The 215,040-nt window shown below is 38.0% G+C and overlaps 6 protein-coding genes and 1 long non-coding RNA gene across 26 annotated transcripts; 3 read left to right on the forward strand and 4 right to left on the reverse strand.

Moving 5' to 3' along the window:
* The first annotated feature begins 718 nt into the window (after positions 1–718).
* Positions 719–10,024, forward strand: CREB3L4 (cAMP responsive element binding protein 3 like 4). Its single transcript, XM_003768044.4, has 10 exons — positions 719–1,356; positions 1,460–1,633; positions 1,896–2,145; positions 2,749–2,870; positions 7,164–7,256; positions 7,429–7,535; positions 9,024–9,092; positions 9,189–9,273; positions 9,385–9,481; positions 9,581–10,024. The coding sequence occupies exons 2-10, from the start codon at positions 1,463–1,465 to the stop codon at positions 9,754–9,756; spliced, it is 1,170 nt and encodes a 389-aa protein (XP_003768092.1). The 5' UTR covers positions 719–1,356; positions 1,460–1,462; the 3' UTR covers positions 9,757–10,024.
* A 161-nt stretch (positions 10,025–10,185) lies between these two features.
* Positions 10,186–11,787, reverse strand: JTB (jumping translocation breakpoint). The gene is made up of 5 exons (XM_031966617.1): positions 11,258–11,787; positions 11,092–11,126; positions 10,878–10,963; positions 10,667–10,746; positions 10,186–10,556 (listed from the first exon to the last, which is right to left on the reverse strand). Exons 1-5 carry the CDS (start codon positions 11,380–11,382, stop codon positions 10,400–10,402), a joined length of 483 nt encoding a protein of 160 aa, XP_031822477.1. The 5' UTR covers positions 11,383–11,787; the 3' UTR covers positions 10,186–10,399.
* Positions 11,788–19,989: 8,202 nt separating this feature from the next.
* RAB13 (RAB13, member RAS oncogene family) lies at positions 19,990–27,745 on the reverse strand. Of its 2 annotated transcripts, none has more exons than XM_012548115.3 (8): positions 27,385–27,745; positions 26,171–26,231; positions 22,010–22,070; positions 21,204–21,281; positions 20,948–21,037; positions 20,698–20,763; positions 20,543–20,593; positions 19,990–20,374 (listed from the first exon to the last, which is right to left on the reverse strand). In XM_012548115.3, the coding sequence occupies exons 1-8, from the start codon at positions 27,506–27,508 to the stop codon at positions 20,294–20,296; spliced, it is 612 nt and encodes a 203-aa protein (XP_012403569.1). In that variant the 5' UTR covers positions 27,509–27,745; the 3' UTR covers positions 19,990–20,293. The 2 variants fall into 2 exon arrangements, with proteins under 2 accessions (XP_012403569.1, XP_031822476.1); XM_031966616.1 differs by lacking the exon at positions 27,385–27,745 and adding an exon at positions 25,839–26,005.
* A 10,301-nt stretch (positions 27,746–38,046) lies between these two features.
* RPS27 (ribosomal protein S27) lies at positions 38,047–39,672 on the forward strand. The gene is made up of 4 exons (XM_003768020.4): positions 38,047–38,157; positions 38,358–38,466; positions 38,925–39,035; positions 39,582–39,672. The coding sequence occupies exons 1-4, from the start codon at positions 38,152–38,154 to the stop codon at positions 39,608–39,610; spliced, it is 255 nt and encodes an 84-aa protein (XP_003768068.1). The 5' UTR covers positions 38,047–38,151; the 3' UTR covers positions 39,611–39,672.
* A 315-nt stretch (positions 39,673–39,987) lies between these two features.
* On the reverse strand, positions 39,988–180,751 carry NUP210L (nucleoporin 210 like). 6 transcript variants are annotated; one of them, XM_031966622.1, is made up of 40 exons: positions 180,484–180,747; positions 179,391–179,527; positions 168,857–168,988; positions 167,859–167,952; positions 166,180–166,330; positions 165,703–165,835; positions 164,767–164,925; positions 158,708–158,776; positions 157,935–158,041; positions 157,005–157,145; positions 154,107–154,244; positions 153,490–153,645; positions 108,388–108,586; positions 107,807–107,952; positions 105,638–105,859; positions 103,707–103,880; positions 98,754–98,946; positions 97,036–97,124; positions 96,603–96,707; positions 96,194–96,295; positions 81,422–81,550; positions 80,707–80,834; positions 74,348–74,480; positions 74,093–74,155; positions 73,581–73,760; positions 72,423–72,503; positions 72,203–72,334; positions 69,281–69,439; positions 63,941–64,032; positions 63,476–63,650; positions 62,463–62,638; positions 60,427–60,644; positions 58,497–58,633; positions 55,568–55,694; positions 54,997–55,146; positions 46,847–47,097; positions 43,388–43,595; positions 42,129–42,230; positions 40,309–40,380; positions 39,988–40,257 (listed from the first exon to the last, which is right to left on the reverse strand). In XM_031966622.1, exons 1-40 carry the CDS (start codon positions 180,684–180,686, stop codon positions 40,106–40,108), a joined length of 5,715 nt encoding a protein of 1,904 aa, XP_031822482.1. In that variant the 5' UTR covers positions 180,687–180,747; the 3' UTR covers positions 39,988–40,105. The 6 variants fall into 6 exon arrangements, with proteins under 6 accessions (XP_031822482.1, XP_012403574.1, XP_031822478.1 ...); XM_012548120.3 differs by having other exon boundaries at positions 39,988–40,235; positions 180,484–180,745; XM_031966618.1 differs by lacking the exon at positions 96,194–96,295 and having other exon boundaries at positions 39,988–40,235; positions 180,484–180,745.
* Positions 59,753–111,022, forward strand: LOC116423337. Its single transcript, XR_004233906.1, has 3 exons — positions 59,753–59,997; positions 98,502–98,638; positions 110,924–111,022. It is a non-coding gene; the product is annotated as an uncharacterized LOC116423337 (long non-coding RNA).
* Positions 180,752–182,638: 1,887 nt separating the features above from the next.
* Positions 182,639–209,168, reverse strand: TPM3 (tropomyosin 3). 14 transcript variants are annotated; one of them, XM_031966627.1, is made up of 10 exons: positions 208,955–209,168; positions 208,143–208,268; positions 195,970–196,103; positions 195,399–195,516; positions 195,211–195,281; positions 193,883–193,958; positions 193,247–193,309; positions 192,910–192,979; positions 191,750–191,828; positions 188,628–191,020 (listed from the first exon to the last, which is right to left on the reverse strand). In XM_031966627.1, exons 1-10 carry the CDS (start codon positions 209,069–209,071, stop codon positions 191,017–191,019), a joined length of 858 nt encoding a protein of 285 aa, XP_031822487.1. In that variant the 5' UTR covers positions 209,072–209,168; the 3' UTR covers positions 188,628–191,016. The 14 variants fall into 14 exon arrangements, with proteins under 14 accessions (XP_031822486.1, XP_031822483.1, XP_031822493.1 ...); XM_031966624.1 differs by lacking the exon at positions 193,883–193,958 and adding an exon at positions 194,497–194,572 and having other exon boundaries at positions 208,955–209,165; XM_031966626.1 differs by lacking the exons at positions 188,628–191,020; positions 191,750–191,828 and adding an exon at positions 182,639–184,118 and having other exon boundaries at positions 208,955–209,163.
* Between the last annotated feature and the right edge of the window lie 5,872 nt (positions 209,169–215,040).

A 215,040-nucleotide genomic window follows, 5' to 3' on the forward strand; every position in this document is an offset into this window, starting at 1 on the left:
GGAACTGAATGTGGACCACAACATAACATTTTTACGCTTTCTGTTATATGCTTCCTTTTTGTTTTATCATTTTTTCCCCTTTTTGATGTGATTTTTGTGCAGCAAGCTAATTGTATAAATACGTATATGTATATTGGATTTAACATATTTTAAACATGTTCAACATATATTGGATTACTTGCCATAGGGAAGGAGTATGGGGAAGGAGGAAAAAATTTGGAACACAAAGTTTTGCAAGGGTCAGTGTTGAAAAATTATCCATGTATATGTTTTGAAAATAAAAAGCTGTAATAAATGTACAAATAAATTTTGATCATGTTGGATTTCCCAAATCTACATTCACCTCCATCAGTCTCAGCGATGGAATTTATCTTCAAGGTTCTTGTTTATTATGCAGCATAAAACCTGATTCCACAGGAGGAGGAGTCAGTCCGTTAACATGTGGCTTTCTGCCAGATTATTATAAGCATGTCCCGTGGCTCAAGACAGAAGTCATTTCTCTGCCCCAGTGATAGCTGAAACTAGGTCACGTGGAAGAGATTCTTCTCCTTCCCTCCTCCCTCCCAGGAACTTTTCCTCGGCTTCATTCCAACTTCTCTGGCCCCGCCTGCTCTCTATCCAAGGCACCCAATTCCTTCCTGACAAATAAGTGTTCCCACCTCAACGGTCTGAGTTTTCCCTCCAGAAGCCTATTGAAATCTATTGGGGGCGTGGCTGTTTACCTATTGTCACCCTCCAGAACAGAGGAGGGTGAATAAAAGTAAGAGCAGGACTACACGATTGGATGGAAAAGACGTTCCTCAAAATCCTAGGCGTTTTTGATTTATTTGTTTTAAACAGCAGAATCCCTAGAAAAGGCGAAAAGTAAGGGCTGAAGGCTATGGACTTTCGAGCCCGTTTCAACCCCCACTCCGGACCTCTTTTAATAAGGCTCAAGATCCCAGAATAAATACCTAGGGATACTAAAGCATATTCTTCCCTCCCGGTGGTGGGCAGGCAATTCCCGGGCTTTGGGATCAGGAGAACACGCTTCCCCACCGCCACCCCCATTTTATCTCCTAGCGAGATAGGTCCTGATTGGGAGGCAGAGAAGGAAACTGAGGCATAAAAGACATGCCTGCAGAACCCTCTGAGCGCCCAGTCCCGATCCTGAGAATTTCTTTCCCGGCCACCACTCCCTTCCCAATGCTCCTGAGGGGGGCGGGGCTGGGTGTTGGCTGGTCCAGGATGTGAGATCCTGGATGAAAGAAAAAGCTAGTGTAAGTGTTTGAGGCCTTCCAGGGAGCAGGACAGGACAGGTAATGCGTAGGGGTCCTGTTTCACCGAACTGGCAAACCAGCCAAGGGGAGAGAACAGGTAAGGAGAGGTGGGGGAGAAGTTGAGTGGGTGCAGGGGAGAAATCACTTAGGGCCGGGGCTTGACAGGATTTTCACCCTCCCTCCTACTACCCCCCATTAAGAGGATGGAGCTTGGCGACCCAGAACTGCTGGATATCTTGTTGGAACCTTCAGAAGACATAACCATAAGGGCCTTCCCAGAGCTGGCAGCACCCTCCTCGTTCCAAGAGCCAGTTGGAAGTGGACTGCAAGATCCAGTGCTGGGAGGATGGGAACCCCGTGGGAACAGCAGCTGTGTGAGTGTGAGGGCTGGACAGAAATAGTGTGGGAAGGGAATCAGAAAATGAGGGTGGGTGATAAAGAGAAAGGCTGAGTAAGGAATAATGGAGTTTGTGGCTCAAAAACGACTTCTAGGTAGATTTTCCAGAACAGGGATGAATTACCCTATTGCTTACTTCCACTGAAGAAAGCAGCTGAAACCATAGCTTTAGGTGTCGTGGGCAGTCTTTAGAAAGATTTCCTAATTCTATACAATAAGCTTCCCTTTCACCGTCTCAGGGCCTTCAGGAGAATGAGCCGGATGATTTCCTGAACCTACTCATTGACCCCAATGAGGTCTATCAGTCCAGAGTTTCTCCAGGAAGTGACAGTGGTATTTCTGAGGAACCTGGTCTTCCAGACAACTCCCCAGCCCCCATGGCTCTCAGTCCTCCTGCCCTTTATGAGGTTGTCTATGAGACTGGGGCCCTAGAAGGGCTGCAAGGAAAAGCTGACCACACCAGCTCTGGACTAATCTCTATCCAGCTAGGTTGGTATTTTCTCCCCTTGTTTCCCAGTCAAACCTTAACCTTAACCCTCTCTGTGCAGCACATTCTGAACATCTCAAATCTCCTTACACTGACTATCTCACATGTCTTGGAACGTTTTCCTTCCTCTCTTCTGTCTTGGAATTCTTCTTTCTTCAAGTTGAAGCTCAAGGAACACCTATTAAGAAGCTTTCCCTACATCTTCTTAATGGCTACTGGACTCTCCCTTTCATTACTTGATAGCTACTATTAGAGCTACATATTCATGTATACATTGGCTCCCCCATCGGACTGTAAGCTCTTTGGACAGATATTGTTTCATTCTTTCTATTTTTATCCCCAGCACCTTTCACAGTGCCTGACAAGAAAAAAGCACTTTATAAAACTTGTTGATTAATTAATTGGTAGGTGGAGGTACAATGAAGCGTTCTAGGTCTCCAGCTTGGAGCCTCCCTCCCCATCTCTAATCAACACTTCAGAGAGTGCTGACTTTGCACTATCCCCAGTCCCCAGCTCTAATTCTGGTAGTTTACCTGGACTGCTTCCAACCTTGCCTCCTTGAATTTCGATCTGCTCTTAAGCCTTCTATCTGTCCATGTGCCCAGGTCAGTGGAGCCCTCCACTGCTGATCCCTGATGGCTGCATCATCAGTGAGCCTCCCACTGACCCTCCTGTCCACCCAGAGCCCAGAATAGGTACAGGAGTCTTGGTGCCTCCTGAGACACTGGTAAGTTCTTTTTGAGGTTTTCCTTTTTCTCTCCTATATCAAATACAAAAAGTTCCAACACTGGGTACCTGCAAAAAGAAATGACACCGGCGGTAGAAAATAAGTATTTGGGGTGCAAGGATGAGGTTAAGGATGTACACCAAGGACCAACTCTGCCCATAAAAATGCAAGATAATGGAAATGATTGATTTAAGACAAGAAAGAGCATAGGCTGAGATATAGGTTAGGAGATAAAAACTCCTTCCCAGTCATTCTTCCCATACTTGTTAGAACAAGACAGACCTGTGTAGGGAAGTGACTTAGCATAACGGGGTTAGGAAAGGCAAGGAGAAAGGCATGATAGTCTTTCTCAGGCAGGAGTCAGAGGCTTACTGCCTTCCCAAAGGACAGGCAGACTGAGAATCCATATAAAAGTACAGGCTCTCCTTTCCCTAACGTAGATAAGATAATCCCAGGGCAAAGGGAGCAATATTTAACATTGAATCCACTCCACCAGTGAGTGGCATATGGAATAGGGCCAGTTATGACATTTTTATAAATGGATAGTATTTTATTTTTATACATTACAAAACTACTTAACATGAATAAAGTTTGAGTTCTATAACAATGCTCTCAGAGGAGCAGAGCAAATACAATTATCTCTAATTTTACGATAAGGAAAGAGTTTAAGTGACTTGCCCATGATTCCACAGAAAGTCAATTTGTGAACATGTTACTGACTGTTCTGGGGAGTTCTCAGGAACACACCTCCCCACTGGGAAGATTCAGTGCCTGCTTTAGGGGAATTCCCATTTTAAATGTATTGTCAAGGGCCTTGAACTTGCAGTCAGGAGAGAACTGAATTTGAATTCTGATTTTGATTTTTTAACTGTAGGATTCTCATCAATAAAAAGGGGATAATTACTTTATTTTCATCACAGTGCTACTTTGAGGAAAGTGTTTCTGTAAATCTTAAAGCAAATTAGAAATCTCTACTACTATAGCTAGAAGACTGGTCTTGGTTTCAGGAAGGTTTGACTTCAAATCATGCCCCAGACACTTGTTGAATAACCTCAGTTGTAGTTTTCTCATCTGTTAAATGAGGATCATAAGAACACTTAACTTACCAGGTTGTGAATGAGAAAATGTATATAAAGTGCTTTTGGATCTTAAAATGCCATTTAAATGTTGGTTGTTATAATTAATGAGGAACTAAATTCTGAACTATAGCCCAAAATGATTTATGAGACCAAAGCAAATCACAAGATAAATGTGAGATGAAGAAAAAATCCCACATGGACAGGAAGATGCCATCAAAGGATTTCCTGGGAGAAACTGAGGTGTTCAGCCTTCTCCTCTGCTCGGAGTTCTCCCATCACAGCCTATAGGTGCTGAAGCCTTTATGTGAAAAGACACTACCCACATAATATTTGAGATGTGCTATAAAGTCCTTGCTGAAAATCCCAGTTGGCAGGGAGGCCTTTGCCCCAGGAATAGCTGAAGCTGGAAACTAGAACTATACTATACAACTTTCCTGGGCCCAATACTCTTATTTGAATGGAAGCTGTCACCATTTTTAAGTCTCTGCATCCCAGTTTTACAAGGTAAAAAACAATGTCAATATCCTTTTTGTTGATGAGAAAACAAAGTATCAGAAAAGTTAAGGGACTTTCCTGGCGCCATACAGTTAATAAGTCAAAACTAGGATTGCACGCCAGTTCTCTCCTGACTACAAATTCAGGGCCCTTGCAAATCCCTCTGGTTTTGGAGTTCCCTAAAAGAGGCATCATGCTTTCTCATTGGAAGGCAGGAAGTGTTCCTGGGGTCTGTCTCAGTCATTACCATTTTCTTATTCCTTTCCCCTATAATTTCAGTAGCTAAGCCTTTCTCAGATGGCTTTCCTTCCTCAGTATCTGGAGTAGTTGTTGGAAAGTTATGTCTTTAAAGTGATATTATAAGCAAATTAGAAGAACATAGGATAGTTTACCCTTTCAGATCTGTGGAGAAGGAAGAAATTTGTGTCCAAAACAAAACTGAAACCCATAATTAAGCATCAAATAGATGATTTTGATTATATTAAATTTAAAAGTTTTTTTTTTTTTTTTTTTTTTTTTTTTTTTACAAACAAAACTAATGTAGACAAAATTAGAAGGAAAGCAATAAATTGGGAAAATGTTTTTACATTTAAGGGTTCTGATAAAGGCCTCATTTTTAAAATATATAAAGAATTGACTCAAATTTATAAGAATTCCAGCCATTCTCCAATTGATAAATGGTCAAAAAATATGAACAGACAATTTTTAGATGAAGAAATTGAAACCATTTCTAGTCATATTGATGAGACTCTTTTAATTGGCTGCAGGTTTAAAGTGAAAGAATTCACTTATTCCTGAATTATTAATTGCAAAATGAAAGTTTATTGTTGGATAGAAACCAGTTTGTTAAGGGACTGCCTTCTATAGTGGCAGAGTCCTATTGGGGAAATGGAATTTTACACTGAGAATGCGGGCAGGGTCCTAGTAAAATTACCTGGCCTCTGCAAAGAATTGAGCTGAAGGAAGCTTGTTATATGGGTATCTTGGTGGGGGCTGGGATAGCCTGAGCTGATCAAACCAGGATTTCTCAATTGAATGAGAATTTAGAATTTCAAAAAGATCAATGGGTTCCTGGGAAGATGGGCCTTCTCTCTAGACTCCTTGGAGCCTGGGAGATCCTAATCTCTGAGATCAGAAAGGGGACATAATTTAAAGGGAACACAGCTTCAGAGTGATAATCTTAAAGGGAACACAGCTTTAGTAAAGGGAACAGTTTCCCTCCCCCTTCAATATGAAAAGGTGCTCCAAATCACTATTTGAAAAGCTGCTCCAAATCACTATTGATCAGAGAACTCTGAGATACCACTACACACCTCTTAGATTGGCTAAGATAACAGGAAAAGATAACGACCAATGTTGGAGGGAATGTGGGAAAACTGGGACGCTAAACATTGCCGGAGGAACTGTGAACAAATCCAACCATTCTGGAGAGCAATTTGCTCAAAAAGTTATCAAAGGGTGATCCAGCAGTGTTTCTACTGGGATTATATCCCAGAGATCTTAAAGGAGAGAAAGGGACCCACATGTGCAAAAAAGTTTGTGGCAGCCCTTTTTTTAGTGGCAAGACTGGAAACTGAGTGGATGCCATCAGTTGGAGAATGGTTGAATAAATTATGGTATGTGAGTGTTATGGAATATTATTGTTCTGTAAGAAACGACCAACGGGATGATTTTAGAGAAGCCTGGAGAGACTTGCATGAACTGATGCTGAGTGAAATGAGCAGCACCAGGAGATCATTATACAAGGAAACAACAAGCCTATGGGACAGTTAATTCTGATGGACGTGGCTCTCTTCAACAATGAGATGATTGATGCCAGTTCCAATGATCTTGTGATGAAGAGAGCCATCTATACCCAGAGAGAAGAATGTAAATTCTCAACCTAACAATCTCATTCTTTTTGTTGTTGTTCATTTGCATTTTGTTTTCTTACTCATTTACTTTACTTTTTGATCTGATTTTTCTTGTGCAGCAAGAGAATTGTATAAATATGTTTAAACATATTGGATTTGACATATATTTTAACAACTATAACATATATTGGACTGCTTGCCATCTAGGGGAGGGAGTAGAAAGGAGGAGAAAATCTGAAACACAAGGCTATGCAAGAGTCAGTGTTGAAAAATTATCTGTGCATATTTTTCCCCCTGAGTTAATTGGGGTGAAGTGACTTGCCTAAGGTCACACAGCTTGGAAATGTTAAGTGTCTGAGGTCAGATTTGAACTCAGGTCCTCCTGACTTCAGGGCTGGTACTCTATCCACTGCACTATCTAGCTGCCCCTGTGCATACATTCTGAAAATAAATTAATAAAATATAATTTTATATTATAATATAATAATTAATTTATTACTATATATAAATATATATTTATAAATATTTATAAAATAAATATATTATTAGTTATTTATAATAATTAATATATTATAATAATAAATAATTATTAATTTTTTTTTAAAAAAGGAAAGTTTTGTCTTGAGAACTCCCTTAGGTAATTCTCAGTTCTTGAAATGTTTGTTTGTTTGTTTACCATGAATTGAAAGACAAAAAGAAAGGTCTCAGTTCCTATCAGATTGTTCTAAGCCCTTCAGCTGAACTCTGAATTTTCTGTTTCCCTTACCTTTGGTTTGGAATTTCCAAATGGGAAAAGGCAAGAGTTCTAGATCCTAATAGAGTGAATTCTCTTTCCTATCTCCTCCTTCTTCTCTGTTGCTCACCAGCTACACTGCCCAGCATTGTATCTGACAGATGAAGAGAAGCGACTATTGGGACAAGAAGGGGTAACTCTGCCCTATCACCTACCCCTCACCAAGGTAACTCCTTTTTTGAACATATTAATAATGAGATCCTCATCATGTACTCTGGGGATTTAGAACCTCAGGGAATAGTGGGATAAGGGTTCAATTCAAATGCCAAGTCAATTATTAATGATCTAAGCACTGTGGAGTTAAGATCTCAATACTAAACCTTGCTCTGGGTTCCCAGGCAGAGGAAAGAGTCCTTAAGAAGGTTCGGAGGAAAATCAGAAACAAGCAGTCTGCTCAGGACAGCCGGAGACGCAAGAAAGAATACATAGATGGTCTGGAGACTAGGTATGTACTTCATCATACAGCAATGTGAACCCTTAGCCTCTTTTCCAACCCATTCCAAGGTACAGATCACCTACATGACAGTCATACTTTGTTCTTTTTCCAAGTTACCAATGATCTGTCATTTGCTAGATCTGAAATCTCTTCTTAAACCTCATCTTCTTCATCTCTTCTCTCTAGTGTTTGATACCAATGGCCACTCTCTTCTCCTAAACAATCTTCTCTGGATTTCTATGACTGTCCTGCCTCATACTCCTATCTGACTGCTTCTCAGTCCCCTTTGATAATCCATATCACATCCTCTAATCACGTGTATCCCAAGACAGTTCCCAAAGCCCTCTTTTCTTATCTCTCACTTGGTGACATGATGACTATCCATGGGTTTTCATCTCTATGCAGATGATTCCTTGATCTATATATCCTGCCCTAGAGCTCTCCTGAGATCACCAGCTGCCTACCAGACATTTAAAAAGAGATGTTCCACAAACATTTCAAACTCAGTACATCTAAAATAGAACTCCCCCAATCAACTTCTCTTCTAAACTGTCCTATTTCTGTTAAAATCACAACCATTCACCTGGATTGATAATCCCAGCAGTATGCATTTTGGCTCCTCACTCTTCTCCCTCTCCTACATCTAATCAGTTGCCAGATCTTATTTCCACATCTCTTTCTTCCAACCTTTTCTCCCGCCCACATAGCCATCACTTCATGGCAAGGCTTCACCTCTCACCTCAACAATTGGAATAACCTTCTAAGTTGTTTCCCAGCTCCAAGTCTCTCCCCACTTTGATCTAATCTCCACACTGCTGAAAGTGACTCTCCCAGTGACCCGAGGATTGAAAACAACCCTGCCAGCACTTACAATTTTTCATAACCTGGTATTTATCTTTTCTACCTCATACTATACTATTTTCCTTCCTACACTACATAGGACAAATTGACCTTTATTCTTACAGACTATATTTGACCCAAACAAAGCTGCTTTGAAAGAATACTGGCGATTCTGACAAAAATAGGCAAGTTCAGAGAGGATTTAGGAGAAAAGTTGTTTTGATGCAGTTCAAGAAATCTATGGAACACTTAGTTTGAAAAATCCATTAGGCATTTAATAATATCGGGGTGGAGCTCAACAGACTGGGGCTATCTCCAGTAGCTTCTAAATTCCCTTCTTAGAATTCCTGGTTTCCTTCAAAACTCAGCTTAAGCACTTTTTACAGTCCTTCTTGGTTCCCCCAGCAACTGTGCTCTTCTTTCCAAACCATCTTTTTTTTGTTTTGTTTTGTTTTAATATGAGATCTTTTTTCTCCTCGTAGAAGATTAAGCTCCTTAAAGGCAGGGACTGTTTCAATTTTGTTTTTTTCACTGCCTAGCAAGTGGAAGGAACTTAAGTGCTTTGCTGATTATGTAGGTAAACAAATGTGCACTGACTTGCTCTCCTGGTTTGGGTACCATGTGATCCCCATCTCTAAGTCTCTTTCCCTCCATCAGGGTGGCTGCCTGCTCAGTACAGAATCAGCAGCTACAAAAGAAGCTGCAGGAGCTGGAGAGACACAACATGTGAGTAGAACAGAGGTGATGGAGAGGACATGGGCATGCAGGTGATTCAGCTGGAAACCAGAAACACACTGCCTCTTTTTTTTCCTCCCCTACTAGCTCCTTAGTGGCTCAACTTCGACAGTTACAGGCACTCATTGCTCAGACCTCTAACAAGGCTGCCCAGACCAGCACTTGTGTCCTGGTAATAATCCCTCCCCCGGCCCATCTAAAATTTGTCATTCCTTCTCCTTCCTTCTATTCCCTCATTGTGGCCCCAGATTTCTGCTTACCAAATTTCTCTCCTTTTCTCTAGATCCTCATACTTTCTTTAACCCTCATCATTCTTCCCAGCTTCAACCCCTTTCACAGGGAACAGCCAACTGGGCCTGACACTTATAAGCCTAGTGGAGGTGAGGTGCTGTGGGAACTATTAGTGTGGGTGCCAAGCAAAGGGCAACAGGTTGGGGCCTAGAAAAATCCTCACCCTAACCTTTTTGTTCACTCTTCAGTTATCTCCAGAAACATCTTGACTCACAGGGATGTGCCTGATATCCTGAGGACCCTGGTATCACAGCCTGGAGGCAAGGATATCGATGGTTCCTCAGAGGCAGTGCTTACGGAGGGTGGGAAGCAGCCAGGCCGCAGGAAGAGGGACCCAGCTGTGCAGCATGCTGATGAGATGTAAGGCAGATTTGGAAAAAGGGTAGAAGGCCTGCAAATCCTGGGATTGAAATACAGGGCACTTCCCCACCCACAAGTCTTCACACCCTAAGGCAGCAGGCTGGAGAGAACCTGGAGGTAGTACCCTTTCCCTGTTCCCTAACATGACCAGCAGCTTCTGCTCTCAACGTGAATAGTAACATACAACCAAGGGAAGCTCTAAGTGGAGCTTTTTAGGGGGGAGGGGAAAGGAAGAAAGATGCTGCTCTAAAATAAAGTTATAATTTCTACCTGATCTATTTGGTCTCACAGATCTCTTATTAGTTTGTGCTCAGATGGACTCACTTAAGCTCTAACCATGATAAAGAAAGGAACAAAGTTGAGGAGATTGTGGACCCCAATCTATTTTTTCTGTTCTGACCCCATCCCCCAAACAAACAAAACGTAACCGTTATAATAGTTGTGGGATTGTTTTTATTTTATTCTTTGATTATCGAGGAGACAAAAGGTGAAGGGCAAAGGGAAGAAGATGAAGGAATAGGGTTCCAGGGGCCAGGCTTACCCCTTACAACCTTCTCCCCTGTCAGGCCAGCTGTTACCCTTCTCCACCAGGCCCCTTTGGGGCAAAAGGCTTCAAGCTCCACTGTCAGGAGAGCGGGGCCAGGGACTTATATGGACTCAATCTGTTTCCGGACCTTTTCCAGGGCCTTTCGGTCCAGTGATCTCTGACGAAGGATCACAAGGCAGGCAAAGACCGCAGCCACTCCCACCACAGCCCCCTCAAACTTCCAAAACAGGTGTCGCTCCATCATTGCTGAGCGGCAGCTGAGACAGCAGGGAAACAGTCCATCACAACTTCAAAACCCGATCAAGCCCCTCTCAACAAACCCATCCAAGGAGAGGGGGAGGGAGGAGGGGAGGGAGGGAATACTGACCTCTTGAACTCATCTTTCTTGGACTCGGAACAACTGATTTTCTCCACGAAGCCGGTGGTCCCGCACTCCGGAGTAGTTTTCTGTGCAGGAGGAAGGAGCGGAGGGGGTGAGGCTCCGAGATCCCCGGGAAGGAGCAGGGAAGACCTGCTCCTGCACCAAAAACGCGTGGGGGAGGGGCGGGGGGGTTGGATAAGGGGCGCGCGGCACTCACAGCCTGGAAGGTGGTACAAGGGGCACACTCCTCGGCCACCACGAAGTCCTCCACCAGCCAACAGGGCATGGACGCCGAGGTGCTTACTGGAAGAAGGGAAAAATGCCCAGCAACCATCCCAGATCCCGGAGGAGGGCCCGGGGTTCCGCCCCGGGGGTCCCTCGCCCCTTCGGCTCCCCCCACCCTGTCCCGGGAAGGCCCCCTCGACACGTACCTGACTGCTTTTCCCTGGCGGCGGCCTCGGCCAAGCTGCGGAGGGAGGCGGCACGGGTCAGGCAGAAGACTCCACACCCCCGCTTCTCCCCACCCCTGACCCCTGACCTGGGGGGGGGCGCACCGCTCCCCTCCCCCTCCCGCTCCCCTCCCCTCCCCCCTCTCACCCAAACTCCAGGATGAAGGCGAAGAGCACCCCGCAGACGAAGACGAGGCTCCGCGGGGGGCAGGGCGACGTCTCGGGCGCATCGGTCCAACACGGCTCCCGGTGCTTCGCGAGCAAGGGGCGCATGGCGCCGCGCCTGCCGAGACAAAGACGCCTGGGGCCGGAGTGACAGGCGCGAAGTGCGCGCCCTCCTGAGCCCCTCCGCCGCCGGGCAGAGACGCGCGGCCGGGCAGAGACGCGCCGCCGCAGCACTCCCAGCAGCCCCCGCGAAAGCGGGGGAAAGAAAGCGGCGGGGCACCGTCGCGACAGCGCGCTCAATCGCCGGGCGGCCTGGCCTGTCGCGGAGACTCGGAGCAATCAGCAAGTATCTTTCCTCTCATCAAACTGTAAACCGCCCGGCCCGGTCTGGGAGGGCTGGCGGAGGAGAATCCCTCCGAGCAGACGCGACTCGGGAACGAGGCCGATTCCCGGGCGGGCTTCCGCTCCCGGCACCGCCATGTTGTCGCGCGAGAAACGCTGGGCCACGCCCCTTCCTCCTCTCCCCAGAAACGGAAACGATGAGTTCCGCCAGGCAGGCTAAGGCCTATCCTTATGTATCTCAGCCGGCGTGTGCGCGTGGCATTGTGGTACTTGTAGTTCTTTCCGGATGGGGGGGGCGGTGATACTGCCTTCCGGGAACTGCCGATCCCAGGCCGGGGGGGGGTGTCGGCTTTCACGTATAAAACCCGTGCCTCCGCGCTCTTGGGTTCCTTGGCAGGGACCCCCTCTCGTTTTGGACCAACGGGCCGGGAGGAAGGCGGGGGTTGTTGATTAGAGTGCTTTGTTTTCTCAGCGTTAGACCCCAGTTCACGCACTTCATGGCTAGAGCTGTAATCCAGTAGCTTCTGATCTTCCTACTTCATGAGTCAGCTCCATTCCTCGTGTAATTCAGAGTGCAAAATCAGAATTCTGAGGTCATGCAGGTCAGGCTTAATGCTGAGGCCTTTTCGCTGAGGGATTTTGGGGGGGTTTGCCTCAAACAGCGATTGTATGAGCCTGGGCTAGCCCCTTGGCTCCCTCAGTCTCCTCAAATGTAAAATGGAATAGCAGCACCTTCCTTTGAGGGGCAAATGAAACAATACTTGTAAAACACTGGACTTGGCATAAAGTAGGCGCAATAAATTCATTTCCCTCTTTTCAGTTTTCCTGGAATTATAATAATCTGGCATCTCTAGATCCATTTGGGAAAGGGAAGAACCCTCAGCTCCCACGGAATTATAATAATCTGGCATTTCTAGATCCATTTGGGAAAAGGGAAGAACCCCAGCTCCCATGGAATTATAATAATCTGGCATTTCTAGATCCATTTGGGAAAAGGGAAGAACCCCAGCTCCCATGGAATTATAATAATCTGGCATTTCTAGATCCATTTGGGAAAAGGGAAGAACCCCAGCTCCCATGGAATTATAATAATCTGGCATTTCTAGATCCATTTGGGAAAAGGAAGAACCCCAGCTCCCACGGAATTATAATAATCTGGCATTTCTAGATCCATTTGGGAAAAGGGAAGAATCCCCAGCTCCCACGGAATTATAATAATCTGGCATTTCTAGATCCATTTGGGAAAAGGGAAGAATCCCCAGCTCCCATGGAATTATAATAATCTGGCATTTCTAGATCCATTTGGGAAAGGGAAGAACCCTCAGCTCCCACGGAATTATAATAATCTGGCATTTCTAGATCCATTTGGGAAAAGGGAAGAACCCCAGCTCCCATGGAATTATAATAATCTGGCATTTCTAGATCCATTTGGGAAAAGGGAAGAACCCCAGCTCCCATGGAATTATAATAATCTGGCATTTCTAGATCCATTTGGGAAAAGGGAAGAACCCCCAGCTCCCACGGAATTATAATAATCTGGCATTTCTAGATCCATTTGGGAAAAGGGAAGAATCCCCAGCTCCCACGGAATTATAATAATCTGGCATTTCTAGATCCATTTGGAAAAAGGGAAGAACCCCTCAGCTCCCACGGAATTATAATAATCTGGCATTTCTAGATCCATTTGGGAAAAGGGAAGAACCCTCAGCTCCCACAGAATTATAATAATCTGGCATTTCTAATAAAATATCAAATGTAGCACAAATTTTGTTTAATCCAATAAAAAGATAGTGAAGGAATCAAACCAAACAGTCAAAACAGTTCTCCTCTCTATTATAGGTCTCTTCCCCTTCCCCAGGGCCAATGTGGTCTTGTAGATTTAGAAGACTAGATTAAGACTGAATTCCCTCCGTCCCAATCCCCTAAAGGAACAGATACTTGGAATTCCTTCCCACCTGCATTGTCCACATAAGGCAATACAGAGAAGATCAGAATCCAGCTTTGTTCCCCTTACATCCCTTGCTGTTCCTTCTAAGTCTCCAAATTCTACTGTGCTGCTCTCTTAGGCTAAGGAACCCTCACAAATATTCAATCTTCCTCTCCAGAAAAGAGTCCAGAGTGTAGTCTGTCCTCTTTGCCCCCCTTTCTCCTCTCTATTAACTGGCTTTTTCTCTTTGGCCTCCGTTCTAATTTCTGCCCTCATACTGTAGCCCTCTGGCTATTCTTTAAATGAACCAGTGCAAGAGTGTAGCCCAGGTGTACAAGAAATCATCCTTCTGGTGCTATTAAAAGAGGAAAGGCAAATACTCAGGGAAAGAGTACACACTTTATCCAATATTTAACCTTGTTGAAGAGACACTCAGGATTCAGGGAGTCATACTGGGTAGGTTCTTCCTGGACATGAGCCTCAATTCTTTGACCACTCACTGACTGCTTGGAATAATTGGTCTGTAGTTGCTGGAATATAATATTCAATTTGATTTTTTTTCCATCTCCAAAAAAAAAAAAAAAAAAAATACATTTCCCTTTGTTCCAGACCCTTTTAGATGAAGGATACCTATTACCTAGTTTCTCACCGAAAGTTGGATGGAGACAACTGGTATCTCAATATACAACGTAGATGGATAATGGTGGACAATTGAAGGCCTAGGTTGCATTTGGGAAACTGCAGTGCTTTTGAAGACCTCCCTCCCCACCCCACCCCCAAGTATCTCTTGAAGTTTAATCTCATCATTTTAATATGTAAATGTAAAGAGGTCTTGTGGAAGAACATATGTGTGTGTGTGTAAATTTTTATACATACCCACACATTAAATTTACACAAATGCACATATATACATATATCCATGTGTGTTTATGCATACATACATGTATGTGTGTGCATAGTATACCTCTCCTGATAGACTGTAAATTTTGTTGTTCTATGCTCTATGTTGCTCTGACCTTCATACCAGACCACCAGTGACCATGCCTGAGAGGAGCTAAGCCACTTAGATCCCTACAACTAGGTAGCCCATCTTCACCTAGCTATTTTCCTTCCATTCACCGCTTGCTTGTGACCACATCATACTCCCTCCCCCCCTCCCCCATTCTCCAATTCCTTTTGGAAAGGATAGGTGAGTTGACTGTCCTATTGTTCTATAAACCACCTTTGTTACTTCTCAGCTTGTGAGTCTTCCCTGAGCACTATTCTCTCACCTCAGTGCTATTAGAATATGAGTTTCTTGAAGGGAAGGATTGTTTTGCTTTTATACTTGTTTCCCCAATTGTTTTAAGCACAATGCTTGACACATAGTAAAAGCTTAATAAATACTTTTTGTTTAATTTATTCCTTGAGAATGAGGACAGGACTGTTTTATTTTTGTTTCATATCACAGTGTCTGGCACTTAGCTCTTAATAGATATTTACTGACTGATTTATCAAAGATTTTAAAGTATCTGACCAATTTGACCTTCTTATTCCCTACCACTTCTTCTCTAAAGGCTTAGATCTAAACTATCCCAATCTCCCCAGATCTTGTACACTTGTTTAGCCTCTGGTAATCAGACTGCTTTCCAAAGCTCCTAACTTCCTGAATGAGAGGATCAATACTTCTCTATTATAGATCAGTAAACATCTGTAGCTCACATGAGTGCTCTTCTTTGTTCCTCAACTGGGCCCTGGATGCTGCTAGCCGATCCTACTATACTTGCCTTATCAACTCACTAACCTCTCCACATTGATGCTTCCTAATTTTTTCACCTCTCCCCAGAGACCTCCTAGGGCTTCCCCCCTCTCCATTGACTCAGCTAAGAACCTTGCCTCCTTCTTCTCCTTTTTCTTTATCTCATATCATTCCAATTTCTTCTGTCACCATTTCCTTTTCACCCCTCTCTCACATGCTGAAATGGTCTTGTCCCTCACCTAGACTGATCCCTCTGTTGTTCAGGTAAGCTATTCCACCAATATCCTCTGTCATCTCACCTCTTTCACTTATTTTCAATCTCTCACTCTTTCCTAGCTTATTCTCTATTGCTTACAGACCTGTCCATTTCTCCTCCCTCCCATAAAAACCCTTGATTCTTTCATCCCCGCTATCAAACTATATCTCTTCTACCCTTTGTAAATTCCTAAAAAAGATGTTCTACAATAAATGCCTCCACCTTCTCTTTTCTCACTCTCAACCCCTAAAAATTAAGCTTCAGGGACAGCTAGGTGGTGCAGTGGATAGAGCATCAGCCTTGGAGTCAGGAGGGCCTGAGTTCAAATGTGGCCTCAGACACTTAATACTTCATAGCTGTGTGACCCTGGGCAAGTCACTTAACCCCAATTTCCTCAACAACAACAATAACAAAAATAATAAATTAAATTAAAATTAAGCTTTGGACATCATTCACCAAAACTACTCTTTTCCAAAGTTACTAATAATATCTTAGATGCAGAATCCAATGGCTTTTTCTCAATTCTCATTCTTCTTGACCTTTGGTGCTATTAATCACTCTCTTCTCTCTAGATTTTTGGTACACCACCCCCCTTCTTGGTTTTCTTCCTACCTATTCAAGTGCTCCTTCTCTGTCTTCTTTACTAAGTCCTCTTCCAGATCACACCCTTTGACCATAGGTGTCCCTAGGGATTCTGTCCTGGACCCTCTTCTCTGATCCTTCTATAAGAGGCCACCACTTGGTGATCTCATCAGCTCCCACAGATTTAATTACCATCTCTGTGTTGATGATTCTCAAATCTATCTATCCTGCCCTGTCTCTCTGCTGACTTCCAGTCTCCTATGTCCCACTGCCTTTCATATTTTCTCAAATGGATGTCCAGGAGATATCTTAAACTCAATATGTTCAAAACAAAACGCATTATCTTCCCCTGTCCCTTACCTTCCCTATTATTGTAAAAGGCAACACTATATTCTCAGTCCCTCAGACTTGAAGTTTAGAAGTCATTCTGTATTCCTCACTATTGCTGCTCATGTCCAAGCTGTTGCCAAGGCCTATTGATGTCACTTTCGCAACATCTCTCCAATATGCCCCCTTCTTTCTGGCGCTGCCACCGCTCTAGTGAAGACTCTCATCCCCAATTCTTCCTTCATTCAGCCACTGAAGTAATTTTCCTAAAATGTAGATCTGAACATATTTACCCTCCCCTACTCAATAGCTCCCTGTTGCCTACAGGAGCGAATACAAAAATGTTGTTTAGCACTCAAAGCCCTTTGTAATTTAGCCCCTTTCTACCTTCCCAGTCTTCTCACATCTCGTTCCCTGACACCTTTTCTTCAATCTGATGAAACTCGAATCCTTTCTCTTCCATGGACAAGATTTGAAAATTTGACTGATTCTGAGTATTCTGGCTCTCCCCCATGGCTGGAATGCTTCGCCTCCTTCACTCTGACTTAAGCCTTCCTGGCTTAAGTCCCAACCAAAATCTTTCCCTAACTCCTAATTCTAGTGCCTTCCCTTTGTTAATTATTTCCTATTTATCCTGCATATAGATTCCTTGTATATATTTGCACATCATCTTCTCCATTAGGCTATCAGCTCCTTGAAGGCAAAGACCAGTCTTTGGCGTTTTTTGTTTTGTTTTCTTTTGTTGTTAGCATAGCACCTAGCACATAGTAAACACTGAATATTTGATTGATTGACTCACCCAGTGATGATTACCTGTCCTGAGCAACCTTCAAAGGGCCATCAAACTATAAATACCCTTTGACCCAGCACTGTCACTACCGGGTCTGTATCCCAGAGAAATCATAAAGGAGGGAAAAGGACCTACATGTGCAAAAATGTTTGTGTAGCAGCTCTTTTTGTGGTGGCAAAAAATTGGAAAATGAAAAGATGCTTGTGACGACTGCGCTAGCACCCAGGACACCCCAGAATCAGTCATAGTCAGGATAAGCAAAAGTCCTTAATCTTTATTCTTGGTCCCCAGACACGGGATTGAACAGGATGGAAGCAGAATCTCTGCGAATACCTTTCCTCGTCTACAGCAGAGAGTGTGTGTCTGGCTAGCTTTACTCCACCCCCTAGTCCCTCCTACAGTCCTCTATACACCAATCATTGAGCCAGCAGGGACAGAGAAAAGGACCATTTTCCAAGCATATGCCCATAGAGTATCGTCCAATCAGAAGTTAGCCTCAAGTGCTAGGCAGTCCTGCTCTCAGAGCATAGTACCAGTCCTCTACAGATGCCCATCAATTGGGGAATGGCTGAATAAATTGTATTATATGAAGGTACTGGAATATTATTGTTCTATAAAAAATGACAAACAGACTGATTTTAGAAAGGTCTGAAAAGATTTACATGAACTGATGCTGAGCAAAACAAACAGAACCAGGAAAAGGTAACAAGAAGAATGTGCGATGATCCCCTATGAATGAATTGGCTCTTCTCATGGTTCAGTGATCCAAGGCAATCTCAATACACTTTGGACAGAAAATGCCATCTGCATCCAGAAAAAGAACTATGAAGTTTGAATGTAAATCAACATATGCTAGTTCACTTCTTTTTTCTTTTTCTCTGCCTTGGTTTTTCTCCTTTGTTCTTATTTCTCTCTCCCAACATGATTCATAAAGCAATGTACATTAAAATAAATTAAATTTTTAAAAAAACTGAACATAGGCTTTATATAACATCAAGGTTAGCTTTTTGACTCCTTGGTCCCATGTAAGTAACCATTTTAACTATCAGATATTGGTTCTTTGTTAATTGCTTGAGTTTTGAACACCATATTATGAAAAAAGACATTGATGAACTGGAGTATGTTTAGAGGAAAACCGTGAGGATGTTTGGGGGCCATGACATATGAGAAATGGGTTAAAGAAATGATTTGGAAGAAATTTATGTTAGAGATGGGGGTAAAAAAAGGGGACAACATAGTTACATCTGAAGGGCTGTCTTACATAAGTATTAGACTTGTTCTGCTTGCTACCAGAGGGACAGATTTAGCGATTTAGAAGCTATGAGTGAAAGTTACACAGAGGCTAGGTATGAAGAAAAACCTCCTAATACTGAGGACCATCCAACAGTGGAAAAGACTGCCTCCTCACAGTAGGTCTTTGGGAGAGACACTGAATGACTAATGGGAATTTTGCACACAAGATTCACATTTAGTTAGGGATTGTCTCCCTTCCAACCTAAAATACTATGAGTCTTATTTATTTTTGATGAGTGGATCAGTAGCCAGGTCTATTCTGTTTCCTTTGTTGCCGATACAACATCATGCACAAGGAAGTAATTAATAAAAGCTTCTGGATAAATGTGGGGGCTAAATCTGATTCTCAGTTATCAGGATCTGGGCCTACTTTTATTTTTTTCTTACCAACACTTTCATTTTCCTTTCTTCCAGAAAGTCTCCTTAAGCTAAGGTTTCAATACTGTAGTTGGAAAGGATCTCAACAGCGGCTAGATGGCTCATTCCTGATCAAGGCTGCCCTTGATACTCAACTTTTCCTCAAGACCTCCTCATTATTCAGAAGTTAAATATCATTATGCCCATTTTATAATGGAGGGACACAGTCACAAAGACAGTAAATGTTAGCATTTGAACCTCTCTTTTGATGTCTCATGATTTCATTACTGCCTCTTTTGTTTTATTTTTGTGCCCATATTCAGAAAGACCTGAGTGTAAATCCTGCTTTAGACACTTAGTAGTTGTGTGACTTTGGAGAAGTCACTTCACTTCTCTGTGCCTCAGTTTTCTCAGGTGTAAAATGGATGTGATATTAGTACTTACTTTCCTGGGTTGTTGGGAGAATTGAATGAGATCATATTTACAGAGTGCTTAAATAAGCACTACATAAGTGCTAGCTATTATTAGTAATTATGTTTTGATGTTTATCTGGTAAGATTCTCAGTTCTAGTGGTGTTTTGTTTCCTTTCTGTGCTACAAGTTTGGTAGTCCCTAAGGGTGCTGAGGGCAAGGGAGAAATGGGGAGATGGGGAGGACAGACAACAATCATCTGCATCTACTCCTTCCCAGCCTCCATTTTCCCACCTGTGAAATTGCTGAATGATAAATTAGGTTGTAGTGTTCAGTAGGCTGGAAGGCGCAGAGGAAATGAGGACCAGGAAGGGGAGAAGGAAGTATCCAAAACAAAGAACATTTGTGCAAATATTGGTCTTTAATACTAAGAAAGACCTTTCAGGCTTAGAGTGATAAGACAGAGGTCCCCACTCTCCCATTTGGGGGGAGGGAGTGCGGAGGGAGAGGACTGAGCTAAGCCAGCTAAGCTCCCTACCCCTACCCAGACCCCAGGGGATGACCCAGTAACTGAAGGAAGTCTATGTATATACACTTAGTGTTTGTGCTGGAGAGTTGGAAGAGAGGAAGGGGAAGAGGTCAAGGAGGCTACCTCTACCCCAGGGACATCCCTCTGCATTTCACTTTGTCCATTCCCTTTTCTCACCTCCTTGCTCCCTCCTCTCATAATCTCACTTCTCCATCTGCTTCCCCTTTTTCTCAGTTACCTTTCTAATTTCCTTTTTTTCCCTTTTCTTTTCTTTCATTTCTCCCTCTCTCTTTCTCTGTCTCTTTCTCTCCTTTTTCTCTTTCTCTTTTTTCTCCTGCCTTCCCAACTCTCTTAAGTCCCTAGACAACTCCTCTTCCCTTTCCCTCCTTTTCTCTCCCTCTCCCTGAAATCCAGCAGGCCCAGCCTCTGGGCCAGGGACGGGGAGGTCTTGGGGTGGTCAGCAGCTATTAACCCAAGGAGCACTTGGTGCTGCTCTTCTTCTCACAACTCTTCAGATCAGTAGTTGGGGTTGCCTTATTGCTGTTGCCCTGGGGGAAAGAACAGTTTAAGTGAGAGGGTGGCAGACAGGGCTGGAGAGGGAAGGGGGGATGATGACTGTGAGCTGAGAAGGGATAGGCTAGTGGAATACTTGGAGGGGTGTCTGGGCCGCTACCTTCCCAGGGCAGGATCCCCCCATTCCCAGAATATCAACTTACAGATCTCCGACTTGACTTGAGCAATATGTCCCGGGCCAGAGAACTGAAGGCCTAAAGGAAATCAAGAAGGAAAGGGGTCATTATGGATGACATTAGGGTACCCTGAGGTGGGAAGTACAGTTGACCTTCCAATTCCCTCACCTCCCAGTCCTCACCTCATCCACATTCAGGCTTGACTTAGCACTTGTCTCAAAGAATCGGATTCCATGTTCCCGGGCCAGCTTTGGAGTGGATGAAAAAGAAAAAAGGATGGTTTATTCCTCACTTTGGTCTCCCCTTATTCCTTTCATTCTCACCCAGCTCTTCTCTCCCACCAACCTGCATTCAGCCAGCCTCAGCCCTGGTCATCCCCCTACAATCTCCAAGTATCTTCCCCCCAGCCTTCCCTTATCCCAGGCCTCCTACCTTCTCTGCCTGTTCCCTCTGCACCTTCCTCTTCACTTCCATGTCACACTTATTTCCCAGTAGAAGGCGTTCCACCCCTGCAGAGGCATTCTAGAAGTAGAAGGGTCATGGTGAGAACTAAGGTGCTCTAAGACCTTGAGGACCTTCCCTTGGCCCAGCTTCTCTATGTGCCAGCTCTCCATCTTAGGCCCCTTTCTCAGGCATTCCCAGGCTCCTTCCCAACACCCTTAAGAGTTCCCTGTAGTCAAACACAAACCTCTTTGATGCTTTTCATCCAGTTCTGAATGTTCTCAAAAGATTTCTCATCTGTAATGTCATAGACAAGGATAATACCCTGGGAGGGGGAAGAGAGAGAGAGAGACACACACACATACACACACACACAGAGACAGAGAGAAGGAAAGAGAGAGACACACAGAGATGGAGACAAAGAGACAGAGGGAGGGAAAGAGACGAGATAGAAACACAGAGAGATAAAGGCAAAGACAGACAGAAGGAGGGAGAGAGACACAGAAAGATAGAGACAAAGGGAGGGAAAGAGAAAGACAGAGATAGAAACACACAAAGAAAAAGAGACAGAGACAAAGAGACAGAGGGAGGGAGAGAGACACAGATAGAAATACACAGAGAAATAGACAAAGACAGAGACAGAAGTACACACACACACAAAGACACACAAACAGGGAAACAGAGAGATAGAAAAAGATACACAGAGACAGACACATATACACAGAGAGATAGATACACACAAAGAAACAGAGGGAAAGAAAGATAAGACAAAGAGATACACACAAAGAGAGAGAAATTATGGGTGAGAGGAACTTTTCATTCTTATATAGCACAAACCAACTTGGGGCCACTTCCACAAACCTATATAACATCCTTGGAAGCTCTAAACTAAATCCCAGTCCACACAGCTCCTCCCTCCCTTTCACCTCTCCTCTAAGCCATAACTTGCCCTTTTTCCTGACTGTCACCTATTTTGCCCAAGATGCCCCCATTCTTACCACCTCCCACCCGTCATTCCTTGCCCATATCATGCCCCATCTCCCCATTTCATACCATGGCCCCCCGGTAGTAGGCAGTAGTTATAGTCTTGAATCTCTCTTGTCCTGCTGTATCCCTGGATGAGGGGTCAGAGAGAAAATGATTTCAGGTCATATGTTTCCAGCTACATGCTTCCTCCATCAAATGGAAGCTAATACCTCAAGAAGCTTGAGTGGAGGGATAAGATGAGAGGGATGAAAGAGAATATTCAAGAAAATCATGAGAGAAAATGGAGGAAGATAGAAGAAAGAAAAAGGAAAGAGGCCTCCCTGACTCTTCTCACCTTCCCTGATTGATCCTGCTGCCTGATTATTCTTCCTAAAACTCTGTTTTATCATGTCACTCCCCCAGAAGTCTTCAGTGGCTCCCAATTTCCTTCCACTCAAATATACAAATGGGCATGTGATCTGATCAGTTGGCATATTGTCTCCTATGATGGCACACTCAACAGACCAAGGGCTATCGTCTCCCATAATTATGTCATGGGATTCCATCCAATGCCCAGAGTACACTTGCCTGCCTGCCTTCCTTAAGTAGGTTCTTACTAAGGATAAGGGATGTCCAGTGGTCATCCTTTGTTCCTACCACATGACCCAGCTATCATCATCTTCATCATCTCTTCCTCCTCCTCTCCACACCCTCCCCTCACCCCACAAAGATCTCTTTAATGAGATCCTTTATTCTGGCTTTACTTTGGAGTTCCTGGCTTGTTATATGCTGAAGCCTGCTAATACCTACCATGTGCCTCTTTATTATCTTCTGGATGATACTCATTCTTAATTTCATGGAGGCTGTTGTGTTCTAAGACTTCTGGCTATAAAACACTGGTTGAATATTAGTATTAGAAAGATAGGTCTTTGTTTCTGGAAGAAGTTTCAAATAATTAAAGGATCTTCTGGGTTTCCTGAAGGCAATCAATCAATTAACCTTTTATCTTCCTTTTGTTTAATTCTGGGCCTAACTTCTTTGTTATCTATTTGCATTACCTTTCCATGGTATGTATTAATAATAAGAACAACAAGAACAATAATAAGTATTTATATAGTACTTAATTTTACTTACTTAATTTTATCCTCATAACAATCCTATGAGGTAGGTGCTATTCTTATTTTACAGATGAGGAAATTGAGGCTGAGAGATTATTTTTATTCTGTCTTTCAAAGAATTCTGAATAAGGTTAATATGTGTGTTGGAGACACACACACATACACACATATGAGAAATAGCCTTTAAGGTGGCAGTCTGCTCTTCTGAAAAATAATACAACAAGCCTAGGAGATCATGTCCTAGATCTAGGCGGTACCATGATTTAGGGCAATAGGCCTGGAGTCAGGAAAACCTAAATTCAAATCCACCAATATTAGCTGTGTGGAACTTGGGCAAATCACTTAATCTCTGCCTTAGTTTCCTCAAGTGTAATAATAATAGCTGAAGGTAATATTACCCACCTCACAGGATTGTTGAGGATAGAATGAGATATTTGCAAAGCTGTCAGCACAGTGCCTGATTCACAGTAAGCACTCTATAAATGCTATTATGATTATTTTAATCAATTGTGCAATGACACAAATGTGCTCTATGATGGACTATTTTGACTTATGAAACCCCACCTGTTTTCACTATATTAATTCCCTCACTGAGAATGTTCTGGTTACATGTTAGATGATTCTCACAAAAATTTTTAAATAGATGAGAAACTAAGCATACAGGTTGGGGGGGGGGGAAAGGGGGGTTCCCATTAATATAGTCCCTGATTTTTTCCCTCATTTTTTTGTATTTTCCTTTTTTGAGGTACTTCCTGGGTCAGTCTCTCAATGACCCCACAACTTTGTCATCTCTAGCACAGACTTTCTTTATATAGCCTTAGTCTAGCTCAGCTGCTTCTCCTATCTTTAGTGCCATTTCCCCTCTTCCTTTATAGTTACATCCAAGACTATGATGTTAAAGTCTAAGGTAGTATCTATTCTCTTTAAGGATGAAAAATGTTCTTAGTAAAAATCTTTATAGATCTTTTTTATTTTTCTTTTATTTATCATTCTCCTTGCAGCTTTCATTTTTTAAAGTCCCTTGGATGACTTTTCTTAATTGGGTCCCTCATCAACTTTTATTTAGACTGATTTTACCCTCTACTACTTCTCTGTTTTGTGAGATGTTCATTACCTTTTATCATCATTTTACAAACAAGTTTTTATTATAAATGGATGTTGCCTTTGGCTGCCAAATCTCTCCTCTTAGCAATTAAGTCCAATCAAGTGTTTACTAAGATGCTTTTGTCTTATTATAGTGATTGATTTATGTAAGTTAAAAATTTTTAATGAAATTATTGTAGTTTATGTATGTACCCTTTTTTATATCCATATCCCAGTAGATCTACCTAATGTGTGTGGAGATCTTCCTTATGTCTCCCAGTATCCAGAAGATACCAAAATACAAGTGCTCTCCATCGATTATTCTTCACTTTTGCCATATGACTAACTTATTTTTCTCCATAATTTGTTTATACACTTTTCAGCTGCTCTTTTGCAATTCTCTGTTTTTAATGTGTTGTAGCCTAATGCCCATTGTTCTTTTCATTTTTGTTTATTTGGGATTCTTCTGAGGCAGTTAAGTGACTTGCCCAGGATCCCATAGCTAATAAGTGCCATGCTTTATCCATTGTACTACCTAGCTGCTTCTCACTATGTTCTTTTCTACTACCTTCTAGGTGGTATTTTTAGTTCTTCAAGGACTGTAGTGTTAGCATGTCTCACAGGCATGTAGGAAAAATATTATAGTTAAAAGATGGGCCTTTTGTTTCAGGAAGTTTGGGGTTATCAAAATTCAGTTTCCTAAAATAAATCTAGCCCACTCCCTTCCTCTTGTTCAATAATGGGTCCCGCTTCCAATGCTTTTGCAGTATCTACCCCAAATTAAATACGAAACTGCATATGTGGTCTGACTAGGGAAGAGTATAATGGAATTATCAGAGCTTTATTTGTGGATAATTACCCTCTCTTAATGCAGTATCAATCTCATTAGTTTTTTTAACTACCATTCTACATTGAACTAGTGGTCCTCAAATACTCCCAGAGCTTTTTCAGACAAATTGTTATTTAATCATGCTTCTCCTATCTTGTACTTGTGAACGTAATTTCACAAAGCCAAATGTAAAACTTTATATTTGTCCTTATTTTCAAAATTCAATTTTATTTTATTTTCATTTCTTAATTCTTTTTCTTACCTTTATCCATGTCCCAAAAAGAACGTGTACACATATGTACATATATATGTGTACATATGTATACATATAGATGTTTTAATATTCACTTGGAAGCCCTTATTTCCTAGATAAATAGCATATTTCATCATAAGTCCCCTGGAATTATGATTCCATTGTGTGAATCAGAGTTAGTAAAAGACTTTAAAAAGTTGTTGTCTTTATAGTATTGTTTTTAGTGAACAATTCTTCACTTTAATTGTTAATTGTTTAACAAGGATTAAATTGTTCTGCTGATTTTGTTCACTTTATTTTACATCAGTTTATACAAATCTTCTCAAGTTTTTCTAAAACAGCATAATAGTATTATGTCATTTACATATACATTTATTCATTTAAATTTCTTTTAATCTTAGTCACATCTCAAGGTCAAAGCTTGTCAAGACCTCTTTTGAATTATGATTCAAATTCGGCTTATTAACAATCCTTTTTTGACTTGTGTCACCTGGAAATTTGATAAGGATGATAGACACGTCTGTATATGAAGCAGTGATAAAAATATGAAATAACAAAAAGCCCAGCGTAAATACCTGGGACATTTTACCAAAGACTTTCCGAGTTGACATGGAATCACTAATAAATACTTACTTATTAATGTGTGTTCCCTAAACATACACTATCTTCTCTTGCATACTAATAGTTTCCTATGGGTTGAGTCTTGTCTCCTCAACTGGACTGTGAACACCTTGAAAGCAGGGGTCTACCTCACATTTTCTCTGTTCTTCAGTGTTGATGATCAGTAAACACTTGATTGCCTGAGAGATGGAGATGTGGGAGACAGAAGGAAAGAGACAGGGAGAGAATGAGGACAGAGAGGAGAAATGAGAGACAAATGGAGGGAATGATTAAGGGAGAGGCAAAATGAGGGTTTTTTGATGGGGACCTGGAAAGGAAAGCCAGGATTTCTGGAATTTACTCACCAGACTTGAAGTTTTATTTTCTTTCCCTCAATCTCCACAGTTCTGATCTTGAAGTCAATTCCTAGAGATGGAACAGGTATGTTAGAGTCAAGGGGGTGGGCTGGAAGATTGGGAGAATCCTCTCCCTTATCTGTAGGCCAGAAGGGGAGCAGAGAATCTGGGTTCCAGGATTCCTTATATTATTGAACAAGGGGGGTTAACATGGGGTACTCTTTCCTTTCCCTTCTTTCTTCTCCTTAATACAATTATCTCTCTCCCTGGTTTGTGTGTTTGTCTTAGAAAGGACAAACTATTATTCTCATGCCCTCAGTGGAAACTTGGGTGCATACCTCGGTATGCTAGGGGACAGAATGAGTCACCAGGCTGAGTCAGAGACCCCAGGAGCCCTTCCCCCACTTTCAGCCTCCCCACAAGACTCCTTGAGGACTCAGGATGACAAATCAAGTATCCTAACCTCTAGGATGGCCTCCTCCCCTAGAGAACCCTCCCCTCGGCCCCTCCTATTGGACTGGGGTGCAAGGACCCCAGGGGGCACAGAGGTTGGGATAAGGGATAAGGAATAAAGGCTCTGGGTATTTCTGGGAAGATGGCATATAGAGACTGTCCCTCGGGGGAATTAGGGACTTGGAGTCGGGAGTTTGGGATTGGAAGTTTAGAAGATTTGAACTGAATTAAAATGGTGTAATGAGAGGAAAGCTGGTGGGGGGGGAGGGAGAAGGGGAAGAAGAGTGGGGGATGGGAGGTTGAGAGAATGAGAAACTGAGGATAAGGAGGAAATGGGCATAAGAAAATAGGGGTTAGGAGGAACTTGAAGCGATGTTTAGGGACCTCGGGGAAGTTGGGGCTTAGAAATGCGGGTAATGCCTGGGGAGAATGGGGTGGAGTGATTGGGTACAAAGACAGGAGAAAGGAGCTGAAAGACTTCCTTCCCTCCAGAGAGGCTGAATAGTTGGGATAGTGGGGAGGGGTATTAACCAGTGATCTGAGGGATTGAAAAGTTGGGAAAAAAGGGGGGGTGTTAACTAGTAATCTGGGGGGACTCCGAAAAGTTGGGATAATGGGGAGGGGTGTTAACTAGTGATCTGGGGGACTCCGAAAAGTTGGGATAATGGGGAGGGGTGTTAACTAGTGATCTGGGGGACTGAAAAGTTGAGGGCCGGGAGGAGGGGGCTCGGGGGTCACGTGGGACCTGGTGTCTGGGCCAGTGGGCTCACCAATGGTGGAGATGTAAGTGCTGTTGAAGTTGTCCTCGGCAAATCGAATGATCAGACAAGTCTTGCCCACCCCCGAGTCCCCAATCAGCAGCAATTTGAAGAGGTGGTCGTAGGCTTTAGCCATGGCGGGCACCGGGGCGGGGGTGGGGGAAGGGAGCCTGGCACCCAGACACGGCCCGGGTGCAGTGGGCAGACAGCAGAAGAAGCCCAGGGGCCCGGGGCAGGAAGAAGTTTTCCTCCCTCTTTCCTCTGGCTCCGGGAAAGAGGAGAGGCGGCACCCTCCCCAGCCCCACCTCCTGCCCGCCCAGTCTCGGCAGGCTCCCCCGCCCCATCCTCCTCCTCGGAGCTCGGCTCCCTCCTCCCACTCTGGGGCGGGGGCGGGGGCGGGGCGCGATCTGGAGGGGGGGAGGAGGAATGGATGGGGCTCGGGGGGCAGGGTGGGAAACTGAGGAAAGCCAGCGGGGGAGGGGCGGAGGAGCGGGCCGGCGGGGTCTGGAGGCCGGGAGCGGCAGCTGAGGAAACACGCCCGGGAGGCGGCCCGGGGCTGGGGAAGGGCCAGGACGGAGGTGGAGAGCCCGGGCTCCCGACTCGTGGGGGGGAAGGACACGTCGGCTGGGAAAGCTCGCCCTCTCGCGGCCGGAGGCGCTCAGCCCCGGCGCCGGGCGCGGGACGCCGCCCCTCGGGGCCGGCATCTGGCGCTGGGACGCCTCCCCGGCCTCAGGTCGGGGAGCTGGGCCAGTCCGCCGCCCCCCCGCGCGAGCGAAGGCGTTATGAGAAGCGCCACGTGGGGAGCAGTTCTTTAATTACGAGACCGGGCTGAGGCTCGGCGCTAACGAGAGCGCCCTAATTGGTTGGTTCTTTCCTCAAGGTTGCGCCGAGCGCTCGGCCCGGCTACGCTCCACGGCCGCGAGGGGGCGGTCCTGGCCCTCACCAGCCATTTTGTAAAAGTGGGCTCTTTGGCGCCTACGAAAATGGGGTGACAGACTGCCGTGGGCTGCAGGTGCGATGTGGAGATAGATGCGCATCAGCGACGCTCGGCCGCGGCACCGTGTTCTGCGACAAAGAACTCTGCTAGGGGCAAAAAGTCTGGCTTGTTGTCGCTGTCAACTACCCCCCCTTTTCCCTGCGTCCCCTCCGCATCCCTTTGCAGCACAATTCCTGCCACGCGTTAGGCGCTCATTTTGTGCCCTGTTTATGTGGCGATTTAAGCTCTGCAAAGCGATTTCCATGTTTTTCATGCATAATCTCATGCATAATGTCAGTACGTGAGCTCCATTCCTTTTGAGCTTCGTAGCAATCGGGTGAGGTGCCCGTTTTTCAGGTTAGCAAACATCCAAAAAGGTTGAGTGCGACACACTGTGGAAGCGAGTCCCTGGGTCAGGATCTAAGTCTGGGTTTCACAAATCCGAGAACAGGTTTCTAAGCACTGTGACATGCAGGTGCCGTTCCATTTAAACAAATCAAGGAAACATCCATAGGGGACTCCGCAGACATCTGCTCCACAACTCAATTCAGTTCGATAAGCGCTGATTTCTAGGGAATGGGGAAGATTCAGAACTGAGATGAAATAACATTCCTTCCTACGTGGATACATTAATTTAAAACATTTTATCTGTTCTAGTCAGCCAAGATCTACCTTCTTAAATCTCCCCCTTAATCCCAATTGAGAAATTTGAGAAAAACAAACTCCATTACAGACATGTATGGTCAAAACGAATTTCCATATTGACTATGTAAACAAATTGTCTTATTTTACATTTTTAGATCTTTGCCTTTTTGATAGGAGGCGGGTAATATGTTTCGTCGTTAGTCCTCTGGAACCCTGCTTGGTTATTATGTTGGGGGAATCCCCAAAATACACTGGGGATACTGTGTCATAACTGCCTCAAAAGAATTTTAAAGCTTAGATAATTTCTAAGTCAAGGCAAATTTTTATTATAATTATAACTCTAATTAAAGTCATCTAAATTCCAAGCGAGGAAGACAACAAAAGAATAGTAAGTAAGCAGGTGAATTTATAGGAAAAATTATTAGAAGTAGAATTGGGGAGTAGAAAACAAAGAACAGAGCATGATAAATAACATTGTGGGGTTGGGGATCCCATGATTGGTGGGAAGTTTGAGAATGGGGGCTGATGACTCCCCCCCTTTTTTTTTCATGGAATTAAGAAGTGCTCAATGCCTGAGTCCAGGTGTGAGATAACAGCCCAGACTTTTGGATGACAAAGAGACATCCTTGAAGGATAGCTTAGTGGAATAAAGATAATCAAGCTCAACTCCCTTTTTCTCACACCCATTCTCCAAGGTTGTGCCATATCACTCCAATTGCTACATTCCTAAAGAGATTACATTATTCCCAAGGCACAGTGGCTTGGGGTTTCTGAAAAATTACTGGGATTTCTGCTATTATTGGGGCTCCTAATACTTCAGTTATGCTGATGAGTTCATTCAGCACAATAATATTCTATCACATTTATATTGCTTATTTATTGACCAGTTGATTGCCACCCTCACAGAATCTTACTTTGCCACCTCAAAAACAACTACAAATCTTTTTGTACATTTTAAAAGTTTGCTTTGTTTCTCAATGATCCCTCCCTTAATTTACCTTCCCTCAAATTCCTCCTCTCCTTTTTTTCTTCTATTTTTGTTGAATGAAATATATTTCTATATCCAACTTTACATATTTACATTATTTCCTCTATTGATCAGTTCAGATGAGAGTTAAGTCCAAGTGCTCATGCTTTCTCCACTCTTTCTCCTTATTTGTATAGATTTATGTTGTGTATTTCAGTTATGTGAGATAATTTCCCCTCATCTTCATTTCCCTCCTTTCCATCCCCAAGTGTATTATTCCTCTTTATCTCTTTCTTTAAATTTTTCCTTTAAAGTCATCAAGACATAATAGATTCACTCCCAACTTTTCTTCTAATTAAAATCTATGATCCCTGAAAATAGTAGAGTTCAGAAGAGATTTGTACCATCTGTCCATATTCGGATGTAAGTTTATCCTTGTTTAGACCATTATGATTGTTTCTTTATGTTTACCTTTTTATGTCTCTCTCTCTCAATTGGGGTTAAGTGACTTGCCCAGGGTCACACAGCTAAGATTTGAGGCCAGATTTGAACTCAGGTATGTTAAGGGACAGGTCAATTCTCTGAGAGCCTCCACAGCTGTGGATCATAACATCTGAAGGAATTGCAGGGCAGCCTTTGCTGACACAGGTGTTGTCACCTGGAGGTAGAGGGAAGAGGAGAGAGGCCAGACAATGCCACGGCCTCTCAGTCAGAGAGGACAGAGAACAGTAATGGCCTCTCAGTCTCCTTGTATCATCCTTTCACAAGATGAGATCCATTCTGCAGGTCTGGGTTGGATCTCCAGCAGCCACTGTCAGGTGGCTCCTGTGTATTCCAACAGCTCGTGTATTAATTACAACACAGGTAATCCTGACTTCAGGGCTGATGCTCTATCCATTGCACTACCTAGTTGCCCCCCTTTTTATGTTTCTCTTTAGTCCTATTTTTAAAATTTAAATTTTATATATATATATATATATATATATATATATATATATATATATATATATATATTTAGGTTATACACATACATTCATTTTCTTACATATTTCCATATGGGTCATATTGGGAAAGAAAAATCAGAACAAAAGGGAAAACAAGAAAAAAAAAGATGAAAACAGTATGCTGTGAAATATATTCAATTCGTATAAGTCTTTCTTTGAATGTGGATGGCAAAGTTTATTGAAACTGCAACTTTAAAGTTTCTATAGAGCTGTTGTCCTTTCATAAGGAATGCTTGGAATCAAGCCCTCTATTTCATTAAAGATATATTGTCTTTCTCCTGTAGGATCATACTCAGTTTTGCTAGAGATAGGGAGTTATTCTTGACTATAAGTCTATATCTTTTGCCTTCTTGGATATTACATTCCATACTTTCTATTCCTTCATAGTAATGGCTGCTAAATCATGTGCAATCTTAATGTAGTTCCTTTCTTTCTTATTGGTTACTTGTGATATATTCAGGAAGTGACTGGTGCATTCTTTCTACTTTGCTTTCTATTTCTAAGAGAGCTAAACAGTTTTCCTTTAGGATGTCTAGAATATATTTCTAGATATATGATGTCTAAGCTTTTTTTGGGGGGGCGGAGAGGGAGCTGGCTTTCAGATATTCTAATAATTCTTAAATTTTTTCTTCTTAATCTGTTTTCCAGGTCAGTTGTTTTTGCAGTAAGACATCTATGTTCTTCTCCTCCTTCTCCTCCTTCTCCTTACTCAGTACAGAGCATAGTGCCTGCCACTATTACTGCCCAGTCCTCCTGGACACAAATTCTCTCCTTACCCTCCTGTGGATCTATGATGCAGAACTGGGTAGGGAGGGATGAAGCTTCTAGTTGGTATTTGTTACCAGTCCTTGTGTGAGATCATGGTGCACTATTATATATGTGGGGCCTCTTTTGCCCTGGTGCCCAGACTTTCCTTCTGTTGGAATGTTCTGCTTATGTTCCTGGTCAGAAGCTATTCCAGTATCCACAGATCTCTTTATCTGACTCCATATGCCAATGTGGGCTGTAATTTTTTTTTCTTGGATTTCCCCATCAAATGAGTTTTCTAGATTTTTTTTGGAGAAATTTGGGCAAGTTCTAGCTTCTTCCTGCTACTCTGCCATCTTGGCTATCCCTCTGTAGGTAGTATAGCAATGTGTAATATATCCTATGGGTTTTTCCTGCAACTGCAGTTTAGGGATGAGTCTCTGGAAATCAGATTTTGCCTAGGGTTCCAAAATCTAATCTAATTTAATCTAAGAATGTAAGGTCTCAAGTTCTAATATTGTAACTCATAAATTCCTACCAAGGTGCTTTTTATAAGTAGCCAGTTAAAACACACAATCCATTTACTAAGATGATGTTGTAACAAATCCATTTACTAAGATGATGTTGTAAAAGAAACAAACAAACAAAAAAAAAAACTACAGATCATTCCTCCAATAAGTCTTGCACAATATCCATAATATCCATGGGAAGAGTGAGTACAAATTCATAATAGAATGGTAGAGAAGCACATACATATTAGAAATACTTATGGCCAAGGCACCTAACTCACAACTCTGGTAATTGCAAGCTCTTGAACTCCTTTCCCTTTTAAAAAAAATTTTTATTAAAGCTTTTTATTTTCAAAACATATGCATAGATAATTTTTTTCAACATTGATCCTTGCAAAACCTTGTGTTCCAAATTTCCCTTCTTCCCCCATTCCCTCCCCTAGATGACAAGTAATCCAATTTATGTTAAACATGAGTAATTCTTCTATACACATTTCTACAATTATCGTGCTAACAAGAAAAATCAGATCAAAAAGGGAAAAAAATGAGAAAGAAAACAAAATGCAATTAAACAACAAAAAGAGTGAAAATATTATGTTAAGGAAAGGAAATAAACATTTATTAAGGAACTAGCACTCTGCTAAGTGCCTTATAAATATTTTATTAATCCTCACAATTCTGAGAAATAGATGCTATTAAAATTCTCCTTTCACAGTTAAGGAAACTGAGGCAGGTGTGATATGCCATTCATTTAATTAACACTTATCAAGAGTGTATTATATGCCAAAAACTGTGCTAAATACTATATGACTGAATGAGAAGAGATATGTCTGAGCTTAAATGTTGGTTTGGAGTTCATAGCATCTTCCTCCAGTCCGAAAGGCAAGGGTAGTGATAAAGTAAGAATACCAAAGCTGGTGAGATTTTACAGAATGATGAAATTATCCCAATAGTATACCTCTTGGGGTCTGGTCTATTAGAAGTATGTCAGAGAAGTCCCATAATAGGGTAGCCAGGTGAGAAATTAGTTCATAAAGGTAGTAAGTATCTAAAACCAATCAGAACCAGGAGATCATTATATACAGCAACAACAAGATTATACTATGATCATTTCTGATGAACGTGGCTCTCTTCAACAATGAGATTCAAACCAATTCCAATTCTTCAGTGATGGAGAAAGCCATCTACACCCAAAGAGATGACCATGGGAATTGAATGTGGATTCACAACATAGCATTTTCACTCTATTCGTTGTTGCTTACTTGCATTTTATTCTGCTTCTTTATTTTACTGGTTTGATTTGATTTTTCTTGTGCAGCACAATAAGTGTATAAATATGTATGCATATATTGGATTTAACATATATTTCTACCGTGTTTAACATGTATTGGATTACTTTCTACTTGGGGGAGAGCATGGAGGAAGGAAGGGAAAATTGGAAAACAAGATTTTTCGAGGGCTAACATTAAAGAATTGTCCATGCATATGTACGGAAAAAAAAAAAAAAGAAACTGTCTCATCCTGGATCAGTCATCTCAAATGTCTTAGCCTCAGTTTTCTTATCTGGAGTTTAATGTAAATTCACCTGTCTCACTATGATCCATTGAAAAATGTCTTTTAAAATGCTAGAAAAGTATGTCCAGTAATAAATGTTGAATAACCTCTAAAAAAAAATTTGATACTCAAAAATTCTCTTTACTCATTTGTTTTATAAATTCCATTTTGGATTATCATCTTCCTCTATTTTAACCTATATCTGAAGATTACCTTCTGCATTGTCATCTAGCCTCCATTTGAAGACTTCCAGGCACCCCATTCTACTTTTGGACAACTTTGTGAAGTACTTTTTTCAATGTCTACAATGTATGTTTCCCTTCTCTACTAGTTCAAGATACTTTTCTACTGTCAAGCAGTTTGGGAAATTCCTTCCCTATATCTTATGGATTCATGATCTAGAAAGTCTCTGGAGTTAACTTTTTAATAAACACTTGGAGTTGAAATCCCTTCCACAGTATTACTTTGAAAAGCTTTTTCAATTATAGGATTATAATTGCCTAAAGGGTAGGGACTGTGTTTTATAGATTTTTGTAATCCCTCCTGCACTTTGCACATTATAGGTGTACAATACATTTTTTTCTGAATTGTTGGAATGAATAAATTTGTAATTTCCACATCAATAAAGTATTTATCCCCATTCACCAAATCAAATTGCTCTTAATCTTGGTGTGTTCTTGTAATGGGCTGAGGCTTGAGTTGATGCACTTAAGTCCCAAGCAGGTGAGCCTAAATAGTAATTGGAGCATACTCTATTAATATATATGCTTGGAGAAAGAATGGCCCCACCCACTCTCTTTGCAAGTCCTGATGTGTTGTATAGGAAATGACGATTTTGGTGGGTGGAGGCAGAGGGGCAGGAAGAGAGGCGGGGAAAGAAGGCTGGCTGGCTTCTGGTCTGGGGGCTTCTGGTCTCGTGGCTTCTGGTCTAGCTGGCTTCTTGACGCAGCTGCTGCCATTGCCAATCTCCCTTTACCTCTGATTCCCCCTTTACCTCCGATCCTTCTTCACCTCTACTGAGAATAAAGATTGAAGATTTTCCCTTAACCTGAATTCTTGACTCCAGCTGATGTTAAATACGCGGTCATCACATGTTCTTGGTATTGGTAATTGCTTTTTTTCCTGTTTGTAACTTTTAAAATACCAAGTAAAACAAGCATTGTAGAACAGGAAAGGATTATATATGGAAATGTAAATCTATTATATTATGTTGACTTTGCTTTAAAAAATTGGAATTAATTCCACATTTAACATTCAAAGCTATCTTGCTAATTTATGACTCCTTACCTATTTTTACTTTTTTCCTCCTCTTCCTTTTCCCCTATTCCTACCTTCCCAGTCTCTTTCTCCTCCTCATCCCAAGTGGGGGGAAAACCTTTAAAACAAATTGGCATATTCTCCAATTGATAAATGGTCAAAGGATATGAACAGACAATTCTCAGATGATGAAATTGAAACTATTACTACTCATATGAAAGAGTGTTCCAAATCACTATTGATCAGAGAAATGCAAATTAAGACAACTCTAAGATACCACTACACACCTGTCAGATTGGCTAAGATGACAGGAAAAAATAATGATGATTGTTGGAGGGGATGCGGGAAAACTGGGACATTGATGCATTGTTGGTGGAGTTGTGAACGAATCCAACCATTTTGGAGAGCAATCTGGAATTATGCCTCAAAAGTTATCAAACTGTGCATACCCTTTGATCCACCAGTGTTTCTACTGGGCTTATATCTCAAAGAAATACTAAAGAAGAGAAAGGGACCTGTATGTGCCAAAATGTTTGTGGCAGCCCTGTTTGTAGTGGCTAAAAACTGGAAAATGAATGGATGCCCATCAATTGGAAAATGGTTGGGTAAATTGTGGTATATGAATGTTATGGAATATTTTTGTTCTGTAAGAAATGACCAGCAGGATGAATACAGAGAGGCTTGGAGAGACTTACATGAACTGATGCTGAGTGAAATGAGCAGAACCAGGAGATCATTATATACTTCAACAACGATATGAGGATGTATGAGGATGTATTCTGATAGAAGTGGATATCTTCGACAGAGAAGATCTAACTCAGTTCCAGTTGATCAGTGATGGACAGAAGCAGTTACACCCAAAGAAAGAACACTGGGAAATGAATGTAAATTGTTTGCATTTTTGTTTTTCTTCCCGGGTTATTTTTACCTTCTGAATCCAATTCTTCCTGTGCAACAAGAAAACTGTTTGGTTCTGCACACATATATTGTATCTAGGATATACTGTGACATATTTAACATGTATAGGACTGCTTGCCATCTGGGGGAGGGGATGGAGGGAGGGAGGAGAAAAGTCAGAACAGAAGTGAGTGCAAGGGATAATGTTGTAAAAAATAACCCAGGCATATGTTCTGTCAATAAAAAGTTATAATAAAAAAAAAAACAAAACCAAATTGGCATGATAAAGCAAAACAAATTCCCATACTGCTAATGTAGCAAAATGTATAGCTCATTCTACATCTTGAATCCAAAACCTCAGAAACCAAGGTAATATGAAAACTCATTGGTGCCATGGAAATGTGGTTGATAATTTCAATGATGACAATTCTTTCAAGTTGTTTTTCTTTACATTTTTAATTTTAAAACTTGTTTTGGTTCTGCTCATTTCACTCAACATCAGTTCTTATAAGTCTTCTCAGATCTATGTCCTTTGTGCTCTTTCTTATGGTGATACAATAATATTCTATAGCAATCATATAACTAATATTTGATCAGCTGTTCTCCAATTGATGGATGTCACCTTAGTTCCTAGTACTTTGTCACTACAAAAAGAGCTACTTTATTTTTGGATCACAAAATAGGTGATCACAAAATCTCTTTTCAATTGGAGATCTCATATTGTTCCCTACTGAGTGGCTCAAACTCCCAGTTAAGTAATCTCATTCAATTGGAGATCTCCGCCTGAGGCTCAAACTGCTCCCCAGCCTCCTGACCAGGATTTACCTGATAGAATCAAGGGTTTGTCAAAGTATGTTTGCAGACCTAAACAGCCCACTGGTGAAGATGTCTTCTTTTCAGTGTAACACACCTTTGCTTATTCCCTGCCCACTGAGAAGGCTGACTTCCTAGCAAAGCTGGCTTCTTAGGGGAAATAAATTTTTTTTTTTTTTTTTTTTTTTTTTTTTTCCGCCCCGGATTTCTGGTTTGGGAATTGTTTTGCACAGGACCTGCAGCTCTGACTTAGAGATCTCCCACCCCAATTCTTCCACCTCATTATATTCACTTCACTCAGCATCAGTTCGTGTAAGTCTCTCCAGGCCTTTCTGAAATCATCCTGTCGGTCATTTCTTACAGAACAGTAATATTCCATAATATTCATATACCACAATTTATTCAGCCATTCTCCAACTGATGGACATCCACTCAGTTTCCAGTTTTTAGCCACTACAAACTGGGCTGCCACAAACATTTTGGCACATACCGGTCCCTTTCCCTTCTTTAGCATCTCCTTGGGACATAAGCCCAGTAGGAGCACTGCTGGGTCACAGGGTATATGCAGAGTTGGATGTTCCTTCGGACCTAGCTCCAAATCGCTCTGCAGAGTGGTTGGATCCATTCCATGACACAGTTTAATTAGCCGATGCTCTGGAACAGCCAGAGATAACTGGGGAACCCCCAAATGATGGAAACACAAATTCTTTATGATCTCCCTTACATATCGTGGCTCTTTGTGGCACAACGAGCTGACCCTGCAGCCGATACAAACTACTTGAGTTGCCACAAGACGCTGAAACCCTTTCTCAGACAACTCCGAACTAGACTGTTATCAACCCGCCATCAGAAGAGATTATGCTTCTTTGGCTTAAAAACAGAAATCTCCAAGAAACGCCAGGACACGCACAAATCCTCAGGTCCCCAGGTCCCCGCTTAAGCTCCACCTCCTGCAAGCAGCCTTTCCCAGGGCTCCTCAAGCGTGCTCCAGAAACTTTACAGAATTCACCGTCGCCGGGCGTTCTGGCGCTGCCGCCCCCTAGGGGCACTGAGTAGGCGCCGATGTGCTCATCGCCTTACGTCTGGGCAGCCACGTGGGGGGGGCGTTCTGCGCGGGAGGCTCCTTCGGGAGGCAGACTCGTTAGCTACTACCTGGAGCACCAGCCAGGACTTTTAAGAAGTCACAGGACCACCCTTCGTGGAAGGCCCCGTAGAGACGCCCTGACTTCTCTGGGACCTTCCTCATATGGTCGCCACCTTTCATTAGATAGGCAGGCCCCGTTACTGATGACCTCCTCAAGATGGTGGCCCAGCCAGGCCTCTGCGTCACTTCCGGCCCGACTGACGTATAAAAGGAGCAGAATTTCCGCTTTCGCTCTTTTCCGGCGGTGAAGCTGTCCACGCGCCAATATGCCTGTGAGTTTCCGTGTTCTGCCTGCCCCAGATGGTTTCCCGGCTGCGGAGGGTCCCCGGTTTCAGCCCTTCCCGGGACCTTAGCTTCGGGGGGAGCGGCGGGTCCCCGCGCATGGAGGAGACGGCGGGGCTCTGACATGGCGGCCGCTGCCTTTCTCCTCCCTCCCGGTGATCTCTAATTTGTCCCTCTCCGCCCCTCACAGCTCGCGAAAGACCTCTTGCACCCCTCTCCCGAGGAGGAGAAGCGCAAACACAAGAAGAAGCGCCTGGTGCAGAGTCCCAACTCGTACTTCATGGACGTAAAGTGCCCGGGTGAGGTCACGTGCGGGCTCCGGCCAGGCTCCCTCCCCCTCCCTCTCCCCCTCCCCCAGCGTGTGTAGCTTTGTTGTGGTTCCGGGGGGGGGGGGGAGGGGGGCTGCAGATGCTAACCCGCGGGGAGAACCGCGCTCAGTCTGGGGGTTGGCCGTGAGGGGCGGGGGAAGGACCGCGGAGGGATGATGGGGTTTTTAAAGGGCTGAGGCCAGAAGTGAGGTCCGCCTGATAGTTTCGGGGAGGGCTGGTGGGCGAGGCTGGGGCTGCGGGCTCCAGACTTTTTTCCTAATTGACGTTTGTTGGCAGGATTGAGGTGGGGCTTGTGTCTGCCTCAAAACTCGCCAAACTTAATTTTAAGGGCCTTGCCGTGCGGGGCGTGGCCTTGAGTAGCCTGCGTGCTTTTAAGAAGTGTCCATCTACTTTGGGCAGAATCTCAAGTCCTGAATTGTGCTTTGCAGGATGCTATAAAATCACCACCGTCTTCAGCCACGCACAAACAGTGGTTCTCTGTGTCGGATGCTCCACTGTCCTCTGTCAGCCTACTGGAGGAAAGGCCAGACTCACAGAAGGTACGCACTGAGCCCGCCTGCTCTGGCGGTTTCCCCAGTAGCTGGGTTTTGAGAAACATGGTGATAGTGAGCTAAATGACTGATAACTACAAAGCTTTCTTGATGTTAAAAATAGAATTATCCCTTGTGTCTTTTGTGAGAACCTTAAGTTGTCTAATGAAAGGGAATCAAACTTCAATGAGTGGGGAGGCTAGGTCAAAGCTGGAAAAAGAGGTTGAGTTGGGGTTTAAAAAGCTGGATAAAAGGGGCTTGCTGTTTAGTCTGGTGTTTTTTTTTGGGGGGGGGGAAGGTGCCCTCATTTGGCATACTAGAGTGGTTTGCCATTTTCTTCATTTTAATGAACTGGAGCTGAAGGTGAAGTTCTAAACTAAGCTCACATAGGTAGTTAAATATCTGAAGCTGATTTGAACTCAGGAAGATGAGTCTGATGTCAGGTCCAGTACTTCATCTACTGCCCCAACTGGTGGAGCTGCCCCTGAAAGGACTTGTAATGGGTAAATATCTTTTTGCTTAGGGTAAACTAACAGTGTACTATTTCTCTCCCAGGATGCTCCTTCAGACGGAAGCAGCACTAATGACCGATTCAGGATGAATGAGAAATTGTAAAAAATAAAACAATTTTGATAAGTTTTGTTCACTGTCTTGTCTTGCTTTTTAATGTTGTGAGGGTGGACCCATCAAGAATAAATGTTATGGGCCAGCTAGGTGGCTCAGTGGATAGAATTACCAGCTTTGAAGTCAGGAGAACCAGAGTTCAAATCTGGCCCCAGACACTCAACACTTCCTAGCAGTTGTGACCCTGAGCAAGTCACTTAACCCCAATTGCCTCAGGGGAAAAAAAGGTAAATGTTAAGGACTTGGAAGTTTTAGAATCTTTTTAACACTCTTACCTGGATTCATAAAGCTATTAATAAAATAGAAATGAAAGTAGATTTGAGGGAAGCAGGAGATTAAGCCAACAGGAGAAAGCATTAATAGCAGTTTTGATCTCTTTATTTGGAGCTTTTACTATTGCCTCTGGATGAGAGGCAGGCAGATGATTCTTGGGCTGAGTTGTAATGCTCCCAACTCTAAATGTAGCCAGGCCTTTTCCAGATATAAATTAATGTCTCACACTCCATAACCAGTACTGCAGCCTGCTTGGAGCAAGTGGAGGTGGTGGATTCACAAACGGAGAATTGGCACAAGGATAAGAATAACCTAGAAAGAGAAAAGATGACAACTGAAGAGCATGATTTTTCAAGAAGTTAGTTATTCTAGAAATTATTTTTACCTGATTGTGTTCCTGCGGTTGGAACATACACAACCGGAACAGTCTGTACCCTGCTGAGGAAGGCATTGTATGCTAGAAGAATGAAAAAGTAGAAGTGAGTAAATTTTAGTAAGTTCATTTTAACACACATTATGCATCATGTGGGAAAAACCATGGGAGAGAGGAAAAAAAAAAAAACCCAGCATGTATTGATTTACATTCAGCCTCCTTAGTTCTAGTCAATAGGTTTTAAATGATAGTTGGGTGTTGGAAGGAGGGGTGGCAGTCTATGATTTTAGGCAAACAATCTCAAATTAAAATTTTACATTTTAGTGGGTTTTTGGTGTTAACATGTAAATAAGGGTTTTTATAGTTTTATTTCGGATATTCACTGATGGGAATTCTTTTAATATGCTCTGGGAATTCTTTTAATATGCTCTGCATTAGGTAACCAAAAATACTAAGTACATCAAATTTTTGGTCTAAAAAGTAGTCTGGGATTTTCCAACTATGCCTAGGGATCCACCTAAGATAAATGAAAACATTTATGAAGTGTACTTGCTATGTGCCAGGGAGCTTCAAAGAAGAGGCACTTATATCCTGTTGCTTATTACCTTGGGGAGGTGGGAGAGGGGAAAAAAATTTGGAACACGAGATTTTGTGAAAATGAAATGCTGTAAACTATCTTTGGATGTATCTGGAAAAAGACTTAAAAATTTAAAAAGTCAATCTATCATCAAAAGTGCTTATTGTCAGACGCTGTGCTGACATAAGGATGCAAAAAAAAGCAAAAAACCCTGGCTTCCAGGGGCTGGAAGTAAAGTAGTTTAGCCCAGAGTAAGGGTTTAAAAGCCTCTAGAAGCTCAAGGCATGTGGGAAGACCTGAGGGATGAGAGGTACTGAAGCACAGGAGTTCTAGGTGGAGGTGGGGCATAACCCTAAGAGGTGATACCTCCCTCCTTAGTGCTCTCAAAGCCTAGCATGCCTCTCTCCCTCTTCTCGGGCCAATCCTATTATGCCAGGTTCCTAGAGGACCTCTCCCTTCCCCCAGATCCTCGGGGGGGTATAGAATAAAGATCTCTTCACTTCACCCCTACCTCCTGGTCAGTCTGTCTCTGTAGGATCCGCGTTGGTGCCTGAAGATGGGTAAATGTGGCCTAGTTGTGCCGTCGACAGAAGGGCATTAAGAGTAGCTCAAAAGGCTAGAAGGTTGGGGTAAGTGTTAAGAGATGCTACACTCAGGATCTGGAAGACCTGAATCTGGGTTTTCTGGACTCAAAAGGTAGTCACTGCTATTCTGCCTCTGTTCCTGTATAGGTACTTAAAAAATGCTTGAACATATTCTTAGGAAGTTGTTTTAATATACAGGTCTAAAGTAGATAATCTTAATTCCAGTTTTTGAGTATAACAAAGCTATTCCACAAAAGATCCACTCTCGGTAAGCAGGGACAGTGGGTAGAGGATAGTAGAGGAAAGCAAAAATCGTCTAGTTCCATGTCCCCCAGAAGACAGCCAGTGCTTTATGTGCAGTATTTGTCCCTAAGCTAGTTGAACTAAACATGTTCTAGGAAACAGCATTATCTCTGCCCTCCCCTCTACCAGTAGGGATATATCTCTCTTCCACAAACTTGACATAATTTTCTTTTCAAGGCAATTGGGATTAAGTGACTTGCCCAGGGTCATACAGCTAGTACATGTTAAGTGTCTGAGGCTGGATTTCCTCCTGATTTCAGGGCCCATGCTCTTTTCATGTACAATCTAGCTGCCCCCAAATTTGACTGTTTTCAAACAATCTGAATGAGGAATAAAAGAGTAAGGTTTAATCCACTGATTTCACTCACCTAGGAAGATGACAGCTGTTGATGCAAGAACAGCAAACATGGTAAAGAGAAGCATTTGATAAGACTCGATCAGTTGTACAACACCTGAATCTTCACATTGATCTAAATGTTTTGAAGGAATAAACATCAGATTTTTAAAAACAGAAGAATTGGGATATATAATCTTTATGAAGCCTGTTACCTAGTAAATGGTGTTTGTGTTTAAGGTGTACAAAAACATTGTTGAACTTAAGCTTAGCTTTCACTAGTTTCAGATCTGGTTTGAAAACCAGATAGGTGAAAAGAGTGGATCTCCCTCAGCACATTAATGCACAGTAACTTCTGTAAGTTAACCTAATTGATCCATTCTAAAAGACAAAATAAATGTCCATTCCTTAAACTAGGGTAAGGTAGCATGGGGATGTGTGTGAGTGTAATTCTAGAAACATTGAATCTAATGTGGGAAACACTGTTAGATATTTAGGGGAGAATACAAAAATAAGTAAAATGGACTCTGACTTCCCTGGTTATTTGCCCTCCCTGTCCCTTTTTTCTATCTGAACCTATTCCTTACTAATGAGGCCATAACTCAATTAGGTTAACTCCCTGGCCGTGGGAAGCTGGGCTTTGGTTCTGAACCATCCCAATCAAACTCCTGAGCTGGTACTATAAGGGACAGAGAAAGTTTCCTCTGGGTGCTTTGTTCAGTTGTTTAAGTTGTGGGATCTTTGTAACCCAATTTGGGTTTTTGTTTGTTTTGTTTTGTTTGGCAAAGATATTGAGGTCCTTTGCTATTTCTGCTCATTTTAAAGATGAGGAATGGAAACAAACAGGATTAAGGGACTTGTGTGGGGGTCACACAACTATTAAGCATTGAAAGCCAAATTGAACTCAGGTTTTACTGATTTTAGGCCCAGCACTCCATTTTACATTAAATAGTAAATAATAACATAGAAAAAGACAAGGATTTATATCAGGCAAATAAATATCAAGTAGGATAACAAAGTGAAGACAGGTGCTGATCTGGTTGGGGCTAGAGGAGGCAGCCAATAAAATCATTTATAAGTGAAGGAAGCCTTATTACTTATATAGGGTTTGAAGGCAGGGTGACATTTCATGAAGTGCTGGGTTATCACTTTTGCCTCTGAATAGCTTTCCTTTTACTTGAAGTGGTAAAAACTGTTCCCACCTGCAGTGGGATCACTTTTGCTGAACCATATGGAAATGTTGGCCTCAGCTGCTTTGGAAAGAGGAGTTTCATGAAAAGTGTGGGAAATTACCACCCATGCTGGACTTCTCTATCACTGCCCTCACTGGCACAGCCTCTCTCTGGCCTGTCAGCACACAGGAGATGTTGATGAAGACCAGAGCTGCCATCTGCTGGAGTGATGTAAAGTTGACAACCTGAACTGGGTAGATGGCCAAGCCGGGAATGAGTGATGATCTCTTATGGGGAGACACGACCAGGACTGGGGAGCTTGGGAAGACCTGGAAGAGAAAATAAAGTAGCTCTTGTTTGAAGGGGAAATATCTTATGTTCCAATCTTCTTCACACCCCATCAGTGCGGGGAGGAAGATCCTAAGCAGCCCCAGGAGCTAGCTCTGGCTCAATAACAGACTAAAAACTTAGTTTTCTAGCACGTAAAAGGGGAACACTTATACTGAGTTTGTTCTCAATTATTCACTGTACTGAGGAGAGTAACAAATCACATTTGCAATATGAAAAATACTTTTACACCAAGCCTGGGAGGATGAGGTATTAACCCAGTTTTACTTGAAAGGAAACTGAGGCCCAGAATATAGGTAACTCAGCAATGGTCAGAAAACTAGGAACTAGTGATGTTAAAATCCTGGTCACTAATCCTCCTTTGGATTGAACACTTGATGAATACAGAATGAACATGTCTTTTTTCCCCAACAGAGCAGGAGCTGAAGAAAAGGCCTTCAATTTCCCATGAACAGGCAGATAAAAAGAATAAGTTTTGAAAAGCTTTGACTCCTGATACCTCACACTCCAAAACAAAACAAAATCCCCTCACCCAAACCCAAAGTCCAAAAGGATGAAGAACAAAGATGAAGTCCAGCACTACTTATAAGACACCAGGATATAGCTATGGAAAGGACTACAGAAATAAACTAATAAAGGCAACAAATAAGATTACCTTATAAAGGTGGAGTTCTTAACCTGAGGTCCATGGACCCTTTGGGTTTCATTTCAGAGGGTCTGTTAACTTGGGTGGGAAAAAATGACATCTTTATTTTGATTAACTTTTAGCATTTCCTTCAGTTATGAATGTAGGTTGCAAACCATTACTCTAATCAGAGGCTTCATGAAACTGACAAAAGGGATCTATGACAGGTTAAAAAAAAAAAAAAGAAGAATCCCTGTTCTAGACATATCATATCACTAAAATTTAACCTTTCTTAGGGAACTGATACAAATTTATATGATAAAGAGCCAAATGGCTATGAAAATACAGTTTTCAGAGGAAGAAATCCAAGCTATTAATTATAAAGAATGATCTAAATCACTAAAAATTGGAGAAAGGCAAATTAAAACAATGTTGAGATTTTACTTTATACCCTTTAAATATCAAAACTATCAAAAAAGGAAAATGACAAATATTCTAGAGGAGCCATGATCTAGAGTCTGATCACTCTGGAAGGCAACTTGGAAGTACACTCTTGGATCCAGTGATACTATTTACTATAGGTATACCCCAAAGAGATCAAAGAAAGGAGGATCCACTTGTACAAAAAATTTTTATAGTGGTCCTTTTTTGAGATGGCAGAAGATTTATAAACTGGGGAGGGGTACCCATCAACTGGGGAGTAGCTGAATAAATTGTGATGTATGTGGTATATGGTATATGGAATGTGATGTAATACTTATGTGCCACAGAAAATGGAAGGGAATAGCATTCCAAAGAAACTAGCAAATAATTACAAGACCTGATGCAGAATTAAATGAGTAGAACCAAGAGGACAATTTATTCAACAACATTACAATAAAGATAAATGACTTTTAAAGTCTTAAGGACTCTTATCAATACAACAATCAGCCATAATATGTTACCACTATGCTATTCATTCAAGAGTGAATATAGCTCAATGTGGAAATTTTTTTGTTTGATTATATATGTCTGTCCCCGGGTTTTGTTTTGTTTTGTTTTGCTTTCTGAAGAGGGAGGCAGGGGAAGTCAAGGAAGTAGGAGAGAGAAGGCTGACCTTCATTTGAAAAAAGTAATTAAAAATTTTATCAACTAGAGAATGAATTGATTCTTATAAATTTGACTTAGGTTTTGTACATATTTGAGAAAAAAGGCCTTTATCAGAGATACTTGCTATAAAAGTTATTTCTCAGATTTTTGCTTTCCTTCTACTCTTGATTACATGTGTTTTGTTTCTGCAAACCCTTTTAATATAATGAACTTCATTCTTTTCAAATTCTTTCCATTATGGTTAGCTGAAGGGAATCAACGTGTAACAAAGGATAGTGGAAGTGATAAAAAAGGAGCAAGGACATGCTGGGGGATGTAAAAGAGAAGTAAGTGGAAGAAGTGGGGTGGATATTAGACTAAGCATGGCATCTGAATATTTAATAGAAGGAGCTTTATATTTACTACTGATACAAATAGGTCACCTAATCTACTTTTCTCTCCTTTTGTAAAATGGAAAGAATAATTCCTGTCTTCGTTTATGTGGTGAAAAATTGAAGAAGGAAAATCCAGCCTATCAGAATGTTTGCAAGACTGAAAAGAAACAGATTTTTTTTTAATTAAAAAATTTTAAATGGCTCCAAAGTGCTGATTGTAATATATTGTTGAGGCTTGTGATTATTAGAAGTATCATGTGCTATTGCTCAGAGAATGAAAGCTAAAGAATATTTAATGCAGTGTTTAAAATGAACTTCAAAAATCTTAGCAAAAATTCTGGTAAATTCTGAGCTTCAAGTACCAGTGATGAGCCGGCAATGAAAAAACTCTCTAAAGTCCATCTCATTCATGCTTTCCTTTGCCTTCAGGTATTATTCTGCCTAAAAAACTATAGGATGGTACAGGGCTAACCCACTCAAAGATCAAAGATCAAAGAGGAATAGACAATTTCTCTTCAGTAAATACAAGGAAGGGAACTCTTTCTGTTTAATCTTAACTACTCTAATTCAATTTTGTTTTGATTTCTGTGAAAATGAAGAACAATCAGTTCACTACCGTTTTCAGCTTAAGAACCTTAATTTCCTCAGGTTTCTCATCTTTGGGAAGAAATGTATTTTAGCATTTCTTTCCAACCCTTTAAAATCATTTATATATGACTATGGTAGAATATGTGGGTAGATATGTAATATGGAGGAGAGAATACTGGTCTGAAGACAGGGAGACCCAACTTCTCAAGTTCAAATCTGTTCATTTACTTACTAGCTATGTGCCCCTGGGCAAGTCATTCAACCTTGTTTACCTCAGTTTCCTCATCTGTAAAATGATCCAGAGAAAAAAATGGCTAACTGCTCTAGTATCTCTACCAAGCAAACCCCAAATAGGGTCATAAAGTCAGACATAAGTGAAAACAATGACACAATATAGTTCACACTTCCAATTTTCACATCCTTCATATCCTTAAATTGCAGGATTCCAAAATGGAAGGTTATGATTTTCATGAATCCCTTTTGCCATTTGACTAAGAATATAGGCTTTATTTTTTAAACTTAGGTTTCCTTCTTTTCAGTTCATCCTAAAACGTACCTCCAGTTTCTCTAATACTCTGTCCACTCCAAGAACCCTTATCTCTCCGATGTCTTGTTTGCTGCTAAGAATCAGTTCTGTCTGGTTGATGTAAAATGCAGGGATGAAGGGAATGAGGATCCTTTGCATGCCACTCTTGCTACGCTCGCTGATGAGTGTGGCCCACCCATAGACAGAGGTGTCAGCCACACTCAGGGCCTGAAGAAGCTCCTCAGACTGGGGCCGAACCGTGATTAGGCAGACATAAACCCCTACAGAGAGAGGGAAACACTTAGCAGGAAGATCCAGAAGCTTATACATGTAGGGAAAAGAGGGGTAACTGGAGGGAATGAAAACTAAATCAGTGTTGAGCACCTATTTCCTAGGCCAGACACAGAATACAGACGTGAAAAAAAACACATCAACAAGTACAGACTAATACAAATTGAGAATGTTGGGGGCTAATGGAAGAGAAGAGTCAGGTACTAAATTGGCTTAAGGAAGGTAATCAACTTGAAAGGGAGTTTAATGGACTATTTTTTTCTCTCTAGCTCATCCTATTAACTTCTGTCCATTGATAGAACTATCACACTTGAGTGAGGCAGGTTTCAAACTTCAGTAATTTTGACTCATTACTTTGCTTTGCCCTGATACTCAATCAGTTATGAAGTGCTATCCATGGTTTCTTCCAAAGTGGTGTATTTCATAATTCAACAGTGGTGTATTTCTTGACTTATTGATTCCTTTCATTACTGTAGACCATTATCCACTGACACCTGATTTTGTGAGATTTTTTCCCCCCATATTCTAGGAAATACCATCCCTATATTACTCCCCCCATCTGCCTTTTTTGCTCTTGCTTACTAGCTACCAAATAGAGGTTAGAGAAAGTGAATACATTGTGATGAATCTAGTGAAAATTTATATAATCTAATTTTAACTGGGTTTTTACAGCCTATCATATCAACAGTATCCATTCCAAATCTTCATCAGATCCTAGAGCGCTTCTCTTTTTGAAGGCCACTTCTTTTGCCTGCAAAATCTTTGATCTTATCTTCCCATCTTCATTAGCAGATTGTTCCCAGTGTCATTCTCTCTTTTTTTTTCAAACTCTTATCAGTTCATTCCCTTTTCAGTAGCAAATCTCCCAAGCCTCTCCTCTCTTTAAGAAAGAAATCCTCAATAACTTTTTTTCTATTGTTTTCTATTTTTCATCTCTATCTTTAAGCAGAACTTTTTAAAAGGCTAAAAAAAAGGGTTCTGCTTCATTTCCTTTAGTTCACTTCTAAACCTTGCAATCTGGCCTCTTACCTCATTCATTGTATAGTTTTCTCACTGCCCTTTGGGTTACTGAAATTTTTATTCAAAATGAGATTCTGATAGTTTGGGGTTCATAGCTATATACGGAAAAATGACAATATTGATACTTTAATTTTTTTTGGTGTATAAAAGAGATCACTGAAAATGCTGCACATTTTCCAAAAATCTCTTCCTCCTATTCAATTCTGGACTGAGTACAGTATTCATCTGCAACACCTTTTCAAGAAAAACTTACAGGTGAATTAATTTAATTGGTTGTCAGTCCAAATCTGGGCAACATTTTTTAATTTGAAAGACACCAACAGAGAATTTTTTTTCTTTAAAAAAAGTTTATTTATTTTCTGATATTTAACTCTCCCCTTGTCCCTGTTACTAAACTCCTTCTTATAACAAAGAAAAACAGTTGGGGCAGCTAGATGGTACAGTGAATACAGCTCTAGCCCTAGAGTCAGGAGAATCTGAGTTCAAATCTGGCCTCAGTGTGATCTTGGGCAAGTCACTTAATCCCAATTGCCTCTCATAAAAGAAAAAAAGAAAAATAAGTTAAATCAAACTCATGGTAGCATACATACACAATATTCATTTCTTCTTGTTCCCTGTTGCTGGGCAGCTGGATGGTGCACAGCAAATAATTTATTGCACATTTACTATGAACCAGGCACTGTGTAGTAAGTGATGGGGTTACAAATATTGTGTAAACATTCTGAGAGGAAAAAGACAACTATACAGTGGGATTCAGGGAAAGATACTTTGGCCCAGAAAGTTACACAGATGGTGCATGAGATCACAAAGTAGTAGACTGACAGCCTTGGATTGTGTGCCAGGGAAAAAGGCACTTTTGATTTTAATGTTTCCAGAACTGTGGATACAGTGTGGTTAGCCTATACACCTACAGAGTTGGATAGAGTGAAAGACGTATTCCAAATGTGAGGTAGGATGAGTCAAATTGAGAGTTCCATCATTTTAATAATCTATTTTCATTCCCCTAAAGCAATAATGAATTGGGGAGAGGGCAACTGCACTGCCCACAAGCCTGGAAGAGCAGTGGGAAGGGGAGCAGTCTAAGAACTTGCAGGAGAGCAACATTTGGTGAGGAATAGGGGATATTGTATCTGTTGGGAAAGCTTGAACATATGCAACAAATATTCTGATAAAGCCATCAGACTGGCGACCTGTGGATTTAGCAGCACTTGGTTATCAGAATGCATGGTGTATGCTCCCAGTCAAGATGTTTGCACGAAGTGTATCAGATTGCCCAAGCCCTGCCACAGGTACTTTAGCAAAAATCTGAGCTTTGCATCAGACAGAATAGTGATTAAGAAACACAATAAATAACTTCTACTTCACAACTGCACAAAAAGTCAGAAGGGGCTTTTAGCAAAGCTAGGTTCAACTCAGGTAAACAAACCAATAGCCTTACCTATAACCAGAGATGGTGAGTCTCTTTGTCTAGAGGTAGCAAGTGGAAATTCCTTCCCTACCCCTATTAGAAAGTTCCAGGGATCAATCAGCTGGATGAATGAAGGGCAAAGTGAAGAAAAAAATCTACCAATAACCTTCCAAAATAAAACCCAAAAGGAAAAATTCCAGGAATATGACAGCAAAAATCTGGGTCAAATCTACATCAAAGAAAAAAAATATTGCAAATATCCAGAAAAGAAACAATTCAAGTACCAAGAAACTAGTTAGGATCACACAAGATCTCACAGTTTCTACTATCGATGCAAGAGGTGATCAAGGAATATAATATTCTAAAAGGCAAAAGATAGAGACTTAAAATCAAGAATAATTTACCCTGTAAAGCCATGTATAATCTTACTAAGGGAAAAATAGGTCTTAAATGTAATGGGGAACTTATATATTTCTGATGAAAAGATCAGAATTGAGCAAGAACTTTAAAATGCAAACACAAATCAAAAGAAATCTAGAAAGATCAATTCACTGGAATAACTGCAAGGGCTGCATGATGATGTGGTGCTGACCTTCTGTTGAGGGAGAAGAAACAAGTATCTCTTTAGAATCTCACTGTCTTCAAAGGATTACTAATGGAAGTAAATAAGAAAAGCACAGGATGAAAAGATGACTGATGTGGTATTATAGGGTTAGAGAGGGGTTAAGATTAGGAAGGGGGCCAAAAAGGAATACACTAATTTATAGAAAAGGTAGAAGAGGATAAAACATGCTCTTTCTTAATTTTTTTTTTAAAGCTTTTTATTTTAAAAACACATACACAGGTAATTTTCAACATTACTACTGGAAAAGTTCCAATTTTTTTTCTTCCTCCCTTCCTCCTGTTCCCTTCTCCTAGAGAGTAAGCAATTCTATATATGTTAAACATATAAAATTTCTCTGTATGTATTTCCACAATTATCATGCTGCACAAGAAAAATCAGATCAAAAAGGGGGAAACGAGAAAGAAAACAAAATCATGCTTTTTCTTATAACTGGGGTATATGAGCAGAATACATAAACATAGAAGAAGGAGTAAAGGAATGAATGTCAGAAGAACCTCAGTTCTATTTGAAATGAACAAAGAAGAGTTGACCCTCTCCTTTCATACCTTATTACAGACAGGCTCTCCTTGGGCATGAGGACTTTCTTATGTCTGCCTCTCAGAAAATTGAGTTTCCTTCTAAGCCCAGCTCATCTGAGGCCTTTTCTGATTTTCCAGATGCTAGGATCACTCCATCAGATGCCTACCCATATATGTATTGTTTCTCCTGATAGAACTGAAGGAGCTTGAGGACAGGGATTGTTTCATTTTTGCCTTTGTTTCCCCAGTATTTAGCACAGAAATTGACAAAAAGTAGGTACTTAAAATGCTTTTTGATTGATCCTTTAAAATTCCAATTTAAATACCATTTCCTTCATGAAAACTTCCCTGGATTCTCCTCAGACATCATTTATTACTTTATTTTGTACTTCTCTGATTAATTTAGTATATGTTACTTATTATAGTTATTTTAAACTCAAGTCAGTTTCTTATTTGAGTTTTGGATTTCTGCTCAGAAGCTAGCAAAATACTTTTGCCCACAGTTACTATTTAATAAATATTTGTTGCAATATTTATTTGTTGAATCTTTTTTTGAAATGTTTGTTAAAACTTAATGAAAAAATTAGTTTTGACAAATAAAATAATTTGTAGGGAACTGAATAAAAAGCCTCTCTGGACAAAAAAAAAAAATCAATATCCAATGGACAAATAATCAAAGGATACAAAAATCTCTTAATTCCTGAAGTTAAGCCTCTGTTATTGCAAGTCAAGATCATATTAATTTTTCTGGCTCCCACATCATACTCCTGATTTGTTTGTAAACCATAACTCTCCATCTCCTGATTCTGCCTTCACTCAGGCCTGCAAACCTTTCCTTTCTGATCTCTGCCTCCTGGCTTCTCTGGGTTCCTTTGTTTACTTAAATCCCATCTTATACAGAGGGTTTTCCTGGTTGCCCTAATTGTTAGTGCCTTGCTTCAAAAATTCCTATTTATACTATATCTTGAAACTATATAAGTGTGTGCACATTGTCTCTCCCATTAGAATGTGAGTTCATTAAGGACAAACATCCTATTGCCTTTCTTTGCATCCCCAGGAGTTAGCACAGTGTTTGATAAATGTTAACTGTTTAGGGATGTTTATTACTGACATTTATGACTGACTCAGATCTTTATTACAAAAACTTCTAACCATCCTTGTTCCATCTTGAACATAGGAATCAATTTTTATTCTTATTAAATTTATTTTATTGGATTCAATTCAATGCTCTGTTATGTCAAAATGGGAAGTTACCTGAAGCCTAACTATTTAACTCAATGTATTAGCTATCGTTCCCAGCTAACATATCTATATCTTTATCTAAGTCATCAAAAACAATTAAACAGAACAGGGCCAAGAATGGATCCATGTGACATTTCACTGGAGTCATCATTCAAAGGTAAGACTGAACACTAACTATCTGAGGCTAATCATTCAATTAGTTCCTGAATTTATCAAATTGTCCTCCCACATCTCTCCATTTTCCCCATTAGAATAGCATGAGATAATGTAACAAACATTTTGCTAAAAATCTAGCCAAATGGTATCTATAGTATGCCTTGATCTAGCAGTCTGAAAATGGAAAATAGGTTAATCTAGAATGTCTTGTTCTTGATAAAGCCATAATGTTTCTTTGGGATCATCACTGTTTTTTCTAAATGTTTGATAGTTGTCTTCTTGATGATCTGGTCTAGAATTTCCTAGTAACTGAAGTCGCCTTCCAGATTATAGTTTTTAGACTCTCTTGTTCTCTCTTCTGAAGAGGAAGGGACATTTGGTCATCTAGAGTCCTGAAGTACTTCTATTGTTTTACATGATCTTTCTAATATCACTAATACTGACTTAGCATTCACATCTGCCAGTTTTTTTGTGTGACTAAGGTTGGAGTTAATCTGAGCCAGGTGACTCAAACTTATAAATGGTAGCTTAATGCAAAAAGAAGCAAAATAAATAAGCTACTCTATTGTGACTTATCTATCATTCCACCTCAAGCAACAAGTTTTTCCTCCCTTTTCCCCCTTTAAAGATTTTTTTTTGTTTTTCTTCATTTTCCTCATTAGCTTGAGGTGCTTATGAATTTCAGCACTCAACATTATTTTTACAAGAGAATGTCTTACTCTCACGTTACTCTTCTCTTATTGTTAGCCTCCTGTTTTTCCTTGTCAATTAAAAGGTTTATTTTTGTGACTTCATAATTTCATTCTTTTAGATTTTCCCATCTCACCTGGGTTTATTTCCCCTGTAGAATTTTAGTTCAAAGAAATCTATCTCTTTTTTTCCTCTGAATCCTTTGAAATCTACCATCCTAAAATCTAGGGTCCATGTCAGGTTATTCCTGGATTTCCTCTTCTCCTCTAGCACAAACTCTAAGAGGAGTGGTTACTTCCTCTTAGGTTTGCATTGTTTCCATTCTTCTTACTGAGAATCAGCTATAGAACAGAATTTTCCCTTGTTGGCTGCTCCAACTGCTCCATCTTTTGAAGGATAAAATTACGATTTAGGGCAATTAAGAAGTTGCTAGCTTTTTGGAAGAAAGAGTGTTCCAACAGATATCCAGAGTGATGAAGTCTCCACCACTACTAAATCAGGTCTTCATTTCAAGATCCCAAGATCCTTATTTTTATTTCTTCTTTTTGTCTAGGTGATCTGTAATATGCTATGATAAAATTGCTTCTGTTTCTTTCTCTACTGATATTGACACAAATATTATCCATTGTTTTTAATTGATAATGTTGCTCAATTACCCTTATCCTATTTCTATTTCTTTTGGACAAGGCGTACCCCCTCCCAGAGCCATATATGGTCATGGGTTTCTTCCCATTTAGTCTCAGTGACATCTCTTAGGTCAAATTGGGCTCCGTGCATTGAGATTTCTGGCTCAGAGATTTTGCTTGTTGTTTAAACTTTGATCATCTGTATATGGATATTTGAAGCCACAGGTTTCATTATGCAGGATACTTTCTTGAGTTTTGTTTCTTATGAAATTCTGGATGTCCTGACTACTAATCTTACTTTTTCTTAAAATATATATATATATATATATATATTATATTTTTATATATAATATATATATTACATATGATATTTATTACATATAAAATATATGTTATATATTATATATATTATTTATTTAAAACATTCTTTTTTTTTGAATTTTGAGTTCCAAATTCTCTCCTTGCCCCCACTTCCATACCCACTGGGAAGGCAAGCAATAAACCAATTCTACATGTGAAAATATGCAAAACTTATTTCCATATTAGCCACATTTCCAAAAATAAGCAAGAAAAATAAAGAGAAAAATTATATTTTAATTTGTACTCAGCGTTCTCTTTATTTTTACTATTCTGTCTTTATCTTACCTATTCTATAGTATCTAGCTTGGTGGAAAGTACATAGGCATTTTTCTTCCGAAAGCCAATTAAAAATTTTGAAAGTCCTTCCAATGAGATTGAAAAATTCGAAGTAATATATTCTTTATATGCCCTCCATTCCTACCCAGGAACTAGTTTGGTACTCCTGTATTTTAAGGCATGTTAAGAAATGCAAATTTCATTTTCAGACATCTTCTTAGCCAATTTCAATATGATTTTTTTTCCCTGTTCCAGTTCCTCAAGTACTTACTAGCTATATCACTCATTTTGGCACTTAATCATATATTGCTTTTCAATAGTATTATGGGTATCATATATATCCATATATCTTTATATGTATATGTATGTATGTATATACATACATACTATAGTACATGAGGAATAGGAGAAGGAAATAAGCATTTATATAGCACCTATTTTGTGCCAGGGGCATTGTGCTGGTGAGGCAGGGTCATACAGCATGCGTCTGAGGCTGGGTTTGAGAATTTCATGATTCTAGGCATAGCCCTATATTCATTTTGCTATCCAGCTATCTTTAATTCCTGTGTTTCTCCTTCAATGCTTATGTGTGCTTAGCAAACACTTGTTAAAATGAATTCATTTTTGAAGAAAATGAGTGCTATGGATTAATGGAAAGGAGCAAAACCAGACAAGAACAGCATGTACAAAGGCAAGAACATTAGAACCAGTAATTGTTTTTGAAGGTTAGTGGGACAGAGGTGGAAATAAGCACAAGGACCTTGGATGACAGACTTCAGAGTTTAAATATGAATAATATGTATTAAGGTTCCAAAGTAGGCTCTTGATGAAAATGTTAGTTGAATGTTATGCTAGCTGCTATATCTCAGATGATACTGGGGAACACTGTAGTTTCTATTCGATGAGGAAGGGTTAACTATGAAGTACTGAACAGAAGAGGAAAATTTACTATAACTGGCAAAGCTTACCTTTATCAATGCTAAAATTTGAATGAACATGGAAAACTTTGCTGGCTGGAATGTCTAGCATTGTATTACTAAACTGTACATGACAGAGCATGAGGGTCTCAGGAAGCAGCATTTTTGTGATGGCAAAGGCCTGAGTTGAGGTACAGGAACCTAATGAGCAAAAAAAGATGAATAAACTTACAATCCTATTTTTAATAGGAAAAAATAGATAAGAATCATATTCCTTTGGTTCTCAATCACTGAAATAAACACAGCCAAGGAAAGATGACAAAATGTAATTTTCCAAACGTCATCTACTTTGCTTTTTGCCTTCAGAGAGGTTGCAACTAATCAAAATAGACAACTGGATGTCACCACATCTTGAGGGAGAAAGTTTTCATAGCTTTCCTCTTTTACCTATTTTGATGACAAAAAACTGTTCTAACTTGTTTATTCATCTGTTTACTCACCCTAGGTAAAGGGGAGAAAACAAAAGAATAAAAAGATTTTGGGTTATCTGTTCAAAGGGGAGAACTAGAATGAGATGGGAACGAGCAGGGCACTCACCCAAACCCAGGGACACCTTCCTGACCTTTGAGGTTGACACCATTCCTGCCCGCAGTGATGAAGAGTCTGAACACAGTTGAATTAGGGGTATTGGTGAGATAAGTCCGGGGATCATAGCTGAGAGTTAATCTTGAAGAAACATTAATAACCACCTGTCGCAAACCAAAGTAGAAGTCAGGGATTTCATAAACTTCTATTGCACTACAGACAGAATAGCATGTGAAAGAAGTATTCAGACTCAGGACAGGCATGGGTTTGAATTTTGCCTGGATAGTTAGTTATTAGCAGCTATGTGAGCATCTGTAAATCATGTAACTCCTCTGAGCCTCAGTTTCCACATCTGAAAAATGAGAATAATGATAACTACTACCTACCAAGGTTGTTGTGAGGATCAAATAAGATAATGTATATAAAGTAAATTTTTGTAATCCTTTAATTGTCATATCAGTATCAGTACATCATGGGCTGTGGTTGTAGCTCTGAATTTGTCCAGTAATTCTTGAAAGCAATTTGGAAATATTTTGCAAAAATGACTAAATTGTGCATATACTTTGACCCAACTATATCACTGCTAGGATAACACCCCAAAAACATCAAAGAAAGAAGAAGAAATCCTTATATTAAAAAATATTTGAAGTAGTTCTATGTGTAATAGCAAAGGACTAAAAACTAAAGGGGTGTCCATCTCTTGAGGAATGGCTAAACAAACAATGAATGTAGTGGAATATTATTGTGACATAAGAAATGACAGATGGTTTTAGAGAATTAGGGAACATTATATGAACTGATTCATAGTTAAGCAAACAAACCATAAATTTATTCAACAATAATGCTATAAAGATAAACAACTTGTAAAGACTTGAGAACTTTGGTCAATTCAAGAACTAACTACAATTCCAGAGAATTAATGGTGAAGCATATTACCTCCCTTTTGAGAAAGATGAGAGTCAACATGTAGAAGACATACATTTTTGGATACAGATAATATGGGATTTATTTGGGGAGATAGCATTAGGATGGTGAAAAAAAGGAAGGTGGAAGTAAAGAAAAGCAAGTCGATGAGAATTTCTTTTTTTAATGCAGAAAAGAGATCAGAAGGAAGGTCAGGAAAAAGTACAATTAATGTAGCTTTTAAAACTACAAACTGAATTTATTATATACCTAAAAAGAGAAGAAAACTATATATAATTGAGATCTGTGGTTCCGAAGTGTGCAATCATTTTTTTTTTATTCTACTATGTATATAAACATGCCTGTTTTAGTGGATGTTTAAGTTCAGAATAAAAACTAGTATAAAAAGTCAATTTTATTTAGTATCTCCCTTAACCTTAAGAAAAAATTCATTTCCTTTATGTACAAATTACCTTTATAAGAACCAAAAAACTGGCCACTACAAAGTCTGTTCACCTTTGCCAAGAGAACACAACCAACACTCTTTCTGGAGGCAAGTCTTGCTCATGCTGTTTACTCTGCAAGGTTCTCCCCCACCCACCATTCCAACTTGTTAAAATTCTCTCCATCCTTCAAATTCTAATTTAAATGCTACTTTCTTCATCTTCCCCTTAACAAAATCTCTCTCTCCTCTAAACCTCAATAATGCTTTGTGATTTCCTCATATCACATTTTGCCTTATATTCTCATTCTCTGAGTATTTATCTTGTTCCACCTCCCCCTGCCTCAACCCCACTGGACTTTAAGCTCCTTATGAGTAAGAACTGTATCTTATTTTATTTTATTTTTTTTGCATTACATTCCTCAGTCTAGTATTATCTTATACTATGGGCATTCAGATATTTTTCTAACGAATGAAAGAACTGAATGGATGATAATGACAATAATAATGTCAATAATCCACCTAACTTACCTGGCAGTTTTGTACAAGAAGCCTAAAGTCCTTCCTTTTTCTTACCTCCAAGGATATTATGACCTTCTAATAGTAATAACCACTCCTCAGATTTCTATGGCATTTTTTTCCCTTTTTTGCTGAGGCAGTTGGGGTTAAGTGTTGTCCGGGGTCATACAGCTAGGAAGTGTTAAGTATCTAAGGTTAGATTTGAACTCAGGTCCTCCTGACTTCAGGGCTAGTGCTCACTCACTGCACCACCTAGCTGCCCCAGATTTCTATAGCATTACAAAGCTTACATAATGCTTTCCTCATAACAACAGACATCAAGGATAGCTGGGAATTGAACTAGAAGACCTGTAAGGTCTCTTCAAGCTCCTAGGATTCCACCTGATGATACACTTTATAGATAAACTAGGGCTCAGGGAAGTTAACCCACATGCCCAAATATATCAAACTCATCAGTAACAGGAAGACTAGTATAAGGATTCCTTGATTCTTTCTAATTTTTTTTTTTTTTTTTTTTTTTTTTTTACTGACTGTCAATGCTGCCTACAAAATGAAGAGCTAAACCACTGGCCTAAGCACAAAAGCTAAAAAGGACTCAAATTAATCTGTAAGAATACTACTAATAATAACAGCAGGCTAACAAATGTCTAATTGTCATAATAAAAATGGTCCGCTCATATTTCTACTGCATCTCAAAGGTCAGATTCTTAATTCCTATAAATAAAGATTTCTGGCTTTAAGCATCTTCTCTTTTAAAACTTCTCTTTCTTTGTTTCATTCCATTTTCCTTGCCAGGGATCTCAATTCTGGCCACTATGCTAATTCTGCTTTTTAAAGTTTCTGTAGAGTATTATTTTCTCTGGAACAAACAGTTCTTAGATAATATTAACTGGGTTTATTCTGGATAGGATGTTATCAATGGGATACATTACTTTGGTGCGGCCATTCCCAGTCATGGCTTTTGTCTTGCCACTGGACACCAAGACATCACCTTCATGATGTCATTGCTTCTCTTTGAGAGCAAAGGATGAACAAGAACAATTATTCTGTTACATGGTGATGATAATTTTGGTCTCTTAATCCCTGGTGTTTAAAGATTTACCTCTCGATAGGTCTTCACTACTCCTGGAATGTCATAAAAGATTGTTGCTGTTCCCGGACTTCTAGCCACTACTGCCCCAGAAATGGCATCTGTTTGCAGAATATTATCAGCTGAAATCATCCATATACCAGGTTCACCTAGCAAACATAATCAAAAAGAGAATGCTTTTCAGGTTTAACTCTGCATATACCTCTAAGAGAGAAAACCCTTTCTGGTCACCTTGATCCCAGTATACAGGAGGTTCCAGATTCAAACAACTCTCAGTCACAGAACATAACTCCCTTCTCAAAAGACATACTCTACTTTGTTGAAAGCCTCATTCTTGTGACTAGATTATCTACCTCTCTTTCCCCAATAAAACAAGACTTGGGCCTTTAGGATAAGAAGGCAGATTAATAAGCTGGAGAATGCTCTTTCCCTCTTCTTTCCTACCCAAAACAAAAGATAAGGAAGAGTATTTATGCATTCCAGAAAGAATTCTCTAGTTATACTTTTTCAGACACTATCAAGGGCTAACTTGCTTTAAGTCTTTGCATTAAACTACTGGGAAAACTGGAAAAAGGGAGACTGGCAGAAAATCTGGTTCACATATTCTGCCTTAAATCTCTACAAGTTGAAGGAATATGGAAGACTGCTTTAGATGACATAAACTGGTGTGAGGCCACTTTGGTGTGAGGCCCACTACCCATTGAGGGTAGTGGGAGTTAGTGTGAACATAAGGAAAACTCCAGACTGTGCACAAGCAAAGATAAAAAAGGCCTCTTGTCCATTAACAAGAGACACTGACTTCTAGATTCCATGATTGTCTTTTTACAGAAGTATCTTAATTACAGTCTCTCTAATTTAGAAGCAGACTTGTGACCAATAGTTCTAAGTAGTTGTCAAGGGCATTTCAGCTCTCAAGAGGGCCTGAGGTTTGATCTGGATCCAAAAGAGCTCTCTTTGCACTAAATGTCAGAAATGGAAATGGAGTGAGTCTTTGCTAAGCCAAGTTCATTATCACACTGCTTTTCTCAAATGTATATATGGACATACAGAGTTCTCGCAGGCAGCTGCCAGGTCAAAACTACATCCCCTTCCAGTCTTTTTTGAAAGCCTTCATAGACACACTCTCCTCCCATCCAAGGTCTGAGAGCTGAGCAAGGTCAGATAGACTCTTCTGTTGGCATGAACAATGCTTTGTTGTGATTTCATCTACAACAAAGCCTGGAAAAAAAAAGCCTGTTGTAGCCTGGAAACTCTTTGCTGAACATAAGTAATCTGCCCCCATTAGAACCCAAACCTTATCAAAATGAAGACTGATTGAAGTTGAGCCTTCAATTTTATTCCATAACATCCAATACATGCAAAGTCAAGTTTTCAAATTAGGATCATAGCGTTCTTGGCCTGCAGAATGTATTCTCTACTATACATTCTTAGTTACTACTCTTAGAATATGCTCACTGCCTGGGACTTCTAGCTACTACTGCCATGAACACACAGGGCATGTTAGAGATGACAGGTAAGTACATTTGCTTAAAGTAGTTAGGCAATGGCAAAAACAGTGACTGCAGCTTATAGTGAAATTCAATACAGGGTTATGTACAGTCATTCCTTTACTCAATCACTAAACATTTATTAAACAACCATTATGTGCTAGCCCATTATGCACCTGGTAATGATTATTTAATAAATGCCATAGGCTGAGTATTTATAAAAAGAAATGACAAGTACCAGTTGACATGAAATTCCCAAACATATAGAAAAGGGCTATTCTGTTTATGCCCACTTACTCCCATCCTCAGAAATACTAGGACTTTTAGTTCTAGAAGACAAAGTACCTTGCATGTAGCGGGAGCTTAATATATGGTTGCTGGATGTATTAGATAGGTAAAAGCCTTTGGAGTGAGGCAGCTTTCGAATTCTCAGGGTATGGGAAGAAGATACAAACCATCCTGGTTGACAAGGTAAGTACTGAAGCAGATGACATCTCCAACAAAGATAAGTCTGGTGTCTGGCTCAATAGCATGCTCCACTGTGACAGGGATATAATCAGCCATGCCAGGGTGTCTCTGGTCCCAGAGCCCAACAAGTGTCACTCCCCGGTTAACAGCCTGTGCCATGTAAGTATAATTCTTATTTCCTGGTCCAATCAGCAACAAATCATCTCTGAAAGTAGATACAGAAGGTAGGGACAAGCACTTATTAAGGGCCTGCTGTGGGTCTTGTTCTAAGGGCTTTATAAATATATCATTTGATTCTCACAATAGTGGGAAGCAGGTGCTATTTATATCTCTCATCTTAGAGCTAAGGAGGCTGACGGAGGTCACCTAGCTTGTCTGTGTCTGAGGTTAGAGATGAACTCAGCTTTTCCTGTCTCTAGGCTCAAGGTTCTATCAACAGCACAAGCTGGGAAGAAGTCTTTTAAAATGGATAAACAGAATTCTGGAAGCAGAATAGATATTATTACATGGCATTTAGTAGCTCTGGGCTTCAGAGGTAATTTTGACATCTTAGGGTATAAATAAGTAGATGTTAAGAAACAGATAAATTTTCTTTATACAACATCCAGTATTGCAGTACTCCTAAGAGGCCAAAAAAGGCTTTTTGATGAAGACACTATGGAGTTTACTAAGTAAAAATTTAAAAAGGATCTGTGCGCCATCCTCAGCAACAAGATCAACCAAATCATTTCTAATGGAGCAGTAATGAACTGAACTAACTATACCCAGAAAAAGAACTCTGGGAGATGACTAAAAACCATTACATTGAATTCCCAGTCCCTATATTTATGCACACCTGCATCTTTGATTTCCTTCACAAGCTAATTGTACAATAATTCAGAGTCTGATTCTTTTTGTACAGCAAAATAATGTTTTGGTCATGTATACTTATTGTGTATCTAAGTTATATTTTAATATATTTAACATCTACTGGTCATCCTGCCATTTAGGGGAGGGGGTGGGGGGGGTAAGAGGTGAAAAATTGGAACAAGAGGTTTGGCAATTGTTAATGCTGTAAAGTTACCCATGTATATATCCTGTAAATTAAAGGCTATTAAATAAAAAAAAAAAATAAAATAAAATTTTAATTTCAGGGAAAAAAAAATAAAATAAAAATAAAAAGGATCTGTGCAAACCACCTCATTCTCTAAATTTTCTACTTAAAATACCATGCTAAAACCCTTGTCTTTTCAGTCCTGTTCCTAGCTTCCCATAAGAGTTCAGGTGAGTCCCATAAACAGTAAGTCAGCTGGGTTGCTATATAACATGGAATATACTATAAGAATTTGATCATAAGAATTCCCTACCTAGAAAGGGACCCACATATGCAAAAATGTTTGTGGCAGCCCTTTTTATAGTGGGAAGAAACTGGAAACTGAGTAGATGCCCATCAGCTGGAGAATGGCTGAACATTTTATGGTATATGAATGTTATGGAATATTATTGTTCTGTAAGAAATGATCAGCAGGATGATTTCAGAAAGTCCTGGAGAGACTTACATGAACTGATGCTGAGTGAAATGAGCAGAACCAGGAGATCATTGTATACGGCAACAGCAAAATTATATGATAATTAATTATGATGGACGTGGTTCTCTTCAATAATGAGATGATTCAGACAAGTTCCAATGGTTTTGTGATCAAAAGAGCCATCTACCCCCAGAGAGAGGACTGTGGGAATTGGATGTGGTTCATAACATAGCATTCTCAATCTTTTTGTTGTTTGCTTGCATTTTATTTTCTTCATTTTCTTTTCTGGATTGATTTGATTTTTCTTGTATATCAAGATAATTGTATAACTATGAATGCATATGTTGGAATTAACATATTTCTACCGTGTTTAACATATATTAGACTACTTGCCATCTAAGGGAGGGGGAATGGACAAGGTGGGGGAGAAACCAGACCACCAGGTTTTGCAAAGGCTAATATTGCAGAATTATTTATTGATAAGTTTTGGAAAAAAAAACAACAGAATTCCCTACCTGTTCAGGGCCAAGTAGAGCTGTGTATTATGTGTATGGAATTTCTCCCCAATGCTATCATAGAACTGGACAGTGAAGGTGAGAGACATGCCCAATGGAAATGCGGACAGGATCCTTCCTGGAGCAGTGTAGAGTTTGGGGTGAGTACTCATCCGTAGGTATGTCACTGGTGCTACCTGTGCAAGAGCAGCAGGGAACAGAATGGAGAAGGGAAGGCATATGTTATCAAAAAAGAGACACATAAAGAGGAAGGAGTAGTATTGCTCTTCCAAGAAAAATACCATTACTTTTCAATCTAAATGGGAAAGGAGCAAGGTTAGCTGAAGCATCAATACCCTACAAATGGAGACAATAAAGACTGGTTCCAACTAAGAAAAAAGTATGTAACAATTAGAGTCTGGGAATAAAGGCTGATGCTCTCTGAGGACTCTGGAGGGCTATAGGTCATTTATATTTTTGTTTCCTCCATACTACAAGGCTTTTCACAGTAAATAGTTATTGAATGAGAATATATCAAGCTATTTTCTGAACTGTGTAATAAGTAGGACTGGATGATCTTCCAGATCTAAATTCTGTTATTCTAATGACAAAAGTGTATTTTAAGAAGTTGCTTCATTTTTTCAGTTCAATTAAAAATATTTATTAAGTGCATATTATGTGCTAGATATTGTGTGCCATAATGGAGTTATAGAGACAAAAAAAAAGTCAAAAGGATGTTTTTCACTAAAGTTGTTCATAATGAAACTAATGGATCTTGTGGCTTGCTATGGCACTTCATAACTACCTTCATCTGTCAACATCTCTCAACATCAACCTCAACATCTCTCAACAATACTTGTCAATTGATAACATCTGCCAGAATTGGTATCTTGTCAGACACAGTCAGATGGATCAGTCAGAACTGTTTAACTAAGCTCTTTAAGGAAGACACTGAATAATAAGAAAGCTCACAGTCCTAAAAAGATATGATCAGCTATTATGTGTAGCATTTTAACAAACGTTCCTGAACACACCTGGACTCCAGTTATAGCTGTCTGATTGACTCCAAAAGGCTCCAGGGAAGTGACTTCTAATACAGCAGTACCTGCGATAGCACCAGCTTTCAGGAGCCCTTGACCATCCTCCTCGATGACAGATGAATTGGGGAAACACCTGAGAACTCTGGAACTTACGAAGGCAGCTCCTTCCCTAGAGTGGAAGCAGATTAAATGGTGGCCTTCAGTTAGGTTCTGTTTTGATAAATGCAAAATAAGAAAAGTTTTTTTAGGATTATTTATAAGTTTGCACACCTAGAAGGTTATCCCATTTCCAGGATGTCTGGTGGACCAGCCTTACACTGTGCTAAAGTTTTCAATATTCCTTTATGGAGTATGTTTAAAAAGTTGTACCCAGCGATTGTCTGTCTTAGAGTCAAATGTCTTGTAGAAAGTATTTAAAGTAAAATTCACCATGTAGTGCTCTCCCCAACTCTCATCTACCTGTTAGTATGCAGTTTGAGCTGAGAATTCATAGACATCAGAATTTGCTCTGCTGGGCATTCTGGACAGAAAAGCTGGAGCTTTTCAAATACCTGTGATAAGAAAGCATTGTTTTTTAAAAATGAAAATTCTAGACTGAAACACATTCAGCACAATGCTATCTATTCATGTAGATCTGGAAAACCTTTTAATCCTAGATAGGTATAAGGAAGAGTGCCTCATTGTTCTCAAATGGTTTCTCATGGTAATAATGACAGTTACAAAGTGATTCATCTTCTCTTTTCCTTTCACATGAGTGAGAACCCTGGCAAGTCTTTTAAAGTCTCTTAGTCTCAGTTTCTTCATCTATATTATCTAGGATAATGAGAATACCTGCCTCATAGGTCATTATGAATGTCAAATGAGAGCACATTTAACAAATATATAAGGTTTATGCTTTGCAAAATGTAAGGTGCCATAGAAAGCTAGCAAGCTGTCATTATTTTTATTGTTTTGTTGATTCCAGTGTAGCACATGGACTGTCCATCTATTTTCCTCACTTACATCACATTACTGGCCCCCTTTCTTTTCCAGTCATACATACCCTTGAAGTCTCTTACATGATTTTTCATGTTCAGCTATTGCTGTTGACTCACACTCACTATGCCTTTCCCCACTGCTATTTGGGTCATTTGTAATTTTGATTCTTTTGACAACATAATACTGTATGATTTATAGCCATAGACTATCACTATTAGGAAAAAAAATATATGATTTTGCCACAAAAAGCAGCTTGAAATCACTTAAAGTATACAACTTTCCCAGTATGATGAAACCTGTTCTTTATTTCCTATTTAGTTCTAGGACAAGCTCACTGGCCACCTCTGAGAGTTGTGTCCCCTTATCCCCCTTCTTCCTCCCTCTGTTCTTTCCCCCCTCAATTCCTCTCCTTCCCTTTCTATCTCCTCTTTCTCTTCTCTTCATTCCCTCTCCCCCTCCCTTTCTCCTCACTGTCTCTTTTCCTCCCCACACTTTACTCTTCCTCCTCCCCCTAATCTGTGAAAATCCAACTATTATACTCTAATATGAATAACCATTTTTCATAGTATTTTCCTAGAGTAATGGCTAGGTTGATGATCTCATTGGAGGAGATTTCTGCTGTATTCTATAGACTAATGTGTGTGAATATATTATATGTGTACACACACACACATGCACACACATATATTTGTGATGTCGACAGACATCAAAATGGACAATGCCTTGAGTAAGATTTAGCTTTGACAGTCTTGGGAAATTTGCAAAGTTTTTTTTTTTTTTTTTTTTTTTTTTAATCATAGCTTTTTATTTACAAGTTATATGCATGGGTAATTTTATAGCTTTGGCAATGTCAGTTTTTTCCCTTCTTCCCTTCACTTCCACCTCCCAATGGCAGATTGACCAATACATGTTAAATATGTTAAAGTATAAATTAAATACAATATAAGTATATATGTCCAAACCGTTGTTTTGCTGTACAAAAAGAATTAGACTTTGAAATAGGGTACAATTAGCTAGTGAAGGAAATAAAAAAATGCAGGTGAACAAAAATAGAGGGATTGGGAATTCTATGTAGTGATTCATAGTCATCTCCCAGAGTTCTTTTGCTGGGTGTAGCTGGTTCAGTTCATTACTTGTGTAAAGTTTTTTTTTTTTAAGACTCCAGGCTTCCTCCTGAAATGAAGGCCCATTCCAATATTCTTCTGATATTACTAGATGGTTACTAAGCACAGAACACTAAAATTTTTGAAGAACTAATAATAAGGCTCACCAGAGGGCAATGGATAAGCATATGGTTGTGTGAATAAGCTTAAGAAATCATAAAGAATTAGAGAGAATATCAATAAAAATGGATGAGGAGAGAAGATGGCTTGTTCATTTGCTTAGACTTAGGGGTAATCAATGAAAAGCACATTCATTCCCCTATGGTAGCTTCTTAATATACAAAAAAAGGAGAAATAAGAGTATTTCTCCTGAAGTGAGTTTGTATAAAGACATAAATAAGAGCCAATATATACTTGGAGCTGGTAGAGGACTTAGAGGTTACTGGGTCCAGTAATCTCAGTTTACAGAAATGGAATGGAGGCCCAGAGAGTTTCAGAGCCTGTTCAAAAGCACAGTTCTCCTGGAACTTATGATTTTTTCATCTGGATATTGTCATTACCACCCACTAATTATCAATATAAGTAAGCTTCTTGAGATTGAAAAAAAATTTTTTTTGCCACCCTATGTAATACTTTGCAAAAAGCATTATATTCTAAGCCATCCTTGTTGGCAGTTTCCATTTGGCAAGGAAATCAAGTATTTGCTGAGAGGTAGTTTGTGGGATCTTTTGGGCTTCTTATTTTAGTGACTGTTTTGCAATGTTAAAACTTCTTTAAGAAATCATGGTGGCAATACTTTTTAATTTTGTCTAATTCCCATTTTCCAGTCCATGCCTTCTTCCATCTTCCATCTTTTTTTTTTTTTTTAATAGAGCAGACTACAGTGACTCATGCATAGCATCTTCTTCCTATCTTTATTCTTTCTTCTAATTTAATGTACACCTTTTTGTGGCAACGATCTGTGGCCACGGGTGCTCTGCTTTTCAGTGTTTTCTTTCCCTATCACCTCAAAGTACCAAAGGGAAGAAGAAAGGTGAAGATGAATTGCCAAGGGCATTTAACATATAGGCATTTACCAGAGGTAGCTTGAATATTGCACTATGAAGAGGACATTCGGAGACAGAGTCATCTGCTTTGTAAGAAAGATATCAGAGGAAGACATATGAGTCTAGCAACAAGGGAAAGATAGTACTTAACTAGACCATGGGAAGATAAAAAGACTCTAGGACCAGACTGCTGACATATCAGACCTCCGGTTTTGCTTGACCAGTGACTAGGAATAAATACAAGTAAGAGAGGGAGGGGCCATACAGGAAAAAATGGTAAGATGAAGATGGTGCTAAGTGTAATTTTTTTCTCTTACTTTGTGACTCTGAGACAAAAAATAACAAGCAATAATGGACCATTGTGGGGAATGCCACTCTCTCTCTTCTATTCCAACGAAGGTGCCTGACATAGAAGAAAGTTGAAATTTCACACTTATCAGAAGTGAAAGATTGTCACATCTGAGGAATGTTAAAGTCAACAATGCTTATTTTATTTTCACTATATTAAAGAGTCTGAGAAGATGGGATTTCAGACCTGACTAGGAGGGTGTCAGCAGTTCCGATTTTTAATGCTGTTCTCTCCTTTTTTTATTTAATTCAGTAAAAAACATTCTATATGTGAATACGTACTACTGAGTCATGCTTAGTGGGAAAGAGATAAGAAGCTCAAAAGAGATGGAGGCTGAGCCAATGTGATGAACTATGAATTGTCAAGGAAAGCAGTCAAAATTAAGACAAGACTGAACTCAGGCTAAGCCACAGGGAATCAGACGTCCCTGCTAAATTGTGTTTGTGCATGTGCAAGAGAGCTGCACTGAGACCTGGAACAGCTTGAACTTAGAGCACCACCTGGTGATTTGAAGGGGTAGTGCATTGTGAATAGCCATCCTTGCAGGGCTTCTCTGGGATGAACAAGGACTGGTTGCCTGATTACCTGTCCTTTACAAACCTGCCTTGCCATTTCTCAGTACCAATGTAAAGCAAATGTTCTTGTGGGAAAAAAAAACTCTTTACCCCTGTTACATTGATACTGATTTTACCTGGGTTTTAATTGTTGCTTTAACTGGTTGATGATCTCACTGAACATGAACAGCTGATTCAAAAACATCTCAGTATTGAGTCTGTTAAGATAGAATCAATTCAGGTTTTTGTGATGTATTTCATCTAGCAGCTTCTGACTCTCTTGACCTGGACAAGGTGTTCATGACAAATAAGTCTAAGGAGTTTCTGAATAATCTACAAGCTTAAAAAAAATTTTTTTTGATCCTGAACTATATTTTCCTATCTAGTTTGAACCATCTTCCTCATGTCAATCTTCACACTGAAGTCACTACTAAGTATCATACTATATGCTAATTTTGTGTGGAGAACTTTAAGTTCATTATAAATGTTTATTTCTTTATCATCTGAAACATATTTTGGCATTAAAGCTGAAAAGATTTTCAAAGGAATACCATCTTTGCCCACTGACTTTTTTCAAATTTGAGTTAAAATATAATAAATGCTTCACGTGAACTATCTGATAGAAGGACAGATGAAAGGGAAGGCAAATATCTTTTGTTTTCCATCAGTCATTTTCTATTTTTCAGACTTTATTCTTCCTGGTGAAAAAGAAAAGCAATTATGTGATAATATATTTGTTTTTCCTTTAAATGACCTTTTATTTACATTGCATAAATTCCATTGTAAATTGTTCTCCTTATTTCACTGTCTGAATTCATATAAATCTTTCCAAATTTCTCTTAATTTTTTATACTAATCATTTAATGCAAAATAATATTTTAGAAATCTTAATTTGATTAGGCATAACCCCTTCCCCATTGTGTAACAATCTCTTTTTAATAAATGAAGACAATATAATTTAGGACTCAAGCACCAGGAAAAGTCATAGGCCAACCAGTTTTTTTTAGCACTTGTGAAAACCTCCTCATTAATAATTATAACAATTCTGTGATATAGGCAAGAAAGATAAATTTATGCTTTTTTTAAAATGGACAAACAAATTGGGACTTAGCGAGATTAAATGACTTGCCATGTAAGGTTACAAGCCTGGAAAGAGGTAGAATCACATTTAAGAAACTAGGTCTTTTGACTTGTATGCCAGTATATTTTCCATTAACAGAGAACCAAAAAAAATGAAACAGAGAACCACCCCTCATTACTGCCTCCTTCCCCCCACTTAGTTCCAAGTCCTAAGGCACAGGAAGTGGCTTTCTATCCTAAAATGAGGCATTCTTCTTTTGAGTTTTAAAAATAAGGGCATTTGGGTTCATTATAAGAATTTTTTTATGTATTATAATTATCTACACAGAATGCTAGGGTATTTTGTGGTTAATTGTGTATTGGAACACATAAACGTCAAGATAGTTGTTGTGAGGCACAGATCCATATCATCTCAGGAACTTGGTTCCCCTTCACTCTACCTTCCCTGATCTCCCCAGGACCACCATGGGATTTGTTTATGTTCTTATGGTGAACTAAATTGTAGAAGTGAGACTCAGAAATGGAACAGCCTATAAGGAGTAAAAATCTTAGAAGCCTATTTTGGAGACCTTTCTGTCAATTCCTTCTTTCTAGATTGCTATTTCAGAACAAATTTCTAAGGATGATGACAGTGAGCTCTTCTGCCTCTTTACTTAGAAAAAATAAATGCCTTGGGTTTGGGCACTTACCAAAATCTGGACTTCATCTGATAGTTCTGATAAACTCCCCTCAAATTGTCCAGAAGACATGTTCATACAACGCACAGTAACTTTGATGCTGGTCCGCCCTGCTGCTTTTGTATGGACTGCCATAGCAAAATTATTCTCTTCTGGGAGCTGTAGGGAAACCTGGTAGAGATGGGACAAGAGATGCTCAAGGGCAACGAAATCCTCTCTGCCATAATGAAAAGAAGAGGAGAATGCAGGTTGGAAATAAGTACCTCTTAAGTGTTAGAGTACAAAAACTCATTATTGTCCTTGTTTCTTTGTCATAGTTATATTGTCCCTTGTGATTACAAGTCCCTCTAGAGTTTGCCCAAGAGTTGCCTCATTCCATAAAGCATCCTAATATCTATCTATCTATCTATCTATCTATCTATCTATATCTATATATCTATATATATATCTATATCTATATCTATATCTATCTATATATATATATATATATATAGTTTCTGCATTTGGTTCATAGTAATTTTTGAGATGTCTACTCCACATTCATAAGAGTCAGTTTACTGGCAGATGAAGATGGTAATGAGGAATTTTTCCAATGGTGTCAGGGAAGAGAGGGAAATAATAAGCTACTAAGGTTGAAGAGAGAGCCAATTTAGAATTAATTTAGAATTACAGAAATTAGATTCCCTTTTTCCCTTTCTGCATACACCCTTCTAGTATTCTGGTAGGAAGGCAATGCAACGGTTAGAGTGGTGAGATTGTGATAGACTATGAGAGGAATCTAAGCTGTACTTGTTTGGGGGAAGGACTTTTACTCCTAGTTGGTCTCTTGAAAGAAGAAATTATAGGGCAGTGTAAATAAGCCATAGGCAAAATTCTGAAGTATGTATTTTCTACCTTGTCCTTCCCTTTCCTCTTGGTGCCCTCTCTCCCCTCTATCCCAGGAACACAGAGCCCTAATACTACACAAACTTAAGCCCTAAGGATAGACAAAGAAGAAAGGCATATTTGGGTACCTGCTCTCAAAGAGCTTACAACAATACACAACTATTACAAAAGTGACAATAGAGAAATAAATATGTACACTTACAAGATGTGTCAAGGGGATATAAACTTAGAGGGAAAGCTCTAGCAGAGAAGGTAGGGTAGGATAGGCTTCTTCCAGAAGAGAGGATTTTAGTTTAGTTTCGTAAGAAGACTGGGAATCTAGGAGGCAGCAGCGGAGATAATCCCAGGTATTGGAACATTCAATGAAAAGGCAGAGAGTCAGGAGATGGAGAATCTGTAGTGTGTGAGGGATGGCTAAAGGACACACAAGGGAGTAAAATTCCAAAAGAATGGAAATAGATTGCAAAATACTTTAAAAACCAAATAGAAGATGGAGAAAGTATTCATCAAATGAATATATATATATTCTAATACTAATGTTGGAATAGTGTCACGGCTCCCTGTCCTTTCTTCTCCTGGTAGGAGGAATAGACCATAGTAATTGGTCTATTCCTTCTGTTACTTCTTATTCAGAACTTAAGGCCTGGACCCCCCATGTCATTTCTGCTCCTCAATGAAAGGAGAAGAATAATGACTCCTGGAGAGGAAGATGGTTTCCTGTCCAAGAAGCATAGAGGCCTGACCATCAGGTTCTACTGTTCATCTCCTCTCCCTGCCGTGGTCTGCCCAATTCCTTTCTTTTTTCCTTGATCATCCAAGCAATGTTCTCACAATTCTAGTTTCTACAGCTTTTCACATTTGCAGGAATGCCCCTGACTTGGATTCAGTCCTGAAAGTTAAGCCTAGACCCTTGAAAGCAGTGGTCAGAATGTCATTGGAGGAAAGGTCAGGAATGAGATAAAATTGTGATCATAGTCTATGAACTCTTCTATCTTGCTAACAATGCCAGACTATTGTTTGGCACAAGTTTGATTAAAATTTATTATCAAATATATCCTATTAACTTTATTGCATTTTATTTGATTATACTATTATAACACTATATGCATATTTGGTGTTCGTATTTTGCTGCTTTTGTAACAGTTATCTGTTTGTAAAAAAATTAAAAGACATAATGCTCTTGAGAGCTATTTTCAGGGGACAGCTAGATGGCTCAGTGGATAGAGCACCAACCCTGAAGTAAGGAGGACCTAAGTTCAAATCTGGCCTCAGAAACTTAATACTTCCTAGCTGTGTGACCCTGGGCAAGTCACTTAACTCCAATTGCCTCAGGGGTAAAAAAGAGAGCTCTATTTTCAGTAAGATATGCTCAATGCTACTTACCAAGTTACAAGTCAACTTTCTGCCTTTTTTTAACCTTCGAATTTTATTTTAAAAATTTTGGTTTCACAAATAATAAATAAATAAACATAAATCAAAACAGATATATTTAACTTAAAACTATAGCTCTGTTTTAAATGACTCCAACATAGCAGAAGACAGATAACCAAGGATCATATGATTAGTCTGACAAAAAAATTAACTCCATTAAAATATGATGGTAAGAGGTCAGTTAAGCTAGATAGAATTGGGCTAGTGTAGCTCATTTACTTTTGGCTGGAAAAGCATATTTAACACAAGGGGACTTTAGTGTACTTTGAGTAAAAAGAATAGTGAATAAGTTCCCAAAATGGAAAAGAAATCAGCATATTTCTCTCAAAGCCAAACACAGGAAAGACAATATCATTTTGACTCATAAACTCACAGTTTTTCTAGGGAAGATTTTGATCTTGGGGCTGGAGGCAGTTGGCATGAAAACAATGACAAACTTCTCTGACTATGCAATAGAAATTTTTATATCACAAAACTCTTAACAATAAGCTCTTTTAGATAACATGTCCCTCCTACCTAACTTCTTTCTTCTTTACATCATTTGCTTCTTTGCCAACAAGGTTTAAATAAGTTCCTAATGTTTTAATGACAAGAATAGTTAACAAGATTTTGACATACCTCTGAGTGTCTGGGTACCAAATCCAGGACATCTCGTTTGCTCATTGACCAATGGAATGTGAGTCCAGGCTTTGCATTGCTGAAGGAGAAAGGGGTCTGGGTACTGCTTACCCCCATGACATAGACGGGCATCTGATGGGGAAAAAACATCATAGAACTAATCAGTCACCCAGATGCCACTGAATGACAGTTTTAGGGAGAAGTGAGGCCTAGTCCTGACCTCTGTGGCTGTGATGAGACGTGTTGCAGCTGCAAGGATCCTTACAGCCCTAAGCTGGACAACTTCTACTTGCACTTCATCCTGTCCAATAAAGTGAAAAGAAAATTTAGATACCAAAGGAGTCTCTACAACATGGACAGAGGAGCTTGCGTGAGGGCTCTAAAGACAATGTTAATTTTGGGAGTAAGACCAATTAGGGCTGAGAATGTGACTTTTCTCTTCAAGAAATTCCTTGAGGAGAAATTGGATGACAAATGGAAAGATTGAAGTATGACAGTATCGTGGACAGACAAAAATGAAAAATTCCCTTCCCTCAAAGACCTGGCATTCTATTGCAGGGAAAATATGTACATAAATAATTATTTAAAATACACTGAAAGGTGGTGCTTTAGTTGAGTTTTAAAGGAAATGAGAGATTCTCTGAAGGAGAAGTAAGGAAACATTACAGACATGGGTAATGGTTTGTGCAAAGGTATGGGGAGGGAACATGGAATGACATCTGTGAATTGGTTTCTATAGAGGAAGGGAATAATAAATAATAAATTTGGGAAGTTAAGTTGGGGCCAGGTTATAAAAGACTTCATTGGTCAAAGAATGGTGTACATATGTGTTCTGGAGTATTATTTTACTGAAAGAAATTATTAATATGATTATGATGCAAAGTAGAACTAATGACTGCAATAATACAAAAAAAAAGTTCACAAAAAAGTTTTTGCTAAACTCAGACAAAATGAAGTGGACAACTTTTGTTAAAGAAAAAAAAGGAAAGAAAAATACCCCTCTTTTCTTGGAAAAGGGATGATTACAGACATGGAATGATTCCCAAACTATATAAGATTACTTAAATGAGTTTAAATTTGTCTTTTACAAAGGAGATTTCAATAGGGGAGTATATTGGAAATTATTATTATGTTTTTTAAAAAAGTATATGTTACTATCTGGGAAGGAAAAGCAAGAAATTCTTTGAGGGCTTGTGCCCATGTTATGCAATATTAAGAATGATACCACATATGCTGTAGGCTTTCAAATAAAAACTGCCCATTACCTAAGCCCACTTGAGGAATCCCAGGTAAGGGGGAAAAGAAAAGGTCTTTCTGTGATGTCAATATTGGTAGAAAGTAAAGGAAGAGGGAAAAATGGAGAGCACCAAAAGCATACCTGAGAAAAGACAATGACTTTGCCAGTATCTTCATTTACTGTCTGAATGGTTCCATGGACCACAGCTGTGCCAACCACCTGCCCTGTCACTTGCCCTCGCCTATTAACAACAGCCACAGTCTGATTACTGATGGAGAAGTGAATGATAGACTGAGGTTGTGGACCACCTTCTGACATTACCTGCAATTCATTTAAATATAACAATGAACAATTGGGGGATGAAAAGAATTCACATCCTACTCCCCAAGTTTTTCTCTCTTTGTCTCCCCTATCAGCTATTTCCCCATGTATATCAGTGTATCTCACATCAAACTAGTTGGTAATTAAATAGATGTGCTGGAAATAGCTCAGTGGTTTTCAAATGCCTGTTTATACCATGCACATCAGGGTTAGGAGAAAATGTTCTTTTTTCTCTTAGTCAGATCCTGTTAGAATTAGACTTGGAACAGATTAGCGGAAGCCCACAAGAAGTGGGAGGAGTGAATTCAATTCCCCTCTGCCTTTATTATTACCTGCATCATGTTGGTTGGAATCAGTGTCATTTTCTCTGGAACAAGTCTGAATGGAGGAAACACCTTTGAAGAAAGAACCAAAACAAAAAAAATTATTCTTTGCCAGTTTTTTAAAACTGCCCTGGCTTCAAATACCATTTTTTTAAAGGACGTTTTAGGGTTTTCTTTCCAAAAAGAGCAAAGAAAGATGGGCAGCTTAGACCACAGCCCAGAAGGAAAATAAAATATGAACTTTAAGCCAGATGGCTTCCTTACTTCAATCTGTCGAGGGGTTGATGTGAACTTTCTTCCCATCTTATCTTTGGCAATAGCAACCAACGTGGTTTGCCCAATGGTGACAGCTCGAAGAATATAGCTTTCAGAGTATTCATCTTGTTCCTCCATGAACCTATAGAGATCCATGAGTTGTCAAGAGTGTTGCACAAGGTGATAAAAGGGACCTTATCTTCATAGTGCCCAAGCTATGGGCTTTTCTGATGTGGTAGGCAAATTGCCAGGGACTTCATATCCTGCTCATTAAGCTTCAGAATGCTTTGGGTGTTTATGATGCCAAAGATTAATGACCAGAAGTAAATATTCAAAGCCAAGACACATTTCTGGGCAATGACAGGAAGTTCTAGAGAGGTAATAGTTTGTCCTGGAGCTCTAAGAGAATAACAGTAACTTAAGCAAATACATAATATGTGTTAAGGCCCCATCTCAAATTGACAGGAAGAGTAAATCACCCAATTGTCCTGTATTTCCTGTTAGCTATAAGGGGATTACCAGCAAGACTACCTATAAACATAAATTGCTTTAGCCCAAAGTACCTCTACAGAAAAGAAAAATCTACTGAAGGTTTTCTCTATCACTAATAATTTCCTTATCACAAATTCTAAAGACTTTTTTCTGTCAAATTCCTTGACTCTTTATATAGGTTTAATATTACTAGTCTGACTTCTTTACTTAACTGCCAATAGCTTCCTTTCAAGAATACCTTCTATCTACTCTGTATATGTATATTCAAGGTATACATGACTATTCACAATGCTGTTTCATTAGAATGTGAGCTTCTTGAGGGCAGGATTTAACTTTATTTGTATCCTCACTATTTAGCACAGTGCTTGGAACATAACAGGCATTTAATTTTTTTTTTTTAAGATTCTAACTGATATAAAGTATAGATAATGAAAAGGTCCAGAGTCTGGAGATGGAAGGATTATGTGTGAGGAAAAGCAAGGAGGCCAGCAGAATTGGATCAAAGATGTACAGAAGAAGCTTGGAAAATTGAGACTTGAGGCAAGAGACCAATAGGAAAGTTGTTGCAGGAATACAAAGAAGGGGTGGAAAAGGACCAGAACTAGGGTGGTATTTTGTGAGTAGAGATATAGGGAGATATAAGAGATTCCAGGGAGAAAGAAAGGACAAGGAAGCTGACTGGAGATGTAGGGTGAGTATGAGTGAAGAGTCAGGGAAGACAACAATGTCACCATCCTGGGTATCTGGGAAGACAATGATGTTCAATGGTAATGTGTGAAATGAAGAGAGGAGGATTTTTGGGGGAAAAAAATTCTGTTTTGAACATGCTGAATTTGAGTTGCCTCAAATGGGAATACTATTTAGGATATCTAAAAGATAGTTACTGTTGTGGGACTGGAGTTCCAGTTCGAAATTTGGGATTGATATATAACTATAGGAATTATCTGAAAAGAAATACAAATTGAACCCATGGGAACTAATGAAAGCAAAAAGAAAAAAAGAAAAGAAAAAGAAAAGGAACCAGGAGGTTGACCCGGATAGAGATCCAAGAAATGAGTCATTTCTTCATTTGAGATAGGAATGAAGGAGAAAATAGTGTGGAATGATGTCAGAGGAATATGGAATGTCCTCAATTTTTTTTGGTAAAACACGAGTTGAAATCCAGTGTGGACATACTATATGGTGAGAATGTTATGGGAGATATAAGGAAGGACAGAAAACTTGGAACAGCTGCTGTGGTGCATAAAAGAGGGAATAGATTAGGAAGGTGCTAGAGGACCCTTGCGACTCTATTAGTTGCCTTCATATGTTGGATATAAAACCCTTATTAGAGATGTTTGTAATAAGGGGGCTGATCAATGTGAATTCAGTCCTTCAAACACATATTATTTTTCCTGATGCATAACCATGTTGAAGCCAAGTAAGCCTGCTTTCAGCCTGTTCCCCATAGGCAAGCAATTTCTTATTTGATATTAATCAAATAAACTTTAAGCTAAAACTGGGAAAAATACAAAGGACCCCTGCAGGAATAACTTGATCTTTTTCCTTTTCTAATGCCCAGCAAGGATGGCTAGTTTCTGTGGGCCTCTGCAGGGAAAATACTTGGGCCCCCTCTTCTACCCAGAGTTGGCATGAAATTATGGTGAGCACACAGTCCTGTTGTTGCTTCAGTTCCTGTGTCTATCATTTCCTGTCTTAGGTGAAAGAATACTGGAGATGGAAGGAACCAGACTGTGGTACACAGTTACAAGGACCAAAAGAGATGCCAAAGGTCTGGGAGCTGGAGTTCATGCCAGAGTTTAGGGACAACTAAGTTTGCTCTGCTATAATATACCAGAAGTGGACTGACTCCTCAGCTAGGATTCTTCATTTTTTAAGAGGGAGTGAATGCCACATTTAGAAGTGAACTTAGTTTGCAGAACTGTTTTATAGCAAATGCTTTTAAGTTTGAATCTACTCTCTCTAAAGAGGTGTTATAGGGAAAAATGTGTCCAGTTTGAGAGGATATGTGGGTACTTCTGTTCTTATTACACTTTCTCAGCAAATATTCCTTTGAAAATGTTAATTGATGTTGATTGGTTAAAATGATACCGAGAAACTAATCACTGAAATGTATTGATAATACAAAGGAAAACACATTGGAATGTGGGCTTCTATCCATATTGCATTAGAGACAGATGCTCCAATCCCTCAGGGATACCTCTAGAACCCTGAGAAGACCCAATTTGTTAGTTTAACAACTGTGATAAGAACTTTAGAGTTTATAAAAGGCTGAATGTGATGCAATCATGTAATCATCCATTTCTGTTGTTATCCTAGTTATATTATGTCCATGTACTCAGATCACTGTAATATCCTATGTGCACCTAGACCCATTCTAAACCATGATGCACAAGTAATTTTCATAATGCATAATCTGATCATGTCACTCCAATATTAAAAAAAATTTTCAGTGGCTCTACATTGCCAATAGAACAAACTCTTGATCCTGGCATTCAAGGCCTTAAAAATGGCTCTAATCTGGCTCTAATCCCCTTTAAATTGGATTATTATTATTTAAATTGGACAATTTGTCCTCAATTAAATTGGCAAGTTTATCAAAAAACTTTCTTATATTTTATTTTCATTCATAGCAATTTCTATGATTGAAATGAATTGTACCCTTCCTTGGGATATATTTAACAATCAGCTCTCTAAAAAAAAGTAGCATCCCTCTCCCACAAACAACTGTAAGCACTATATACATTCTTTTTTTATTTGTTTTTATTTTAATTATTATTATTATTTTTTTTTTTGCTGAGGCAATTGGGGTTAAGTGACTTGCCCAGGGTCACACAGCTAGGAAGTGGTAAGTGTCTGAAGTCACATTTGACTTAACTCAGGTCCTCTTGACTTCAGGGCTGGTGCTCTAACCCCTATGCCATCTAGTTGTCCCCATGATATACTTTTTTTTTTTTTTTTTTTTTTTTTAATTTAATAGCCTTTAATTTACAGGATATATATACATGGGTAACTTTACAGCATTAACAATTGCCAAACCTCTTGTTCCAATTTTTCACCTCTTACCCCCCCCACCCCCTCCCCTAAATGGCAGGATGACCAGTAGATGTTAAATATATTAAAATATAACTTAGATACACAATAAGTATACCATGATATACTTTTAAGTTTAATCTTCATTATTAACATTTCCCATCATTTTCTTAGTCTAGATAATAGGCAAAACAAAGTCCTAATGTGTAGCATGTGTCCATTTTTGAAGTGTAAATGCTCATCCTTCTGCATCCAGTCCTTGCTGCACTCAGTCCTTCCTACATTCCATCTTTCCCTAGTATTTAGGTACTACTTCCCCAAAGAAGGTTTTCCTGAGTTTCTCAGATGAAAGTAAGATCTCTGCCTCCTTAAATTATTCCTAATAGTCTGGACTTCTCCTTTGCACTTACATATTCTTTCTTATATTACAGTTATTTGTCTATGTCTTCTTGAGAGTAAGGTCAATACATACCTTTGCATTATCACAACAAAGCAGTGTCTTACACAGAATTTATCTTTAATATATGTTTTCTGAATTAAAGAAATGGAACTTTAAGACTTAGCTTCAACAAAGGCATATTAGATTGATGATTTGAGAGGGGATAAGCTAAAAATATTTTATAGACATAGTAAGGAGGTGTCTAAAGAGGTTTTCTACAATTCTACAAGGTTTGAAGAAATCCCTTAATCAAATTGAGAATATTATAGAGACATGACTATTGAATGAAGGCAATTAACACCAAATAGGAAGCATCAAATTATTATTAGGTGAAAGAATTAGTCATGCCCCCTGTCATATATACAAAAGAAAACCAGTATGGCAGTTTGGAGGAGTGCTTCCTACAAGCTTCCTGTGAAGGGATTTCCAGCAGGAGTGGTGAACGATTTCATTCTTGCCCCTTCACTGGCTATTTAGGAGGCACCCAATCTAGAACTTAGAATCTGAAGGCACAATTTAAGGAGCAGAGATACTTAGGGAGCACAGTAGAAACATGGCCATAGAGAGACTGAACATTGGAAAAAGCTCCCAGCATTGGGATATCACCATCCCTTCCCCCTCATTTCAGGGAAGAGAACTGGCTATGGACTCAAGAGGTAGTTTCTGAAAACTGAGAACTGCGCTATAGAGAGGGTCAAACCTCCGGGCAAAAAAGCCTTCTAGGTCCTTAAGTGGTACCAGTATTGTGGTTGCCTTGGCACACATGTATTCCCTATATGTAATATGTACCTTACTACAACTGAAATTTTTTGCCCATTTTTCCCCTTGACATAATGTGCATTTGTTGGAGAATGTATCACAGGTATATGAGAGGAGGGGATATTTTATAGTTATCATTTTTATATCATCTTAATAAATACCTTTGCTTAAAAAATAATGTGCAAGGTTCTGATAAAGGCCTCATTTCCAAAATATATAGAGAATTAACTCTAATTTATAAAAAATCAAGCCATTCTCCAATTGAAAAATGGTCAAAGGATATGAACAGACAATTCTCAGATGAAGAAATTGAAACTATTTCTAGTCATATGAAAAGATGCTCCAAGTCATTATTAATCAGAGAAATGCAAATTAAGACAACTCTAAGATACCACTACACACCTGTCAGATTGGCTAAGATGACAGGAAAAAATAATGATGATTGTTGGAGGGGATGTGGGAAAACTGGGACATTGATTCATTGTTGGTGGAGCTGTGAACGAATCCAACCATTTTGGAGAGTAGTTTGGAACTATGCTCAAAAAGTTATCAAACTGTGCATACCCTTTGATCCAGCAGTGTTACTACTGGGATTATATCCCAAAGAGATTATAAAGAAGGGAAAGGGACCTGTATGTGCACGAATGTTTGTGGCAGCCCTTTTTGTAGTGGCTAGAAACTGGAAACTGAATGGATGTCCATCAGTTGGAGAATGGCTGAATAAATTGTGGTATATGAAAATTATGGAATATTACTGTTCTGTAAGAAATGACCAACAGGATGATTTCAGAAAGGCCTGGAGAGACTTACACAAACTGATGCTGAGTGAAATGAGCAGGACCAGGAGATCATTATATACTTCAACAACAATACTAGATGATGACCAGTTCTGATGGATCAGGCCATCCTCAGCAACGAGATCAATCAAATCATTTCTAATGGAGCAGTAATGAACTGAACTAGCCATACCCAGAAAAAGAACTCTGGGAGATGACTAAAAACCATTACATTGAATTCCCAATCCCTATATTTATGCACACCTGCATTTTTGATTTCCTTCACAAGCTAATCGTACAATAATTCAGAGTCTGATTCTTTTTGTACAGCAAAATAATGTTTTGGTCATGTATACTTATTGTGTATCTAAGTTATATTTTAATATATTTAACATCTACTGGTCATCCTGCCATTTAGGGGAGGGGGTGGGGGGGGTAAGAGGTGAAAAATTGGAACAAGAGGTTTGGCAATTGTTAATGCTGTAAAGTTACCCATGTATATATCCTGTAAATAAAAGGCTATTAAATTAAAAAAAATAATAATAATGTGCAACTGGATGATTGTTAATGGAAGTATACTCATAGGGTCTCAGAAGCTATACTTTAAGAAGTTTCCTTCAAGGTCAACCCAAGAGTAACAGCTATCCTCTGGGGACCCATCCTGTGACTGTGAATGCAAGTTTGGCGAGTGATCTAGATGGATGCTAGAGTCAGATGAATGTTTTTTTTAACAAGGAAAATTATCAATTGAAAAGTTTTATGACAAAACAGAAATGGGAAGACAAAAATAACTTTAAGGAGTTAGGAAATCTCTTGGTAGGAGGAAAGACCTAAAACAGGGAGAAAGAACTAATAATAATGATACTCACGTTAGGGTGACAATGGCAGAGGCCAATTGAAGTTTCAGATCCATATTTCTGAAGTACTTATTTCGGAATGGGCGTTTGGAATAGCCTAGCACTCTCACTGTCACTAATACAGATTTCCCAATCTCGACCTGAGAGTCCAGAGAAAATGGAAGATTTAAGTATTTTTTGGTAATAGATAGTGGTAGTCTTGGAGTCAGGACAAACTGGATTCAGATTCTACCTTTAACACTTGCTTATTCATCATGGGTGAATTACTGAGTCTCAATTTCCTCAGATGTATAAGAACACCAGTGATTCTTACCATTACAGGGTTGTTGTAAAGCATAAATCAGATAATATATGTATTTTTAAACTTTAAAGCAGCTATGATTATTATTATTATTACATACTCAAAGCACAGAAGAACCCCTCATCCCTGTGGGAACCCAAGCTACTGAAAGATAAGCTCTCAATGCTTTACATTTTGCTTGCCTGCTTCCTTTAACCAAAGCAACCTAATCTTTGCATACTATTATTAGTATTTTGCTCATGGATTTAGATATCCACGCATATCTTCAATACAATTTTGTTTTCACACCTCATCTGTATAAAAAGCAGAGGCTGTGGTGCATTTTTAAAAATTAACTTCTCCTGCTCAATATGTAAGCCCAAAAGAAAACTACTGGTGTGAGAATGATGACCACTCTACTTGTGATGTTGAACAAACGCCTCTCACTTTGTCAATCAGGTCCACTTCCAGTTCCTGCATGTCTGACACTCGCAGGTGGGCCAGTGCTGGGCCCAAGAAAGCCAGGCACAGATCATAAATCTCCAAGGTGAGAAATCCGGGATGTAATGGGACCACCTGGAACAAATGAGATGGTAGAAAGATATGAATAGATGTGGTCCAAACATAAAATGAACATTTTGTCTTAGCATTGTACCTGGAATATAATAGATATTTAATAAATGCAAGTTAATTAATTAATTGATCTTGTCCCATTCACAAAAGAACTATACCTGAATTTACAAAGAAACTTCTCAATAATTGTATGTAAATTTCTTTGTAATGTAAATTGGGGAGAGGTAAACATCTCTAGAAAGTTATTAATAATACCACATTTAACATTTAGATAATAATGAATAAAGTTGATTTTAGGGTGGGATAATAGTTATACATTCAAAATAGATCAGCATCCTTAATAAAGATGAAAGAAAGAAGAGTATTTGACTAATTGAGGTTTGTCTCCTCTTCTAGACCTCTGCTAAGAACAAAAAGTAATTCATTTTTTTCTTACATGCCATATCCCCAGGCTGGATATTTTTCCCAAATGGAAACAGACTCTCCACTTCATCTCAGTGGCCATCCAGTCCCACCTGCACTCTTGGCCACATACATGGTGATCTTGTCTTTCTTTGAAGGTGAAGGGGACACTGCCTCCTGAGGTCACTCATTGCACTTTTAGAGCCTATCTTCCCCTCCCCCCCAAAAAAAACCACAACAACAATAAACAACCAACCAAACAAACAAACTTTGAAGAATCTCTGATGATTTTGCCTGTTGGAGCTAATTAGCAATGTGGCATATTAAAAAGAACAACATATTTGGAGTCATGGCTCTGCTAATGATTTGACCTTGGCTTTAGATTTATAGCATCTATGGGCTTTATTCACTTTCTTCATGTGTAAAACGAAGAAGGAAAAACTGATTAGATATTTCAGATCGCTTCCAACTCCAAATCAATAATTTAAAATCATTTCTTGTTGTTCAGCTGTTGCATTCATTTCCAACTCTTCCTGACCCCATTTGAGGTTTTCTTGGCAAATATACTAGAGTGATTTGCCATTTTCTCCTCTATTTTACAGTTGAGGAAACTGAGATAAACAGGGTCACACAGCCAGTAAGTGTCTGAGGCCAGATTTGAATTCATGATGAGTCTTCCTGATTTCAAGCCATGTTCTATCCACTTAGCCACATAGCTTCCCTAAAGACATGCAATAATCTCTTAAATCCCAAATCCAATGGCTTTTTCTCAATCCTCATTCTCCTTGAAATTCCTGTAGCCTCTCAGCCCTCTCTTTCCCTTGATGCTCTCTCTTCATTCTCACTGTGATCCAGTCACAGTGGCCTCCTTGCTGTTCCTTGCACTGAACACACTATATCCAGACTGCGTTTTCATTGGCTGACCTCCATATCTGAAATGCTTTTTCTTCCTCATCTTGCCTCCTGCTTTCCTGGCTAAGTTGAAGTATCAACTAATTCCTCATCTTTTACATCTTCTAATTTCTTTTTAATGCCAGTGCCTTCCTTCCCTTGATTATGTCAAATTTGGTTTGTTCATGGTTGTTTTCAGGTTTTCTCCATTAGACTCTAAACTCTTTGAGGGCAGGGACTGCCTTTTGCTTTTTAGCAAAACAAATTTTCACATTGATCACATCCAAAAATTTATATCCTCTGGAAGTAAGTAGGTAGTTAGATTCATTTTTGATACTCTGGATTAGGTACATAATTATATTAACCAGAATTGTAAAGTCTATATGAAAGTTGTTTTTCCACATAATGTTGTCATTATTGTGTATTATTGTTTTGGTTTTCACTTTACTCTGTATCAGGTCAGAGAAATCTTCCCAGTTTCTTCTGATACTATCCATTTTGTCATTTTTATAGAACAGTAACATTCATTACTTTCATATATCACAATTTATTTATCTATTCCCCAACAGGTAGATATACTCTTAGTCCCCAGTTTCTGAGTACAAGGAGATTAGTTATGAATATTTTTGTAAACATGGGTCCTTTCCTTCTTTCTCTGATTTCTTTGGATTATAAATCCAGTAGTGGAATAGTTGAGTCAAAGGGTAACATAGTTTAGTAATTTTTGGAGCATAATTCCAAATTGCTTTCCCAAATGGATGGACCACAGCTCTACCAGCAACATATTATTAGTGTGCTTATTTTCCCAAAGTCTTTCCAATATTTATCATCTTCCTCTTGCCATTTTTGCCAATCTATTAGATGAGTCAGAAGAGAGTTGCTTTAATTTGTATTTACCTAATTATTAGTGAATAGGAACAATTTTTTTACAGGGTTACTGAAAATTAAGATTTGTTCCTTTAAAAATTGCTTGTTCAGAAAAAGTCAGGAACTATATGAACTCAATTACAAAACACTTTTCACACAAATAAAATCAGATCTAAACAAATAGAAAAATATCAAGTGCTCCTTGTATAGATAGCTAATACAATACAAATGATAATTCTATCAAATTAATCTATTTATTCAGTGCCATACCAAACTGCCAAGAAATTACAGAGCTAAAAAAATAATAATAAAGTTCATTTGGAAAAACAAAAGATCAAGAATTTCAAGGAATTTAATGAAAAAAAAATGCAAATGAAGATGGCCTAACTGTACCAGATCTAAAACTATATTCTAAAACAGCAGTCATCAAAACATTTGGTACTGGCTAAGAAATTGAATAGTTGATCAGTGGAACAGGTTAGGTTCACAAGACACAGTGATATAGTATCACAGACTATAGTAATTTAATGTTTGATAAACCCAAAGACCCCAGCTTCTCAGATAAGAATTCACTATTTGACAAAAATTGCTGGAAAAAATTGGAAAATAGTATAACAGAAACTAAACATTGACCAAGACCAATACCCTATTACCAAGATAAGGTTGAAATGGGCTTATGATTTAGACAAGAAGAGTGATACTATAAACAAATTAGAACAACAAAGGATTGTCTACCTCTCAGATCTGTAGAGAAGGAAGGAATTTGTGCCCAAAGATACATTAAGAAATGCAAAATGGATAATTTTGGTTATATTAAGTTAAAAAGTTTTTGTACAAACAAAACCAATGCAGCCAAGATTAGGAGAGAAGCAGAAAACTGGGGGGAAATGTTATATACAAGGGTTCTCTTAAAGGCCTTATTTCTAAAGTATATAAAGAATTGATTCAAATTTATAATTATATAACCCATTCCGCAAGTGATAAATAGTCAAAGAATATGAACAGACAATTCTGAGACAATAAAATTAAAGTCATTTCTAGTCATATGAAAAAATGCTCTAAATCACTATTGATCAGAGATATGCAAATTAAGACAACTGAGGTACCACTACACACCTCTCAGATTGGGTAAGATAGCAAGAAAAGATACTGATAAATGTTGAAGAGGATGTGGGAAAACTGGGACCCTAATACATTGTTGGTGGAGTTGTAAACTGATTCAACCATTCTGGAGAGCAATTTGTAACTATCCCAAAGGATTATAAAACCTTTGATCCAGCAATGTTTCTACTGGGCTTATATCCCAAAGAGATCATAAAGGAGGGAAAGGGACCCACATGTGCAAAAATGTTTGCAGCAGTAATTTGTATAGTAGGAAGGAACTGGAAACTGAGTGTATGTCCCTCAATTGGAGAATGGCTGAATAAATTATGGTATATGAATGTTATGAATATTATTTTTCTAAAAGAAATGATCAGCAGGAGGATTTCAGAGAGGCCTAGAGAGAACACGAACTGAAGCTAAGTGAAGTGAGTAGAAAGAAGAGAACACTACACAGTAACAAGATTATGTGATGATCAATTCTGATGGACATGGCTCTTTTTTTTTTTTTTGATCAAATTATTTTGATAAAAATTTGCTTTTTATTTTCAAAATATCGGAATCAGATAGTTTTCAACATCCACCCTTGCAAAACCCTGTGTTCCAAATTTTTTTCCTTCCTTTCTCCCCACTCCCTCCCTTAGACAAGCAATCCAATATGTTAAACGTGTGTAATTCTTCAATGTATATTTCCACATTTATCATGCTATACAAGAGAAATCAAATCAAAAAGTGAGAGAGAAAATAAAATATAAGCAAACTACTACAAAAAAGGTGAAAATACTATGTTATGATCCATACTCGGTCCCCATAATCCTTTCTCTGGATGTAGATGGCTTTTCAACAATGAGGAAATTCAGGCCAATTCCAATAGACTTGCTTTGTTTTTGTTTTTGTTTTTATTATTATTATTATGGCTTTTTATTGACAGAACATATGCAAAATGAATTTTTCAATTCAGCAAACACTTCTGTTCCAATTTTTCTCTTCCTTCCCTCCATCCCCTCCCCTAGATGGCAGGCAGTCTCATCAAGTTAAACATGTTGAAGTATATCTTAAATATAATATATGTGTACATATTTATACGGTTCTCTTGTTGCACAAGAAAATCGAATTTAGAAAGGTAAAAATAACTTAAGAAGAAAAAAAAAATGGAAGCAGTCCACACTCATTTCCCAATGTTCTTTCGCTGGGTGCAGCTGGTTCTATTTATCACTGATTAATTGGAACTGAATTGGATCCTCTCATTGCCGAAGATAATCACTTCCATCAGAATTGATCCTCATGTAGTATTGTTGTTGCTGTCTATAAATAATGATCTCCTGGTTCTGCTCATTTCATCTAGCATCAGCTCATGTAAGTCTCTCCAAGCCTTTCTGTATTCATCCTGCTGGTCATTTCTTACAGAACAATAATATTCCATAACATTCACATACCATAATTTACTCAGTCAATCTCCAATTGATGAGCATCCATTCAATTTTCAGTTTCTAGCCACTATGAAAAGGGCTGCCGCAAACATTAGGTTTTGCACATACAGGTCCCTTTCCCTTCTTTAATATCTCTTTGGGATATAAGTCCACTAGTAACACTGCTGGATCAAAGGGTATGCACAGTTTGATAACTTTTTGAAGATAGTTCCAAATTGCTCTCCAGAATGATTGGATCTATTCACAACTCCACCAACAATGCATCAGTGTCGCAATTTTCTCACATCCCCTCCAACATTTGTCATTATCTTTTCCTGTCCTCTTAGCCAATCTGATAGGTGTGTAGTTGTATCTCAGAGTTGTCTTAATTTGCATTTCTCTGATGAATAATGATTTGGAACACCTTTTCATATGAGTAGAAATAGTTTCAATTTCATCATCTGAAAATTGTCTGTTCATATCCTTTGACTAATTATTTATCAATTGGAGAATGGCTTGGTTTCTTATAAATTAGAGTCAATTCTCTATATATTTTGGAAATGAGGCCTTTATCAAAATCTTTAACTGTAAAAATGTTTTTCCAGTTCATTGCTTCCCTTCTCATCTGGTCTGCATTAGTTTTGTTTGTACAAAAGCTTTTTAACTTAATATAATCAAAATTTTCTATTTTGTGATCAATAATGATCTCTAGTTCTTCTTTGGTCACAAATTCCTTCCTCCTCCACAATTCTGAGAGGTAAACTATCCTATGTTCTAATTTATTTATAATTTTGTTCTTTATGCCTAAATCATGAACTCATTTTGATCTTATCTTGGTATACGTTGTTAAGTGTGGATCCATGCCTAGTTGCTACCATACTAATTTCCAATTTTCCCAGCAGTTTTTGTTAAATTGTGAATTCTTATCCCAAAAGTTGGAGTCTAGGTTCGTCAAACACTAGATTGCTATAGTTTGAACCTGTGAATATCCACTGATCAATTAGTCTATTTCTTAGCCAATACCAAATGGTTTTGGTGACCACTGCTTTATAATATAGTTTTAAGTCAGGTACAGCGAAGCTACCTTCATTTGATTTTTTTTTCATTAATTCCCTTGAAATTTTTGACCTTTTGTTCTTCCATGTGAATTTTGTTGTTATTTTTTCTAGGTCATTAAAATAGTTTCTTGGGACTCTGATTGGTATAGCACTAAATAGATTAGTTTAGGTAGTATCGTCATTTTTATTATATTCATATGGCTTACCCAAGAGAACTCAATATTTTTCCAATTGTTTAGATCTGACTTTATTTGTGTGGAAAGTGTTTTGTAGTTTTGCTCATATAGTTCCTGATTTTCCTTTGACAGGTAAGATTCCCAAATATTTTATACTAGGGACAATTATTTTAAATGGAATTTCTCTTTATATCTCTTGCTGTTAGATTTTGTTAGTGATATATAAAAATGCTGAGGATTTATGTGGATTCATTTGGTATCCTGCAACTTTGCTAAAGTTGTGGATTATTTCTAATAGCTTTTTAGTAGGATCTTTGGGGTTCTCTAAATATACCATCATATCAACTGCAAAAAATGATAATTTGGTTTCCTCATTACCTGTTCTAATTCCTTTAATTTCTTTTTCATCTCTTATTGCCGAAGCTAGCATTTCTAATACAATATTGAATAGTAATGGTGATAGTGGGCAACCTTATTTCACTTCACATTTTATTGGGAATGGTTCCAGTTTATCACCATTACATATGATGCTTACGATGGTTTTAAATAGATGCTACTGACTATTTTAAGGAAAAATCCATTTATTCCTATACTGTCTAGTGTTTTTAATTGGAATGGGTGTTGGATTTTATCAAATGCTTTTTCTGCATCTATTGAGATGATCATATGATTTTTGTTAATTTAGTTATTAATATAGTCAATTATGTTAACAGTTTTCCTAATATTGAGCCAGCCCTACACTCCTGGCATAAATCCTATTTGGTCATGATGTATTATCCTGGGGATGATTTTCTATAATCTTTTTGCTAGTGTTTTATTTAAGATTTTTGCATCAATGTTCATTAGGGAGATTGGTCTATAGTTTTCTTTCTCTGTTATTCTTTCTTATCTGGTTTAGGTATCAGTACCATGTCTGTGTCAGAAAAGGAATTTGGTAAGACTCCTTCAACCCCTATTTTTTCAAATAGTTTATATAGCATTGGAATTAATTGTTCTTTAAATGTTTGGTAGAATTCACATGTAAATCCATCTGGTTCTGGGGATTTTTTCTTAGGGAGTTGATTAATAGCTTGTTCTATTTCTTTTTATAAAATGGGACTATTTAGCCAATTTACTTCTTACTCTGTTAATCTGGGCAAGCTATTTTGAAGGTATTCACCCATTTCACTTAAGTTATCAAATTTATTGGCATCAAGTTGGACAAAGTAACTCCTAATTATTGCTCTAATTTCTTCTTCATTAGTGCAAGTTCTCCCTTTTCATTTTTAAAATTAACAATTTGATTTTCCTCTTTCCTTTTTTAAAATCAAATTTACCAAAGGTTTATCTATTTTGTTAGTTTTTTCATAGACCCAACTCTTAGTTTTATTTATTAATTCAATATTTCTTTTTACTTTCAATTTTATTAATCTCTTCTTTTATTTTTAGAATTTCAAGTTTAGTGTTTGACTAGGGGGTTTTAATTTGCCCTTTTTCTAGCTTTTTTTAGTTGCAAGCCTAATTCATTGATTTTCTCTTTCTCTATTTTATTCAAGTAGGCCTCTAGAGATATAAAATTTCCCCTTATTACCACTTTGGCTGCATCCCACACATTTTGGTATGACATCTCATTATTGTCATTCTTTTGGGTGAAATTATTGTGTCTATGATTTGCTGTTTCACCCAATCATTATTTAGGATGAGATTATTTAGTTTCCAATTACTTTTTGGTCTATTTTTCCCTGGTTTTTTATTGAATATAATTTTTATTACATTGTAATCTGAAAATGTACCATTTCTGCCTTTCTGCATTTGAATTTGAGGTCTTTATGTCCTAATACAGGGGTCCTCAAACTTTTTAAATAGGGGGCCAGTTCACTGTCTGGACTGTTGGAGGGCCGGACTATAGTAAAAACAAAAATTTTGTTTTGTGGGCCTTTAAATAAAGAAACTTCATAGCCCTGGGTGAGGGGGATAAACATCCTCAGTTGCTGCATCTGGCCCATGGGCCGTAGTTTGAGGACCCCTGTCCTAATATATGGTCAATTTTTGTATAGGTTCCATGAACTGCTGAAAAGAAATTGTACTCCTTTCTGTCTCCACTTAGTTTTCTCCAAAGATCTATCATACCTAACTTTTCTAGTGTTCTAGTTACCTCTTTAACTTCTTTCTTATTTATTTTGTGGTTTTGATTTATCTAGTTCTGAGAGTGCAAGGTTGAGATCTCCCACTATTATAGTTTTGCTGTCTTTCTTCTTGCAGCTCTCTTAACTTCTCCTTTAAGAATTTAGATGCTACACCACTTGGTGCATATATGTTTAATATTGATATTGCTTCATTATCTATGCTACTTTAGCAAGATATAGTGCCCTTCCTGATCTCTTTTAATTAATTTTTGCTTTTGCTTGATCTGAGATAAGGATGGCAACTCCTGCTTCACCTGAAGCATAGTAAATTCTGCTCCAGCCTTTTATCTTTACTTTGTATGTATTGCCCTGTAAACAACATATTTTAGGATTCTGACTTTTAATCCAGTCTGCTATACGCCTCTGCTTTATGGGGGACTTTACCCCATTCACATTTATGGTTAAAATGATTAATTCTGTATTTCCTGCCATCTTGTTCACTCCAGATTATGCTTTTCTCTTTCCTTTCCCCCTTAGACCCCTCTTCCCAGTATTAAACTTGTGAGCACCACTTGCCTCACATAGCCTTTCCTCTTTAGGATCCTTTCCCCCCATTAGAGTTCCTCCCCTTTCCTTAAACCTTTCCCCACAATTTCTGTATTCCCTTCTATTTAGTTTACTCCTTCCCTTTTTGCTTTTCTCCTCTCACTTTTCAATAAGGTGGGAGAAGTTTCTCTGTAAATAGAATATGTGTAATATTTTCTTTTTGAGCCAATTCTGATGAGACTAAGTGTCACATTATGTTCATCCCTCTCCCTTCTTTCCCTCAGATATAATAGGTTTCCTTTGCCTCTTCGTGAGATGTAGTACCTACACTTTTCCCTTTTTCTGGTACAATTTCCTTTCCACCTCTAGCTTCTTTTTTATATTATAACAGTAAAACCAAATTATACATGTATTCTTTACATATACTCATAACAGAAATATAGTTTCCAAGATTTCTTTTTACTTTTTTATATTTCTCTTGAGTCCTATATTTGAAGGTCAAACTTTTTGTTTAGTTCCATTTTTTTTCATTAGAAATAGATGGAATTCACCTATTTCATTGAATGCCCATCTTCTTCCCTAGAAGAAAATGCTCATTTTGGCTGGGTAAGTCATTCTTGGTTGCATACCAAATTCCTTGGCCTTTGGGAATATTAGATTCCAGGCCCTTTGATCCTTTAATGTGGATGCTGCTAGATCCTGAGTAATCCTTATTGTGGCTTTTCTGTATTTGAATTTTTTTCTAGCTATTTGTAGTATTTTATCCTTGGTCTAATAAAAGTTCTGGAATTTAGCCACAATATTTCTTTGAGTTTTGATTTTGGGATCTCTTTCAGTAGGTAATAAATGAATTCTTTTAATGTATATTTTACCTTCTGTTTCTATAACACCTGGGCAGTTCTCTGAGATGATTTCCTAAAAAATAGTGTTTAGGCTCTTTTTTTCATCATGATTTTCAGGAAGTCAATAATCCTTAGATTCTCTCTTAGATCTATTTTCCAGGTTTGTTGTTTTCCCAAGTGGGTATTGAACGTTTTTTTCTATTTTTTCATTTTTTTGGTTTTGCTTGACTGATTCTTGATGTCTCCTTGAGTCATTCATTTCCATTTGTTCAATTCTGATTTTTAATGAATTATTTTCTTCATTTACTTTTTTATTTATTTTTGTAACTGTCCAATTGAGTTTTTAAATGAGCTGATTGTTCTATGAAATTTTTTTTCCATTTTTCCATTTTTATTTTTTAGTGAACTATTTTCTTTTTCCAATTCACTAATTCTGTTTTTCAGGGAGTTGATTTCTTTATCCACTCTATCTTTTAGTGAGTAACATGACTTATCTACATCCTCTTGCAAAGCTTCTTTTTCCTTTCTCCATTTTTCTTCTAGCTCTTTTTAAAGAGCTTTTAAAATTTCTTCTATGAGAGTTTTATGTGATAGGGACTAGGTTATATCACCATTTGGGGCTTCATCTGGAGACCATCTGCTTATCTTCTCCTCAGGATTTGAAGTCTGCTCTCTTCCAGTATAGAAGTTATCTATAGTTAGAGTATGCTTTGCCTTTTTACTCATTTTGACAAAAGAAAAAAAAAAAAAAACCCAAAAACCAAAAAGCAAAAAACAAACAAAAAACTGCATTCTGCTTTTGGGGCACTTTCGTGTTACCAAGCTTCCTCGACAGACAACAGGAAGTAGCAGTGAAGCAGCAGTGGGACAGCAAAAGCTATGCTGGGATTAGTGTCTACGCTGTGGTCAGTGTCTGAGCTGTGCTCAGCGGTTGCATGCTGAGATGGTGCTGAGTCTCTTCCGGTGCTGAGTGGGTATGGCTAGGTCCTGAGAGAGTCTAGTATTTTGGGGTTATAATCTTTACCCTCTGTGTTTATAGCTTCTCTGCTGACTTACTGGCTTGCTGCCAGAGCAGAGTAGCCACACTGTGGTAAAGTTCTCCTTGCAAATTTTCTGCTGGCTGAGACCATACCCTGCCCCGCTCTGGTCTGCTCAGTGTGAGCTGCATTCCATGCTCTCACTGCCAACTTGCCTGATGCTGCACCTGGCCTAACCATCCTTGCCCGCAAGCAAAAACAGACCTTTTCTGGAGAATTTCAAGATCATTTTCTATTGGTAATGTGTTGTACTCCCAACATTCATTGGTTTTTTCAGTCAAGCACTAATTCCAAGGCTGTTCCATAAAAAAAGTAGTCTGAGGGTAAGGGAGAGCTTAGACAGATGCATGTGTCTTCTCCATTTTCTTGGCTCCGCCCCTCCCCCCTCAATAGACTTGTGATGGAGCGAGCCATATGCCCTCAGGGAGAGGACTGTGTAGTTGTTTGCTTGCATTTTGTTTTCTCATTTTTTCCTTTTTTGATCAGATTTTTCTTGTGCAGCATGAAATTATGGAAAAATGTATACAAGAATTACACATGTTTAACATATATTGGATTACATGCTGTCTAAGGGAAAGGGTAGGGGAAAGAAAGGGAGAAAAAATTTGAAACACAAGGTTTTGCAAGGGTAAATGTTGAAAACTAGGCATATATTTTGAAAACAAGGAGATAAAAAAAATAACTAAGAATAAAAATTGCTTGTTCATACCCACATCAATTATTTATTGGGGAATGGCTCTTAATCTTAAGTGAGTCAATTCCTTTTATATTTGGGACAAGACCTTTACCTTTAAATTTATATTGCAAAAATTCTTTAACAGTTGGTTTCCCTTTTAATTTTTTAAAATTTTGCTGTATTATATTTGTTTATGCAAAACTTTTCAATTTTATTAATTAAAATTTTTCATCTTGTTTTCTGCAACACTTTTTCCTAGCCACTGAACTGAAAGATCATTTTCTCCCCTTTGTTTTCTTAAATTCCTAATGTCACTTTACATGTCTAAGTTATATGTCCATTTGGAATTTATTCTGGTGTGAAATGATGGTATATACCTAATTTTATCAAACTGTCTTTTCCATTTTTCCCATCAGTTTTTGTCAGACAGTGAATCCTTACCCCTACCATAATTACGATGTTTTGATGTACTGAACACTATGCTATTATGCTCGTTTGCTCACTTTCTTATGTAGTATATATAATCTCTTCCACTGACCAACCTTTCTATTTTTAAAATACTAAATCATTTTTAATAATTATTAATTTGTAGTATAGTTTGCAGTTTTTAATGTTCCCCTTTTTTCTTGCCTTTTTCATTATTACTATCAAAAATTAATGATCTATTTTTCTTTCATATGAATTGTTTTTTTTCCTAACATAATCATAATTCAAATTTCTAACATAAACATATCTTTCGGTAGTCTGGTTTGTAAAGTGCTAAATAAGTAATTTAGTATTGCTATCTATTGTATTGCTTTGACCTACAAGTACAATGTTATTTCTTCAATTATTTATGTCTTAATTTCTGCAAAGAATATTTTCATAGCTGAATTCATCTTTTCTTGTATCTTGGTAGATACACTCCAAAATATTTTATATCTTTTGCTGTATTTTAAATGGAAGTTGTCTTTCTAGCTTCTTCTTCTGGGCTTTATTGATAACATGTAGGAATGTTGATGATTTATAAGAACTGACTATATCCTACAACTTTATAGCAGTTAATATTTGTTTCAATTCATTTTTTGACTGGCACCTTAGAATTTTTAAAATAAATCATTGTATCATCTTCAGAAAGCAGTAATTTTTTTTTCCTCTTTGTCTATGCTTATTCCCTTAATCTTTCAAACAACAGTTAATATAATCTTCCTAAACTAGAGAGAAAACCAAAGCATAACTCTGCTCAAAAATATTTTTCTCCAGGATAAGATACAACTTCCTCAATCTGGGTTTTTTTTTTTTTGTGGTAACCTACTATCTGGCTCCAGCTACCTTTCCAGATGTATTTCATTTTACTTCCCTTCATGCAATCTCATTCCAACCAAATTAAAGCACCATTCCATCGTTTATATCATGGCCTTTCTATGCTCGTTCCCTAAGGTAGGTGTGCCACTCCTTTTCATCACCACAACTTCTTAGAATCCTTCATTTCCTTTTAAGTTAAGCTTAGATGCTACTTCCCACAAGTAATCTTTCCTTATCTTCCTTTCTCCTCATTGCATTTCCTCTCTCCTCAAATTATCTTTATTTATTTATCTATGTATATGTTTTAACAGGTTTAACAGCTTAACAATTTAACAATATGTTTTAACAGTTTGCCATGGAAGGTAAACTCCTTGAAGAGAAAGACTATTTCTGTTTTTGAATTCCTAGTGCCTTGGATATAACGGGCACTTAATAACTGTTGGGTTAAAAAGATTTAAATCTCTGTCCAATTATTTGTGATATGCAAGAAATATAACTTGTGGTCAGAGGATATGAATAGGCAGTTCTCAAAAGAAGAAATTCAAGCTACATCTTTTGAAAAAATCCTCCAAATCAATTATAAAAAAATGGAAATTAAAATTAAAATTCTCAGTTTCTACAATATGCCCATCAACATGGTAAAAATGACAAAAAAGGAGAATGACAACTGTTGGAGAGGAAATGCTACCGCACTATTGCTGGAATTGTGAATTGGTTCAACTACAGTGGGTAGCAATTTGGAGTTATGTTCAGAAAGTCACTAGACTTTGTAAACCCTTTGACCTTCAGTATTACTACAAGGCACATATCTCCAAAGACAAAGACAGAAGAAAAAAACCCCATATGTACAAAAATATTCATACCAGTTCTTTTTGTTGTAGTAATTAATTGGAAACAAAGTGACTGTTCATAAATAGGTAAATGGCTGAACAAGTTATGGGATATGAACAAAATGAATATTATTATTCTATAAAAAAAGGATGAAAAAAGGACAAATTCATCTGAACCTCAATAGATTTGTATGAACAGATTTCAGAGTGAAGTAAGCAAAATCAGAATACAATATGTAAAGGAAAACAACTTTGAAATCTCTAAGATCTCTGAACCGATTTAATGACTCCAGAAGACTGACAATGAAGCATGTTTTTTATTTTTCGGAAGCCGGGATAATGGACTGTAGGTACACACATATTTTCAGCTATATGTCTTCAGACATGAATAATATGTTTATTTTGCTTGATTATACTTATTTGTTACAAAGGAAGGCTTTAATTTCATATGTGTGTGTATGGATAAAGTGGGAGGGAAACTGTTCCCTTTACTGAAGCTGTGTTCCCTTTAAGATTATCACTAAACTGTGTTCCCTTTAAAATTAAAGTGTGTCCCCTTTTTGATCTGAGAGAACAGGATCTCCCAGGCTCCAAGGAGTCTAAAGAGAGCCCATCTTCTCAGGATGAGAGAAGAAATACTATTTAAGGGCAAATCAACTCCCATTCATCTTTTTGAGATTCTAAATTCTCATTCAATTGAGAAATCCTAGTCTGATCAGCTCAGGCTGTCCCAACCCCCGACCAAGATACCTATATAACAGGTTCCCTTAAACTCACTCCTTGCAGAAGATCTAAAGTAGCTTACCCAGCTGCTAGGACTCTGCCCACTGATTCTCTCAGCACCAAATTCCATTTCCCCAATAGGACTCTGCCATTATAGAAGTCAGTCTCTTAGCAAACTGGTTTCTATCCAATAATAAACTTTCATTTTGCAATTAATAATTCGGGAATAAGTGAATTCTTTCACTTTAAACCTGAGGCCAATTAAAAGGGGATTTTTTTTTTTTAACAACTCTCCTATTGCCACTAACCTCATCACCACTGGAAATTGAGGGGATACTAACCTCATCATCACCAGGAATTGAGAAGATACTAACTTCATCATGGGGAAGTACAGGGGAGTTATAAAGGGATAGTGATAATAATACAAGAAAGAAAAGTTATCAATGAGCATGTTGGACATAGAAGAAATTCATGGTTTAATATACAATTCTCTTTTTCTGTTTTTTGTATACAAAAATGCTCATATTGATTGATGTTTGTCAAAATCATATAAAAAACTTTTTAAAAGCTTAAAAAAGAAAATAATTCCAATTAATCAGAAATAATATTTTGGAAGAAACTTGCCCAAAATGTCTTCTAGGAGAACAAAGCTTAAGAATGATACGATAAAAGTCTGGACCGTCTATTACATTCACTCACCTGAATTGAACTCTCAGATTCCATATAGGTAATAGTGACAATGTCTTGTTCACTGCTGTTGACCAAAAAATAACCAGATCCCTCCACAAGACTAAATATTTCCTATAGAGGAAAAATATTGGTTTATAAGGTATTAACAGGGGAAAAAAATCTATATGCCATTCTAAAGAGGCTATTGCTTAAATTATTAGGGTAACAGTACTCCAGACAGAGAATGATCACCACAATAAATTTTAAAAATAATTACATTAGTTATTATCTATATACCAAATGTTTTATTGATGTTTTGATATCACTACTTTGGAAGCTATGCTAATAACTTTAACCAAGATTTTAGATTTAAGAACAAATTTGTACTACTTTCCTATCCAACATGATTAAAGTCAGTTTACACCTGGGAAACTCTTACCTTCACATCAGGGTGATTATATATTATGGCATTTTCTGGCACTACAGTCACATCTTCCACTAGGAGCAATTCCACAGCAGCAGATCTGGGCAAGTTGGAGAGTTCCTGAAAATGTAATAAGAACCACAGAAAGTTAAAAATAAACCTTTCCTTTTAACTTCCTCTACCTACCTCTCCCAGAGTCAAAGAAATTAGCCCTTAAAGGTGCTAAAAACACATAGTTCTTGGATGTTTTTCTTTAATTGGGAAATCCTTAAAGTAAAAAGTCTCAATCATCAAACTTATTTAATATATATATATATATATATATATATATATATATATATATATATATATATATATATATTTGATACTAATAATAAGGAAGTTTGCTAACTAACTAAGCAAACTCCATTTAGAAGTGTTAAGAAATCTTTCTCTCATTCTTACTTACTTTTGGGCTATGTTTTGCTGAATAGCCCACAAAATTGACTCCAATGAGTACAGTCCCTTTGGTCTGGTGTACCTTCAGGATCTTATGCCCTGGAACATACAATTAACTTCATTAAAAAAACAAGCTGAATAATGGAGAAAGGTTAGAAGGAAGACTTAATTCTACTGATTTTTTCAAAGATTAAATAAATGACATTGTTTCTGTACAAGATTTGTTGGGAAAGAAAAACAAATGGCTATTTCCTTGAGATATCCTTCTCCCATTCATGCTGCTTAAGTTTGCCAAAATAAATTTCCTAAGACAGTACTTTCCATTATTTTACTCCCCTACACAAAAACTATGATTACCAATTCCCCACTGAATCTCTCTCACAGATGTCATAGAATGACCATCTAGTACAAACCTCCACCCAAACTCTTTAACCTAGCATTCAAAGTCCTACAAAATTTGGATCCATTTTACTATTCTAAGCAACCTCCTCTTTTATTCCACAATAACAACACTGTAGATTCAAGTTAGACCAATTTTCTTGTTGGCTTTCCACAGCACCATTAGCCAATGTGAGGCATTTGCACAGATTCTTTTAGAAACTCTATGCCCCATTTCATTTCTCTTTCCATAGCCTTCCCATTCTTTAAACCCTATTTAAAAGCATACCTTTTCTTCAGGAATTTTTTCCAGATGACTATAGCCTCTACTAATTTTCTAACTTCTTTTGTACTTACTCTTACTAAAAGTTACATTGTTAACTTTACATTTATAGATATATTTATACCAAAATATTTAATAACATTACTTTGCTAGTTACTAAGGAATTATAAAGTTTAGAGAAAACTGTCTACCCTCATGGAGTTATCTATAATATTCTGTTGGAGATACCTATAATACACAATTTGACAATTAAGTAGCAAAAAAAATAGTGTTACAAAGGGGGAAGTCATTACCAACTGGACAAGCTCAAAGAAAATTTCATAGAAGAGGTGACATTTAAGTGACTCTTTAAAGAGTCAGTAAGTGCGAAAAGGGGTATAAAGCAATATAAGCAGAGGCAAAGTGATAGAGAAAGGAGTAGTGTTGATCAGTTTTCACTATGAGGTTGTAAAATAAGGGCAATATCAATTGTGGGGACTCAATACCAGGCAACTTGTATTGTCTTCTTGTCTTGTTTTTAAACAAGACAATATATGTCTTATACTTGTTACTAGATCATATGCTCTTTGCAAGAACATTGTCTAATGTCTCTTTTAAAAAATATTTCTCATTAAGCCTGGAATAGACATTCAACCAATATTTGTAAATTTAATTCAATATACATTTATTACAATTGATTCAATTTTATTTTCATAAGAAATATGCTAGAAATGAAATTACTTGTGTCTTGCAGAAGGAGGTATGACTTTTAAATTAAAAGATAACAAGAGATACAGTTTTGATTATCAAATTTCAAATGAAATCTTTTTCTACAGGTACAAAGACATGGCAGGCATGTCGGAACATTTTATAAATTCCCACAGGAAGAACTGTATGTGAAGCAGGAAAAGCTGAATGTTGAGTTCCAGTTCTGCTTACTTGCAAAGTCATCTAACCTATGAGTTTCAGAAAGGTAACTGTAAAATGACAATGATATTTACACTTAGCTACTTTATGATATTGTGAGAATTAAATGAGATAATACATTGAAATCACTATTAAAATTATAAAGTGTTAATAAAAATTACCATGTAGTCTAGTTTGTCCACTTCCATCATCCTTGGCTACCATTAGCATTAGTTTATAATCCTCAAAATGGGCAAGGGTTTCATTGGAGGATTTCCATTCCAGCATCAAGGAGCTGAAATTATCAAACTTTCTTCGGTGCTGGTCAAACATTGCTAGTTCAAGGACAGTATTCCTCAGGCTTGACACAGGAATCTGAGTTCAAACACAACAGGCCCTGGTATTATGGTAGGGACCAAATTTTTTTATAAATTATTTTATACTGTGGTCATGTTGTCCAAATTAAATCATTATATTATTAATCTCTCTAGACACTCAGGTCTCTCAGAGAGAAGGGACTGACCACTGTATCACCATACTTTAAAAATATCTTCTTTTTATTCTTAGCTTTTGTTTTTATACTAACTACATTTTCAAATGTATTCTTTCTTATCTCTCTCCCTAATGAGCATATTTTGACATAAAACATCAAAAAGAAAAAAACTGCAGTTTGGCAAAACCAACCAAAACACTAATTGTGTCTGAAAGAATATGCATAATATTTAAGTCACCCACATCTGCAAAGGGGAATTTTCTCAAAATTTCCCCTCAAATTATTTGTTATTATAATTAATGACACAGTGTTCCATTTAATTTCTTTTCTTTCCATGTATATAAAGTTGTAGTCATTATGCATATTATTTTCCTGGCTCTGATTACTTCACTCTATATAAGCTGAGTAAATCTTCTCATGCTTCTTGGAATTAATCAGATTCATTATTTCTTACAGCACATGACTTTTTTATTACGTTCATGTAGCATAATTTTGCTTTCAAACTGCACGGTACATTATACAACAAAAATCTTTCATTGTGGTTCTGCACACATGATGAGTTCCTCCAGATCTCCTGCCCATAGGCTGAGCCATCTTCCTACTCCACTATACCTAGTCAGCCCCAGACTAGATAGCATACTTCACATCTCATAGAGGCAATTTTATTGTTCTGATACTGTGCATGTATAGTCCATTCTTATGCCTTTTTCATCTCCTATTTTAAGCAGAATATTCAAACAAAAAACTGCCACTGCTTTTAGAGAGTATCAAAAGAATATCCTTTGGATCAACTCAATATCTATGATTTCTCAGACCCAAACTCTCTTCCTTATGTCATTCTCTTCATCTGTGTTTTTTTTTCTCCATTATAACATAAGCACTTTGAGAATAGGGACTGCTATTTTTACTTTTTTAATGGTTAGCATAGTACCTGGTACATAGTAAGCACTTAATAAGTACTAATTTATTAATTTTTAGCATGCAATCTTTTGTGTACTCTAAAATACAGAATTAATTTTTTTTCAATTAATAAATATGTACTTTTTTCATTCTACCTCTTCCTTTTCCCTATTCTGCCTCCCTGGGAAGAAAAATAAAAACAAAACCTTTTTAACAAAGTGCATAGTCAAGCAAAACAACTACCACACATCTTCTATTGAGTCCATTACTTAATAAATGGGTAATGTTATTTATCATGAGTTTTCTGGAATCATGTTGGTAATTGCAATGATCAGAATTCTTAAGTCTTTCAAAGTTATTTATTTTTACAATGTTGTTGTTATTGTATAATCTGTTCTGTATAGCCTTTCACTAAGGGCAGAATTACAATTAGGAATCAATTATTATGAATGAGCCAATGATCTAATGTTTGAATTTATTCTCCTCCTTCCCACTCTAATCACTACTAGTTATCTCACTACTTAACTTGCTAAGTACTTTTCATAAGGAAGCATAGAACGGAGTTTATTAATTTTATTACTCTTATATAGAGGGCAGGAACTCTGAAAAGGTATACTTAAGGCTCAGTGTGATTGATTTAATCCTACAACAAGATGTTAACTCAGTATAATTGAGACAATGATTCTCTAGTTTACATGTACTTAGTAGTTCTACAAGTTGACACCTATTCTACAAGATTGACACTTATGATGATGTACTTAGTGTATATAAGAGCTAAGAGATCTGGGAGGGAAAACAGACTCAGAGATAGACAGAGAAGACAGAGGACTGGAGGACAGATTCAAAGATAAAAACCCTCTTGGTGGGTGTCCTGTCTCCTTCACTTCTCCATTAAGATCAAGGCCCATCTGAAGGTCCCCCAGAAAGCTAGCCCAGCCCCAGGCAAAGGAGACAGTTTGTGAAGGAGATAATAAAGACTTTGGACTTTATTCCTGACTATTCTTGTAGTAATTATTTTGCTGAGACCAAGGTTCATCCGAAGGCCCTCCAGAAAGCTAGTCAGAGCATTACATTCTTAATATTTTACTTAATATTATGTTACTAATTTTTATTTAATACTTACTACTAAAACTATTAGAGGCAAAATAAGGCTTTGATAGGGATGAATGTTAAAATTAAGTTTCTACATTCTTTATAATTTTTGATTATGCAAGTTCTCCTTTATACTTTATTAATAAAATATTTTATATTAATATAATTGTAGAATTCTCTCTAGTCTACTCCCTAGATCTGCACTCCAAGGTTAGGTGCCCACAATGTGGCTATTACCTTATTTTCCAGGGGTGTGGTGTTTTTCTTCTTTAAAATATAATATAATGGTTCTCTCTGGGAGCATGTTTCTCAAGGAGGTTTTCTGGTGGCAGCCTTAGTTTCAGTTAAGAGTAATAATCACCCCAAACGCAGCCAGGTGATAAAAGTTCAGATCTTTTATTTCTTATTTCTTTCCTTGGGCCCAGTTAGCTCAGAGGCCTATCTCTCTGCTTGGTTCCAAGAGCTCTTGCAGATTGTCCCTTGCTTCTGCCTCTGCTTTCTTCAGCCTCCAGCCAGCATCTCCTTGCCTGGGGGTGCCAGCTTGGTCTCAGTGGAGGAAGTGCAGGAGCCCAGCCACACAGCTGTGTGAGATGAAGTGAATTTGGTTGCGCCTCCGAGAGAGGGCTTCTGCTGAACTGACTTGACACTCCCCTCTCAATGTTTTCAGCTCAACTCTCCGAGAGAGCCTCTGTCTGTTTCTTATATAGGATCTCTTCTGAGAGAATGGGATTATGGGTTTCTCCCAGAGTGCTCTCTGGCCCTGAGAGCTTCAAGGGACGTGTGAATTCAGATATCTTATACTAAACCCTGAAATCTCCCAAACATGTGAACACCAATGAGTACTTAAATACTTCTTGCTTATATGAGGTTTCTAAAGGTGTGAACACAAGCATTATTTCTATCAGTTGTACTTAGTACCTTGTTTCAAGTTCTGGCCCATAACATCTCCTCGTAGGATCAGATCAATCATACTAAACCATGCTAAATTAGATAATTATTGTCTCTATCAACTCTAATGACTTAACACTCTGTAAAGATTCCAACACAGGGGTAACCCTGTGAGGTTTGTACTTTCAATACTATGTAGTTCACAAACCCCAACCTGTGTACTTCTGAACAATCTGCCAGTAGACACAATTTTAGTAAAGGCATTTACTAAGATGGTAGGTAAAAATAGTAGTTTTAAAACAATCTCCCCATCTTCCTATAAACCTTCCATAAATATATCCAACGTACATGGGAAGAGTGGGCTCAAACTTGAAGTACAGTGGTAGAAGTACAATAGTAATGACAGAACATGTACTTATACATGTGTGGGATACATGAGTTATACAAGCAATTCACAAGTCTACACAGCTCCCAAGATCTTTGTGAGGTAGACTGATCAAGTAGATTCTCAGATTCTATTCTTTTCCACAGCTAGCTTGCTTTTCTACTGCCAACTGGACCATTCCTAAAGGTTGTTGGGCCCTCAAGTAATGGTCTCTCTGTAGCCATGTCTGCCTGGAGTATGTTTTTCTATTTCTTCTCTCTTCACTCTGTATCAGTTCATATATATCTTCACATGTTTTTCTAAAATTATCCATTTTAACGTTTCTTCCCATACAATATAAACCATTTGTTAAGCTATTCTCTGGATCATAGGTACCTTATTAGTTTACAATTCTTTTTCACGACACAATTTATTTTGTATATATGGCTGTTTCCCTTTCTTTTTAAAAATCTTTTTGGGGTAAAGGTCATATAGTATGAATTTTCTCTTGCACTAAAGAACTCTTCTGCTTTGTTTCTACATGCTGTGACTTAAAAGAAATAAAAAGAAAAGAGAATTTTTTTCTTCCTCTTTGCAGGAGTTAGGGGAGGGAAGGAAGACTAATCTTACCACACAAGTAGCAATCTGCTTGCAATCTTTTCCACTCTCCATATGCTGAAATTCATCTAAGGTATAGGTATTTAGATTCCTTAGGGGTTCTGCTAATTTGTTCAGTCAATTCTAATATGTTCCCTGCATGATTAAATCAGAGTGGTGTTCACACCTCTGTTCACTATCACATTAAAATGTTATCAGGTATGAATGACTATATCACTATATCAACTAAATTGAGGGGAGGAAGCATCACTTGTATAATCAAAAGTTGGATGACAATGCAATGATAGAGTGAACACAAACATGTCACTGGTATAGTTTGTTATTGTAATACTAACCAGTCATGCAGGTGCATATCACCAGTGAGCTTTTCACAACATGAAAGAAGGAGGGAGTGTTGCTAGTAGCTTTCCAGATTTCCAACCAATCATACTGTCATTCCTTCCCCCATCTACAGATGTTTCTAACTTCGTAAACAATCATACTGGTTTCACCATTTAGCATACTGCCTTCTAATTTTCGGATGGTTCTCCTTTTGTCTATAAAAATGATATGTCTGTCCTCATTTATTGTTTTTTGAGGAGCTAAAGATCCCTTTTATTGGTGACTGATAGCCTTACCAATAAACTAACATACTCAGAACTCTGTGCCTCAGTTTGTTTTAATTTTAATCATTACATGGTTTTCATAGTTCAAATAAAGTAAAAGCTATATCTTGGGTCTATTAACCCATATATACTAAAAGACAGTATACTGACAATCTTAAATATAATTTGCACTCACCAGTTGTTTGTTGTGTTGTGGCAGTGGGCATGGCTGGGCACCTGTGGGTACTTTGTATACTGGAGTTACAGACATACTGGCAGGGTGAGCACAAATAAAACGTACTTGTACCCTCTCCACAGCAGGGCTGGGATTTAGGACACCTGGATGATTTCCAATTCGGAATGTCAGTACCTTTGAAGACAATAAAAAGAGACAAGCAGTAATGGGGGAGCATTTTATGCCAGATATACACCAGATAGAATATAGTAAGTCAAATATCAACTTAATAATCAAAGGATGTAACAACAACTTAGACATTATATACAGATAGTTTTTTTGGAAATGTTATAATTCTTAAATATTTGCATTAATGGAGGGTAGGGACAAAATTAATAGAAAAAATAAAAAAATATTTATTATAGATATGTGTGCATATACACACATACATACACACAAAATACATTATTTTTGCCAAGTGTTTCAATCTATGTTCTACTAAAACTTTTATCACAGCTACTTGCAAAGAATAAAATTAATTTGTATTTCATTTTCTCCTGGTGAAAGTGCTAACAAATTGTAGAAAGTGAAGAGAGCAAAGGAGAAGCTAAAGGGTTTTACATTAGATTATTAACCCCTGCATCACTGAATATATAGTCAAGTTAATTACAGATATTATGGACTCAAGAATATTACCTCAGCTGGGTACAGCATGATACTAATGAGGCCAAAATCTTGGGTGTAATCCCCAGTGCAATTACTTATGTTATTTATGTTCTATTTCAGAGTCACAGACTAAATCCTTAACTGTGGGCAGCTCTGTTGAAACATCTATATTATTAAATAAGGTAGGAAAGGGGATGGATTAATGAAAACCCATAACTGACTACTAGAAAAGTAATTCAAAGCATGTTCTCATTGATGATGGATAGTAATATCATTTTTGCATATAACTGCCAGTGTTATTATCATAGTTAACCTAAACTCTTTGATAGGATTTCTATAATGTAAATTAAGGGCTGTTCTTTAGAATTGTCCATTCTTAATGAAGTCTGAAGAAAGTCTTGAGCAGCATAAGGGGTCTGCCAAAAGATAAGAATTAATTAAGCAAAGGCACTTTTATTAAAAGTTTTCATATAAAAAGTTAAATCTATGGAAAAGGAATAATATATATGTAATTTAGAAGCAACCTAAATTCCCAGATTATGGTTAAATAAATTTTCCTTATTTTTTCTTTCATTTTAAGTGCTTGTACTAGAAAGGAAGCAACACCTAGTACAGTCCTTTGCATACAGTAAATACACAATAAATGTTTCTTTAATAAAAAAAAAAAAACTCTTGTAGAAGCAGAACATCTAGAAGACTGGATTGGATCAGTAGTATCAAATTCAAATAAAAATAGGGCTACACAACTACACATAAAGATGCTTGTGGGTTGCATGTAGACTTTAAAAAATGTTAAAATATTGTCAATGCTTTATTTTAGTTTAGTTTTATTAAATAATTCCCAAGTATATTTTTATCAGGTTTGGCCACACTTGGGATTGTTATGGGCACATATGGCCTACAGGGTGTGGGTCTAATCCCTCTGGACTAGGTCATGTCTAAGGTTCTTCTAACTCAAATACCATGACAATAAAAATCATGAAGGATGAATCTGCTAACTACAAAAAAGGGCTTGATTTTTATTTGGGGAACTATCAGAATCCTCAGATTGATAAACTGAAACCTTCAGGTGCATAAAAGGCAAGTCAGTTTTTAAAAACCTTCCACTGGGCAGCTAGGTGGCACAATGAATAGAGCACCAGCCCTGAAGTCAATAATTCTCCTTCCATCCATTGGCTGGACAGAAGGAAAAGTTCTCTTATGAAATTTTGGAAAAGAAAACTGAGAATATAAAGTATTATGTGACTTTTTCTCTAAGAAATATAAAGAAAGTGCCATTTTCCTACTTGTTCTCCTAATTCCCGACACAATATCCGGTAGATATATTGGTTCTGTTTTCTCTTTGCTGGTAACCGGACTTGTGATACACTGATCTTCAATTCATTTTCCACACTCAGCTCCAAAAAGAATCGTGAAGGTTCCAGAATCCACGGCCCGGGCCCTCCTTCAAACACCATTTCCTTCACAGACTGCCAGGTCACCAGTGCTACCTCGACAGGATTCACAGCCTGAAGATATGGAAAGAAGTTAATCTTGACTGGCTGGGAAAGCTGGTGCCAGCCCTAGTCTCTAGGCCAACAGGAACAAGAAATAACTTCTGCTCTTCCCATCTTGGGACAATTGTCAAGAAGACAATCAATCAACCTGCCCTTCCCCCCTTTTAATGAATGGTTTCCTTCATTCTATGCAGATTCTCAGCATAACTTTATTATTCACTCACAAGTTTTTATAGTATCAACCAGTGGGCCTTTTTCTGTTTGTACCAGAAGAATGGGACCACAAGGAAGTAGAAATAACTTTTCAGCAAGATCAGAAAAAATTTCAGCATTTTTTACATAAGGTTATTATTTATTCTGTCTATCCTATCATTTTCATAGGAAATGATCCTGGACTTAAAACATTTTCCTAAAAGATCCTTATGTATATCCTTATATACTAGACCCCTTACCTGGAATTCACATTTTGATCTTTCTGATTTACCAAGTCTTACCCTATCATTTAAGGTCTACCTCAAGTTCCATCTTCTTTATGAAGGGACCCCCCTTTAATTTAACCCACAACCATTCTTCCTTCCTTTGAATTCTCTATCACCATTCATTTTGGCACTTAGTCATTTCATGTTACATAATCACATCAAATGCAAATAATCTTATGTCCCCGACTTGATTTGAGAGTTCAAGGGCAGGAACTATATTATTTCCTTTGTAGCTCCACATGGCATAGTGTTCTATGAATACAGTAAATGCTCAATAAAAACCTACTGGATATTACTTGGCATGCTATTTCTTTTCAAAGAACAGCTACCCCTCCCTTTCTCCCCACTAAAAATATAATAATAATACCACTTTGTATTTATAAAGTGATTCAGACTAGAGTATTATGTTTTTCACATATATTTGCTCATTTAAATCTCATAGCTAATCTGTAATAGGCAGGGAAGATATTATCCCACCCCCCCTTTTAATACCTAAGAAAACTAAGAAAGATTAAGTTATTTGCCCAACAAGGCAGAGCTGGGAAAGAATTCAGATCTTCTGACTCATAATCCAGTGCTTTTCCTGGAGCTGTCTCTGCAAAACAAACAACCAAAACTTGCCCTCTAGGAGGCATGAACTGAGAATATATATTGCCTATTAAATTAAAAGGCACATAAAAGGAGCAAGAGCCAAAAAAAGAAAAATGATTAAAATATTTACCATTTAGTGTATATGTCTTCCTTCTAAGAGCATATTAATTTATTATATATAATAAGCAAATTATTTTGCTATGGGCAGGTTCCAAAACAGGGAAGGTTGAAATAATTATATGGATCATCATAACCATCCAATAATTTTACTACAGCTTACATGATAATGTGTTGACATTACACATGCAAATGAAGAAATTATCATCTACAATAGGACACATATAGAAAGACATATAGAAAACTATACAATAAACTTAGAAATGTTAGAACAGTGAGAAGAGGTTTAGGTTTGAACCTCTAAATAAATATTTACATTAGGCAAAGAGTTTAATGTGAACTGCTCATGAAAACCAAATTCTGCAATTTCATTTCTCAACAATGCTCTATCAAAATGGAATAGGAATGCTGACCAATAAAAAGGATCCAATTCTCATTTCCCAGAAGATCTGTGAATATGATGCAGAAGAAAATAAAATTCTCACCCTTGTGAAGGAAGGTCTCATTTTCCAGAATTAAGAATGTATGTATCTCATACATATATTTGTAATGTAGCTCAAAGGTACTCCTAAGTAAACTCCCTAACTTATTTAAATGTTTGATGAAATAACTGTGACTCCAAGTAGATGCTATTCAAAGAGGACCCAGGTGTGAGAAACTCATAGGACAAAGAAATGACAGATCTGAAAGCAGAGACCATTAATCAAAGTAATGACTCTTTTTGAGTCCCATGGAAAGAATTGCTGGTCCCTTCCTTATTAGAACATCTCACCTTAAGTGGTTCATAAGCAGCAAATGTGGCACTGCTCTCAAAGTATTCTTCATGTACAATCACACTCACTGTCACCAGGGTGTGGCCCAAAGACTTGGCTGCTATGTGGGTACTAGAACAGAACACTGGTCCTGATTTTTGGGTACCTGTGGATCAAAAGGTATCATATGAATGAAGCAAATAAGCATCAGCATATAGGTCCAAGGACTGGGAAAATCAATAAAATGAAAATTTTATACACATTAAAAATAACTCATCCTAGATTCAGGTTCAATACTATCTAATGTCTCATACTTCTGACAGTGATCAGTGTAGAAAGGGATAACAAATAAAATATGTAACGAGATAAATTGTATCCATGTAACTTAAGGAAAAAAGAAATTAGATTGAGAACTGGAAGGACAGGGTTTTTTTTTGTTTTTGTTTTTGTTTTTTTTTGTTTTTCCAGTGGCTCAGTAGGAAATCCAGGACAAGTCACTTAATCTCTGTTTCCCTATTAATAAAAGAACATTAAAAAAATTATCATAATTTCTTCCTTCTGACCTCCTCCTGGTCAAGATTAGAAAATCTTGTTTCCTTACCTTCTTTGAGAAGAGTAAAGACCCCTTGTTTATCCATGTTTACATCCAGAGATAAAAGAGAGCAATCTGTAAATGCCATGGCACCCCCAGTCTCCTTATTTATGTGGTACATGGCAATAGGAATCTCTATGACTTGACCAATCTCCACATCGGCATGAAAGGGCAAGAGTTTTATCTTGTTCAGCTTCAGAACATATACCTGGAAGGAAAAATGGTCATGAATCTTCTCTGAAAGCCAAGTAAAGAGTCTTGAAATGACAACAGAATAACCCTTTTTAGACCTGTAAGATTTGATGGAAGGTCAGACTTTTTAAAAAAATTAATTTATCTAAATGAAATACAAAATGAGAAAAAACAAAATAGAAAAAGACAGAAAAAGGAAAAAACAAACAAACAAAATCAAAAGTACTGTAATGTGCCCAGAAGAACACCAGGGAGGATTCGAAATATGTAATAGTAAATTTCCATTTTAAGAAAGCATATATAATAAAAGATGAGATTATATTCATGACTGATCAGCTTTTCTTTGCTTCCTTATAAAGTTATTCTTTTGTTCTCTGCTATGCATTTTTTCTTTTTTCCTACTTCCCTCCCATTACTAAGCAGACCACATGTATATATATTTTGAATGCATATATAGGCATACATAAAAATACATATTCATACCCCCACACCAGCACCCATATATGTATCTATATATACACATACATACATCTATAGGCAAACATGCAGACATATATATATAAATACCCCTACACATTTACATTATAGACAAGCATCTAAAACAAATATGACTGATATATAATGTAGATTTCTCTCTTGATTTAATCTTTTAAGTTTGACTGAGATCAGAAATCACTTGTCTTTTTTTTAAAATAAATTCTACTCCTGAACCTTATAATTATGTTTCTGTGTATCTCTTATTTCCTATCCCTGCTAACTCTTCTACTTTAGTTCAACTCCTTAACTTGCTTTGCAAGTTAACTTAATCTTTCCTCACCCATGGATCCCTTTTCTTCCCCTACCCTTTTCCTCCCTCTTTATCCCAGTCCCATTAATCTCCATACCTTGTCCTACCACCATAAATTTATACATCCTTCTATACCCCAACTTATCAATTATTCCCTCCTCCCCTATTTCTTCATAGATTTTAGAGGGTGGTACACCCTTCATGGTGTGTGTGTGTGTGTGTGTGTGTGTGTGTGTGTATATATATATATATATATATGTATTGTTTCCTATTTAACCCATTCTAGATGTAAGTTTTCAGAACTACCAGCCCTTTTCCCCCATCTAATGTTTCTGTGTCGATTCTTGTTCTTGCACCTCATTAGTATGGCATAATTATTATTTTTACCTTTTCCTAGATGATTTTGCTTTTTGAAGTCAAATCATATTTAGTTCTGCCTCCATTCTTTCCCGATATCAATCTTAGACATATGGTTTATATTTCCACGTATAAAACAATGTCTTCATTGAATCCCTTGAAATTTTAGTCTTTGATATTCTTATATGTTAAATTTTTATTAAAATTTCATCTTATATGTTAAATTTTTATTAAATTCAGTTTAGTTTGAGACAAAATCCTCAACATCTGGCAATTTATGAATGTCCATTTTTTCCATTCGATAGTCTGTTTAATTTTGTTGGATATAATATTTTTGGCTGCAGGCCTAGTTGTTTTGATTGTCAATATATGTATTCCAGGACCTGTGGTCTTTTATTGTAGTTGCTGCTAAATCCTATACAATTCTAATTGTAGCTCCAACATATTTGATTTTTTTTTCTTGTAAAATTTTCTCTTTAATCTGGGGATTTTAAAATTTAGCTTTCCTGGTAGGTCCTTTTGAGGTGATAATTGGTAGTTTTTTCCATTTCTACTTTTTCCTCATTCTCACTTCAGAAAAATTTTTCTTTATTTTTTGTATTATTAGGTCAAGGTTCTTTTTTTGGTCACAGCTTTCGATTAGTCCAATTATTCTAGTGTGTTCTCCAGATGTGTTGTTTTCTTATGTTTCACCTTCTCTTCAGTGTTTTCATTCTTTATATTTTGTTTTGTTCTTTCTTGATCTCTTATAGCTTCACTGGCTTTCCTTGCCCAGTTCTAATTTTCAAAAAACCATTTATTTTTAAGAATCTGGATCTGCTTTTCTAGTTGGTTGACTTTTTTTTTTCCTTCACAATTTTCTTGTTTTTCTTGGATTTTTTAAAAAAAGTTTTTCCTCAATCTTTCTCGGTAAGTCAGACTTTTAAAAAAGGACAAGCAGCTCTGTTCCCAAGAATCTGGAAAAGTCAATTCCCTAGATTTCTTCACCCTTCTAACTGCAGAAGTCATTCAGTTGATAACACAAACTGTTTAGTATTATGTGACTATTTCTCATAAACTAAGCTTACTTCCAGTGGTTAGACAGATTAGGCGACGAGGAGACATTTTGTATGAGAGGGGGAATAGAGCAGGACTGCAAAGTGGGAAGAAAGGAGTCTTGGAGGACAAGCATGTGATCTGGGACCTGATGGATGGTTAAAATTTTGACAGGTGAGATGTAAGGAGAAGATATTCCAAATAAAATGAACAAAGGAAAGAAGATAAGATTAGTATGTACAAAGAAAGCTGAAGAACTCAGTTCAGTTAAAGCAAAAGGTAAGGAAAATAGAAAGAGAAAGCTATGGGGAGGGGGGGCTGAATGTGAAATTTATTTGGTAGGGTAAGGGGAATTAAGAAAGGTTTATTGTGTAAAGAGTGTAAATTGTGTAAATGCGCAAAATCAGTCTTAAGTGGTGATCAGAACAGGCTGGGGACATGAATGGAAAAATGATTATAATTTTAGATTAATGAAGAAAAAAGAGGGAGGAGACTCCAGCAACCACTCTAGCACTCTTACAAAAGATGACCACCAACAAAATGAATGAACCCAAGACTGGCCCCTTTAATAGAATTCAGGGCTTTGAGGGACACAATGCAGGGCTAAGGTATAAAGTAAAATTCTTGCAGTCCAGCAAACTGCTTCATGTTAATTTCAAGTATTAACTTCTAGACAAACTACAGCAGTAGTCAGTATTGCCACTTATTCATATTTGTTTCTGTCAAATATGAGCTTGTATTAAATTTCTTCTGTATATAGGAAATAATAAATACCTATTCTATAACTATAAGTATTCCATAAGTACCTTTTAGTTTCTCCTTCTTGGGGAGATACACACAAACATCTAATCCTTTTTTATTTTTAGGGGGGAAGAAACTATATTTTATTTTACTTTTTTTTAATTAAAGCTTTTTATTTTCAAAATACATACATGTATAATTTTAACATTCACCCTTACAAAATCTTGTATTCTAAAATTTTTCCCTCCCTCCCCCAACTCCCTCCCCCAAATGGCAAGTAATTCAATATATGTTAAACATAAGCAATTCTTCTATACATATTTTTACAATGATCATGCTGCACAAGAAAAATCAGATCAAAATGGAAAAAATGAGAAAGAAAACAAAATGCAAGCAAACAACAACAAAAAGAATGAAAATACTATGTTGTGATCCACACTCAGTTGCCACGGTCCTCTCTCTGGGTGTAGATAGCTCTTTTCATTATTGAACAACTGGAAGTGGTCTGAATCATCTCATTGTTGAAGAGAGACACATCCATCAGAATTGATCATTGCATAATTTTGTTGTGTAAAAAGATCTCCTGTCTTTGCTCATTTCACTTAGTGTCAGTTCATGTGATAATTTCTTATAGAACAATAATATTCTATAACATTCATACACCATAACATATTCAGCCACTCTCCAACTGATGATAGTCATTCAGTTTCTATCCACTACAGAAAAGACTGCCAAAAACATTTTTGCACATGTGGGTCCCTTTCCCTCCTTTATGATTTCTTTGGGATACAACCAGTAAAAACACTGCTGTTTGATCGATCAAAGAGTATGCACAGTTTCAATGTATTAGTGCCCCAGTTTTCCCACATCCCCTCCAACATTTGTCATTATCTTTTCCTGTCATTTTAGCCAATATGATAGGTGTATAATGGTACCTCAGAGTTGTTTTAATTTGCATTTCTCTAATCAATAGTGATTTACAGCACCTTTTCATATGACTAGAAATAGTCTTATTCATTTGAAAATTGTTCATATCCTTTGACAATTTATCGATTGGAGAATGTCTTGAATTCTTAAAAATTTGAGTTAATTCTCTATTTTATTTTTTTGTTTTTGCTGAGGCAGTTGGAGCTAAGTGACTTGCCCAGGGTTACATAGCCAGGAAGTGTTAAGTGTCTGAGGCCAGAATTGAATGAACTCAGGTTCTCCTGACTTCAGGGCTGATGCTCTATCCACTACACCAATTAGCTGCCCCTCAATTCTCTATTTTAGAAATGAGACCTTTTTCTGAACCTTTGAATATAAATTTGTTTTTTCTCAGTTTATTGCTTCCCTTCTAATTTTGTCTGCATTGGTTTTGTTTGTACATAAACTTAATATAATCAAAATTATCTATTTTATGTTCAATAATGAACTCCAGTTCTTTGGACACAAGTTCCTTCCTTTTCCACAGATTTGAGGGATAAACTATCTTTTGTTCTTCTAATTAGCTTATAATATCACTCTTTATCTGAATCAAGAACCCATTTCGACCTCATCTTGGTATACAGTGTCAGGTGTGGGTCAACACCTACTCCTTAGGTAAGTTTTCCCAAGTTTTCTAGGGTAGGGCAACATAACAAATCACAAGACATAAGAAAAGAAGCCTGACATTTCTTACATGGCCAAAATTCTCTAGGAATAAACCTGGTCCAGAAAACATACATGAGTCTAGAGCAAATAGTTCCTTATTGAGAAGTAGGCACAATGCCTCAACCTCTTTACCCAATAGCAATTCCTTAATGTTGTCTTTTATTCATCTAGAAAAGGCAGTTATTTTTATCCACTTGTAAAAAGTATAAAACATTAAGTAATAATAGGAGAGTGATTTCTTTCAGGAACAATTCTATCTAACTCACTGAAAAATATGAAAATAAGATGATAATAATATAACTTGGAACAAATGCAAAATAAAGTTTGTGCACCAAAATCTAATGAAAGGCAGATATTTACATCAAGGGAAGTGGCAAAAATGGCTTGTTTGCAAAACTAGAAAGTAAAAAGGCAGGATAGATATTGACTCAAACAGTTCAAATTAGAACATGGATTACTTAGCAGAGTATTTTACTAGCTTCCTCATTAATGAAAGCCTGATTCCACCTTTCTTTTCTTTTTTAAAAAAAAATAGTATTTTTTCCAATTATGTGTAGGCAATTTTTAATATTCATTTTTTATAAAATTTTGAGTTCCAAATTTTCTCCCTCTCCCAATCAAGGCAGTAAACAATTTGGTATCAGTAATATATATGATCAGCAATCATGGAAAACATATCTCCATATTAGTCATGTTGCAAAAGAAGAAAAAGGACAAAAGAAAAAGAAACACAAAAAAGTCAAAATAGCATGCTTTGATCTGTCTTCAGACTCAGTTCTTTCTCTGAATGTGGATAGAATTTTCTCCTCTTTTTCTCTTCTTTTGGAACTGTCTTGGATCATTGCATTGCTAAGAAGAACTAAGTGAAACATAGCACAATGTTGTTGATACTATGTACAATGTTCTCTTGGTTTTGCTTACTTCACTTTGCATCCATTCATGTAAGTCTTTCCAGGTTTTTTCCGAAATATGCCTGCTCATCCTTTCTTACAGTACAATGGTATTCTATTATATTCATATAACACAACTTGGTCAGTCATTCCCAATGCCTCAATGCCCAGGAGTGTACTGCTGCATCAAAAGGTATGCACAGTTTGATTGTCATGTAGGCATAGTTCCAAATTGCTTTCCAAAACAGTTGAATCAGTTCATATTAGCCCATTTGAGAGGTATGAGCTGGTACCTCAGAATTATTTTAATTTTCATTTCTCTAATTAATAGTGATTTACAGCATTTTTTCATATGAGTAGAAATAGCTTTGACATCTTCATCTGTAAACTGGCTATTCAAATCCTTTTTCCATGTACTGGAAGAAAGGAAAAGGTAGAAGTGGAATGGTGCAAATTATCTGCCATAAAAAAGGGGTAAGAAAAAGCTTTTAGACTGAAAGAGAAGAGGAAGAGGAGAGGATGAGTGAGTGAACCTTACTCTCATCAGAACTGACTCAAAGAGGAAATAACATATACTCAATATCAATAAGATAGAAATCTATCTTACTCTATAGGAAAAAAGGATGTGAATGGGATACAGGAAGAGGGGGAAGGTGATAAAAGAAAGAGTTTATCTGGGGGGACAAATGATCAGTAGCAAAATACTTTTGAGGAGAGACAGAGTAAAAGGAGAGAGAGAATAAATGGGGGAAATAGAGTTAGCAATAGTAATTATAAAGAGAATTTTGAAGCAAATTTTTCTGATAAGGCCTCATTTCTCAAATATAGAGGGAACTGAGTCAAATTTATAAAAAAAAAAGATCCATGACTCAGTTGATAAATGATCAAAAGATATGATCTGTGCCCAAAGGGCTATAAATTCATGCATATCCTTTGACTTAACAATACCATGAATACCAAAAGAGATTTAAAAAAAAAAAAAAGGAAAATGGCCTATGGTCTATATGTACAAAAAATATTCAGAGCAGTTTTCTTCTCATGACAAAAAAAAGTGGAAATTAAGGAGATGCCCATCAATTGAAGAATGGATAAATAAACTGTGCTGTATGTTTGTGATGAAATATTATTTTTCCATGGGAAATGATGAGAAGGATGCTCTCAGGAAAAAAAAATAAAAACACCTGTAAAGTCATCCAAGAACTTAAGCAAAGGGAAATGCACCATATACAAAGTAACAGCAATACTTTGGAATGACCATCTGTAAATGACTTTGTTATTCTTAGCAGTATAATACTCCACAACTAAGATGAAGTACTTAAGATGAAAAATCCTATCCATATCCAGAGCAGGAACTGTTATGTCTGAATATAAACTGACTTTCTCTTTTTTTAACTTAATTTTTTTTGAGAGTTTTTATTTTCATTAAGGTGGGAGATCTATGTTTTCTTTCACAATTTGACTTTTATGGAAATGTTTTCCATAACTTCACATGTGGTTTCTTTCTTTTTTTTTTTTTTACTAAAGCTTTTTATTTTCAAAACATATGCACAGATAATTTTTCAATATTGATCCTTGCATAGCCTTGTGTTTCAGATTTTCCCCTCCTTCCCTTCACTCCCTTCCCTAGATGGTAAGTAATCCAATATTTGTTATACATGTTAAAATATATTTCATATGGTTTCTTAATTTTGGTTGGAGATAAGGGAGAAAACCAGAACTCACAATTTTCTTTTTTTTAATTAATAGCTTTTTATTTACAAGTTATATGCATGGGTAATTTTACAGCATTGACAATTGCCAAACCTTTTGTTGCAATTTTTTCCCTTTCCCCTCACCCCCTCCCCTAGATGGCAGGATGACCAATACATGTTAAATATGTTAAAGTATACATTAAATACAAAATAAGTATACATGTCCAAACCGTTATTTTGCTGTACAAAAAGGATCAGATTCTGAAATAGTGTACAATTAGCCTGTGAAGGAAATAAAAAATGCAGGCAGACAAAAATATAAGGATTGGGAATTCTATGTAATAGTTCTTAGTTATCTCCCAGAGTTCTTTTGCTGGGTGTGTAGCTGGTTCAGTTCATTACTGCTCCATTGGAACTGATTTGGTTCATCTCATTGCTGAAGATGGCCAGGTCCATCAGAACTGATCATTATATAGTATTGTTGTAGAACTCACAATTTTAAAAACAAATGTAAAAAAATTGTTTTAAATGTAACTGGGGAAATATTAAATAAATAAATCAAATACAAATTCTTTTTCCATTTATCAACTGGAGAATGATTTGTATTCTTATAAATTTGACTCAGTTCTCTAAATATTTTAGAAATGAGGCCTATTTCAGAGACATTAGCTATAAAGGTTTTCAACTTTCAATTTCGATTGCTTTAGTTTTGTACAAAACCTTTGTAACCAAATATAATCCACATTATTCATTTTACATCTCATAATGCTGGCTATCTTTTGTTTGGTCATAAATACTTCCCTTTTCCATATATCTAACAGATAAACTCTTCCTTGCTCTCCTAAATTGTTTTATGTTATTATCCTTTGTATCTAAATCATATATCCATTTTGCCCTTGTCTTGGCATATGATGTAAATATGTTTGTCTACAAACAAGTTCAATCATACAGTTTTCCAGTTTTCTCCATAATTTTATTCAAATTAAGCCTTCTTATCCCAGAAGCTGGGATTTGGGGGTTTATCAAACACTAGATTATTAAGGCCATTTACTATGCTGTTTTGTGTACCTAATCAATTCCACTAATCACTACACTTTTTAGCCAGTACAAGGTGGTTTTAATGATCATCACTTTATAATATAGTTTGAGATCTGATACAGCCAGACTATCTTCCTTTTCTTTTTCTATTAATTCCCTTATATTATTGATCTTTTGTAATTTCAGATAAATTTTATGAATTTTTCCAAATTCTACAAAATAATTTTTGGTAGTTTGATTGGTGTGTGGCACTGGGATACATAAATTAGTTTAGGTAGAATTGTGATTTTTATTACATTGGCAATTGATATTTTCCCAACTATTTAGATTTGACTTTATTTGCATAAAAATATTTTCTAATTGTGTTCATATAATTCCCGGGTTTGTCTTGGTAGGAAAACTTCCCAAGTATTTTATATTATGTACAGTTATTTTATTTTATTTTATTTTTTGTTGAGGCAACTGGAGTTAAGTGACTTGCCCAGGATCACACAGCTGGGAAGTGTTAAAGTGTCTGAAACCAAATTTAAACTCAATCCTCTTGATTTCAGGGCTAGAGCTTTATCCACCACACCACCAATTTGCCCCTCCCTATAGTTATTTTAAATGAAATTTTCTCTATCTCTTGCTACTGCTATTATTGATAGTACATAGAAATGGTGATGATTTATGTGGGTTTATTTTACAATCTATCACTTTGCTAAAGTTGTTATTTAAACTCGTTTTTTAGTTGATTCTTATTTTTGTTTTGTTTTTTTCTTGGTAAATTTATTTATTTTTTAATATATGTTACTTTATGAATCATGTTAGGAGAGAAAAATCAAAGCAAAAGGAAAAACCATGGGAAGAGATTAAAAAAAAAAAAGGCAAAAAAAAAAAAAAAAAAAAGAAGTGACTATAGCACAGGCTGATTTACAATCAGTCTCCTTAGTTCTTTTCTGAATGCAGATGGCATTTTTCTGTCCAAAGTTTATTGGCATTGTTTTGTATATCTGAACCACTGAGAAGAACTAAGTCTTTCATAATTGATCATCACATGTTCTTGCTGTTATCGTACACAATGTATTCCTGGATCTGCTTGTTCCACTCAGAATAGTTGATTCTTTAGGATTCTCTTAAGTATGTCATCATATCATCTGCAAAGAGTGATTGTTTTGTTTCTTCATCAGATAGTCTAATTCCTTCAATTTCTTTTTCTTCTCTTAGTATTAAAGCTAACAGTTCTAATACAATATTGAATAATAGTAGTGATAATGGGGATCCTTTTTTCACCTCTGGCATTACTGGGAAGACTTCTAGTTGATGCCAATTACAGATAATGCTTTAAATCATCTTAAGGAATGCTCCATTTATTCCTAATTTTTAATAGTTTTTGGTGCTGGATTTTGTCAAAAGCTTTTTCTGCATCAATTGAGATAATTGTACAATTTCTGATGGTTTTGTTATTGATATGGTCAATTATGTTAATTTTTTTTTTTTAATATTGAACTAGCTCTGAATTCGTAGTATAAATCCCACCTGGGTCATAATATATAATTCTGGTGACATATTGCTGTAATTTCCTTGCTAGTTTTTGCATCAATAATCATTAGGAAAATGCATCTATAGTTTTCTTTCTCTGTTTTGACTCTTTCTGGTTTAGGTACCAGCACTATATTTGTAACCTACAAGGAATTTGGTAGGATTCCTTCATCTATTTTGCTAAATAATTTATATAGTAGTAGTAGAATGAGTTGTTCTTTAAATAATTGACAGAATTCATCTATAAGTCCATCAGACCTTGGAGATTTTTTCTTAGGTAGCTTATTGATGGCTTTGTTAATTTCTTTTTCTAAAATGGGATTATTTAAGTATTTCTTTCTGTAAATTTGGTCAATTTATATTTCACTTAAGTTGTCAGATTTGCTGGCACACAATTGGGCAAAACAGCTCCTAATTACTCTATTAATTTCCTCTTCATTAGTGGTGCCTCTGAATTTTCATTTTTATAATAAGTAATTTTTGATGTTACTAATTTTTTAATCAAATTAGACAATGGTTTATTTTATTGGTTTTTCATCAGCTCTTAAAATTTTATTAGTTCCATGGTTTTCTTACTTTCAATTTTATTAATTTCTCCTTTGATTTAAAGGATTTCTAATTTGGTTTAATTGCAGGTTTTAAATTTGTTCTTTTTCTAGTTTTTTTTTTAGTTGTATGCCCAATTTATTGACATGCTCTTTATTTTACTGATATAAGCATTTAAAGACAAAAAATTTCCCCTAAGTAATGCTTTGAATGCATCTCATAAATTTTGATATATTGTGTCATTATTATTGTTATCTTTAATAAACTGCTGATTGTTTGACTCACTCATTTTTTAGAATTAGATAATTTAGTTTTCAATTAATTTTAATCTATCCTCTCACTGCCCTTTATGGAATATAATTTTTACTGCATCATGATCTGAAAAGGATGCATTTAATATTTTTGCATTTCAGCATTTGACTGGGAGGTTTTTATGCCCTTGTCTCTTTTAATTAGATCTATTTTTGCTTTTCCTTTGTCTGAGATGATTGCCACTCCTTTTTTAAAATTTCAGCTAAATAATAATATATTCTGCTCCAGCGTTTTACCTTTACTCTATGTTACAGGACTAATGTAGTGATATAAACAATTTAACTTTACTAAATAACTTGATTTCTTTCCTATTTATGTTTTAATGCTTGTCTTCAGTTTTATATTTAAAATCGAATTTTCTATTCAGCACTGAAATCTTTTCATCAAGAATGTATTTAAAGAAAAAAAAGTCTCATATTTTATTGAAAATCCATTTTCCTCTCTGAATCATTATGTTCTTTCTTATTCTAAGATACCTGGGCAGTTTTTTTCTTTTAATTTCTTGAAAGATGACTGTCTAATCTAGGTTCTTTCTTTCTTTTTTTTTATCATGGCTTTCAGGCAGTCCAATACTTCTTAAATTATCTCTCCTGAATTTGTTTTCCAAATCAGTTATTTTTCCAATTAAGTATTTTATCCTCTTTTTTCTTCTATTTTTTCATTCTTTTAATTTTGTTTGATTGATTCCTGATGTCTCATAGACATTAGTTTCCATTTGCCCAATTCTAATTTTTAAGGAATTATTTTCTTCAATTAGATTTGTACCTCCTTTTCCATTTAGCCAATTTTTCTTTTTTAAGAAACAAATTTTCTTCAGTAAATTTTTGTACATTTTTTCCATTTTTTTGTGCTTCCTTTACTAAGTTATTGATTCCTATTTTTAATTCTTTTCCCAGTTTTTCTTTTATCTCTTTTGTTTGATTTTTGAGCTTTTCCAGAAAGACTTTTTGGGTCTGAGATCAATTCATATTTCTCTTTGAGTCTTTGCAAGTAGACACTTTGACACTGTTGTCCTCTTGTGAGCTTGTGTTTTGATCTTCCCCAGTAGCAAAAATAATTTTCTATGATCTGTGTTTTTTGTTTTTGTTTTTTGCTTAGCCTATTTCCATAATTTTTTAAATCATGCCCCCCAGGGCATAGGGGGCACTGCTTCACTCTTCTTGCACTGGCACCCAAGGTTGGTAGATAGCCTGCTTCGCTAGAGTCTTCTGCCCTACCTGTGCCTATTCCAGGCTTGTAGGCTAGTGTCCTCAGAGCTGGCTGAGCCATTACAAGGCCTCTATTATTGAGCTATGCTGGGGATCTTATATTCTAGCCAAGTGAGAAAGACCTTTCTTGCAATCTATGTTATCTATGTTTTTGTGGGTTCTGGAGCCCCAGAATTCATTTTGAGATGATTTAAAATTGTATTGAGGGAAACTGAGGAGAGCTAAAGCAAATTCCTGGCTTTTCTCCACTTTTTTTTTTGCTTAGGCAATTGGGGTTAAGTGACTTGCCCAGGGTCACACAGCCAGGAAGTGTTAGGTGTCTGAGATAAGATTTGAACTCAGGTCCTTCTGACTTCAGGGCTGATGCTCTATCCAATGTGCCACAATTTCATCTTTCTTGACAGAACGCACCATGCACCTATTATGAAAAGATTAGCATCCCAATGACTATTCCCGATATGTCATATGTACATATGTGTAGTATAATGTATTCTATACAAAGCATTCAAATCTAACATCACCCAAGAAATCCAAAAATACTTTCAAGAAAATTGTATGTTGACCAACTAACAAAAAAGATGTGCCAAAAAATTCCATGTAAATGTGATAATTACTGAAGAAATTATCTGAAAGCATGATAAAACTTATTCTCCCCTTATTAACATTAAACTTCTGACCCAGTTCTACATTCATGCTTATTGAACTGCAAATACATCAAATAGATGCCAAATATTATGAAACATTATATCATTTAAAGTCTATATAGTCTCCATTTAGCATGACACCAATACAATAACGTAAATAACAATGAATAAAATATAAACCATGCTGTAAAAGTATACTGACTCACCCATATTTCTCCTTTAGACTACATGCAACAAAATATTAGGATAATACTTTTATGTTACTGGTTTCATCTGAATGAGAAACTCAATCAATAAAGTTATTAAGTTTCTGCTGCATGCCACATCCTGTGTTGTGCCACAATTTCCTTTTATTGCCCTGCCTCAGTTTCCCTAAATTATTCTGCCTCAGTTTCCCTAATTGTTCTACCTCAGTTTCCCTGAACTATTCTGCCTCAGTTCCTTGAACTGTTTTGCCTCAATTCCCCTGATTGCAGCTCCCCTTTTTCTGTTCATTAAAGCTGAGATAATGAGGGCTGTAGAGATCTGGCCATTCTAAAAGATAAGATTCTAACTAATATGGCAGAAACTAGGCATTGATCCACACTTAACATCGTACACCAAGATAAGGTCAAAATGGGTTCATGACCTAGGCATAAAGAATGAAATTATTAATAAATTAGAGGAACACAGGATAGTTTACCTCTCAGACCTGTGGAAGGGGAAGGACTTTATGACCAAAGAAGACCTAGAGATCATTACTGATCACAAAATAGAAAATTTTGACTATACCAAACTGAAAAGTTTTTGTACAAACAAAATTAATGCAGAAAAGATTAGAAGGGAAGCAATAAACTGGGAAAATATTTTTACAGTCAAAGGTTCTGATAAAGGCCTCATTTCCAAAATATATAGAGAATTAACTCTAATTTATAAAAAATCAAGCCATTCTCCAATTGAAAAATGGTCAAAGGATATGAACAGACAATTCTCAGATGAAGAAATTGAAACCATTTCTAGTCATATGAAAAGACGCTCCAAGTCATTATTAATCAGAGAAATGCAAATTAAGACAACTCTAAGATACCACTACACACCTGTCAGATTGGCTAAGATGACAGGAAAAAATAATGATGATTGTTGGAGGGGATGCGGGAAAACTGGGACATTGATGCATTGTTGGTGGAGTTGTGAACGAATCCAACCATTCTGGAGAGCAATTTGGAACTATGCTCAAAAAGTTATCAAACTGTGCATACCCTTTGATCCAGCAGTGTTTCTACTGGGATTATATCCCAAAGAGATCATAAAGAAGGGAAAGGGACCTGTATGTGCACGAATGTTTGTGGCAGCCCTCTTTGTAGTAGCTAGAAACTGGAAACTGAGTGGATGTCCATCAGTTGGAGAATGGCTGAATAAATTGTGGTATATGAATATTATGGAATATTATTGTTCTGTTAGAAATGACCAACAGGATGATTTCAGAAAGGCCTGGAGAGACTTACACGAACTGATGCTGAGTGAAATGAGCAGGACCAGGAGATCATTATATACTTCAACAACAATACTATATGATGACCAGTTCTGATGGACCAGGCCATCCTCAGCAATGAAATCAACCAAATCATTTCTAATGGAGCAGTAATGAACTGAATCAGCTACACCCAGAGAAAGAACTCTGGGAGATGACTAAAAACCATTACATTGAATTCCCAATCCCTATATTTATGCCCACCTGCATTTTTGATTTCCTTCACAAGCTAATTGTACAATATTTCAGAGTCTGATTCTTTTTGTACAGCAAAATAACAGTTTGGTCATGTATACTTATTGTGTATCTAATTTATATTTTAATATATTTAACATCTACTGGACATCCTGCCATCTGGGGAGGGGGGGGGGTAAGAGGTGAAAAATTGGAACAAGAGGTTTGGCAATTGTTTTTTTTTTTTTAATTTAATAGCCTTTTATTTACAGGATATATACATGGGTAACTTTACAGCATTAACAATTGCCAGAGGTTTGGCAATTGTTAATGCTGTAAAGTTACTCATACATATAACCTGTAAATAAAAGGCTATTAAATAAAAAAAAATAAAATAAAAGATAAGATTCTAGATGTCCTATCTTAGATATCTAATTGACATCCTCTACCCCTATCTCTCCAGACTTCCTGGCTCTAGTTGGACACCTCCTTAACTCCCAATTTGTAAGAATTTATGGTCCTACCGCCCAACCTGTCAGAAACTGATTGATGGTCCCTTATTGGAAATTCCCCCCTCACCAGAGTTTGGCCACATATATATTTCACCGGAATCTCACATTCCATGCTGCTGCTGCTGCTGAATGTTTTGAAACATCGGCCCTGGGGCCAAAATGGATCCTTTGGTCCCAAAAAATCTCTCCCTCTCAGAAATCCAAATAAAATATTAAAAAACTCTCTAATCTCTATCTTGCCTCAGTTTCTCTGGCATTACAACTGTGCCAGACAAATAAAGGTAAAAGACAGTCCCTGACCTCAAGAAGCTCATAATTCAAAGGAGGAAAACGATACATAAAAAGAAATTGGGATGGTGGTAGTTGGGTGTGAGACTTTAACTTTAATAAGTTATCCTAGCTACTTCTTCTTTAACTACAAAAATCTGAAATAGTGCCCTATACTAAACTACTTTTCCAAATATCAAAGGCTATCTACTTTCCAAGTTTAAGAAAAAAATTCTAAATTCCCAGAAAACGGGATACAGTGACAACCAGGCTAAATTAGGAATAGCAAAATCTGTGATTATCTGTCTTCACCCTAGACTAGACAAAGGTTTAGGAAAATTTTTCTCCCATTATTCATTGATCTGTTAAAAATTTATTGTTTTGTCTGATGAATCAAAACAGTTAAATCAACTTTCACATGAGCTCTCTCTGTTTTTATTATACTGTGGAATTGTCTTGGGGAATACTATAAGCTATAACTATTGAATTAGCTGTGTCAAAGAGATTTACAAAGGCATTAGGAAACTGCCCTTTTTATATTTATGCTTTTCTCTTTCTTTAAGCAGATAGACTAAGAATTAGAGTAATTTAGTTATAACAAGTTTGTCTCCAGCAGGCTTGTATCCAAATGAACAGTGCAATTTTTTGTTTCACATTGGTTTTTTCCAGGATTTATTTAGCGGTGAAATCCATTACATTTCTGATTAGTTTTAAATCCATTATCAATATCTTTCATTAAGAGTAGTGAGCACAACTTCTTAGTAAAAGAGAGAATCACACTAAAACATTACATTAATCACATAATGTACACATGGTTACCATCATTTATATAGCCCCACCAAAAACACATTAAACCACCTTTTTCATTACATGAAAATTTTTTCCCAATGATATAAAAATGTCATTTGGATTGGATAAAATTCTTAACATATGCCTAAAGCTTGAATCTAGAAGCCAAAAAGAACCAACGGACTAAGGAAATACAAATTATCTTACTTTTCTTGGTATTCTCTAGGCAAGACACAATGAACATAAAGTCATTAAAGTTAATCAAGAAACTCAATGATGTTTCAAAGTGCTAGTTAGATTTTTAGAACAAATTACATATCTTCAAATTACCAGTCAAGATATACATTTTTGGAAAGGAAAAATGGATTATGACCCTTTTGGAAAATATCCAAACAAAAACTCATACAGTATAAATGAAACATCATACCTATCACCCCAAAATAATACAAAAAGATATATCCCTTTATCAAAAGGAAGGAAAAGTGATGGATATTCTTAGATCATATGGAAAGTAGGAAATTTACAAATATTTCTGAAGTAGGAAATTTACAAATATTTCTGGAACAGATGCCATTCTGCAGAGCAATATAAAGGCTGACAATAGTTATATGTTACTGGACCACTGATTACATTTACTGAATGTAATCAATTCTAGTTTACCAACTCATGGAGTCTTTGAAACAGATAAGATCTAAAAATAGAGTCAAAAGACAGGTGGGGAAACATTCACTTGAACTCAAATAACAATATAATTACAAAAAAGCTTCAAACAGAAATGATATTGTTATACTTATTGTTTACAGCTTCAAAACTAAATAGAACTTTTAAACTTTTAAAAGGAAGAATACATTAGACGATTAAGAAAACATTAGTAACTTTGGAGAGATCAATTAGATTACATGATGATTCAGATTAAAGAGCTGAAAAAAGAGTAAAGAAAATAAAAGAAAATGAAAATATTATAGACTGTATTCCCAAAGAGTTTTATTCCAAAACAGAGGTGTAACATGGAATGATGATGAAGATAGATGGATCAAATGAAGGTTTTTTTGAGGATAGGAGAGATGAGGGCAAATTTGTAGGAAAGTGGGAATCAGTCCAGCAATCTGTTGGAGAAGAGATGAGGATCATTTGTGCCTGTAGTGGGGTTAGTCTTAGTAAGAAGGGACATCTCTTTATGTGTAATGGATTAAGGAAGAGACAAAGGAGGAAGATGTCTTAAGTGATGTGAAATGAAGAGGAAGGGTGAAGGAGCTCTTAGAGAATATATAACTTTTGGAACAGATTAGATACATATAACACAATAATCAAGGCTTATAGTAATCTCGTATTTCATAAACTCCCAAACTCCAGCTTCCAGTGAGAATAAGAACTCATTATATGACAAAAAATTGCTGGAAAAACTGGAAAATAATGTCAGAAACTCAGCATAGACCTACACCTCATACCTCATACCAAAATAGGGTCAAAATGGATACATGATTTGTGCATAAAAAATGATTCCATAAACAAATTAGCAGGGCAAGGAATAATTTATCTATCAGATCTTTGGAGAAGGGAGGCATTTATGACCAAAGAAGAATGAAAGGCAAAATGGACAACTTTGATTACATTAAATTAAAAAGCTCAAGATTAAAAGGGAAGTACAAAGCTGGGAAAAAAAATCTTGATAGCCAGTGTTTCTGATCAAGATCTCATTTCTAAAATATATAAGGAACTGTGTCAAAATTTTAAGAATACAAATCATTCCTCAATTTATAAATGGTTCAAAGGATATGATGAAATTAAAGCCATCTTCAGTCATATGAAAAAATGCTCTAAATCACTATTGATTAGAGAAATGCAAATTAAAACAATTCTGAGCTACCATATCACACCTTTCAGATTGTCTAAAATGACAGGAAAAGATAGTGATAAATGTTAGAGAGAATATGGGAATGTTGAGGGGTTTTCTTGGAAGGCAGCCTTAGTATCAGTTGCAATCAATAATTAATCCAAAATCGCAGCCAGCTGCTAAAAATGCAAACGTTTATTTCTCCTTACAAATTTGCCCGGTTAGTTGAGGCCTATCTCTCTACCTGGCTCCAAGAGATCTTGCAGCTTTATCCTTGGCTTCTGCCTTTCTTCAGCCTCCAGCCAGCACCAACTCGTGGCTTCTCAATCTCCAGTCTGTGGCGAGTAGTCTTTTCTTCCAGAGACACTAATGCAATGTTAGTGGAATTGTGAAATGATCCAAACATTCTGGAGAGCAAACCGGAACTATGCCCACAGGGCTATAAACCTGTGTATACCCTTTGATCTAGCAGTGCTATTACTGGGTCAGTATCTCAAGGAAATCAGTAAAGAGGGAAAAGGATCCACATGTGCAAAAATGTTTGTATCAGCTCTTTTTTGTGGTAGCAAAGAATTGGAAAAGGAGTGGATGTTCATCATTAGGGATTGAAAAGGTGGAGTAAATGATTGACTCAGTTTAAAGTATAACTAAAAACAAGATTAGATAAGATGATTATGCAGCAATAGGTAGGAAAAACTAATGGATAGTTGAAGTGTTCCTCTCATATTCCTGTGATGTTTAATTCTATCCTGCCCTCTTTGGCCAAATTTTGGGAAGAAATGAATAAGAGTCTTATGGGACAAATAGGTATGACTGGATTGTAAATTGCCTTTCTGAAAGGAATATTCACCATCAAGAGCTGACAGATACAGTTGAATTTTGAATTAATAGCACCTATATTGAGAAGTTTATAATTTATATAAGGTGCTTTGCAAATCTCAAAAGTACTATATTGTAGAGTTTTGTCAGTGGTATTATTATATTTTTTATTTTTAAAATTTAATATTCTTATTCTTCCCCAATTACATTTAAAACAATTTTTAAATTTGTTTTGAAAACTCTGAGTTCCAGATTCTCTCACTTATTCCTATTTCCAGCTCCCACTAAGAAAGTACACGTGAGATTATGCAAAACATTTCCATAAAAGTCATGTTATAAGAGAAAACATAGATCTTCCCCCACAACAAAAACCCTCAAGAAAAATAAAATTTTAAAAAAGAGAAAGAAAATATATTTCAATCTGTTTTCAGATGTAATCAGTTCTTTTTCTGGGTATGGATAATATTTTTCATTGCAAGTTCTTCAAAGTAGTCATGAATCATTGTGTTGCTGAGAATAGCAAAGTCATTCAATCCCACAATATTGCTATTACTTTGTACACAATACATTTTACTTTGAGTTCATGGAAGACTTTCCAAGTTTTCTGAGAGCATTCTACTCATCATTTCCCATAGAACAATAATATTCCATCATAAGCACATACCACAATTTATTCAGTCATTCCCCAATTAATGGGCATAGTTCATATCTTTTGATCATTTATCAATTGGGTAATAGATCTTTATTTTTTAAAAATTGACTCAGTTCCCTTTATGTTTGAGAAATGAGGTCTTATCAGAGAAATTTGCTTCAAAATTCTTTTAATAATTTTTATTGCTAACTGTATTCTGCCCTCCACCCCCTGGCTATTTATTCTATTCTCTCTCTCCTTTCACTCTGTCCCTCTTCAAAAGCTTTTTGGCTAATGACTTAATTCCTCCCCCAATATGCTTTCTCTTCTATCACCCTCCCCTCTCCCCATCTTTCATTCCCCTCATAGATAGGTAAGGCAGAGTAAGATACATTTCTATATCAATTTTGGGTGTGTATTTTATTTCATCTTTGAGTCAATTGTGATGAGAGTAAGGTTCATGCACTCTCCTTCTCCTCTTCTTGTCCACTGTAAAACCTTTTTTTTTTTGCCTCTTTTTATGGCAGATAATTTACACCATTCCACTTTTCCCTTTCTCCCTGTACATTTTTCTCTCACCCATTAATTTCATTTTTAAAGATATTAACCTTTCATACTCAACATCTGCTCTATCTCTATATATTCCTTCTATCATAATAAGAAAGTTCTAATGTATTACAAGTATCATCCTCCCATGAACCTTATTAAGTCCCTTATATCACTTTCCTGATTACCTCCTTATGTTTCCCGAGTCCTATATTTGAAAATTAAATTTTCTTATTCAACTCTAGTCTTTTTCATCATGACTGCTTAAAAATCCTCTATTTCATTGAATACCCAGCTTTTCCCCTGAAGGATTATACTCAGTTTTGCTGAATAGGTGATTTTTGGTTGTAATCTTAGTTCAAAAGTTGTCCAGAATATCATGTTATAGCCCTCCAGTCCTTTAATGTAGAAGCGGTTAAATCTTGTGTTATCCTGACTGTGGTTCCACTATACTTGAATTGTTTCTTTCTGGATGCTTGAATATTTTCTACTTGATATGAGAGTTCTGGAAGTTGGCTAGAATATTACTGGGAGCTTTCCCTTGGCATCTCTTTCAAGAGGTAATCAGTAGATTTTTTAATTTCTATTTTACCCCTGATTCTAGAATATCAGGATAGTTTACCTTGATTTCTTGAAAGATGACGTCCAGGCTCTTTTTTGACCATGTCTTAAGGGTAGATAAATAACTTGTCAATTATTTCTCCTAGATATATTATCCAGTACAGTTGTTTTCCCAATGAGATATTTCACCTTAAATTTTTTTTTTCGGTTTTGCTTTATTGTAGCTTGATTTCTCATTAAGTCATTAGCTTCCATTTGCTCAATTCTAATTTTTATGGAATTATTTTTGTCAGTAAGTAATTATTTTTGTCACCTCCCTTCTCATTTGGCCAATTTTGCTTTTTAAGACATTCTCCTCATTAGCTTTTTGTATTTTCTTTTGCACTACTCTCAGTTCTCTTCTTAATTTTCCCTTGATTTCTCTTATTTGATTTTTGAAATCCCCTTTGAATTATCCCATGTCCTGAGTCCAATTCTTATTTTTCTTGGAGACTTTGGATGTACATAGTAACTTTCTATAGTAAGAATCTTTTTCCCCCTATTGTCTGTTTTTTTTGTAGCCAATATCCTGGCTTTTAACTGTTAAAGTAGGATTTTGCTTCCAGGGTGAAGGGCACACTGTCTCAAACTTCCAGGATTTTGTGCAGCTGCTTTCAGAGATCTTTCTAGGGACCTGACCATAAACACTCTTTTCTGTACTGCCACTGATTTAGAGATCCCTAGAACTGTTCCTGCTTTGTTGGGGCCGGGGCCAGAGCTAGGGATGGTGTTGCTCTGGCATAGTCAGCACACCAGGACTGTGCTCTGGATGTTCTTCCTGGTGCCACAGACCTTTCCTGCTGACTTCTAGATGATCTTTGGCTAGAAAATGTTCTATTTCACCTTTCTGTGTGTTCTGATGCTCTAAAATTTGTTTAGAGTCAATATTTAAAGGAATTTGGAGTGGTTTGGGAGAGAGGTCAATGAGTTTCTGCTTTTACTTCACCATCTTGGCTCCACCTCCTATTTTTATTTTAAAACTTATTTGATGGTGTTCTGATAGAAAATTTAAAGAACAAGCATATACTCTACATTATTGTTTTATGTTGGCTACTGTATTGGGAGAGAAAATTTCTTTACACAATTTATTACTTATGAAAGTGTAAGCTAGTTTTTAGTAGTCTCTATCTTCAGGACAACTCCTTAAGGGGTTGATGGAAGTAACACATGCTTCATTCCATTTCCACATGATTAGATTTCATCCACTATGTCTCTGTTTTTAATAAGTCATTATTGATGTCTTCTTTTTACATCAATCATAATTCTCCATAGTATCTTTCTTCCTATGCTTCTCAAAGAGCATAACAAATATTTTTAAAGAGAAAAGAAATCAGCATAACAAATCAATATATTGAAAAAAAAACCTAAAAATATTGAAGAGGGGACCCTGAAACTCTGAAAATCCTTAAAGGAGAAAATCTTCAACTCTGCCTCAGTGACGGACAAACAAACATCTTTGTTATCTGGGTAAGGTCAGCTAAGTCCTGAAACTCAGTGAATTCAATTCAAATTCCAGCTCAAGCTGAAACCCAGTAAGGAGCCAACTTAGGACTCCACCTACGAGCCCCCTTCAACTTGTAGCCAAAGCTCTCATTATAAAAGAGCCAAACTAAAACCTTCTCTTTGCAGAGGTTCTCAACGTGCCATGCTATGCCATGCTTGGCATGCCAAGGAGCCTCTGCCCACTGGAATACTCTATCAAGTGCCACCTTCTCTTTACCTTCACCTATTTCCCTAACCAGACTTTATGCCTCTCTGTCAGGATTTCTAACCTTACTTCCAATCCCCTATAATAAACTCTATCATCAATCTAGGTTTTTGGGTCTGTAAATTCTTTTACAAAGAACCTCTGCAGTGCCAGAAGGGAGTCCCCAAAACTCCCTACCCTTTCACCGAATCCCAAGAGGTGGTAGGAGAGCCAAACCTCTCCATTTGGTTCCCTGAACCCCAACCTGCCACTAGATCTTATCATTTAACTCCCTGTACACCAGAAACCCTAATTTCATTTTGATTCCCTAAATCTAAATCTCATCAATATGAGCAATGTACCACATACATGTGGCTTTTCTCCCTCCACTGAAAGGGCAGTAGGGATGTCTTCTCATATATCTTCTTTGAAGCCATGCTTATTCTTTTGTAATTTTACAACATTCACTTTTGATTTTGTGTGTGGGTCTAATTACATTCTTTTTTTTTAAATGTATTTACTTAAAACTTAAATGCAAAAGAAGAAAAAAACAAAATAGAAAAAGAAAAAAGTCATATGCAGAACATAAGGGAGAATTTAAAATGTGTAATAATAAATTTCCATTTCAAGAAAGCATATATAAAAATAGAAGACATTGTATTCACGACTGTCTATTTTTTCTTTACTTCCTTACAGATTGTTTTCTTTTGTTCTTTATTGTGAATTTTTCACTTTATTCTTTTTTTCCCCCTTTCCTCCCCATTCACATTCCTTAAGCAGGCTACAGTTAAACATGAATATATTTATGTACACATACACACACACACACACACACACCTATATACATACATACCTACATATATATACACATGTAAATAAATATACATATCATACATAAACATATAACATAATATGTCTAATATATAATATAGATTTCTTTCGATTCAATATTTTTAAATTTTGACTTTGAGATCAATTATTACCCCTACTATTTTTTTCCTACTAAATTCTATTCCTGATCATTGTTATTGTTTGGGTATGTATTTTATTCCCTATCCTCACTAATTCTTCTATTTTTGCCCATTAACTTCCTTTGCTATGACTTAAAACTCCCCAATCCCCCCACCCAAAGATCTCTGTTATCCTCTCCCCCCACCTTTTCCCTTCTCTTTTATTCCATTCCCATTAATCAACACACTTTATTGCACTCCTGTTAATCTGTACACCCTTCTATATCCTGTCTTATCCCTATTCCCTTCTCCTCTTATTTCTTTGTAGATTTTGGAGAATGTTATACTTTTCTGACTGTATATGTATTGTTACCTCTTTAACTGATTGTCATGCATAAGATTTCAGTACTACCAGCTCTCCTCCCCTAATTTCTCTGTTGTCCCTGCTCTTGTATCTCATTAGTATAGTTTTTACTTTTTCCTACATGGTTTGTTTTTTAAAAGTCATAACATACTCAGCTCTACCCCAATCTTTTTTTTGGGCAAGCCAATTACTAATGACTATTTTAGACATATGGTTTACATTTCCATATATAAAACGCAAACAGTTTGAACTTATTGAGTCCTTTGAAGTTAGTCTTTGATGTTGACCCTTGTATATTAAATTTTTTATTGAGTTCAGATTTGAGACAAAATTTGGAAAATCTGAAAGTTCATTGAAAGTCTGTTTTAAAAATTTATGATACTTAATTTTGCTACATATATTTTTGGCTGCAGACCTAGTTTTTAATTAATTACTTTATTCTTAACACACATTGCTTTCTGAATCATGCTGGGAGAGAAAAATCAGAGCAAAAGGAAAAAAATCATGGGAGAGATTTTTAAAAAGCAGAAAAAGAAGTGAACATAGCATATGTTTCTTTACATTCAGTCTCCTTAGTTCTTTTTCTGGAAACAAATGACATTTTCTGTTCAAAGCCTATTGGGATTGCTTTGGATCACTGAACTGCTGAGAAGAACTAAATGTTTTATAGTTGATTATTGCACATTCTTGCTGTTATTGTGTACAATGTATTCCTGGTTCTGTTTGTTTTGCTCAGCATCAGTTCCAGCCCTTTCTAAAATCAACTTGTTCATTTTTTTATAGAACAATAATATTCCATTACCTTCATATACCATAACTTGTTCAGCCAATTTCCAATTGATGGGCATCTACTTATTTTCCAATTCTTTGCTATCACAAAAAACAGCTGCTACAAACATTTTTGCACATTTTGCACAGGCAAAAAAACATTTTGCACTTTTCCCTCCTTTATGATTTCCCTGGGATACAGACTTAGTAATGGCACTGCTGGGTCAAAGGATCTGCACAGTTTGATAGCCTTTTGGGCATAGTTCCAGATTGCTCTCCAGAATGGTTAGATCATTTCACAACTCCAACAGCAATGCATTAGTGTCCAGTTTTTCCATATTCTCTCCAACACTTATTATCTTTTTCTGTCATTTTAACCAATCTGAGAGGTGTGAGGTAGTACCTCAGAGCTGTTTTAATTTGCATTTCTCTAATCAATAGTGATTTAGAGCATTTTTTCATATGACTAAAGATGCCTTTAATTTCATCATATGTAAATTATCTGTTCATATCCTTTGACCATTTATCAATTGGGGAATGACTTGTATTCTTATAAATTTGACACAGTTCTTTATATATTTTAGAAACAAGACTTGATCAGAAACATTGGCTGTAAAGATTTTTTCCCCCAGCTTTGTATTTCCTTTTTAATCTTGTTTTAATTAATTTTTGTGCAAAACCTTTCTGATTTAATGTAATCAAAGTTGTCCATTTTGCTTTCATAAAGTTCACTAGTTCTTCTTTGGTCACAAATTCCTCCCTTCTCTAAAGATTTGATAGGTAAACTATCCCTTGTTCTCAAATTTGTTTATGGTATCATTCTTTTTTTTAAAATAGCTTTTTATTTACAAGTTATATGCATGGGTAATTTTACAGCATTGACAATTGCCAAACCTTTTGTTCTAATTTTTCCCCTCCTTTTCCCCATCCCCTTCCCCCGATGGCAGGTTGACCAATACAATGTATTGGTATTTAACAATACATGTTAAATATGTTAAAGTATATGTTAAATACAATATAAGTGTACATGTTCTAACAGTTACTTGGCTGTACAAAAAGAATTGGACTTTGAAATAGTGTACTGTTAGCCTGTGAAGGAAATCAAAAATGCAGGTGGAAAAAAATACAGGGATTGGGAGTTCTATGTAATGGTTCATAGTCATCTCCCATAGTTCTTTCACTGGGTGTACTTGGTTCAATTCATTACTGCTCTATTGGAACTGATTTGGTTCATCTCATTGCTGGAGATGGCCACGTCCATCAGAATTGGTCATCATATAGTATTGTTGTTGAAGTATATAATGATCTCCTGGCCCTGCTCGTTTCACTCAGCATCAGTTCATTGTAAGTCTCTACAGGCCTTTTTGAAATCATCCTGCTGGTCATTTCTTACCCAAACAATATTCCATAATATTCATATAACACAATTTATTCAGCCATTCTCTAACTGATGGGCATCCACTCAGTTTTATGGTATCATTCTTTATGCCCAAATCATGTATCCATTTTGATCTTGTTATGGGAGTATAAGATGTAGGTCTATGTCGAGTTTCTAACATATTACTTTCTAGTTTTCCCAGTAATTTCTGTCAAATAGTGAGTTATTACAGAAGCTGGAGTTTGGGGATTTACCAAAAACTAGATTGCTATAGGTCTTGATTATTGCAAACTGTGTGTCTAATCTATTCCACTGATCCACTGCTTTATTTCTTCATCAGTACCAAATGCTGCTTTATAATATAGTTTTAAGTTTGGTACCGCTAAGCCATTATCCTTTGTAGTTTTTTTTCATTAATTCCCCTTAATATTTTTATCTTTTGTTTTTCCAGATGAATTTTGTTATTTTTCCTAGTTCTATAAAATGTTTTGGCAGTTTGATTGGTATGGCACCGAACAAGCAGACCAGAATTATGCAGATTTGTCATTTTTATTCTATTAGCTCAGCCTATCCATGAGCAATTGATATTTTTCCAATTGTTTAAATTTGACTTTACCTGTATGAAAAGTGTTTTGTAATTATGTTCATAAAGTTCTTGGGTTTGTCTTGGCAGGTAGATACCCAAATATTTTATTTTGTCTAGAGTAATTTTATTTTTATTTTTTGCTGGGGCAATTGGGATTAAGGGACTTGCCCAGGATCACACAGCTAAGAAGTGTTAAATGTTTGAGACCAGATCTGAACTCACATACTCCTGACTTCAGGGCTGGTGCTCTATTCACTGCATCACCTAGCTGTCCCCTCTACAGTAATTTTAAATGGAATTTCTCTTTCTATCTCTTGCTGATGTACTTAGTAATATTTAGAAATGCTGATGATTTATGTGGGTTTATTTTATATCCTGCAACTTTGCTAAAGCTGTGAATTGTTTCCAGTAGGTTTTTGGCTGATTTTCTAGGATTCTCTGTGTATATCATCATATCATCTGCAAAGAATGATACTTTTATTTCCTCATTGCCTATTCTAATTCCTTTAGTTTTTTTCTTTTCTTACTGTTAAAGCCAACATTTCTAGTACAATGTTGAATAGTAGAGATGATAATGGGCATCCTTTTTCACCCCTAATCTTACTGGGAATGTATCCAGCTTTTTTCCATTACAAATAATGTTTGTTATAGGTTTTAGAAAGATGCTGCTTATTATTTTAAGAAAAGCTCCCTTCATGCCTATACTCTCTAGTATTTTTTAATAGGAATGGGTGCTGTATTTTATCAAAAGCATCTTCTGCTTTATTGATATTATCATATGATTTCTGTTAGAGAGATTTCTGTTCTTTTGATTGTCAATATATATAGTATTCCATTACCTGCAGTCTTTAATTGTAGCTGCTGATGGGTCCTGTGCAATTCTAATTGTAGTCACAGAATATTTGCATTTTTGTTGTAGTTGTTGTTGTTTATAAATTTTTCTCTTTGATCTAGGATTTCAAAACTTAGCAATGATCTTCTGTATGTTTTCTTCATAGGATCTGTTTGAAATGGTAACCAGAGGATTTTTTTCTAGTTCTACTGTCCCCTCTTGTTTTGAACACTTCAGGAAATTTTTTTAAATAGTATTTTATTTTTCCAAATACATGCAAAGATAGTTTTCAACATTCACCTTTGCAAAACCTTCTAAATTTTTCTCTCTTCCTCCCTCTCTCCCTTCCCCAAGAAGCAAGCAATCTAATATAGGTTTAACATGTCCACTTCATCTAAACATTTCCATATTCGTCATGTTGCACAAGAAAAATCAGATCAAAAGGAGAAAAAATTAGAAAAAAAAAAACAAGCAAGCAAACAACTACCACAAAAGTGAAAATACCATGTTTTATATCCACATTCAGTCTCCATTGTTCTTTCTCTGATGCGAATGGCATTTTCTATCATAAGTCTGTTGAAATTGCCTTGAGTCACCTCCTTGTTGAAAATAGCCAAATCCAACACATAATCTTGCTGTAACTGTGTACAATGTTCTCTTTACTGTGCTCACTTCATTTAGTATCAGTTTATATAAATCTTTCCAAGCTTTTCTGAAATCGGCCTGCTCATTATTTCTTAGAGAGCAATAATATTCCATTGCATTTATATACCACAACTTATTCATAATCACAACTTATTATATTTTTGGGATACAGACCCAGCAGAGACACTGCTTGATCAATGAGTATGCAGAGTTTTATAGTCCTTTGGTCACTGTTCCAAATTGCTCTCCAGCATGGTTGGATCATTTCACAACAACAATAATGCATTAGAGGACAATTTTCTTTGATTATTTCTTGTATTATTGTGTTAAATTTATTTATTTTTTTGGTCATAACTTTCAGGCAGTCCAAATATCCTTATTTTCTCTTCCTAATCTGTTCTCTAAATCTGTTGTTTTTCTTAGAAGATGCTTCATATTCTCTTCTTATTTTTTATATATTTTTAAAATTATTTCTTGGTCTCATATAACTCCTCTGGCTTCTCCTTGCCCAATTCTTATTTTTAAAGAGTCCTTTAAAACTCTGGATATCTCCCTTTCTAGTTGGTAACTTTCTTTTCATAATCTTTTTGTTTTTCTTAGATTTTTTTTTTTTTTTTTAGTTTTTCCTCAATCTCTCTCATTTGATTTTTAAAGTCTTTTTTTTTTAAGTTTTTCTATAAATTCTTTTTTGGGCAAGTAACCATTTAACATTACTCTTTGGGGGGAGCTTTTTTATACTTCAATATCCTCTGAAGAATAACTCTGGTATTCCCTATTCCTATAGTAACTTTCTATGGATGGGTTTTTCTCCTTTGCCTGCTCATTTTTTTAAAAAGTAAGAATTTGTGGGGGCAACTAGGTGGTGCAGTGGATAAAGCACCAGCCCTTTAGTCAGGAGGATGTGAGTTCAAATCTGTTCTGACATTTAACACTTCCTTGCTCTGTGACCCTGGGCAAGTCACAACCCCAATTACCTCAGAAAAAATAAATAGTTAAGACCACGAATTTTTTAGTGTAATTACTTCTATTCCTAATATGGCTTCACTTCAGCTACCCCCTCTGGCCTGGAAGATAAAACTAAGAACTCCATCCTCTTATAGTGCCCACAGCCATCAGCATCCCTGCCCCACTTCTTCAGCACTCTCTGGGTGTGTGTGCTTATTTCTTCTCACCTAGGGCTATGTCTCAGCAGCACAAATGGGCCTGGCATTCCATTATCAGCAGAGTTTCCCTCAATCTTCCCAATCTCAGAACCCCAACTCCCCACAATATCCATGAGGAAAATTCCTGTGGTTTGAGCTTAAGCTGTCTCTGAACCCAGGTAGTTCTCTGCTTGCTGTTTCAGTGGACTTAGCTCAGAGCTGTTAATACTTCATATAGCCAAATTTCCATCCCAGGATCTGTGAATCTTTCTTCAGGTCTTCTCTGGTTGTCACAAGAAAACCACTGTTCTGCCCCAGTTCTTATTTATTTTTCATGGGTCTAATAGGTTTGAGGTGCAATTTTATTTTATTTCTGGGGGAAATCTAAAGAGCTTGTAATTTGCTGACCTACTCTACCACCTTTCCAGAGTAGTGCCCCTCTGTCTACATTCTTGTTATTGTGTATGTTATTTTCTTGCTTCAGCTTACTTTATTCGCATTAATTCATGTAGATCTTTCATTCATCAGGTGATTTTGATGAGAGCTATTTTATAATATAGTTTGAGGTCTGAAAATACTTATCTGTACTTTGTCTCTTTCTCTCTTCATCATTTACCTTGATCTTCTAGCTCATTTTATTTTTCCAAATGAATTGTATAGTCATTTTATCAAATGATTCGCTGGTCATAGCACTCTTTCAACAACCTAAAAGCCGACTAACTCTACACATGGGCATCCACAGATGGCCAATATAGAAAGCAGATTGATTATACACGTAACAAAGGTGGAAAAACTTTATACAGTTAATAAAACCAAGACCAGGAGTTGACAGCGGCTCAGATAATGAGCTTCTCATTGCAAAATTCAGATTTAAAGGGAAGAAAGTAGGCATGACCTAAATAAATTTCCTTATAAATATGACTTGGAAGTGATGAATAAATTTAAATATTGAGATTTTGTAGCCAGAATGCATTAAAAACTATGGACAGGGGACATAATATTATACAGAAAGCAGCAGGAAAAACATCCCAAAGACAAAGACCAAGAAAGCAAAACGGCTGTTTGATAAGGGTTAACAAATAACTGAGGAAAGAAGAAAAGAGAAATGCCAAGAAGAAAGGGAAAGATATACCCAAATGAATGCGGAATTCCATAGAATAGGAAAGAGAGATAATGTTTTCTTAAATAAAAAATTCAAAGAATTAGAAGAAAAAAAATGGGAAAGACAAAAAAATCTCTCCAAGAAAATTAGAGATATCAAGAGAATGTTTCACGGAAAACTGGACATAATAAAAAACAAAAATGGTAGGAATTTAACAAAAGTAGAAGAGATTAAGAAGTGAGAACATGTAGAAGAATTTATATAAGAAAGATCTTTAACATCATGATAGTCAAGATGGCATGGCTATTGATCAAAAGCCAAGACATCCTAGCAAAATGAAATCAAGTGGGCCTGAGGAAGTACTGCCAACAGTAAGTCTGGTAGAAGTGACAGAATGCCAGTTTAGCTATTTAAAATCCTAAAAAATGATTCTTTTATGCTGTTAAAATACTACAGTATTTTATGCAAGCAAATTTGGAAAATCTCCAATGGCTACTAGATTGGAAAAGATCAGTTTACATCCCAATTCTAAAGAAGGGAAATGCCAAAAAATGTTAAAATTACCTAACAATAGTACTTCTTTCACATACTAGCAAGGTTATGCTCAAGCTTCAACAATATAAAAAGTGAGAATTAACCAGAAGTGCAAGCTAATTTTTGAAAAGGCAGAGGAATTAAATTGCTAACATTCACTGGGTTATGAAGAAAATAAGGGAGTTCCAGAAAGAAAAATCTACTTCTGCTTCACTGACTACACTAAAGTTTTTAACCATGTGGCTCAAAACAAAATATGGCTGGTACTCAAAGAGATGGAAGTACTGGATCATCTTACTTGTTTCCTGGGGAACCTGTATATGGGTTAAGAAGTAACAGTTAGAACCAAACATGGGAAAACAGACTAGTTTCTGCCTGGGAAAGGAGTACAAGGCTGTATATTTTTTTCCTTATTTATTTAATTTATATGTAAAGTACTTCATGCAAAATGCCAGGCTGGACTAATCAAAAGAATTAAAGTTTCCAAGAGAAATATCAATAATTAAGTATATAGGTGATACTACTTAGAAGGCAGAAAATGAAGAATTAAAAAGCATCTTAAGGAGGGTAAAAAAGCAAAGTATAAAAGCTGGCTTAATATTTAACATTAAAAAAAAACATGGAAACTGATCCCATCATTTTCTGGCAAATAGAGGGAGAAGAAATGGAAATAATGTCAAGATTTTATACTCTTTTTTAAAAAAAAATAAGATTTCTAAGGTATTTTATTTTATCCTCATAAAAATCTAATAAGACAAGTACTACAGATGCCAAGTTTTGGATTTTTTTTTTCAGGTAAAAGGAAACTGAGACTCAGAAAGTTTAAGTGATTTGCATATAGTTATATAGTTGACTACTTGTAGTATATAGTACATAGTTGACTAGAGGTAGAGGGGGATTTAGATCTCTCTTTGCTACTTACTATATACTGCATTCCATTTGCAAAACTGCCCTAGAAAAATACATTATTTTACTTTGATGGGTACCTTTGGATTGTTAGTGTCTTTATCAAGATTTTCTATCATTGAGCTCAAAGACTATTGTAAACAGTGACTGCAGCCATGAAATTAAAAGATGCTTGTTCTTGAAAAGAAAGCTATGACAAATCCAAATAGCTATTGTAAAACAGAGATAGCACCTTGCTGATAAAAATCCAAAATGCCAAAGTTATGTTCTTTCCAGTAGTAATATTTGGCTGTAAGAGTTGGGCTACAAAGAAAACAGAGTACCACAAAACAGATACTTTCTAATTGTGGTGCTGGAGAAGCCTTTTGGGAATTCCTTGGACAGCAAGAAGATCAAATTGATCCATACTTTAAAAGAAATTAATTTAGACTATTCTTTGGAAGGACAAATACTGAAGCTAAGGCTTAAATACTTGGACCACATAATAAGAAGACAGGACTCACTGAAAAAGATCCTGATGGGTCAATTCGAATAGATTTGTAATGGAGAGAACCATCTACATCCAGAAAGAGGTCGGTGGAGACTGAATGTGGATCACAACATAGCTTTGTTTAACCTTTTTTGTTGCTGTTTGCTTGCTTTTTTTCCTTTCTCATTTTTCCCTTTTTGATCTGATTTTTCTTTTACAGCATAATAAATGTAGAAATATGTATAGAAGAATTGCACGTGTTTAACCTATATTGGATTACCTGCTGTCTAGTGGAGGGGGGAAAGTAGGGAGAAGGAAGGGAAAAAAAATTTGGAATACAAGGTTTTCCAAGAGTGAATACAAAGAATGAATCTTTGAATATATTTTGAAAATAAAAACTTATTATAAAAAAAAGAAAGACTAAGATCCCAATATTGGGAAAGAATGAAGGCAAAGGCATAAAGAGGCAGCAGAGAATAAGATGGATAGATAATGTCATAGAAGCAATGAACTCTTGAAAACTTGGACAGACTTCAAGAGATGGACTTGGTGTGCTATAATCATGAAGAGCCGAACATGATGGAATAATTGAACAAGAAGAAATTCTGTCATTTTTATTATATTGGAAAAGTCCAACAATGAGTACTGAATATTCTACACCTGTGATACAATATAATATGGCAAATATTTATTAAATACCATTATGTGCCAGATACTATATTGTGTTGGAAATACAATTAAGAAAAAAGAAAGGTCCTGCCTTCAAGGAGTTTACAATCTAATGGGGGAAGGCAATAATACACAAAGGGAAGCTAAAAGAAGAACAGGGGAAGCTCCACAGGGTAGGTAGAGATGGGCATGATGAAGATGATGGCAGAACTGAAATCAAGCAGGGCAACTGGTGGCAAATGAAGAGAAGACTTTCATTATAAAGTAAGGTCGTGGGAAGCATTTTTTTAAAGTACCCTCTCTATCCCTACAATCTGAGAGGAAGAAACAACTAAAGGTACTGAAAAATTATGAATAAGTATAACTTATTTTTAAACTATCAAATCTTAATAGCTATTTATGGTATTCTCCTTTCTTTTCTTTTTTTTTGCTGAGGCAATTGGGGTTAAATGACTTGCCCAGGGTCACACAGCTAGGAAGTATTGTGTCTGAGACCAGATTTGAACTCAGATCCTCCTGGCTTCAGGGCTGGTATTCTATCCACTGCACCACCTAGCTGCCCATTGTTCTCATTTCTTTAAGGAGCACTTTGTAACTGAATATATACAACTATTATTTTTGCTCCTATGCATTGTTAAGATGATGGAGATGGAGAAAATCACAGAAAAGTGCTGAATGAATCCACTAAAATTTATGCTACATAATCTCAACTGGACCCTCACTTCCACAAGGCAATCCTTTTAAACTTCCCTAACCTGGTCATTATCCCATTCAGCACAGCCAAACCTTTTCATCCCTCTCCAAACCTTCTACAGCTCCTCTCCCCCAGTCTCTTTGTTGAGAACCCTATTTTATAGAGTTAAATATTTCATATTTAACTGAAGAAAATTGAGACCATTCTCTGAGAGCTCCCTCTTCTCTCTTCTAAGTCATTTTACATTACCCTGGTATCTTCTCCCATTCTCCATCCCTATTTTACATGACAAGAAGGCCCTTGTCCTTGCCAAGGAACTTAAACATGCACAAGTGATCCCATTCTATCACATCTCCTCTAACACATGATTCCTCTATCATTCCTACTCTCTCACTAAACTTCCATCTCTCCCTATCCATTGGTTGTTTCCCTTGTTGCTTACAAAACCTACGCATGTCTCTTGAATCTTCAAAAACCCTTCGCTTGATCCTTCCATCCTTTCTAACTCTTGTCCCATTTCTCTTCTGCCTTTGATGGCTAAACTCCTTGATGAGGGCCTCAATTTCCTTTCCTCTGCCTTCTTAACTCTACAGTCTGGCTTCCAATCTCATCAATCAGCCAGAACTTCCCTCTCCAAAGTCACCAGGGATCTCTTAGTTGCCAAACCCAATGGCTTTTTCTCAATCCTCATTTTTTAGCCCTCTCTGAAGGTCTCTCTCTTCTCCTTGATACTCTAGGTTTTCATACACCAGCTTCTCTTGGGACTCCCCCCTATCTGACCACTCCTCAGGACCATCCGGGTCACACTTGTTAACCATGGGGGGCTACACAGGGCTCTAGCCTAGATCCTCTTCTCTTCTCCCTTTCTTCTACTTGGTGATCTCATCAGCTCCCAAGCATTCAATTATCATCTCTATGCTGATGATTCTCACATCTCCTTAACCTACCCTGACCTTCATTCTCACATATCCAATTGCCTGTCAGATGTGACAAAATGAAAACATTCTAAATTCAGCATGTCTAAAACTGAAACCGTTATCTTTTGCCCTATATCTTCCCCCTACCACTTACCTTCCCTATTATTGTTGAAGGCACCACCTCCCTCCTAGTCACCCAGGATCACAATCAAGCTCTCATTCTCACCTCTATCACCTCCCACATTCAGTCAGTGGTGAAGTCCTTCCAGTTGTACTTTTATAACATGTCTTAGATATACCCCCTTCTTTCTTCTGAGATTGCCACCATCCTGGTGCAAGAAATCAATCATCTCAATCTTGGACTATTCCAAGTGACTAGGTAGTTTTCTGTCTGCCACAAGTCTCTCTCCACTCCAGTCCCTCCTACATTCAACTTTCTTTTTTTATTATTATTATTATAGCTTTTTATTTACAAGATATATGCACAGGTAAATTTTCAGCATTGACAATTGCAAAACCTTTTGTTCCAATTTTTCTCCTACTTCCCCCATCCCCTCCCCCAGATGGCAGGATGACCAATACACTACATTCAACTGTCAGAACTCTTCAACCTCCACCCCCTGATTCATTCAGTAGACTACAGTGTCATCCTATCAAATCTATAATCAAACATAAAAAATCTCCCTTCAGAATTCAAGTCTTTCATAATCCAACCCTTTCCAACCTTCTTTATATCTTATCCGCAAGTACTCTTCAATCCAGTTACATGGCCTCTTTGATGCTCCTTTAACAAGATGAACAAGATGCTCCTTGAACATTTACTAATTGCAAGCATTCTCACTGGCTGTCTCTCATGCATGAAATGCTCTCGATTCTTTCTCTACCTCGCTGGCTTCCTTCAATAAAATCCCTTTTGGACCTGTATGTGCACAAATGTTTGTGGCAGCCCTTTTTGTAGTGGCTAAAAACTGGAAACTGAATGGATGTCCATCAGTTGGAGAATGGCTGAATAAATTGTGGTATATGAAAATTATGGAATATTACTGTTCTGGAAGAAATGACCAACAGGATAATTTCAGAAAGGCCTGGAGAGACTTACACGAACTGATGCTGAGTGAAATGAGCAGGACCAGGAGATCATTATATACTTCAACAACAATACTATATGATGACCAGTTCTGATGGACCAGGCCATCCTCAGCAACGAGATCAACCAAATCATTTCTAATAGCAGTAATGAACTGAACTAGCTATGCCCAGAAAAAGAACTCTGGGAGATGACTAAAAACCATTACATTGAATTCCCAATCCCTATATTTATGCACACCTGCATTTTTGATTTCCTTCACAAGCTAATTGTACAATATTTCAGAGTCTGATTCTTTTTGTACAGCAAAATAATGTTTTGGTCAGGTATACTTATTGTGTATCTAATTTATATTTTAATATATTTAACATCTACTGGTCATCCTGCCATCTAGGGGAGGGGGTGGGGGGGTAAGAGGTGAAAAATTGGAACAAGAGGTTTGGCAATTGTTAATGCTGTAAAGTTACCCATGTATATATCCTGTAAATAAAAGGCTATTAAATAAAAAAATATAAAATAAAAATAAAATCCCTTTCGCAGGAAGTTTTTCCCAATCCCTCTTAATTCTAGTGCCTTTCCTTGTTGGATTATCCCTAATATATCCTGAATATAGGTTGTTTGTTCAGTAATTGACATGCTGCCTCTCCCAGTAGAATGTGAACTCCTTAAGGGAAGAAACTATCTTTTACTTTTCTTTGCATCTCTAGTGTTTTTCATAGTGTCCAGAACATAGTAGGAGCTTAATGTTTACTGACTGACAAACTATACAAGTATTTTGTGCAAACTGTAGATTGAAGTGGGATTTCCCTTTCTATTGTTGGCTCTTAGATTTCGTTATTATTTAGAAATGGTGTTTTATTCCTGAATGACTAATATATTAATATTAACACATTCACATGAATATTAACATATATTCCTACTCCATCAAAACCGTCCCACCCCAGTGATTCTGAACCCCTCTGGTCACCATTGTTCAAATTCCATTCTCCATCCTTCACTAACTACTCCTTTATTCTCTTCCTCTTCAACTTAATCCTCCCTAACCTCTTAGTTTAAGCTACCCAATTACACTGTGCTCTCTGGAATACCTGATCCATAGTTAATCAACTGGATATCATCTACAACCTCTTCTATTTTCATTCGCTCTATCTTCTTGTACTTGACCTGGCTCTCTCCTGATGACAGAGCTTTCCTGTTCCCAGTATTAGTTGCATTTTTATTTTCATTTAAACTCACTGGTTGTGGTAGGGGAATTTTAATAGTCCTTGTTCCTCATTGCTACTTCCAGGTTCTTTCTCTACCACTATCATATCATATCTCTCTTCCTTTGAAGTTCCACATTTATCACCAGCCTAAATTCTGATAACCATTGTTATCTAAAGGTCTCCAAGACACTCTCCTTTCTTCTGAGATGACTTCAGTGCTTGACTCTCATTCTTTCTCTTCTGTCCAACTCCAGCCCTGATACTAGGGAACTAAAACATTTGGATCAACACTTCCTCAAATATTCTAACATCACAATTCCCCAACTTAGTTATTTTCTATGACCTCTTCCCTACCAACACAGTTATATACATTTTCCCATCACTCAAAAGTGTTCTAAATCCACATTCAAGAACTCTGAAAATTCTTTATCTGATTATTAGCTGTTGTCATTCTACCTTCCTTTCTCCTCTGCTCTGCAAATTCCAACCTGCTTCCTTGGTTCTCACTGCAGTCTCCAGTTGCTTCAGTCCCCCAGTTCTTTCCCAGGCCATTAACTCTGCACTGGCTACACTCTTCCTTTCCTCATCTTGATTCCTTGGTGAATCAGTTTAACTCTCTACTGTCTCATCAAGAATCTTACAAACCTTGAATTTTTCCAGCATTTACTGACTTCATTCCTATGCACATGCTTCGGAACAAAGGTAGAGAAAAATCACAAAACTGTGCAGAATATGGAGATACCAAAGAAAGAGGGGCTTATAGCTTTAAGATCATTTACAGGTTTTATTAGGGTTAATTAGGTTAACTGGGTTGCTTAGGGGCAACCTTGTCTCCTAAGACATCAGTTGTCCTGGATAATAGGACAAAGTCACACCAAAGATCTTCAAGTCAACCTAGGTTAGGTATTAAACAGAAACAAAACAAAGGCATGGGGCCAGGATAGCTCAGGGTCACATACAAGTTTTCCTGTGGGATAGCTGGAGCTTCTTTTGCATTTTATATTTATTCAAAGTATCTTATATTTTTCTGTGAAGTCACGGGTCATGTTCTCATTCCAGCCTATCCCTGTACAAATGAGTCCACAAGTTTATATTACAGCTGGGTCCTAACTGGAGGAGGATAATCCTTTCATAATAGTTCACTATCACATCACCACAGTTACTTGAGAAAACCATCTATTACCAGGTGCCTCCACTTCCTTTCCTTTCACCATCTTTTTAACTCTCTAATTTAGCTTCCAACCTCATTTAACTGAATGTTCTCCCTAAAGTTGTCTAATCTAGTGGTCTTTGTCAGCCTTTGTCCTCCCTGACCTCTCTGCAGCCTCCTTCTCTGCACTCTCTTCTCATTAGGTACCTGGGGTGCCTCTCTTCTTCTTCCTCCTCCCTTTGGGTCGACTTCCTTGTTTCCTGGGCTGCATTTTCACCTAGCTCATGCCTGCTCCAAGAGGGGAGCTCCCGGGGTCCCCCCTTCCATTGTCACTCAGTGATCTCCTTGTCTCCCATAGGTTCCCTTCTCATCTCTAGGCAGACAAGTCCCAGTGTGCCTATCCAGTTTTAACCTGTCTCCCGGATCCCTCAAATGAAACGTCCTATGGACATCTTACATTCATCATGCCTTTAACTGAACTCATTCTCTTTTGCCCCAAATCTTCACCTATTCTTAACTCTGTTACTTAGTGAGGATATTATCATCCTCTCAGGTATCCAGGTTCTCAACCTTGATGTCATTCTTGACTCCTTCACCTCTCTTAATCCTTTTTCTCCAATCTGTTGTCAAGTCTAGTCAATTCTACCTTCACAGCATGGGCCCCTTTCTTTATTTTAATATTGCAATCACCCTAGTACAGACCGTCATCACCTCACTCCTGGACTATTTCAATAGGCTTTTAATTAGTCTCCCTGTCTCAAAGTTCTCTCCACTCATCTTTAAATTATCTTTACTCAAGTTCAGGTCTAAATCATGTTACTCCTTTGTTAAATTATCTTCAATGGCTCCCTATAACCTCCAAGATCAAATATAAAATCCTTTTTTTGGCATTGAAAGTTATATATAACCTGGTCCTCTCTTACCTTTCCAGTCTTATTAAACCTGTTGCTGTTCAGTAGTTTTTCAGCTGTGTCCATCTCTTTGTGATCCTGCCTAGGGTTTTCCTGACAACAATACAAAAATGGTTTGCCATTTCCTTTTCCAGTGAATTTAAGACAGACATTAAGTTACTTGCCTAGGATCACACAACTGAAGTTAGTTCTTACTGACTCCAGGCCCAGGGCCAATTCCCTCAGCCACCAAGCTGCATCTTAAAACCTTATTAAACCCACTGCACCATAAATACTTTGTGATCCACTTGACCACCCTCTGCTGTTTCTTATATAAGACATGAATGTCTTTTAGTTGCTATCCCCCCAAGCCTGGAATTCTCTTCTTCCTCATCTCCATCTCTGACTTCTCTATCTTCCTTCAAGTCCCAGTAGAAATCCTAGCTTCTGCAAGAAATCTTCCCTGATCCCTCTTAATACTAGTGCCTTTCCTCATTTATTACCTCCAATGTGTTTCCTATGTATCTAGTTTGTACATAGTTGTTTGCATTTTATCTTTATCAGACTGTGAGCTCCTTGAGGACAGGTACTATTTTTTTTTTTTATCTTTCTTTGTATCTCTCGTACTTAACCCAGTGCCTGGCACATAGTAAGTGCCTAGTAAATGCTAGTTGACTGGCAGTATCCAGCAGTGATATCTGGTAGGGATGAGACTAGCAAGAAGCAGGTACAGATGAATTAAGCACTATAACCAATATTGTGTCAAAAAGAGGGGTTATTCCTCCTTACATGTTCCTCTACCTATTTCTCTTCTTCTCACAATGATGTATGTATTTGTGGAAGAGACCATCCCAAGTTTATGAAGAAAAGATTTTGTTGCTCCATCTCCCTATGACATTTCGTTAAAGGTTTTTGCTTTGAAATGTTTTTGTCTTCTAACTATTAGAGGGAGAATCATGGTTTCATGTACTATATAAAGTACCTTAAACCACAAGTAGCCATTCTCTGGAACGTGCCCTTGCAACCTGGGGGAGAAGGTACCACTAAGGTGCAACATAAGTCTTTAAATGTTCATCGAACAATTCCAACTCTTTTTTCGGAATAGCTAGAGCACTTCACAGGCTTTCTTACCAGGAAATTAGCAAGCTTATTATCTCCGAACAGTAACTTCAAATCTAAATTTTTCCAGAGACTTTTTCTTGATTTTCTCAGTAAGTGGATATATAAAAGGATTGATTAATGAATTCTGTTTAAATTGCTCTGTTAATTTATGTTGTGAATCTTAGAATTTTCACACTGATTTTGTGCAGAAAAAAACCAACAACATCCTATGTAGTTCAAGCACCATGTTCCTTCTTCAGGAAGGTTTTCCTCATCTACTTAATAGTGCCTTCCCCTTTAAGGTTACCTTGTATTTAGTTTGTATATACTTGAGTACACCTGTAGCTAGTATAGAGGCACTAGTCTCTCCCATAGAGGACTAGCAATTCATACCATCTGTCCTGCATCCTTCCATTGCAGTTTGTGAAAGTTCATTGGAAGGGAGGCTAACATCTAAAATAGGGAGATTAAGATCATTCTTGCATTCATTAGCTTGCCTACAAACTCCAGTCCTAGCATCCCAGAGGCTATGTTAATTACAGTAAAAGTTATGGTTCTTGTTGGGTCTCCCTAAGGGGAAAAAGGGAAAGAGATACCCCCTGTACTGTGTATGTCAGGTATGAGATGGGATTATTTTCCTACACAACAATCAATCTTAAACCTAGGAGAATCACAACACACATTAAGAAAAAGATTTAAGCTGGAGTTAACTATTGATTAGAGAAATAGAAATTAAGATAACTCTTATATACCACTTCACACTTCTCAGATTGGCTAGGATGACAGGAAAAGCTAATGATAAATATTGGAAGGGATGTGGAAAAACTGAGACACTAATGCATTGTTGTGAAATGATCCAATCATTCTGGAGAGCAATTTGGAACTATGCCTAAAGGGCTATCAAACTGTGCAGACCCTTTGATTCCAGCAGTGTTTCTTCTGGGTCTGTATCCCAAAGAGATCATAAAAAATGGAAAAGGGCTCACCTGTGCAAAAATGTTTTCAGAGGTTCTTTTAGTAGTCACAAGAAACTGGAAACTGAGTGAATGCCCACCAAATCAAGAATGGCTGAATAAGTTATGGTATATGAATGTAATGTAATATTATTGCTCTATAAGAAATGAAGAGCAGGCTGATTTCAGATAAGCCTGGAAAGATTTACATGAACTGATGCTGAATGAAGTGCAAAGAACCAAAAGAATTTTGTGCACAGTAATAAGATTATGTGATGATCAGCTGTGATGGACTTGGCTCTTTTCAACAATGAGATGATTTTCAAGGCAGTCCAATAGACTTGTTATGGAAAATGCCATCTGCATCCAGAGACAGTACTATGGACACTGAAATGTGGATCAAAAGCATACTATTTTCACTTTTTTGTTTGTTTGTTCTTTCTCTCTCATGGTTTTTCCCTTTGGGTCTGATTTTTCTAGCACAACCATGACAAATTATAGAAAAAATTTTATTTAACTTAAAAAGAATTAAAAGAATTTTTAAAAATTGCACATATCAGATTGCTTGCTGTTTTGGTGAGGTGGGGAAGAAAAGGAGAGAGGAAATTTTACAAAAATGAATGTTTAAAACTATCTATGTATATTTATAAAAATAAAGTACTATTAAAGATTTAAATCAGATTCAGCAAATTAATTTATCACTGTGGTTTTCATCTGCAATGAAGCTATTGCTTTCAGAAAAACAGAAATATTAAATACATCATCAAAATATAAAACATTGGGGACAAAGTCTGCCTAAGAACATATATGGCATAGAACATTGCAGTGACTGAAAAAAGTCTGAAAAAAGACTGAGATGTTATATCCAAGCAGGAAGTATTAATTAGAAAGAAATCCCAGGGAATCCCTGGACCACAGGTTAGTGAAGGAATAGTTTTACCGGCAGCCCGGTTGCCCGAATGAGGAAGGAGAGGATCATAGGCCTTAGCTGTGTGCCTCTGATCTCAGGAACACAGCAATGACAACTCTAGCTTTTCATTCAATATAGAAGCCTGCAGTGCAATAATCAGGGCAGGAATCCCAGACCAAAGGAGAGTTTGTAATCAAGTTACTCTCAAACTAAAGAGTCTCCCAGAGGCATTTTAATAGTGATGGAGTCCAGTGGCAATCTACTGAAACTCTCAATCAAAGACAAAATGACAAACCCAAAGCTGGATTATTAACTTGCAGCTCTCAAACTAAGAGGGCATGGAATAGATCTCATACCAGTTTGGAAGAACTGAAAATTTGCAGGCCTCCACACTGAGATGTGAAAGCAGCAGAAGGACATAAGATGAATGCTTAGGCCAAAGACACTCTCAACCCCCCAACACTTATATTAAATTCAAAGTCAAGAAGAAGGCTGGCAAAAAAGCAAACATAAAGAACTTGGCCATAAAAAGCTCCTGTGGTAACAGGAAAGCCCAAGACATGAACACAAAAGAGGGAAATAACTCAAGAACATTTATAAGCAAACATACCAAATAAAATGCAGTTTGAAAACAAGTTCAATAAGAATTCCTAAAGAGATTGGTTTTTTTAAAGCTAAAAAATGATTTAGAAAGCTGAAAAAACAGAGAAAAAAAAGAGAACTGGGGAAAAAAGATATGAAAAGAAAATTAAGTCTAGAAAAAAGAGGTATAAAACCTTACTAAAGAAAAATTGAAAATTGGAATTGGTCAAATGAAAACTAAAGGATTCATTAGACATCAAGAAATAATAAACAAAGTCAAAAGACTGAGAAAAATAATAATGGAAAGAGAAAAGAATATACTTATCCTCAGTTGTTTATGGTATCTTCACCAAAAAATGAACATAAATTAAGGGGATTAAAAACCTTACAAACAAATGCAGAAAAACATAAATATTAAATTCATCCTTTACTGGCTATAATGCAATTAATACTACATTCAATAAAGGGCCTTTGAAACAAAGATTAAAATTCATTGGAAACTAAATAATTTAATCCTAAAGAATAGGTGCCAAACCATAGAAAGAACAGATAATTTCACTACAAGTAATTACAATAATGAGACAACATACCAAAATTTGTGGGATACAGATAAAGAAATCCTTAGGGAAAATTTATATCTCCAAACTCAAAGAGTAAAACAATGAACTGGATGTTCTTTTAAGAACTAGAAAACCAAGAGATCCAAAACTTCTAAAAAAAGTTATCAAACTATGCATACCCTTTGATCCAGCAGTGTTACTATTGGGCTTGTATCCCAAAAAGATCTTACAGGAGGGAAAGGGACCCACACGTGCAAAAATGTTTGTGGCAGCCTTTTGTAGTGGCAAGAAACTGGAAACTGAGTGGATGCCCATCAACTGGAGAATGGCTGAATAAATTATGGGATATAAATGTCAGAGAATATTATTGTTGTGTAAAAAACAACCAGCAGGATGATTCCAGAGAGGCCTGGACAGACTTACATGAACTGATACTGAGTGAAATGAGCAGGACCAGGAGATCAGTATACAAGGAAACAACAAGACTATAGAACGGTTAATTCTGATGAACATGGCTCTCTTCAACAATGAGATGATTCAAAGCAGTTCCAGTTGTTCAGTGATTTAGAGAGCCATCTACACCCAGAAAGAGGACTGTGGTAAGAGAGTGTGGACCACAACATAGTATTTTCACTCTTTCTGTTGATGTTTGCTTGCTGTTATGGGCCAGAACTCTGAAACAAGGATTCTTACTAGTTTAGCATAGTGACTAATAGTTCTCTAGTTTAGTACGTGTACTTAGTATTAATATAGTTCCATAAGATTCACACCTATGATAATGGAGTCAAATCTAGCAAGGACTAGACGAGATTCATTCCACCTTCAATCAGGTTCCTGGTGGCTCTCCTAGGGGATTGAGAGGCTAGGAGATAGAGCCAGAAAGGACAAGTGGAGTGGAGGCGGGAGCTCAGAGCCAAGGAGAGAGATTCATTCCATCTTTGGTCAGGCTCTTGGTGGCTCTCCTGGGGAATTGATAGGCTCAGAGACAGACTGAGTCAGAGCCAGAGAAGACAAACAGACTGGTGGCAGGAACTCAAGCTCTCTGAGCTAAGGAGAGACAGATTCATTTCCATTGTCCACCTTTGTGATGGCTGGAGGCTGAAGCACAAACCCTCTGACTCAGAGAGATTCAATTCCATCTTCATCAGCCTGTTCTCCTGCTCCCCCCACTGAGACCAAGGCCCATCTGAAAGGTTCTCCAGAAAGCTAACCAGCCTCAGGCAAGGAGACAATAAAGAATTTGGACTTGAACACTTGGCTATTCTTGTGGTGATTATTGAACTGAAAGGAAGGCTGCTCCAAGACCTCCAAGAAAACCATGAAGAACATTTTGTTTTCTTCCTCAGTTTTTTTTTTTCCTTCTTGATCTGATTTTTCTTGTGCAGCAAGAAAGCTATATAAATATGTATACATATATTGGATTTGACATATATTTTAACATATTTAACACATATTGGATTACCTGCTATCTAGGGAAGCAGGGGAAAATTTAGAACAGAAAGTTTTGCAAGGATCAACGTTGAAAAATTACCCATGCATATGTTTTGTAAATAAAAAGCTTTAATAAAAAAAAAAGTCACCAAAAAAAGACAAAATCTTAGCAGTAAGTTTTTTTTTTTTTATTGATACAGGTTTCATTTCTAAAATATATAGAGAACTGAGTCAAATCTATATGAATGTCATTGCTCAATTGATAAGTTCCAAAGGGTATGAATAAAAAGTTCTCAGAAGAAGAAATCCAGGTTATCACAGACTATAGAAAAAACTGCTCTAAAGCATTAATAATTAAAGAAAAGCAAATTAAAACAATTTTGAGGTACCTAGCTACTATTTCACATCCATCAGATTGGCTAAGTTGACAAAAATGGAAAACGATAAATGCTATAGGGGCTGTGGGAAAACAGGTACACTAATGCATTGTGATAGAGCTGTGAATTGGTTCAAGCATTGTGGAAATCAATTTGCAACTATGCTCAAAAAGGCATTAACTGTATATACCCTTTGATCCAGCATTACCATGACTAGTTCTGTACTACAAAGGGATCAAAGAAGGAGGAAAAGAATCCATATGAGCAAAAATATTTATAGCAACTCTTTTTTTGGTGGCAAAGAATTGGAAATGGAGGGGATGCCCATCAACTGAGAATGACTTAACAAATTGTGGCATATCAATATAACTGTGCTGTTGTGCTTTCTTTTTTTTGTTTTTGGAGAGAGGAAAGAGGGACATAAAAATTTTGTGTTACTATACATAATTGTAATGAGTTGTTTTTCTTGATTTCTCAATGGGTGGGGGAGGAAAGAGGGAGAGAATTTGAAAATGAAAACAAAATGAAATTGAAATTAAAAAATTAAAAAGAAAAAAGAAGTATTAGTTTTATTTCAATTTTGAAAAAGAGAAAATTTCTCTCAGCAATTAATCTTTGTAAACATGTTATATACAGTTATGTAAAAATCTGACATTCACAATCTATAAGCAACTGACATCAACTTATTAAGAAAAATATCCCTTCATCAAATGATAAATGGTCAATGCTAGTCAACCAATAGTTCATAAAGCCACAATTCATAACCCCAGGGCTGCTTAGTTAATAAGCAACAGCAAAACTAATTAAAAAAATATATAGTCAAAAATGAATATGAATATGAATCTAGGCATAAAACGTCCTAGTCAAGAAATATTTGGAGATGAAAGTCTATACTCAGGTAGGAGTTATTCAAGGGCAAATGGGAAAGGAAAAGGAATAGACTTACCTTTATTTCTCCATAACGGAAGGGATTTTGTACATCTCTGGCCTGAATAGTGCTGTTGCCCTTGACTTGGCCTGCAGTCACCACTCCCTTTATGGTCACCATTGCCACTGTTTCATTGGAAGAGGTCCAGGTAAAGTTGCCACTACCACCTTGTACCTATATGAAACCATATTCAAAAAGTTTATTATCTCAGAAATGAACCTATTTGATGATTAAGGGCAAAATTGGATTAGTGAAATAAAATTAAGAAAATAATTCTTATAGACTTTCAGGAGCTGAGAGATATTAAAGAAATAGCTAGAAGGTGAGAATAATATTTTAGGGGTAAATAATGGCAATATTTACTCTCTCAACTCAAAACAGGCAAAAATATATAAAATAAATAGTTTGACATCTTTACATTTGTAAAGGAGATTTGGGCAGAGAAGAAGAGGCAATGAGATAAGAGAAAACTCATCATCTGTCATAGCTGCCAAGAGCAAAATTAAGTAAGCATCAATTTTAGGAAACTGAAGAAATCAAAAAAATTCTATATCTACTAAGCAATTTCAATAATTCCTATTAATAAAGGAATTAATTTATCCTTTTATAATTTCTTAGCCAATAGTATACAGTACCTGTACTTTGTAACGATAGACCATTTCCATGGGATGGTGAGGAAATGCTAAAAAGGTGGGTGTCAGCTTAATGGGAAAGTAAATCTTCACTTCTTGCTGATGGCTAATTTGATCCTCTAAGTAATGGAGAACATCATTCTACAAGGGGGATGTGGAAAATTACATGAAATCGGTCACTACGACAACAAACTATATACACTAACAGAAACATCAGAAGCAACAGATACATGTGGGGTCAAAAGCTCAAAATACATACATCAATTTTGCAATTCATGATGTGAAACTAATCAGGAAAATTCAGTTGACAAGGGGAAATTATTTATTACGGTCCATGCATGGGTATTGTTAACAATCTGCCTATCACCTAGGTAGGTGCTAAGGTCAATTGTTTCCATGCTTTGGATGGGTGGGAAAAAAGTGGTATCAACATGAAAATTCACAAATTTTAAAACTACAGAATTCTTAAAAATCATTAATTTAAACTTTTTGTATTCTTTTGTTTCAGTGTCCTGGGGCAAAGTCCAGGTTGTCCTGTCCTACATAACAAATTGCATGTCCCTATTTTTACTGGGTTATAAATCTCCTTAAGAGCATGGATCAAGCAGATCTTGTTTGATTTTTTTGTACTTCTCTGTACACATTAGGCACTTTAAAATATTGCTGAATAACATTTAAAAAGTAATTTCAGGAAAGTCATTTGGCTAAGGAAAAAACAAAAATATTTCTTATTAATTTAAAAAAATTCAGCTACTACAGTTCTAGACTCAGGTAAGGTTAAATAGGTACCTAGTGAAATTTCTTTTTTGAGTTAGAGGAAATGAAAATTAATGCCTACTGAAAAACTAAAGCCCAAAGAAAAAGATACTGCTACATTAGTAAGATTGCAGTAGCAAGTGTGATATTTTCATTATTGTTGCATTCTAAATCATTTGGCAACTAAATCAACATCTCAAATCTTTCTTCTGTATTTGTAGAACTTTAGAATTAAATACCCAATTTTACTGACCTCAATTAGCCATCTGTGGCATGAAGTCTCTTGTTCACTTAAAAAAATTTTTTTTGAATAGTAGATATATGAATAAGAGCCAATAGCGGCAGTGGTAGGATGAATAGAATGTCAGTCTTGGAGATAGTAAGATCGGGGTTTGAGTTTCTTTTTCTGGGACAAATATGTGACTATGGGCAACCTCTGAGTTTTCTGGGTGTCTCTCTATAGATTATGGATGTAACAGCTGGTTGATAATGGATAGAGTCATGGACTTGAGGTCAAGGCGATCTGAAATCAAATCTTACCTCAGATACTTGCTGGCTACATGACTCTGGGAAACTCATTTACCCTTTCAAAGCCTCCATTTCCTCATTGTAAAAAGAGGATAACAATAACACCTATGTTGGAAAGTTGTTGTGAGGCTCAAATGAGGTAACATGTAAAATGCTCTGTAAACTTTAATGTACTACACAAATGTGAACAATTATTATAAATAGCAGATTGCATTGATGAAGAGCTTCCTTATGGGGGTTCCCTATGAACCAATGAAAGTATGTATCTTTATTTAAAAAAAAAAACAGAAATAATCTTAACTGAACTTTTAGATGATTAAAGATTAAGGTTTCCCAAGATAGCTAATCAGATAATTATGCATTTTATTTTTCTTATTATTAGGTTTTAATGAATACAAACAAGGTGATTATAATAAGCAGTTAAGCACTTTAACTGGAATTAGTCTGGTTCTTTAGTAAGACAAAAAGCAAACTACAGTAAGAATAACCTTAAAAGAAACCAAGTTGGGATAGAGACAATATGGTCAGTGAAGGGGTTTGAAAAAACAACTGCATCTGGAATCAGAGGATTTGGTCAAATCACAGTTCTATTAGAGCAAGCCTGGATCACAAAGATAGTTTATATCTATATAAAATGAGTGTATTGGAATTACCTCTAAGCTCAACTTCCAATACTAAATCCATGATCACTATGACTCTCTCCTATTCTGTAACCTCTAGGATTCAATAAGACCTTATTTGAGGGGCAGCTAGGTGGCGCAGTGGATAGAGTACCAGCCCTGAAGTCAGGAGGAGGACCTAAATTCAAATCTGGTCTCAGAAACTTGAGAATGCTTAGCTGTGTGACCATGGGCAACTCACTTAAACCTAATTGCCTCAAAAAAAAAAATAAATAAATAAAACCTACTTTGATCATTTCCAAGGTATTGTGCTTCAATAGTTCAGCAATAAAAATGGCAATATTATATTATATACATTATACTTTGTATAAAATATGTAATATTATAATCATTTTTATATAGCACTTTAAAGTTGATAAGAACTTTAGGACAGATGATGCATATCTACTACAGGCTAATAATATGCCTCTGATTGGAAAAGATGGACATTGGAGGGCTTCTCCCAGATGCTCCATTTCTGCAAGTATTCCAGTGCAGCCATCTCATCATCTCCCAATCAGCTGCAGGATATCATCATACTCCCACACCAGAAAACCTCTCTTTTAAGTTTATTTTTATGTGTTTTAATATTGTCTTCTTCAGTTAGACTGTGAGGTCCTTAAGGGCAGGGACTATCTTTTGTTTGATGCATAGAAGGTACATAATATTATTGATTTACTGACATGCCAAAACGAAATTGAATGTGCAGTCTATTGCAATTAAAAGAGTATTAGACTCAGGAGGGAACTGAGTTTAAATTCCATTTTGAAATTTAATAGTTTTGTGACCATGGACAAGTCCCTCTACTTCTTTTAGCTTGGATTTCCTAATCTGTAAAATGGGAACAATCTATTCTTGAAGTTCCCACTTCATGGGGCTGAGATGAGATAATATAAAATGCTTTGCACTATGCAAATGTCAGCTATTATTACTACACAAGCAATCTTTTGATTCCTACCTGATAAATGATTGAAGTCAGAGTAGCTTTTATTACTGTGACACCATCTTTAAGAATTCTGACTACATGATAAGAGCCATTGATGGTAGATATCTCTTCTTCAAAGAACTCCTTTGGAAACTGATGCATCATCCTGAGATTCTGAAAATCAGCCCATAGCAAACATAGATTTGCAGAGAGGCTCCCTTCCCAGAACCCTCTTAATCCCAAAGTGTCTGGGGAAAAAAGGTTTTTGTGCATTCATGGGGACAAAGAAACCACTTCAAGATTCTTTAGATGCTAATATTTTTTAAAATTTCTGGTATTTCAAGTAGCTTAGAACAACTTACAGGTATATCTGAAACACTAAATTGTTCTAAAGAGGGATAAAAAACAAACTGATGACACCACCAGTGTAATCTGGTCCATTTTGCAAATTGTCAGTCCAAGTTCTACTAACAAATAGATATGTGACCCTGGGAAGGTAACGATAAACAGGTTGGATGCTGTGATCTCTCAGGTGCCTTCCAGCTCCGAGGTTCTATGTCATCTATAGCTAACTGGGCACAGAGCTTCCAAATGACTGTGTATATTGCCACTCCTAGGCTAGCCATACCACGGTACCCACCACAGCCCTCTTCGGAGGTACAAGTCAGAAGTTAGACAAAGGAAATCAGACTTCCCAAGTTTCATTAGTGGGGATGCCTATTCTGAAAGTGACTAAACTATATAATTTGACTTCTCAGTCACTATACTTCAAGAATTTGGGTATTTTCAAAATTGAAAACTACCAACTTGCATCACAAAAGGCTGAGCTATTGATAGAAACAATAAATTTAGGAAGAATAGTGATGCAGCTATCCATCAGGAGACCTTTTTCCACCTTATCTCACTCAGGTAATGCAGAAAAAGGCTGCCTCACGATCTAGCACTTCACACAGACACACTCACATCAGACACGTAGACTCTGGTGCTACTTTTGTCATACACTTCAACTGTAATGATGTAGGTCTGCTCCACTTCCAGACTCCACCGGTCTCCAGGCTGGACAGTGAAGCCTGTACAAAAACCAAGTAGCAGCATGTTAAGAGTGGGTGTTTTCCGGCCAGGCGATGCCAAACAAAACAATGAGGCCCCACCAACAACTCGGCTTAGTTTTCTACAGTGGAGATGGACTCCAGAGTAGACTCAGATCTCCCTTTCAAACTGTACAGTTGTGGTCAATGTTGCTGAATTTTCAGCTCCAAAGTAGGAGTCACCCTGGTGCTTGTGCAAAAAACAAAACCATGAACTCCACTTGTAGCTCCCACTGGTGATGGATCTGGCCAAGTTTCAGCTCCTGGAGCTGGACCTATTGTTCCACTGGACTCACAGGACACGTGGGGCTTCTTTTTTCCTGCCGTGAACACAGCCTTCTCCCCTTTCCTGAATGAGGTATCTGACCCAAACCCAAGAGAAAAGGAAGCTTCATATTACATGGATCTTTTCTTCTAAGTTTCTCACAACCTGTTTCAAGATTTCTTCTTCCAACTGATGACAATCAGTGGAAATAAACAAGGTGAGAAAATGTCAAAGTAAAACTGGGTCTGAAATGAGTTTTACATCTCAGTTAACAAAATGGCTGTCATTTCCTCTGTGGATATTTTCTAATGCCTCCACTTAACTGACAAGAAAACTGAAGAAATTGAAGGGGAATGCTTTTCAGCTTTCTCAACAACTAATACCTAAAAATCCAGGCTCTACAATGTATATGGTACAGTTTGGGAGTCCAGACACACACCGCATATGGACATCTTAGTTTTTGCTTAAGGAAAAAAAATTACACAGTGCTGTAGAGAGGCATCAAGGTATAGAAAGCTATAAACTGCTTCTCTTATTATTCTTTTGATGGTAAAGACAAGAATAGAATATAAACTGCTTGAAGGTAGACCTGAGTTATCTGTAGTCCCAGTGTTGAAAAGGAAGTCTTGCAATTTAAATGCTTATAAAACAAAGCAAATATGGTTAGGTTGAGAAGCAGCATGAAGATTTTTTTTTTCATTGCTGAGGCAATTGGTTAAGTGATTTGCCCAAGGTCCCACATGCAGGAAATATTAAGTGTCTGAGACCAGATTTGACTTCAGGTCCTCCTGACTTCAGGGCTGGTGCTCTATCCACTGCACCAACCTGGCTACCCTTTAGAGTAGATACTTTTGCTCAACAATGTTCAGTATGATGTAGGAGAAGGGACAATGGAAGGGACTTGGAAGCCAGAAGAGCTGGGGATCAGTCCAAGTTCTACCATTTACTAAACATATGACGACCTCTGAGATTCTTTCCCACTTTGATAATCTATGATGTTAGACAAATCACTTAACTACTTTGGGTCTTAGTCCCGTCATCTGTAAGATGAGGTCAGTATAAATTATTTAAAACATCCCTTTCAACACTAAGGATCTATATATAATTCTGTAACCATAGGGCTATTTCAAAGTTTGAAAGTGAGGAAGGTGAAAAAACCTGATAGTTTATTTACTATTACTCAAAGTAAAATTTTCATGCAAAATTTCCTTCTACCATCAGATACACAGTTACCTAATATTTATTTGCCTGGAGTTAGAAAGGCCTGGGTTCAAATCCAACTCTTGATGCTTACTAGTTTTGTGACCTTGGGCAGGACATTTTCTCAGTTTCCTTAAATATAAAATAAAGATAGCAAAACAACCTAACTTCCAGAACTGTTGTGAGGTAATATTTGTAAAGCACTTAGCATAATGTCTGATATATAGTAGGTGTTGTATAACTACTAACTAGAATGATTATTGTTCTTGTTATTGATAATATTACAAATTTTCACATAATGCATATGAAAAAATGATTTATGATTATATATACTATTTCTGCCTTTCATTATTACAAATAATATAAAAGCAAACCATCATTAATTTAAATCACACTAATTTTTAGTATGTGATAATTAATTCAGGAACTGTTTATCTTTATCAGTAAAGAAAAAGGGATTTGCTCACATGTATTTATAATGATCCTAGAAAAGTGAGATTCAAAGGAGATGTTAAAAGCCACTTGAAGGCACTGACTGTTTTCAAACAATATCCTGTACTCCAGAAGCATCAGAAGCTGTGACATACAAACAGTAAGCACTTTGACTGGTTTAAAGTACTTTCCTTGAGCAATGTGTCCCAAAGGGCTATCAAACTGTGCATACCTTTGGATCTAACAAACTGGGATTGAGTATCCCAAAGAGATCACAAAAAAGGGAAAAAGACCCAGATGTGCAAAAATGTTTGTGGCAGTCCTTTTTGTAGTTGCAAGGAACTGGAAACTGAGTGGATGCCTATCAGTTGGGGAATGGCTGAATAAGTTATGTATATCAATATTATAGAATATTATTGTTCTATAAGAAATGACCAGCAGGATGACTACAGAAAAGCCTGGAAAGACTTATATGAACTGATACTGAGTCAAGTGAGCAGAACCAAGAGAATATTGTATACAGCGACAAGATTATGTGATGATTAACTCTGATGGACTTGATTCTTTTCAACAATGAGGTGATTCAAGGCACTTCCAATAGACTTGTGATGGAAAGAACATCTACATCTAGAGAGAGAACTATGGAGACTGAAATGTGGATCAAAGCATAGTATTTCCACCTTTTGTTGTTGCTTTTTGCTTGTTGTTTTTTCTTCCTTGTGTTTTTTTTTTCCTTTTTCATAAGATTTTACTTGCGCAGTATGATTATAGAAATATGTTTAGATGAACTGCACATAGGAACAGGGCGGGAGAAGGGAGAGAGAAAAATTTAGAACAAAAGATTTTGCAAAGATAAATGATGAAAACTATCTTTGCATGTATTTGGAAAAGTAAAAAAGTAAAGTGCTTTCCTATGAATAAGTAGGGCAATCTCAGCCCAAGGTAACATCATCAAAAAATGGCAGCACCAAAACTAAGAGTAGATCTTCTGTCTCCAATTTTAGTGTTCTCTTCACTACCTTCAAAAAAGATATGCTATAGGAAAAATTGGATTTAGAAAGGTAAAAATAACCTGGAAAGAAAAGCAAAAATATAAACACCCTACACTCATTTCCCAGGGTTCTTTCCTTGGTGTAGCTGGTTCTGTTTTTATCACTGATCCATTGGAATTTAATTGGATCCTCGCATTGCCGAAGATAGTCACTTCCATCAGAATCGATCCTTATATGGTATTGTTGAAGTATATAATGATCTTCTGGTTCTGCTCATTTCACTCAGCATCAGTTCATGTAAGTCTCTCCAGGTCTTTCTGAAATCCTCCTGCTGGTCATTTCTTATACAACAATGATATGCTATAACATTCATATATCACAATTTACCTAACCATTCTCCAATTGATAGGCATTCATTCATTTTCCAGTTTCTAGCCACTACAAAAGCGGCTGCCACAAACATTTTTGCATATACAGGTCCCTTTCCTTTCTTTAATATCTCTTTGGGGTGCAGGAAATTTCAAAATACAAAGGTTGGGGATAGATGGTGTGGGGAATCTGTGTAGGAGTGTGTGTATGGAGTGAACATAGGCATTAAGGAAAGAATTGTTCCTTAATCTGAAAGGAAACTCAATGAAGAGAACAACTAGAGGTTGAATTGTTTTTTGTACAAACATAATTAATTTTTCAGCCTAGAGAATTGTCCAAATTTGTATGAAGGGAGTTATGAGATCTTTTTTATTTTTTTTTGGAGGGATTGAGGTTGAGATGTGCTTGAGGGGGCAATTCTGTCTCTTACAGATATTCTGGCCCTACTCCAATAATTATCAAAAATACAATTTAATATTTAAAGATTGGGTTGATTGATAGCAGGGAGTACCTCCTATCATCTTCATCCCTTTGACTTGGCATTCTTACTCATTCTGACCCTTACTCATCTAATGCTATTCTTTAGTAATTTCATTATTAGCATTTATCTTCAGTCTTACTATGATATGCTTTGTAGTTTTGACTTGGGAAATTACTACTTACTGCTGTGTTTTCTTGGAAAGGTTCAAACCTTCTCATGTGAGTCATTTCAGGGAATTAGAACATAATACTAACAAAGTTTATACTATATGGGCAATTTAAAAAAATGATTATTTTTAAATAATATGCTTTCACTGTATTATTCAAGATTTACATTTATTAAAATTAAATTTGTAAATAAACAAAAAAAAAAAGATATGCTAATTACGAATCCTTCTTCTATAAAACTATTTGAGATCACCATTTATTTGCCTAGTTCTGGTTCACATGTGATTAGAAATAATGGAATTTCTTTAAGAAAAAAACTTAAAATTTTTTTTACTAATTTAAATAGCCTCTCCTAATTAGCACAAACCAATATGTTCTACTATATTACTTACTATCTATACATTATGGATCTTAGCTAGTTTTATGAGCACAACTGTATTTATAGGCACAACCAATAAATGCCCTATGGATAGGGCATTCATAACCATACAAATATATAACCAAGAATAAGTTTTATGTCAAGTGAGCCTTTTTAATATCTTTTTTCTCATTTTACATCATCCTGATTTCTTCTCCCATTCTTATCCCTATCTTACATGACAAGAAGGCCCTTGTCCTTGCCAAGAACTTAAACATGCACAAGTGATCCCATTCTATCACATCTCCTCTAACACATGATTCCTCTATCATTCCTACTCTCTCACTAAACTTCCATCTCTCCCTATCCATTGGTTGTTTCCCTTGTTGCTTACAAACCTACGCATGTCTCTTGAATCTTCAAAAACCCTTCGCTTGATCCTTCCATCCTTTCTAACTCTTGTCCCATTTCTCTTCTGCCTTTGATGGCTAAACTCCTTGATGAGGGCCTCAATTTCCTTTCCTCTGCCTTCTTAACTCTACAGTCTGGCTTCCAATCTCATCAATCAGCCAGAACTGCCCTCTCCAAAGTCACCAGGGATCTCTTAGTTGCCAAACCCAATGGCTTTTTCTCAATCCTCATTTTTTAGCCCTCTTTGAAGGTCTCTCTCTTCTCCTTGATACTCTAGGTTTTCATACACCAGCTTCTCTTGGGACTCCCCCCTATCTGACCACTCCTCAGGACCATCCGAGTCACACTTGTTAACCATGGGGGGGCTATACAGGGCTCTAGCCTAGATCCTCTTCTCTTCTCCCTTTCTTCTACTTGGTGATCTCATCAGCTCTCAAGCATTCAATTATCTCTATGCTGATGATTCTCACATCTCCTTAACCTGCCCTGACCTTCATTCTCACATATCTAATTGCCTGTCAGACGTGATAAAATGAAAACATTCTAAATTCAGCATGTCTAAAACTGAAACCGTTATCTTTAACCCTATATCTTCCCCCGATCTCCTACCTTCCCTATTATTGTTGAAGGCCCCTGAGCTTGCAACACAGGTCTTATCTTCAACTCTTCACCATCTTCAGCTAATCTGTTGCCAATAAATGTCAATTTCACCTTCATGACATCTGTCAAAAATGCCCCCTCTATTTCGACGGCACTACCACCCTGGTGTGGACCCTCATCTCCTAATGCCTTAGACTCCAGCAACAGCCCACTAGTGGATCTGCCTGCCTCATCTCTCCCTACTTTAGACCATCTTCCTCCACTCAACTGCAAAAGTGATTTTCCTAACGTGCAGTTCTGTTCTTGTAACCCCTTTCTCAGGAAACTTCTATGGCTCTTTATAACCTCTAGAAACAAACAAAATCCCATTTGGTATTCAAAGACTTTCATAACCTTTCCCAATCTTTTATCCAGTCTTCTTACACCTCACACCCCAGCACTTACTCTGTAATCCAGTGACAATGATCTCCTTGCTGTTCTCCAAATAAAAGCTCTCTCTCTCACCTCTGGGCTGTGCCTGACATTAACTCCTGGGAGTATAGAAGGAATGGTACAAGAAAGTTTCTGCCCTCACGAAATTCACAATCTAACAGAGGACTCAGGATGCAAACAACTACTGTACATATTATATACAGGACGAGCTGTTGAATCAGTGCTATAGAGGCTAAATTACAGAGTAGAGAGAAAGACAAAGAGGAAGCAGTAGCAAGGACTCCCAATATTCCACTGACTAGACAATCCATCTCTAAAGAGTTCACATTATACAGACAAATTTCACAAGAACTCAGAAGTGAAAGAGAACTCAAATGTTTTCAAGTCTACTCCATACAGGGAATAATCTTCCATACAGGGAATAGTATTTCTTACTACCACCACTCTTAGAAATGGCCATTTAATTTTCCTCTAAAAATGCTCAGTGATGGGAAAACTTGTCATTTCATGAAGTTGCCCCTTGCATTACTGGAAAATTCTATCTATTATAGTATTTTGACTTAGAATAAATTGAACTTGATCTCTCAACTAGGTAAATCTATGGGACTAAGGCAACTAAATCTAACTCCCCTTACTAAATGACAATCAACCTTTCTAATATATGAAGACAAATGCATCTCCTATTCTCCAAAATAAACATCCCCCATTCCTTTCATCCTTCCCTCCTTGGCACAGAATTAAGTCTTTTCAATAACCCAGCTGCCTTTCTTTGGATGTATCCCAATTAGGCAATAAATAAAATTCATAGAAAATACAAGTGGATGTTTCAAGAAATATTTTTAACTACAGATGGTCAACACTGTATTATTGAGTACTGTAAGTTAAGACACTTTAGTGACATGTACTGAATATTCCCACTAAACTATTTTATCATGGATCAGTCCCAGCATGTTCAAATCAACAAGAAGTTGAGGCTACTACAATGTTATCAAAAGGATACTTTTATGGACAAAAACCAGATTAGTCTGGCCCAGTTGGAGAGCAGTTACTTTGGCTGTTTTTTCATCCAGTGAAGCTACCTTATCAAAGACATAATTATCTAATGCAACTTTATGATCTTGCAACTGAAGCTCATAATGTTCCAAGGGAAATTTGACCTCTGTAAGAAATGGGAGATAAAGAGATAAAGCAATGTAAACCAATAATGTCCTATGCACTGAAGATTTATAAAAAAATAAAACCTTAAGGAAATCAAATAGAAGGTCTAAAGAAAGAAATTATATCCTCTACTTCCCCATTCTAACTGTGAGGATTTTTCATATTTATTTGCAAAGGAATTAAATGTGTATTTACTGTAGTGAAAACCTACATATTAATAGAGCCCGATAGGCTGAGGAACAAGAGGTGGTGATTAATGCAGTGAAAGTATAGCAACAAGAAATGTGAGGAGAATCAATATACATTTTATAGTCCAAATAGAATTTGTGCAACAAATTATTTTTATAACAACTACAATGACAGATCTACTAATCAGTTTTCTTAATAAATTTCTAAAGACTTTTTTTAAAGCAACTTTGGCAGTTAAGGATTTAAAATCATTTCAATGGTGTTGAACAGATTCTCTACTAATTTGCTAATCAGAACCTCTGCAAATCCACCAAGTATTGTCATTTGGTCTGGAAGAGTGACAATCTGAAGACTGTTTGAAAACAGAGAATAAACAATGAAACCAAATCAACGGCTTACATATGTTATTATCCACTTCAAGATATCCTGACTGTCTCTGTTCAGTGTTGACATAGGAATAGGTGAAACTTGAAAACATAAAGAGGAACCCTGTGTACTTCATTTTAAACTACCTTCATTTTTGCTGCTATTGGGGAAAGGATGTCAAGATGTAGTGGCAAAATGAGATTGTGCTAAGATGGATACTTACCTGTCATTTTCCCCTGGACTATCTTGGCAACTCTGTATTTGATATATGCTCCTACCAAAAGGTAAATATCATGGGAAGGTATGAGGAATATATTTTCCAAAACTAGCAGACGTATCAATGCAGGTGGCACTTTCTAACAGAGGAAAAAAAACATACACTTAAGCTTCCATATTTATATCCTCAATGACAGATTTAAAAGCATTACTAAATTTTAAGTAGCATTTTAAATACATTTTTATATCCTAAATTCCATCTTCAGATACTTTTAAGGACAACTGTATATCTTGATAATACATTAATTTTAGTCACTGATTAAGAATAAGAAAGTCTATGCTTTTTTTCCCCCCTGAGAGGGTAGAAAGTAGTAGAAAGGCAAATAGAAACTAGAAGAAATGAGGTTTTAATCTATAGTGAATACAAATAATAAACTTCACATAAACAAAGTTTGTGAGTTGAAAATTTATAACATGAGTTTACCTTATAGAAGGGTTCGTGTACACGAACTTTTATAACCGCTGCACCTGTCCTAATTCCAGATACCAGAATCATATCCCCTTGTTTCCCTTCTTTTTCCATTTCAGCTATATACTTTGGTGGAGAATATTCGGCTTCACAGTATTTCAGAATCCTAATAAGACAGAATTAAGTTTTTATCTCATAGAATCAGAAAAATCAATTTCTTCTAAAAGCTCTCCATAAAAATGATATCTCTAGTGGCCTTACAGAAGAAGTCTAACTGTTCTGACCATAAGACCTATGCGAAATGAGTTTACTTACTATATAACCGACTAATATTGAGATGGGATTGAATCTGGGTTAAATTAAGAACTATTCTCTGTATTAAAACAGTTATTTGTAATAATGGTTATTTTTAGCAATTAGCTAAAATAGGAGAAATAGCACTAGCAACAGGACTGTTGAATGACTAACCACAACGTCCAAAAAGACCTTAAGTTCTTTTTTTTTTGTTCTCACTAGTAGTTTATCTTCCCAAATACATATAAAGATAATTTTCAACATTCATTTTTGTAAGAATTTGAGTTCCAAATTTTTCTCCTCCCTTACTTCCCCTCTCCCCAAGACAGCAATCTGATACAGATTAAACATGTGCAATCCTTTTAAACATATTTCTATATTGTTATGTTGTACAAGAAAAGGCAGACTAAAAGGGGGAAAAGTGCAAGAAAGAAAAAAACAAACAACCACCAAAAAAAGATGAACTATTATGCTTTGATCCACATTCAGTTTTCTCTCAGGATGCAGATGGCATTTTTCATCCCAAGTCTACTGGAATTGCTTTAAATCGCCTCACTGTTGAGAAGAGCCAAAGTCCATCACAATTGATCATTATATAAAGATCTTAAGTTCTTTTTTGTAATGGGCTGAAGCTCGAGTTGATGCACTGAGGTCCCAAGCACATGAGGCTAAATAGTAATTGGACCATACTCTATAAATATATATGCTTGGAGAAAGAATGGCCCTGCCCACTCTTTGTGCAAGTCCTGATGTGTTGTATAAGAAAAGACGATTTTGGTGGGTGGAGGCAGAGGGGTGGGCAGAGGAGCAAAAAGAGATGGCTGGCTGGTTTCTTGCCGCAGCTGCATACATTGCTATCGCAACCCCGCCTTTCACCTCCCATTCCCCTTCACCTCCGATCCTTCTTCACCTCTCCTGAGAATAAAGATTGAAGATTTTCCCTTAACCTGAATTCCTGACTCCGGCTGATTTTAAAATACACAGTCATCACACTTTTTCATAAGTGAATTATGATTTAAAGAACACATGTCTCATAGTCCTGTGAGATATGTAATGGTTTTTCATTCTCATTTTAATGATGAGAAAACTGGGTCTTAGAGAAAGTCAGTGACTTGCTCCGTAATATAGTCCTAATATGTTTCTTGAAGTCTGCTTCTTCCACTACACTATGTGTGAAGTGATAACTCTTCTTGTGATCAACTTGGAATAAAGAAACCCTCCAAACATACTAGATATCATTCCTCTACCAGAAATCTTCCTCCTTCTGATATACTATCTGCTTCCAAAAAAGTCTTAACAGCAGTCTTTAAAACCCATGAATATGGTTGGCATTCAGTTTGCTCTCCAGGAGCAGATGGGTTCCTTCTGCACAGATGGTTTATGATTGGTTAGGGGATTACCTAATTTTGCTAGACAGCTCTACCCTTTCTGATTCGTTATCCTTGGCAATACTCCACTCGAACATCATCCCTGCCAAACTGCTGAATGTGTTTCCTGTAGATCAAAACCAAAAACAGAAAAAATAGAAAATACAGATTCAAAAATAGCTATATATTGTGAACACAAAAGCTAAAACCTAACTAGCAAATACTCCTTCATCAGAGAATACATAAGTATTATCACAGATAAAAATTAAGACAACTCGTAAACCATAGCACAGAAGAAATAAGTACTTTGGCTGTATAGCTCTGCAGAGCATAGAAAAATAAAGTTGATCAACTTCCGGTTGTCAAATGTAAAGCCAGCCGGTTGTCAAATGTAAAGCCAGCCACACATTCTTTTGTTCCTCTTTGTCAATATCCTTTACAAATAGGAAAGAATCACTCTACAATCTCCTTTATGGCTGGCAGGTTTCCAATGACTCCTAATTAAGTACCTGAGTATTTCTAATATTTCCATCTTTTACACTGAAAAAATTGTCCCTCTTTTAAGCTATTTTAGAGAAAGATATAATGAGTTAAAATGTCTTCAACAACATGGCAGCACTGAAAACATCATAGAAAATGCAATATAAAACCAGTAGATTACAGGCTTATAAGGTAAGGTATAATGTAAGATAACTAAAAGTTTTGCATTTTCCTTCAAGGTTCAAAGATCAAGATTTAGTCTAGCCACGAAATTCCACAAAATATTCTGAATGTATCTAAGAACTATTAGTAGAAACTCAAAAAATAGAATTTGGGTATATGCAGAGTTTTATGGGAATCATGATTAAAAAAATTATAAACTAAAGATCCTTACACTCATAAATGTCAATTCACCTTTAATTATTCCATTTGAGAAAAAAGTTTGTACCAATGTACTTGTTTCCCAAATGGTATATTTTCATATGCTAAGTCCAAGATTAAAGTTACTATTCTTTAGGAAATTAATGGAATTTTCTTCTGTGATTATTTACCTTCAGCATCCAATGCTCTCACCAGCAGTTCCAATGGAGAATCATCCACAAAGAGTTCCCGAGTTCGAGATATAATTTCAATGCTGTCTATCACATCAACCTTAACATCACAGCGCAGTTCATGGTCAGTCACTAAAATGAACCCAGAACTAAGAATTTAATTCAATAAATCATAAATCTATTAAACTTCCCAAATTTTTAGATAAAGTTAACTCTAATTTGAATGAGAGAAAAAGGTATAATGTTTATAACCATTTGTGAAATAAAATAAATTGCACAGGGACAATCTATAAGATTTCCCATCTAAAACATAAGATGCATTAGACATGCAGATTCACAAATCAGTATACCTAAAATATGGTCCAAAGAACCATATCATAGCTTACAAACTTACAGTTGGGAAGAGCCTTAAGAGATAATTTACCATAACTCCTCCTTTAACAGAAGAAGAAACTGAGGCTTAAAGTTAAGTGACTTCCTTAAGGTGACAAAGGTACTAAGTGGCAGAGCTACAATATGAAGTAATGGATTTGACTCTGAATCCAGCATTATTTTTAATAAATCTGTCACACTGCCTCACTTTTAGTATACAAAATGGAACTGATTAGATTAAAAGTTATTTTATTAGTATTTTTAAAAAACATTGCTTAATGTGTTTACTATGTTCAAATATTACATGTTATGTCCATTTATTATTTACATAAATTTGCTTACAGACTGTTTCTTTACTCTGATGTTTTCACAAAATTTTAGGTCCAATTTTATTTACCACAAAGATGAACCAAATCGAATACCAATACACACACACACACACACACACACACACACACGCATCATGGGGGAGGGGAATATCACTTAAGAACCATATATAAATAAAAACCAGCTTACCATTCATTTTAATAGTTTGTTTCCTCAAGAAAAATATAAAATAAATAAAAAGAAAATAAAATCAATGTACTTAAATTAGGAAACAAAATTTACAAAAACTAATTTTAAAAATTTTCTGTTTCATATTATGATTAGGTAAAGGAAAAAGAGAAAAGGAAGTAAAGGGAAAAGAGGAAAAGAAGAGATGATTGAAGGAAAGAATAAATTTGGGGGAGACAGGAGAGAAACAAAGAATGGAGAGACAAAGAAAGAGTCTATAGTTTCTTGTCTATCTCAGTTATTTCTCCTATGCTTTGTTTAAATATTATTTATAAGCCTACACTCAACCATAGTATTTCTTTAATGCCTCTATGTAACCAGCATCATACAAGCAGCCCTCATTCTCCTTTCCACATCTTCCACTACCTAATCCCCTATAGCTCCTTCCTGTATCCATACCCTACCTACTTTTGTAAGGTCTTTTCCTTTATTTTACTCAGCAGTCTCCAAATCATAAAGCTTGGCATTCCACCTCATTGTGGCATGGAGAAAAGCACATTAGCTGTGAATCAAAGGCTTCAAGTGCACATCCTACCTCTCCCCATGTAATCTTAGCCAAATCATTTAACATTCCTTGACCTTGGTTAAACAGAGGCCTCTGAGGGCCATTGTAGTCTTACCAATGTACCAGGTACCATATTAGCACTGTGGCCACAACTTCCTTCCCTTTCCCATACATCCAATCACAAAATTACAAGGTCCTGAAGGATGATCTTTGTATCTTTTTGTGCCTACAACATTACCTTAGCAGAGAGTTAAACACCGGTAACAAATGGATGGCCTATTAATGTGCCTCACTTAACTCCCACTAATTGATTTTTCTTCTCTCCCTCTCCTTCACGTGGGAAGGTGTTCATATTCTATCTACAGGCCTTTGTTCTTTACAATCCATGGTTTCTCTCACAGAGACATGACAAATCATTTGGAAGAGGGAATCAATTTCCTCTATATATCTCCAGAGAAGAGAACAGGAGCCAAGGATGGACATTCAGGAAAAAGATTCAGTTCAATGTTAGGAGCCTGCAGATAATTATGGTGTATGAAAATGGAAGGGGCTACCTTGTTGAATACTAAGTTTCCTATCATATGATCAAAGGATTTAGAATTGGGTCATTTCCAAATCCTTTAGCCTAGCCTGCCCATTTTATAGATGAGAAAACTGAAACTTAGAAAGGTTAACTGGTTTGTTCAAGGTTACAGAGGTACTAAGTACTTGGTCACAAACCTAGGTCCTCTGATTACATATCCTGGAGTTCCTTCCTTTATAACATGACCATCTTCTTCTGTAGTTTAAACTGAGGCTTAGAAGCTGGAAAATGAATGGATGCCCATCAATTGGAGAATGGTTGAGTAAATTGTGGTATATGAATGTTATGGAATATTATTGTTCTGTAAGAAATGACCAGCAGGATGAATACAGAGAGGATTGGCGAGACTTATATGAACTGATACTGAGTGAAATGAGCAGGACCAGGAGATCATTACATACCTTAACAACGATACTGTATGAGGATGTATTCTGATGGAAGTGGATTTCTTCAACAAAGAGAAGATCTAACTTTACTTCAATTGATCAAGGATGAACAGAAGCAGCTACACCCAAAGAAAGAACACTAGGAAATGAATGTTAACTGCTTGCATTTTTGTTCTTCTTCCCGGGTTATTTATACCTTCTAAATCCTATTCTCCCTGAGTAACAAGAGAACTGTTCGGTTCTGCACACATATATTGTATCCAAGATCTACTGTAACCTATTTAACATGTATAGTACTGCTTGCCATCTTGGGGAGAGGGTGGAGGGAGGGAGAGGAAAAATCGGAACAGAAGTGAGTGCAAGGGGAATGCAAGTGAGTGCAAGTGAGTGCTGTAAAAAATTACCCTGGCATGGGTTCTGTAATAAAATAGTTATTTAATAAAAAATTATTTAAAAAAATAAAAATAAAAATAAAAATAAACTGAGGCTTGATGACAAGATGTGAGAAATATTATAGAGGGAGTTTCTGACTTGTGACAGAAAGTTGTCTAGATAACACACGATGTTGTCCCTTCCAGTGCTAAGATTCTATGGTTTTAAGCAACAAGGGCCTGAAGTAGGGTGGCATTGTGAGAGTGACAAGAAAGGTCTATAAAGAGGAAACATAAAAGTAGAAGTGATTAAACTTGACAATTAACCGGATTCCTTATAAGGAATATGAAACACTAAAAGATGATGTTGAGGTTTGAAATCTGCATAATTGAAAGAAGTGCCACTGATAAAAATAAGGAAGTCAAGAAGATGACTTAGTTTGCAGTAGTTAAGCTCAATTTTGATTATTCTGAGTTTGAGATGACAGTAGCACATACTACAGTAACATCCATATAAAGCACATCAATAAGCAGAAATGGGAGACTGGAACTTAGAATGAATAACACACAGAGTTGATTGCTCACCCCTCTCTCTAACAAACTTGTTATGATGATATGTTATGATGATCCTCGATCATTTGCACACTTTCCATCTTTTTGTAGACAAAATTGAAAAAACTGAACTGATTCTGTATCATTTTATTGAACCTATTTACAATTGTTTTTGTCCTATAACTGCTTAAATCTTGGTTCTTTGTCTCTGAACTTAGTTCAGAGATTCAATTGATCTGTAATGGGTTAAGTTTAAAAATCCAGCTCTCCTGATCTAGTCTTGCTCAAGGAATTTAGCTGACATTGGAGGGATGGGTACACCATCAAGCTATTGTTCAAGGATGTCTGGTTTGCTATATTGTACCTGGACTCTCATGAGGGAAAGGGATTGTTGCAAGTCCCCATTACCAAACTTTCAAACAATCATGTTGTTCCCTGTGCCTAAGCTCTTTAACTAATCATGTTGTCCTCAATCCCATCTACAATTATCATCTATCCTGTTCTGTTTTGTTTTTTTTTTTTTTGTCCTGTACTCCCAAAACCTGCATAAGGGGTACAACACATGTGTGCATGCATACACACATACACAACTCCTGTAAATGCCCTGAATGCCCAGCTTACCAAACGACTAAAATGCTATGAACTTATATGATCTCTCTCCCTATACACACACACATATGTACATGTATATGTACATCTATAATATAAAGCACCCCTATAAATACCCTTAATGCCTCGTTCACCAGTAGTTCTCTAATTAAACACTTATTCTAGCTCAAGCAACTCTCAGATAAGGAAACTACCTCTACCAATACAGACTGGCACCCTCTTTGCAGCTTCTTAAGAGAGTTGTCTAGCACACAAACTCAAATAAAATTATGCACTAAACATAAATATCTCTCTAATTATTGACTTAGAAAATTACATGTTAACATTATGTTCTACTGCATTTTTATTTTAATAAATATTTCTCAATTATATTTTAATTTAGTTCTATGGCACTAATCTGGTCTAGAAGTTAAGTAGGTAGCCTGTGGCCAAACAACCAATACATGTCAAGAGACAGAACTTGAACCCATGTCTTTCTGATGCGAAGGTCAGCTCTTTCTCCATTGCCCCATAGTGTACATATGTACATTACACTATATATATTACCAAAGCAGTACATGTAACAGGAACCTGTGATTTCACTGGCATGAGAAAATTCTTTAATTTTTTTATTGACGCTTTTTATTTTCAAAACATATACAAGGATAATTTTTCACCATTGACCCTTATAAAACCTTGTGTTCCAATTACTTCTTTTTCTTCTCACCCCCTTTCCCTAGATGGCAAGTAATACAATATATGTTAAACATGGTAAAAAATATATGTAAATTCAATATATTTATACAATTATCATGCTGCACAAGAAAAATCAGATCAAAAAGGAAAAAAATGAGAAAGAAAATAAAATTCAAGCAAACAACAACAAAAGAAGTGAAAATGCTATGTTGTGATCCACACTCAGTTCCCAAACTCCTCTCTCTGGGTGTAGATGGCTCTCTTCATCACAAAATCATTGAAACTGGCCTGAACTGACTCACTGTTGAAAAGAACCACATCCATCAGAATTGATAGTTGTATAATCTTGCTATTGCCATGTACAGTGATCTCCTGGTTCTGCTCATTTCACTCAGCATCAGTTCATGTAAGTCTCTCCAGGATTCTCTGAAATCATCCTGATGATTGTTTCTTATAAGATTCCATAACATTTATATATCATATTCAGCCATTCTCCAACTGATGAGCATCCACTCAGTTTCCAGTTTCTTAGCACTACAAAATGCCACAAGCATTTTTTGGATACATGGGTCCCTTTCCCTTCCTTAAGATCCATGAGAAAAGTCTTGATGAAGAAATTCCTACTAATGTAGGTCAGAAGCTTTGCTACAACTTTTAGAGCCTAAGAAAGTTGCCCAGAGCAAAGCTTCTTAAACCTTGAGTTTCAACCCCATATGGTATCATATAACTGGGAGTCATAAAATTATGATTTAATATCAGTAAATTATTTGTTTACCTATTTTATATACCTATATACTTGAGATCATGTTTAAAAAATTCTCAGGTGAAAAGGAGTCACGAGTAGAAAAAGTTTAAGAAGCCCTGGCTTAGAACATAGAGAAATCACTTTTATTGGGTCAATATGTATTAGGGACCCTATCTGAATTCAGATCTTCCTAGCTTTGAAGACAGCTTTCTATCCATTATGCCATAGTGTTTCCAGTACATGTATATAACTTGTAGGTAAATGTACACATATTATGGGTGCATGCTCAAAATAAATTTATTCAGTGAAGTACATTATCAGAAAAATTTTAAGATTATTGGCCCAGGAAATAAAAAGGTGATGAGGATCTAGACTACAGTAGTAGTCATATGAACAGAGAAAAAGGGATTAGGGAAAGAGATCCTGTAGTATATAGATTTTTAAGACATGACAACTTCCTAGATATACAGATTAAGGAAAAATGAGATGAAAACGGTTTCAAAGTTGTAAACCTAGGTTACTGGACAGAAATAGGGAAGTTCAGAAAAGGGGTATCTTTCAAATATTTGAAGGGCTATCATCTAGAAGAAGTAATACATTTGAACTACTTTGGCCTCACATGATACAACTAAAAGCAACAGAAGTAGAATTTGCAAAGGTAAATTGAGTAACAGAATTTCCTAACCTATGTAAAAATCTATTAGCTTCCTTGCATGGTAGTAAATTTCAACTTCTTAGAAATTTTAAAATAAAGTGTGAAACAAACTAAAAGGAGAATTATTAAAATATGGGTTGCTTTTGAGATACTTTCCAATTCTGATACTCTTTGTAGTTCTATACCACTCTTCTCAGTGGGCATTCCAAATGCATTTCCTTAACCTGCTTAGATGTATTCTACATCTTAGTTTACTGAGAAAAACTGAAGTTACCATCAGAAGTATAATCTTGCTGTTGCCTTCTTGAAGTTCCTTCACCAGTCATCATACACCTCAAACCCCATCTCCTACTCCTTCCTCCATTCACTTTCCTCCTTAGTTCTTGTCTATAAAGATGTGATTCTTTTCCTTGCCAAGATCTACTTCTATAACCAAGCCATGTTCTTGATCCCATCTCTTTTAATTTTTTGATCTTTCTTTCTTCTCCTCACCTTCAACCTTCCAAACATTTCTAGATCTCATCTAGCTTAAAAAAACAAAAAACTTCTACCACCCCACCATGCTCCCTCTCAAGCTACCATCTGATGTTTCTCCTTTATTTTACTGCCAGACAACAGAAAGAACTGTTTAAACACTTCCTCTTTATTCACTTTTTCATTGTTTGTTTAGTCCTACTTGACTCTTCATGATCCCATTTGGAATTTTCTTGGCAAAGATACTGGAGAGGTTTGCCATTTCCTACTCTGGCTTATTTTTACAGATAAGGAAACTGAGGCAAAGAGAGATTAAGTAACTCGCCCAGGGTCACACAGCTAGGAAGTGTCTGAAGACAGATTTGAACTCAGGAAAAAGTCCTGATTCCAGGTCCAATGCTTTATCCATTTACCACCTGACTGTTCTCTCACTAACCTTTCAGCTTGTAGCAGTTGGGTTAATGACCCCCATCACTCCAGGGCACTGTTCTCCTGGAGCTACCAAAACTCTTAACTGCTCATTCCAAAGGCTTTTGTTGTCCACACCCTCCATGACTTCTATATAGCTTCTGATACCTCTAACAACTCTCTTTTCATTCCAATTCAATTCCTCTGGAGTATTTATGAAGAGCTATGTGAAAGGCACTGTGCTAGGCACAAATGAAGCTGCTTTTAATGAACTCATCTTCCTGAACATTCTCTCTGCCCTTTCAGTCTCTTTTTCAGCCCTGCTCTGTCCTGGTTTTTCTTTTCAGGCTCCTTTGTTAGATCAGCATTCATTTTTTGCACCCAGAATATTGTCCTGAGCCCTCTTTTTTTTCCTCTCAGAGATCTCAAAGGCTTCCATGTGGACAATGATTACCTCTACAAAAATGACTCCCAAATTTATATACTATCTCAACCTTTCTATTAAATAAACATATCCTCTGCACTATACTATGTGCTAACTTTTGAATTTCAGTGCCAATTAATTGTCGACAGGCTGACAGATATTTGCAACTTGGTATCTCTGTTCAGAATTCTGCTTCTCTCACTAAACTTGCTCCTTCAGACTTTTCTCCTCTCAGTCATACGGATTCATAGCCTCAAAGTGACCCTTGACTCTTCCTGCTTCCTCCATATCCAATCAGTTCCTAATTTCATAGTTCTTATTTCTTCTCAAGTGAGATAACATACATAAAGGACATTCTGGCAATTAGATAGAGCCACAGATATCTCAGTACTCTCTTCTTTTCTTCCTCTATACCATTTCACTTAGTAATCTTATCTGCTTTCATGGCTCCAACTATCTCTACACAATGATTTAGATCTACTTGTCCAACCTAAGTTCTCTTCCCACCTCCACTCTCACATCTCCAACTGCCTTTTAGACTTCTTGAACTGGATGTTCCATAGACATCTTATACTTAGTTAAGGAGCAATGTAGGGACTAGGGAGATGTGAGTGAGAGGATGGATCATTGAGACTGGAGTTAAGAAGACCAGTGTTCAAATCTAGCCTTTGACACTAGCTGTGTGACGTAGGGCAAGTCATTTAACTTGGCTGCCTCAGTTTCTTCAACTTTAAAGTAGGGGTAATAATAGCTCCTATCTCACAGAACTGCTTAAGTTGTAAGGATCAAATGAGATATTTGTAAAGCACCTAACAGTTTCCTTCACATAGTAGTCACTGTATGAATGCTAGCTATTATTTTAATTATTGTTAGCAATTATGTTCAAAACAAAACTCATTTGCCTTTCTTTCAAAATCCTTCTTCCTCACTTTCCTATTATGGTTGAGAGTACCAACACCATCCCAGTCATCCAGACTTACTCTCTCACCTTCATCCCTTCTATCATGTCCTGTAGTTTCTCCCTGTATAACATTTCATATTCTCACTCCCCTTCTCTCATTTGACATTACAATACCCCTAATATAAAGCCTCATTATCACATGGCTAGAATATTGCAATAACTCTCTTCCTGAAGTCAAAAGATCCCATTCAAATCCAACCTTCACCCCTCTGTCAAATAGATCTTCCTAAAATGCAGGTCTGACCATAAAACCCTGCTACTTAATAAACTCCAGTGGCTCCACATTGCCCCTAAGATCAAAAATAAAATCTTCTTTGCCTCCAAAACTCTCCATAACCTGCCTGCCTATAACCAATACTTTCTGCCTTTCCAGTCTTCTGACACCTTTCTCCCTTCCATGTCCTCTAACCCACTGACAGGGACTTCTGAGCTATTCCTATCACACAATGTTTTTGCCCCCATACCTGCAATTTCTGCCTCCTCCTTTTTTGTCTTCTCTCATGTCTCAACTAAAGTTCCACCTTCTGCACAAAGCATTTCCTTTTTTTCTTTAATCCTAGTACCCTCCCCTCTCAGACTATGTCCAATCTATGGTGTTAGTAGGGGCAACTGGGTGGTACAGTAGATTAGAGCACCAAGCCTAAAGTCAGAAAGACTAATCTTCCTGAGATCAAATCTGGCCTCAGATACTAGTAACAAAGAGCCAGACATCATTAGAAAATGGCTGAACGAAAATTGTTGTATGCAGCCGTGTGCATATTATCTCTCCTTTTAACTTTTTTTTCCCCCTTCCTTTGTGTCTGGCACATAATAGGTATCTAATAAACACCAGTTAACTGAAGAGGGCTGTACCAAGGACTGAGGAATATTTGGTTTGAATCCTGCCTCAGACACTATATGATATTAAGTCATTTAACATCTCAGCCTTAATTCTTCATGGGTAAAATAAAGATAAGCATAGTAATAAGTTGCAACTCTCATAGTTGTTGTGAGAATCAAATGAAATAACTAATGAAAGCTATTTTGCAAACCTTAAAACACTATATAAATGTAAGCTATAATAATAATTGTAATAATTATTATTTTCTCCACTCATATCCACCAATTTAGTACAGGCTCTTATCATCTCTCTCCTGGATTATCATAATAGCCTCCTAAATGGCCTTCTTGTTTCCAATCCATCTTTTACACAAGCTGTCAAAATAATTTTCCTAAGGCAGAGGTATGACCAGGTTATCCCACAGCAGAATATAAACTCCTTAGCCTAGCATTTAAAGTTCTAAAGAAAACTTTACACTTTACACTCTACACAGTCAATTGTAGACTGTGGTGGCTTACTTTTTTCAACTCAACCAGAAGTTGTGTTCTGTGAGGGTGGGACATCAGACCAAGGAAGATTTTTGGAGTCTGTGTTTAGAAACGGAGTGGGTCAAGCTCATTTCATACTACTACCCTTCACACACATTCTACAAACCAGTCAAAAAGGGCAGTTTCCTGACTCCAAATGGCACAAGCCATCTCTCAAGCCTTCAATATATTTCTCTCATCTCTGTTTTACAAAATCTCGGCTTTTCTGCATAACTCAATTCATCCCCTATCTCTTCTATAAATTATTCTCCAATTCTCATAGTATATTCTCCTGAATTTTCTTTGTACCACACTCATCTATTTGTAATAGTAATCCTACCACATACATTCACTCCTCCTTGAGGAAAAGCACTTCTCTGGCTTTCTATCATCCCCAACACTTAGCACTTACTAGTGCCTTGTAATTAGTACTTAAAATATTTGTTGAACAAAATTTTTCTAATCCATCAGTCACCGTCTGGCTTTGTCTCCATATTTAGCATATTTATTAGACTACATTTAGTATAGTCCTCAGATTAGACAAAGTAACAAAATTCTCATTTGAACACAATGATTTTTTGTTGCTAACCACTAACCCTAATTATGGCAGCCAGCATGAGTATGGAGGCACTTAAAACAAGAGCAGGAGTAATAAAGGAGGACAGGAAGAAATTCCAACAGAATTGAAATTATCTGAGCAGAGTCCCTTGTCCCCCACCAGGTTTGTATCATCACACGAGTTCTGAACCATACTTGTCTTTCCAGGTAAGCGTGGGATATTGCACCTCTGTCTTAAATAGAAAAAATGCTCTGCTCAGTCTTCTACCTTTAAAATACCAGAACTGATCATCTGTGAATGCCCCTGGATGATAAAATCCCAGACTTGTTTGAATTTGTTTCTTCTCAACCTACCTATTTCTCGAGCTAGGATAACACTGCTGAGGCGTATTGGTTGGGTAGATTCAGCAATAAGTATAGCTCTTTGAGAACACAAGGTATTGTTTTCATACAGAGGCTCAACGGTGACTGCATCATGATGGCTAGAATGCCTGCCAGGACAAAGAACTTCAAGTATGAAAGAATGAACTAGTGGAGAGTTGCTTTTACCTAGAAAAAATACCCAATTCTTTTCTAGTTCATAAAGTATCCCATGAAGTACCTAATAAAGGGTGCTCACGCTTTACAGGGCACATAGGACTTGAGAAGATTCTTTTCTTAAAAAGTTTGTTTTTTCTCCTTAAAGTTCTCTTTGCCCCAAATCTCTGAATTAGTCCATCTTCCCCTAAACCTATAAGGTTAAACTCAATCTCTATCTTCATTTTAGGGAGACTGTGTTTTTTCACAGAAGCTGGGACCTGAAGAGATCCAGAATGGGGGTCACATAAGGTGATTAAGGAAAAAAAAAGCCAAGTGTACTCTTGCATCCCTTCAGCTCAAGAGTCATTAAAGCACACTTGTAAGTCTCTTGGTATAGCTACCCAAAAAGTTCTTTAGACTCTGGGAAGGGGTCCTTTATGTCAAAGAAGGAAAGGAAAGGCCTCTTTCCTGCTGAGAAGGCTCACCCCGGCCAGCCACAGTCCCGATGACTGGGAAGGTCATTTTCCAAAAAAGCCCAAGCAGCCCACAGCCACTTGACCCTGTGGACCTTTCCCTTGGGGGGAGAGGGTGCTAATGGAGCTCACTCTCTAGGCCCAGGCCTGGGAGGGCCCATGAGGCCCACAACCGCGTGGCCCTACGAGGACTTTTCTTCTCTGGGGGACCAACGATTGGAGGAAGGAAGAGATGACTCATGCTCCGGCGAGTGCCCTCCTCTTCCAAAGACAGGGGGCGCACTCATGCCTGCCCTGCCCCACCCTGGTCAAGGGGACATTCTGGAGGCTTCCCCAGAAGGTGACTTTGGGGAGGACCCCCCCCCTTCCCCAAAGTGAGGCGCGCCCCAGCCACTCGTGCCGTGTTCCGTTCGTCCGTGGGGCGGGCACCCGGCCCAGGAGCTGGGGCCCCTCACCAGGTGTAGCAGCCCCGTTGGGCCTCCAGCAGGAAGGGCACCCGGCCAGGCTCTCGGCCGAAGGGCAACAGCACCTTGGGCACGTTGAGTTTATTGGCCCGGGATCCGAGCAGGCTTAGCAGCAGCAGCGTCAAAAGCGGCGGCAGCGGCGACCCCAAGAAGTGCCTCAAGCCGCGGTCCCATCGGACCCCAGGCCTCCTCATGGCGGCCCAGGCTCCCGCTCAACCACCGGCCACGCCCCGGATCGCAACAGCCAATGAGCGGGAGGGGGCGGGGCTCCGGGGCGCGTGAAGGGAGGAGAAACCGCTGCAAGATTCGCCCCGCCCTCGCCTCAGCCACCAACTCTTGACAATGAAAGTAACCTCGAGGGACCCTTTACGCCGGCTAAACTTCCTCTGTAAATTCATCTGAATATAGATTCTCCAATTAACCCAGCCCACTAAATAGTCCCTCCCACAACGGTGCTAATTTAGCAAAGCTGCTCTCCCAGCATGGCCCCATTACTTCCCGGGGGACAGAAACTAACCCCGAGGCAGAGAGGCGAGCAGACAACCTGGGATTAGGCACAGTCTAATAGGAACTAGAAAGAATGCCTCTTTGGGTTAGTTTTAACTCATTTTTCTAAGAAACTGAAGTCCAGAGGAGGTGCCTTGCTCGAGGTTACTCGGCAGGCAAATAATTCGAACCCGGGGCTCTCTCCCAGTTTATGAGTCTTCAAACGAAGTGGATTAGAATTAGGACGAACGGGTAGGATAAGCAGTTGGGTTTTACCTGGGTCCCGTTTCTCTCTCTCCCTTGCTAGTCTCCGCAGAGGCACTTTCCCTCACAAAGCCAATGTTTAATACTGGGTCCCCTCCCATTTCCTCCTCCTAAAGGCTTCAGTAAATCACCCATTCCATTCCTGGCTCAGCCTCCGTGAATGGTAGAAACTGTACAATTCTTTTCCTTTGTCGTTCCTCCCCTTCACTTCCATGTGCCTTATTCCGTAACCCCGCGACGATCCGCTCCCCCCTTCCCTTGCAAATGGAAACCAAGACTCCTTCCTGTATGTGATGCCGCCAAGATCCCTCCTCTTTCCGTCTGTGTACTTACCTGTGTCACTGGGTGACACAAAACCTTCTGGATGCTAACACTTTTGACAGCTCGTTTTCCTTTGCCATGTGTTATCATTCGAGGGTCTGCCCTGATCCAAAGGACTACAAATGGTGCTGGAACCTCCTCTCTGGATCTTGGCTTACATGACCTCATGCTCTCTCTTCAATAGCTTTCAAATGGACTAAACGAGCCATAATAGGTATTTCCACTGTTCTCCTGTTCCTGCCCTTTGTAGGGTTGGTAGTCTTTTCCCTCTAGTGTAGCACTTTTTTTTTTTAAGTTTCTAGAATCCAATAAAGCTTAGCTCAAACACCACTTACATGGGACTTTTCCTGAGTACCCTGGCTCTGAAATTACTCTTGACACTTCCCAACCCCAGAAATCCTAACATTGTCTCCAAAAAAAAAAAAAAAAAGTAAAAAGTTTGGGTTAAAGTTCCCCATCCCGCAAAAATTTTTATACTTTAAAGTTTAGAGTCAATCAATAATCAATAGAGTCATCAATAAGATGACTCAGATGCCCTGCGAATAAGAACAAAGGCTCGGATTACTAGCCCTACCACCCAAGGTGGTGACTGGCATAGGGCAGATTTTGAATGTCCGCTGGAGTTAAAATTCCTTTTAACTTCTTGGGCCAGAAACATGTGAACTATTACTATTTAAAGATGAATTTGAGATTCACCCTCTCAAAACTGGCTGAAATCTGGGGCAGAGTATAGGTTACTATTTTTTCTAAAAGACAAAAGAAATGGCTTTAATGCCAAGTCTTCTATGACTTCTCCAAAGACACAAATCAAAAACCAAACCTTCCAAGACAAAAACTGGCCAGTTTCAAGACCTAGAGGTAAAAAAGTAACCTACAATATTTGCCCATACTCTTTCCCTGTCTGTCCCCTTGTCCATAAAAGGGGAACAATCCTGGCTGTACCTACCTCAGAGGATTGTTGGAAGATCAAGTGAAAACATGTGTAAGTTAGAAAAATGTAACTTTTGATATTACTGTGATTTTGAGAGAGAGAGCATGGTTAGGTTAGTAAATGAGAAACAAGGATTTCTGAGGGTGGAGGGACTGGTTCTTTATTTCAAAGGACATTTTGTCAATTTTCAGTATCAAAACACTTGCACTATTGGTTCCTCTTTCTCCAGATTGGCTCCAAAATAGACCACACCAAAGGAGAGTACATTTAAGCCAATAAACTGCACGATGCAAACCTAACAGACTTCACGGCCTCACCAAAACTCGCCAAAAAAAAAAAAAAAAAGAAAAAAAGAAAAAAAAAAAAAGAAAAGAAATAGAACAAAAGAACAAAAAGAAAAGGGAATTGGAAAAGATCAGCACACTGCCAGCCCTGGGACTGCAGAGAGCACTCACAGCCAGATGGGGGTGGAGGTGGAGTGGAGTAGGAGTGGTCCTGATGTTCCCCACCCAAGAGAAATAAAGCATCAAAAATAATATATATAAAATTAAAAAAAAAGTTTTGTACACAAGCTATTCAAGATTTTTCCAGCACTGAGTGATAAAAAGCACAATGAGATGGCACTTTTTGAGACAGCAGCTTCTGACCCAATAATGGGTAATGAGATGAACTTCACTTGGCTAATCAGTGGCAAAAACGTTATTTTTCAAAGAAGGTGAAGTGGGGATAGGAGTAGACACTCCAACTTCTGGGGCACATGATCCATTCTGTGAGTGAATGAGGAGAGGGAAGATAATACAGTCTCAAAGAGGTCTTGTCTGTGTAATCGGCTTGTTTGCTACTGATGCAAATGTTTAAAAAAAAAAAAAAAAAAGAAAGAAAAACACATCCCAAGATACTTTAAAGTTGAAAAACTGAACAGCACTTTTTTTTTTTTTTTTTTTTTTTTTGCAAACTCCTCCTGGAATGACTTTCTGGTTTGGCTGGTGCTTGGTACAGAACATTGAGGTTTCCCCATAACACAGTCTTTTCTCAGGCTATGTTCAGTTCTCAAGTAGGGCAGGCTAATACAGATTTCCCTCTTCTATGGAGAAGGGGCAATTTGTTTAGGTAGAAATATTTACCATCCATAAAGAAATGATTAGATGCAGCCTAGGAGCTGAGGAATTATCTGGAATGTCTTACAAATAGTTGCTACAACAACAAAAAGGTAATTACAAAATGTATACATCATACAACATGCTTTTAAAGACACTATTGCATTGTGCTCATGTTCCCTTAAATGTTGTTCCCAAAAGTGCTCAGCCCTTGGCCCATCTGGGATCTCTAGGGGAGAGCTGCAGACAGTTTGGTGAAACTGACATGGGGAGTTGGGGGTAGGGATAGGGTGGGGAGAGGGTAAGCAAGGACCCAAAGAAAGCAGCCTTCAGGTTAAAGATCAGCCCTCAGTTTAAAGGTCAGCTTCAGGCAGGCTGGCCTCCAGCGAAGTCAGAGTCAGTGGAAGGAGCAGCGACAGGGTGGGGCTGGGGGGAAAGGGGTTTCTACATCTCATTCAGGTCAAGCAGAGTCTGGTCCAGCATCCTTTGTGTGCAGAGGTGCTCCTCTTTGGTGCATTTCAGTTTATCTAATGGGGGGGCAAAGGGAAAGAGGTTACAATGGCTAGGAACAATGTTTCCAGTCCATCCACATTTAAGAATTGCTCCTTCTATAGATGGGAGCTCCTAGAATCTCCTGGCCCCAGAAGCAAGCTGCTGCTGCCTCCTGAAGCTACAGATGTTGTACTTCCTGTGGGAGGGAGTTTAGAGTCTTGTTATTTCCTAACAACCCCCACCCAGGCTCAAACTACAGTGGCAAATTTGTCTCTGCGGTAAGCAAACCAAAAGACTAGGTGAAGGGACAGCACCCAAAAGAGGAAACTTCAGGTGGGAAAACTAGTATGTTCCAACAGAAAGGATCCTGAGCCTGGAGACACAGGTCAGTTCAAACCTCAACTCTATAACTTACTTCCTTTGCAACGATAAGCAAGTATCTGGGTCTCCATTTTCCCCTCTAAGTTGGACTGGGGGAACAGGGGGAGAGGGGAGGTTCTCACTATATTACTATGAACCAGGATGAGAATATTTCCAGAAGAAATGTCAAGTACATTCCTGCTAAAGAGAAGATACCAAAAGTTGAGGCTACTCAGACTAAATTGATCTTCAAATCACAGTAAACAGTGGGTGAGAATTATGAGACTGCTTCCATAGAGATTCAGCAGGCCCAAAGATCTCGAACAAAATTACCAAGAATGACATGCCCTTCCCCCACCCACCCCCACTGACAAACTTTTCTGAAGCTGTGATACAGGCCTGGTTTATGACCGAGTTATAGTTATGCTGAAGCATGTCACAGAGGGAAAAGTGATCTATGGAACAAGATCAAGAACCAGAAATTAGCCAAGCCTCAAGACTCCAACCCACCAAGTGAACCACCCTCCAGGTACTTTCAGTGCAAAGAACAGGGTAATATTCTCTAAACAGGGTAATGTTCTCAAAACAAGGTGATGACAGCTGAGAGTCAAGCCAACCTACCCCATTCTTCCCCCCCTCCCCCCAAGGCAATGTCTCACCCCAGAATTGTCTGGTCCCTGGATCTACAGATGAAGCATAGCTACACCATACAATCAATTCAGTCCTTTTATTGTTATAAACCATCCATGCAAAGGGAACATATTCTAGGATCAGTATACAAGGAACAGCTAGTATTTAAGGGGAGAAGAGTTAGCAGGAAGACAAAATTCTCTTGGACTTAAACTGGCTTCCCAACTTTTAGTTTCATTTGGAGTCCATGTCCACCCCACTCCCCTGTAAATTCATGTAAAAAGTTAAGGAATGTCTGTATCAATTCTTTAAGATTTATACAGCTGTGGAAAGATTACCTTAATTATTTTTTTTTTCTTCAAGTAGTAGAAGCAGCTAGGTGGCACAGTGGATTAGAGCACTAGACCTGGAGTCAGGACCTGAATTTGAATCGGTCTCATTTACTAGCTATGTGACCCTGGGCAAGTTACTTAAACCTTTGCTTCAGTTTCCTCATCTGTAAAATTATTATTAATTATCATCACCTACCTCCCAGGGTTGTCGTAAAGAAAAAACCAGATATTTATAAAGTGCTTTGCAATCTTTAAAGCGCTATGTAAAATGTTTAAACAGTATTATTTTTCAATTGCCCCAAGTAAACAGTTATTAGTTTGCTCAGCCAGGGGATAAAATGGGGAAAAGGGGTACTGATCAGCTTTTGCTGGGGTCCAGGCCAATGAACTGTAAGCTTGGTTTAAGGGGCATTAGTGAGCCCCTTCCCGTCAGTCACACAGATCATGCAGCGTTAACTTCAGCTCGTTAGAGAGCAGGCGGTTTCGCTCAAGTTGGCTGTAGAGACGCTCTGCAACAGCGACAGAGGAGAGGGGAACAAGAGGAAGAGAAAGGGAAAGAGGAGGAAAGGAGAGAAAAAAAGGGAAAGTTAGTAGAGTACTGGAAGTGAATTGAGCTTTATAACTAGGTGGCATAACACATGCATCAGTGAATCACACTGGATGGGAGAAGGATTTGGACAGAGAATGGTCCAGTCAGCTAGCCATCAAACAGAGTGGAAAGATGGTCAGGTGAAGGGGCCAGATCAGCAGAAGAGGAAAGTTAAGACTATGGGAAAGTAATTGGACACAACATTGAAGGCAGGAAAAACCTGCACTGCAGGGTCCCTTTCGTCAAAGACCAGGGCATGCAAGAAGTAGGACAGAATGAGAAAAGAACAGTCTGTCATCTACTCACTCTAGTACCCATCTACCTTCTGGTAGTAAAGTGTTTTAGCTAACTAAGAGATCAGATCATCACTGAATTGTTAACCAAAAACTAAACAAGCAATAGAACTATTGGTCTGAGCATATAGTTTAAAATGTCTGATCAGTAGCTGGGAAAGGGCAAGGAAGTCAATCTGTGTCACAATTCTATACTTCTGAAATTAAAAGGATAGTCTTTCTTTAGCTTTCTATAAGCAGGCTCATAGACTGTCAGGGCCTTAGCTAATTTAACAAGTATAACTCAAATTTAATGTTTTTGAAGATTAAAACTATTGAAGGGAGGGGCAGGCTTAAGAGTTTCTCCCTAAATTTGACTTTTCCTTCCCTCTTTTAAGAAGCCGAGAGGATCCTAGAAGCATAATATCCTTAACAATATCTACTTCATCTTCTGGGCCACAAAAACCAAAAACTGACCAATCAACTACCAAATGTACCTCTCAGTCCCAAAAACTCTCGCCTACACTATCATATATAGTCTCTGATTATCCCTTCAGTGTTTAAGTCATTAATCTTCTCCTTTTGAGTAATGTAAATGCTCCTTAGAATGCTAAAGCCTGAGTCATTAGAAGAGTAAAGAATACTTCCTTTCACCTATATCCTTATGGCACATGCGTTTTATAGAACTACATTTAGGGAGGCAGTTACGGGGTACAGTGGATACAAGCACTGCACTACAGGAGGACCCAAGTTCAAATCTGGCCTCAGACACTTTACACTTCCTAGCTGTGTGACACTGAGCAAATCACTTAACCCCAACTGCTTCAGGGGGAAAAAAACAAAAACAAAAAACCCCCACATCTAAGGGAAATAGTTTATAAAGGAAAGGAAGAGAGGAACCTGAAAATTCTAACAGTTGCCCCTGAACATTTCTGTTCTCTTTTTAAAGGGAGTGCTTCTTTCAGGATGATTGAACTGATAATATATCCCATCCAGTGAAGGACACAAAAAAACTGCAATCCTCCAATCAATGTCAACAATTCCAGTTATATCCAAAATTCCAGAGATATATATTCCAGAGATAATTGTCTGGAGGGAAGGCAGTCTCTATTTGGAGATCAATGTTTTCTTTAAACATCCTTATTCCATACTCGCAGAGCATCTACAATTCTCCAAGTTCATAGAGCCCCAGATTTATGTGGTCAGGAAATCCTTGAGCCTCTAAGGCATAAACTTACACCATATAGTTTTATCATTCCTAATGTTGGCAAACCTTTTGAGACCCATTCATTAGTAGACTGTCCTCATAAATGAAGCTTTAAGCAATTAGGCAGTATATATCCCACTAGAGATAAAGAGGCAGAGCAAGTATTTTAGGAATTATCTGTTGTCAGAGCAAACCCTAAACTGATTCTATAATATCTAAGGCCCAAAACAGGTTCTTTCATTTTAGAATTGGAAAGGACTGTGGTGGGTCCATTCGTTCAACCCCCTTCTTTACAAATGAAGAAACAAGGCCCAGTGAAGTTAACTTATTTGATACCAGAGGCTGGGTCTGAATTGTTAAATGGAGCTACCCTGACAAAGATGAAGTGCTTCAATTCTCATCACCAGATGGTCCTCATAGCCCTTTTCCTAATAAGAATTTAAGATCAGATACTTGTTTAAGGTTAAAGTGGTGGGCAGCATGTATCTTAGCAATAATTCTATAAGGAGGCAAGAAATACAAAGCACACATCTGGCCCAAAGTTCTTTCCTAGCTCTGCCTATCATTCACTAAAACATACGTGAGCTGCCAAGGGCCTAAAATAGGTTAATTTTTCTTTTTTACTAGAGAGAGGGAGCAACAGGACTAAACCTTCAGTAAGTAAATATAAATCTCAACTTATTTCTGTGCCTTAACTTCATCTCTAAAATGAAGCGATTAGGTTACAATTTTCTAAGTATCAGTCTGATACTAAAACTCACTGGAGAGTGGCTCAAACAGAATAAGAGCGTTTGGTGGGGCTACAACCAAGGATGCCTGAAGGTAATAGGTCAGTCCCAACCCCACTCTGTTGGTGACATGAGGTTCAGCCATTTTTTATTCTCTATCACAGACTTGTGAAGGTTAATAGTTGAGTAATCCTCAAAAATAACCTCACCCTGTCATCCTTCTGAACTCAGATATATTGTTTTATAGGCAAACTGGATAGTCTGGGCATCACTGGCATCAATAAGCATGGAAGGCTCAGAGGCCTTCCTTCATCCTCTTTCTTAAAGGATTACTCTTTTCAAGATTAATTTAAGAGGCATTCTCTCTTGCCTCAGGAATCCTCTCAATTAGGTTCTCTTACTCTATATTATTTCTTTCTTGTGGTTTTGTGTTGGGTCTTTCATATTAAAAACTAACCCTATTATGTCAAACTTCAAAAATGGTAGTTATGATCTTCAAGTTGTAAGGAATCTCAGAAACCATCTAAGCAAATAAAGAATTCAACCATTCCTAACAAGATAATTCTGCCCTTTCATCCTTTAGAGAAAAGTCCATAATTTACTCCTTTCTATCTATGAAACAGCCCAACTCCAATTCTTGGATCATTTCCTGAAACCATTCCTTTCATTGAGAAAAGATGCACTTAGCTTTCTTTCTATCCAATTCTACCCTATGGTATCAATAGAACAAGACTAATCTTTTTCTTCCACGTAACACTGAATACTTAAAGAAATTTATCAACCTCCATAAAATGTGGCTCTCAAGAGTGAAGTCACCACATCTCATTTAATCACTTCCAAAGAATTCAGCCAGTTCCTAGTAAACCTATCCTGTACCCCTCCCCAGGGGTTACTAAACTTATTCTCTGAACAAATTGTTTCCCCAGTTCTTTATTGTTACTCTGCATTTTAACACTAGATTAATACCCCTCGAGTTCTGTGATACCACCCTAACAACAGACACTTTCTTTCCCCTCTTTCTTCCTCCCCTACAAACTGACTCCTGTTGTTCCTCTCTAAATCCTGTCCTTAGTTTTTAATTTTTCCTGTTCGTGACTATATTAATAGCTTCAGCTCCATGAGGAAGCATCACCATCAAAAGTCCTCTACTACAGCATGCCTCTCCTAGTAATACTATTACTACCATTCCTTATCACCCAAATTCAAAAACTCCCTTAATTTCCTGTTCATACCTTTTCCTTTCCATTACCACTTCTGTCACTCAAGTTCAGTCCTTTACTAACACTTCACTGAACTTTCCCAAAGGTCTTTCCTCCACCCCATTACCTCTTTCACATTCCTTTAATCCATGCTACAAATGGTTGCCTGACCAATCTTAAACATATCATGCTCTATGTAGAGTCTGGTAGAAAAAAGATCAGTCAGAAGATGGGAGTCCTAGCATGGATACATACTAAACTATGTGACCCCGAACATCACTCCCTAAACCTAAATTTATCCAACTATAAAAGGGAAATACTTGTAGCATCCACTTCTAATGCTACACATATGAGATCCAAGTCTTTCCCTCATTTAAAAATCTCCAAGGGCACCTCACTTTCTATTAAGGTCCAGACTCCTTGGCAGAAAAAACAAAATCCTTAATCTTCCCAATGTTGCTAATGACAAATTTGGCTGGAGCAGAGGGATATTATTTTATCATTCTCCAAATGTGATTTCTCATCTCCATCCTCTTTAGTTTGGAAGATTTTTACTTGGTCTTCCCTTCATCAAAAAACCCTACCCATTCTTTGTGAAGCTGTCTCAACCTCAGTTATAATCAAAGTTTACTTCCTCTAAACTTGTATAAGAGCTCAACAATCTAAAAGTACTCACCATATTCCGCTCTATAACAAGCATGTGAATTTCTTATCCCTCATGTGAGGGGGGGAGATTTTTTATTTTATTGTTTCCTCCTGACCATGATAGATGTTCAATGAAATGGTTGTTTAATCAGTAATATTTCCCTGAAATTCTTTCCAAGGAGGAAGAGCAAAGGAAGCATGTTTGAAGTTGCTGACTTTTTATTAGGTCTAGTTTCCCTTTCAGGATAGAAGCCTGTCGGGTGGTTCTGAGAAAATGGAGAGGGAAGGAGAAGAGTCATTCCTAAATATGATTGTCATTATGGAATGCACGAGACCTAAATGACTAGAGGCTATGTTTCCTATGAGGAAACTGAGAAAAGGTGGGACAAGTCTTCTGTTAGAATAGCAGATGTTTCAATCATTAGACTTAGGTGTTAGAAGGTGCTTTTCACTGTAAGTCAAGAACAGCATAGAAGACACTTGGGGATGGAATGGTTTAGGAATTTGGAAAACAAGGATCGACTTCAACACAATTTTCTCCTAAGAACTCTGAATTATATACTATTCTGATAGTCAAACAAAACCTCAGGAAAGAATAAGCAAGACACAAAAAACAGCTTTGATTTCACACATTGAGGAAGGAAAAGTCCACCATGTCTGCTCCCCATACCACATCCCTGACAAGGCAGTTCCAAGACAGTTCCCTTCCTTTGAACAGCAACATCTTTGTCAAGAACACAAACGCTGGGCAGTGAGGCATCCAGCAGCTTGGAAACATTTTAATTTGGTATGGAAAAGGGTGACTAAATACATAAATAAATGCTTTGTGAACCCCCCCATCCGATGCCCTGAGGACCAGCCGGGCCCACCCAAATGGAATCCAGGAAGAGCACAGGATGTTGGGGTGCTGAGAAGGGTGCTTTCCCCAAGCGGAGGGGGCAGATCCGGAACAGAGCAGAAACGGTGAGAGCTTATCTGTGTGGAGAAGTGAGAATGAGACCCCAGATGAGAGGGGCTTTTAACAGTCAAGGCACACGAAGGAAAGAGAAGTAGTAGGGATAAGAAAAGAGGAAGCAGGAATTATAGCCAGACTTAGGCTTTTTTTTTTGAATTAGTAGGAAAGAGGGAGAAAGTCAAAGATTAGACTCAAGAATCAAAATCCACAAACAGGAAAAAAAAGTCCTAGACAATTCTTTCTGATGCTGGTTACTTCCCACTCATTTCTAAGACTCAGATGAAGTCTTAAAAGAGGAAACAACTTAACCTCCTCTGTAGTACTTTGACAAAGTACTACAATGTCCACTGTAGGGGGACTTTTGCTTTGTAAAGATGGATTTCTCAAATCCAAGCAAGTCATTTACAATGTGTTCCAATTTCTTATTTGGAAACGAACTTCCTTAGCCAAAGCACCTTGCTCAGTAAGGAAACCAAGACAAGAGACAATGTAACAAACGTAGCACAAACAAAAGGTATGTTGTATCTACACTTTACAAAACAAGACCACAGATGGCTGGGGGAAATGTTCCCAGATTTCTCATCGCCTTCTCATGGGCCAAATCAGTAACCAGCACATTATTCTGATACTGAGGGCAAGGGTGGAGATGTTAGTGTTTCCTAAGACAGACACCAAAACTGCACAGCACTCTCTGCACACCCTGTCCTCCCAAAGACAAAAGCCCAACCCCTCTGCTGTCAGATAGTTACATAGAGGTCATGTCATTGAGGGCGTGGTCCAATTCCTCACTAATGGCCTTGTACTTCAGTTTCTGGGCATAGAGCTCATCTAGAGGAAAGGCAGACAGGAACCAAAGAAAATAATAAAGGGATAAGAGGTGAGATTTGCCAGGGTAGAGGGAACCAGGGCATCACCAACAAAGAGAAGAAAGGGTAGCTGTGGAATTCCAGGAAGGAAGCAAGCAGGACGACAACAGGAATGGGCCAGAAGGGGAAGCCATTCCCCTGGATCCCAAGAGGGATAATCATCAGGGCTCTTTTTTTCCTCTCTCCAACCAAATGTACAAGCTGGAATTGGAGGATTATGCCTTTGAGGTTCTTATGCCTATGGCATCCTGGAAATACTAGGCTCACCCAATTCACTGAGAGACACCCATGTAAGTGCAATTCAGAACAAGGTGCTCTGCTAGCATTTACAATACTGCTCCAAGGCATACCCACCCCATCCCCTTACTATTGAAGGGAAATTCAAAAGTCTGGCCTGTGCCAATCATGAAGGGATGCAGTGCTGGTACTTAAAATGCTGCCCAATAGGTAGGCCCACTACAGGCATTTGATGCTCCACCCTCCCAACTTTTCAGTAGCAATGTCCTACAATCTAGCCTGTACCCAGAGAGTTTTCAAGCCCAAGGCCAGAACAGGCTAACCTGGACATTTAGCTATCAAACTAGTGACAGGAAGATCTTAGAAAGCTCTAGCTATTGCTATACCTTGAGGGTGGAGGGCATAACCAGTTCCCCTTTTTAGATGGTAGATAGATACGGAATTAAAGTGGTCTTTAAAAGGCATCTTGGGCATGGAAGCCACTGTAGCATAGGAAGAGCCTGGTTTCAAATGCCACCCAATGCTAGAGCATACCAAAATGGGCTACACTAGAAGAATTATTGTCAATTTCCTCAAAAAGTTTCAAACTATACGGTAAAAATCTTGGAAGTATATTAATTAGGAGAAAGCAAAGCTTCTCTGCAATCATAAGAGACTGTCACTCAATACAAAGGGCACACATACTGAGTAGTCTGTCACCGAATAAAGTGGAGAGGCAGCTAATTCTCTGCAGCCATAGAAATAGAAGGAATCTAGGGAAAATCTCTACCTAGTTGCCCTTTATTTCCATCCCCTTTGCTTCATACCTTCCAAGTCATCAATTGTCTTTTCCAGCTTGGCTACTGATCTCTCAGCAAACTCAGCACGAGTCTCTGCCTGGGGAAGATATAAAACATCAGAATCAGGGATGGGCAAGCCTGAAAACCCACCTTTTCCCAACCCTACACCTGTGATGGTACTAGCATAGAAAACATCTAGAAACAAGACTCTTCTACCAATGCAGATGAGATAACTGTTCCATGTCTAGAAAGTTAATCGGGGTCCTAAGGATTTCCCCAGGGGCAGCAGTGGGCCTTGGGTCATCAGCTCTCTTAAGGCCCCAAAGCTATCTAGGTCCACACTAACATGGTTAGGTTAGCTCACCTCCTTGAGTTTATCGGTAAGAATTTTTATCTCCTCCTCATATTTGTCTTCTTTCTGAGAATACTGTAAGAGAATTCAAAGTAACAGTGGTTAAACCAAATTATCCTCATTGGTACTAACTCCTCCCCTCCCCTTTCCCCAAGAGTCAATGGAAATTAATGCAACTTAATGCCTCATGAGGGAAGGGGGAACAGGTATGGGGAATGCTTTGTAAGATCCTCTCATGTCCTAATTATCCACAGGCCTGATGTCCCAGGGCACTTTCAATTGCAAAACTTGAAGTCAGGGTTCAAGATAACCCTTAATACAGTCATTCACACTAATGGTAAGGGAAAAGTTAGTCCCCCCCATACCTCTTACTAAACCTCAAATGCTACCGACAAACCTATTTAGATTAATGATAACTGCCTGTTTTATAAAAACCACAGGCCTGGCCTTTCATATCCTGAAAACTACTTTAATGCTCAAAGGACATGAAAGATCAGCCTATTAGCCACCACATCTTGAATCAAGGGGTGGTAAAAAAAAAAAAAAAGAAAAAAGAAAAAGGGGGGGAGGGGGCGCTTCTCTTCTGGATACACATGGTAGGGCTGGGCCCAGGCCCCAAGCCTGTCCCTTTCACAAACCAGCCCCTACCTTCTCCGCCTGAGCCTCAAGAGATTTGAGGTTGTTGGTGACATTCTTCAGCTCCTCCTCCAGCTCAGAACACTTACTGTGGATGTTTTAAAGAAGGCAGGAGAGGAAAAGGGAAGAAGAAAACAAAGAGGAGAGAGACACACAGATGTGAATCTATAGGGTAGAGAGGATTGAGAAGTCACCAGGGGAGAGAAGTGCCAAGACAACCCTGAACAGCCCCATTCTTCCTTCCCACCCTCACACCATTAGCAGCACAGGTGGGGAGATTAACTCCAAGGTTGGAACCAATATGCTGAAAGACACGTAAGAGAAGAATCCCTAAAAGACATGCTCCTGATGGGACATTTTCAGGAACAGGGCATAGTGTTGCCCGGGGTGGGGATGGGAGCTGTTGCCCAGCCCAGCCATCCCCAATCATCCCCCGCAAGGAGAAAGACAGGCCCTGTGGAAAGGCAGTAAAGCAGCTAGGAAGGAAGAGGTGAAGGATGTCAGTGGGAAAGAATGGAGCATTCCATGAGATAAGACTAGTCAAACAAACCAGTGGAGGGGAGGCAGCTGCAAAACAAAACCAAACCACGCATGTACACCCTTTCTGTGGGTGCCTCAGTTAGTACCTTTTCTTCAGCAGCATTCAGACACTTCAGGTTCTGGTCCATCAGTCTGATCTGCTCATCCATCTCCCGGCAACGGCTGTTAGTGTAGTCACAGGGGAAGAAGGGTAGGAAGCGGCACAAGCCAGGTGGTGGGGAGGGAAAAGGGTCAAAAAGAAGCACAGCAAGATACAAGCAGCAGAGGCAAAAGAAAAAAAGGAGAAAAAACAAACCACCATGATCATGACATGCTGTGTCTGGGATACAGGTAGGGGGATGGGTGGGAAGCACAAGTGTGCCCATGTTAGGGGTGACTTTGTTACACAAGGCCTACAAGATGCCATGATGGAGCAGTAAGTGTCTTCCTAATTAACAGAAAAGCCAAGTAACAATAGGAGCCTATATACCCCTCTTCTTCCACGCCACCTAGGGCTTATGGAGAAGATAGAATAGAATGGTCACTCCATTCTGATATGATGGCAGAGATTCTAGGTTACATGCTCTCCTCACCTATCATTTCATAACTTTTGAATATTATACATAAAAGCCATTCCACAGCCAAGTCTTCTTTGGACTTCTATTTAGAGAATATTCTATTCTTCAAGTAAGCTCCAGACTTCTCCCCCAGAAGGCCTTGTTTAACAAGACTGAGGAAATGCTGGGTTTTCCACATTAGTGACCATAACAAGGGAAAGGTGACTAATGGTGGTCATAAGGGCTTGAAAGTTAGATACTCACGATTCTGCCAGCTCGGCCCGCTCCTCTGTGCGCTCCAAGTCTCCCTCAATGATTACCAACTTTCGGGCCACCTACATACAAAGTGCCAGGCCAGGGATCAGTGAAGGAAAGCAAGTCCTTCAAGATGTTTTGGTCTTCCCCTTCTAAAGGGCTCAGGAGTAGACTCCCAAGCCAAGAGCAGGTCTCACCTCCTCGTACTTCCTGTCTGCTTCTTCAGCAATGTGCTTAGCCTCTTTCAGCTGGATTTCTTGCAGCTCCATCTTTTCTTCATCCTTCAAGGCCCGATTTTCAATGACCTTCATACCTCTACAAAGAACACACAGCAAGTGAAGACATATGGAAAGGAAGCAAGAGCCTTGAAGATCTCACAAGCCTATATCTCAAGGAATCACATTTGTCAATCTAATCTACCCATAGGAAGGGCAACTGTTCATTCCTTTTATGTGGTGAAGATGAGATAAAAATTAGCTAGGAGAATGGAACAACAAAGGCTTATTGTAAATGGGAGGGACCAGTTAGTAGATGCCATCATAAATAAGTACATATTTAAACCCTAGGGAAGCACTTTGAAGAGTCAAAAAAAAAAAAAAAAAAAGAGTCCTCCTTTAGATAAGCTTTAGAAAGACTAAAAAATGAAGAAAAAGAGGACCTAAAAACTGGGTATTTGGTAAATAATTGAAAAGATTTCTTAGAATGGGTAAGGGAGATCTATTTAGCAACCTTTTGGCTATTGAAAGCCATATAACAATTCAAGCACACCTCTCACTCTCATCAGCTGCCTTCTCTGCCTCCTCTAACTTCTGCAGAGCTGTAGCCAGGCGCTCCTGAGCACGGTCCAGCTCCTCTTCTACCAACTGGATCCGACGGTTCAAGGAAGCCACCTCAGCCTCAGCCTAGATACAAAAGAACAGTTACCAAAAAAAAAAGAAAAAAAAGCAAGGGACACTGGGAAGAAAGGCTAAAAGTTCAAAACTCAACAAATAAGGTAACTACCATAAGGAAGTCAGAATAATTGAGCAAGGCCAAGTTCTACCCTGCTGATTAGAGAGATTTGTATCTGGAACCTGGTACATGCATAAACTCCCTTCACCCCAGCCATGCTCTACAGGAACAGGGTTTCAAAAATCAGCTCCTTGACTGAGCAAGTCAGCACCACCCCTTTTTTGGTCCCAGTTCAAGTTTGTAAATACAATAGGGCTAGAAAAATGCAGGCTGAAAAGGGTTCTCTCTTGGTCTGAATTCTCTTTAGAGGGGAAAGAAAAAGGGTTCCTTAAAGAAGCAAGGAAACAGGGCTATGACAGGTTCCTGACATCCACACCATTCCTTAATACTAACTTCACCCAACCTTGCAACATTTGCTTTCGCCTGAAATTATCTCTGACATCCAAAAGACCAGGAAAACTGCAGAAGGGAGAATATGTATGTCTGCCCACATATGTTTACACCCTTCCTTAAAGAATCTTTGTTTCTGAGAAGCTTCTCACATTCTCCAATAATTTCCTGACAAAGCCTACCTACTAATAATTTAACAATCATTAGCTAATCCTCAGTGTAATATAGAACGCTCAATTTGTAGTTGGAAAACCTGAATACTGGCTCTACTAAATCCCTAATAGGCTACTAAGTTACAATGTCTCAGGGCCTCAGTTTATCTGCAAAATACCATGAACTAAGTGCTTCTTAAAACTATAAACTCCTTCCTATACACACCAATATGAATAATAAGCCATTCCACTTCCTAATTTGCTTAGTTCATGAGTGACAGGCTAACCAAGTGAAGGAAATTTCAAGCATTCTATCCATACATTAGGGGGGGAAAAAGGGTTAGGGGAAGGCCAGAAAGAAATGGAATTCTAAAATGGTTATAAAATTTAACTTTCAAAGCATCTTAAGACTTTTCCCTACCCTTTAACTAGTTATCAAGCCAAACTACTACAATACTGTACGAATTTAATCTACCCAGCACACCACTTAATTCAGATGCTTATCCAAGCACTTTGTAAACATGATCTCCCTTCAGCAGCTCAGCTGGCCAAGATTGTGTCTAAAGACCAGCTGGCTAAGATTGTGTCTGAATCTTGCTGCCCTGATTTTTCTCCCACTCCCACCCCTTTTTGGGTGGATGGGTGGGGTTTGAAGAATGACCAGCCAAATACAATTGTATCAAGAAATTAGTCTCTTTGCCATCCAAAACTCAAAAGCAGGAGGCCCAGTGGTAATCAGGTGGAGGCTATAATGGGAAAATGCTAAGCCAATCAAACAATATTTTATTGAGGGGGAGGCCTGTTAAAGAATTAAAGCTGATATTTAGTGTGGGTCACAAGCTATATGCAAGAATTAAAAGTTTACCCAAGTGAATTGGATGAAAGTCCATTTTACCCTAAACAGACTACATAAAATTACTTCAATTCCTAATCTATCCAAGAAATTATCTCCCAGGAAGCACATTTCCCTTAAGAGGACCCTGCAAGGCCTGGACTGGATAAAGTACAGGGAGTCAAGTTTATAGTAGAATTTGTGAAACACTCCCAACATAATTACTGTTTTCTAGATAAGAGATTCCAAACCAAAAACTAAACTAGGTATTGGAGACAGCACAGGAAAGCATTAGGCATGTCACTGGATGGAAGATTCCTCTCATTCTGCAGCAGGAGAAACCATACTATGAGGGTGGAGAAGGGCATACCGGTTTCCATGACAACAAGCTAGCTAACATGGGCGGCTTTTCTCTCACAAACCAACATTTCCAATAAGCATTCTTTGCAAGGCTTCAAAGAAGGAAACAGTGATGCCTATACATGACAAGGGTAGGCAGAACCCAAGATAGGAAATCTCAGTAATGTGTTCAAAGACAGCTCTAAACCCCCTTCTTAGGGCCTGTTGCTCTTCTGAAGATGGGCTACTGAATCAAGCTCTGCTCTTTGGTTTGAGATTTTTGTCAGGCCAGGAGCCAAGAAAGGAGGGGAAGAAGTGGAAGAGCACAATTAGGGTAGAGTGTCAGGCCCTCTAACACTTATTTAGCTGTACACCCTTGTACACTTTCCCTTTCTCAGCTTCAACTTCCCTAATCAAAAAAGGAGGGAAATAAGCTAATGGTTGATTTACACCTTCCACTTTTAAGGTGTCATGATTTTATCATCTGAGATCAAAAAAAGAGAAATTCGATGAGCTACACCAACTGCTTCCTGGGGAGTGAAGTCTTAACTCTTACCACACTGACTGGCATACAGTAAATGCTTAATAAATGCTAATTCTTCCCACTCCCAGATATGGATCTGATCTTTTGGACTTGATGACCCCACCCCACCCTCACTAATCTTCTAGACCAGTTCAGTTAATTATTCCCCACTCAAAAAAGCTACTACAGGTTTGGCCTAAAAATGGAGGCCTATGTGGTCACTGTAACTCTTAAGATGCAGCCACCAGCCCAAGTCACTGAACCCAACTGACTTTACATCCTTCATAATAACCAAAACCAAACAAAATCAACTCCCTGTACGCTAGATTTCACTTAGACCTACCCCAAGAGCCCCAACAAGTGATGTACCAACTCAGACCAAGGACAAAGAGGGAATTAGACCAAACCTGACCCTCTGCTACTCTGGGTTTCCTCTTTTTAGAGATCTGTAATAAATGTTCAGAAGCAAAGAATAATAGAAAAATTATGCAGGAGCCCCAAGTGAAGGGAGAATTTGATATTGGTTCTATTCATTGTGTTCCTGTTTAACTACTGGGGAGATATGGTGCCCTTGAGGAATTTAAGTTTCTATTTTAAAGGGGGATGGGGGTGGCGGGAAGGAGAGCGAAAGTACTAGGCCCTAGGGTAAACAAAGGTGGAGACAAAGCTAAGGCATTCGGAGCAAAGGGCTCTTGGCCCTTCCCCAAAGTTTATGTGTAGGTTTTAAAATGTCAGAGCTGTGTCCGGGCTTACCAGGCTCCACAAAGAGTCTGCCTCATAGCATGGTCTTTAAGGTTCCAAGGCCAGTTTCTAGCAAGTTCAGTTGAGAGTTTACTCCCTCCCTCAATCAAACTTCCCAAAACCTATCGGGGTAAACAGTGGGGGCAAAACATAATAGTTGACAAGCTTTGATATATTATCACTTTTTTCCATTAAGGCAGTGATGCAATTTTAGGTCCTAAATCGAAAGTGTTATTACCAGTTTGCCTTCATTATGAAGGTTAATCACCAACAGACACATCAATGACCCTATATGCATCATTAAACTGCTTCCTCATCCCTTCCCCACCTAACTAGAGGCTGGTTCTTTTGAGTCCAGATAAAAGGAGCAACCAAAGCCAAAGGAAAAAATGGAAAATAAGTGACAATCCAAGTAACAACTTGGATATTCTATGAGAGTGGAGAAGTCACCCTACAAATTCATACTTCAGGATGTTCCAGAAAAGGTTAATAAGAGGACCCAGTCCCACTCCCTTCCCCTAGAGGAAGGTAAGACAGAGCAAAAAGGTAATTATTGGATTCCCCTGAGCTGGAGGGGGGAAGAGTCTCATTACCCAGGGACATTAGCCTACTTCCCCATTTTGAAAACTTCCTCACTAGTCCTCAGGGTAACAATCGGGTTTGGCAGGCTCCCCTAGATTGAGAAGCATTAATCTACAGCTGCTCCCAAAGCACTGAAGACACCAAGGTTGGTCTCTAAATGGGTGGGGAAAAAAAAGTTAAATTAAAGCAGCTCATCTTATTCAAAGACCTATAGGAAGAAAAGTAATCTATGGGATCAGGATAAACAAAGGTACTTCTGACCAGTATCAAGATCCTCTCAAATGAAAAGAGTTCAATTGAGGTTCAAACACTGGATGGGGTGGGACGGGCCACCATTAATTTAAGGCTAAAGTTATTAAATAAAGGAGAAAAGGTGGGATATTTCTAATCAAAGGTGAAAGCCAGGTTAGGGTACTTGAGTTTATTAATAATAAGCAGTGCAAGTGCTTCAAGTTTTTGCCATTTGGCTTAACTGTTCAGCTCCAACATAAACAAACCATAAACCACCTCCCCTTCAACTTGCTCCTTTCTTTAACTCTACCTCCCCAAACCTTAAACTACCAATTCAGGTAGCTAACCAAAATAATAAACAGTTTTTCCTCATTAGCTACAAATATTCCATGAAGTATTGAAATTATGCCAGTTACCCTAACCCTCCTCACAATTCTTCTACCACAAATTTCCCACCTGACAACACTTCGTAGAACCAGATATTCCCACAACACGTCACATACATGTCCATCATTCTTGCAAATCGCTATTGCTCATAGCTAGCTATCCGTATCCCCTGCCTAACCCACTTCTAAGCAGAAAGCACTTTCACAAAGCTTACCAACAGTCATCATTGAATATCCCAATACATATTTGGTACTTTCAAGGGCCCAAACCGTTTTCTGTAAGAGTACCAAGGGAACAAGGAATTCGACAATGAAAGAAAGACCTACAAGTCCTATCTGGTAGTTCACAAGACCCCAGTAACCTGTTATTATACTGCCCATGTCACCAGCATTCCGAACAGAAGCCGGCATCCTAAATGATGCCGCTCTGCATAAACCTACTCATCAGTGCAATAGAGAGGAAGTTCTCTTAACAGGTTCGGCATGCACCGATCTTCCTTCAGAAACAAAGACTTGACAGTGGCAGAGGCTCCTGCCATCCAAGCCAAACAAGCTCCCATACCGAGAAAAAAAAGGGTTGAACCTACTACTTTTGCTCCTGCCTCCCCTCTTTTAGGGAGAGAGGGTAGCAGATTTATGCCAGCTAAGGGAAGCCGATCGAGTGGCGGGACTGTGGAAAAGGACCAGAGGAGGGAGAATAGTAGGCGTTGCAAGCCCCATCCTCTTGGGGGGGAGGGGGGCACCGCATTTCCTCTCAACCGAACTGCTGCCTCATTTCCTGAGCAGAGGGAGCGGAAAGGCTGCCAGCGGCCCCAGATGGGGGCTTTCCTGCCGCCCTTCGCCCCGACGACCCGGGACCCAGCCACGCAGCCGGCGGCTCAGCCCACCGCTTACCCTGCGGGAAAACCGCTCGGGGGCTCTGCCTTCGAGCTCAGTCTCCCCTACCCTCGCCCCCCTCCAGCAAAGGGAAGGAGCAGAAAAGCCCCTCCCCTGACCGCGCCCCGGCTCCACCAGAATGAATGAGTGAGCCTGGACCGAGGTTGGGGATGGGGAGAACCCACAACCCGGCCCCCTTGCTGCCGTGCGCCCCTCTGGGCGCTACGGAGATACCGTTTTCACTCGGGCGATCCCGTCTGTCCGCTCCTGGGACCCACTTCATCGCATTCCTCGGCCCGACTCTGCCCAATACCAGTTCCCCGCGAGCCAGCGGCCCTCTCCGGGCTGGCCTTCGGACGTCGGCCGAGAGACTTTCCAGGTCCGGGTCCCAGCTCCCTTCAGCCCCCGCCCGGCCCCGCCCCAGCCAGGCCTGTCCGGATACCTGTTCCCGGGCCCGTTTCTCCCCCTCCACCTCCCGCTGGAGACGCTCGGCCCTCTCCTCGGCGTCATCGGCCTGCTGCTGCAGAACCTGAATCTTGCGCTTCACCGCCTCGATGGTGGTGATACCAGCCATGGTGCCCGCCCCGCTCCGGCTGCTGCCTCCTCCGCTCGGTGCTGCTGCCGCTTCTCAACCCTACTTCCGCCTGCTCCGCCCTGAAATACCGGAACTCGCCCACTCCGTCCGGATGTGACGACGGCCCCGCTCCCCTTCTCCCCTCCCTCCGCCAACCAGGCGGGAAGGCTGCGGGCCGGGAGGGAGACGGGTGGGGGAGCGAGGGGCGGGGCTTGTGTGTCGACCCCGAGGACTGACTTGCCGACTGACTGCACCCTCAACCCCCCCCCCCAGTTTCCTGCGGTGAGCGGGAGGGGGCCGCTGCCATGGTAACCAGAAGGCGCGGCTCAGTCGGGGCCTCTCGGGCCCCGCAGGCTTCCCACAATGGCCGGACCCGCCGCGCGCACTCCTCTGAATCTCCAGTGACGCTCCACAAAGCTGGCCGCCCCCTCGACCCCTCCCCACCAGCTCTCCACCTCGGGTCACCGGGGAGTGCCCCGACCCCCGCAAGGTCCAAACAAAAGCTGTCCAGTTGCTCCTCTTTCTCCCGCACCTCCGCAGAGCTTCTGGCGCCCGCGAGGAAGAAGGCCGTGATCCGTATCCCAGCCGGTGTCTGCCCCTTCCCTGGGCAGCTCCTGACCGAGCCCAGTCGGGAGGAGCCGACTGCAGGGGGCGGGGGCCTCCGGAGCCCCGGGTGCCCGGAGAGAGGCCCGACTTACCGTTCGGTGTGGAAGAAGCCCTTTGTAAACCTTAGAGGGGGAAGGCCTGTCGCCTCTTCACCACTTATAAATTTACGGATTCCAATCGGTGTTCCTCCTGCTCATTGTCCCCATCGTAATAATACCGAGCACCGCGGTGGGGGGTCGGAAGGGACGAGCCGGAGCTGCTCCTGCAAACTGGGCTGGGCTGCCTCCGAGGCTCTGGTCCTGGAAAACCCAGGGCTCGGCAACCCTCCCTAGCAATCCCTTCTCCCAGCGCTCGCCGCCCAGAGCCCTGCTCCGCCGCTCGCGCCGTGGCGGCGCACCTGGCCCGCGAGCACGGCATCAGGGGGCAGACAGCTGTTCTGGAGCCTGGGCCTAACTGAGCGGGGGAGAGGGCGGCTTCTGGCTTTCACTCACTCCCTCCGCACCGAGCACCACATTCTCTAGCAGCGTCGCTACCACCTTGGCTTCCAGTTACATCGGTAAACATATTTACAAATCGAAACAATTGAAACAGACTCTCTGGGCCACCTTTGAGAGGATTCTGAAAGATACTATGGCAAAGAAAATTCAGAAATGAGCTCCCCCTTTTGATGACCAGGGGGAGTGATTATTCTTTAGTTTCCTCAGCTTTGTCTCATCATCTTCTGGCCAGATTGGTTGTCCAAGGACATAACTTTAAGACGGCGTTTTAGGCCAAAAAAATCTTAGCCTGAACTTCAAACTAGCTTTTTAGTTCCAGTCTTCCTGAGAGGCCTTTCATAGCCACTCTTTCTAAATTATATCATGTTAAAGCCAAGTATTCTGGTTAAACATTCCAGATGACACTTTCCAAGAAAGTGTAAAAAAAACAACCAAATTGCTTTTTTTTTCTGTTTTTTCTTACTAACTTTTAAATTCTTTCAGAAATCCCAAAGTTTTCGGGTTGGGTTTTTTTTTTTTTTTTTTTTTTTAGCCCTTTGGTTTTTTTTAACCCTAAGTTAAATGGAGTATAGAGAATCTAGAAGTCCTTACCCCTGAGATTGGCAAAAGACATGATACATACCTGTTTCTTCAAGTATTGGGTTCTTAGCATGTCATAAGAATAGTTTCTCAGAAGGCTTGTTTTCCTCTTTCCTGCAAATAGAACTATTCCAGAAGACACTTGGGCATTTGCCCAGTCTCCTAAGTCATAGCCTGTCCTTTTATATTTTTTCCAGAGATGGAGCAAGACTAGTCCGAGATCACAGAGTAGTGATTTGAATTACAGGAAACCTAAACTAGTCTTGGGAATTGTCCATCCTATATATCACCTACTTACTTGGCATACGGTAATTTGTAATTGCTAGAATTTGAATGCTAGAATTTCTATAATTTATGGTTAAATTTCTTATTTTGTTTGAATGTTTGATAGTTTTTGTGGATTATACTACATCCGTAATAATGTGTCAGTCGGCAAGGGGGCACTGTTGCTCTTTTTGCTAATTTTCTCAAGGCCAAGGGAAATTAAAAAAAAAAAAATCCATCATAGACTGGGAGTGAGTTAAGAAGTCTTTGATAGCTCATTAGGATCACTACATTCTTCAGACAGGCATATTTGAACAGATAATCTCCACTTAATCCCGAGGAACAGATGAGCTGGCCTTTTATATCCTTTAAAAGGATGATGGATGGAAAGCAAGGGAGTCATGTGCTATTGTTTTCCTGGAGACCAACAATACATTGGCAGGTGTCATTATAGGCTCCGAATCTCCCTCAACCCCTCAGTTCTCTCTCCCGTTCTTTATTTCCTAAAGGACAGTGCTATAACATTTTGCCCTAAACCAGCTCCTTTCTATTAGTTGTCATTGAAAAAAATTGTTGCTTCTACCTTTGAATACCCAAAACTTTACTTCTTCCTTTGTCAAAAGGGCTCTTGAAAAATCTTGTTTTCTCTAGCAAGGCGTTCCAAGACAACCAAATCTCATTATTTAAACACAATTCCTATATAAGTTTCCTGCTTACCTCATTTTCTCTACCACAACCTTCATCCCAACAACTCCTTTGCCTTCTGATAGGATGTAATGTTTTCACTGATGCTATTAATCCTAATTCTTTGGCCTTTGCCTATTCAATTTTTCTTTGTTCTTTATACGATGCCTCACAAGGCAGGGATTAAACTCTAAACTCTTTCTCTGTATAGAATCTAATAAACTTCCCCCAAAGGCTAGGTGGTACAGTGAGTAAAGTACTGGGCCTGAAGTCAGGAAGATTCATTTTTCTGAGCTCAAATATGGCCTCAAATGCTTGCTATTAAGTATGAGTATTAAGTATAAGCCATATAACCTGGAATAGTCAGTTCATGAAATGTTTGCCTCAGTTTCCTCATCTGTAAAATAGGCTTGAGAAGGAAATGGCAAACCGGTTACTCTAGTATCTTTGCCAGGAAAATCCCAAATGGGGTCACAACCTCAAAAGAAGTCATGATTCAACAAAAATAAATCATAAGATCATAAATATAGAACTGGAAAAGACCTTTGAAGATCATTTAGTCCAACTCCTTCATTTTACAGATGAGGAAACGGAAGCTCGGAAAACTAAATGACTTAACCAAAGTAACATAACACCAAAGCTGGGGATTCAAATTCTCAAATGCTGAGATTCAAAGTTCGACCATTTTTCTACTATACTACATTATCTCTCATGAAGATTTGACCTGTTTCTTCTTTCTTACTTACTCTTGCTTCTCCCCATTAGCAATAACTCAAATCAGACCAAAACCCCCTCTCTCTTCTTTAGTTTCAAGGTTCCTTTTCTTGTCCATGAAGCCCAATTTCAGACTTTCCTATTTTGTACCTTGCCTACTTCTCTTTCACTTGATCTTATGACTTTCAGTTTATCTGTAAAATGAGGCATTTGAACTACATAATGTTAGGTCTCTTCCCATTCCAAATCTGTGACCCTTCTTCTGTTTCTCAGCTTCCTCTCTAAGAATACTTGTTGGAAAGAAGAGATAAAGGCTAATAATGTATGTCTGGATTACGTGCAGCCATGTTCAGTTTGATCACAGAGAGACTGTGTAGTATATATAATTGAAAGAGTACTGGCCTTAAAACTGGGAGGGTCAGCTCTTCTCCTTTAATGGCTGTGTCATCTTGAGCTAGCAATTATACCATCTCTGAGTCTTACTTTCCTCCTGTGTAAAATAAAGATAACTTTCCCTACTACACAGAATTGTTATAGGGTAAACAAATAGTGTAGAATGGAGCAACATATAACCAGGAATTATTATATATAAAACTTTTGTGGGTCTTTATCAGTAGAGGAGATTTATTTGGGAGTTTATAAGGCTCAAATAGAATGTGTAAAGTGCTTTATATATAAATTTTGAAGAGTTATAGAAAATTTTGATGGTGATAATACCTCATAGGCCAGTGGATGGCGTTATGTGTGCATGTATAATCTAAAGAAGGAAAGAAAATGATTTCTGGAATTTTTCATAACTTATCTATCATCTAAGACTATTAGCTTAAATATCTATGCACTACTCAGGTTACGTATAGTTGCTTTTCCCCAAATATACAATCCTAATAACCTCACCACCTGGCCTGTCATTCCTGACATAAAGCTCAAATCCAGGGTTCTCCGATATAACTCTTCCAGAAGAGTTATTACCTAAAGGGATTCAGTTTCCTATATTCCCAAGATTGGTACTAAACCTGCTCTGGTGTTAGTATCTCATTAGTCCCCTAATCTCTTCCTTTCTACACATGACAGTTTGTAGGAACCAGATAAAAAGTTCCTGGGAATAGCTCAGGATAGAACAATGCTCAAAAACATTTGATGCACAAAGAGTCTGTGCTATGGTCAATAGTTTTTTTTTAATCTTTCAAGAAAGGGAGGGAATAGAAGCAACCTCAGCTCTTAGAAACTGCTCCATGGCCTGGCAACTTGGAGTTGGATTTCTCCTGGAGACAAGTTTATATTTGATTATAGGAAAAAACAAATTTCTGACAGAGTTGTCCCAAAGTAGAATGGGGCTCCCTTGAGATGTGATGACTTCCCTTTCCTTGAAGGACTTGGCTTCTTGGATATGAATTGGACTTGATGGCTACCAAAGTCTCTTTCAATTCTTAGTTTCTTTAATTATGTGCTGCTTTTTTCTCAGAATGGCTTACATAGTAAGATTTCTATTATTAGCCACCACCTAGACACTTATCAACACTTAAATGATAGAATTCTAGGGAACTCTTGATTATACATGCATTGCAATGTCATTATTCCTGAGGTGGAGGTATCTAATCTGTATGTCAGCTCTGATGACTCCTATGCTCACAAGATATCTGAGAATATGAAAATGCTAAGAGAGAATTAGAATTTATTTAAAGTTTTTGTTTTTACTATAGTCCGGCCCTCCAACAGTCCGAGGGACAGTGAACTGGCCCCCTATTTAAAAAGTTTGAGGACCCCTGATTCTAGACCAACCTATCACAAAAAGAATATGGATAATTGAAAATTGTCTGCCCATCTCATTAACACCAAAGAACTTGAATATATTTCTTATCCTTTTCTTAAAAAGACCTCAAAAGACTTACCCATCTGTTTTCTTATTTGTTGTGGCAAACTTAGAGAGGGGGTTTGGAAGAAATCAGGTGATTATCTGATAATGTTAAGAGGGAAAGGATTATAAATTCCATTTTACAAGTGAGAAAACTGAGGTTCCAAGAAATTTAGTATTCTGCTAGAGGTTATATAGAAAGATTATTGACACTACACTATATACGACTTCTGTGTTCTAATGTCTCCCTTGGTCCCTGCTACATTACTTACCTTGGATATTATCTACATTTCTTCTGGGTACTGACCCCTGTGACATTTCAGTGGTATAAGTACAAATTGTCCAGAGTATAATGAGGCCATGCTGGACCAGGGATAATATAACATCTTTCTTTGTTCCAATGTGAAACCCAAGCTGGGTTTGGTTGGTAAGAAGCTGACAAATGTCCTATTAATACACATCTGCATGCCAGACCCTCATCACAAAAGCCAGGAGCTTAGGCTATGGGAACAGGAGATAGAATGAGTCATGTCAGTTCCTTCCCTCTACCTTTATGGGGGAGGGAATGGCCTCCTGGAAAGCATTAGGATCAACCAATTGAACTGGATGGCCCAGAAGGTAAGCACCCCACCTTAGAGTGAAAATATGACCAAGCAGAATACAAAAGCAGCCCTGAGGTAGAAGCCATTACTCCTTGGGTTTGGTTTGGGATGAGACATCTATTACTTGCTCTAAAGAAGAGTTAAGAAGTCAGGTAAAGAAGGGGCAGCTAGGTGGCACAGTGGATAGAACACCAGAATTCAAATCTGGCCTCAACTACTTAAAACTTCCTAGCTATGTGACCCTGGGCAAGTCACTTAACCCCAATTGCCTCAGCCAAAAAAAAAAAAAAAAAAAAAAAGAAGTTAAGTAAAGAGACGAATAGTCCAAATGAAATCAAAGTGTCCTGGCCCGTGAGAAAGAAAATGTTTGTCTATGTATCGCATTATATGGTTTTACTCATATGTGAGTTTACACATATGTAAGTAGGAATTTGTGAGTATTTTTGAGAATTTTGTATTCAGCCTCTTAAGGGTTCATGTAAGATTTGTTCAGTACATAATATGATTCATCAAGTTTGTTTATGCAAGGTCCCATCCCTGCCTTTCTCCATCTACCTTATACTTACATCTGCTGCCTTCTTCTCTGCCAGTTCCAGCTTCTCCTGGGCATCCTTCAGTGCTTCTGAATACTTGTCCAGTTCATCCTCCGTTCCCTTCAACTTCTTCTGCATAGCAGCCAGCTCATCCTCCAACTGTGGGAGACCCCAAGAAAGCAATACATAGAATTACGGTCTAATCCTTTCTGGATTCCTAGAACCTGATTAGATTCCTTATCCATCCTTTAGATTAGTAGTGCCAGGGAAATTCCAGTATCATCCAGGTCCCAACTCTTTGTCCTTGTCATATACCCCAAGGAAGCCCAATACTTACCAGCTCAATACTTGAGATGTCTAATCTATGTCAATTTTTGACTTCAGAGATCTGAGGGCCATGGATGCCTGATTACCTAGATAGGGTTTGTGTTAAGAAACTGATGAGGACATTGAGATGCTGAATGTTAGTGCTCTATCTCTGCCTCCAGGGTCAGATGAATTCTTCAAGAAAGTGGTCATCTATTTTAGCACAGTGAATGGTGCAGAGTGGGTACTACATAACTGTCAATACTATTACTATCACTACCACTATCATTATCATTAATGGATAAACAGAGGCTCAGAAAGTTAGTAGCTTGTTCAAGGTCATAAGCAGACAGGACATACAACTCAGATGCTTCTTCCCAATCTAGAACTCTCGAACACTGACCAGGACCATGGAAGAAGGCTATTTCTCTCAAAAAGAGATATTTGCCATTTCTGTCTGTCACATTCCTTTCTTATTCATTCTCTTCCTATATGCCTTAGCTCCATTTTGATGGACCTAAACAAATTCTAGCACATACCTGCTTGCTTCGGTCCTCTGCCTGCTTCTGTTCAGCCTCAGCCTGCTCTGCCCGGTCCAAGGCATTTTCCTTGTCCAGTTTCAGCATTTGCATCTTTTTCTTGATGGCCTCCATCATTTGGCTTGTTTATGGGGAGTCAGAGACTGGAACAAACACTGAGGGGTTTCTGTCTGAGTGAGTGAGCATCTCTAGAACTGAGGTTTTATCTTGAGGGCTCTAGCTCCACCCTCCCATCCCAATATGGCTCTGTTCAATCCCCCACCTCCCTAAAATTGACCTCCTATGGGGAGGATGATCATGCTCATGGACTGACAGCACTTAGAGAAATTCGGGAACAGCTGAAGGCTGGTTTTAGACAATAGAAAGTGGGGGAGGGACAGGCTATTATCAGCATGAATTTTTTCCCCCCTTTTTTGCTTAGATAACCTAATGTTATGAGAGAGAAACTGTAATGCTCTGGAGGAGGTAGAAAGGCAAATTTCAGGCACCTAGGACGTCCCAGTTTTTGAAATTTTATTAGGGATCTGAATACTCCTATTGTTAACCCTCATCTGATCTAAATTTACTACTGGTCTCATCCCACTAAGTACTGTCCTTTTATTCTTACATCTACTGAGTCTGGGGAGTAGAAAAGGGGAAGGTCAGTGATGATTCTTTCCCAGCCTAAAATTGTTGTGCTATTTTAGGGATCCCTGATTATTAAAGAGAAATCCAGACTACATTTTTCCTTCCCCAAATTAGAAGGATTAAGTAAAAATGAGGCTGCTAGATAAAAGAATCAGAGCTGAACCTAGGAGGCTATTCTAAAGAAACAAAATTGGGAGATTGTGGGAGACGGGTAGAAAAGCTGAGAAGGAGTTGTAAGTCCCTGTTTTTCACATGTGATTTTGGATCTTTAAATAGAATTCTTGTCATATAACAAAGGGACATTTCCAAGGTTATTGTCCCCCCATCTATCACCTTTCCCCTTCTCTCATCATTGCCCCCTCCCTTCCTGGATCAACTCAAGGTCATCCATAGTCATTCTTTCCCTGGAGCCTAGTAGCTGACAGGTGGCTAATGATGCCAGAACTTTGGCACCATTGTGTGCACCAGAAAGGAAGGTGGAGTGTTTCTCAGGAACATCGGACCTACTGGTGGGGAGGAGGAGAGGTAGCATGATATGTGACTTAAATCCTATGATGGATGAAATCTGGTGCAATAATCAGATATTTATTTCTAATTTATCAACATGAAAGGTATGAGATTGGGTTTTAGGAGCATAATCCAGAGGTGATAACCATCCCAGAGAGCTTCTGTCATCCAAAGAATAGGCAGATAAAAAAGGTGGGAAGGCAAGAAACCTTTCTATAATGGCTATTATGTGCCAGACACTTTACAAGTATCTCTTTTGAGCCTTATAAAACATTCTGTATCCTCATTTTATAGTTATAGTGAGTGGCTCATACAAGATCTGAATTCAGGGTTCCATGTCTGGTACTTTACACTGTATCTTTATGATACCAGCTGATTCTGAGAGGAGACCCAATAAAGGTATCAGGGAATCGAGCCATGAGCTATAGGAGTAGAAATGTTAGCAGTAGCAAGTCTGAAAATGAAAATATGAAAATTCAGGATGAAATAATATTGGGTATTGAGGGAGAGTTGGGGAAAGGATAAGAACAGGAGGAAATGAAGAGGCATAGGAAAAATCAGATTTGAGGGGAAAAGGAAAAAGAAGTCTTTTCTAGCATAAGGACCAGTTTACGGGATGATTAGATTCCAAAGTTTCAGCTTTTATATCTGTCACCATTCCACCTCATCCCAGCTCCTATCAGACATCCTTAGTCTCCAACTGTTACTTCCCTAAAGGGGTTGGAAACGGAGAAGAAATGGGAGAAAGAGAGGGGTCATAGTGATGCTGAATCACCCAACCGCTGTAAGAATATGTTTGACATTTAGTTGATTCCCAATCAAACAACCTAATATCAAACATATCACACAGAAGTAGGGAGCCTGGGAATAGGCAAAAATGAAAAATTAAGGGATCAAATATGGCCAGTGAGAGGATGGGTTATAGATCAGGTCTAGCCACTGTTGTTTTCTCATTTTCCACACCCCTTCCTATTCATTTTCCCTCAGTGCCTTCCCATTCTGTGCTCCTGTCCTCCCAATGTCCTTGACTTTCACAATGGCTGGTTAGATTGACTAGGAAAACATTTCTGGACAGGATCCATGTTCATGTACTCCTCCGGCAATTCAGGCCAGAGATTCTCCTACTCGTATCCAAGATTCGTGAGGGATCAGCACTGTCAACAACTTGCCACCTTCAAACTGCTCACCCTAACTTTAAGCCCCTTGGGGATTCCCAGCCCTCTGTCCTTGGTAAACCTTGCTTTGCCTCCATAATGGAATAAAGTTCCAATGCTCACTTCTTCTCTAGTGGAACTTTCCCACTCACACAAGGCTGTTGAAGTTAACCCCACAAGTATCTGATCATTTCTATTCCCCTGATTTTCACTTGCTTGTCCTCCATACTCTAGGTAATATAGATCTTCAAATCAATGCTTAACTCCTTTCCCCATCTTGCCCAGTTTTTCCATCCCTTTTCCTCTCTGTGGCACTCAAGCAAGTCACTTTTATCTCATTTGTTTCCTAGGTGCTTATAATAAAAGTAACCTAATTTTTAAAAAAATGTCTATCCCCTAATTTCCCCCTTGCCTGCCCCAGGATTCCTAGTGGAGTAGGATCAAAGAACCTCAGGTTGCAGATGACTTACAGCCTCCCTTTGCTGACTCATCCTGGAGGCCATATGAGTAGAACTGAAAAGTCCAGTTGCAGTTGATGAATCCATGTTCCCCTTCTCTTTTGGAACTTTACCCCTGTAGAAAATCCAAAAGTCTGGACTGCCCCCCCCTTTTTTTCCTCTGGGATTCCTTCCTTGCAAAGTTCCATGCTTCTCCTCTTCACAGCTCTTCTAAGAGAACCCAGTTTACCATTGGTTCAGCTGGTTTCAAATAGGGGTTGACTGAGTAGGAGAAGAATAGAATCTCACTGAGGCAGAGGGCAGATGTTTCTGGTGGCTATGACCAAAGCTCAGGGTTATAACTATTGAGAAGTTCTAGGGGTGGGGGGATCAGGAGATATGGCTTCAGCCCCCAGGCAGGCCTGCCCCATGTGTCCTTGTTCCCACTAGTATAGACTCCCACCCCCACTTCTCTCAATAACATTCTGTCCTTGAGCTGGATCGATGGTTTGTCCCTTGTTGCCTGTCAATTCCTGTCAACTTTATGGTTCATCTCATCTAGGGAAAAGAACAGCTTATGGGCATCCAGATCTCAGCCGGGTTCTTGTGATTATACCTTCATTAAACTCTTGGTACCATCTTGTTTGCTCTCTTTACCTACTGACATTGCTTTTCCTCATGTCCCCAAGTACACTATTATTTCATCAACCTTGCCCCAAACCCCGATTTCAAATTGTTTTTAGTGAAAAAGATTCTAAATCCATGCTCTCAGTGTAGATTTAATCTGTTTGTGTAGGGCATGAAGAAATATAATCAAAAGATGGAAATACGGAAAAGAGGATATTTATAGAGGGGGGCAAAGGGGGTTTAGAGAGCTTTTGAGGGAGCCAAGGACTAAGAGCACTGCAGAAGATGCAGGCCTGGGGAATATTGATGTAGAAAGAGACTCTCAGGTCTCACAGGATAAAGGAATATCCAAAGGAACTAGGCAGGCATGGGACATGACCATGACATGAAATCTCCTCAGCCCTCCTCTCTGGACTATTTTCATGCCTACCCTACAAAAGATGTACAGTCCTTTTAACCCCAGGGGAGCCTAGCATGCATGACACCAGTAGCAGAAAGTAAGAGTCAAGAGTGAATGATTCTGCTGATGTAATGGGAGCCGACAGTGGGGCTGATGTAATGGGAGCCGACAGTGGGGCTGTGAAGGCAGGCTCAGTGGGGAATGGGCCTGCCAATAGCACAGCCAGTCCAGCAATGACAAGCCCTGAGGCAGGGGGAGTCCAAGGTTAGAGATGATAATAAGCAAAGCTACCAAAAAATGTATCTAGGGAAACCAAGTCAGAGAAATCAAAAGGAAATGGATGTCATGACCAAATAGACTACAGATAATGGAGGCATAGAGGGAAATGTAAGACCAAATTAGGAGGGAGGAGGGTAATCTATTATTAGGAGTAGGGATTGGCCTTGAAGACTAGTGCATGAAGGGAGGAATGAGAAAGAATGGAAGAATTAGACCGGGGGAAGTTGGAGGGGTTGGACATTGGACAGTGGTCTAGGGAAATATAGATAACACAATTTACTGAATTTACCATTAGTTGACTAAGCAGACCCACATGGTTTGATAAGGGTTTGGAGAGAGTCTTCCAGTAGCATTTCCCAGGTATCTGTAACTTGTCCTTGTCCTAGTCAACATTTTTTTTATCAATGACTTGCATAAAGGCAGAGATTACATATTTATCAAGTTGGTAGATGACATTTATGTCCTCCCACTAATGCTGGGAGGAGGGATAGCTATCATACTGGATGATATAGAGTACAAGAAATTCTCAGGTTAGAGAACTGAGCCACATCTAATAAGATGAAACTGTACTATGATAGCTGTAAAGCCTTGTTCTTGGGTTCAGAAAACTAACTTTACAAATATAAAGCACGGGGAGAGATGGGGAGAGGTATGATTAGACAGCAGTTTGAAAAAGATCAGGGGGTTTTAAGTAGATTGAAAGCTCAATATGAATCAACAGTGTGATATGCAGCCAAAAAAAGCTAATGCTATTTTGGGCTACATTGAAAAGGGCAACGCTTCCAAGAAAGGAGATGATAGTCCTGTCCGAGTCAAACCAAATCAGGAGTATTGTGTTCAGTCAATAAATATTAAGCACCTTCTGCTATGATAGATACTATGCTAAGCTACAGGTATTGCCCGCCGGGAGTTCACAATCTAATGAATATATCTGGGAGAAAAGTGATAAAATAAAGAGCAACAAGGATGGTGAAGAGCCTTGGGTTTGGGCCATATTACCATATTACAACTGGTTGAAAAAACTATGGATATTTAGCCTGGTGATGATCGTCTTCAAGTATTTAAAGGGTTGTCTTATGGAAAAGGAATCAATCTTGTTCTTGGTCCCAGAGAACAAAAGTATGAAGACTGAGTAGAAATTGCAAAGTAGCATATTTAGACTTGATATAATCCAGTAGACTCCCTATTTTGGGAAGCAGTGTGTTCCCCTCCTTAAGGGGCCTTCAGACAGAGGCCAGATAACTACTTTGGATATATTGTGAAATTCTTGTGAAATTTAGTATGAATTAGACTAGATTACTGTCAAGGTCCTTTTTAATTCTGAAATTATGGGAGTCTGAAATGAAGAAATAGGTTATTGGGACGAAGAGATGGATATACTTTTGGAGTGGGAGAAATAAAAGAACAAAGAGATAGATAGTAGGGCACTAGATTCATAGTCAGAAGCCCTGAGTTAACATGCTGGCTATATTACTAGGTTACCTTAAACAAGTCACTTTTCAATCGCTTGTACCACCTTCATCTATAAAATGAAAGTACTATAATCTTAAAGGCCCCTTCTAAGCTCTAACATTCTGTGCTTTTAGATAATAAGTGTCAAGAATCTGTAGAAAGTTACAGGAGAGAAGAATGGGAATACTGAGCATCAGTAAGAAGCAAGGAACATACACATTTGAGTCAGAGAAATATGCTGAATCAAGAGAACTGGGAGTCCAGAAAAGTACAGAGAGAGATTCTCTATTCCTTAAACTACAAAATAATTTATTTGAGGGATATAAATATGTATGCAACTGTGATGTGTATATGAGTGAGAACATACATCTAGTTGAAGCCAAGGCATTCTCAATAAAGATAATTCCCTCCACCTTCCCCCCTTTGCTCCTAGGATACCCCAAATTCAATAAAATAGTCCCCTTTCCCAATTTATTAAGGAGTGTATTTTAACCTGTCTTTACTGTAGATTAAAAGAACTCAAATGTGTATACATATATCTTGAGCACACAACCAACAAACATTAAATATTAACTACTAGCCATGGATAAGGCATCACGATAG

The sequence above is a fragment of the Sarcophilus harrisii genome, chromosome 4 (genome assembly GCF_902635505.1).
Source record: "Sarcophilus harrisii chromosome 4, mSarHar1.11, whole genome shotgun sequence".
Classification (NCBI taxonomy): Eukaryota; Metazoa; Chordata; class Mammalia; order Dasyuromorphia; family Dasyuridae; genus Sarcophilus; species Sarcophilus harrisii.

Excerpts from the sequence above, each read along its gene's own strand:
- CREB3L4 (XM_003768044.4), top strand. The coding sequence starts at position 1,463 with ATGGAGCTTGGCGACCCAGAACTGCTGGATATCTTGTTGGAACCTTCA. Across the intron at positions 2,146-2,748 it reads ACTAATCTCTATCCAGCTAG|GTCAGTGGAGCCCTCCACTG; the intron begins GTTGGTATTTTC and ends CCATGTGCCCAG. Across the intron at positions 9,482-9,580 it reads CACTTATAAGCCTAGTGGAG|TTATCTCCAGAAACATCTTG; the intron begins GTGAGGTGCTGT and ends TTCACTCTTCAG.
- JTB (XM_031966617.1), bottom strand. The coding sequence starts at position 11,382 with ATGCGCCCCTTGCTCGCGAAGCACCGGGAGCCGTGTTGGACCGATGCG. Across the intron at positions 10,964-11,091 it reads CGCCAGGGAAAAGCAGTCAG|TAAGCACCTCGGCGTCCATG; the intron begins GTACGTGTCGAG and ends CCCTTCTTCCAG. Across the intron at positions 10,557-10,666 it reads AAGAAAGATGAGTTCAAGAG|CTGCCGCTCAGCAATGATGG; the intron begins GTCAGTATTCCC and ends CTGCTGTCTCAG.
- NUP210L (XM_031966622.1), bottom strand. The coding sequence starts at position 180,686 with ATGAGGAGGCCTGGGGTCCGATGGGACCGCGGCTTGAGGCACTTCTTG. Across the intron at positions 72,504-73,580 it reads AAGTCATTGTCTTTTCTCAG|GATGAAGTGCAAGTAGAAGT; the intron begins GTATGCTTTTGG and ends TTTATTGGACAG. Across the intron at positions 62,639-63,475 it reads CAGCTATAACTGGAGTCCAG|GTAGCACCAGTGACATACCT; the intron begins GTGTGTTCAGGA and ends GCTCTTGCACAG.
- TPM3 (XM_031966626.1), bottom strand. The coding sequence starts at position 209,071 with ATGATGGAGGCCATCAAGAAAAAGATGCAAATGCTGAAACTGGACAAG. Across the intron at positions 195,282-195,398 it reads CAGACAGGAAGTACGAGGAG|GTGGCCCGAAAGTTGGTAAT; the intron begins GTGAGACCTGCT and ends CTTTGTATGTAG. Across the intron at positions 193,310-193,882 it reads TTGAGGCTCAGGCGGAGAAG|TATTCTCAGAAAGAAGACAA; the intron begins GTAGGGGCTGGT and ends ATTCTCTTACAG.
- RAB13 (XM_012548115.3), bottom strand. The coding sequence starts at position 27,508 with ATGGCTAAAGCCTACGACCACCTCTTCAAATTGCTGCTGATTGGGGAC. Across the intron at positions 26,232-27,384 it reads CACTTACATCTCCACCATTG|GAATTGACTTCAAGATCAGA; the intron begins GTGAGCCCACTG and ends TTCCATCTCTAG. Across the intron at positions 21,038-21,203 it reads GGATGAAAAGCATCAAAGAG|AATGCCTCTGCAGGGGTGGA; the intron begins GTTTGTGTTTGA and ends TTCTACTTCTAG.
- RPS27 (XM_003768020.4), top strand. Across the intron at positions 38,467-38,924 it reads CATGGACGTAAAGTGCCCGG|GATGCTATAAAATCACCACC; the intron begins GTGAGGTCACGT and ends TGTGCTTTGCAG. Across the intron at positions 39,036-39,581 it reads AAAGGCCAGACTCACAGAAG|GATGCTCCTTCAGACGGAAG; the intron begins GTACGCACTGAG and ends TTTCTCTCCCAG.